The following is a 237,500-nucleotide window of genomic DNA, read 5'->3' as shown; positions in this document are numbered from 1 at the left end:
CCTTGTCACGGCTGTAAAGGCAATGGCAGTTGTTTTTTTTTTCTACCCCCTCCTAGTTTGAAAAAAATAAACTATGAAAAAAAAAAAGCGGAGTTAGAGTAAATAGATAGGCCCTGCGTTTTCTTAAGCTGGCAGCGGTTACAGTGCAAACACAACTTCGACACCTTTTCGACTTTTTCTCTTTCAAGGTACTGACGAGCACCAACGTCTACAGGATGCAGTAATGCTCTGAATCATCGGTTTCCGTCACACCAGAAGGTTTGATTACAGACTTTCAATTCAAAGCTAAAACAAGGTAAGCCTGGCGATCGCTTGTTTGTGCTAACTGTGCCGCTCTCTTTAAGTGCATGTCTGCTCCGTCCTTCTTTGATTCGCAACATATGTGTCTTGCTGTTTGTTTTTGATCAATACATTTATCGATCTTACTTGGTACTACTCCGAAAATACTTAAACCCAGAAGAAGCCTCTAATATTTCATCATTCCTACGAACCTGCTTGAAAGCCGCCTTTCGCAAGGAACAAATGTTTCCAGATGACTGCTGTTCTCTTTAGCGGGTCTAATAATGCCCTTGCAGGTACATGACGACAAACAACTCGCTCTGATCTCGAGTTCCGTGCGTCGCCAAATGTCAGAACACGCGTTTCACAATGAGTGAAATTTACCGAGCTAGGCCAGGTCATTCTAATGCCAGGTCAAATTGCACAACTTGCTACGTGCTCAACCCGAAAAGTCGGCTTCCTTTTATCCGTCTACACGACATGAGGCCATATTCCCTGTACAATCTGTATAGGCGGCAGCATCTCGCGCTACGTGCTTTATTCCCGGAACGTATCGCATTCACCTTTCGACATCATTTTACCAAATTCACTAGACTTACCGTTAAGCACAGGATATTGCTAAAGGTCGTGCGCGAGCGAACAATCTCGTTTCTAAGCGAAAGTTAATCATGTATGGCACCCCGGTGAGAACTTGAGACAATTCATTCCTGCCGGTCGGTCTCCCATTGGAATAAAACCTCTATCGGACCGAAGTCAAATGTTTCGATTTCACATCTCAGGTAACTTACGAACAACTTAATAGTTCAACACAAAACTACGGCTTTTCTTGGACTGCTTCCAAATGAGATGTAATGTGACATTATTGATGATCCTCTGCACCTCTTCAGACGTCCGTCGAGCCCGGCGCTCTGGGTATGCCTCAGCGCGGCGACAATTTCGCGCCAATCCTTCCTAAATGTAATTCGGGGGTAATTATGTACCAATTCAAGTTTCCCAGCTAAATAACGTTAACAAGCCGCGAACGACGGACGTACGCAATCTCAAGGTTCAGTGCCCGAAGAAATGTTATCACATATATAAAAACAAAAAACTCACAGCGGCTGCTTTCAATCTAGGGCAGCCACTACATATCTAAAGAGTAACCATTTACTCCTACAAACACCCTTCCGGCAATATCGAATGTTCTTACTAGTAAAGTAACCGGAGTAATAACTTTCAAAGGTTCAAATCTGAAATACCTTATTCCCTTACGCGTTGTTTATAAAAACATCCAAGAGTATGCGTAAGGCGACCAGCTAAGGCACTGGTGGCATATAAATATTGCAAGCTGAGTTAGGTGGCGTTATAGTACGTTTAAGTCGTCTAGCTGTATCCTAGCAAAGGATATTGTTATTGTTGTATGGTTGAAATCTTTCCTGAGCCACCCCGTTTTCTAAACTCGCCTCCTAAACAACTACGACTAATTGTGAATTCCGCAAGCAGATCTCGAGCGCTCCAAAAGCACTCCATTTGGAGCGCATATTCCGCTCGCAGATCTGGCTCGAGCTGTCCATCTTTCGCTCGTAGATCTTTGGCAGCGGCCACTCCACGGAGGACCCCAAACCGCGCCGAACTTGCTCTGCGAGATATCCCAGATCTTTTCAAAAGTTGACAGAGCACCCTACGTAATTTCCTTCTAAATCGGCAGTGCGCATGCATGGCGAGGTTGGCGAGGTCGGCGGGCCGGTCGGGCCACTGTCGGGTCGTCGAGTTGGGTTTGTTCGGGTGCGTCGGTTGTATACGTGTAATTGTGACGGCTCGAACGCTTCTACCTCGCGTAGATCAGGGATACAAAACCGGGACTGTGGAGCGTGGGAAATCGTAAGCGCTGACATCTGTGATCGTGAGAGGAAGAATGAGAAAAGGAACGACAGAAAAGCCGAAGGCAGACGCAAGGTTAGGCCTGTTCATTCTGCAGCCAATAATTGTTTACCCTTTTTACACCGCATTCCTCCGGCGTTCTCCCGTGCAATAAAGCAAGAAGAGACTAGGCAATGACCTTGCAAGAGATGTTTTTTTTACCTCTGTGTTTATTAAAATCGCACCAGAAATCTGAACTCCACCGCTGGCAATCGCTGTCCGTCCCCCCGGCTTCGAGGCTGCCGAAAGGTACGTGACGGTGCCGAACGCGGACGTCTTCGTTATTTGTGACATGGGCGCCGTGTACGTATAATTTCGCCCGGCCTGTGTTGCGTGTTATTTCTGCGTCGGAAAGATCAGTCGGCTGAGGCGTTGGTGGGTTTGTCAAGTTCGAGCAGCGGCCATTTTGAACGGCGGAGGGGGAAGTGGTGGAGAGGAGTGTGGGGGAGGTCGCTTCAAAAATGCGAGTTTATCTTCCCCTCGTCGATTCGGAGCTGGTCCCGCGGCGCGGAATTTTGCCTCCCTCGCGGATTTTGGAAAGCGCTTCGGATCTACGAGTGGAATTCACCACAACTCTACCGCCCTTAGAGTGGATGCAGAAGCACGACCTCATTTGTAAACCAGTGTTGCCATTTACGTGAGTTAATATGGTTTCGATATTTACCTGCCAGGGTTTCTGATCTCCCATGTAATTAAATCAAGCACGAACAATTTGCGCGTGTGCATCATTACGCATTAACAGCTTGAAACAAGTAGGTACTGTTCTAATTGAAAACGAGCATGTTGGTGAATAGATACAAATAATTTAAAGGATAAAACATCGAGGACGAGGACGGAAACGAAGGATGAAAGAACTCCTGCTTCGTCCTAGTCCTCGATGTTTTAACCTTTCAAGTATTCGAGTCAGGCACTGTTAAGCGTCAACATCTCCGGAGATTCAAATATATAAACAAATATATAATTTAAGTTGATAAGCCTATAATACTAAATTACCATGCTCAGAACAAAAATATGACTTTAACCTAGTAACTACAACTCTTAGTAAATAGTTCAAATGCCCCTGTAACACGAAGTGACGGTGGATTATCCATTTCTACTCAAATACGTAAGAATATTTCCCTTCTCCGGTAATTAGGAAGTGATACCCTGCTGCAAGTTCCTTTTTCTGAAACTCTCTGTAATGCGATGTTAGAGCGCAGCTCTTGAGGAGGAGGAAGTGGAGGCTACTGAGGGGAGGGTATGCCCCTCTTCCTCTTCCGTATCCTTTCCTTTTCTCCTCCTCCTCCATCCTCTTTTCTCCCCTCCTCCTTCAATTGAGTTTCCCAGGTAAATAGCGCGGTGAAAATAATAAGGAGTTGTAGTAGATCGTTTTTTTCCTCCGCTACGGTATCCCCGAAAAAACGCCGCAGCTGCGCATGCGCGCCGCCAGCCTCGTCTGCATAGTTCAAGGCCTTGTGGCGGATTACGGAGCACTATCTGGGTCCTTTGCGGGCTGCGGAAACGCTCTACTACAATTCCCTAGTGTCCCATGACTTGGTTTCACGTCAGCTCTGAACGAATTCAGTTTCTCCGCTAGATTTAGCGGAGAAATTTACGACACGTGAATTCGATTCCGCGCTAAATTCAGCGGGGAATTGAATTGGTGCAGAGACCACGTGACGTCACTTTTACCGCTAAATATGGCGGAGAAACTGAATTTCCCCGCTAAATCTAGAGGGGAATTGAATTAGTGTTGAGGTCACGTGACGTCAATTTTCTCGCTAAAGTTAGTGCTGTTACGCCAATGCCGACGGCGCGAAACACGGAAACGGGCGCCTAAAGAGCTTCGCTCTAAAAAGGGGCATGTCAAAAGAGGTTGGCGTGCAGTGATCGCTTGCGCCAAGTGTGCGTATACGCACGGAAGGTGACCACTTGAAGTTGCGCGATAACAAGTTTGAGTGTGTCTGTGCTGCGTTAGCCGAGTGTATACGGCATGCAAGTTTGTCTGCTCCTTTCGAACGTCGTGCGTTTATGTACCCTTCCAAATGCATCCACGTGCGTTTGTTCGCCACCCCCCCCCCCCCTTCCCCCTTGCCTCAACCAGTCACGGCGCGAGCTCCTCTGTCTCGTCATCGCGCATCTTCTACGCGTTCGCTATGCTGTCCTTTGAGTGGCGCGCCCTTTTTCTGCGTTTTGATGCGCCGAAAGACGCATTTTGTGCACTTGCTCGCCTTATCCGTTGCAATCACACTCTAAAAAAAAGTCTGTGCGTCTACTTTCAGGCACACCACTCGGAGAGCCAATCAGCGCAACTTACGGAGGCATCGCAGCGAATGACGATGCCGAAACATCTGTTTGGACCAAAAAGCGCAGACTGAGTTGTGACATTAAGCAATGCAAGCGTGACGTTTTGCATTGCTTAATGTCACAACTCAGACTGCGTTTTTTTGTCTAAACATATGTTTCGGCATCGTCATTCGCTGCGATGCCTCCGTAAGTTGCGCTGATTGGCTCTCCGAGTATTGTGCGGGAAAGCAGACTTACAGACATTTTTTAGAGTGCAATTTATAGTTGTACGCTTAACTTCATGCATCGTCGGTTCGACAAACTGCGTGGCCTCGTCATCTTCTATCTTCTTGCTTAAACTACGCATAATATTAGCATAATATGTCATTTTTCTTATCTATTTTGCTTTACGTGTACGCACCGGTTGCACCACGGACGGTATACGAAGCGTAATTATGTGATACTCGGACAAAGTATGGTGTGTCGCCTGTCGTCCCCAACGGGTCACAGCAAAAAAAAAAAAAAAAAAAAAGTCAATGAAACAAAATAATTACACATAAAGATTCGATACACTCGAAGCGCGGCGCTCCTTTGCGGCATTTATGAATATGTTGTTAGCTTCACTCTCGCATCACGGCATGAGAGAGTGAGGAAGAATAATAAGCCTAATGGAATCAACCAGACTCTGAAATATAAGGACCGAAAAATTGATGTACCTTCGTGTGAATTAACGTGATGGCACCAGGCTGAACGTACACTTAAAGGGATACCACAATGAAATTTCGGCGCTCATTTTTTGGTCTATATCTCTTCAAAGGAGCATCATCACATCGAACACACCAATATCTTGTTACAAAAGTCACGAAAAGAAATTTTAAAACGAATTAAACAATTAACAGAGAGCACCTAATGGATGTCGCTAACGCCTCGCTTGTAATGCCCGTCAAGGAACCTTGACAGCTAGTGACGGAGGTTGTCTCGCCTCCGGCCACGACGACAGAAGAGGGGCAGGAGGAACCCCCTCTTCCCGAAAATGCCTTTTGTGTGTCGCAGAACTCGCTATTGTCCCCCTACGAGATTACAGAAGATTAACCCGTCACTCAAAATTCGTACAAAAGCAGCCACTTCGGTGGCTGGAACAACTAGGCCATCCTAGGGTGCCTTCATGTGCGCTTCGCATAGGGTGATGCCAACTGCCTGTTTCCCTTTCCCACACCCTCGTCCATCGCCATTTTGTTCCTCTCATTGTTTCCCCGTGCGCCGGAAAGTGGCCTTTGTGTCCATCGGTAATCCCATCCGAGGGGGAAAATGCTCATCCTCCCTCCGTGGGTTCCACAACGCTGCTCCGAACTTCTGAGATAAGGTGCTTGTTTCCGGGAGGGTTATAAGCCCCACGGATTATCGCCGAGGAACAAAATGGCTGCTGGTCTGTCGGCGAGTGGTATTACAAAGAATGGCATCACCCTAGCAAAGCGCACATGAAGGCTCCCTAGGCCATCCTCTCGACGTCAGCCTCGCCGTAGCTTTGCTCGTCCTGAGACGACCTACGTCACGATTCCGTTGGATGGCACGTGGTGTCCGCTGGGCCTTCTCCAAGCGCTTGCCAGAGTGGGCCGTTTATAACAAAAAATACAGCCACCAGGCTCAAAATACAAACGTGCGATTGTCATTTACGGATATTGTGGATCATATTCAGCCTATTTTTGAACACGACGGGAATATTTCAAATTTCGTTGAAGTAACCCTTTAAGCGACACTTCCTTCGTTCGTGGTCACGGTAAGTGACAGTGCATTTGCAGCATAGCTGACGGTAAGTCTGGGCTCGCGTTTTAATAATTGTTATACCCCGGTTAGACAGCCTGCCATCCCATATGGTTTGCTGTGTAACGTGCTCAACAGAACTCGAATGGAGCAACACGGTTCTTCGATAAAACCAAAAAAAAAGTAAGTGTGATGTCCTGGCATTTTATTGGTAAAAAAAACTAAATAAAAAATGCATTGCCGCTGGCAAAAAGAAAAAAAAAGAAGCGGGGATAGCAATAAAGGGAACATTCATTTACATAAAAGCCGGGACAAAAATAAAAAAGAAGAGCAGCCGGGTTTGCAGATCCTAGCTGCTGTTCCTTGAGATTCTGACAGAACCAAGAATGGCAAATTAGGATGATAGTACTGTCGATAACCAAAAGCTAGAAACTGGAATGGTACGCATCAGGGTGCGTCAATGTCCTTCTGTTTAGGGTGATGCCACCCTTTGTACACCGTGGTAGCACCCGATGCCGACAGCACGCGCTCACGGGAAAAATACAAAGAAATCGACGTAAATAAAATGTTGCCATAGCGCAGTCAGCGCTTCGAACGCGCGCAGGGACACGCTCTTTGACGCACTTCTGAACAAAAAATAAAAATAAAAGTCTGGGACAAAATGGCAAGATGTCTCCACACTAAGCAAAGCGCGCATGAAGGCACCCTACTGCGCATAATGACGGTCTAAAAAAAAGTTTTATGGTTTCGTAAAAAAAAAAAACAATAAACGTTGGCGTTTTTTTTTTTTTCTTTCTTTTTTCAGGTTGTTATGGCTTTCAACATGTCGTCAAATTTAAATCTCGTTAACCTGATGTTCTCTACGTGCTTTTTAGAAAAGGAAAAAAAAAAGGACTTGAAAGTGGTCAATTAGACTTGCACGAAATATCTTACCAGGGGTGCTATTTTGTCGCAAACGTTCACTTTCGTGTTTCTCGAAAACTCCTCCCCCCTACGAACCGCGCGCTCCTATTGGCCACCGCGCGCGTAATAATTCCACGCGGTTCCCATGGGAACGTTCGCGAAACGCAAAAGCAACCGTTTGCCCTAACTCTCGCTCTTCGAGTTCGGACCGCGACGACAAACTGACGTATGACCACGAACGACGTACGTAGCGGAAGTCGCGTAACTAGATTACTCGACACACCCTACTCTCTGTTTCACTATGAGTGCGAGCTAGTGCGAGTGTAGGAGCTACAAGAACGTACTCCGTGCTTTCAACAAAAATAACTGAAAATATAAGAAATAATAAAAAAAAAAGTTTCATTAATTCGTAGATTTTTAGTTTTTTCCAAACTTACGCATGGGAAAACTCACGCAAGGAAAATGAGAAAAAAGAAAAGAATATAGAGTTGTTAGTCTGCGCCTATTCATGTACGTTGTGTTTCTCCTCATCTCAATGTAACTCATTGTTTTTCTTTTATTTTCTGGTCACGCGTTTGCTCTGTAGATCTTCGCAGCGCAGCACATTCAGCTTTAGGCAGGGTTGTAGAGCGTAGAAAACGGCGGGCGATGCTTGTTGCGCAGCGATGGCTCGACCAACGCGTACAATGACAGGTTTTCCGCGAGCAGCCGGTCGCCTTCGCGATGCACGACGACTGTTTCTGACGACAATGCCGCTTGTCGAAAAGCACCGTGCGATCGCAGCGTGACCAGCTGCGGGACGAGAGACGGCGACGATGAGAGATGATGACCGTCGAGCAGCAGCTACTGATTGAATTGCATTGAGATTTTTCTCAACGGGGAGCCACAAGAGCGCGGTTGCCTTTGATGATAACATAGCTAATGCCCAGTCAATGGTGATCATAGCCGTGACGGCCATCGCGGGGATCGCTGTCAACCGGCTGGGAAAATACGGCTGGGTCGATAAAACCCCGGACCGAGGCAGCTGAGGCATGTGAAAAAGAAGGCTTTCGTCGCAACCACGACAAGCACACCGAAGTTGTGGGGTGCGTTGGCTGAACGTACAGAATCTAACTGAACCTTCGTCACCATCATCACCTGTCTGAAGGAGACCGTCACCGTTCTGAAGGCCTCCTACACGTTGCCGCAAACACCACTTTGCTATTAACAACATGGTAGTAAGTTGACGTTGAGTTGGCCTGGCTGCAGTGGCGAAGACATGACGCCTAATCAGATCGTCCTTTTTTGCGTTCAGCTCTTGCTTCCTGACGCGCACATCGGGGATGGCCCTGCCGGATATCAACGCACCCACGGAACTACGATCCGAGGTCTGGTTCCCTTCGCTGAGTCAACCTGGGAATCGCCTTTCTCATCAGCAACCAAAGGGCAATGCGTGGACCAATGGAAGGTGCCATCAGCTGTGACGTCACCGGATCCCAGCGTTGTAAAGCGGATCTCTCCCAACCATCACTTCAGTTGGCCTGGCTGCAGCGGCGAAGGCATGACGCCTAATCAGATCGTCCTTTTTTGCGTTCAGTTTGGTGTCGCGTACTTTGATACTAAGTCCTATAGAAGCAACAACTTATGTTTGCTACTGCTGCCGGGCCAAAATTTGTTACTTTAAATGTGTTATGAGTATTGTGTAGTTCTGAAAGAGTTTCTGCTATTAAGTGGTAATGTGGAATTGAATCCCGGCCCTGATATTGAGGTACATATTGAACGGATTACTAAATATATCGCTGAAATAAAAACATCCCACCTGGAAACCCAGCAGAAGATTACGCAAATTGAGGGAAGACTAACTACAATGGTATCTAAATTGAGTAAGCTGCGGGCTCTGGAAGATAGGACCAACAACACTGAAACGCAAGTGGTGGAACTACAAAAAACCGCAGCAGAGTTAACCGTTACTATTGACAACATTGAGAACAGGAGCCGACGTAACAATCTTATTATTCATGGATTAGACGAGGCAGTATCGGAAATAAAAGATATCCTAGCTAGGCATGTTACGCAGGATATTTTCCTCAAACAAGTAGGTGTAGAAATCAAGAGCATCGAAAGGTGGCACCAGGCTTGTAAAAAAAAACTACAAGGAAAAACAAGACCCATTATGATTAAATTCATCGACTACAGAGAAAAAATCGCAATATTAAGGAACTGCTCAAAGCTAAGGGGAACGGCTTTACGAATTTCGGAGGGTCATTCCAAACTTTTCAGGACGGCACAGAAATGTCTTCAGGAAAGTTCTCGGCAGGAAAGGGATAACGGTGTTCAAGTTAAGTTGAGATTTGATAAAATGTTTGTGGGGAATGAAACTTGCGGTTGGAATCACGTTAGCGGTGAGAGATATAAATGTAATAGCCAGAATAATAAAAGACATACCCAACAAAAGACCCAAGAAAAGTTACAGACGTTGAAAGTTATAAATCTAAATGCAAGAAGTATTATAAACGAGGTATCGGAGCCGGAACACATTTTGTTGACGTACGATTCAGATATAATCGTAATAACTGAAACCTGGTTTAACGGAAATATAGCAAACAACGAAATCGGGCCTCCAGGGTATGAAATAGTTCGAAAAGATTGGCGAACTTTGGGCGCAGGTGTTGCAATGGTGTTTAAATCAGGAATTTATTTTGTCGAAATGGAAGAACAAAAACAGGCCGAAGCGCTTTGATATAAGGTAAAAATACATGACTTCTGTCCAGTATCGGGAGCGCCCTACAGGCCTCCTAACCCGCACCTCTTTCGATTTCAAAAGAGACGACGTCATATCTTTTAAGGAACTGCAGAAGTGACAGTAAAATTCTTCTAGCAGGTGACTTTAATCTGCCCTCGTTAAGTTGGGATTCCTTATCGGCCGGTTCTAAAGAAAGTGACAGCGCGGAATGCCTTTTAAATATCGCGTTCACGTTTGACCTAGTCCAGATAGTGCAATCTTATACTAGAATTCAAGAAAATTCAATGTCTGTACTTGATTATGTACTGTTTAGTAGCGAATAGAGAGAGTTTAGCGTTGAACTACGAGACGGAATCTCTGATCATAAACTGGTGCTGCTAGAGCTACCCCTACGTTTCCACAGGCCTCAAGTTATGAAGACTAAGGTGCTGGATTGCATATGACGCTATAGTATTATAGATACATTGAATTGGTCCCCTGAGAAGTTCACTGATCATTCAGAGCATTGTAGCACGAATATAGATGAGCTTTAGAACTGTTTTAAAACTATTGCGGAGGAGTGTCTAACTAATTTTGCCCCATACAAAATAAAGATTATTAAGCGCGAGCGGCCTTGGATTAATTGGGAAATAATACATCTGAAACGTTGGATTGCGCGTGCGCGTAAAAGGGCCAAGGCCACTGGATCACAGATAAGAAAACAAGCTGTAACAACTCTGTCCCGGGAACTAAAACGTATGTTATCTGAGGCAAGGTTTCGCTATCATAATACAACTCTAGAAAGATTCCTTAAATCATCTCCAACGAAGTTTTGGAAATATCTATCAGCCAAAGAAGAGGCTGGTACTGCATTTAAAATAAACGATGACATAATTGAAGAGCCCAAAATATAGCCCACCAGTTTCAATAAACATTTAAAATCTGTTTTTACTAGCGATGATGGACGGCTGCCAAATTACACTGTTGATCAGGCTCTGCCACAGTTGTATGACCTTATTTTACCTCAAGAAGGCATCCTTAATCTGCTTCTTAACGTCGATCCAAAAAGTCAATGGGGCCAGATTTAATTCCAAATGTTTTCTGGTACGTTACTCTGAGTGGATGGCTGAGTTGATAATATTCCGAAAATCATGAAAATGGAGTGCTGTTACTAAAGAATGGAAATAGCTAAAATTATACCTGTTTTTAAATCGGGAGACAAACAAAAATGTTGCAAACTATAGGCTCATTTCCATAATGAGTCAGTGTTGTAAACTGCTAAAACATATAATTGCTAGGCACATTTTCAATTACGTTGAAAAGGTAAATATCTTAGCGGCGAGTCAGCATGGATTTAGAAGAGGCCTGTCTACAGTAACCCAGTTCATAGAAATAACGCATGATCTTGGTATGGTAATGAATAGCAGAAGTCAGGCAGATGTTGTATTTCTGGATTTTAGTAAAGCCTTCGATAAAATTCCTCAGAACAAGCTTCTCTAGAACTGAATACCATACTTAACTCAAACAAATTAGTAAAATGGTTAACCTCAAACCTAGGAGGAAGAGAACGGTACGTTTGTTCTAACGGTTATGAATCTGATTCTCTTCCTGTTGGCTTCGGCGTGCCCCAAGGCTCTGTCTTGGGGCCCTTACTTTTCCTATTATATATCAACGGTATCACTAAAAACATATATGTCAACATAAGATTATTCGCGGACGATTCCGTTTTATAGAAAGAAGTTAAGTCCTATCAAGACCAAATAGTTTTAAATAATTGCTGAGAGAGGACAGCCTTGGTGTCGGGAATGGCAAATGAAGCTGAACACCTCAAAAACCGTTTCAATGTTCATTACGCGGAAAAAGTGTCCTCTGGATTTTTCCTATTGCATTGATGATCAACCTATTCAACATGTCGAAGAATATAAGTATTTAGGGTTATATTTTAGTAATAAACTATAATGGGACAAACACATTGATTACATTAAAACAAAAGCGACTTAGCGGCTTTGGACCTTCAAACGGCTCTTGAAGCACTCTTTCCCCAGCACAAAACTTACAGTCTATAAAACGATATTAAGGCCAATCTTAGAATATGCAAATGTGGTCTATGACTCGTTCACTAAAATTAATAATAATAAGCTAGAAGGTGTGACAAGGGAAAGCAATACGGTTTATTTACAACAAATATGAAACGCGAAGCTCCCCTTCAGAAATGTTGCAACAAGCTAACCTGCTAACATTAAGCGAAATAGCGCGGATAGATAGATTAAAGATGTTATTTTTAATGATTCAGGGTAAATTAAATATCGACACTTCCAAATATATTAATTTTCAGGCAGATCATCTAGTGCACGTTCAATACTGGACTATCAAATGCAATTAGACACCTTCAAATACTCCTTTTCCCCTAGGACCATTGTTGAATAGAACACGCTGCCCGCTGAGGTTACCAATTCAGACTCTGTTGGCTATTTTATCGCAAAAGGAACTGTCTTCTTTTCGAAATAGATTGAAATTAAATTTTCTCATGTTTAGAATTGTTAATAGTTATTGGTTTGTATGCTGGGTGCTATATATATTGCATAATGTTTTAGGCCTCATTTCTGTACACTGATCTGACCAAATCAGATTCTGTCTTATTAATATTTTTTTGTTTTGTATGCTGGGTGCTATTTATATTTATATTGTATAATGTTTTGGGAAACAGTATCCCTGGTGTCCAATCGTAGCCTTCTTATTATTTGTATGTTTGTGTCTTTCCTACCACAGCCCTTTGGGCCAGGTATTATTGATAAATAAATAAAATAAAAGCAAGATTTTCATATTATTGCAGAAAGTTTCACAGTGAAAATAGAAGTGACGTGATTTAGAAAAATAAAAGTTAATATTTTATTAGACCGAAATGATCACGATAACGTTATAAGGGAACTTATAATAGAAGGTAATAAGTTAAACAAGCAAATAAATTTAATGATTATTTCACAAATTTGTTCTCCCTTGCAGAGCGAACAAGCGGCTCCCCGTGCTCAAGGAATTTTACAAAACTGTCTTCTGTTTCCTACCGACGGAGCGAAGTAAGCTCGACATTACTGAACTTCAAAAACTGTAAATGTACCGATTTTATTAGAATGCAGGTGCAGCCAATAAAATACGTGTTGGACATTATCTCGCCTTGTCTTACACATATCTTTAATTTATCGCTCTCGACTGGTGTTTTTCCAAAAGGTATGCAAACAGCTAAGGTGTCTGTCTTATACAAGTCCGGAGACAAAAATAATATGTCCAACTACAGACTGATCTCAATATTGCCTGTTTTTTCCAAGGGTTTAGAGAAAGTTCTTCATGTTAGGTTTAATAATTTTTATGAAAAAATATGCTACTTACAGATTCTCAGTATAGTTTTCGGAAAGGTCGCTCTACTGAACTGGCTCTTTTACAGAAAAAAAAAATAAGCTAAACAATTTTGAAAACAAGTGTCCAACTTTAGGAATATTTATTGATTGTTCTAAAGACTTTGACCGGCTAAGTCATAAATTTCTGTTAGAGAAACTACATTCCTATGAAATTCGAGGGCATTCTCTGGCTCTTTCTTATAGAAAGCTACTTGAGTTTCCGGCGTCAAACTGGTGAAATAAGCGAATATTCCTCAATGCTGAAAGCAGTTCGGACAGGAGTTCCTCAAGGTAGTGTCTTGGGGCCATTGCTGTTTAACCTATTTATAAATGATATAGTTACTATCCAAAGAAAGGCCTCATTTGTCATTTGTGCAGATGATACCAGTATATTTTTTTTAGGAAAAGACATTGATAGTTTAATTACCGATGCAAATTTATGCCTCGAAAAACTTAGTTGGTAGACTGTCTCCAATACTCTGAAAATTAATGAAAGTAAAAATAATGTAATTATCTGCAAACCGAAAGGTACAGTGTGTAAGGCCACCACAAAATTAATGATGAATTCCTCGGAGGTTAAGTATGTAACTACTGTTAATACATTAGGCGTGATTTTTCACGAACATATGTTATGGGACTCGCATGTTCAAAATCTTACTTTCAAACTTTCAAGCATCATAGGTATTCTATATACGAATCGCTCTTTTGTAAAACATTGTAAAATTTACAATGCATTATTTAATACTCGTATATCACACTGTCATTTAGTTTGGGGAACTACGACAAGTACTAACGTGAATGAATTGTTTTTGCTGCAGAAGAAAGCAATTTGCATCGCAACTAATGAGTCTTATTTCACCCTATACTGAACTTCTTTTTTCTAAACATAAAGTAATGAAAACCAAAGAATATTTTAAATATAAGCTAGCAACTAGGTACATGGCATCACTTAAATTTTCTAATCAATCATTAGGGCAAATTTCCAAGTCGACTAGCAAAAATATTGCATACGGTATGCGCAGCGCCGGAACCATGAGAGTACCAGGTCCAAGAACTAATTACGGTCTTCAGATGATTCAGCACACACTTCCAACAGTATTGAATTTTTTTAAAGAAAAAGGTGTCTGCATTGAAAATTTAAACAAGTATAGATTGCCTGAAATATTATCCTCCTAATAACATATTTTTCGGTGTGGCGCATAAATGTACTTTTTTTTTTTTTGTTTCAAACGATGTAATTGCATCCCGCTGTCCGATCTGTCTGTAGAGGGCAGGGGCTTCGCCAAACTGCAATTCTGCAGCTTTTCCTCCTTGCTCCACCGCCCATTTTGTATTATCAGAGTAAATAAAATGAATTGAATTGAATTGAATTGAAAACTTCAGGGTTTCTACCGCTTCAAAGTTAGTGCACGCTTAGTACTACCTATGTCTACAGTTGACCATTTGTTGCAGTTTGTAGCTACTGTAAATCACGCAATAAAGTCTGGATAAGTTGCTGACGGCACTTTATTGTATCAATTAGATATTTTACCTTTTCACGCCAAGCTTCTGGAGTTGCATGTCAGTCATCGGACAGTCCTAAGAAACAATATTTTGATACCCTGCAATGAACTATGAACAGTGTGTCGTAAAATGAATCGTGTGTTGTTTAGACAGCAGGAGTTTAGTTCGCCAAAGAATGGCGACATTCTTACTTATTGTAGTCGAGAAATTTAGCCAGTGCAATCTTCTGGATGATTGTGATCTCCGTGACCAAGAAAAACAATAAAGATGCCATTTCCCTACATTCAACACGCGTATTTTTAATGTAAAGGTTATGATACCAATTAAATAGATTGTCGTTTCAAAAGTGACAGTAACTGATTAAAATTAAAAAGTAGTGTGAACTGGATTTTTGAGACTTGAGTGTAATGCAGAGCAAATACGCACTGTTGACTTATCACCATCAAGCATAACCGACAAGCGGAAGCAAAGTAGATGTGTGAAGGAAAAGCGAGCATATGTACTAAATAAAGAACTGCTACGTAACGTGAAGATTGTCAGCAACTATCTTGCAATTGTGGTACGAGCTCAGTGGCTATGCACATGCTTATGACAGCCTGTGAATGTAGGATGCTCCCGATACCTTCCCCTTCCCCGAATCCGGCGGGCCCTAGAATGTACACAAAATTTCGACACCACCCTCTCCCCCCCACACCCTAAGTCATGAATATTCCAGCCACCTCAACCCCCCCCCTCACCCCCTCAAAAGTTCCTGGCTACGTCACTACTATCAACAGCACTCAATAGATAGTCAACATTATCAGGATAAGCTAAATTTTCTTAGTTTTGTACACCATATAGGGCAGTGTTTGTCTTTTTATGCATGCAGGCAAAGTGCACATTTCAGAAAACACTTGTGTGAAGGCTGCGCTCACAATGCAGTCCCCGTCAAACTTTCAAGGTGTTAACAAATTTCATTTTCAACGAAACGCGTTAGTTTTGCGAGATGCTGGCAAACTTACAATTCGTTTTACATCATTCGCTCTTGTCGTCCTATGAATCAGCCATCAGAGCAACACAAACCTCAATGAGCTTGTCGTTTGTTTTTTTGCCGTTGGGGCGATCTCTGGCTGTCGTGGCGGCGACATAATTCATTCTCAGACCGTTGGCTGTTGCCTCCGTGCTCGTGGAAGCGTTCGTCGCTTTGTGTCAAGGTGAGGTTTTGAACCTTGACACATGGCAACGCCGAATGAAGGTCTATTATCGTCTGCATAACCTGAGCAAGGCCGCCGTTACGAGCCACAACAACACCACCACGTTCAAGCTTCTTAACACCGGCACAAATAAAAGCCAAGTCTTTCATCTCGCCAAGTGTTATATCAGATGTTGAAAGCCAGCTCATCGTGCTCTTCGACCCGGTCCTGCCGCCGAATCGGCTCATCCAACAGCACGAAAGCATTCGTGTGTGCGTTGATCAAGCCACCGATCGCATGTCAAACCCCAGCCGCGGTCGATCCGAAGAGCATCGCGGCCATGTTCTTTCGAGTTTATCTCGCAAGGGTACAGTTGTCGAGTTAAAACAATGGAAATACTCCCGTGCATTCTTGTTCTTACGTCATTTTGTCGTCACAACCTGAACTCAAAAAGCGACTGTTAGCGGCAAACAGAGGCTTTCTAGTTTCACGAACGTTCCCATTGCAAAGAGCGTTGAATCGTCACGCGCAGTGCAGCCAATGGGATAGCGAGGTACGGCTGCAACGGAAAAAGAGTAGCACAAGTGACCGATGTCCGGAGCGGCAAAATGGCGACACGCGGCGTTATTGTTCCCGAGCGCGCCGATACCAAGTTTGCCAGTCACGTTCAATGGGGAGTTTTAGTAGACCGTGTTCCCCCTCTAACCCTCCGCTACGAAGAAACCACCACTGCGCCTGCGCGCCGATGGCCTTGGCTGTAGAGTTCCGGGTAGCGGAGGGGCTTAGCGGAGGGGGAAATACGGCCTACTAAAACTCGCTAAAAGGGAATTTTCGTAGACCGCGTTTCCCCCTCCACTAAGCCCTCCGCAACGAAGAAGCCGCTACTGCGCCTGCGTGCCGATAGCCTTGACTGTAGAGTTCCGGGTATCGTAGCGGGTTGCGGAGGGCGTTGCGGGACGGCGAAAACAATCTACGAAAACCCCCTAATGTCTGAACGGGGATGACCGGCTGAATATTGAAAAATACGATAGCTTTCGAAATGTGGGGTTTAGGATGGGCTGCTTTCTGTCGGCCGCCCCCGCGCTGAGACATAAAACGTGACTGGCGCTTTCGCTGTCGGCGCTCTCGGGAACTATAGCGCCGCGTGGCGCTCCGGTCGTCGGTAACTTGTGCTACGCTTTTTCCGTTGCAGCTGTACCTATGTAGGGATGTGTAAAAGCGTAGAAGCCGGTTGTGTGTGTGTGTGTGTGTGTGTGCGTGTGCGTGTGCGTGTGCGTGTGCGTGTGCGTGTGCGTGTGCGTGTGCGTGTGCGTGTGCGTGTGCGTGTGCGTGTGCGTGTGCGTGTGCGTGTGCGTGTGCGTGTGCGTGTGCGTGTGCGTGTGCGTGTGCGTGTGCGTGTGCGTGTGCGTGTGCGTGTGCGTGTGCGTGTGCGTGTGCGTGTGCGTGTGCGTGTGCGTGTGCGTGTGCGTGTGCGTGTGCGTGTGCGTGTGCGTGTGCGTGTGCGTGTGCGTGTGCGTGTGCGTGTGCGTGTGCGTGTGCGTGTGCGTGTGCGTGTGCGTGTGCGTGTGCGTGTGCGTGTGCGTGTGCGTGTGCGTGTGCGTGTGCGTGTGCGTGTGCGTGTGCGTGTGCGTGTGCGTGTGCGTGTGCGTGTGCGTGTGCGTGTGCGTGTGCGTGTGCGTGTGCGTGTGCGTGTGCGTGTGCGTGTGCGTGTGTGTGTGTGTGTGTGTTCCACAACCTTCTATGCAAATAAAAAAGTAAAAAAGGCTGCCTAAGATTATGCGGTCGCGTCCATTTCTTCAGCGCAAAATAAAAGAGCAAGGCTTATGGAGACTAGCGTCGTAGTCACTGCAGTGACCAAAGGGAGCAAAGCATTATTAAAAGTGCCCGAAGAAAATTTCCTGCATCGTCCACAGCATGTTGACAACCGGTACACTCTGCGTCGATTTCACGACCTGTCATATATTACCACAGAGTAGTCGTCAGCGCTGTATGCATTTGGAGTATCCTTCACAGGCAAACCGGACATTTCATTTGCAGCTTATGTTCGCGGCGGCATCACAAAAGATTATCGGTATCGCAGCGTACCTTCACATATCATTTTCTTCTCGTAATGCCATCCGTATCGTGCAGAAACAGGGGAAACAACGGCGCAAATGAGGCACAAACACCACAAGGTCGTCACCACGGTTTTCACCATGTTTGTTTTGAAGGACCGTAGAAAAAGACTGAAAAACAGGTTGAGATATCTTAGTTAAATTTATTTTACGTGATAATTATTGAAATAATCTATTGCATTTTATACAAGGATAATATAATTTTCCCTCTTTCCTTTTATTTTCCGGAAGTTAGCCTTTTCTCCGTTATTCGCTCGTTGTAACTCCCGTAGGAGAGAAAGAAAATAACAAAAAGAACAGGGGGAAATCCGTGGACTTCTGCGCCCCAACTGCGTGGACGCGTCATCGCAACGTTGGGGCCTCTTCAGACTCTAGCTGACCGCGTGCGTGAACCAGAACGTTGGGGCGGAGCCTCAAACAAGAATTATTCTAGTTTGAGGCTGCGCCCCAACGTTCTCGTTACGTCACTTTCTTGTTTGCAACCAGAATGGCACCCCACTTGTCGTTCTTAATGTTGTTTTGTTGTTGATTTTCTTTGTACGTTTATGCACATTGTTTGCAGTTTTTGATAAACAACTCTCAAAAGCGTAGCGGACGGCTCTGCCGACTCCAAGATCTCAACCGAGGACGCGTTTGGGCTGCACAGTCACTTGTTTACTCCGTATTTTGTCTCGTCGAAGTGCGCCCTGAGCTACTTTGGACGCCGACAAGTCGAGTGCACAAGCGCCCTTTCGAATTCACTCCAAACAACGCCCTGTATTTGAAAATATCCGCAGAAAAAAAATTAAATACCAGTCTACGCTCCACTGCAGACTGCTCCGGTTGTCGCAGCTTATCGTGTTGCAAAGAAACATGAGTCCGCTGAAAAACAGTTCATTCACATACACATAATAAAAGGCATCCCGAAATGATTCATGAAATTTCCGATATATTTGACACTGAAAACCACCAGATATAAACTATGCTCATAAAAGCGCGTTCCGCAACGAACGCAAGGCAAATCGACAACAGGAAACTGAGTGTTCAACAACACACTCGGTGACTTTCCAGGGAATTATTTGCATTTCAATCTGTCGGTTTAAATGTGGTGGCTAAACAACCCTAGATGACCGACAGCTATGGCCGAACCACGTTTATTGCTTATATATATATTGTTTGCGCTGCACGCGCAAACAAAACAAAAGTGCTGCCAAAAAAAAAGGCATTCGGGTGGCTTCGTGGGGCAACCCGAACGCCCCACGGGTTGCCCCGTGGGGCATTGGAAAAGAACAATGTTATATCTAGAAACAAGTGGAAAGAAAACGAATATCAAAACCTGGAAATAAAAGAGAAATGTTAATGACTTATTTCCGGCCACGAACAGAGTACTACTGCAAACACATAAGGTCTGGGACCTGAAAGTGTTTTCTCTGTTCGTTGCTGCTATTCGTCAGGTAGCATTCTAATCAATGCCAGTGTACCGGGGCTTTCATTTATTCCTTGTTTACTTGCGATGAATCGGTAAATTAAATGGGATTCACGTTGTTCCCGTTCGCGATTTGATTTAAATCCACATTCTAGGAGCGTCACTGTCAATTTATCAAACGAGTGTTTTCGGAGAGCGAGATGTTTGGACAGAGGCCATTTCGGAAGAAATATGGCGTGAGATTTGTAAATATTAAAGTGCTGTCTAAATGCCGTTTTTGTCTGCAATATGATTTGCATTTTGCATACGGTACACTTGAGTAAGGATACGATATTCAACGAGGCGCATGTTAAGCGTCCTTTAATTTTGATCGAGAAATGCGACTGCGTGCTGCTGGCCGTGTTTGTGTGTTGCATCTGTCTACAGATTAGGCACTCTGTTTTCATGCAAGGCCTGCCTTCGTTAGGTGGCAGCGATGAATTTATCCGAGAGTTCACTAGCATGTCTGAGGTTCCGCGATCGTCTGTAGACTACCCCAGGGGCGGATGGAAACGCGCGTTTAACGCGCTCGCTTTGTTCGAGAATGTTATACTGTCGTATTTAGATATTATTTACATTAGAATGGATCATGCCATAAATTAGATATAAATTTGTGCGTTGCGTGTCGCTCTGCGCAGAGCGCGGGCTGATTAGATCTGTTCGGTTCAGTTTCTTGGTTTCTTTACATTGCATCGTCAATTATATGGGGTGGATATTTTTGTTTCTCTTACGCTGACTTTAAATTTTGGCTGCTCGGATCAAAAATTGTATCTTTCGAACAAATTCGTTTAAAACGATGAGCTTGACTATAGAGAATTCTGTTCTTGCAATGGTGTGTGTGGCCGCTTAGGTAGTGCAGGTATTGCTGTCGATCTGCTGGTTTACGGTACAAACTCGTGGCGAGTTTATTTACGTCTATTTTAACGGTGACGTCCAAAAAGTTTATTTTGGTTTGAAAGTACGAATGAGTAAAAAAGATCCTCGGATGAGCAGTGTTGTATTGATCTATGAAGTACACCAACTCCTCTTCGGTGTGTGACCAGACAGTAAATATGTCATCTAATTTTCCCATGAATACGTTGGTATAGTTCGGGGTCATTTTGGTGACCATCACGGTTCCGCTAAGCTGCCTAAAGAATTTATTCAATTAAAACGTGTTGAGTTCTAAGACGAGCCACGCTATAGTAGCGACGACGTGTCCATCTGGGGTGTCCGGTTGTTCGCGGAGTTGGTGCATGTTAATTAACGTACTTATTTCATTATCGTTTGAGATATTCGTACACAGCAATGACACATCGAGACTGACGAGATATGATTCTTTTGGTGCGCATAAATTTGATATTTCCCTTAAAATGTGAGTTGTGTCTTGAATGTACGAATCGAGACTCGTAGGTATATGTTTAATTGAACTGTCTACATATCCTGATATGGGTTTGGTTACTGTACTTATTCCGGACATGATTGGGCGCCCTGGGTTAGCAGGTTTGTGAATCTTAGGAAGCATCTAGAAGCGACCCGGGGAGGGTTGTATACCGGTTTCAGTACTTTGTGTTCGTTAGTGGTTATTCTGCCTTCGTCTAGGAGATTTTGAAGAACCGAGGTCAACGTCTGCGTGTGGCGCACAGTAGGGTCAGCTGCGAGAGGTTCATAAAACTTTGAGTCATTTCTCGGATGTATTCAGAGGTGCTAAGAAGCACAATTGTCCCTTCTTTATTGGCTTGTTTTATATTTATGTGTCCTATGGCTCAGACTTTTTAAATAAGCAATTTCGAATATCGTGGGGTTATCCAATTTTCCCACCTGCCTGCAAAATTCCCGCGTACTGTATTTTTGCACAGCGGCTATCTACAAGTTAAGACAATCTTTACGGTTAGCCTTCGGCGTCCAGTCGCTCGTTGGACGTTTCAGAGAGGTGTTGGAGCTACAAGTTCTGTCCAAAAAGTATACCCGAAATCTTAAATTTTGAGCAGAGCTGTTGAGGTTGAGTAGTAATTGAAATTCGTCAACAAAACCTTTGGCGGGACAGAAGTTCAATCCTCTCAAAAGGAGTTTTTCCTTGTCTGTTGATAGAGTCATTCCAGCTAGACTAACAACACATTTTTGAAAACCGGAGACGACGGACGAAGAAGGGGACAACACACAAAACGTCTCAAACGCAGCTACTAAATTTTATTTGAACAGTCGTTTATATAGCATCTCTCCCACACGTCTTCCGGAACTTCCCACGTCACAGCAACTTTTAGCCAGGGTACATCTCGTCTTGACTCTTTTTTTTTTCTCTCTCTTTTATCACCTCACTTAGTTTGTACAAACATTGCAATACCAGCCCCATCATCACACCCGCTAAAGTCGGACCCAAGGAACCACACCTTCACACACCACGTAACCTAACTGGCAAAAAAAAAATGATAACAACACAAAACTTTTTGGGTCGCTTCGTCTAGTCTGATAACAATTCAAATCTCAGAACTCCCTTCATTGTCGCAACCCCCGAAGGTCGGACCCAACGCACACACCTCCACACAAGCTGCAAGGCCTAACTCGCATTTCGTACACGCACAAGCACGCCGCATTAAAACATTAAAAAAAAATTACAACAGCAAAAATTTTTGGGTCGCTTCGTCTAATGCGATTGACGGCTGACTGATACAGTTTCCTACAGTCGTGATTCTAATTGTCTCTTTCAAAACTCTTTTTGCGCAGTCTTTTTCTTTGCTCAAAACAACAGTAGACCCCCACTCCGGCAGACAATTATTGCACTCCTGTACGTGTTTAGCAATCTCAGAGTTTGAAGACCCGATCCTAACCGCCCTCATGTGTTCAAGCAGTCTCTCATTCAAGCACCTTTTTGTCTGCCCCACGTAGGTGAAACCGCAGGTCATTGGAATATCGTACACTACACCAACCTGGCAATCAACGGCAGCTTCTCTGTGCCGCTTCTGACAACCTCGCGCCCCTCCCACGAACGGCGTACGCCTGTTCAACTTAAAGTCGGGAGTGAAGACCACCTTTATCTTGAATCTCCCAGCAACCGCCAACAAGTTGTGCGAAAACTTATGGAAAAAAGGAATGCACACTACCCTCTCTGGTTTCTCAATTTCTTTCCTCACTTCTCCTCTGAGTCTCACCACACACTTCCTTGCGACACCCTCCACAAGGCTACTCTTATACCCTGCCTCCTTAATGCGTTCTAATTGTCTTATAACAGCTTTATGTACTTTGTGCCGACAAGATTTTTTTCAAAGCGTTGTCTAGCAGAGACATGACCACCCCTCTTTTAACCAATTTTGACACTTGTGGCACTAACAAGCGCCACAAGTGCAACTAGTGCTTGGCCTATCGTCTGTTATGTTAATGGGTGATTGAGTATGTCCAATAGTTAAATGATGTCGTAAGTTGAGGTGAAATAGGGTTGGGAACCACATCAAGCTGTATAGTTTACGTAGATTCATTGTTTCAAAGTCATGGCGTTTTTTTTTTTTTTTCTTTTTATTGAATTTAGATAAGGCGCTAATTTCGAATGTTGACAAGGGGTCATTTGAACGTAAAGGTGTAGCGGTCGCGGTAGTTTATTGTTTTACTTGTTTTTCACGATGATGAATTGCTATTGGGACCAGTTTAAGGGAAGCCTCAAGGAGGATATGTTGTCGTTCTCATTGGTCATGTTGGTGGAGGTTTGTGCAGGTGGGAAAAAGGGGAAGGGGCATGCCCTACAGGGTAATGCCTGCTTTAAGGTACTCTAGCAAAGTTGATTTATAGAGTTCGTGCCTAATGTGTTTGTCTGAGAGCTTTCGTAATTTAAGAAAAGTGGTACTGTAGTATGGAGCCGAGGAACTGGAGTCAGCGAACAGTCGTCAATCTTCTTTTGGGTGCGGGGAGCTCTCCGCAGCGGGCGTTTGCAGGTTTTAATGCTGTTTTGGGTGCATCTCGGCTGGGGGTGCTGCTGCGGGCGACGCTTGAATGCCACACTCTCGGCAGGTGTCGGGTATACATCGACGTAGTTGACGCTCTCGCTGGGTGCCGGGCCTGGTGCTCCGGGACATCTCCATAGGGGCAGTTGGGCCTTCTGGACAGGTGCTCATCTCTAGACTGGCGTTGCGGGACCTGGGAATATATATATATATAACTGAAAAAAAGGAAAACCATTGGTGAAAACAGCTGCCTGCTACCGAGAAAGGCTTGTAAAGATAAAGACGTAAAAAAAAAACACCGCATTTAAAGTGTGTATATATATATATATATATTCTCACGAGGACATCACCTTCTTTCATCGTGACTGCTCAGGGCGCAGGCTGGATTCGAATACCCCGGTCGCGCCACGAGCAGCCAGCGATCAGTCCTTATGATGATGATCGTTGCTAAGATGAAGACGATGAATGCCTTTATGATGGTGTGTATCGTGACGATGAAAGAAGATGATGTCCTCGTGACAATATATATATATATATATATATATAGTAATACGGTGTTTTTTATGTCTTTATAACTTTACAAGCTTTTCCCGGTAGCAGGTCTACTTTAAAAGCGCCGCCCGTAAACATACTTAGTTAAAAAAATGCAGTGGATGACAGCTTAAGCAACGGAATGTGTGGCCTATCATGTTCATGCGCTTGGCTTTGTGATTCCTTATTCGGCGCTCTTGTCGGCAGCTGCTTCAACCCCATTGTCTGTCGAGCGATAATAAGTTGCCCGGAACACGACACGCTTTGCGTTTCATAACCTGTCAGCGGTCACAGCTAGCCCGGCTAAGTTCCACCGTTTTTTGGCTACTCGATGGCATTGTAATTCTCGTCATTTGCATTTGAGGCTCACTCTCGTAGATTCCAGTGCGCTCTGACACATGGCGTAGTATGTCCAGCTCTGAATGGGAAGCGTCGCAAAATTCTTCTACGTATGCGGGCAGCAACTGAGGGAGAGGAAGTGGCGAGAGCGCATGGGGACGTCAAAACGCGTAGTTCTGGGGCCCTAATCTGGACATTTGGCGGAAAACTCGGCGAGGAATTTGACGGCTATGACTGGCCGTTGTCAAGGTCAAGTGTGGCGTCGGCCAATCGCGGCCGCCGAATTTCTCGCCGTCGTTTTCGCCAAGCGTCTGGTTTAGGGCCCCTGGTTGGAATGATTATTAGTGGGTAGTCCTCAGCTGCCTTTGTCTACGGTACACTCGTCGAACGCGCTCGAATTCAGAACGCCGGCGTCAGGCGCTTCGCTCTCGCATCGAAACGCGTTTGACGACTGCAGTGGAGGCAAAGGCAGCTAACTTTGAGTCTACTCACTTGTCATTCCAACCAGAGCGCTGCGTTCTGAAGCCCAATACTGATCGTTTGCCTCCTCCTCTCCCTCAGTTTCTGCCTACATATACTCTATTTAGTGTCAAAGTTGTATTGAAAACTAGGAGCTCTAGACTCGTCAGACGCGAAGTTAGAGAGCCAAAAGTTCGCGAAGCGTGCCGATTAAAGAATTCCGCTACAAAAGCGCAGCGTCATCGTCGCCACAGTCCAATCGGCGTGCTTCGCAAACTTCGGCCCCAACTTTTCCCTTGGCGAGTTTAGGGTGCCTGGCTATACTTCGCTTCAGCTTCGGTCCGAGCGCGGTCGATGTTATGGGCCGAAGGGCCAATCAAACAGCGCAAAAAGCGCAGCGTCATGGCGTGTTCTCTGTGCCCGATAGGACTAGCCGGCGGAGGAGCACGCACAGAGACACGGCGAATATCGGCGGGTTCTATCAACTGCAGAGAGCACGCCACGACGTTGTGCCTGTTTCTCTGTTTGATTCGCCCTTCGGCTCATAACATCGGCCGCGCTCGGACCGAAGCTGAAACAAAGTATAAAAGCGCACCGGTTGTCGCTTTCAGAGCCGCCCACATTTCAATTTGGTTTTACATACTTTGTTCACCATTGTTAAGAAGAGCGCCGTCAAACGCTAGACAACACACAAACACAAAAAACAGACTCACTGACAGCGTCGGAAACCTAGGACGTGAGTCGCGAACATGTTGTTATCCCTGCTTAGCCAGTCAGTCAGGTCGCGGCCATCACTGATAAAAATTCTGAAGAACGAGTCATCAAACAAGAATTGAGAACACAATAAGGACTTTTAGCAAACCGTTACCGTGTTCCGCGTTAATGCACGTTCAGCGCGTCAGCTACCCCAGCCACCACCAGTCGGCGCGCGCTCCCCAGGCCGACCTTGCCGGCCTGATTTTTAGAGCGCAGCTCTTAGGGGCCCGTTCCCGGCTTGAGCGGCGTCGCCGTCGGCGTCGGCGTCGCCGTCGCCGTCGGCGTCGGCGTCGGCGTAACCGCAACCCTCGTAATACTCGTGAGGGTTACGAGGGTTACGAGGGTTAATCTCATGAGGGTTACCCTCACGAGGATCACGAGGGCCACGAGGGTTACTTACCCTCGTAACCCTCACGAGGGTTACGAGGGTTAGTTACCCTCAAAAGGGTTACCTTGACGAGGGTTACCCTCACGAGGGTTACTTACCCTTGTAACCCTCACGAGGGTTACGAGGGTTACTAACCCTCGTGAGGGTAACCCTCGTGAAGGTAACCCTTTTGAGGGTTACGAGGGTTAGTAACCCTCGTGAGGGTAACCTTCACGAGGGCTACCCTCACGAGGGTCACGAGGGTTATGAGAGTTACCCTCACGAGGGTTACTTACCCTCGTAACCCTCACGAGGGTTACGAGGGTTAGTAACCCTCGTGAGGGTAACCTTCACGAGGGTTACCCTCACGAGGGTCACGAGGGTTATGAGAGTTACCCTTACGAGGGTCACGAGAGTTACCCTCACGAGGGTCACGAGAGTTACCCTCACGAGGGTCACGAGAGTTGCCCTCACAAGGGTTACTAGGGTTACCCTCACGAGGGTCACGATGGTTACCCAGGTCAAGTGACCCCCCCTGGGGTCACGTGACCTGGGGATACCCCCGAGGTCACGTGACCCCCCGTTGACGTCATAGCCACTGATGACGTCATCAGTGACGTCACTGATGATGTCACCGGCATCCGCATCGTCATCGTCATCATCACTGATGACGTCATTAGTGACGTCACCGGCATCCGCATCGTCATCATCATCACTGATGGCGTCATCAGTGACGCTACTGATGACGTCATCGGTATCGTCACGTGGCCCCAGGTCACGTGACCCCCGCGACGTCACGTGACGCCCCAAGATCACGTGACCCCCCCTGTCCCCGAGGTCACTTGACCCACCCCCCAGTACCCTTCCCTCCTCCTCCTCAAGAGCTGCGCTCTAATTCGGCGTTACAGGGAGTTGTAAACGGCTTTCATTTTTTTTTTTTTTTTCCTCTGTGTCTGCACTTGGGTTACCTCGCTTGCAGGTGCTTTTGGGACGATGAGCGGCCGCAGTGCGACACGTAAACGGCATCTAACGGGCAAAAAGTGCTCTGTAGTGGGTTGCAAAAACTGCCATAGAGACATTGAGGTATGAAGACACGCTGGGTGCACTGAACATGCCCGGCTGAAGCACATGGACTGCTCGTGCATGGGCCGTTTTCGCTGCACCGATTCCTACCGAATAACCATCTTTAAGACGGGACTGGAAGCACGTTTTCTCGGGCCGCGCTCGCAAATCAGCGGCTACTCATTCGCGCAAGCCTTTCTACCCAGGCTGTCTGCTGTAGCTCATTCCGAGGCACCCCACACCGAAAACGGTAATTTTCTGATGAGCGACGAGGCGCAGCACCAAAGACCGCAAACGAGTGACTAACGGGCAACGAGCAAAATTTACTAGAAATCTACTACAGCCGAGCGGTGCGACGAGCAACAGCAAGTGATCCGCCCCAAAGGCGGCCCAGCCTGTCGCTGATCGACAAGCTTTTTACTGGCCAAATCGCCTAAGTGAATAAAGTGGCCAAACGCAGCAAAAAACAAGACTGTGACGAGTAAAGTACGCACATGCAGCGACGTATAAGACTGCGATAGCCTTGCTTGGTCGAGTCGACATTTGCAGAAGTCGCACTGGGTTTCAACCAGTGTTGCGGAATGGGCACACCCATTCCATTCGATCCCATCCCGGGGAATTAGAGTTTCCGACGACTCCATTCCTTTTAAATACTCGAAATGGATATACTGGGCCGACTCCGACTCCTGGGATGGCTTAACTCCACCATTCTATTCCTCTAATTTCTAAACGTGAAGAAAAATTGACAGCCACATTGTGTTACTGGAGAAAAGCAGCATAAAGCGACTGGCGTTATCAAACGGGGAAACGACTGCAAAAATATGCAAGAGCTTTCTCAAATCACTAATCTGCTAAGCCGAATGGTGGTCGCACAAAGCGCTTCGTGGAACTTGGTGTCACTGCAGACATCGATCGCGCGATCAAGCGTAAAACGCTTGCGAGTCGCAACAGACGCCAAAAATTGAAACCACCTATTTTCTTTGTAAACCGGCCGTATACCCTTCACATATACATGGTAAGTGTGTTGTTTGTTTGATAAGGCCTTAAAAATATCTAGTTTGTGCGTGGCGCAAGAAGAAGCTTTCTTTTCCTGCTTCAAATACTTGCGCAAGAACAGTAAACCGCTGACGAAATGAAGTCGGTTTAAGGCGCGAGCACAAGGGACCGTAGCACCATGTTATAGAACCTGCCTTAAAACGTAAACTTTTACGTTTATTGTACGATTATTGCCATTTTTTAACATATCCTATCTAATTTTTTTTTGTGCTTCACGCAAACACTAGAAGATCGAGTGTCCGGGTTAAAAGCAGGCAGCAGAACCGCTCATTATTCCGGTTCGGTTCGGGTTTGGGTTTTTTTACATTTTGTTCCGGTTGGAGTTCAGTGATGCTTTTGAAATAATGGTTTGGTTACTGGTTCCACCAAGCACGAACCAGTTCAAACCAGTTAAAAAAACCGGCACGGCATCATTTTCATTAAAAAGAATTAGGTCGTCAGAAGCCGTGCTGCGGAAATCAGGACATCAAAACAATGTTTAAGATCGTTTCAAGATCTTTGCATTTTTAACGCAAACACCATGTTAGGAAAATTAAGTGGTTATACAGGTGCTTGAAAACAGTACCAAAGTACAGTAATCACATATAAAGTCATCAGGCGCTTTGAAACAGTACCAAAATACAGTACTCACATGCGAAGTCAATCAGCCAGCACAATAAGAGAAACCCTAAACGTAGCACGCACCGTACTCGCAAACTGCCCACAAAAAAAAAAATTAGTCGTTAGTTGTGGAAACAGAGGGAGTTTAGTCTGCCAGAGTATCGCGACATTGATATCTCCTTTAGATGATACATTTATCCAGCGCAGTAGGACTACTAGCCTGGGGTCTTTAACGGGCGTCATGCAGTACTGATGCACGACAGCATACTGGTGCGACGCTCAACCTTATCGAAACGGCAACCTACTCACACCGCACGCCCGAACGACTTGATCGAACAAGTGACTTGAAGAGTATAAGACAGGCCGATCGAAAGACGATATAAACAAAAAAAGGACATAAAAAAGACAACGTCCGACTTACTGCTTCTAGAAAACGCACAAACAAAACTTTTTTCGCTCAATCACCGTCTAGGACTCTGGGCGACTGGCGTCCCTGCGACCCGCGCCACAGTGTCGCGCTCGTCGTGGCTTTGCCTTTTGGAGCCTCCAGATTTCGCCACTGGGAAGTAAACACGCCGACAAACGTCAACTTTTTTGTTCTCATTTTGATGCTCGCTTTCTCCTACCTTGAGGATTAGCAGCAAAGAAAAGGACACGCACACACATACACACACAGAGAATCGCTCTGTAGCCTTTAGGCATAGTCAGATATACTCCGTTTCACCTTAGGATGTACCGCAATGTACGGTATACGAGCTACACGAGCCAGTGCTAGCAGGCCTGTGTGATTGTGAGCTTGCCAAAGCTACGTTCACGCGCAAGTTGCACGTGCTTGCGCGCATGGGGCACCGGTCGGGACGTGAAATAGACTTATTGGTTTCATTATTATTTAGGGGTTTACTACGGTCGATCGAACACCATTACATCGAAACACGTTCTAGAGGACGGGCACGTTTTATCGAAAAGCGGAGCCTCAGTTTAGAGAAATGCCGTTAACCGAAAAGGGGACTCTGCTTTAAAAAATGGCTCCCCTTCTTCGCGCATGTATCACTAGGGCGCGTGTTATTCCCGCCCTCCAGTTCACGCCACTTCGCGGCGACAGTCTGATGCGGCTGTCGCGGCGACAGTCTGATGCGGCCGTTGTCGATTCCGCTAAAAGGACTCTCATCATTAATTTCTATAAACTGCGCTTCATTATTAGGTGATTCGATAAACTGGGGTCGGTGAACGACGTTCGCTAGAATGAGCTTCTCTAAACCGCATGCCTCCGATTATTGAGCTGTCTCCCTGTCGTCGCTGCCGTTTGTTTATTTAAGACTGAGCCGCGGACGCCACCATCGCGAATATTTAATTAACTTGGCGCCACCACCCGCTAGAAGGCGCAGCTCACATTTTATTACACCGAACCGTTTCCAATGAAGTTGCAACCGCCACATGAGATTACGGTTCGAGCTCGATTCGACACCCTGGTTAAAAGCTACATGCTAATCGCGGATGATTACAACAGCCACTTTGTCGCGTTTCGCGGCGCCAGGAATGGCACCTTTTCCGTCTACAAATATTTATTTTTGGTTGCTTCACCGAGGGCGCGCCATTTTCATCATCAAATGAGCACAAGACAGTGAGACAATCAAGCTATCAATCACCTCCACTGCAATTATGTTCTTTCAAAAGCCACTATACAATGCCCTAGCGAGTTACACCACCAGTACGTAGGCCCTAGATTAAAATCGACGCACTTCGCAAAATTACCGAGCCCATTCCATTCCCACTCCGTTCCGAGCATAAAGCATCTAACACCATTTCCGTTCATTCCCCCCAGCGCTGCCACCATTCTATTACCATTTAATTCCGGGGTTGAGAAAGTCCGGATTGATTCTGGAATCACATGGCTCTTGAACTCACATGGTTCTTGATGTTTAGGGCATAATCATATTCTGTCGTCGACCCATTCACAGTCCGATTCCATCATATGTAATACCCCGGCGGAGAAGCGCAGTATGCAGTGCTGTACGTAGTGCAGCAGCGAAAAAGTAGAGGCCGGCGATGGCGAGCGGATCACGTGATGCCAAGATAGCATCACGTGCCCATGCAAAGTTGCCTGAAAGTGTCTACACAGCGTGCTAGTGCCACTAAATGAGCAACGCTTCAGACTAACGACACTTAGCCATCTTCTAACTGAAACTCAATGTTGCCAGTTATCTTAGCTTTATTTAAATTCACAAGAAACGGTTTTTCCTTCCCAAATGTTTATACAGTTCGCGACAGAGCAAAGCATGAGCTTTCTAACACCGAATCTATTGTTGAGGAAGTCGCAGTTTTCAATCATGACAATTGGCAGTTGCGTCTGCTCTGCAGAAGCACCGAAATGGCGGCGCCCACAACAATACCCGGCAACAAAGTGCCGATACTCTAATACCCCATTCACAGGGCCAACATAAAGGTGCCTTTAAAATAGGCCCCTAGTGCCACTAAATAAGCTACGCTTCAGAGTAACGGCACTTGGCCATATTGTGTCTTAAAATCATGGTTGCCAGTTATCTGACGCTTTATCTGAAATCACAGGAAATGCTTGTCCGCCCTCCACAAATGTTTAAACCGTTCGCCACAGAGCAAAGCAATATTACATGACCTTCCTAACACCGAATCTAATGCTGAGGAAGTCGCACTTTTGAATCATGACGATCGGCCGTTGCGCCTGTTCTGCATACGAGCCAAAATGGCGGCGCCCACAACAATGTCGGTGAACGAAGTGCCGATACTCTAAGCGCAGCTTATTTAGTGGCTCTATAGGCCCCTTTGCAATCAGCGAATGAGCCCGCGCTCTTCGGTCACGAGCAAACGTCACGCGCGGAGGATCGTGAATTGATTCGCAGCGGAGAATAAAGGTCCCTTAGCTAATGGTACCTTTATGATTGTGTGAATGGGGTATTGGCAACGTGAGAGATCGAAAGCGTCGCGTAGGTCGGCCCACCACAATTGGTCTAATGCTGACTATGACGTCGGTAAAGGATTTCTCATCGACGGAAATAAGAGGAATGTAATTACTTCAATTTTGACGATGTTGGCAATGTGGATTTGACAGCGCTATGATTTCAGGCTTTCACCATGCTCATTACAAACACCATCGAACTTGTTGCTCACAAGGTAATTACGTCACGAAAGGTAACCAAATAAGTTCATTTAGTGGCTCTACAGCATGCTCTTGGAGCTTTTGAAGCACGCTTTTAGGCGCGCGCCTGAAGTGATACCGTGACCGCGGGGGGAGCACGCTTAAAAACATGATTCAAATGCTATTAAAACAGCGCAGAACGACGAAGACGGGATGGAAGGAACAGTCAAGACGGTACAGGCGTGACTGTCTCTTCCTTCTAGTCTTTGTCGTTCTGCGCTGTTTTACCTACAATATGTGTAGCCTACACCAAATAGCTCAGCTTTCAAATTTGGTATGATTCGAAGGCTCCAGTAGTGCGGTACGGCTTGCTAAAAGTCCCTAACTATCCACGCCATAAGTTTCTTCAACTGCGTGACCATAAGAAAGCAGGGTCAAACGATGTTATGACGAGTGCTTTATTGGTTCAGCCGGTAATAACATAGGCACGGAAAAACGACGAGCGCTGTAACCTTGCATTTTCTAGCGTGGCTTGATTGGCCTCACCGGCGTAGCTTCGGCTAGTCAGTGGCTTAATGCAAAGCAAATATAGTTTTATTTTGGTGCAGTAGTATCAATATAGGTCCCCCCCCCCCCCCTTACAAAGTACCGGGCTACACATCGAAACCTATGTGTGCATGCGTGGGACAATGAGGTACACATGTCGTCCTCTCCTTTTTGTCGCACACATGCGCGGGTTATAAGACGAGATGTTCACTGTATGCGCCCAGTCTTTGCAGTGTTTAAATACTGCAAACGACTTAATTTTTGCGGGCTCAAATTTTCGCGAATCCGGGTGGTATGCTATTTTATTTCTACCTAGGGAAAACGAATGCGCGGGACCTATATTCAGGGAATCGTGGGGGATTCGCGCAATACGCAGAAATTAGTTTCTCGAGGAAATTAAGTCTCTTTCAGTATACAAAAAAGTGAAATTTCTTGCATACAGGCTTAAACATTCTGAAGTTGGTTTGTTTTAAAATGGCATCTGAAGTTTCCGTTTGTAGATGGGCAATTTAACCAGCGCGTACGAATGCCTAGCCGGGGTCTCTCACGTGCATCGCGCAACAATAATTGTGCAACCGCGGAGCGGTCACACAAGGCTAATTTAAACGGGCAGAGGCGAAAATTAAACCGAGGATAATCACTATTGCCATAGAGTCGTGTCTGGAGTGATTTTCCTAAATAATAGCAAATCTAACAGTAAAAATTAAAAAGAATCAACACAATATTAACCGCATTCCCTGTGCTCTAGTGGGCGTGCCGGGCATAGACCGTTAGCGAAATTACACAAGCATCAAGGAGAATGCTGGGAATCATATGTACACGCTCTGCACGTCTTCGCCTTATCTGTAGAATAGATTGCAAGTAAATAGTAAAAATAAGGCGTTGATAACCGAGCGTGAAAAGTGTCATTTGTTTTGGAATTTTGCTTGAGAAGAGATAACTGTTGCGAAAGGCAGCCCGCGCTGCGCCTGTAACTGCCCTCGCGTACAATCCTCAGTGCTTGCGTAATTTAGCAAATGGTCTATTAGCGTTGTTCCTTCCCTCGCTCGCCTTCTACGATAGACCAGTGGGCTGGGCCTACCAACCGAAAATTGCAGGCGCGAAGACCTGCGAAACTATGCCAATTATCTGGGAACAGATTGGCTTAACTAATCACGCTCGGTATATGAAATAAAACGCGAAAACGAGGCCGACGCATTCATTAGAGCAGCGAACAGCGACCACCAGTGAGAGAGCACAGAAATGCTGTAAGAAGGATAAGCGAAATCGGCCCACATATTCGAAGACTAATTGCACGGCCGAGCGGCGAGGAAAAATCAATGCTGTTCTCGGAAGCATTGGGGGAAGTTTCGCGGACCACTATAGCACTTTCGCAACGCATTCCCCACATGATGACGCAAATACAGCAAATTGAGGCGCCCAGCAAACTATCACATTCGACGCGCTAAAGAACGATACAATGCTCCAGCTTAATGATTAAAATAAGACGACCAACCAATCCCTAAATCAGGGCCCCAACGTTTCGAAGCCTGTTCGGCTTCTTCTTCAAAGGCGACTATGGAGGAAAGGTCCCTTGAAGAAGAAGCCGAAGAGGCTTCGAAACGTTGGGCCTCTGATTTAGGGGTTGGTTGGTCGTCTTGTTTGAATAACTATTTTCCCCAACGAAGCAGTGTAATGTTTACACTGTCTAATGTTTACTTTCAAATGCTCCAGCTTACCTAGTCAGCTTTAGGTGTAAAGAAGAGTAAGAGCTAGAGGTTGGTCTTTGAAGTTCCCGATTTCGGGCAGAAGCTCATGAGATGTGATGCAGCTCCGAAGGTTATGCTCTGTCTTTCAACATGTTTTATACAGCGATATCAAAGACACGGGCGTGAAGGCGTAGCTCTGCGAATTCTCTGAATGCACGAGCACTCGCATATGAAAGGCACTCTCGAAACGCACAACTTGCGTCCTGAGTTTACCATCTGGTGTATCAGCATATTAAAAAGTTTTAGGGAACCGTTTTTGCACTTCCGATATGGTACAATGGGTCCTCCGGTACAAACTACGCATGTGCGTGTCTTCTGTGGTAGCCCAAGTCCAGTGCGTACCGGAGAGCCCACCGTACCGCATGGCATGTGCAAACACGGTTCCCTAAAACTCTCTATTAGATTACATAGGCTTCACTGGTAGCTTGTTGTTTAAGAAAACAAAAATACAGGAGCATGTCATAAGACTTTGAAATATTTTACGGCTTACACACTTAAAATTTTTACACCCTTATTCGTGTAAATGGCTCGTCCTCTGGCTAACGCCTTTATTCGTGTAAGGGTGTTAGCCGCCGGAGGTGGTGAAAATCGTGTTAACTGCTAACACCCTAAAAACAATATGGCGGCCAGTATGCGACAGGCGATACGAGCCTGGCGAGCCGTACGCGGCTTCTCGCCGGAGCAAGAGCATACGGCTCGCACGCTCGTTTGGTGTCATCTGTAGGCGCAAAAAACTTTCCAAACATCTCTATGTCCAAGCGCCAACACCGCAAATAATACGAGTAAGGCCGAAACCGCTGGAGAATGAACAGCCAAGACTGTCGCCGAAGTCTCGCTCGGCCTGCTCGATGCCGGTCGCATTTTCATCGCATCAGAAGCGCTTATAAAGAAGGGATAGCTTTACAAAACACTGACAGGCTGGCTTTATTGAACAAAACGCCCACTTGCCGTGGACGACAAGTTGACAACGAATCGCTCCGACACCCTCTGTCGACAGCGGCTAGGAGGTATCGCACTCGCGCTCCGTGTGGCTCTCGATTAACTATTGCCTGTGCTCACCTCTGTTACGTGCGTTATCCACTCATGAACGCTTGTGCGTGAACAGCGGCATTCAGCACCCAGAACACGCGCTGGGGAAGCCGCCTAACCTCCTTTTGTTGCAATCAGGCAGCATAACACGACGACACAGCTACCAGCGGAACCGAAAAACTCGGAGCGATCAACACGACGGATGGACTAATGGCATCCAGCCCTCTAATAGTTATAGACCACCAACCGGCACACTTTTCAAATTGGGCGGCGACAACCCCCATCTAGCGACGAAAAAAAAAAGTGATCAACATTTGAAAAAAGAAAACAGCAGATTTTTTGCTGCCCACCGCGCGGTTTCATTCACTTACGACATGGACATACACACAACACTGTACATACACAAGGGCATGCAAGCACTGATCAATTGCACAATACACAACAAATAGTACATACATCCTACTTATACAAACCAACAAGTGCCCCGAGCGGTATATATGCCCTCCTATTTCGCGCATCGGTTAGCCCGGTGACCACGCTGGTCTTAATCAAGATATGAAACGATTACGCCAATTTTATTTTTCAATAATATTTTTTCTGCATTTGTCTTAGGTAGGTACACATATCCCTTAATAACTTCTTACAGCATAATGTATTATAATGATACGCGCCTAACTTCTAGTAACTCAACGTGAGTGACGAGAAAAAAAAATCGTGTGAATTCTGTCTGGCAACCACACTCGCGGCGTGGTTGCTATGGCGACGCTGTCGGTACGCGCGCCGGCAGCCGTCCAGCTGGTTCGGCCGTTCGGCTACGGCCGAGTGCGCGAGTCCACGGTGAACGCCGCGAACGCAATCGAGAAAACAAAGCGTCGACTACTGAAGCTGTACGTAATCTAGTTTCCGCCCGTTCGCTGCCGAATTCTTCGTAGTCTTCTTCCGCCCGCTCGAAAGGGAGCAGCCTACCAGTCCGATTACCGCCGTGGCTTCAGTGGCTTCATCTTCGGAGGGAACTGTCAACTGAATTAGTTCCAAAACGCGGGTGCAACAGGCAGCGCAACGTGGCGCGGTCCACGCACAAAGTCGGTAAGTAAAAAAAACACTCAATGCCGTTCCATTCTTTTTTTTTTTTTTTTCTCTACGGGGGCGCGCGGTGTTTCTGGGTGGCTCAAGGTATGAAAAAGCAACCGGAAAAATCGGCGCCTGATCGACCATGGGGTGAAAATTTCAAGGCGTATCGTATGCAAACGACAGCGTTTGCCGGTGGAAGACTCGGTCGTCCGTGGCGAACGCATTTTTAGAATTTTTAAGGATGTTCTAGCTGCAAAAGAAAGGAGCGCCTTAAAATTTCACAAGGTAAAATACACTGCTGAGGAAACGACGCCCCTTTGCGTGCAGGCGCCGATTTTTCCGGCAGAGTTTAGCGCGCTGTGAAATGCAGTGTGCATTTAGGGAGAGTTTTGGCATAATATAATGTTGCTCTTTGGAAATAAAAAAAAAGAAGTGCTGGCATCATATGTTTACAGACTCTTAGTTATTTTTGGAATCTTAAGTACCCTTTTTGTGGCAGGTATTGGACGCCAGCACATTTTACGTAGGAACGAAGAGTGGAATCCGGCCAATTCCCTTCCACATTAACATCAAATGAGTGCTGTGAAAGCAAAGAAGAAAGTGAGGGTGAAACAGTTCCTGCAGTAGTAAGTGCCAGAAACAAGAAAAGTGCCCCGAAGTGGAAAATATACTCCCTTGAAAAGGATCCAAAAGAAATAGAAGTTATCAGGTATACCGCCGAGCGTCACAGACCTGGACACTCCATTTCAGTTTTTTAAATGCCCATGCCCTGATCAGCTGTTTACAGCAATATTTGAGGGGACCATCCTGTATTGAACTCAATGCCACCATGAACACCATTTTCGGGTTCTGGTCACACCTCCACGCAGGATGTCCTGCTTCAGATCAAGGAGGATATTTTTGACAGAATCTCCTGTACGACAATGCGGGCGGTCCTGGCCCTGGATATAAAGGGCGCCTTTGACAACGTCAGTCACACGCTGGTGTTCGAGAACTTGGCCTCAACTGGGTGCGGGCCCTGGATGTATGATTATGTGCGGGACTTCCTGAGCAACTGGATGGCCACCATCGGAATCGAGTCCATCCGCACAAGCACCATCCCGATACCGAGCAAGGGCAATCGGCAAGGCTCGGTCCTGTCACCCACCTTGTTACCTGGCGATGTGCAAGCCGCCTCCTCTACTGGAACGGATTCCCCGGATGAAGCATACACTCTATGCCACTCTATGTGGACGACCTGACGATTTGGGCTACGTCGGGATCGGACAGCGGGAGGCAAGACTTCCTCGAAGAAGTCATTGAGACGGTGCAGAACTACCTCGAGGCCGGCAACCTCCAGCGCGCCCCCGATAAGTCTCAGCTGTTGCTCCTCCGCGCGGGCAAGCCAATTCCCGAAGAAGAAGAAGGCGGACATCCGCCTCACGTTAAAGGATGGTACCCCCGTGCCGGTGGTGAAGCGGGTTCGGATCCTGGGGCCTTCACCTCCAGCGGGACGGCGGACCCAAGTACACGGTCGACCGACTCGTCATGACAACCACGCAAGTCATGCGCATGGTGAGAAGGATAACGAGTCACAGACACGGGCTCGAGGAGTCGGACCTGATCCGGCTGACCCAACCACTCGTCGTGAGCCACATCGCCTGCGCAAATCCGTATCTCAACCTGCTGTCGAGAGGTAAGGGCAAGATGGACGTGATTATTCGCAAGGGGTACTAGCTGGCACTGGGGGTGCCGCCATACGCGTCGAACGCCAAGCTCCGGCGGCTAAGTGTAAACAACACCTTCCAGGAACTCGTCAACGTGCACCTAGCCAGTCAGTGGGAGCACCTGGCCCTCACACTGAGTGGGCGGCATGCCCCGAGCTCGCTCGGCATCCCCATCCCCGCATCGCAATGCGAGGCTATCCAGCTGCTGCTGGCCCTTTGGGACAAGATCCAGGTGGCACCAATCCCGTGGAAGCTGAACCCATCTTTCCATCAAGGTCGCTGGATGGCTCCCGGTCCCTTGATTATGCTTGGTCCCGTCGTGTAGCATAGGGCCCCTGGTAGCAATTGGGCTAGCCCAGCATTTAAGCATACTCCAGCCTTTTTGTATGTAAAGCAAAACAATTACTGCAACTGAATACTTCTTACCTGACAATAATCGTAGTTTGCACTGCTCAATGCCCTTCTGTTTTATCTAAAATACCGCAACTAAATACTTCGAGTACTGGTCGGAGCACTGCGGTGCAGGTGAAGTTTCTACTTCACCTGTTGCCCTTCTGTTTTATCTAAAGTACCGCAACTAAGTACTCCGAGTACCGGTCGGAGCTCTGCGGTGCCAGGTGAAGTTTCTGCTTATAAAAAAGTGTCTGCCCAAAAGCTTGCTTCAATACCACAAGCTGCAACAGGAAGCCTGATGCAGAGGCTTTAAGAGCAAGCTCCATGCTTTGAATGTTGCTAAGCATGCGCGCTTGTGCAGTGCAACTGTCGTTCAGGACAACGTGCTCATTCTTGGCATTTCAGTTTCACTTGCACTTGAAGGGATGTTGAACCGAAATCTGGATTCCATAAAACACGGCGGCAAAAGCGTGTAACAAGATGCTACAAACACCAAAACATCACTCATACAGCGATATTTCGAATGGATGACCTTATTTTTAAAAATAGGAGGCGCATTTGACAGATTTGTTTGTCTTGTTTCTCCGAGAAGGAAAGGGAACGACCTCGCGTCTCCTCCACCTCGCCGCCTTGAAAGGGCGAAGCAGAGAGAGGAGAAAATGAGATATCTCGACGTCACGCGCCTCATCGGTCTCGTTCAATCTCAACCTCTTTCTCCAAATACGGCCGTCCATTCGAGATATCGCCTTGTGACTACGAGTAGTGTTTTAGGGATTGTAGCGTCCCGCCTACGGCTTCTGCATCGTTTTCTGAAATCCAAATTTCGGTTCAGCAGCCCTTTAAAGGGAAACAGAGTGTGGCAGCGATGGGATGATTTCTTGTGTCAGCCGGAGTTGCCTACCATTACCACTGTAGGGCAGCAAAGGCTACAGGCATGCAAGAGTGACTTTGAGAAGCGCTTTCGCAGAACAAGAGCTTGCGATAGAGCGTGTACTAGCTCGCACTTGTCGCCTTCGACCGCGCTGTCACCCTGGCAAGCCTTCGGCAACACCTTCAGAATGCCCGCATTCTTCAAGAAAGCCACAATGTTATGAATATACCACAACAATGCCTGGCTTTTATTTTTTTCTAAAAAAGAGCATTTATGAAACTTTGAAAATGCAGCAGTGCACGCTCATTACCTTCGGTACTGCTTAGTACGTGCTCACTCACGCTCACCTTATCCAGGCTGAAAAGCTTGTGCTCGGACGGGGCATATTGAACACTGGTGGTGTCTTTTGACTGAAGTAATATACAAAGTATGAACAGGAGTGATAAAGAAACACAACATTTAATGCCAGTCATCTCCACTTTTAAAAAGTATCTCAACGTGAGATTAATTTGACATTTCATAGTAAAGGTGATGAATTCCAGACAGGGTGACACAAACCGTTTTGATAAAAACGTAAAAACAAAATGTAACTACTCCATACAGGTGCCTAATACCTAGTTTGATGACTAGGAAACAACACGGAGGACTAGAGAAATGTGATGAATATAAATGAATAAAGCTGGTCATGAATTGAAGCATACTTAGGTATGTGAGCCACACAACTTGCAGCTGCCATCTCAAGAAAAACAAACAAAGCCTTTAATGATTTCGAAAATCGGAACAATCCTGGCAGGAGTTTCACAGACTTTGGCGATTGCACTATGTGATCAGCAATCAGGCTACAGGTGTTTTCTTGATTGTATTAATCACCTTGATTGCAACTGGCCGTAGCTGTGAGTAGATTAGAATAAGACAAAGCCTCTCAAGAAGGCAGCTCGTATTGTACGTCTTCTGGCCATGGGCGAAGCCGAAAAGCCAGTAGGCCGCCATGACCACAGTAAAGCCTTCAAAAAGCCAAATGGTTCCCTCCTGCATATAAAAGCAGAATTGATTCAGTCAGAGAATAATAAAGGCCGCACCGATGAGTATGATTTTAAGCATGAAATGCTTTTAGCTCCCGGCCACCAAACTGATGACATATCTTTTTTGGGAACTAATGCCAAAAATCACTTCAAAACATCCCAGGTTTCGAAGTTGACTTTTGCGTTGGTTTTCTTATTTGAAACCGGCTTTGAAACCTACTGGGTCTCGAAGTCAGTTTTGGATCAGAAAGGTGTGCACTAGCAGGGTTCAAAATTTGCTGTCAAAATTTTGCTTCCTTGAGACAAGGAAACAAAAAGGAACGTACACACCACCGTCTCAAAACCAGCACAGCATACAGCTGTCATTTATTTCCACAAGTCTTCTTCCTTGTCATCCCACACGCTACACATGCTATGGAACCTATTCTTATACACACTATGAAACCTATTAATTCCGAACTACAGCTTTAAAAAAATTATCCAACATTCAAATTACTTTTTTGTATGCCATCTCACTACCGAATTCTAAACCAAGAGCGCATCATTCGTTTAAACCGTTTGAAGCAATCGCCTGACGAGGAGCCCGTTGTCATCACGCTTTGACGGCGCACTTTAGTTCACCTTTCTGCCGCCGTCTTGGGGGGGGTCTCAGGCATCGTCCCCGCGCGAATATTACCACAACTGTTTAATTGATTGGTGCGGCACACAAACTTCTGTTCGGGCTGGAACTTGGTCAACAGTGTCTGAGATGAGCCCGACGCCCATTTCAGACGTCAAATAAACTTTCGAAATTGCTTTTATAATCTCTTTAAGAGTTTGAATGCAGGCGTCTATAATTCGCAAAATTTAGTGGCCGCGATTATGTCCTCTGTGACCGATTTGCAAAAATAAATGGCTTTACAGTAATGATTCAGATTGTGATTTATTGGGAATTAACCAGTGCTGTTAATAACATGCTCTGTATTGTCCGCTCTGCTGGTGTTTTTTCTGCCGTCATTGCATCCACGCAGCTTGAAAGTGCACTGCTTTATGCGACAGGTGGCACGCACACACCGAGGCACTCACTTCATAGCGTGGCATGTGGTGGCAGCAAAAGCCTCTGCCAAAAACATGCTAAGCACAGCATTTGTGGCGGCAGAAAAGATACAAGGCTATTATCTTGTTCCCGAGAGTATAGTATGTTGCAGGTTAAGATGGTACGGTGAGGGGAAGAAGCTCCGTCTACACTCTTTTCACTTTAGCAGAAAGGATGTTATAGAGAAAAGAAGGAAACCGCCAATCGTGGCAAGCAAACCCTTTTTGAACTGGCAGAAGTGATGGGAGGCGCCAGGCAATGTAAAAAAAGGGGAAGGGGGCGGGGGGGTGGACTGCAAACGTGTTTACCAAGAATAAAAAGGGGGAAGAGTGAAAAGAGGTATTCTTCTGTAGATTCCTTTTTCTCCCAGAGCTGTGAATGTGCCATGGCCGGGCTGGGCTCAACTCAATGTAATGAAGCAATGGTGAGGGTGCAGGCTAGCTGGTGTAAATTGAGCATAGTTGTAACCCGAGACTGGGGATACGGACAAGGGACGTTCTGTGTTTTGTGGGGGACGTTCTGTCGTTCTGTGTTTTGTCCCTTGTCCGTATCCCCAGTCTCGGGTTACAACTATGCTCAACTCAATGCCCCAAATCATATTTTAAAAAAAAATTATTGCCGGCAGAGTTTTGCGGACTCCTAAAATGCCTTTACAGAGAGGTTCCACAAACCCTCTTTCCAGAACCGTTGGCCTAAATTGCGGGCATGGGCACCTGCAGTATGTTTTGCAGGAAAAGGAGGGGGAGGGGGGCAAACCTTGTTTTCTTTTAAAGTTATAGGTTTGAAAGCTACACCCCTTCAGAATAATCCCGCCCCCCTTTTCCGCCACTTTGCTGACGCCCATGATTGTGGGCACCTCATCACTTACAAAATGTTTCCTAGGACCCATGTGTAGAAAGTTGGAGCCACCATTCAAGCCCCTGTCATGACTACAGTGCAGACATATCACAATAGCAGGGAAGAACAATAAATAATAATGGACAGTCTGACCGGAAACAATATTGGTACAGTTTCAGACTCGCTGCTCAGCTTGCCAGCTGAGCCAGGCTAGAAAAACGAAATCGGCAAAGTGAATGAGTTGAGAGTATAAAGATGCAACAACAAAACCCTACTGGCATTCATAAAAAATGCTGGGGCCTTCTTGTCAATGGAAAAGGCACTCAGTAATTAAATCCAATACTCTTTCGGATAGTGAGATTGATATAGTGGTAAGGTGGGTGCTTGTCCCAAGCTCTTGTTTTAGCACCAGTGGGTGTCAAGTTACACACAGCCAGAAAACAAATCAGCATAGCCAAACGAAGCACAGGACAATTGCATCCGTAAAATAGCCGATGTTCCATATTTCAATTAGTTTTTGATCTCACTCTGCGCAGCACACAATTTATAGCAGACGATTGTCCCTTTTTGGCTCTGTTCGCAGATGACTTGCCAGTCTGTTCGTTGTTTTGTTTCTGTCAGAGAATGATACCTACCTAGTAGCAAACAAACTCATTATTATTCCCTCATGTTAGCAGACAATGCGTCTGGTAGCGGTATTTTATAGCGAGTTTGTTTCACACGCACTGGCACCGTTCGAGTTCTCTCCCAGAATGCATCGCACTCGCAGAGTGTTGCACTGAGAACTGGACTCAAACGAATTCGCCAAATGCACCAAGTGCAGAAGACTGATGCTGCCGCCATCTATGTTGTAGAAAGAATACCGACCTCAAACCGAAACTGGCGCCTTGCTGTTCGGAGTGATGGGTGGGAATGCGAGAGTACAGTCGCTACCAACGTTTATCTACAAACGTTGGTCGCTGCAGCCTTTAGTTTATAGTTGCGATGACTTCAAGCAACACGGCTGTCATAGGGATAGTTACAGACGGCGTAAATTTCCACAACCAGCTGTCTACAAAGCAGCTGGTTGCGATCTTTCAATTCTCATAACCGTTTACACTGAAGAAAATGGATGATGCTGTCTGAGCAGAAGCTTGATCCATTTCAGCATGGCATTATGCATGGACCACTGAAAGGGTACGCCTTAAAACTAGTCTGCTGGAATACCCAGCAAAACTTTTCAATTTCGATCGTCATTACAGGTGGATCAGATATTAGCTTTGGTGAGGGCGTCGAGAACGAGAGCTTTCTCAAACAAAATATGACGGTGCAAGTTAGCTGAAGTAGGTAAATGTTCAACATGATGATGTTGCCCAAGCCTCGGGTAAAATCACTAAATTTAGCTTTCTTTGATGCTTATTGGGCAGTCAAAGTTTCTGCTGGGGCAGTTTTGTCGACAAATGTTCAATTTTTCACCCGCACACGTTGGTGATAAACATCTCGGGGGCCGCTGATGCATTTGTTCTGAGCATTTCTTTACACACTGGTATATTTCAGCGTTTTTATGACAACAGAGCGACTTAAAACCTCCAAATAAATCACAGTTTGTCAACTGCTTCCTTCATGAAATAGGATACGCTCACAGTTCAAGCTCGCGTTTGATTCCGTTGCCCACGGGACGCAATTTCTATCAGAAAATCTACTTTTTTTCCTTTCAGTTCTGCGACACATCGTAGCAGACAAACTTTCGTCATCTGCTCCAGCACCTTGCCGGCCTAGCCGGAGCGAGGCACGACGGGATTGCATTTTGGCGCAATCTCGATTTCCTCAGTGCAGCGAGTGCATGCACGCGTGGGGTGTCAGCAATGAAACGAACTCGGAGAGTGCAACCACTTGTGGAGTGCCGGCTGAAACGAACCCGCTCCACGCTGCGAGTGGACACGCGTGGGCACGAGTGCCGTGGAACGAACTCGCTAATACTTCTTCAGTGCAAGCCGGTTGAGACGTTAATGACCAAAATCGGGCTCTCGGTGAGATGGAATGGCAAACTGAGAATGATTTCATGACCAGGGGCCAAACAAATAACAGGTGCATTGTATGGTGAGAGTATTAGCACCGAGAAGTTTGGGAGGCGACCTTTTACAGCGAGCCGGGGCGACATCCTGCTGAGGACAAAATTTACCCCCTCACTCGCCCTACAAAGGCCGAGACGGCGTTAGCTGTCGGCATATTACTTTCGTTTTTTTTTGTTGTTTTTTTTTGTGCGCATTTTACATAGGAAATGTGAATTATTATATGCGGCCTTATTGAGGTATGGTCTGTAGCTGCAGGCGAAACTTCAACCAACATTCCGAGCATGGTTTCCAGGGCAGACAGTGCATGAATCACAGATGGTATATGAAAAGGAAGAAATGCCACCACACTTGCAGGAGCATTGCAATATATTTACATCCTGCACAATCAACGCTGCTGATGATTTGAATAAATTAAGAGGTTTTTTTCAACTTTGTTTCTAAACAAAAACGTCTCAGCGAAAAAGCTGCACTCTGCTCGAGCAACATGTTAAATATATTCTGCGCCATGGGGAGAAAATTACAAGTGAGACCGCCCAAAGGCCTTTGACTTAAATGCCATTTGTATGCCCGCAAAGCGGGGTCTGATGTTCTCCTAAAGCGCGAGACAAATGGACAGCAGAATCGTCCGATCCGACAGTCCGAACGCCGCTCCGAATTGAGACACACGCACACACTTCCGATCTTGCAAGCAACACAACGATCCGTTCGGCTCCGCCCAGGAGATCCAACTTCCAAGCACTCCAGCGGAGGTCCGCGTTCATAGATCTCTGGTCCCAGATTGATGGTTTAGCTCGCACGAGCGAAGCTAGGAGCTCGTTCTTGTTAGCGCGTGCATTCTTTGCCGGGGCCATCTTTCTCGAATGGATCAGTGGGATCCACGCGTCCGGCTTCCCGTCGCCCGTTTCGACAGACCAAGTATGTCATCATGACGTCCGCGCTAGCTGTGCTGTCATTGGCTGGACGCATCCGACAATCCGTCCGCCGTGCAAAACTATCTGGCGCGTTTGACGCATGTCGGATCGCCGATCTGACGCCTGAAGCGACCAAATTTTTCGGATCAGGCAGTCGTACTGTCGGATCGGACGTCGGATCGGATGGATTTTTCGCGCATGTGTCTCGTGCTTAACTCATGAATCTGCAAAGAACAGAATTTCAGTGTCTGAAACACTTACACCGCCGCTTCCACAACCCCTTGCACAACCGCCTTATATCGTATGGAGGGGGCGGGGGGGGTTCATCGACGGGAGTTGCCTCCACCGATAGCTTTCCATACTTATAAGCCAATTATAAGGGTAAACGTGACAAACACGGTTGGAAAAGCTATGAAAATTCTGTCGGCATAAGTCTCACCCAGCGCCTTTTACACTGGGTAAACGAAGCCCCGCTTCTCAACGTGCTTACAGCTCACAACGGCCGATGTTGACGGTGCCTTTCCCATCCTTAGTCTGACTGTCCATGCTCTTTTTAATCTCGAAGTTTTCGGGTGGTAGAATATGATACCAGCTTCTTTTTGGAAATTGCATTGCAGCGCTGAACAGTAGGTCAGCATGATCACAAACCTCCGATCGTGAGGAAACGGGCGCAGGGAAGCCAGCCAGATGCCAGAACGCGAAGCGGAGTCTGTCACCAGACGTCACGGTACACCTGACCCAATCAAGATGTGGCGACCGCAGCGACACTTGTGTTTGCTCTGAAGACTAATAGTACTCCGTGCAAGCAATACCATTGATCTCCACGACAATTTGCTGGATCGCGTGTCTCCGCTTGGTCGTTGCAGCTCAGGTGCGGCCACCGGATGGCCACCTTGGGACAAAGATTATCAGTCAACGTTTTGGAGCATTGCGGAGGCTGGGCGGCAGTAAGCTGAAGACATGTTTTCTGCTCGTTCGTTGTCATTTACCGAAGAAGTTTGTTAAAACCCCGAACGGTGAGAATTGCGTTTGAGAACACGTGGAAATTTTTACGAAAGCTCAGCACCGCAAGAAAAAGGGGCAACTCGTCTAACGCAAGTCTTACCGTTCTGGCGGCATGATCAAAGCTTCCTTGGCATGCCAAAGTGCTGCATCTTTGTCTTCGCACGCTTGAATACCGATCAAGAATTAACGCCGTGTGGATTTGTTTCGTGAGTGCAAAGAGCATAAAGATGCATGTGCCTCTGGAGCAGCATTTTACTTTACTCTTACGACTGTATTTGTAACTTGCGGCACTTGCAGTCCAGAAGCGGGCATGATCCAGTGGCGACAAAGGAGGGGTAGGAAGCTATGGCGACGCCGACAGATTGCACACAACCATATGGACGGGCCACGTTTGAAAAACTTCAGATATCGCCGCTTCATACTTTTGCCTTCGAAAACCTACCTTCTTCCACAGCATTGCTCTATTTGTGCTGTCATGTGATCCATTTAAATAGATTTGGAACATAGCCATGGTTAATCCATAATAGCAACCACCGATTTCGTTTCCTATTGATAGCAACTCGCTGGAACAGCTGGGTGATAGAGAAGACGCCTATGTGCGACATACCTTCAAAGCTCTGCCATGGCATCGATTTTTGATAAGTATCCAAGCGTGAAAAGGCACAGAGACGCAGCAGTTTGGCAGGCCCAGGAAGCTTTGATCACGCCGCAAGACCGGCGAGACTCGACGTTCGACAAGTTGTGCCTTTTTCTTGCGGTGCCGCGCTGTTGCAAAAAAGTTTATGCGATTTCAAAGGAAATTCTTATAGTTTACACATTGCGAGCGTTTGGCGCTCCTTTCACTAAACAGAGGGGAGCGCCGCCGGAGACTGACACTCGAGCGTGCTCTTCGTGCTCCGAGCATTTCTTGGAGCACAAGTGACTTCCTTGCGCTCCGTGATGTCACATCCACAAACAAGATGGCTGTGCCATTGTTGAGATTGTTGAAACAAAAGGCGTAGCCGGACAGCTGCTCCTTTTCAGTCATTAGTGGTTAATCCAGCAGGTAAAAACAATTTGATTTGAAAGCCAAGACAGCAATTAGCATTCCGGAAAAGGTTTGTTCATGTGCCTTGCCTGAGAACAAAGTGATCTATCGAACGAGCGTGCTGATAGCTCGGCGACAGAAAAGTTGCCGGCCGAGAAGACAGTGGGACGGCTGCCCTTTTTAAACTGCTTAGTCCAGCTGCAGCGAATAAAGATACCTAGATTGGAAAGCCGAAGCATCAGTTAGCATTGCGGGAAAGGTTTGTTCGTGCATCTCGCCTGAAAACGAATTCATCTATTGAACGGAAGGTTACCGACAGCACAGCGACAGAAAAGTTGTTGAGATGAGAAGACAGTCGGAGCGCTGCCCTTTCTAGGATGCTTTGCCCAGAGAATCAAGATACTTCGAATGGAAAGCCGAAACATCATGTTCATGTCTCGCCTGAAACGAATTGACGTGCTATCTATTGAACGACAGTGTTCCGGTATCGGCATAGCACATCAACAGCTTCCATCGCATTCCGTCTCGCTGCAATATGGAACCACGAAATATCTGGCAAGTGTGAGGGTTTCGTGCGTCGACAAACAAGTTCAAGAATGTTGTCTTTAATTCAAATATAAACAGCTTGCACGGTCAATAAATAGATCAGCCAAGGTGCCTTTCCCCGCACGTGCTCGAAGCGAGTCTCCAAACCTCTAAGAAATACTTAAACGTTCGTAGAAACTTCATAACGTCGCCGTCTCTTTTACTTTGTACCCTGCCGCTCTACACTGGCTTTAATTAATTTACCACCGAAATAATTTTGGCTTCTCCCACCCGTATCCACGGGATGCCAGGTTCGTCATAACCGTGCGGTGGGAAGGAGCTTGTGCGGCTTGTCAATAGATTCGGTGTGTCGCGCTCCTGTACGCCATGCGCCGTTTAGTTGCTGTGCCTGGAGTATGAAACTCGGAGCGTCAGAGTAGGGGTAAAGGAGTGTGGACTTAAAGGGGAGCTGCAATCATACTTAAGCGTCTACCTCTTTTGCGGTTTCCACGTCTCTTTGGGTTCGGGTAAGCCAGCGGGCACGGAGAGAATAACTAAATATCAGTGAGTCATATTTTAACCGGACGACGCGGAAACCTCCTCCACCTACGAGGGCGACCCGCGTTGCCGAAAGCGCGGAATATGTGACGTCTTTGGTCCTGGGCCTACTACTGGTCAGAGCCGCTAAAAGCTTTTTTTTTAGTCTATACAAAATATAAGTGTCGCGAACCGTTTCAATTATGTATGAAAGTAGTTTTTGTTCAGTATTTTAGATCAGAAAAGAAACAAATGCAGTTTATAAAGTACGGAAACAAGAAAAGACCCGTCGACAAACCCGCCACCAAGCGGTGAAAAAAACGGCGCATACAGTAAAACCTCGTTATAACAAAGTTGAAGGAGCGGTCGTAATTATTTCGTTATAACCATTAGTTCGTTATAGCCAATGTCCATTTCTTCCCACTATTAGCAAGCAAGGGGAATTATGATTGCTTTGTTATATCCCGTTTTGTTATAATGAGGTTTTACTGTACTAGAAAGGCGTAGTGGGATGAGGCTCCGACGAACAATGGGCTTAGAAAGGTCCCGGATGTACGCGGTGGCGCTGCGGTCGTATACTGGATCGAGGATCCGACCGGTTCCGAGCGTTCCGAAGGCTTTCGGCGCGGGCTTGGCTGGCGATTTGACCCTTTGGCGGTATGGCAGCGCGAAGTGGCTCCCATCCTGAACTGATCTTTACCCCGTGTTTACCGTCGTTTGTGGCCAATGAAGTGTTATGCCGAATTAGTCTTTAATCGCGCGGCAAATGCAATGCGAGCTGCCCTGGCCGCCCACTTCATACAGCCTGGTCAACACGTGCTTTAGTGGCACCCTCTCGAGCCGTCGACACTGAGTGCGGCAGCCGTGAGCGCTCGATGAGCTCACTACTTCACGGCCACTCAAACCAGGACCTACGACGTCATGAAGGATGTTATTTTTTGCTTGTTTTTGTAAGTCTAATTTGCCTATAACTTTTAAAATAAAGCGAAATTGGAGAAAAGTTTCTTTAAATTACTACGTTCAGTGCGCTCAGGTTCGGTCCAAATTAAAAACCAGTCCAAAAGTTATTGCAGGGCCACTTTAACGCTCCCAATGACGACAAACGAGCAAAAAACATGTCTGCAGCACGCTGCCGGCCAGCCTCTGCAACGCTCCAAAAGGTTAATTTTCCGTGTCCCAAGATGGTCGTCCGGCAGCCGCAATCACGGAGCGGGGAAGCGCAATTTAGCAATTGTTGTAGAGATCAGTAAAAAAATATGGAATGCATACCCTCCTAGCATCCATCAGGTAGGGATAAGCATTCTTTGCAGTCTATATGCCCATCAATATCAACACATGTAGCCATTTGCAGGCAGTCGCATCCTTTCGAAGATCAATCTGGCCTTCGTCAGGCACCAGCTTTCGCTCTCAGCACACAGCCACTGTTGGTGGGCTTCGAGGCTGCTCGCATCTTCACCCTCCACAGGCGGGGCAGCCCCGGTCTGTAAATGTAGAATATGAATATGGCAGGTATTATTTGATAACACTTTATGTTTTGGCCGTGTAAAGAAAATCTGCATTCCATTTTCTAACATATCTGTTATGAAATAACAAGGTCAGGTGGAACGGCTCAAGTTCGCTGACTGAAAGACAGGGCTTAGCCTGAACCAATATCCTAGCAGCCTTCGATATTGGTGTGGGGGGAGAGAAGGCTGAACCTCTAAAGATGTCTTCAAATGATTCTCTAATTGCTTAACTCCAAAGTTTCAGGCTGCTGCACTTTAACGTTCTGAACTTTTTCCAACATATATTTGCGCTGTCGCTAACCATGTTCCATTTGCCAATTTTTTACACGCCCCTTCTCCTCCAATCAGAACAGCACGGGAGTCCGCCGTGAACAGACTTGGCATCATCGTGTGTCATATATCCCCGATGATTGCCTTCCCCACTAAGATGCATTAAAGCCAAGGCTCGAGCACAAGCTCATAGCATCGCTAGATGGTCGCACTGCACGAACCCTCGTGCAGCCTGAGTATCTACTAGTACTGGTAAAAGCGAGCGAGTTGAAAATGAATACTTAAAATCGAAAGAATAAAGCGCGAGGGACAAGCCCAGGACAACCACGTAAAGCCTGGTTCAAACAGTTGCGTTTGACCGCGTTGCGGCTGCGAGAAACCAGGACATCCCTGCTGCTTATATCGCGTGCCAAGATGATTCTTTGAATTGGAATCCACGCTTCATACGAAGCACAGATGTGCCGGTGACTCGTTTTCGGTTCTAAACGCAACGCAGACAAACACACTCAAACGCAAGTGTCGGAACCGACCTTTACGGTACAGGCTCACAGTAAAGCTGTGAGCCCGAACCGTCTCGCACGTCTAGCCTTCGCTTTAGTACATCTCAGGATGAGACGGAATGTATCATAATAGAACCGATGTGGTCTCACCATTCTGAGCAGAAGTGCGTGAGTAACCGATGATATTTTCGTGGTCGCTTGCACGTAAACAACCAAGGAGCTTGTACACAACGCCGGCATTCATCTGGCTTGAAAACAACTTGAGCGTTGGCTTGGCTTGGATGTCAGCTGCCCATTGTGCTTACTTGAACTTCACGAAATCCTCTAAATTGAGCAGGCTGCTTCTTGACTTCTGCTGTCGGCGCTTATGTCTGCAATTCGGCGGTTTCCGAGTTCGACGATTCGGAAATCATGGGTGTACCACCGCAACACCCTCTTAACACGATTTCGGTAGCCGTAGGGTGTAAAAAGGATGTACGAAGGGTGTAGGCCTTTCCGTACACCCTTGAATATTCAAAAATCATGTAAAAATGGTGTAGGAAGGGTGTGAGCTCGGAAAAACACCCTTTTAACACGAACATGGGTGTTAAAATTTTTAGTGTGTACGATAGTCAGAAGAAAATACAATTTCAGACTGATGAACATATAACTATTATATTCTGGTTATACCCTTAGAGTGTATCCAGACAAACAGTGAAGGTAAATAGGCATCGTAAATATGTTCGAGTCGGCGTTTGTCTCCTATTCCCAAAACCTTTTTTTCAAATTTTCTTTCAATGTGTTTACATTTTTCGGATCTACATAATATACTAAATAAGGCAGAATTAATTATTGGGGCACCAAAAAACGCAACGAAACACGTTATGTGACTGGCAAAGTTATAAGCAGAATAGCAAATATGAATGCACTAGTCATTTCCTATAAAGCAAAACAATATACGTTTTCCAACTCCATCCATCAACATGGGCGGCTGTTTTGTATGCCCTCGTGTAGGTATGTACTCACCCACGCTGCATTTTGCTTAGTCGATCTCACAAGTGACGCTTTTATAGGACACAACAGTGTCGATTCAGTGCTGCGCTTTCCCAAACACTTCCGGCAATGAAAATAAAGATAAAAAAGATTTAGCACACCTCTGTGCGCCCCCAGTACAGCCATAGAGATAGCTCTGACGCCTCATCGGATCCTACCTTATTCTCATGTATCTTGCACTTACGTATCGTGCACCTTACGTCCAGTTCCTACTCGGCGAGTGTCACATTCTTTAATCTTATACAGAAATAAGCCCTCTAACTATCGCGGCGTGAGGCTCGCGCGGCCTGATGCGACGTCACCACAACTATGACCACCTAACGAGAGCTGCGCTAGTCGCAACACCTGCTTTTATTAGACGTCGCCTTGAAGCAGCTGGCGTGGCTCTGTGGTAGCGCCCTCGTTTCATAATCAGCGGACCCGACTTCAGATCCCGAAAAAAACACGCCAGGTTTAGTGAATTCTCTTTTCGAGCATTTCGTGATATCGACGACGTAGACGTCCTACCCTACATCACTGTTTTGAGTGTGTGTGTGGGGGGTGGGGGGCGGGGGGCGGGGGGGGGGGGGGGGGGGGGGGAGGAAGAGCCCGTAACATCTATCGAAGCAGAAAGAGCGGAGTATCGCCATACCGGAAACAACTCCCACAGTCTTTGACGATCATTTACCAGCGACAGGGATTCGAACGAAACTATCCGATCACATTCATAACTCAGACGCTTCAGTGAAATATGGCCAACTCAACGAGAAGAAACAATCAGTCGGGTGTCTGCAGTCTTGATTGCGAGCTCAAACAGATTCTACCCCATTAAACGTCGACTACAAGAAACTTCCATTTCTTAGATTCTCAGAGCAAAGAAAAATGATGCGATGCAAGAGCACGCTACACTGTAAAAAATTTACGTCAATTTGACGTGTCTTTCCCTCGTCAAAAAAGACGGGCACGCTCATCATTTCAAAATACGAGGATGCCCTCATTATTTATTTGGCGCGAGAGCCGAGCCTTCCAGAAAAGCCGAAATCCCAGGAGTGCAAGCATGCGCAGATGGCGAGGAGTTGAATGCCCCGCCGCGCAACGCGCAGCCCCGCAGCTCTTTCGCGGCCCTCCTCTCTCGCAGAATGGTGTTGCCGTTGTTGCAACACCCATCTCTGTTGTTTTGCGGTTTTGCTCCGAGTCGTGCGCCCGTGCCGCGCAGGCGCAAACAGAGGTTGCAGCAGCTATCGCCATGCTGTCGCTCTTCGGGCGTTCGTCGAACTCGCCTCGGTGGCTGTTGACATCGTGGTCAGTGTAGTGTTCTGTGATGCATCAGGGCCTCATCAGCTCATCGACGACTAAATCGCCCACTTCAAGGTATGCAATGTGACTTTATCCTTGCAATGTCTTGCTTACGTATTGTAATCGAATATTTCTCCATGTTCGCGGTTCGAGTGCTTTCGGTTGAAGACTGAAAGCGCTCGAGCGTGTTCGAAATCTGCGGTCTGAGAACACGGGCGTCCAGCGACACATCGTGCTTTTGGTGTTTCTTTTTCAGCACGTTATGTTTCCGTTATAATATGCACGTGTTTATTTATCCGTGCTGCAGCGGCGGCGCCTTTACTCAGAGCCCTGCGCCTTATCTCTTAGGAGAACTCGCGAGTACGAGCTTTTATGGAAGCTTAGTTTCTGTGTTTGTTTTTGCAACAACATTCATGCAGCCAGACAACATAAGCGAGCGGCTAACGTCTTTGTAACGACGCAATGTCATTGAACGACGTTTTAGCGGCTTCGAAAACGGAAGTTTCCAGTGCACTCGATTCACGAGCCTCTAAGACGTACACAAAATTATTGACCGCCCTCGTAATTTGACGGGAAATTTCTCAAGCAGTTTGGAGGGTTAATTGTTGTAAACATCCACTCTGCAGCTCGCTGCTGGCTCTGACTTTATATATAACAGTGTGCTTATATTTTATATCGTATTTTCCGGGCTATAGTCCGGGATGAGGACGATTCGTCACATGCGCACTCGTCACAGGACAATTGGTCACAGGACGATTCGTCACATAGGAACATTCGTCATAGGATGACTCGTCATGCGGGCAATTGGTCACATCGACCGAGTCTGCCCACATTCCCTGATGACGAGTTTCACGATTTTCTACTGTCACATAAACCAATGGTTAGAAAAACTGATCTCAAATACTCATCCGCCTTTCCTCTCATTATATTACGGGTTTCAGCAGGTTGATCTCAGTTGCTAGTTTAAACGAGCAATAATCCGACTGGCAGCCAAATCAGTAGTTTTGCCTTGCATACACCTATTTGACAAAACCAATAAGTATCGGAATTCTTTCTGCTGAATGTGTACGAGTACCCCTCGTGCAGCATCATGGCTCTACCTCCCTCTGTTGCGATCACCTCTATCCTTTTGATTGCAGTCTCAGTTTCGTTCCGGACGGACCCTGCAGCTAAAACGTCTGAGGTGACCCACTTTGTCATGCCGAACCAACATTCAATGTTCGGGACCGAACCAGAAGCTGAAACGTTTGTTACAAATTCTTCGCCTTTCAGAAGCCAAAGACATACTAAGATATGAGGTTAGCCACTTTGTCCGCCCGAACCAAACTGAACAATACACTTTTGGGGGGACGAACTGTTGTGGGACCGGTTGGCCGCGTGACGAGTCATCCTATGACGAATGTTCCTGTGTGACGAATCGTCCTGTGACCAATCGTCCTGTGACGAGTGTGCATGTGACGAATGGACCGTATCCCGCTCAGCATACCCAACGGCTGATCGGCTTCGCAGAAGTTTATATTTTATTTATTTTTCTGCGCTTTCTTGTTTTATTTCTCATTGATGAGTACTGTTCATTCATTTGCACACCTGAGTCATTAGAAAGCTGAAATGACGTCGAAAGATTCTTCTGATATATCAAATTTTTTTTTGTAATCTTTAACGGACTGTAAAGGAAAATGAAGGTGATATATATGTGGATGCCATCCTCACTGTATAATAGTAGGGCTCGGCGGACATTAGACAGGCGGATAAACGTCAAAATATGTTTACTAATTAACCGAAAATTGTAAAGTCACTGTTTAATTACATAGCTTTTTACTTTTCTTTTCTTATTTCACTGTAGATTACACTTGTGCAGCTTCAGACACCCCGGCCGTGACACTTCCCCTTTGGACTTGGTTTAATGAATTTGTGTTTAGTATAGTTGCGTTTATTATCATTAGTGCATGATTTTTTTTAACGAGGTTATAATTGCTTCCTCTTTTTTACAGTGGCTATTTTCAAACCTAACTTTGCATTTGCATATGTTGGTGTGCATGTGCATGGTGTGTGTCTGCATCTAACTGTGTCACATGGCACCTGTGACATCCTAATGACGTCTGCATATAGTTGTTTCACTTTGCACTCGGGCTCAAAGTATAGCTATGTTGGACTGTTAATTTCAGGGTGGCATATCCCACAAGCCTCATGTTGGCTGTGATGTGCCCGTCATGCTAACTGATGTGCGCTAGATACAATAAATGTATTATATTATTATTATGAATATTATTATTATTATTATTTAGCGGTGTAATGGGCCTCTTTGCAATTGCAATTTTAAAGAGAGTAATGCAACCCCAAAACTCTAACCGGCGATTTCCGAAAAACATGGATTACTCAAAACTTGCTGCTTTTTCACAAAATTGTTTCATTTAGGTTGGGCTTTAATAATGTCTCCGTTTAAAATTGCAATCGCAGCATAGCCCATTATACCAATACTTAAGAAGGTAATTAACATATTTTGGTTAGTAAACATAATTTTATGTTTATTCTCTTCTCTAACGTTTGTCATTGCTGTGGTATTGCTGGCTACTGCAGTGTGTGACCCAATTGTTATATGTTTGTTATAGGTACTTTGGCCAGATAAACCTCAAAAGAGGTACCAGGTGTGCACCATGCCATACCGCAAAGAGCGGCATTTATCCGAAAGTTCTCATGCTCATCAAGGAAGGGAAATGAACCCGTAGGTACTATCCAAAGATTGCCAGCCGCTCTCTTCAAGCCGCATGGAGAGCTCTATGAGTTCAGCAAGTGTTCCTAGTGGTCCTTGGGATATTTCATGCTGGAGGCTTATGTAGTATTGGTCTTGTCTTTGTAACTTTGTGGGTATAAGGCAAGCTGTATTCAATTTATTGCAGGTTCCAGTTGCACCAAGCAGGTGCACTCACGCTCAGGTTGCAAGCCGCTCTCTTCAAGTCGCATGGGGTGCTTTATGAGGTGAGCAAGCATTTCTAGCAATCCTTAAGACATGTCGTGCTTTAGGCTTATGTATTACTGGCCTTGTCTTTGTTACATTGTGGTATATGGCAAGCTGTACTAAATTTATTGCAGGTCCCAGCTGCACCAAACAGGTGCACGCACCATTACAGATTGCAAGCCGTTCTCTTTAAGCCACATGGAATGTTCCATGAGGTGAGCGTGCATTTGTAGTGGTCCTTGGGACATGTGCTGTAGGCTTATGTATTACTGGCTTTGTCTTTGTGGTATACGCCAGGCTGTATTAAATATATTGCAGGTCCCAGCAACAAAAATTGCAAGCCACTCTCTTCAAGCCGCGTGGAGTGTTCTATGAAGTGAGCAATCATTTCTGGCTGTCTTTGGTGCATGCCATGCTGGGGGTTTATGTAATACTACCCTTGTCTTTGTTACTTTCTGGTACATGGCAAGCTGCATTAACTTTCTCGCAGTTCCCATCTACACCAAACGGGTTGACCCACCTTCAGACCGCAAGCTGCTGTCTTCAAGCCGCACAAAGTGTTCTATGAGGTGAGCAATAATTTCTGGCTGTCTTTGGTGCATGCCATGCTGGGGGTTTATGTAATACTGACCTTGTCTTTGTTATTTTCTGGTATATGGCAAGCTGCATTAACTTTTTCGCAGTTCCCATCTACACCAAGCGGGTTGACCCACCATCAGACCGCAAGCCGCTGTCTTCAAGCCGCACAAAGTGTTCAGTGAGGTGAGCAATCATTTCTGGCGGTCTTTGGTGCATGCCTGCTGGGGGTTTATGTAATACTGGCCTTGTCTTTGTTACTTTCTGGTATATGGCAAGCTGCATTAACTTTCTTGCCGGTCCCAGCTGCACCAAGCGGGTAGACCCACCGTCAAAGACCGCAAGCCGCTTTCTTCAAGCCGCACAGAGTGTTCTGAGGTGAGCAATCATTTCTGGCGGCCCTTGGTACATACCATGCTGGGGGTTTATGTAAAACTGGCCTTCTCCAGTTTGATCCAGTTTTACCTAAGGAAAAGGTGGACCTCTATAGTGGGATGGACATGCATTCAATATTTTTATATACATGTATACAAAGCTGTCTATTTTGATTCAAACGACATTAAAAAAAAAAAAAAAAAAAACGGCACGAGTTACTTAAATGATTCCCTCACTGTGTGTTTATCGGGCTCGGAGGACATTAGATAAGGGGATAACCGTTGCAGAATGTTAATCAAAACTAATGAACAAAATTTTTTTAAATAATGTTTTTAATTAATTGTTTTATGGGATACGTTTCAATTCTAGTTTCAAAGGCAGTAAATATTAGACTAACAGAATTTCTGTATAGCAACAAGGTTCAAGATATGGAATGCTAAAAATTTGCTTTTTTTGTCACCCGATTCGAAAATTGCGTACTCGGGGAAGACCTCAGGATGTTGTGCGGACGTGGTTGCTTCGGACGCACCTTTTTTATCTTGGAAGTATGACGCGGATGCATCTACCAAGGACACACTGTCGAGATAGTGACGATGTGCCCAGTACGACTATGTCACTCTCCCACCCACCATTAACGGCACAAATTCTTGAGCTCCTGAGCGCGGTTTTTGCATCCGACATTAAAACACAAAAGTTGGACAAGGAATATGTGGAAGCCGCTTGGCATTTCGTGAATTGTTTAAGTCGGGATAGCCTTTAATATTGGCTGGCTTTTAACGCTGCTGTTGCAGCATGGCCGAGAAAGCCATTAGTTACAAAGCTAGCAAATTTTCGTCAATTAGTCAACATACTGTGACGGTTATCCCCTTTACTGATGTCCACAGAGTCCTACGAATGCGCAATGAAGAAGACATTCTGATAACTTTCGTGGCCTTTTTTGAAAATTCTGTTAGCTTTGATATAGAATGATGTGTATACATGTAAAACGACTTGTAGAATGTAATCATGCACATGATTGTGTTACAAGGCTTTGTTTTTCACCCAATTAAGTAGTGCATTTTTTATCACAACCTTCCAAAAATAAGCAAAGCATCCAGTTTGGTATTCAAATTGTATTCTATTTCGGTAATAAATCAACGGACTACTACTTGGTTCGCCTTTGGCTTCATACTGAGAATAATAGGCATGTGTGAATCATGAATTTTGGGCTTAAAGTGTATAATGACTTGAGCTTATTAACTTTTCAGTTGAATATCACAGTCTCTGCACCTCTCTCCAAGCCTGTTACTTAGTGCCGTCACGCTAGCCTCAGCCACCCTGACAGTGTTGGTATCACTTGTTTAGCTGTAGGCTGCTTTGATTACTTTAGTACATATGTTTTCAAAATGCAGTAATATGTCAGTGAAGGAGCATGATCGTGCACGAATAGTAACTTTAGGTATGGTACAAAAAAATACCTAATATCAGGGGCAGGTAGTCATCCACTGAAATAAAGTTAGAAGTGAATAATTTTGATTACCAAACTGAATGCTCTCTTAAAATTCTCAAGGATCTGCTTAAGCTGCACAGTTGTAATCGAGGCAGCAAGCAAAGCTTGTCATTTATTTATGCTTGTCAGCAGCATGCTGCATGAGCATATAGATTTATAAGCGTACATAATCAGCATGAGGGCAATACATATACTTTTTAAATGAAATTCTAATTGATCTCGTTATCATCGCCCCATTGCCAAAGCTCTGTTAGTTCTGATCCAAATTATGTTGTGGCTCTGGCTATCATCAGGTCAAGGCCCACATAGAGGTTGTGAATATAAATATACGATTTGATGGCCTTCTCGCCATGCTCATCCTTCAATTTCAAATTAGAACTGTTGCTGCAATGTCGTGACATAGCATGTTAGGACATTGCAGCCTAATACATATTCTTGATAACAGGATAGCTACAGTGTTATTTGTCTTCTAAATTTGACCTTGAGGGGAGTACCGACATCCATCAGATGCAAAAACATTCACGTAACCATTTTTAAATTTTTTTCTTAATTCCTCCTGTGTACATGTCAAAACCTCTCCGCTATAGAGGTGTGCATTTCCCACCGAAGTATGAGTCTGCACTGCGACTGCGACAAAGCGAGATTCTTGCGACCGGGGTGTTACACCACCCCCTAGATAAGCAGAAGGCCTCCGCACCGTCATCACAGCCAGATCGATTGAGGCCTGAGATTGGGCACGAGTGCTGCGTCAGTGTTCGGCCGGGGCTCGTGTTCCATCAGCGCGTCGAAGGTCGGACTCGGGCCCAGTAGCCGAGTTAGCGCCATCCGACTGTGATGACGTTTCATGAAGGGAGAGGAGGCGATGCCCAGGCTTTTATTATTCTATAGGTGTTGTTGGGTGTTAACGCGATTAATGCGATTGCGGAGTCTGCTCCATGGGTTTCGCTTCTCCGCAGCGCAGTGCACATGCGGAGAAGCGCACTGAACAAAGCCAATTCATTGCAATGGTGACTTTACGAGTGCTTTGAAATGTTCGACTGGCGTAAACGACTTTATTTTCGCGAGCTTGATATTTCATACATTTTGTAAAGTGTCAGTTTTGGAAATACTTTGTGGGAACAAAATTTCACAATGAGGAGTAATGTTCAATGTATTCGTAGCCATGGGGTTACTTATTTGCATGACCAATTTGAAGCAATTTCGATAAACTCGCAAACAGTAAGCCTTTGCAAAAATTAAGCCGTTTACAGTAGTACGATTAATGTTGAAACCAATATCAAATACCATATAATACTAAACTGCTATAAGAAAATTTTAATATTAGCACAGCCCTGAAAAATGGCCATTTGCGGATGTTTTCGCTGTGGCCTTTATCAATCCATATGGGCTTCAAGTGTAGCAGCTGCAACCTTGAATCTGGAAAAGGCTATTGTTTGTCACACATTTTCTTTATGGTGCCTAAGGTTTGATGTAATAAATGTTGTGCCCTGCAGTGAAGACTATTACCTGTAGCATAGCCCTGGGCATGCAAAGAAGGCACACCAGCAATGTCTGACATATCAGACTTTCAGAAATGCTATTGTCCAATTTTCCTCACCCTTTTGTCCGGATGAAGCTGTTACTATCTTTCTTGCTTTCCTCTCATAGTCCTTTGAGCGAGTTATGTGACGTTATATCATAGGGTGGCATAGGGTAATTTTCTCTTCTCTTTTCCCGCAGGATGTAATGGCACACCATCATCACCAAGGAGAGTGTACAGTGAGGAAGCTCGGAAACTTGAATAAAGTGATAAGTAATCTTTCAATTTTTGTTTTTATAATTACGTGAAGAACACTGAGCATAATGACTGTATGCTACACATACATACTTACAGCTGAAAAATGCAATCCACCTTTTCTTTAGGTTTTTCTCACACAGTTTCAGAACACGCTGGTACGTCATTTTCACGAGGAATGTTTGGAAATAGAGCTGCCAGAGATTTCCTCGTAATTTTAACGTACAAAGCCGCAAATAAAAATGACGACTTTCCTAGTCAATTTAGAAAAACGACAGTTCGTTATTTTCACGGGGGAAGATTTGAAAACGATTCAATCGTCATTTTCACGTCTATGCTCGTAAACTAAGAATGCGGTGCCTCGTTTTTTTGACAACTTTTCCCACATAATTTAAAAAAAATGATTGTACGTTATTTTGACGGGAAATGTTTGGAAATAGAGCTGCCAGAACTTTCCTCGTAAATTTCACGACTCATTTTTAACAGTGTAGTTTGCACGAAATTTCCCGTTTCTTTTGTCTCGGCTCTTGTTCCTTATGTTCTTGGGGGTTTAGTTACAACAGTGTGCAACTCATGCTGCGACCTGGTATAAAAACTATTTTAACACCGTAGTCATAAAAAGTAAAGTGAAATTGTTGGCGGGCAACAGAGCGTGAAAAAAATTGTTTGTTTGATTTTGTTTTGTAAAATAATGACTCTTTTCTTCTTCACGTTCGCACTCCTGGTCATTTAAGATTAACTTCGTCAAACCCCCAAAAAACTGAGGTGCGCAAAAATTTTAATTTGTTTCGCCAAGTTACAAGTGTGACTCAACCTTCAGAATGAAAATTAAATATTATATCTCAACTGGTTCCAAAGTGAAGTGACTTTAAATTTGCAAAACAAAAACATTCTAGGACTCTGATAGCTCATATGGGTGTAAATAAAATCTCTAGAATACATATTTTTTCGTGACATTTAACCGTTTTATAAATAATTCATAAAGTCCTCTAACTTGTCCACTTAATGGGGATTAAATTTTGTTTTAAACTAATAAAAGCTTAGTTCATATATAAAACTCTTGCATTGCAAACCATTCCGACGAACGTCTAAATTCTCAAGCGATTATGTCGGTTTGAGGTCGCATATACTTTGACGAATTCTTAACGAGTGTTTAGCTCTCACGTATATCTGTTTTTATACACCCTTTTTTGAAGACGATTAAAGATAGGAGAAAAATATGCCGGCGCGCAAGCACGGTATGACGATGTTGCTCAACATAGCAGATATTTATGTACACATTACTGTCAAATATTTTGACACATAACTTCAGGAGCAAAACTAAATATAGGCACGCTGCTCACAACCCTGCTAAAAACGTACCATAAAATGTGAAAACCGTAACTATGACGAACATGAGTACAATTTTTGAAGTGGGAAGTTGCAAGTTTTCGAAGAAGAAAATTGATGGTGCTATGGAGAATTTTGAAGCTTTGAAATGGCGCCGGTTGCTTCAAAGTTTTCGAAAGTTCCCGTTGATTTTTGTAAAGCTTAAAAAATAACGGCAAGTTTGGCGCAAACATTTCAATTTGTTTAGCAAAGTTACAAAACCGGTTCAACCAAAGGTCATGTCTAGAGGATCCCAATGATGTGCAATCAGAACTGTGTGTTATTATACAGGACCGTAGCGTGCATACCCATACACTGTGACCCCCCCCCCCCTCCTCCGGTTTTTGTTTCAGTCTTTTAGGGGGGGGGGGGGGCTTATAAAAAAACTGCGAATCCTAGAAAAACCTTTACGTCGATTATCCTTTTACTTTGCTTTTATAATATATTGACCTCATAATATTAAAACTATTGAAAACCGCAAATGTGTGTTCTTGATGTTGGTCAGCAAAAACCTCACCAACCTCTTCTACCATTATTTAGAATTTTCAGATTTGACCATTTTGCTCAACTGAGCCTGTTGACTACTGAATCAACAATGGTTGCAGCAGAAGTTCCACTTCCTTGTTTACATTAGTTTCAGCGCCATAACATGTTTTAGGTGCACGTGTGCGTTGTTTCTTCTATATGTATGAAGTGCCGTAAACCGACCAAAATAGCTATTTAAATAGGTATTTGTCTGAAACTGACCTACTCGTTTCACCTAAATCTGTTAACTATTATAAGAGTCATTTAAAGTTGTTTCCAGCGCTATTCAAAAACGGGCACGAGGAGGTTATTCTACGAAACGCGCGGTTTGTCAATCTCGTGTTCACGGAAGCTCGTTCGGCTAAGGGCAAATTCACAGAGCAGCGTTATGTCGCAAGTTCTGTCGCCCAAGTTATGTCGCGTCAACTCGTCATAACTTGCATATAGATTTTTCAGAAAGCTTATTCTAAATTCCCCCTAAACTATGCGATTTGTAGCTTCTTGTTTTAAGGCGAAAGTCTTATATGTTTTATTACCGGAAAAGGCGGCGTCGGCGTTGTGCCCGAAAGATGGCCATAAAAATACGTCATTAAGCATGCGCCGATCAAGGTCAAGGCGAACGCTCCTCAGAAATAAAACACGAAGAAAACCACAGCAACGCAGACGCTTCGTCCCGGAAGCCGCGAAGCCAGGGGGCGCTGAAGGTAAAAGCGGACAATAGTTCCTCGATATGCCCACTTAGAGGAGTTCCACAGATTCACAGACAGAACTGGAAAGCTGCTAGAAGATTTCTGTGAGGCCCTGGACCTAGTGTTAGTTAATGCACAAGTAAAATGCGGCGGCAAAATAACGTGGGAATGAAACAACTCACACTCAACAATAGACTACTACCTCATGTTCCACAAACTGTATGACAGGTTCGGAAGTATGGAAATAGATTAGGAAGGAACAAAAAGCTTAGGGAGTGACCACAAACGAATTAAGATTAAATTTGACCCATCCAAACCAGAACAGCAAGCCCAGGAACGAGCGGGTAAACCTACGCTAAGTGAAGCTCAACTACAGAAAGCATCGAAAAGCATGGAGAACATAGTGTCGGGACAACCAGAAGGAGAGTGGACGTATGAGGATCTAATGGGAATCTTCAAAGGAGAATTAAAGAAGCATCAAATTAATCAAAAAGGAAAGCAAAAACGAAGAAATAAACCAAAAGTCTGGTGATATAAGGAGGTCAAAGCAGCCATATTGCGGCGGCAAGATGCATCTAGGAAGCATAGGTGGGCAAAAAAAGGGCAGCCTTGCCAGCTGACGTAGCTTCAAAATGAGAGAACTTCCAAGAGCGGAAAAGGGAAGCATCAGCTATAACACAGGCCAAAATTGTAAGTGCAGGAGTGCAGTTGATGATGGAAGTAAATAAAAAAGATAGGAGTGCGGCAAAAAGGTTTGGGAGCACATTAAGCGCAGGGGAGAAAGACAGAGGGTATGCAATACTTACTAACCACGCAGGAAGGGAGAAGAGTAGAGGGGGAAGAGGCACGTGAATATATTAGGCAGACAATCAAAGAGGCTTTCTCCCAGCTTGAGCAGAGGGAGACAGTGAACAGCACGGTCAGCAGCAGTGTTGAGGAGGAACAGAATTGTGTAACGATGGAGACGACTACAAAAGAATGGGACAAGGCAAAAAGTAAGGTTCCAGCAAATACAGCGACAAGTCCAGACAACATACCCTTGGAGCTCATAAAGACACTAGGAAAAACAAGCAAATTGAAGTTACGACATGTGATTAACCAAGTAATTATAGGAGGATAAGTACCCAATGATTGGAAACTAAGTGAAATGACACTAATATACAAAGGCAAAGGAAACAAAAACATCATTCAGTCATATCGCCCGATAACGGTAACTTCAGTTCTTTACAGATTGGCTATGCAGATAGCAAAGCGTGGAATGGAGCAATGAACGAAAGATATGCAAATACTGGGCGAGCTCCAATATGGATTCCGAAGAGAGAGAAGACTGGAAGACAACTTGTTCGTCACCACTCAATGTATAGAAATAGCAATGAAGAACCAAACTTCTTTATGGTTAGCTTATTTGGACATCAAGAGAGCGTACGATAATGTGAACCAGGAAAAACTCTGGGGTCAGCTGAAGGAGTATAATTTAGATATAAATTTGGTTAGGTTTCTTCAGCAGGTGTACACAAACCATAAGGTAGTGATAACATGGGAAGCAGAAACTACACAACCCGCAGCAATAAAAAGAGGACTCAGGCAGGGCTCTTTACTGTCGCCTCTGCTCTTCGTGATATATCTCAGTAAAATAGAAAAAGAAATTAAAGCAGTGCAACTTATGGATTTATGTGAGTTATATGGAAGTAGGGACAAATGTAGTACATGTAATACCAGGACTGATGAATGCAGATGACATAGTATACTCATGGCAGATAACCGGGATACATTACAGAAACTGGCTGGAATATGTGAAGAGGTAGGGGACACCTTGGGCATGAGTTTTAGTAGTGACAAGACTGGAGTGATGGTGTTTAACGATGAAAAAAGGGAACCCCTGAGGATTCAAGACATTTTAATAGACCATGTAGGAAAATACAAATATCTGGGAGTCTGGCTCAATGAGGGAAGGAAATATCTAGAGAAACACGAGGAGAATATAATTAGAAAAGGTAAAAAAATGCATCTATTATGAAGCTCAAGGCACTATGGAACAATAACAGATACGAAGTGGTGAGGTATATGGAAAGGAGTAATGGTACAAGGACTGTCTTTTGGCAATGCAGTATTGTGCATAAATTTTGAGATTAAATCAGGATTAGAAAATCAACAAAAAAGCGTAGGCAGATTGGCGCTGGGAGCACATGGAAAAACACCAGACGAAGGAGCACAGGGGACATGGAATGGTCGTCTTTTGAGAGAAGGGAGGCAATTAGTAAGTTGAAATTTGAACAAAAGTTGACCGAAATGGATGGTACGCGGTGGGCGCGGAAGGTATTCAAGTATTTATATATTAAAAGTTTAAACACATGACGGACAAACCGAACCCGAAAGTTTACATTTAAATACCTACACACATGAACAGACTACTTCAGTGAAAAAGGGGGTGAAGGAGGCATAGAGGAAAATGTGGGAGCAGAGAATGCAGGCGAAATCAGATTTAACAGTGTACAGGTCACGAAAGCAGGACATAAGAGAGGAAAAACTGTTTGACGATTCACTGGGGAGTGCTTTGCTGTTCGAGGCAAGCACGGGAGTCTCAAGGACGAGGACGTTTAGGGCTAAATTCCAGGAGACAGACACATTATGTGCCGCCTGCCGTTATATTAGCGAGACGCTAGAGCATTTGGTTTTGAAGTGCACGGGGCTTCGCCCTGCCCTCCCTGAAGGGGTAACGGATTTGGCCGGGGCCCTGAGGTTTATTGGCGATGATGGAAGGATGGAAGAGAAAAGGATTACAGGCGACAACGAGACCATTAGAAGATTGTTGGAAATAATCTAGGTAAAATTAAAGGGACCATGAAACGATTCTGAAATCGAAGTTCATCCACCGCACGTCGTAAAATGTGTGAAAAAAAGCACAAAAACGCAAAAAAGAGAACAAAAAAAATTCTTTGCTTTAGAACTTTTAAAAAAAAATCGGACTCTTTTGCACCTCCTTTCCTACAAAAGCTCTCTGTCTTTTCACTGCGATGCATCCGCGGAACAGCAGAACGTCAGCCGAATCCACGTCGCCTATTGGGTAAGACCCTACCACACCAGCACCGCGATCATAAAGAATAAATAGCCGGCGGATGTTCCCTAAACGTTTTGTTAAATATTATTCAGATCCACATTTTGTAGCATAATTAGAGATGTGACGAAAATTGCCAAATTTGATAATGTTGAGAGCCAAGCGCCATCTATCGTGTGGTAAATGAAGCAACTACAGTAGGGCCGACAGCGTCGTTCAGTTACTTGGCCGCGACGATCAACGAACGTATATTTTCCTGCGTGTTCTTCTCGCGCGTCCCGACTTCAATCAGCAAGAAAAAAGTGCTTGAAACAGACCACGACGAACAAGAACGCTGGATCTACAGACATCCGAGAAAAGCTACAACGGCGACGAATCTACTGACGCAAACCAAGCGAGCTCGGCAGATAGGCCTAAGAGGCACTCGGACTCGGCGCACCGTTACTTCGACGGTACTTCGCTAAGACCGTATGCCCACGAGCGGCTGGTGTGCTGAGTGGAATATTCCCGCGCGACCCTTGTGGACCCTTCCCGTATTACAGTTTGATCGCTGACCTCAATTTTAGATTATCAGGTGAGGTCAATCTCTTTCCCTTGTCATCTCCTTGTTTTCCGAGGAAGTCTTGACGAACACTGTCGTCGAAGAGGGACTCTCCTCGATTCTATCTGCTTGTTTTGTGTGATATAGAGCTCGAATAAACGCCGTATGGATTACCTTCGTAACACGGTATGTACACTTTGTTATTAGTATGCCATTTTTATTCTGACACCACTCCACGTCACTGTCGAACTATAAAATTTCGTGGGAGCTTCGTGCAATGCCGGGGTAACCTTCTTTTGCCGAGTTCCACGTCAGTTTCGAGTTGCAATCGTAAAAGATCGGTCCCGGAGCGCTCACCAGCAGCGCGAATACAGCACTTCCATCAAACGCGCGCGTCCGCTCCGAGTGTGAACAGGTATTTACGTGGCTCTTGCTGACACTGTCGTAGTTCAAACGTATTCTTTTTTTTAACGTCGGCTCGCTCCTGCATCTCTGAGGCCGCGAAAAACGCCGCGGCAATTTGTTTCCATCTACGTCGCTTTGCAAACGACTGACACGGGCCGCCTTTTACCATACAGTTGGGTTGACTTCTGGAGTTTTCCCCGGAAGACTCGCCGCACTTCCCAACAGGCATCTCGGTGTATGGGACTAGTCCCATGCTATCGCTGTAGCGCAACATATCTCATTGAATTTCGCTCAGCTGCGATGTGTCCATGGCTATCGCGGCGATGAGAGGCGCCGATTCAGAAAATACGTCGGTGACATCAGCGTAGTAAAACCTACCGGCGCACCCCCAACTCGCCTCCGCTAACACTCCCATTCTCTTACTGCCGAGAGAACTTCCGACTCCTGTCCCAGCGTACGTCACGACCGTCAAAATTACGCAGCAGCTTGTTTTGCGGTCAGTTGGGGAGAAAGAAAAAGTTGACATTTCATTATTTTTTTGTGTAGAAGTTAATAAACCGAGACGAAAACGGATGCCTGTTCGGCATTCAGTGAACGTCTAAGGTTTAAAGGGACACTGACACCCCAAGGGTCGTAATCTTTTTATTATCTAAAACGATGCAAGTTATAGTCATAGACACGCAAAAAAAAAAAAAAACGCCACGCGAAAAAAAATTTTCTCCGCGCGCGCGCGCGCGCCTTCTTATTTTTGGTTTTTATATTTCCCGCGCTCACCTCTTTGCTTCTTTTAATCGGGGACGTCAAAAATCAGGAAATTTAAAAGCTTTGTAGGCGACATTTCTATAACATTTAATAACGGCAACCGTAAAACATGTTTTTTTTAACGCAATTGCGAAATACTGCTAAAGGTGTATCAAATACCCGAGCTGCCTCGCTGACGATTCGCATCGCGTGCACGTTCTTAGCTATGCATCTCCCTTTCAGCGCATAGGCTTGGTGGCAGAAAGTACTCGGTTTATCCGTACGGCAAGGATCTGACAGTATTTGATGACCAGTACAGAGTAGACTAATTGGTCTGTAGCTCTTTACAGTCACTACTTCATCGGCGGAGCCTTGCTTAGGGATTCAAACAGTCAAAGTCTGTCGCATTGAGGGCGGCACGCTACCGACTAGGCCACGCAGGCACGTTTGCACCGCTTGAAAACGAGCGGGAATTTTTATGTTTATCTATCGCGTTCTACTCTGAAAGGTAAAGCTTAAGCGTCCTCCGTCATTTTCGAGTACAATCACGCTACTACAACGCTACGGTTCGACGGAGCCAACCTTGCAGCGCCAAAAGTGCTTCGTTACGGCTCTCTTTGTCGTTGTTTAGGATCACACTGTATAACCACATCAATAACCACACTGTATAACCACATCGATAACCACACTGTATAACCACATGTAAAACCGCATGCGCCATGGCTATACCAAACAGGCACAAAACAAAAGCGAAGGATCGTGGCACATTAATAGGGCGTGATTGACTTAGATGGCGATTACAGACGCACAGAGGCAGTGAGCGCCGTGCCGACGCACTTTTGGAACAACTTCACTGGCTACATCGGATCGATGTGTCGGCCAAACGTAAAACGGAGACGTAGTATACCGCAACATTAGGTACGATCTAAGGGTTTCGCGTCTTGCCCAATGATAAACTTTGACCTCGCCAATGGTAAATATTGAGAACAATAGACAGGGAGACTCGCATTATTTTTGTAGAGCTTCTGCGTTTCCAAGAGGAGGAAGCGTACACCTTGCCAAGCAGTGAAGCATGCCAGCTCGAAACACAACGAGAGCAACGAAGTCGCAAATATTTGAACGGATACAAAAACGTTCTGTACAAAGATACTTTTTTTTTTTTTTTTGCTTACGAAGGTTTACGGGTATCTATACACACGCTGACGACAAGAGTTGTTATCTTCCGGACAAAACTTCAAACAAGCTTTCAAGCGTATACTTCCGCCCTGAGCGAATATGTTTATCCACGGAAGTCGACAGCTCAAGCCGACGTAAAGGTGCCGTTATGCTCAGCGCGTCGCTGGCGTGAGTTTGCCTCGCGCACTTCGCCTAAGTGCAATGAACTGGAAAGGTACTTCGTGAACGTCGCGTGTTTGCATTCTCGAGACACTTTCTAGAATATTCACTCAATGTTTTGTGCATCGTTACGTGGCTTGTGAGAAAAGTTCTTTGTCCGTTTTCTTGTTGTTATATAGCTTAATTCCTGGCTGCATGCTCCAGCGACTCCTACGTCACACTGGAGTGTTTCTGCTCCTGTAGCTTCCTACCTTCTCTCATCCTGCAGACTGAGGGAAAAAAATATTTTGTTTTAAATTAGTAAAGAAGTGTTTGTCATAGGATATACGATTATTCGTACATGTTACGGCGCAGATCGTTTTTGCGCGCTCTTACTCGGCCAAATAAAGTTACTGGCATGTTCATATTATTCTAGAACTGAGGAACATACACTCTAAAAAACGTCTGTGCGTCTACTTTCACGCACAACACTCGGAAAACCAATCAGCCCGACTTAGGGAGGCAGCTCAGCAAATGACGATGCCGAAACATCTGTTTAGAGCGAAAAACGCAGACTGAGTTGTAATATTAAGCAATGCAAGCGTTACGTTTTGCATTGCTTAGTGTCACAACTCAGACTGCGTTTTTTGGTCTAAACATATGTTTCGGCATCGTCATTCTCCGAGCTGTCTCCGTAAATTGCGCTGATTGGCTCGCCGAGTGTTGTACGTGAATGTAGACGAACAGACTTTTTTTAGAGTGTATAGCACTGAATAAGGCGCGTGATCAATTTGTGTCCCTTCTTTAACAGCCTGCCTCTAATTATGCGACATCTGGAGTGACATACTTATGCGTGAAACACCCTTTCATTTTAAGACCCTAACTTTTCCATATAAACATATTAAGGTAAATAATAATAATAATAATAATAGCAGTAGGAATAATAATAATAAATATAATTTATTTATTTATTGTCCATAAGGTTACATTTGTTGTAAAAGGAGAAAAAAAACTGCATGGATGCAGCTTTGTTTTCATATTCAGTTCTGCGCAGCTGATTCAACGTTTTCTTCTTTTTTTTGTGTGTGTTTTGCAAGCTTACAATATGTTTGGCAAGGTGTAATACCTATAGGCAGCTGAGCTCGCATACAAACTCATCCTAAAACTTTCGAAATTAAACTATATTTTTGTTATAAAAACATTAGCCGTAATAATTTCAAGAACAAACTAAAGTGATATTGCTAACGAACCTTTTTATTTAATGTGATTATACAGTGTGTTCCTTTTTTAAGCTAAACAATTTTTTTTAAAAAATCGAGAAAGCTACACTAATGCGGATGGTGCATGTAAGTTATACGGTAACATATGATAGGGGACTAATCGCAATGGTCGGCCAATTAACAAAAAATCAATAAGCGTTTTCATTATTGAAAGTACACTTATGGTTTTAATTTGAAACCTCCTGTTAGTCATCAAAAAACACTAAATCAGTGAATATTATAATTATATTGAGTTTTTGGGGAGCGCGCGTATTGCACTAAAGTTACCACTCGTACAACAGGAACCAGGATGGGGTTAAAAACACAGATAAGAGACGGGAAAACCGACCGGGCGCGACATGGCGCCGGCAGCCTTGCGCCTGCTGCACGAGTCGTAACTTTGGCGCTCCAACGCTCTTCCTACGTGCTCCAAGCCCTCCTAATATACTGAAGTAGGGGTTTTCGATGACAGTCAGCAAGGTTTTTATTAGAAACATATGTTTTTTTTTATAATTAAAACGGTAAATTAACATATTTTAGTTAATTAGCCGATTGATAGTTACAATTAGCCCCTATCCTCTGTCCCCCTGGCCGTATAACTCACCTACACAAACCGCATTAGTGTAGCTTTTATGGCTTCCTTTTTTAACAAATAGGTTAACCTTAAAAAGAAACACCCCGTATACGTTTATACATTTAATTATTTTAATAATTTCAATCTCAACGATAGTTTACATACTTAAACACGGTGTAGTCAGTTTCCGTTGAGTTCTCTGTCCATTCGATGAGATCCTTTATTCAAATCATCACCTAAGTTTTTATCTTGCTTCACTGAAGGTTAATAACTTGGCCTGCGGATCTCTTCAGTAGAGAGAGGGAAGGAGCAGCCGGTTATACGTAAAAAGAGGGTAGACGCATATGAATGCTGTAATCCGGGTCGACACTTGGACAAGCAAAATGAAGGAGGTTATTGCATTTGCAAAACGAGCGGAAGGGGAGAAACTTGGAGTTCGGGAATTTGTACCTTCTTCTGGAGCAGTGGGAGGCTGAGGTGCTCGGCAAACATCGTTGAGGTGAAGGGGCTTGAGACGGAGCTAAAAATAATCTAGAGTAGCGTCTTTAGTGACATCTGGTTGTAAGAATTATTTCTTCTTGTTCGTTTTGCGTTAGAAATGCCCTCGGGATCTCCGCAGAATGCGGAGTCTGGGCCATCAGCCGTGTATCCGCTAAAAAGACGACGGAGTGCCAGCCCTATGAATGCATTCCCAGTCGTGAGTCGATGGAGCTCCGTCATTAGGTAGTTGAGCAGTCAAGGCTACAACTGTTGACATACCCTAAAAAAATACACTAAAAGTATACTATCTTTTTTACATTTAATAAACACGTCTCAAAATACGTTTCATGTATTATTTTAATGGGCTAAAGTCTATTTAACATATATTTTAGTATAAGCACCTTAGTTGGCAGAGTCGAAGCATGAACCACACCGCCAAAATAGGACGTAAACTAAAACTATACTAAACCTTCACTTAACTATACCAAAGATATACTTCAAGCGTACTTCTTTTCGTAAAAGTACAAAATTAGTACACTTAATTTGTATTGCTTTTTACCAAAAGCTCTTGTACACTTTCCCTTAGAGCAATTTTCAAATGCTATCCGGAAATGCAGTCTTCTAAGAAATACTATACCGCATACACATTTAAGGGCATGCGGTCTAGTAATTAACTAAACTAAAGTTTCGCAGCATACGATATATATATATATACATAACTGGGAAGAAAAAACCTTTTCTTCCCAGTTATATACCCACGCCTTCGGCCTCCCGCCACTATGCTCGTTGTGTATATATATATATCATCCCAACGGCGTTCATATACTTGTACGGTAAGCAGAATACCATATCGAATGAACTGCTACTTCCCCAGCATCGCAGTGAGTGGCTGAGGTCCACCAGCAAACCCAAGCTTTGCGAACCACAGTCATCTACCCCACTAGAAATTGCAAGGTAATGATGAACAAACAAAACTCCCCTTTAATCCCCCAAACGCCTACTTCCTCAAAAAGAAAAAGGTGAAAAAAAAACAAGCACAAGCTATTTATACAGGAGAAGCTTCCTCACTTTCTTAAAATGTTATGTAGAACGTTCGCCAACCCGAATTTAGACCCCCCCCCCCCCCCTTTCTCCCCCTTTCCGAAAGTGTATGTATGCACTACACAGAAAAGTGATGTACTTGTTTACGAGCTGTTAGTGAATTGCTACAAATCATAAACAACGCGAGGAACTCGGTGGGAACGAGCGGTAGTCCTGACTTTTGTTAAATAAAGATAAAATTAATTGATAAACAAATAAAAACAAAACAGAGGCACTGCGTGTTGTTGTAGGACAGCTTTACACCTTCCTTTTTGCTTTCTTGTCAAAAAAATAGAGGCAATATTTTTTACCCCAAGTCGTGCATCACAAAGGCAGACTCGAAAACACTGATCGGATTTTCAAATTGAAGCACTACTATGCCTATTAAGTTTGACATGGTCATCAAATATTGCTAAAGCCAGATCTTTGCTTCAACTGTGACTGCTTACTCGCTGCCCATTTACAATAAAAAAGGTTCAGCTTTCCTAAACACGCACACATGGTTTGTCTTTCCTTTTCATTAAAGCAGTAAGCTCTCACTCTTACTTACATCTCCCGCATCAAAAAAAAAATATATAAAGACAACGCCCACATATTCTAGCCGCTATTGAACCACGCCCTTAAGCTGTCGGTCACGATATCGATTCGGTGAAACAGGCGACACCCGGAACCTCTACTCCCACGTGACTGCGCGATCCGGTCGTCCTGCTCTACAAGTTATGCTTCTCTGCTTCGCGACACAGTGAAAGCTCTTCATCTTACTCACATAAAAAGCAAAAACTTAAAAGATTCGACTCCATGAACCCAGTGTGCTGCGAATAAGCGCCACATTATGTTCGGCGGCGTTCGCTCTGCTCGGTTGGCACCAGAACAGCGACTTTAACCAATACAACCTGGAAGACAAGGCCTGCGCGTTTCCTCCTCTAAACGTTATAACTAGTAGATCCCCTGAGCACACCGTAGGTAGCCCAGATGACCACCACCGTCTTCTACATCGTCTGCGACATCGTCTACTCCATCGCCTGCTTCAGTGGCTTCTGTTGCAGATAGTTAAACAGATGCTCACGCCGAGTGTCTGTTGCTATAGCCACGGCCACTCGGTTAGGACTGGGGGGATCGAGTGGCCGTGCTATAGACGATTGCAAGCTGGGCGACTGGCCGCCGCCACGTCTCTGCTCGAGCAGGCACGCCCGTGCGACTACGAGCTTGCCAAAGCTACGTTCACCCGCGCGTTGCACGCGCTTGCACGCATGGGCCACCACTTGTGGCGCCATGCTTGCAATTGTCTATAGCATACGATGAAGTTAGACGTTAACGCGGAGCGTCAAATGCATGAGTGAAAATGCCTTACTGCTGTGCGAAGGGCTGCAAAGCGCTTCACTGAACGCTGGACGCAGGCACTGGACACCATTTTCGAGGGCGCAGTTTATACTAAGAGCCAACGACGCCACAAGCGCGAGAGCTCGAGGTCGCTGCTTTGAAGCGTTCTTCAGCAGAACGAGCGTGCGCGCTAGCAATGCCCGTCTCAAAGTCAGGAGCGCGTGCTAGCTCGCGCTCCTGGCCGAGGGAGGGTTCGAACGCCCGTTGCAAATTAACTTGAAGCTCGCTATCAGCTCACGCTTAGAAGTTGCGCACGCAGCTGTGGCAATACCACCTAGAACACAAAGCCTGCGCGTTTCCTCTTCTAAACGTCATCATTAATAGATCCCCTCAGCGCTCCCTAGGTAGCCCGGTTGGGTACTATCGACTGCTACATCATATGCGACATCGTCTGCTCCATCGCCTGTTTCAGTGGTTTGTGTAGCAGATAATGAAAGAGATGCTCACGCAGAGTGCCTGTTGCTATAGCATACGATGAAGTTCGACGTTCACGTGGAGCATGAAATGCATGAGTGAAAATGCCTTAATGAAGCGCGAAGCGCTGCAAAGCCTTTCGCTGGACGCTGGCACTGGAGGCCATTTTGGAAGGCGCTGTTTATATTCCGTTCACCACTAAGCAAAGAATGCAGCCAACGCCCCGAGCACGAGAGCTCGAGTTCCTGCTTTGAAGCGTTCTTCCGCAGAACGAGCGCACGCGCTAGCAATGCACATCTCAAAGCTAGGAGCGCGTGCTGGCTAGCGCTGCTCGCTGAGCGAGTGTTCACATGCGAGTTACAAATGAACTGGAAGCTCGCTATCAGCTCGCGCTCAGCTGTCGCGTGCAGAGCTGTGGCCACCAGTGAATGCGCCGTGGTTTTGACGGGGCCCCTACTCTCGTCCAGCTTCGGGTGTTTGCCGCTTGGGGCGGGTCGGGGATCTACTAGCGAAACGTCATTCTCAGGCCTCGTCTTCTAGCTGGTATTGCTTTAACGCGCCACCGAGAAAGTTCGTCCATAGTTTTCATGATATTCGCTCCAGGGTCAGTGCGCACGCACACTCCCGTCAAAAGGAAAATATGGCGATCAAGAAAAATGCCACGCAGCTAGACTATAAAAAAAGAGAGCAGACGCCGCGAACGCAGAAGCAACAAACGTGGAGAGCAGAAAACCTAAACGGGGAATGTCCATTACGGGCCTCTTCCCAGAACAGTTGCGCGGTGGTCGCTTTCACCCAGTAGTGAGCCTAGATTTGAGAGAGTGAGCAAATTAAACCATGGAGAGTGTGTATAATTCAATGGCGAACGCCTCCTTCGTAGACTGGTCGCAGGTGTGCATGCGTTGCGTTGTCGCGTGGCCAGGAAAAGCGGGCGTAAAAGTGGGAGACGCTCGCAGATGACCGACACTTCGGTCACCTTCTCGCAGGTCGTATTGCAAACGCTGCCATCAACCATGTGACCCCAAGCGAGCGGTTGGAAACACTCTGAACTCTAGGCACTCTAACGCCCAGCGGCATCTGGGTGCTTGCGAGGAAGCTTACCGTTGCGGATGAACACTCGCAGGGGCCTGCAAGGGTCAGTACACGCAGGCACGCAGGACATGGAAAGAATGCTTCACGCGACGCACGGCCCATTGGGCTGCGTCCAAACAGCGAGCTCAGATGGAAAGCAGATTCGATGCAGGTCCTAGCATTCTATTTCATTTTACTCTTCGTGCGGAACATATCGCCGCAATAAATTAGTGAGTAGGAAGAGGAGGTACAATCGAGAATATGAGGATTGTAGGAAAGTAGAACCCTTCGGGAGAACACTTAAAGCTGCTCGATAGAAAATCACAATGTCTGGAAGTAAGGAAAGAGAAAAGTACATTCGTTATGAAAACAAAATTGTACCACTATGATGTAACGCGTTCGTAAAAATAGGGTCTCGTCCGACTTTAAAATTTTTTATTGCTACTTCCAAAATTGTGTCCTTTTATGCGTTTGATTTTGTTTCTTACGTAAACCAAATAAAGATACATTTTAAGGTTCCGGGTTCAAAGGTATCGAGGATATTAAAACATTGGCAAAGGTACAAAGCCAGCACCTTAAAAAATACTCACGGATTCTTTTTTAAGCGGGCAAACGGTCGTGGTTTCTAGGAACTCTTCGGAGAATACATTGAAATAGACCGCAACGACTCAAAGGCATACCTCTGCAAACCTCACTCATGAGGGCCCTCAATTCACCCTCACTCACCCTCATCTTCACAGGTGAGGTGAGGGTGAGTGAGTTTCTGAACAAGGAAAATTCATGAGGGTGAGTGAGGGCCGTGAGGGCCGTGAGGGCTGTGAGGACCGTGAGTGCGTGAGGGCCGTGAGGGCGGTGAGTGCGTGGGGGGTGTGAGGACCCTGAGTGCGTGAGGGGCGTGAGGGCGGTGACTGGGCGTGAGGGCCACGCGTGCGTGAGGGGTATGAGGGCCGTCAGGGTGATGAGTGCGTTAGGGGTGTGAGGGCTATCAGTGCGTGAGAAGCGTGAGGGCGGCGAGTCTGTGAGTGGCATGAGGGCGTGAGGGGTGTGATGGCCCTGAGTGCGTGAGAAGCGTGAGGGCGGTGAGTGGGCGTGAGGGCCGCGAGTGCGTGAGCGGTATGAGGGCCGTGAGGGGTGTGAGGGCTATGAGTGCGTGAAGGGCGTGAGGGCGGCGAGCCTGTGAGTGGCAGGAGGGCGTGAGGGGTGTGAGGGCTCTGGGTGCGGGAGGGGCGTGAGGGCGGTGAGTGGGCGTGAGGGCCACGAGTGCGTGAGGGGTATAAGGGCTGTGAGGATGGTGAGTGCCTGAGGGGTGTGAGGGCTATGAGTGCGTGAGGGGCGTGAGGGCGGCGAGCCAGTGAGTGGCATGAGGGCGTGAGGGGTGTGAGGGCCCTGAATGCTTGAGGGGCGTGAGGGCGGTGAGTGGGCGTGAGGGCCACGAGTACGTGAGGGGTATAAGGGCCGTGCGGGTGGTGAGTGCGTGAGGGGTGTCAGGGGCTATGAGTGCATGAGGGGCGCGAGGGCGGCGAGCCTGTGAGGGGTGTGAGGGCCGTCAATGCGTGAGGGCGGTGAGTGCGTGAGGCCCACTTTAGGCGGAGCAGCTGTATCAGAAATGTTGGTGTTGCTGGCGGGTTGTTCCCTAGGTTTCCCTCGATGAACACGAATTTCTGAGATCGGGTCCGGCTCCAAACAAGTGAGCAACTCGGAGCAATTCGAAGACGTTTGAAGCGGTTGCATCCAATCAGGGACGCGATATTTTCACGTGATACCACGTGCCGGTGATGATAACAAAATGCTTGGTTCTGGTCTCAAATTGATCATTTTTGGAAATAAATTGTTCCAAAAAGAGCCATTAGTATTCTCAACGAGATTTAAATGCTTAAAAACACGTTTATAGCGCATAATTGTGTGTGTGTAAGAAAAATAAAATTTCATGGTGATTATGGCGAATTGCAGCAATTGGGTTGCTGCGTGTGAACGTGGGCGGCCCGTGTTGCTGGTGTTGCGACGTCAAGTTTCTGGGCCAAATTGTCCCATCTGAAGCGGGCCTGAACGGCGTGGGGGCCATGACTGCGTGAAGGGTGTGAGGGGTATGGATGCGTGAGGGCCGTGAGGGCGGCGAGTGTGTGAGGGGCATGAGGGCTATGAGTGCGTGAGGGCAGTCAGGGCCATGAGTGAGTGAGGGCGGTGAGTGGCGTGAGGGCGGTGAGTGCGTGAGGGCCATGAGTGAGTGAGGGGCGTGAGGGCGGTGAGTGGCGTGAGGGCCTTGAGTGGCGTGAGGTGTAGGATGCGTGAGGGACGTGAGGGCAGTGAGGGCCATGAGTGCGTGAGGGACGTGAGGGCAGTGAGGGACATGAGGGCCATGAGTACGTGAGGTTCAGTGAGGGTGAGTGAAGGGCTGAAGGTGAGTGTGACTTTGAGGATGAGGGTGAGTGTGGCTGTGAGGGTGAGGGTGAGTGACGGCGACCTAAAATGCCGACCTCTGCTCAAAGGTACTAGAAGTTTGACTTTTCTTTTAGATCTCCTAAACCTCCAGATCTCCCTCCCCTCGTTTCTCGTCCGTCGCCGTCTATACGTGACAAATATGAATGCAGTTGCAGAACCTCCCGAACGTGGCAACGACAGTGTAACATCTCATTATCTGCGCCACCTATTCTCCCCAACTTTCCCCGCACCCACGCGCCAAAACGCATGCATTCCTTTTCCTTTTTCTTTTTTTTTCGTTTGCACATTCAAAGCACCTTTGCGCCGTCCCGTGCCCCAGGCGCTTCGAGCCCTGCGGTCAACCGCCGCAATGCGTGCACCTAACGCTGTGTCCCCTAAATTCTCTACCAAGCGCTCGACACCTCACGAAACCCCATCTAAAAAAAAAAACAGCCGCCTGCGGTAAACAAACAGGCGCCAACTTTCCACCGCCGTTCTCACTGTTGTGACCGCAGAACAACGAGCGAATCGCGCCAACGATGGCGAAAAACCTCGTCACCATACCCCTGCAGCGCTTGCATCCGACACCGGGGGCGGGTTGGGGGGGGGGGGGGGGGGGGGGGAGGGGGGGCTGTTTGCCTCATTAAAAGTTTAGCCTTCCAGCGGGGATTTCGGGAGGTTGAAGCGTATCGTTCGAGGTCCTCCCCCCCCCCCCCCCCCCCCCCCCTCTACCCCTCCCACATCTTTCTCTCGGCTTGTCCTCCGCAGACGTATACGTAAAGCCGCGACGTAAGCACGCGCGCGGGTACGCGGCCCTTGCGAACTCGCTCCCGCGTATGCCTCTCATCTTTTCGTTGTCCTAATCTACGCGACGCTTGTTCCGACGTCGCCGCTTAATTAGTAAAAAGCATCCCCTCTTGCCTCCTGTTAAGAGGGAGACGAAAGCTGGATGGCGGACGAAAGACGCCGAAATAAAATATCTTTTAAAAATGGGAAACGAACAAAAACTAACTCTGGACACTTCAATCTGGTACGAGCGTGCTCACGTAACTTTCAATGACCGCGTTTGTTTGTTTCTTTGTTCTTTTAGAACGGCCGTAGCGGGTTCCTATTATATCCTGTGACATGTGCTCTATCCATATTTTTTTCCCTCCGATATGAAGGAAAAGAGTACATCCGAGTCGAGAGCTTCTGGAAGTATAGTCCCGGTATCGACAACTTTGCGCAGCGGACACACCTCGGAGGGCTCTCAGCATGCCGCTGTGCGTTCCACTCCAGTCATGGCTATATTAGACTGGATGAATATACATAAATTACCTAACTCCACCAAATTTCATCCACCTTCTGACATTCGTATCTTCCATTCGTTTCCTTCCTCTCATCTTAGCGGAAAAACAATCATTCTTTATCACGTGCGCTTACCTGCTTTTATTTTATGCCACGAACCTGCAGCGCTTGTCCGTAAATGTGCGCGTATGTCGTGTTTTTTTGTTTTTGTTTTTCTTAAGCACATCCGGAAACTAATTGATCATTGAGCTTCTTTCGGGAACTATTTTGTAAAAGCGATAGATCCTCGATGAACGTGCACTCTTGATTTCTAAAGTTGAGTGCTTGTCGCACTCACCTTGTATTTTATTACGTGCATCAGAGGCGTATATGCGAGAGCGTATCTCCATAACAAACACCGTCTGGCCCGACCATCCGCTCAAAAAGAGCATCCTCTAAAGCGCCGCACTCGTGCCACCAGAATTCTTGATGGAGCGCCTACAACATCTCAACTTTAAGCTAAGGTACCGATGAAAACTAATGTTATGTTTAGCACAGAATGGTGTTCATGGGCTGTATTTTATGCGAAAAGTGTCACGCTCAAGCGTGACAAAGAAGGGTTACACACAGACCAAGGCAACGGAAATCATACGCAGCCCATGCCATAGAAAGGCATAAGCATCCCAGGAGAAGGCACCTTAATCATAATAGACCGATCTCACTAAACTTTCGGCGCATGCGTGACGCCGTCATAACTTTAGTTCCTAAAGGGCAGACGGCCGCGCATGTGAGAGATGGTGTTGTCCCGTGTTCTACATGCGCACAGCTCCGGCGAGGTTGTCGCACATGCAGAAAGACTAAAGTTCCCTCGATGCATTGCGGCCGCAGTGGCGTAGGCATACAGGCTGGTGAGATCGGTCTATGAATTAAAAGTACTTATAATTAGGCGTAAGTAATGTGGGTATTGAACCCCGGACCGCACGATCCGCAGACCGACGCCTTTGCTCGAAGCCTCGAGGAGAGGTGAAAAAGAACGCAAACAGCAGTACCAACTATGACTCACGCGAGCCCGCGGGAACAGTCCACCGTGGGTGCGTGCGGCTGTCTGCCGAATGACAAAGGGTATTCGCTCACGTGATGGTCCCACAACCTCACGGGGTATATTATGACTATGACTTCGTCTTCTCGAAGTTTCTTTTTTTTTTTTATTTGGAGGGTGTATTTAAGCTTTATTTTTGTTACATTCCTGATTCTCCGAAATTCAGACTTTAACTTTACTGTTCTTATTTTTTTAATGAAAATGTTTAGACAAAAAAAGTACACTAATTTATTCGAGAAAGTCACCGGTAACTAAAGATATTTCTGCAGCTGCATTGAGCATTGGCGCCCTTGTGATGGAGTACTGACTGCCCCGCGACAATTCTTGAAAACGAGCATTAATTCAAGACATCTCGGTACTCTGGAATAGTCAAACACGCATAAAACCTTCAGATTCCCTCCCCATCCTATGAAATCTAGAGGTGTGCATATTTCACTTACAAAAAAGAACCCCTCGCCCCTCCAAAAACCAGAAATAGTACGGTCCAAACTGGAAATCGGAAAAGTGAATTTTGTCGTGGACCAGAAGTATATTGGCCCATTCTACTGAACGAACCTTGAAAAGGTAAACGGGAAACTTCCATTTGGCGATAGTTCAAGATTTAAAAAAAAAGGTGAATTGGCCTTCAGTCAGAACCATTAGCCCTGTTCTGTGACAAACTTTAACCATAAAATACCGTCCTTTTTTTTCTCTCTCCTTCTCTTTTTTTTTTTTTTTTTGGAAAGGGGGGTGGGTAAGCGGTGTTATGGTATTGTAATTTGTAAATTCGAAGTTTTTTCAAATAAAGCTGAGGTGTCGAAACGTTTGCCGGCGAGCGTTTTTTAAAGTTTATCGGATTTATCCGAGAACACGGAACCCCTAATTATAACTAGGATTCCGTGTTTTTAGTAAATACCAAAAAACCCGGAAAATCAAACCCCGAATTGGTTCTATTGAAATAGAGGAAAACCGAACGAACCCTAATTCGAGTTTTTCTTGTGAAAGAAAAATCTGAGTTTCATCGGGAAAATTTATCTACAGGGTGATTCAAGGAGACGCCAGGCTCCTTAAATCGACAGCAAAATTCGGTTTCTTAACCTATCGCGCGACGACTTTGTGCAGCGTTGCCCACAGATGGTGCATTTTTTTTTTTTTTTTTTTTTTTTTGTAAAATTTGCAAAGAGCCAACTTACTCAGGAAAAAGTAAAGAAAGAAAAAAGCTTAGCTCCTATGGAAACGCAGCGACGCCACCGGTCTTCAAACAACGCAGCGCCGTTTCGCACGGGAGACAAGAGATGGCGCAACGAACGCCTCCGACGAACGAGCATACGGCGCCGAGAGCCGGCGTTTTTAGCAGACGATCTTTTCGACTCAAACGCGGCGCGCGTTCCGCAGGCGGCGACAGTCGCAGAAACCAAAAAAGGCGCGGTAACAACAAGGAACTGCCGTTCCTCGTCTGCTGAAGACGTCGGCTCTCGGCGTCGTATGCTCGTTCGTTGGCGGCAGTTGGCGTCGCGACCACTTGCGCCATCTCTTGTCTCCCTTGCGAAACGGTGCCGTGTTGTTTGAAGACCGGTGGCTTTGCAGTGTTTCCATAGGAGCTAAGCATTTTTCTTTCTTTACTTCTTCCTCGGGTAAGTTCGCCCTTTGCAACTTTTACAAATAAAATGCACCATCTGTGAGCAGCGCTGCACAAAGTCGTAGTGCGATAGGTTAAGAAACCGAATTTTGCGGTCGGTTTAAAAAGCCTGGCGTCTTCTTGAATCACCCTGTACATATTTATTTAAGTTTATCCGGCACACAGCCCCCAACGAACTGTCCGCGAGGCTGTTCCTTTCTTCGAAACCACACATATTATTTCATTTTCCTTCATTAATGCGTTAGCATTAGTACCCCCATGTCAGAGAAAAGCTGACGGTGTCTCTCTGCGTACAAAACAGTGAAAAGTGAAGCGCGCCGCGTAGAGAGGAGGAGAGTAGTGAAGGAAAAAGGCGAGAGAAGGTGACGTCACGGGGTGGAAGCCAATGCGCCCGCGGATGCTGGAGTGAGTCAGAGCTTGCACGTATGCGCTACGCGCAGCGCGTATGCCTTGGTTTGTGCTACAAAATCAAGTGCGAACCAAGTACTAACGCTGCACCAAGTAGGCGACAAAAGAAGACGGATTGCGAGCGAAGGAGATGTGCTGCCGAAACCGGTGAACTGCGAAAGCAGCATAGGGCAGCGGATACCGCTGCTAAGCGTGCAAGGCGGACGAACGAGACAGGGGAGTGGAAGCAGCGCCTCGTTCGGCTGGCCGAAATGCGGACAGCTGAGCTAGACACTGAGCGTCTGGGAGTCCGACAGAAGACCGCGCGGTATACCGCTACCACAGCTACCTCGCAACCGACGTGATCAACTTCAAGAGAAAGCATGTACGCCTCTTCTACCCCTCCAGGCGAGAGATAGATATTCTAGACGGGAACAAACAATTAAAGGAAGATCCATCGGTCGCTCCTTTGGAAATGCGCTAGCATGACACTTGGAGAAACGCCTCACACGTCCCCGTTTGGGAAAAGCTAACGCTGACCTCGTGACCAAACCAAAAAGAGACAGCAAAAATAAAGGAAGTAAAAGAATGACAAAAGGGAAAGACAAAACATAAAGGTGAATGGGTGAGTTTGAGTATTTTCCAAAGGGGAACGTGTGCGACGCTTCCCAAGTGTCATGCTAACGCATCCCCTAAGGATCCACCAATGAATCTTCCTTTACTTCTTTTCAGTACGGGGGCGTTTTCAAAGTAGTCGTGCTTCGTGCATGGTCCCTGAAGGTTCGGGAATTCCTTATCCGTGCTCTATTTTCGCCAACAGAAGCCCCAATAAAACCCCTTTTTTGTCCGAAACTTTTATACCGAAAAACACCGAATTTGTGGAAAAAATAAACCCCCAAGATGCGCCCCCGAATTCGCTGGAAAATAAACCCCGGAAAAACGGAACCCTAAATATAACGCACCAACGAATAGCGCACCGACAGTATGACGTCACATATCTTAGCACAACAGTCGATAGATGCATAAGCGTATGCGAAAAGCCTCCTCCCTATGGCGATTATTTCAGTTACCACAATGGTCCTCGTAACCCAAGAACACTAAGGGTTCAAGGCGTTTAACCAACACCACCTAGACAGAAGGCCTCCGCATGGTTTCCTCTTCCTCTATGAAACGTCATCACAGTCGGATCGCGCTCGGTCGGCTATTGGACCCGAGTCCGACCTTCGACGCGCTGATTGGCCACGAGCCACAGCCGAACACTGACGCAGCACTCGTGCCCAATCTCTCGCCTCGATCGATCTGACTATGATGACGTGTGTGGAGGCCTTGTGTCTAGGTGGTGCTGGTTTAACGCACCTTGGAAGAAGCAGAACCCAAACTCATAGGTAGGAGCGGAAATTCGAATTCGCTCATTTTCATTCCACGGCGCGCCTTCAGTGTTAAATCCTCGTCCCCGAGTGGTTTGGAAACAAAATCGTCCGAAATGACGCGTGCGCATCGGGCTGTCGTTGCTATCTCGCTTGCGCGGTGCGCCGAAACAGCTGGGTGCCGCCGACGCACCGAGATACCGGACTCTCCAAGACAGCGAGGACGGCTCTCTCCGCTCTCTCGACCGGTTTGCATAGCAAACCCATCGAGACAGCGGTGATTAAGGGCTGGAGATTAATCGGGTTAAAATTTTTATTCGGGGCCTATGGGCACCGATTAGAAATTGTAACCCGATTAATCGCCACCCTTTAATCGAATAATGAATCGATTAATCGTTCTTGTTAGTTCCTTTGCATGAGATTTTGAAAAATAATATGTTTACTTGCCTTTGCTGATAATGTGCTAAACGACGAAATTTACAATTTTGAATATGAATCAACCTTAATGTGAAGTTTACAACAGTTCAAAGACACTCACACTCACAGATTATTACTTCAGCTGCATGAAGCAGAGGTTCGTTAACATTCTCCAGTAGAAGCAACCTCTGATTGTTCACAATAGTCTCTGCTGCCCTAAACGGAGACTCGCACGGCGTTGAGGTGGCCGGGATACTTGTAACCTTCTGCACTTGTCTGAAGTTACATATCTTGTCTTTGCAGTTTACTTCAGGTTAAAAGTTCAACTAAAGTTTTCCCTTCATTCAGGCCTTCTTGTTCAACACCCTTAGAAATAGGGTGTGTACAAGGGTACACCCCTTACCTCATATGTAACACCCCAAAACCGTAATTCGACGTTTAGTCCAGACATTGAACAGACGATACCAACTTTCACGAGCGTCTTGCTTGTCGGCCGATACAACTTATTAAAATAGCTAGTGTGCGCATTAAAGGCTACAGAAAGACAATCAAGGTTTTATTGGCCCTGCTGCAAAACTTCAGTGTTTTTTTTTTTGCTAGTCTTTGATACACACAGCTATCAGGCCGCTCGTAAAAGTTGCTATCGCCAGCTTGACGTCAGTGGACTGAACGTCCAAATGTACCGCGTGTCCCAAAGAGCGGCCAGGCTCTTTAAGTCGACCGCAAAAATCGGTTTATTAAGCTATCGCGTTTTGATTTTGTACGGCGTTGGCCACAGGTAGTGCATTTTTTTTTATAAAATTTGCAAAGGGCGAACTTACCTGAGGAAAAAGTAAAAAAAGAAAAAAAAAGGCTTAACTTTTATGGAAACGCAGCGAAGCCACCGGTCTTCAAACCATAGGGCGCCCTATGGTTTGTTGACCGGTGGCTTTGCTGCGTTTCCATAGAAGTTAAGCTTTTTTTCTTTTTCTTTTTTTTTTTACTTTTTCCTCAGATAAGTTCGCTCTTTGCAAATGTTATAGAAAAGATGCATCACCTGTGGCCAACGCTGTACAAAATCAAAACGCGATAGCTTAATAAACCGATTTTTGCGGTCGACTTAAAAAGCCTGGCCGCTCTTTGGGACACAGGGTAGTTTTAGGGTGTTACATATGGGACAAGGGGTGTACCCCTATACACCCCCATGCCTAAGAGTGAATTGTGCGTGGTGAAAGCCTTTAAGTGTTGCCTTCGTTTGGTTCATCAAACTTTTACCGATTAACCGGCTTGAAAAAAAAATAATGGCGATTAAAGTATTCATCGATTAATCGGTAGGTTAATCAACCAATTTCCCAGCCCTAGAACTTTTGGCCAATTTCGGCGCATTCGGCGCCACTTGTAAGACAAACACAAACACATCAAGGGGCTTTATGCTTATCGTGCCCGCTACGCTATCTGTCGGCTTCTGCGCTGAGTCCTGACGTCATACTCCCACTGAGCTGCTCGTTGGTGAGCTATGATCCTCTGTTGTGGCGTCGCGAGATCCCGTGGGAAGTTATGCCTCGTCATTCGGAAGTCACTTGCTCGCGCCGACGGTAACGTGCTCCATCAAGCGACCGTTAGTCATACCTGGTCATACTTAAAAAGACTTAACGCGATAGAGTTCTTTAGCTACCTCACCCGGTTTTTGCGATACGCTATGTGGCCTCGAATGCGCCGTGCGTATGAGGAGGAGCTGCGCGGCGCCGCGGCGCCTTCGCACACACAGAACGCCCGCATACGCAGGCGCTGCGCGTATGCGAATGTCGTCCTAGAGGTCGTCTGAGAGGTCGTCTTCTTAAACGTAATCTTTGACGTTGCTCTCTAGGACGTCGTCCTAGACGCCGTTTTGAAGTCGTCCTAGACGTTGTCCTTGAGATCACCCTGGAGGTCGTTTAGACGCTGTCTTTGACATCGTCCTCGACATCATCCTCGAGGTCGTCCTAGTGGTCGTCCTAGGCGTCGCCATTAACGTCGTCCTCTAGGACATCGCCCTCGACGTCGTCCTAGCAAGTAGGCAAACCCGCGCCGCGCCTACACGGAGCCGCAGTAGGCACGCATTCACATTTGTGCCCAAGCTACGAATCAATAACTCATGGCTGCCGCGCGAGCAGATAAACCCGCACCGCGCACACACGAAGCGTCAGTACGCACACGTTCACATTTGCGTCAAAGCTACGAAGCGGTTATCGGTTGCAGTTGAGCTAGCTGGTACGTGGTCATCGATGGTGGTGAAATATCTTGAACATTAAACGATAACACTTGGACGGGAGATCAAACGATCACAAAGAGACGGAGCAATCACTTAACTCTGAAGTGGCGCGCTGCGGTCGCGCTGCCGTCAATGGTTGCGTCGTAAACCATTCATAAAATAAAGTGTTTACTCAAAACGCGCGTCGTCATATTTACAGGGATTTGCGTCATGAGTATCATGACGAATTCTGCCGCATTTCATACACAACCGACATTAGTTGTTTCTGCACTCAATTTTATTCGTCCACATACCTTGACCGGAGACTCCGAAGATGGTTTTCTCCATGACAGGTTTATGCTGTTAGGATTGTTCAGCATATGGAAAACGCGGATGTCTGCCCGCCGTGCTGATATTGATGTAGCGAATGTGAATTTCCGTATAATTGTACTGTCACATATTGTGTACTAAGCCGCTGAATATGCAGCCCAATGAACGAGTATTTTTGATGCCCTCCTCCAGATGCGAAGTTTTTAATCTTTCAAGAAAAAGGCACGATGGTTCATCTCATCGTGCGTCTGAAAAGTGACTAACAGTGTTTCACTTCATTTGCAATAAAGAAAACAATTCGCAGCGACTCTTACCTCCAAAGTCCTAGAATGCATGAAATGCCTTATAGGATTTTGAATTTTCTCCTTTGCCCCTTAATTTAGCGGAGAAACTATACCGATGTATAGTTTACGTGAAGTCAGGTTACGTGACATCAATTTCCCCGCCAAACCTCGCAGTGAAACTGAATTGACATCAATGTCCCAACAAACTTTCCACACAAAACTAAATCGGTGTATAGGTCACGTGAATTTCCCCGCCAAATTTAGCGGGGAAACTAAATTGGTGTATAAAATCCCGTAACATCAATTTTCCCGCCAAATTTAGCGGGGAAGCTTAATTCATATATAGATCACGTGAATCGGTGTATAGTACATGAGACATCACTTTCCCCGCCAAATTTAGCGGGGAGACTGAATTGATTTATAGGTCATGTGACGTCAATTTTTCCGCTAAATTTAGCGGGGAAGCTGAATTGGTCTGTGGGTCCGATGACGTCACGTCAGGTGACATCAAGTTTCTCGCTAAACATAGCTGGGAATTTGAATTCGCGTGGAGGTCACGTGAAATCATTTGCCCCACTAAATTTAGCAAAAAAAAAATGCATAAACGGAAAAACTATCTTTTTTGTTGGGGGGAAGGGGGGAGGGGGGGGGGGCGTAACGTTATAAAGTTCATGCTTCAAAAAATACGTGATCCTCCTGCCTATCGATCCGTTGCCCGATGTGACCCGTAGACCGTGTGATCCGTAGCTCGATGTCTCCTCTCGGCGTAACAAGGAAGGGACGAGACGGAGCTTTTCATCCCTTCCTTGTACCGCCCAGCCGAGACATCGGGGCTACGGATCACACGGTCCGGGGCTCGGTTCACGCTGAGCGGCGTGGTAAATCTCGCTTGTTATAATTAATTGCACCGAGTTATGACTACGTATGCCAATTATAACTAAATATGCAATCTTCCTTTTCATATATATATATATATTTTTTTTTTTTTTTTTTTTTTTTTTTGCACAGGAGTTGTGATGATGTCAGAACGCCAAGCTCGCGCCGCCGCGCGGCTGGTACCGAAGGTAGGCAGTGAGAACCCCAGAGAAAACGAAACCGAAACCACGCCGCGTATGTTGGTACGCATTGAAGTCGGAGCGGTGCGGTTGCGCTGGGTTCACAGCATGAAGTGCTGCCTGTGCTGCGTCATTAAGTGCTTCAATAGTTATGCGTCGTATCTCGTGGAGACAGTTTCACAGTTTTTCACCTCGCCGATGTTTTGTGGGACAGCGACAACGATGGAGCCGTGCCGTACGACGCGAGAAATTTGGTCTCTCGATCATGTCTGCCACTGTGTCGGCACGGCTGACATATTCTACTCTGCCGCTTTGCGCTCTGCGTTTGTTTTCGTAACGGTAACGCCTACATGTGTTAGCGCCAATGGGACGAACTGAAATGCAATCCCAAAGTCGCGGGTACGCAGTGCCAATTTTGTTGGAGGAATGCCCTCCAAAGAAGTTTTATCCTCATCGTACGTGTCGATGATATTTCCGGACAAGTTTGGCACGCAATTTGTACTTCATGTAGAAAGATTCGAACGGTAAAAAGAAAGTGACAAATATGAATCTAAGGAAAACTACAATGAAACTTGGAATCACTGGAGGATCGACGTTTGAGTATGGAAGTTCATGTGGTGTGCTTTCTTTCGTGATCAGCCTTTTTTTGGATGTGGAAACGCTGAGATCCCGAGTTCTGTAGACAACAATTTTTTTTTCTCTCGGCTTTCAAGCCACCTATCGCAAGGTGGTTAAAACTGGAAGTACCATCCCACTGGTCTCTTCCTACCTGTAAAGTGTGCACCTCCCACGATGAGTGGTATTATCTTGATAGCCTTTGACGGTCAAAACCAGTTCCCATTTAGTTACGCCGCCCAAACTAAATTTCCACCTGGTTTCGCTATGCCGCCTCTTTTTGGTATAATAAGTGTTGTGTCAAGTTAAGGTCATGTCAAAGTACCTGTGCGCCGAAAATCAGCACGTTGCACAACAGGTTATTACACAACAGCTGACCGCCAAAGCCTTAGACGGCCAAACCGTGCGTTGGCCGACAACTTTGTTTTCTGGGCTTTGGAACCACCTTTCGTAAAGTTGTTTCAATTGGAAGTACAGTCCACTAGTCCCTACCTGTAAAGTATCCACCTCCCACGACGAGTGGTATTCTCTTGACAGCCCTTTCATGGTCAAAACCAGTTCCCATTGAGTTACGCTGCCCAAATCAAATTTCCACCTGGTTTCCCTATGCCTCCTGTTTTTGGTGTAGTAAGTGCTGTGTCATGTTACTGTCAAGTCCAAGCACCTGTGTGCCGAAATCTTCACTTTGCACAGCCCGCTATAACACAACATTTTGGGTCCAATATTGGATATCCCGTACAGCTTTATTTGTTTATTCGTTAGAAACATAACTTTCACACCTGCTGTCTTAATGAAACTTGGCACACTTCGTGCACAAACTTAGTGAACATCTCACTCGCTTCCAAATATCATCGTTCCAGCAGTCGTACGTTTACAGCAACGAGCGAAATAAATTTCCCACTCGGAGCAATTATGGTGGCGGCCATCTTGCCTTTTGGAAAATTAATCCAACTCCTTTTTCGGCCGCAACAAAAGAAATTACCCCTAATAACGACTCAGACTCAATATATAAGAAGTGCAGGAGAGCTAAATGTCCTTCTGCCCCAGCACTCATGCAGCGTCACCCTCAACGTATCGGCTCAAAAAGCAAAAGTGTTGTCCATGCGCGCTTCCGCCGCCACAGCTTGGCATGCGAAAAGGCGCCGCAGGCTGCTGAACGCGCCTCACTGCCGAACGCCAGCTCCTCCCGCTAGCGGCGCTACACGCGTTTTTCAAAGCGCCCCCTATAGTTCCCGCACGGAGCGTAAACGCTGATTGAAAAAAAGAGTTGTGAGTACATCTGGATGCATCTACGATTTAGGCTTGCCCACTATCCTTTCAATCAAAGCCAATCAGAGCTCGGAGTTTTTGTGATGTCACCGAAAGTTCTGCGCAAGAAGCAGAAGGCTTGCTCCGTGGCCGAGTGATCTAGCTCACACCAGCTCGGAGGAACACGTGGAGCGAAAGCTCGCCCTGCAGAACTTAGGGAACCTGGGCTCAATCCCCGCGCCTGCCCGTTTTAATCAGGATGAGCATCGTACCCGCGTGCGGTCGTGTATCGCTACTGCGTCATGTACGTTAAAGACCTCAGGCTAGCGGTTGTACTGCACTGGCTAAATTGCTCATCACAGCGAGTGACTCGTCGCAACTTTGAAAGGGCTGACCAACTACGCGCTGTATAAATATCCACACCACCCCAATTATAAGTAAAAGACTTGCTCTTTGCATTGCTTGGGCCTCCGGTGCACCACTCTTTCGTCACACTCAAACGTGATATTTTTCGCATGAAATCCAGCCTATGTGTAAAGTCTGCATTAAAAAAATGGTCTAGCTTTCAAACTATTTTATGTTTGTTCTGTACCACAGATTCCGTATACCGTAATAGTTTCATAACATTTTTTTTTCCAAATCTGCAGGGCCAGCAGTAAAAAAGACGATTCCGACATCTCCACTGCCACTAAAACATGATTCCTATTTCGCTCCTTAAAAAAAAAAAAAAAAAAAAAAAAAAAGATGTAAACAACACTGTAATGTCATCCATCCGTGGTTATAGAGAAGCTTCGCCGTCAAGAAAACGAAGACGTCGAGAGTCGTTGCCCCACCTTTAAGAAAATCTACGATCCCTTTCTCTCGTTTATTCGTGAGCAGCAGACGCTGTTTCCCAATCCCTGGAATGCAACAAGAGCGTTGCACTACACTTGGTTCCCGTAGATCTCCTCTATCGGAGGCTTCGTAATCATGTCGCTTGTTCGCGGTCGTAATGCTGGAGTGGTACGACGTACAACGTCATCCCGCGGTATTGCGTTGCCCGGAGAAGCGCTAACATCTTGTTGTTGTTGTTTTTCGAGAGACCTCGTTATTTGCAGGAACAGTAACAAGACCGCACTTGCTTTCTTTTGATCTGCCCTTACTTGGCCGGTCACCGAACGTCTGATGATCCCAATCAAGTTTCCACGAGAGCACCGCCGCCATACTTTGTTTCGTGTGGCTCGGCGTTCTTTCTAGATTCCTCGGGACGCGATGAGCTCGCGGCTTCCTATGCGTCTTCCCTCGTACACGCGAATAATTTAATTCAAAAGCTACTCCTAACCCCGGCATTGTGATACTAACTGAGGCGTTTACGAACGACGCTTTGATTGCCACGCATGAAAGCAAGTAAGATATACTCTGGTTTCCCTTTAAAAAAAAAAAAGTAATAAAAAAGCTGTTTTTTTTTTTTTTTTTTTAAATCGAGTGATAAATGAATTTTCGAGTATCTTTATCCCCTGATTCTGAGTATCACGTTCGTATTTTCTGAAGATATAACTAAATTTCAGAAAACAGAAAAAACCTGCAACCAGTCGTTACGTCATACTTGGATTTTTTCAGCCGCCAAGAGCGCGTCGCTCATGTGGGCAACGCGTGCGATTGCAAGCGTGACAAGTAGATTCCCTCGCACTGGCACCAGTAGTAACTTGGAAAACATAATAGCGCTTCACGACAGGGACGAAGAGTAGGAACGAGACAACACAATGCGCTAACTTCAACTGGTTTAATCGTCAGAAAATCAAGGGTATAAATACTCTGCATCGCGCCATTCAACCAATCCCATGCCACGCCACTGATCGCAAGAACTGTGTCTCTTTGTCGCCCAAATTGATCGACGCCACGCTGACACAGCGATCCCCGTAGTTTTTTTATCAGGTCTGCCTTTATAATTTCCCTTACCGTCTTATCTCCAAGTTTTCTAATAACAGTGCACAAATTAAATTCAGGTTTGCACCCATAGTCATAGCAGTGCATCGACAAATGACCGTCACGCTGTCCGCTCACTTTTTGGTTGTGTTCGCGCAATCTGTCATTTAGACATATTCTCGTCTGTCCCACGTACTTTTTACCGCATGTCAGCGGGATCTCATACACGACGCGACGCCTTCTGCGCATTGTACAAACGGGCTGCGATGCTTCTTCACGCAGCCAACCGGTGGTTTGCGGTAAGGGTCCGTCATTTTGCACAACTTGGCAAGTTTTTCAGGTGCAGAAAAAACCACCCGAGCATTTACGCGGTTTGCTATCTTTTTGAAATTGTGTGCGGTTTTGTGCATGTAAGGCACAACCGCCACTCTTTGTTTCTTTTGGGCCACATCCTGGTCTCGACTCACTACTACTCGTAGCTTCTTTGGAACCTTTTCTGCAACCGACACAACGCTTGGTGGCTGCCGGTTTTCCGGGGACGCTTCTGGGCCGGTTTTCTCGGAGCGATGGTAAACCCATTTTGGTAAACCACGGTGCCTAGGAAGGGAAAAGTATCTAGGTACTGTAATAAACAATTGGATATAGAACAACAATAATTATTTTTGATTGCGTAGGGTGCCTACATGTCTGTCTGTCTCAGGGTGAAGACATCCATTGTTGCCCTGAATATGCCAGCGCGTGACGCTCCCGCGCACTCGGTGCGTGACTTGGGCGGTAAAATGGCGTCTATGCATTAGCCAAAGCTACGCGCTCGAGCTGAGTGACACCGGATTGCGCGCGCTTCAAAACGCATAAAGAAACGAGTGGGCGGAAAAATGGCTGAGATGGCACCACTCAAGCAAAAGCGCGCGTGTGTATGAAGGCACTCTATGATTGCGCAGTAAGATGCGCCATCTATCGGTGAAACAAGCCAGTCATTTTGTTTATCCTCTTTTCCCGGTGTTTGTTATGGATCTAGTATGCTATTTTAAGTCAAAATATAGTAATGTTGTACTTGAAGACCAATTTATTTGCTTCAGATGGTACGAATAAATTTCAGCTACTATGCTAGAGTTTGTCGACGAATATTCGAAAATGTAAGAAACATTTTCTTCAATATGTTTCGCCATAAACAACGCATAACGTTCCCTTGTGCCTTCCAGTCTGGCAACACCGGCGCTGTAGTCTCGTTTTTGTTCCTTGTGACTACAGTGTTCTTAAAATTGGGTTGTGTGTGTGTTTATACAGCCTAGAACTTGGTCTGCCTCACAGGGGCGACGAGTCTCCCAGCTGTAGATGAGAAATTTTGCCAGTGCGGTACAGCCGCTAGCCTGGGGTCTTTAACGTGCACCACGCAGTAGTGATACACGACCGCACGCCGGTACGATGCTCATCCAGATCGAAACGGGCAGGGGTGGGGCTCGAGCCGAGGATCCTGGGTTCTGCAGCGCGAGCTTTCGCTCCACGTGCTCCGAGCTGGTGTGCGCTAGACCACTCGGCCACCGATCCCCCCCCTACTACAGTGTTCTTGGGACGCACGTTTCTGCGATTCCTGCTGATCTCAACTGTTTGCCTTCTCTTCCGTTTGCCCAACCGATCCACCGGTGACGAGAAGCTAAGCTTCTCGTCACTGTTGAATTGCTGGCCACTGGGGATATGTAGAAACCTCGATGCTTTCGGCATACTGTCGGCGCACTGCGAACAAAAAAACAGTACAATGTCCCAGCTGTTCACCCGGAACGAAGACTTTATCAAGGATAACCCCCTTTCTCCGCAAAGTAATCGCTGCTCACGAGTCGGCGTGCATAGTGTAACAAATTAAACGTGTCAGTATAAATATATACAAACACTCGTTCGCAAAACATTTTTTTACTCACCATAAAAACACTTGCAAGGCTTATGTACCGTTATATGTCTTGGATCCCGAACTGCTGAAGAGTGATGCGTTCGCGGAATGCTGCCGTCGGTTAGTTTAGTTGTTCCTCTGAACTGCCGCTTTGCTTGACGTGCTAATAGGTTGATGGTGCGTGATTAACATAACAGCCGATTTTGAAATGAGTGTTCAGCAGAACCAAGCAGAACTATTAGCCCTCATTAGGCGACGTCGCGGCCATTTTGCTTCTAGGTACTGCTCCTAACTCGGCGCCCCTGCTCTCGTAGTCACGTGACCTAGAATTCCCCCTTCTAGGGCAATAGTTAACTTTAACCCACGGTTCGCGTTCGAGAAAACGGGCCCTGGTGTCGGTTGAAGAAAAGGTTTAAAAGAAGCTACGAGTAGTAGCGAGTCCAGGCCAGGATGTGGCCCAAAAGAAACAAAGAGTGGCGGTTGTGCTTTACATGCACAAAACCGCACACAATCTCAAAAGATAGCAAACCGCGTAAATGCTCGGGAGCTTTTTCTGCACCGGAAAAACTTGCCAAGTTGTGCAAAATGACGGACCCTTACCGCAAACCACCGGTTGGCTGCGTGAAGAAGCATCGCAGCCCGTTTGTACAATGCGCAGAAGGCGTCGCGTCGTGTATGAGATCCCGCTGACATGCGGTAAAAAGTACGTGGGACAGACGAGAATATGTCTAAATGACAGATTGCGCGAACACAACCAAAAAGTGAGCGGACAGCGTGACGGTCATTTGTCGATGCACTGCCATGACTGTGGGTGCAAACCTGAATTTAATTTGTGCACTGTTATCAGAAAACATAGAGATAAGACGGTAAGAGAAATTATAGAGGCAGACCTGATAAAAAAAAACTACGGCGATCGATGTGTCAGCGTGGCGTCGACCGATTTGGGCGAAAAAAAGATACAGTTCTTGCGATCAGTGGTGTGGCATGGGATTGGTTGAATGGCGCGATGATGCAGAGTATTTATACCCTTGATTGTCTGATGATTAAACCAGTTGAAGTTAGCGTACTGTGTTGTCTCGTTCCTACTCTTCGTCCCTGTCGTGAAGCGCTATTACGTTCTCCAAGTTTCACTACCAACTCGCTTAAGCATCCGCATTACCCAGTAGCACTGTCTTTTTCTGGCTTTTCTTGTTTTTTTTTTTTTCTTGTTTTTTATTCAAAAGGATTAAGTGTTTTATGGAGCGGAGCCAGCGGCGTCTGTAACCGCTGTAACCACTGTAACCGCGAGAAACATAAAAGTAGGTCCAACAGCGACACGGCTCTCTAGCTAGCCATTAGCTAGGAGGACGTGCATAGTTCCGAGGAAAGCCACCCCGCAGAGAAGCCCTCTTGCTGGCGCTCCGGCCCGCACACCAGGAAGGAGCGCGCTCGGCCGTCGCTTTCGTGTCAGTCGTCGCCAGTGGCTGCGGTTGCTTCTGCACCTCTCGGCGCCGAGGATCATCGCGGCGCCTGAGGCATATATGTCATCCGTGGCCGCAACTTCGGCAGTGGGGAAACGTGGCCGTCCACGCCAGTTCACCGCAGACGAACTAAGGCAGCGGAAAGACGGCATTCCTGCTTTCGCATTCACCACTCATTAAAAACGCTTAAACGCCCTCTATTTTATTTTTTATTTTTTTATTTTTTTATTTCTTTTAATTGCAAGTGTGCGCGTGCTTAGCTTTGATAGGCGCTGGAGATGCGCGAAAGAAGAGGTTCCGAAAAACTCATAATATGACGTCGCGCTACGGAAGGTGGGGGTTCGGCGGTATAGTTTGAAAATTATTTTATCCAACCTCCGTGCACAAAATTGAAAAATAATCTAAATATCCGTCATCCTAAAGACGAAAATAAGACGATTTAATTTTTTTTTTTTTCTAAACTGCTATGAGGCGCTTTAGTCTCTCTCCAATGAACCTTTTCCAAATACCCACGGCACCAGGAGGTGGCTGCACGAACTAAAAATCGAGGAAGTGACCTACCTGCGCTACCAATTGATAATGGGAGCTACACTACCACTTTCTTCGCTCTCTGAGCTGCGGCGCGTGTCCAACGCGACATTAAAGAGAGGCATCCGTGGCGTCCACCCAAACGTCGTATTCTTCTTTCCGTCCATTTCCTTTTTTTGTGTCACACAATTATAAATATGCTGAAATTATGTGTTCTACACGCTGGTCCACAGCCTCCTTCCAAATTTCCAACCTCCTTCCGACCGAAAAAACACAATATATCGTCGTAGGGAACTGGCGGATCCGGGCTCAGTCAGAGACCCACAACATCCGACTGACGATGAAGGGTGAGGAAATCCAGAGGGTCAAGAACATTCGTACTCTGGGCTTGTTCATTGATGAAAACGGAAAGGCGTCGACTTGGATGAAAAGGACTGTCCAAACCTGGAAAAACACACTCCACCTCATTCGCCGGGTAGCCACCAAGAGGTGGGGAGCCACGGAGGGAGTGACGCGTGCCCTAACCCTGGCACTCCTTGCCTCAAAGGTGCTATACGCCTATAACTACAACCGACTTACGCAGACTTAAGAACTCCGGCTAGAGCGACTTAACCGAGAAGCAATGCGCGTGGTCACTGGGCTTCCGAAATTCACAAAAATTGAAGACTTACATATTCACTCCAGACTTAACACCCTTAGAGAACGATCGGAAATGCTGAAAACGGCCCAACTCGATCGTCTTAGATCCACGGAACCGGGAAGGGCTATCCTCCGCCACGTCGGCTACGACACGGACAGCCCCCCTCAGATTCCGCTTCTCAGCCTAGAAGAAACAACATGGGCAAGGATTACGAAGCGCGGCGACAACATTGGGCGAGGGAACATGAAGTCTTTGTCAAAGACTGTATAGTCGACACAACTAACTCGTTCATCTACACGGACGCAGCAATTGGCAAAGACGACCAAGCGAGCATTGGAATACAAATATTAAATACCATGACCACATCAATCCGCCGAATCAATGAAGAACGGAGTACGAAGGAAGCGGAACTACAGGCAATCCTTGAGGGTGCACGTGAGGCCGTGTGTCAACAGAATGCATACACAGATCCGTTCGATTTTATATGCGTCTTCACCGATTCCAGGGACGCCTACGCTGAGTGCCAGGACGTCAGCTCATACAACACGGCGGTCCACCAGCTGAGGACACTCGCTCAGCTCCTCGCCCTCGATGGGCGAACACTTCAGGTTGGGTGGGTGCCGGGTCATTCAGGCATCCACGGAAACGAAGAGGCCTACAACGCGGCCAAAGCAGCGCTAGAATCTGCGCCGGTGCTTCGAAATCAGGACCAACAGGGTGTCAGTCGTGAAGGAGAAAATAATGTCCTACCCTTAAACCCAGACGCATTTTTGTCCCTGAAAAAGAAGCATCGAAGGGAAACCCTCACTGCCCAAATACCACCAGACCCTCACGGAACCCTACCGACACGCTTCAGTCGGGCCGATAGGGTAATCCTGTGGCGTATTAGAACGCGCACCGCCATGACTCCGGCTTTTCGGTATAAGTTTGGCCTCACAAGACGACGAGGACACCCAGACAACCCGCCACCCGTTGTCGCAGAGGAGTGCGACCGGTGTAAGTCCGGACAGAAAGCTACGCTGGAGCACCTTGTCTGGGGATGCACAGCGACAGAGCGTATTCGCCGAAGTGTCCTCCGCGGACTACCACATCAGCTTCGTCCTACAAACTTCTAAGAATGGACGAGTCCCGAAGGCGCACAAGCAGACACAGAGGCAGTGCTTCAGTCCCTCCTGAAATTCATTCGGGAGGCAGGCATTCGCCATCTATTTTAACATATTTTCATCCCACATCATCCCCATCGCTCATCTCCTCCCACAAATGATCTGAGATCAAGGTGGTGAGGGCATCAATAAAAACAAAACGTGAACAACAATACACGCTGGTCCACAGCCTCCTTCCGAATTTCCTCGATTTTTCGTGCAGATTTCCGCCGCTTGGCATCGGGCGCTCGCGCGTGCGCAGAACGCTTCTCAGAAAAGGTCCATTCCGACGCGACGCGTGAATGACTTAGCCGAAGACAGTGAGCACCATGACGATGCGATTTCGGCGTTGCCTAACTGACGCCATCGTCGGTATGTGATTGGGTCTAAAGTGAAACGGAATGGGTAGTGATCGTAACAACGCGTTATAGTTTCTGCTTTCCATCTGGTTATTTACGCCGCATTCACTCTGGCTGTTGTAACGCGTTTGCAAACCGGTTTCCGAACGTGGTTGCTTTAAGATTCAGTACAAGTTTTGTGTGCATTTGATGGTAAAAAAAAGAGCGAATCCGCTTCGTGGTTGTGTTTTGAACGCCAGTGCGAACGCACCTTTACGCTGCGCGACATAGTACGAACAGTTGGTTGTTTCCCTTTGGCTAAGAACTCAAAGGCTGTCGTTTCGCACTACTAAAAGTGCTCATTCGGGGTATTAGCTTACGTGTTAAAATGAAGAGGTCATCAATAACCCGTTTGAGGAGGAAAATGCACCGATGTCGTGTTCGCGCTAACAATGTCAGGCAGAGCACAACCACGCGGAGGATGTGTGCTCGAAACTGAAGTTTCGAAAGATGAAAGAATGGTTTCGGAACCTTTGCTTTTTAACAGTGCGTCGTTCCAAAACTGGTGCTGTGAAGGCTTCGTGACTCAAGACGTTTTAGGTTTCCTACCCTAGACGTTTTAGTTTTAGGTTTATGTTGCATGACCGAGTCGTTTTAGGTTTCATGGCCTAGCTGGTTTACGCACTTGCGACTGCTTAATGCTGAGTGCTTTAAAACCTCTTGGGATCTCTTGCGACGACAGAACACACTGTTGACATCGAGTAGCCGTGCAACACTTTACATTTTCGTATTTTTTTGCACACCAATCCTTTAATTTTATTTTGTTTCTTTTTGCTTTAAAACTTTTTTACAGCGTTATAAACGAACATTTTCTCAAAGGTAATACGTGTATTATATTAAAACTTTGGCTCCAGTGAAATGCAGTTCCAGGGTCACCATGTAGATGTCACGTGCGTGCCAGTGTGTTCTCTCGTCGTCAGAGAACACAGGACAGGAACTTGGTCTATATAACCGATTCAAGATATTCACGAATCTAGATGGCGCCACCGCTCTGACTTGGCAAAAGACGCTTTGAAACCGGGACTCAAAGTGTAACCGTAACCGACAATCGTTAGGAACGAAATTTGTTCAGTAACCGTAACCGAAACAAAACCGTTATTTGAAATTTATGAAAACCGACGGCAACCGTAAATTATTTGCCGGGAACCAATATTAACCCATATTAACCGAAAGTTGGTTTTTCTCAAGAATGACCTCGATAAGGGACCTTGAAATGTCGTGGCCATTTCACAAAGTTACTAACAGCGAGTGGTGAATCTGGCAATAGATTTCCGTTCAATCTAACTTCAGTATCAAGAATACTTAGTTGGAATCAGTGGTCGAGCTTATAATGAAAAGTCTTTATTTCTAAATCTTCCAAACTCCTACAAGTGCTACATGTATTCCGTACGTATCTAGAGTCTAGGTACCGTTATTCCAGTCTCCAGGTGTGAACCTGCAGACTGGGCACTAGTCGACTATATGTTGCGTTATTCCGCACTCCAGGTGTGAACAGAAGGGAAAGACGCGTTGGGGCGCTTGTGGGCTTCCACCTTAGCTATCACCCGATCAGGCCCCGCCTCGACCGCCGAGAAGGAGATCACACAATGGCAAGGTGGGAAGGATCGGCTGCCTCACAGTTGGACGATCTCGATGCAGTGCCTTGTCCTTTTCCGTTCCGTCGTCAACCAACCGCGCGCTCACTGCCCGAGCTCTGTCCCGTGCCGTCCTTTTCTTCTTCTCACTTGGCCCCCGCGGGCCCATGTCCGGCCCCCTCGTGGCCACGATTCCCCCACTCCCCCCCCCCCCCCCCACCTTCAAACGCGGGACTGCGTGGGGCTTGAAGACGGAGATGGGATTCTACTGCGCCATCAAAGAGGAGGTCGCCGGGCTCAGACCTGGGCGCGTTCTTCACGGCCACTGGAGAAGCGACGGGCGTGGGGCAGGCCGCAGGCTGACGCCGACGGGAGTGAACGGTGACGGCTGCGGACCTTAGACGGCGTTGGTGGTGGCGGCGTGGCCCCCAGGAGAATGAATAAGGCCTTGGGCATGGGGGGCGAGCAGATCAAACCTGTCTCGTTGGAGAATCTGAGCTGCCATCTCTATATTGGAACGAGGAGACAGCTTCTTCAGCCGCCCCTGGTGCACGCATTCGGCCTCGTGTGCCTCCGGGTGTACGGGGGGACGAAGCACAGCCAGCCGCTGTTCTCAGACTCAGGTGGCGCATCAGAATTGGTAGCGTACGCCCTCGGAAGCGCGGCAGGATGATGTCGCCGGGTCGCCCTGCCTCTGGCCTCGGTTGCTGTTTCCGTCGTCGAGAAATCAGGTGGACTGCTCCCTGGTCCTCGGACGCCGTCCTCACCACCATCGCGAGGCAGGGGGGACTGCTCCAAGCTTGTCCCCTCGCCACGAACAGGGTTGACGAGTTCCGCAAAAGGTTCGCAACGGCTGGGGTAGTTGGACCAGCTCCCGCCGGGCTTGGTAGTGGGCTCTGTCGATACCGACCGGCTCCACTACTGTGCCTCCTTTGGGGTTGCCGCCTCCAGGGTTGGATGCCCTGCTCGTCGGACCACCGGAATCCAGGATGGGCGCCTTGGCTGACTGGGGAGGCCGTGGCATCCACGCTCTGCCCAGGTGGGCTCCCCCTGTGGGGTCGCCCATGAGCGGCGCCACGTCGAGCTCCTCCCCAGCGGTCGTTCCAGGCGGGCATTCTCTGTTATATAACACTGCTAAAGACGTGCAGAATCACTGCACTCTGTGCCGTTCTTTCTTGCGAAGGCCCGAGCTGTTGTCAACATCCTCACCAACCGGCTGACCACCGTGTCTGTAGTCCGCGCTTGGGGTCGCGTGCAAGAGGTCGCTGGAGCGGAACGCCCCCTTCTACTGGTCGTGAAGGAAATAGCCCTTCCAATCGGCTACGTAAACGCGTTCAGACTGCTCGTTTATACTTAGCCGAGTGAGTTCGTAGCTAAGAAGCGACACTTGCGTCGTTACGTTGCAGGGCACACCCCCTTTTCGGAGCCAGTGAGGCAGCCAACCCGCAAGCCGCGCTGCTCAGTGGGCGGTCTCTCCGTAAGACCCCGTACCCGAAATTAAATGCCAGGCGACGATGACTGATACCGCCACGTGCCGCCTGTTTGATCCTTGCGGAATCGACTTCTTGAGGCGGTGCCAATGATGTTGCGGGCGACCACGTCCCGCGGGTATTGACTCACCAACAGCTGCACTAAATCCGGAGTCTTTACAGCTCTGGCATTGCTTTCTTGAAAGCGGGGCATCTACGAGAGTACCGGAATACTCAGTACCGGAACACGTTCCCCCTCATCTCCGGGCCGGTCGCGGCGCGAGATAACTTATACAAAGTCTTGCTGTCACTTCTATGTCCAGTTGGAGCGGAGTCGTGAAAGCATCCGATAGGCCTCTTCCGTAGCCTCCTGGGAATCACAACCTTGAAAACATGGTTGTCTTTCTGCCCTTCGTCGATCGTTCGGATGACGAGAAGCAACAAACCGCCCTTGCCCCGCAGATACGAATCCCAGTGTCCATTAACTCGCCCGCCAGCGCTCCCGGTTCAATCTGAAAACTCACAACCTTTTTTACATCCGCTGGCAAACGCGGCGAGGCGGGGAGGTCCCCTCTTCCCGGTGTCCCTCATCGAAAAACTGTCCGCCAGCGGTACCGGCATCAACTGCTATTCCCGCAATTCCTCCAACACCCGTTGGCAAACCCGTCCGCCAGCTCTCCCTGTGTCAACTTCCATTCCGGTAATCTTTCCGACACCCGCTGGCGAAAACCCATGTGCTCCCCGGGGCTCAACAAGCTCTTCTTCGCTCACCACTTCATCCCAAGTCGCGATACCCTGATCTCTCGCGCAGCGTCCTAAAACTGATACGATACCCAACGTTGGAGGCTACGATCTGTCCTGTCCACGCGCAGCCGGGCTCCAACGTGTCCTCAGCTGGTCCTGGTCCTGCAGAAAATCGCGGACCGATTTTCCATCGGTGTCTCCAGATAATGTTGATTTCTGTACATTCAACCGCAATCGGAGCACAAACGTAGACCCAGCATTACCAACACTCGCGAAAGTCTCTCGAACTTAATCGTCATGGCGCGCATGAGCTCACCAACGTGTCTCAAGTCCTCCACCGGAGCTGGAGTCCCAATCTTCAACATCATGCGGGAGCCTATTATTGAGCTCACTAGAACACGTCTCGCGGCATCTAACCCTCGCTGAACCTCGCTCTTGGATGAAGCGTCTCTATTCGCGGCCACGCTTGACATAGGACCAACGGGCAAAGTTGACTCTCACGATAACGAGTGTTCAGCGAAGAAGGCGTGCCATTCCCCCTAAATGGTCGAGGAACGCGTCGAGTGTGACCTCCTAGAAAAGACCGAAAGCGAGGACCAGCTAATCGGGCCCCACCCCCCCACCCAAGTGCCAGATAATATAGGTGTACACTTCAGCCACCCCCGATAGGGCCCCGCCTGAACCGCCCCGAAGGAGATCACACAACGCAAGGTACGAAGAATCTACTGTCTCAGAGTTGAACGATCTTGCAGCAGCGCCTTGTCCTTTTCCGTTCCGTCGACGACGACCGTCTGCGAGCTCGCTGCCCGAGCTCTGCCCCGTGCCGTCCTCTTCTTCTACTCACTTGGCCCCCGCGGGCACCTGTCCGGCCCCCTTGTTGCCACGATCCCCACGCACTATGTTGCGCGGTGTGCGTCCTCAGTCATAGTGCTAAAATAAAGGCTTCACGAATGGCTTGCATCCCCTTTTTGTAGAGCAAATCTTTTGCAATATGAATGTCGTTAATCCTTTTAGTAATTGTCGGCTTGTGGCTCTAAACACCACCACCAACCTATGACCTCGTTTTTCTATAGAAAAAAGAATAAACGAACAACAAAGATTTCTTAGTTGTTCGTTCCTTTACATAGTCCTCCTTGTTTTTCGCTGTTGCATTTACATTGTGTTTTACATTCAACAACTAGCCCAGCTCTCAAATTGATCATTTTACTCTACTTAGCAGTATTTTACTAGAGGAGAGCTATAGTTCTGCTCCTTTCTTTAGATTGGGCGAAGCCTCTTCTGCATATTTGAGGTTACAACAAACTATAGCGAGGAAAAAATGCGAATGGTTCTTCCAGCACCCAGTGGTAAATTTCTGAGGGTTTACAAACGTTGCCGAACAACAAAGTAGCGATGTTTATTTGAATTTGTCTTATATAGGGTGCGATGATCCCCGAGTAGAGAGGGTAACATGTATGCTTAGATATCAAACTCTATAATGTAAATAGATGTAGTGAACAAGTGTTAGAGCTAGAAACGTGTGCAACGTTTGACCAGTTTGAAGTACTAAGACATCTTTTGAATTCATTTTATTGTGAATGTCCCGTTATTAAACATGTGGGACTATTTTAAACCGTTTAGTATAAAACGGCTGTCTAGCATTTCAATAAAACAAATTATTGGAGCAGCCGGAACAAAAAAAAACAGTTTTTAGGAACATGTGACTGGTAACCGAAATAGTGAAAATTAAAACTGTAAAAACACGAAACGAAACCGATATTAATAGGAAACGGTAACCGTAAATGTAACCGAAACGTTATATGTTTCGGTTTGAGTCCCTGATTTGAAAGCCAAGCCCATCTGACATGCCTGTTGGCGCTTTCGCCGACACCTAACATGAAATAACCACCATTCAACTTCAGCTCAATTTTTTTTAAGAAGTGAAGTCCGTGTGCGCATGACCTTGATCGGAGCTCAAGAGGAACGTGCGCTCGGCGCCAATGGAGGCCAAGTTCGTATGCTTCTTGCACGGGGGTTGCGATGATGTCAGAACGCCGAGCTCTGATTGGCCGATTGAAAGAAAAAAATAGTGGGTAGGCCTCGAGGCATCTAGCATTGAGGTCTACCCACTATATTTTCAATCGAAGCCAATCAGAACTCGGCATCGTTCTGACGTCACCTCAACTCCTCCACAACTAGCAGACAACTTGCTCTCCGCATAGACTGCTTCACTGCCCCACAAGGAAAAAAGTTCTCTCCAACCTGATTCCCGTTCAGTAAACAGCCTCTGTTCAGTGCCTTTTCAAAACGATGAACACGAGCGTTCTGGGCTATGAGGATTACACGCCGGGGTACGCATTTTTAAGCATGCATTGTAACAACGTTAGATCGTGTCACTAGGGCTAACAGTTACACTGCACTGATTAAATTTCTAACTTACAACGCGAACTTCCCAGCTAAATCTTAATGTCAGGCCGAAGTCACAAGACAGAAATTGATATCACGTTTAAAAAAACAATTCCTATAAACATTTTTTTTTTTCAGCTTAAATTGTTCATGTGGTTGAACCGACATTTTTGGTTTATGTCGAGAGTAGCTAAATTTGCAGGGTAAAAGATATGAAAATTTTCCAAAACTGAGAAGCTATTGTAAAGCAGCTACGCACCGTCGTTTGGAACTTAATCAAAATTCGAATAACGGTTCGCATTGACTTAGTCACATCCGCTTGGTGGTCACCGTCGAGTTTACATTCAAAGAAAATAATGACCAGCCTACGGCAAAACGATGGTAAAGTTTTGTATTCAAGTTCAAGCGAATTTAGTGCACAAGCTACTTGTGAATCGTGACCAACGCCCCCGGGGCCGTTGACGCCGTCACAAGCCACCACCCCGCCCCCCCCCCCCCCCCCCTTGCCCTTCCAAAAAAATAAATATTAAAAAACTTTTTTATCTTAACATTTCGTCTGTGTTGAAGGCGTTGCGACCAGTCACTATCAGCCCGCAGTGCCTCTGTTCTACAGAATCCGTATAATTGAAACACAACTAGAAAACAGTTTTTTTTTTTGTTGTTGTTTCTTTTTTTTTTTTTTGCCGTTAGTGAATGTATTCATGATTATATTTGTTGTGTCGAGGGTTCTCGGCAGCGCGAAAGCAAAACACGACCCGTATACACTTTGGTAAGAAATGTCGACAAAGGCATAAAATAAAGTATTCACTGAAATTTAAAAAAAAGAAATGTTCTAAGATCATAGATGCCTCTCTAGGCCCCACTTACCAGATCAGTGTCCCCACCCATTACCACTGGATTGGCTTGGTCGCTCGGCTGAACCTGCAAACAACTCTAGGCTGTGTTCCAAATCTTACCCAAACGAATCCAAGTCACTCCGGTGGGTCGTGTCACGTCACAACACAGATTGAAAAACGCTGGACGCAGCTGGGTTGTGGAACGCCTAAGTACAAAACCCTTACTCTAGAATAAGATCGAGTAAATTGTGGAACACGGCCCAAGGGGGCTTCCTTTCGCGAGATCTGGTACATCTAAGCCGGCGTTTGACACCGCCTGCTAAACGTGCGAGCAGACCTGCGGTAGCCTCCGGCATCGTCTGCTAATACACCATCGTCTATCGTCGTCTACATGGCCAGTAAGACATTGACATGGAAGCTGCGCGTCGAAGTTCGTTTTCGCTTTTGTTCATCTGCAATTCCGCGCCCGTCTAAAAACCCCTGCAACGAAAGCGTCGTTCCAGCGTTTCATCGACCGAGAGACACTGTTCAAAGCAAGCGTCTGTCTGCGTCTGTCGATGTGCGGTAAAAGCGCCCGTGGGGACTAAAAAATCATCAAAATAAATATAGAGTTATTTCAAATTTTTTTGTCTTATTTTTTTGCCTGACATCCGCGAAAAAAGTGGATGAGCGTCATGACGCACAATAAAAACGCGACCTAAAAATATTCGCTTTGGCAGGACAGATGCGCTGCAAAACTTGAGACCTACTTTACTTCCGAAGCGAAAGGACGGGAACAAACCTGAACAAACTTGATGCGAGCCGAACGCCCTATTGCCTCCAGCCAAATGGCTCAACAATTCTTACCTCTGTAGGTATATTCTCGGTATTCAAACCATGGTTGCATTCACGACGGTTGCACAATTTACAGAGCAGCGGGGCCGCTTTTACAAGAACTAACATCTGTATTCAGCCTAAACACAGGGAAACCAACAGATCAAGCAAGATCGAGCAACATAGTTGACGTGGGACTTCATACACTCTTAATCTGGGGCCGTCAAACGTCACGGCCATAGCCGTGACGTTCAAAGTTTTCGGGACTTAGCCGCGAACTGATCCGGCCCCGTCATAATAGCCGTGTACAACGTCACGGCTGCAGTTGGCCCTTCCCCTCTTTGATGGTGCGAATGGCTATATAGGTGGCTCCGTAGGCGGCCATCTAATTTTTGGCGGCCCGTTTGTGCAGGGCCGGCAAAAACGGGCCGGCTATGAATAGCGGGAAAAAACACTCTGCTCTCCGCTAGATGGCGGCAGTAGAGGCCGCCCAGCGTTCTCCGCGGGCGCAGCCAGCGTGCAAGGACGATGAATTTCGAACATACGAAGTACGAATCTAATCGGAAGCATCTGCGGGTGACATTTGTTTTCTTATCATGGTGATGTAAGCCTATGTTAGAGAATGCGCTGAAGCCGCGGACAGTGAGTTAGTTCTTCAGGATGCTCACGTCGAAAGATACCAAAGGAATTTGACGCGGGCGGTGTAACCATGAGGAAACATGTGAATGGATGGGTTCGCACGGCCCGCTGATCTGGCGGCACGACAAGCACGACCACCCCTACTGAGCTAACTTGGCTGGTGCCGTTACTTCGGGCACAGTCCTCTTCAGCATAACCGACTGGGTAATTATGTAGCTCACTGGCTAATAACGAATTAGAGTCCATTGCTGAAAGAGTTCCTAACTAGTAACTTGTGTTCTCGCCAACAGAGGACAAGTGGGACCCTGTCCTGGACGATACAGGTATTTATACACAATATTTTTGTATTCTAAAAAGCACGTTTAATATCGCCTCTTTTCATATTATTCAGATACCGGCTGGCGTAGCCGGTGGAAAGCGGAAAACAGGTTTACTTCGTTTCACTTTAGCATGGACGGCTACAAGCGCGGACTCTTCGCGTTTGACGCCGGCTCGGCTATGCACAAGCACTCGTGGTGGGTGACAATTTTGAAAGTTATCGGGTCACAGTCGCAGCCCTTACGGTTTTCCTATGGTAAGGTGAGGCAAAGAAAGCTAGCCGGCTTTGCCTCGACGGTGGCCACCAGCATTTTACAGCGACAAGGTGTAAATAGTTTATAGGGGCGTACTTTTCTCTTGCTGAAGTGTCCGCCGATATAGCACGGCGTATAGACCGTTCCATTAGGGTCATAGCAGAGAGGGTAAAAAGAGAAAAAAATGCCCTCCCCTTCTCGCCCTAATGTCGTCTGCTCCGCCGAGTGGGCAGTACCTAGCATCCGGCTGGCGTACAAACTCTGTTTAAAATCACGTCATTTTGGGAATTTCAAGCGCAGATGTGCAGATTTTGGTATGCCAGTTATCGTGTATTACTAAGCTAGATAAAAAAGACTAACAGAGCCCAATTGCGCTGTTATCTGCGTGCAGATAAAGAAAAGAAATAGGGAAAACTGTGTCAGACTGGCCGGTCTCTCCGGCGAAAAGTGAATCCGGTGGTTGTACCTTTCTTACTATACAAAGTTCGTATTGGTGTAGGCCTTTAGCGACCATGAGTGGATGTCTGAAATAATAAATAAAAACGTGATCTCCTGCCGCAATACACGCAGTAGTGTAGGGTAGTACTGCCGGCTGACTCAACTGCTATTTAAGTAACGGAAAAGAGATAAGTCAGTTGATCATTTACCGAAGTAGAACAACAGAGAGCTCCAGGCTGATTTCGGAGTAGCCATAACTATTCTAAGAACGCGAACCACTTCACAACGGCAGCCACGAGCGAGAGTTCGATGTTCCGTACAACCCGCCGATACAGCCCAAAGATGGAGAATGGCAACCTCCCGTTTTGTCGTCTGCTAGAGGGGTCGGGCGCGTGCCCTCTTTCGTTTTACCCCACCGAGCCCGCTGAATTTTCCGGATGTATGGAGAGGGCGCTGCTGTCGAACAAAATGGTGCCGCCCACAAAGCGCTAAATGGAATGGTCTGTACGGTGCACCCATAGAGTAATATACACAAGGTAAAGAGCGGACACTGCCATAGGCCCCAGCGGCCCAGATAGACCAGTGACAGCTCGCGCTCCTAGCAGGCGGTATGAAGTATAATCTGATTCCGTTTCCGGTCAAGTTAGTTTCGGTTTCGGTTTGGGCGTTTCTGCTCTGGTTTTCCGGTACCCTTCTCTCTCTCTCTTTCCTCCCCGCTTCGCTCCGCTCTCGGGAGCTCCTTGACTTTCGAAGCCGCTGTTTTTCTTTTTTTTTTTAATACTGACGCACTTTTGCTTTATTTTTTACGATAGAGTCCGTGCAAAATGTGTCATACAATATTTCAAATTACTTCACAAAGCAGAAGTATATATATTTCTTGTTCTTTTTCTATTGTAAAGCATTGAGGTTACACAATCGCCGCATTGACTCCTGGCTAGTGGAGCATTTTGGGGTCAACAACAGTAAGTGGTTCGAACACATTTTATTGGACCATATTCATGTATACATTATTTACTTCAGAAGCTCTGTATGTTTTATACGAAAGAGATCGATACTCACAAAAATAAATGAATATGAAGGACTTCGGCATGTCGTAAACTTCGTAACAGATTCTTAGCGGAACCAAGTTAACAAAACCTTTCCACGGACAACATGCTGTATGATACATTCACTTTCACGCCGACTCGGGTACGGGAAGTAAGTGCAAAAATAAATAAGACATCGCTATCATTACCAGTCATAAGAGTATAATAACAGTGCGAAGCACAGACCGGATAGTACAAATTCGCGATTTCCGGCACATATAAAAAAACACCAATTTGCATAGCCTCAAACTCACTGCGGGCGAGCCATTCCCAAACAATGAAAACTCTATTCAAAATCTGACAAGATTCAACGTTCTAAACATTCCCCGAAATTGTTCAGAAAAGAAATATGGCTTCAAAAAAAAAGTGGCTGAAGAACTATGGATAGTGGATACAAAAGTGGATACATTTTCTTTCAAATATTTTTAGCCTCTATACACTAGTTTCAATAGAAATTTTGTAGAAAGTGGAGAAATATTTTTGTTAGGGAGCCGTGATACACATTCGCCGGAAAAAGGGGAAACAAATATTTGGAGAGCAACTGCACTGCCCACTTAATAAGCACTTTTTGTGTTTGGTTTGGCAACCGCCTCTGTTAATACACTATTAACAGTTAAACCTGTCTCGTTCTCACTAGCAACTGAAGAGTGCAACCGAACTTCGTCCAAATTCCAGTTAAGCAATCAAATATGTCAACACAAGCGTATTCTGCAAAACAATTTTAAAAACCCTTTGTGGTACTCTTCTGGGCAAAGGCTAAAACCACCCAGACCTCAAAGTGTGCTATACAAGGCGGCACACACTCCTCGAATATGTGTCACACTCTCTATTATGGGAAGAAAGTGATTTTCTAGTTGCTGAATGAAATGAAAGGCAGCTTGTGACGGTACTACTAAGTTCCCGAAGAATTTTCCAGGCGCGTGGTATGCTTTAGGAACAAGACAGTACTGGTGAAGCCTGGTCAAGTTATTGGACTCATCCTAGCAGCTGTGAACAGCCACAGCTGTAAGTTGTCTGTTCAATCAAAAGCTTGATCAAATAGCCCCAAACGTAATTAAAAAGTGGACGAGTCATCAATTATGTTAGACCTGATGTCTGATGCCAGCTCAGAAGTATCCTCTAGTGGCGGGAAGTTATCAATTGGAAGAGATTCCACAATGTCTGAAATTAAACTTTTATGGTGCGAAGCTATTTGCAACTCCTTTAGGAGGTCAGCCTTGTCATCCTCTACGTTTTCATTGTCCGACAGTTTGAACAGTTTCTTTATCCGGAGGTGTTTTAGTCCTGAGGTGAACTGATGCACATTTGGGTTTCTGTAGCAGCCCAGCATTTGTCGTATATAGCTCCAAAAACGTTCTCAAGTGTGTCTTGCTGCAGGCGTCGTGCAAGTAAGAACTTAAAGTCATGACTGCTTGAAAGCTCATCCCAGAGCATGAGGACACTTTTTATAGCAACTTGCCACCCAAAGATGGCTTATGGCTGCCTCCTACTTTGGAACTGCCATGCTGAAATCCATCCGAGTTACTAGTGGAGAAAATCAAGTATTTTCAGATTCTTCCTTCAAAATGGCATGACGCAACTTCTGCCCTGTCGTCTTGAATTTTTTAGCTATTTAGACAACCAAAAAGTATGCACATCCTATCACAGAAATAGGCTGTAGCCATGACTGTTTCAGGAAGATCCTTGGCATAAACAACGGATATGATTACAAGAAAGAGTGAGGCACTCAGTACCTGTGGGGCACAATTTTTTTCCATGTTACAAAAAGGTTCTTGAAAAAATGTGTCTCTCAGTAAGTTTTGGAGCCAATTGCAAGCTCATCTCATGGATAGAACAATAAAGTTCACAATAGAAGACCACTCAATGACCTCATTTCCAATGCAAAGTTTGTTGGCTTGGAGATTGCTCTTGGGTGTCTTGGGAAGGCGCGGAACATCAAAGACAAAGTAAACGTGTTCGTTGTCAATTTAAAAAAAAAATGGCTTATCATCACACACACCAAGCTTACGTTTGAAGCTCCCTAACCACAGGCCACAGCCTTTACTGTGAAGCCAACAGTCTTTAAGGGGCGATACACTGATATTTGTATTTTACTCGAATACCGCCTAGGACGAATCCCTGACGTTAATGATCTGTGAAATACCCGTTCGTTTTCACCACACGCAATCGAAGTCGCAGAAAAAAGATAAAGAAAAACGAGCAGAGTTCACCCCCTCAACTCGCAGCCAGAACAAGTGGCCCCGTGATCTGGAGCCGATTATATGCCGCCAATGTTGATCATAGCCATGCGTTGGAGTTGGCATGACACAGGACACGCGCTGAGTTCCAGACAATGTTATGGTTCGGCTGTTGTCGTCATTGCAGCGATTGGACACAGGACACTCCCCGAATGTTTCTCGAGCTGTTGATTATCACGAGCCCAAATCGAGTGTCCACGCCATGCTCGGGTCCAATCTATGAACCGTATACAAATATCGTCACAGGGCGGTACTGCTACCGCCCAGCTACGTCATCAGGTTTTTCGAAGGAGAGATTGAATGAAAACACTCGGTTTTGTCCTCGAAATTACAGCGCAACAAAGGAGTTTCTTGGTCAGTGGCGTTACGTGCGAGTATCCTTGAGTTTCACTAGTGCCAGTAAGCTCGTGTAAAGTGAAAAACATTCCAATTGAATATCGTTGCACCGCCCCTTTAAGCTCCCGAATGAGAGAAATGAGGAGACTGCGTTAAACAGAAGACGTTGTTGAAGTACGCGCAACAGTGTATGCAAGGGGCTAAACGCACCTCCTGGAAATTTCAGACAGCACAACGACCAAGGCTCTTTCTGCAATGTTAGGGGGTCGTTCAACACCGTCATCTGTGAGCCCATGGACAATGTCGTGTGCAGGGTCGTAAGTTATATTCTTTTTTTAAAACAATCTTATCGAAAATCAACATGCACACACGTTCAAGTGCAGCCAGACAGCCCGGCAGAAACAACAGCGCGAGAAGCTCGAACCGATCGGCTCCACGAATTCACGCCGAGCATGCGAGCACGCGGGCGGTCATGCGTCACCTTGATTGATGCAAAGTCGACCGAACATGATGCAGCAGAAAGCACAGATGGACGGCACGCAAGGCACAGACGAACGACGCAGGGACGAGCAGAGGCGACGGCGTGCAGGCAGGCGAGGCAGGCAGGCAGGCCATGGCAGGCGCCATTCATCACGTGGTTTTTGTGACGTATTTGATTAACACTATTTAGTCATTTTAAGTACTTTAAATAACTGTAAAGCATAACAATTTAAAAAATAAATACTTTTCGGAGACAGAGCTCTAATTAATATTAACCAAATTACAGAAAAGCGCCACGTAGCGGAGGGTATGAAACGCACTATCTGGGCCGCGAATCGGCTTCAGTGTCCTCTCTTTACGTTTACTATATTACTCTATGGTGCACCCATCAGCTTGCCATCCGAGGTATATAGTCGCGCGTCTCGGCCGGGCGTCGACAATCGCGTTGAGCAAACGAGGGCGGCCACACAAGGAACATTTATACTAAAATTGATGATGAATGAAATATCTAGAATACACTAAGTTTGCCCTTGTGCGCCCACCCTCCTTTGCTCACGCGGCCGTCGACGTCGGCCGAAACGTTCTTTTTGTGTGAATGAGTTTATAAGCTTTCATTAGGGTAACTGAATTTAAGAAACGCATTGTATTAAACAATATTTTTGAAAATAAAATGTCAAACTATTTGTTTTACAATATTTGACGCAGTTTAGCAAGGTCTTTACCCTGAAATTACCATACTTTCAAATTTAGTAATTACAGAAAGTTAATTGTTCAAAATTTTTGACACTATAATTATTTGAATATCAAACTTTATAAATTTTTATATTAAACTAAATTAGCTTTTTATGTGCAACGTTTAGTTTTTTTAGCAGCGATTTAACCAGCGTTTCATGACGCAGCCTGTATGATTCAGCCATGGACCTGTAGATCCTGGCAAGTGGAAAACCTCAGCTCCCCTGCCTGCCGGTGGCGTCAAAATTTACTGTTTTGTTCCCACTCTTCAAACTGCCATCAAAGCTATAGGGTCTATCCATATGACGTCAGACTGCTTTTTAATGTCGAGTAACTACAAACAAGCATGGCCGGCGAAAGCAAAGCGGTTATCTTATTGGCAAATTTCTTTTGCTTTTTTTTTAGTGTTTCTCTTGTTTGAGCCGTTTATTTTTTTTATAACACTTCCGTTGATAGTCAGCGCTGGTCCTGTGTTCTACTCTCGTTCTTCTTGCCTTTTTGCGCGCTGTTCCTAATTTCTCAAGCACCTATGATCAAATAGGATAAAATAATATCATATAAGAACATATAAGAACCGTATAAGTAGGTATAAGAACACTATACTATTATATAAGAAGTATTAACAACTTCTTGTATGCTTTATAAGGTTCTTATATGTTATCATACGCTTCTTATATTTTTATAAGGCTCTTATATGTTCTTATATGATCTGATTTGATCATATCCGCTTATTGGGCCATGAAATTTATTACGAAGATAAGATTTTTCTCTAGGGCCTGGCTCTATAATTTCAAAGGCCAACCCCAAAAATGTATGGGAGAAAGTTAGGAAAGTTAAAGGCCAGTTTCCAATTAATGCCATCAGGATTATCATAGTCAGTGGCAGATACATTGCTGACGTCGAAACCAAGCTGACGCTCTTGCTCTGCACTTTGCTCTCTGCTTTAGCCAGCAGTTCTAAAGCACCCTCTCTTAAGGCCCATCTAGAAAAGTTAGGAAAAGAACTATCTAAAAAGACGGAAAGATGGTGAGCACTATAAAGAAATACCTTCACTCTATGAGCCTCAATGTGCAGTGAACAAAGTGAAAAACACGGCACCACGACCTGACAAGATACACCATGAGAAGGTTTGCCATCTCTCAGAAGGACATCTTACTGCTTCGGTTTTTCTTAACAATTGGATTTGAACTGAGAAGTTCTCCCGAGCTGCTGGCATGTAGCTCTTCTCATTGCAGTCCCAAAACCAGAGACGGACGATAGAGTCTTGTCCATCTATTGTCCAAAAGCTCTGAACAGCAGCTTGTGCAAACTTTTTGAAATAATAATTGAGCGACTAGTGTGAGTTCTTGAGTCACGACATTTGATGGATGACAGCCAAAGTGCTTTGCGGCGCTTCAGCTTTACGCACAATCATCTGGTTGGACTGCAGAGGGAAATAAGATTAGCTTTTTCTCGATGCCAACATTCCATCTCAGTATTCTTTTATGTGGAAAGAAAATATGACACAACCTTGAGACATGTCATTTCAAGAGATATTGTAGAGCTTGAAATAAACGGTAGGATGTTCTTTTTTGTTTAGATTTTGAAAAAAAGAGTTTTTCGTATGAACATTCGGAATACTCTCCCAAGTATATCCCAAGGAAATCGGGGTGCTAAAAGGAAGTGTCCTTAGTGCATTTCAATACTGCATAAGAATTATTTCTATCTCCAAGTTCCTTCCCGCAGTCATTTCTCGATGTCTTTATGTTGACTACTTCCAAATATGATTTAGGTCGTAACGCTTACCGACAGGAATCAGAAAGATCCAACTTACCTTGAATAGGCTTACTTAGTGGACACTAAAAGATGTTTTCAAGATTTCTGGAAAAAAGACTGTCGTTGCTCCTTTTACTAGAAAGGGAGGGGTGCCCCCAGACCCAGAGGTCTACCCCAAAAGTACAAAGCTTCAACAAAACCAGAACTGAAATTCCTAGGAGTCGTTTTGGATCATAAGGCTACCTTCTCACTACATCTTCGGGAGCTTAGAGGGAACTGTATTCGGCGGTATAACATCCTTTAAACGCTGTCAAAGATATCATGGGGCGCAAAACGTGAACCACTTCTAAGGATATACCCAGCACTAATCCGCTCGAAATTCGATTATGGGTCAATAGTGTATGTCTCTTAGCGTCGTCAACACTTCGACTGCTGGACTGTGTTTATCATGACGCCTTGTGAGTATGCACTGGTGCATTTGAAGCCCTTCCAGCACATAGCCTGTCGGTGGATGGCCACGAACTTCCTCTCGTGCTGCGATGTCAATATCTGTCTCTAAGCTATAATGCTTACCAGGCCACGTGGCTTACCAAGCTGTTTTTGACCCAGCAGATGAGAGGGTATTTAATACTCGGAAATCTTTCAAGTCATCGTTTGGATTGCGAATTCGGTTCTTTCTGCCATATAATGTCCAATTCGTTTAGCAAAACATCTCCTATATCGGCAAACAAGATCCCTCCATGCAAATGAAGGCCTGTTGCCTGCAATTTTGCGATGCCGAAATATCCAGAAAGATATACGATGCCTTCTGTGTAGGCATGTCCGATCACTTCCAGTGAAAATAAGCAGAATATTAGCTAGCATATACTAATGGATCAAAGTATGACACAAATATGGCTACCGCATTCTTCTGCTCTTCTACTATATGCAGAGTACAACTTCCGAATACACTTTCTCTTCTTAGTGCTGAACGTTATGCCCTTTTAATGTGCTTACACCACTTGGAAAAAACTACACGCCTGCCCACGGTCATTTATACGAACTCTCACAGTGATTTAAAAGCACTTGCAACAAACAAGCCCCAAAATATCCCTATAGTTGTGGATATTATGGTACTTCTTTATACGTATAATGCCACACTGAAGTTCTGCTGGGTACCTGGTCACTCCGGTATTCATGGTAATGATCTGGTTTATCATGCAGCACGAATTGCGTCAATAATAGCACCAGATGTATTGATCCGTCACACAGAACTCAAGTCGGCATTAAAAACTGCAATGAAAAATGTTGCAATATCCATTATACACCTTCATTGAGAACAAGCTACACCTAATGTGTCCCATTATGAAAAAACTAACACCTCCAGACCTACCCAGGTACAAAGATGTTGCCATCTGCCAAACTAGGATTGGCCATACACGCTTAACTCACAGCCATCTTCTTAACAAAACAGATGCTTCTCTCTGTTCTAAGGGTGGTGAACCGATGATAATTTTACATGTTTTAATTTCATTCTTATTATATGAAGAACATCGGAACGAGCACTTTTACAAATTTTATGAACAACAGATCCCTTATCATTGTTTTCTTCTCTTCAGGTCATGAGTTCGTCGTACCTCTTGAAAACTTAGTTTCTTAAAATATATTTATATTCTCAAGTACCTTTAAGCTGCAGAGCTGTAACGATCTCCTTTTTAAAACTAATCTTTAAGTAGAGATATACTTAGTTATATACCTTAATTATTTTTTTCGCGCTTTTTTTCAAGGTGAGGAATAAAATTCAAGATCTCATAAATCATAATTTAAAACGTGATTTAGATTACACCAGTTTAACTGTAATAATAAAAATCAATCCTTTACAAAAACAAAAATCTTGAATCTTGAATTGTTTACCGTTTGCCTAGCATTTGAGTCTTTCTAAATGCACATGACTTTGTAATAAAACCAAACAATCATTGTGAAAAAAAGATTTGAGTCGAACTTCTGAGCTCAATCTGATAGTTCAGCTGTCTTTCTACTTTCCGCTTTGTTCCTCCGTCACTTGTGTATCATTGCAAGCAATACAGAACACGAAAGAAAGGGAAACATATGAGTTCATGTACATACACACCAATCTAAAACACCAGGAATAGAAACATAAACGTTGACAAAGACAGACCGAGTCCTATACGCCAGCTTGGTCTTACTTCAGCTAGTAGCGCCGTTTTGCCGTACATCTCCGTAAAAGTATCTCTAAACAAATACCACTACCATCATCGTCATCAACCTTGTACGCGTCCGTCACCGCACTACCAACTGCTGCATCAACGTCCGTGTTTACTTCTCGACCGACTTCTACGCTTCTCTACGCAGTTTCACGAGTGAATCAGGGTTTCCCGAGTGTAAAATCAAGTTCTTCAAATGGAGCGGAAGCTGCAGGAGGGAACACCCTATACGATGGTTTCACCATTATGAAGCCCCGACGACGAACCAAGCCGTTAACAGGAACTGCTGAACCAAGTAAGGTAACCGCTATCTTTCGGGTGAATCGCCGTTTGGCACTCTTTGTAATGAAGCTTGATCAGGATACGAGTGTTGATGATGTTCAGGCGCTAATTGAACATAGCTTAGAGGGAAAGCAGGGTGTCGTTTCGAAATTGTTAACAAGATTTGACACGTACTCCTCGTTCCACCTCTCAGGTGACGAGGTGGTATTTAAGGCAATCAACAACTGTGGAGTGTAGCCGGCAGGTATCTTATTTCATCAGCGCTTCGGACCACTCCACAGCTCTTAATTTTATACTATTAACGCGGCATAAACCGACAATGGCGACACAGTTAGCGTTATTTACAAAAATGTCAGAGACCTGTGATCTAAGGCCACTGCGTTTACGTGCAATTCACCAAATTTAAATCAACATTTAATATGTATCTCCGAAACCTGGCCCAGTGATGGTATTCGAGTCACAAATTACTTCAACCCCAGTTACGTGCAATATCAGGAGTGGCCAGGCTGACCCGGCCTAAGAGCCGCAGACAAAACCACGGAACTTCCAAGAGCCGCATGGAAGAGGGAAGGCAGAAAAGTGGAAGGGGGGGGGGACTTTTGTCCAAAGTAATAAACGAAACTCGAACTACTTTCAATTTATCCGAGTCAAAAGCAGTCGAACAGTATGTAAGGTAGCAGTAGCACAAAACTATCAAACCGCTACCTGTTTCGATTTAAAACGCGTTCCATTTCTCTTCTTGGGGAAGTGCTCGTGTGTCCTGGAGGGAGGCGGATGTGTGTGTGTGTGTGTGGGGGGGGGGGGGGGGGGGGCTGGCTTGCGAGCCGCAGCTTGGCCACCCGTGTGCTATATGGACGAGATACAGATATACTGTTGTACTGGGCAAAAGCTGAAAGGTGGTGCCCTGAAACGTTTACCTTGCTTCGCATTGACGGTTTGATCTTGAATATTGCTCGGAATGTGTATGGGTAGAAATTGAGGCTAGTGATAGCTTTAACTAACTAATAACAACGAACTATTTTCCGCCTCTATTTTATGAAAGCATATTTGTTTAGTATTCTAAATCCTTAAAACTAGCAGTTCAATTCTGACAGGTTTTCGTGTTCAGGTATACGGTTATTTTAATCTTCCGGGTGTAAAGTGGTCACTACAAACTTTAAGCAATGAAAACACAACATCCTCCAGAAAAAATCGCTTCCTTGCTGTGCTTTATTAATTTCAGTTGTCTTGAACAATTCAACAGAATAACAAATATTGCACAAAAAAAAAAACATTTTATATTTCTTTCAAATTGGCCAATTTTAACTTAAGTCTTGGCTTCCAATCCTTTGGTACAAGTCGATGTGTACCATCCATTTTTAATCGTCCAGTTTTATGGTCCCTTGAAATCTCGGGTATCGTCGAGGCCATACGCTTACAGTCTTTCGAACGGAAACTACCCGAGTTTGTATAAAACAATGAAAACGTTCGGTTAATTAAATGTTCTCGCTATGTCTGATGTAGATCGTGCAACCGAGACCCTAACGACAATGGTAAAAGATGCCATCTGCACTCTTGTGCCGAAACGTAGAACTACGCCATCCAAACATCCTTAAATGTTTTCAAGGGATTGAACACAATATTTATCCAATAAAGAACATTTTCACCGCCTTCGTAAGAAATGTAGTTCTTCTCTAATGAATACCAAATTTCGTATATAGCGTGCATCAGAGAAAAACTGTTAAAGCGCGATAAACGCTTATCTACTGAGAGCGTAAAATAGCTTGTTTGCCGTCCGAAGACTTTCTGGAAGTACACAAAGCAATACACATGTGACGCTAGCCGTTTGCGTGACTTTTCAGATAACGCTTAGGGTTATATTTTGACACCTCATGAAGTTCCAGATATTTCGGGGTATTGATATTGCAAAGGCGATAAGAAAGTTAAACCATAAGTTTTTATCTCGCGTCGATGGTGTACCAAGCTTTGTTATCAAAGCTTGCACTGAGCTGTACATTCCAATTTTGAAGAACATTTTCAACCTGTCACTCATATAGGATACTTTCCCGTCACACTGGAAGAAGTACGTTATTGTTGTAATTTTAAAAAAGTGGTAACCCTCCTTGCTGTGTTTGGAGATCTATATTGTTTGTCCTTTGTCCCCCTTGTCTTTCTCCGGGCATTATTATCGTCATTCTTGTCCAGCTCTCTTGCACCTTTGCATTAATTGTATTATCATAAGAACTACCGTCCCGTTTCCCTGCTATGTGGTTTTTCTATGGTTTTCGAGATTGTTGTGCTTAGCAGGATGCTTTTTTTTTCTCTAAAAAATTATCCTCCTCGCAACATGGTTTTTCAAATGACTGGTATGTAGACACCAATTTGTGCACTTAGATTATTGTGTGGCTTTTGCTCTAACTAAAAAGCAAGTATTTAGCAAATACTTGCTTAGTAAAGTAGTAGCAAATAGCAAGCAAGTATACGAAGCCATTTATTTTGATATGTTCAAAGCCTCTGAAAAAGCGAGTAACGTCTTTCTCTTGCGCAAATTATCTATTTACCTTTTTGTTCAAAACTTTGTAATTGGGTTAAGAGTTATCTGTCGTTTCGGTCAAATAGTGTTCGGGTCGCTAACAGCTATTCTCAAGTGTTTATTTCAACATAGGGCGTACCCCGGAGATTCATCATGGGTCCTTTCCGGTTTTTGATTTTCATAAACGATATAGCGCTTTGTGTAAAAAATGTGGAGCTGCTTTTATTTTTCGATGACATAAAGTTGTTCAGAAGTGTGCATTGGCCTTTAGATTGCGATATTATACATGAGGTGTCTAATATTTCACAATGGCGTAAACAAAATCCGTTATTTCTCAATCCTTTAAAAGCAAAAGTGATTTTTTGTGTCGACGTCGTGCGATCATTAATCATACTTATATATTGAAGGGAAACAATGGAGCGAGTACCACTTGTAAAGGACTCTGTTGTGTACATTGACTGCGGCTCAACTTGCAAAAAGCGTGTATATTTTGTAGTCGATTCTGCGACGAACGTTCTAGGAATTATATCGCAATTCACTAATTACTTTACAATGCCCTTTGTTTGATACCTATTTTTAATTATTTAGTTGTTCTAAAGCTTGAATTTGCCTCTGTGACTTAGAACCCTGCATCTGTAAATCGGGTCTTGAACATTGAACACGTGCAAAAAAGACTCATTAGAATTGTTTACGATAGATGGATTGGACTACGTGCATATTATGAGCACGAATACTTATATTAACTAAATTTTTGTTGAGAATTTTATCTCGCAAGACTGTTCGTGATTTTGTATTTTTTTCACAAGATTATAAATTCTGCCATTGATTCTTTATGGCAAGTTAGTAAATTCACCTTTCATGTTTCTAGCCGCGATACATAACAGTTTACCTGCTTTCATATTCGTTCACCACGCAGTACTTAACCACTTCATCGATTACGGACATCATACAACCATATTGTACTACCCTACGTTGACACCAATAAACCCATTTTCACATACTGCTGCCCCATTGTACGAAGTTTTGGTTACCTCATAGCCTGTCGAAATATTTGTCTATACCAGATATATATATATACCGGGTGTTTCTGCGAAGACTTTCAAAAATCCTAAAAATTAAAGCGTCAAAAAAAGAAAAAACTGTCTTCGGGAACAAACTACCAGCCACGGCGGACGTCAGGAATTGCCAAAAACATAGTAATTAGCCAACTAATTAATTAGAATTTGTTAATTAACTTTTTAATTAGTGGAAATAGACATATGGTTCTAATTAGAAAGTTGCTGAGCGTTATCGAAAATCACTAAATCAGTCATTTTCAGAAAGACTCTGAGCGCGTGAGAAGCGTAGTAGTGCACTAAAGTTACCGCTCTTTGAGCAGGTACAAACCTAGCGGTTGCGATAAGGCGCCCGCGCGATTTTTCCGTCTCTTATCTCGCCCCAGCCTTGTACAGTCCTAATCACACTTGTCTATAATGCGCGAGCGAGAGACTTTCTCTGGGGAGCGCATGACTGGTGGCATTCGCGGAAACTAAGCGAGTCACGTGGCGCAACATAGAACGGCCCGCTCGAGGGGTGTCCTGCCCACTCTATCAGCTTGATAAGCGATAAAAATAAAGTGCTTTATGATATTTTTTTTGTTTTTTTGATGACGACATCGTTGATACGCCTTCATGCTTTACTCTGTTTATTGTTCGAGCAATGATGTTTGTAAAAAGCGTGCGAGCAGCCTTCTGCGTTCGCCGCCAGCTGATAGAGTGGGCAGGACACCCCTCGAGCGGGCCGTTCCATGTTGCGCCACGTGACTAGCTTAGTTACCGCAAATGGCACCAGTCTGGCGCTCCCCGGAGAAAGCCGCACGCTCGCGCGTTATAGACAAGTGTGATTAGCACTGTACCTGCTCCACGAGTGGTAACTTTAGTACAATACTACGCTTCTCACGCGCTTAAAGTCTTTCTGAAAATGACTGATTTAGTGGTTTTCGATAGCGCTCAGCAACTTTCTAATTAGAACCATATGACTATTTCCACTAATTAAAAAGTTAATTAACAAATTCTAATTAATTAGTTGGCTAATTACTATGTTTTTGGCAATTCCTGACGTCCGCCGTGGCTGGTAGTTTGTTCCCAAAGAAAGTTTTTTCTTTTTTTTTACGCTTTAAGTTTTAGGATTTTTGAGTCTTCGCAGAAACACCCGGTATATATATATATATATATATATATATATATTGTCACGAATGGTGAGTCGTGACCAATAAACAAGAAATAAACAGAAATAAATAAACGTTTAATGTGGCGAACTTGTGCCAAAAATAAAGAAGGAAACAGAAGAAAGCAGAGCGTCGCGGGCGTCGAAGTCGGCGTGTCAGCACAATCGAGCGCTAGGGCGAGACTGACTCGACAAGGTCGCGGGCGGCCTCTTATCTAGAGTGCGCCGCTATCTCGAAGATTCGGCGAAAGCGGTTCGAGCGTCGCGTGATCGGGGCGAGAATGAACACGCACTTTCTAGAAAACAAAAGCAGGGATAAATGATAGAAGTTACGTGCGGTACATGAATAAACGGGAACTTTCTGGAGGACCGTGACCGAGCGTTGCTTTCTCAGCCTTGCGCGCGGCAATATATATATACATATATATATATATATGTGTGTGTGTGTGTATGTATGTGTGTGCGTGATGTGTGTGTGTTTCCTTTCTTTAGTATAATTATTGTGTTAGTAGTTTTACGTTTCTGATAACTTCTACTTGGACTGTTTTTACTCTGACTAATTTTACTGAATGTCGTTACTGTTATGTCTCTTTGTTTTGCTTTTTTCGCATTTTTTACGAGTTGATGCACTTAACACACGCAACTATAGCCGTTTTAGGGCATCTGAAGCTGAATAATAATGTATTCAATTATTATAATTGTCCCACCTGCTCCATGACACTATACACCAACTCATGTTTACAAACAAACCGGAGTGCCCGGAGCGCCCCTATCGGACGCCACCGGCACCGCGCATGCGCGATGGGGGTGTGGGCAAGAAGCTCGCCGTCGCCCATAAACAAACCATTGAAATGTGATGTTGTCGGCGTCGGTGTAAGTCCCCGCGCTCTTTTCCGCGTTGGAATTATTGATTCTACGTCCTCCTAACGATGTCTGACTACGTGAGCGGCGTCAGCGAAATTAACGAGGCTCGTTACACCGCAAAACTTCGCGTGAGCAATATGACATGCGGCGATTCATTCCGCGTGGACGCCGCAGAATGTAAGCTCAAACCTGATTTACATGATGAGATTTCGCTCGCAATTTTCAGTAGCGACGTCGCTCGGACTGCAAAAGTGTGAACCGTAGCTGAGAAGGTCGACGTCCATACTGAAAATCGCAAGCAGAATCCAACCAAGTGAATTAGGCATAACAAGTCGGTGATGGCCACTGGTAAGAATGATCAACATCTCCTTGTATCTACTGTTTACGTCGAGCCTGCTTACCAACCTTCAAACTTAAGTCTTTTGAGGCCTGCACTTACTTCTTATCGCAAGTATACCGGGCCCACGTTTGGCCTACGGGCCGGTGTCCTCTAAAAGAGCAGACGACAAGCAGAAACGTTTGAAAGAGCAGACGACAGTTCGAACGATAAGGCGACCGTTTGAACTTGAAGACGCACTGAACGTAGTCCGCAGGTGGTACGTACAACTTTACGGTTTTCCGGCGTTCATTTTAGAACAAAACAAATAAATCTGATGGCCAGAAGTATCCGTGAATTCAACCCAAAATGGTTCCCGCCCAAGCAATCGTGGTCCGACGGCGTCTGGTTTTCCCTTTTCACGGCACATATCCACGTTCTCGGACGAACCGAGCGCATGAAAACTGGCCTTCAAACCTTTCTCGACCCTTTTGGTACAGCCCCAGTCACAGCATTTTGACAAGAAGGCAGGTTTTTGTCTGGTTCCTTTCAAAACAACGCAGGAATACACGTCTCACATGGGCATTTCCGCCCACAGCCCCGGACCGGAAGTGCGTCCGACGCGCCACCACCGCGCCGTGACGTAACAGAGATGAGTTCGTGTATAGTAATGCCTTGCGAACTTTAAAACAAAAAGAACAAACCATTGCCGACAGGCGGCTCGCAGACTGTGTCCGAGTTCAAAGGTCATAATTCTAAATTGTTGGGAAACAAGCGCCAAAAGAACAGGGACAAAGAGTAGAATATCAACGACACAGCCCTCTGTGTCATTGTTATTCTACTCTTTGTTCCTCTTCTTTTGGCGCTTATATCTCATGATGTACCAACTGGCCCACCTAAGCATTTTATTGCAGTTCATTTCTAAATTGTTGAAGACTTTCTCTGCTTCGCAGTTCTGTTGTGGCCAGGAGTCTGCTCGCATTTCGTCTGAGCAGACAGTTGGGCATTCTGCCGAAAAACGACATAAAATATTTCGGTTCGAAGCTTTCACGAGAACATAGGCAAAAAGGGTTGAATCTGTTTGGCTAATGTTTAGATTTGTTCATTAATTACGGCAAATTAAGTGTTTTTACTAAGTAACACAATCAAGCTGTTTCTGTTTCAAGAATTCGTATGGCGTCATTTCAATGAAAAATATACATTTTCTAATTTAATTCTACTTTACGGCATGTTAACATTTACACTGAATGTTTTAACACTGTTTCTAATGATTTGGAGCATTAAGAAATCAATCTCCCATGTTTAAAAATAACATCAATGAGGTACAATATCTAGTAGATAAAGAAAATTAAATTATGTAAATCTGATCAAAAATAAATTTGTGTTATATCAAATAAATCTTGCTTATTAAATACAATATGATTGTGTAAACGTGTTTTCTACCATGCTCCCGCTTACATCTGACCTCAGCGGATGCTACAAGTAATTCTAGCGAACACAAGGCTGCGTGAGCATAAGATGACCTGACACAGGTGCACAGTGACATGCGGAGAGCGCATCACGTGCTACGTTCACAGAACTCAATTTGCTGGGTTGAAGCAATGCCGCAGCGGAAGAGCGGAAGCTCTTCCGCTGCGGCATTGCTTCAAGTAAAATGGAGTATAGTTAACAAGAGAAAATATTTGCCATGTTGGAACTTAACCCCAGTCTCGGGTTAAGTTCCAACATGGTAAATATCCACCAGCTCGCCTGTACTTTAACCGCTTTTTCATTAAGATGTTTGATTCCATATATCGTATGACTTCCACTAGTTACTGCACCACTCGGTAATTGAAATACATCATGGTTTTCAATTTTCTTAATTACCACAGACTAAAAATTCTTATTTCTGGACAAATCTTGTAGCGTGAAATCTTCTCGCGATTTGATTAAACTTACACGCCATTAACTCTGTTTAGTCGCATTCTCACCGCTATGTTTGTGTGAATTTTTTTGTTAGGTGAGTAAAACTATAAAAAAGAAGCAGACTGTGACGGATCGGCCTACGCATTCACATATGAGTGAATAAAGATGTTACAATATGAATGGGTTTTTAATTTAAACTTGTGTTTTGCCTACGGGATACGGACACAATGGTCACGGACAAAATGGTTCCGGACAAAAAGGCCCTGGACAAAGTCGTCGTCTCAAGCGCAAACCCGGCCAAGATGGACCCAGGCAAATTTTGCGGCGCAGCTTGATTGCTCTCCGGAGGTTAGTCGATCGTTTGTACCTGACTTAAAGTGAACATAGAGAAAAAAATATGTACTCTTGAATACTTTTTTTTTTTGGGTGTATGCTGTTGCAGACGGTTCACCAGACCTGTATCACGCAGACGTTTCGGGGTGGCTTGGGCTATACTTTCCGCAGTTATCCATATCAGTAGAAAAATGACGTAAATCCCAGGTATATTTTGCGGCACAGTTTGTTCGCTCTTCGGACTTGATGCAAAAGAAAATGTACTACTGAATACTTCAGTTGTGAAAGGTTAACCATTTTAAAGTGTATATTTTTAATTTAAAACGCACTTGTAGCCGGTAGCTCAGCCAAGTTGAAGAGAAAAGAACATCATACACCAATGCGTGGCTCTCACGTCACAAACCTGCGGTGGCGCTGCTGTCGACGCTGTGCATACGCAGGCGTATCACTTGACGCGGATATGGTTCTTGCGCACGCTCAGTGCCCACGCGTTGTAGGAGCACATAACAGCGTGTATAGGTTCATATAAAGAATGTAAAACTTGTAAGCAGCGTATAGGTTGATAGGATAACATGTAGTGTGTCAGTGTGTCCCAGAAGGAATGCTGCGCTGGTCCAAACCAGATGCCACTATTTTAAAATAAACTGTTTGTTTTTTTTTGTTTTTTTTGTAAAGTTATAAGTGATTTTCTGAGAATATCGATGTGAAAATTGGGCCCATTCTTGGTAACTGTCGCCATTGATCTTCTTGTATTCCAGGGCTCCGTCGGCTGTCATTTTTTTATTGAATTTTTTAGAGGGTCACATAACTTTTCTATAAGATAATGCTTAGTTCTAAAACTTTGGCATTTAATTCGGACCGCTACCGCTACACTTGGCCGGAGAGCGTTTAGCGATGCGAAGTTATTTTTGCGGTAAAACAAAACCCGGTAAGTCTTTCTTTTAGTGGCACCCAATTCGTATATTAGGCTATTAGCTATATTACCCATAATATTTCACATATTCAGTACCAAAAAATATATAATTTTTTCGTAATGCGCCATGACAAATATAACGTCTGTTATATCGTTTACATACATTTTTTTTTTTTTTTGAAACTTCAATGCGCTAATTTGAAATTTAAGAAAATACTTTCGCAAGATGTGACAATTTTCCTCCTACGCCTATATTACCCCTCACAAAAGCTTGAGCGCAGCCGACACTACGACCTGATAGGACTAATCAAACAGTGCTAAACGCAAAACATAATGACGTTCGTCAGCTTTTTTTTTTTTTTATGTATGTTATCACCGGCTAGTCCAATCAAGCCCAGAGAGGGCGCGCGACCTTGCGCCTTTAATTTGCGCATATGTATTTGTGCGCCAACAAAACTGAAGCCTGGAAGCATCCAGGCTCCCGCTTTCTACGGTTCACTGATTGCGAGTTCAAGGCATAGAGCCAAGGGAGCGATAATAAAAATGTAATGAACTTTTGGGCTGCTTTAGTAGTTTTCTAAAATTCTAAAATATACCACGAAAAGCTAGAATGCGCTAAAATATAAATTACACGTTCAGAGTCGTTGCAGTTCACTAAAACTATTGGTGAGGGGGGGGGGGGGGGGGGGCGCTCTACTATGGTGCGGATGCATACTTTCCAGAGTTGTATATTGCCAAGCGTTCAGATGTGCCTCCATGTCCCTGTTCTCGTAAAAATTTCAGCTGACAAGACTGTACTTTGTTTAATATAGGCTTATTAATATTTTCTGTTTGCATTTGTGTCTGTTTTTTTAATCGCCAAGCTTATTCGTTCATCACCTAGGAACCGCGCAAGATGACGCACTTGTCGAAACGTTTTTCTAGTAACAAAAAAAAAATTATTTTTTTTCTTGTTTTTTTAGGGGGGGGGGGGGGGGGGTTGTGCTTCAGCCCGTCGGGCAAAAAATGATGAAGCAATGTTCTCCTCTCTAGGAGATAAAGTATCCGCCATCTACATAAGATAAATGAGAATTTCGTAATTTTTCGGAGGGGCTACTATTTTCTCTCTACAGTAAGTGCAAACATGCCTCCTTAGAAGGTAGACATTTCCGCTCGTCCTTTTAGGGTGTCAAACCACAATTTTTGTTCTCTTTTTTTTTTTTTCAGAGTGCTTTTGATTTGAATTTTTCAGCGAATGTGGTTTTCTTTTGTGGTGTCAAGCGCCGTTTAAATAATGTGGGCTATGGCCTAGTTCGCTTTTTTATCGTTTTATTGTACTCAAATTTATGTTAAAGACGCTTTTTTTTTCCTTTTCCTTCAGAAAGTGTACGACGTACGCGACGTCTACGCTAACAGTCCAATATCATACCTTGGTCAATTCCAGCAATGTCTGTTTTTTTAAAAGCTGCCAGTCAATCACACTATCTTCACGAAGCGGCGATTCTGTGACATCCGGACAACCGCCTTCTCGAAACCCGTCTGAAATTTAAATTCCCGCCTACGCGGCGCATTTTCCTGACGTCTCAATTTTCGCGCCAATTCGTCTAGTCGTGGAAGAAGCGGAGGTCAAACAACGAAAACGAGAGAACCCAGCTCTTCCGCGAAACAGCTGATATAGAGCTCGGCTGTCTCGGCTCTGAAAAACAGCAATCATTCAGAGCGCGGTCAATACAAAACGGGTCGCACTTTCGGCCAGTCGGTTTCCCTTTGTCCGCCTCGGGAAGCATGAATGAGATTGCACGCGTCTCTTTCCCTTTGTGCAAAGGAGCCGAGAAATATAACGGAGGTAAGAATTCCCGATAGGCAGCCGCACTCGAGAGAGCAGAAATATGGGGTATCCATCACGACTATCGGGCGTGACACACTTTGCTGACAGGCCCACGCCACTCGTCACTCAATCTATTTCTCGACGCATACACTAAACAGAATTGGAAGTCACCGCGGCGATATATTTCTTTTTCGCAGGCCATGAGCGTGAACTTTATTTCCTTGTTCGCGTTTCTCTCTTTGTGTCCTCAATGCCAATTTTAACGCAGTCTAAAAGAGTAAAATTTGATATCCTTGAACCCGACAGCGCCTGGGGTGCTGTCCGAAAGTGGGAATTATACGGCGAGACGTTGGTTGATACTTTGGGCAGCCTTGTGGGTCACAGACTCCATTACCCTTATAGCTCCGTCCTGTGAAGCGCACCTTTGGCCTATTGTCCACCAGCTTATAGAAATGAGATACAATTCTGCGCGTGCGGATTTTTATAATATTGCGATCTCAAGTTTCGTAGAACAATATATCTCCGTAAAGTAATCATATCTGAGATATGCCTCGTCTCGCCGATTCTAAGAACGGCAAATTTAGGCACATACGCCTACGTCACCTTTCTTGGGTGGATTTCGTGAAGTTAATACTGCAACTGAAAACCGCACAGTTTCAACAGACTCCATTTGGTGTCCGTAACAGCGTAACACGCCGACTATAGTCTTATTCCAAAAGACCCGCGGGAACGATTCATGTTTCAAGCGAACGCTGCAATTGTTGAGCACCGTTCAATATTACGGTATTGCCCATCCACTGCGACAACCGAAGCATAAATTCATACTCAACACTATTCGTTTCTTTTTCTCTGACAATAAAATAAAAACACATTTGAGAGTTCTATTCGATCACTCTCCCTGAGGACAACCTAGAAAAGTACGAAATCTTATGCAACCAATTTTTTCCAACCATCCAGAAGTAAAGGCAACAAAAAAAAAAAAAAGGTATAGCTTTGCTTTGAAGTAAGGAGTTCGTCAGAACCCTTCATTCGGCCCGTCCGTGGCTTGTGAAACAACACACAGACCTGAGGGCTTATACGAAACTTTTTTTCCCTGCCCATGGAGGTCCCCCGGGGCGTACGTCCACGCGAGCCTGCAGCAGTGGTGACCCCGCGTGACATATCTGCTCTCTTGTCTTGCGAGGTGCCCGTGCCTCTGTAACTGACAGGCTGAGAAATTGCGAAATGCGAAACGGGAGGGACGACACGCACAAAATAAATACACAGTTGCACCGCAACACTTTTTTTCTTCTTCTTTTTTTTTTTTTTTTTTTTTTTTTTTTTTTTTTTAAACAGCATGCTTCACGCTAGCTGTCATGCAAAGTTGAGCGAAATTCGCCGCGCGTCTCTGCCGGTTCTTTGAATTTCCCCAAAGGGCGTCCGGTGCACTTTCTCTCTCTCTCTCCCACCCTCTCCCCTCTCTCTCTCTCTTTTGTGTTTCTTTTTTTCTTTCTTTCTCTAGTTCTCTTTCCTCCTGGTATTTTGTTTCGCCGTCGAAATCGTCATGCATTTTTGCGCGCGCAACTGGCTGCGCGAACCTCGAGCTTAGATTGTCAAGGTTATCCATCATCATTGTTTCGTGCATCTGAAAGTTCGGAGTTGTGAAAGAGACGCCCGCGGGTACGCGTGCAGCATACGGCATGTCGGAGAATCCCCCCATTTATTTAATTTTTTTTCCGCGCTCTTGGAAGCTGCTGCGCGCTGCATTCAAGCAGATTGATGAACGAAAGTTTAAACGCTCACTTTCACGCCTGGTATACGAATTCGACTCAGAGAGATACTGTCACCTCGCCTTGCTCGCAAATTAGTCAACTGGTCACCGTCCCCCCGCTTGTTTTCAAAAAGTAATTGCCGACAGAAACGATACTAGTACGGTGCCTAAAGTGCGTCTTCGACGGATGTGTCTAGCGTCGTATTCACCCCCCCCCCCCCTTCCCCCATACATCAAAAGTGGACCCGCAGTGGCAACAATTGACGTCATAAGTAACGCAGTGCCATGCTGTCGGACGTCGCAGTCCTGGCCGTTGGTGGTGCTAGAGGTTCCGGCAAAAAGTGCGAGAAAGGACGAGTGTCGTTGTGGTCGAAAAGTCCCAACTCCTGGCAGTTGAAGCACCCATGTAGACTGTCAAGTTGAAAATTGGACCTGCAGCGGAACAGGCGCCTGCAAGGATCGCGGCCGGCCAGAGTGTGAACACTTCTGCGACGTAATAAGAAGGAAATCTAGGAACAACTTTTGAGGACGCGGTAAACACACAAAAAGGAGGCGAGTTACACGCACCACACAGACACCATGGAGTAATTATAATGCAAGTAAATGCAAAGGTGTAAGCGAGCTGGACAAGAATGACGAAAATAATCCCTGGAGAAGGGGAACAAGAGGGACAAAGGACAAACACAAATCTCCAAGCACAAGACCCGTTTGCTCTACTGACGTCTAACCCCTAGTTAGCTCAGTTGGTAGAGCGCTCCACCTGTAATGGAGAGGTCCCGGGTTCGGTACTCGGACCAGGCGGATTTTTTCGGACGCTCACCAGTCACCTAGCTGTGTTTGGAGATTTGTGTTTGTCCTTTGTCCCTCTTGTTCCCCTTGTCCAGGGTCGGTTTTCTCGAAGCGATGGTAAACCCATTTTGGTAAACCACGGTGCCTAGGAAGGGAAAAGTACCTAGGTACTGTAATAAACGGCTGGATATAGAACAACAATAAGTATTTTTGATTGGGCAATAAGATGCTCCATCTATCGGTGAAACAAGCCAGTCATTTTGTTTATCCCCTTTTTCCGCTGGTTGTCATCGATCTATAGTCGGATGCAACCTGAGAACAATCTTTTAGCTCCACCCACAAGCGCATTGCGCCCATCTGAAGTGCCTCCGCCGTCGAGAAAGTAGTTCGCTAGCAACGTTGCTTTTACTTCCTCCAGGAAACGTGTCTTAAACTACTACAATATTTATTTAATTCATTCAGGACATTTAAATAAGTTAGAATACGTTTTTGTCAACGAAATAGCTGTTTAGTAAAGAAAGAAAGTAATGTCCAATGTACCGTTTTCCCAATTCATTTTCTGTCCAAGATACTAGACAGTTTTAGTGGATCGTACGCTAAAGCCTTGCGTACGCAATAAAATTGCGGGTCGGGAGTGCGCGTGCGCAGAACGCAATAGAAGAGCTAGCGTATTGCGTACGCACGCAACGCTGGGGATTTTGCGTGGCGGGCTAGCGGGCCCTGCGGGACGTTCTCGAGAGATCTCGGACCCAACGAGAGCGCCAGTTTCAAGATGGCGGTTACCTCGACTGGCGCAGCAAAGGCGACGTGGTGTTTTCGAAGTTCTGTGTTACGTGAAATTGCGTGGTGTTCAGCTCTACAATTCTTTCCGGGACCTACGGCGGTCGAATCAGATCGCCGTGCAGCTGAAGGAGTGCACAGTGAAAATGTTCGCCGCTTGGAATGCGCGTCAACGCTGCGATCTGCTCAACGCTAAGCCTATTCGCACAGTTCGTCGCCGACGGACGAGCGACTCTGAAAGAAATCGCCGAAGTTCTCGCTATGTACTAGACATAAGTAGGTCATGAATTTCATTCCGCGATACCATTGATAAAAGGTGCCGTTTCAAAGGGAAGATTGACGGAGGCTCCGTGATCGAATTTGGCTAAGCACTCTTAAGACAGTTGCGTTTGACTGCGTTTGACTGCATTTCAGCAGCGAGAAACCAGGACATCTCTGCTACTTATATTGCGTGCTAAGATGATTCTTTGAATTGTATAGCACGCTTCATACGAAGCACAGATGTGCCGGTGACTCGCTTTCGGTTCTCGACGCAACGCAGTCAAACGCACTCAAACGCAAGTGTCCGAACCGGCCTTTACTCGTAGCCTCTGTACCCCGCAGAACAGCGCGCTTGACGAGGCAGATGCGGCTTGGTTTAATTTGAAATAAAATGATTGGACACGTTTTCATTTTCTATATTTCTTTCAAGGAGCATGGTTGCGCTATAAGCATGCAGAATTCTGCAGATCTAGCAAATCTAACCAAGAACATGCGCGGTGTTCACTCGCAAACATAACGCACAACTAAATTCGGTCCGAGCAGGTCATTTTTAGCGTACGCTATACTATTGCGTATTGCGTACGTAAGATCCAGCAACGCTATACTAAAACTGTCTACTGTCTAACATACCGTCTTCTCACCTCTCAGCAGTGCTAAGCCTCGCGCCCGCTTCGAAATTTTCGTTGGCGATAGCGTCGCTGGATTCTCACTTTGTCGCGCAAAAACTGCTGCAAACGCAAGCCGATACCATTAAGAATTCGTGGCGTAACCTTGGGCACGTAAAACACGGTGCAAAAAAAGCAGAATAATTGTCACGAGAAACTAGCGTCGCGTTGCTAAGGCCAGCAGCCATGTTGAGCTTTTTTTTTTTTTTTTTTTTCAAAAGGATCGCGATTGGTGCACGGAATCGTGACGTCATGAAAACGATTGGCTGGCGTTTCTCGGCGTAGGATTACATTTTCCTCTGAGAGGCATTTCCGGTTCTTTCTTAGCTTGCAACCGACTATAGTATCGTATTTTAAGTCAAAATATAGTAACGTTGTACATGAAGACCAATTTATTTGCTTCTGATGGCACGAAGAAAGTTTACCTACTATGCTAGAGTTTGTCGACGAATATTCGAAAGTGTAAGAAACTTTTCCTTCAATATGTTTCGCCATAAACAACGTATAACTTTCCCGTGTTTCTTCCAGTCTGGCAACGCCGGTGCTGGTTTTCGTTCCTTGCGACGCACAATTCTGCGATTCCTGATGATCTCAACTGTTTGCCCTTTCTTCCGTTTGCCCAACCGATTCACCGGTGACGAGAAGCTAAGCTTCTCGTCACCGTTGAATTGCTGGCCACCGGGGATATGTAGAAACCTCAATGCTGTCGGCATACTGTCGGCCAACGTTACTAAAACACTCAGTTGGGAAACTCGCCGTCGAAACCTGGGCCGCTGGCGTCCACCGAGACCGAGCTAAATGCGACAACAGCGCCACTCTTTATCGTTTGTCTGTACTGTGGTCCCCTTGAGCTTTTTGAAAGCCTGTTTTTGCGTAAAAACAAACGGAAAAGACTCTTTTTGTATGAAATTTATTGGAGTTTAGTACCAAATGATGGGCGCGTGATGTTTTTATCATCTTTAGTTCGCAAGGTTTTGCGGAACAATTATTATTGTTTTCATACAACCATGCCTCAGCGGGCCTTTCAGGTAGCACGTCCTGACCTAGGTGCATTTTAACGTCAGTAGTTGAACGCGCCGCGTCCGCCGGGGCGACAGGAGTGGCACCCCTGTAACCTTTACCGCTGTATCTGTTCTGAAGCCAAAATACGAGTCACGTGCAGTTCTTCGAGAGGCCGCTGCGGGAGAAATGGTGTCGTTGTGTTCGTCACTAGCTCGGTGCTCGGAGAAAGATTGGGGCCACTTTTTCAAAGCTGTCTCTACGGGAGTTTCCCAACTGAGTGTTTTAGTAACGTTGCTGTCGACGCACTGTGAACAAAAAAACAGTACAATGTCTCAGCTGTTCACCCGGAACGAAGACTTTATTGAGGATAACCCGCTTTCTTCGCAAAGTAATCGCTGCTCACGAGTTGGCGTGCATAGTGTAACAAATTAAACGTCTTAGTATAATTATGTACCAACTCTCGTTCGCAAAACATTTTTTTTACTCACCATAAAAACACTTGCAAGGCTTATGCACCGTCATGTCTTGGATCCCGGACTGCTGAAGAGTGATGCGTTCGCGGAATGCTGCCGTCGGTTAGTTTAGTAGTCCCTCTGAACTATCGCTTTGCTTGACGTGCTAATAGATAACAGCCAGATCGAAATAAATGTTCAGCAGAACCAAGCAGAACTATTAGCCCTCATTAAGCGACGCCGCGGCCATTTTGCTTCTAGGTACTGGTCCTCCCTCGGCGCCCCTGCTCTCCCAGTCACGTGACCTGGAATTCCCCCTTCTAGGGACAATAGTTAACTTTAAACCACGGTTCGCGTTCGAGAAAACGGGCCCAGGGAATATTTTCGTCACCATGGAGAACCCGTATACGAAGTGCGAGACATATGCAGGACGAAATGTCCGTCGCGCCATGCGGCGAAATTCTATCGGATTTGACTATTTTTCCGACGTGTCGTACGACGCGAGAGATGAAGCAAATACGACATCATCGTCGAGAATATAACCACGGTGGGGAGCATAGTTATTAATACGCTAAAGTGTCGTGCCTTTCTGGAAAAATAAATATGTCGCAGGATGACGACCGCTGGCAAGCGCTCCATCTTCCCGCTGGGGGAAGCTGAACTAACCGTCATTTTATTATGCCACGTTACCATGCTGCTATACTCAACAGTCCCCGCCAATTTTGAATACTTATTCACGTTTTGGGAAATGGCCTACAGCAGGAGTATCATATAACTACGGCTCGCAGGCCCGGCACTTGGCTTGTCAACGTGCTGCAACTCTCATGTTCTTGAGTCTCACCTATAAAAATATAGTTCAGATAAACCAGGAACAGACCTATATGCACTCTTAAAAACGTTTCAATAACTGGCAGCTATGTTAACAACTTGAGTCATGACTCAGAGATGAATTAAGTAACAAATATCAGTTGAGCAGTTTCAGAGCAATTCGTTGTTTAGTTACTGCTTTCTTAACATCGTGCGATTCCCTTAATTATTTACGTAAAATGTAGCGGTTGAATCACAGTGAGCTTACTAACAAAACATACTTGTGCGATTTTTTTTTTTTTTTTAAGTGCGAGTAGCAAGAAACAAAGAGCTCCGAGCTTACTTCACTAATTGTCCTCGTACTTTCTATGTAGCTTATCCAAATGCTGCACTAATGTCTGCACTTAACCCGATAAAAAGCGTTTAAGGGAGACGCTTAGACTTAAAGTAGGCTTACCATTTTTTTTGTTTACTGGTTTAATAGTTGGTTGTGAAGGGTTTCGAAGAGGGCGAATGGAGGGATTTTCTCATTATTCAAGTATTATACAGGGTACTTACCTGACATGGTAAGTACCCTGTCCATTTTCAGGTACTTACCTTACCTGAAAATGCCTGACAGCCGGGGTGCGATGTATACCCTGAAATAGGAAACACCCAATCTGACTTAAATTTTCGCAACAAATTATAAGCCTGTCGAATGAACGTGCGTTAGAAGATAAGCTGCCTAAAAAACATTTAACTTTATTGGTCGGAAAAAAAACATTATTTTGTGGTTGTCGTGAAGACGAAGGCAGAAATTCAAGACAACTATACGCGGCGAGCTGAAGAAATCAAGTTAGTTCAATGGGGTTTCAAACCCGCTTAGTGTGCTGGAGCTCGTTTATTAACGATGAGTTCAATAAACTCAAGAGGGATTATAATAATTTCAGCATTTATCTCCGAAAACAATCTTCCACTTTTAGCTATGGTGCATCGAACAGAAAAGGAACACACTAAAAGGCGAGCACGTGTCTATAAAACCTTAAATCCAGGACGAGGTTTAAAAACGCGACTCCCGATTATAACAGAAGTCAGTGTATCCACCGTTCCACAGAGCGCTTGGAACCTGAAAGGCCAGTCACTGCGTTTCACGGTGAAAACTCGGCGAACGACGGAAAGAGACAGGCGTTTTAGACTATAAAGTCCGCGATCTGGCATTCGGCATGATTCTTGACATGTCCGCGTAATGCTAAGTGTCAAGTCGCAGACTTTATTCCTGGTTTAAAACGTTTTTTGGTATTATTATTGGCCAATTTTCTTTGCCTTCCGATGAGGTTATTGGGAAAGCAAATACACAGGAATATCCTGGAAGGATCTCTGAAAAAATGATATTCTTGTTTGCAGTTTTTAAATATTGTTCGTCTGGTCCGCTGCTCCTTCTTGTCTATAACGCAGTGGAAAAAGAGAGGGGTGGCGGAACGAGGTCCGAAGGGGGACCGAAATTGCACTCGAGCTTCGCGCATCTCCCGGCAGGGACACTGTCGGCTAGGAGCTCCGCTAGAGTTCTTATACGGTAAGAGATGGTGCAGCTGAAAACATGGAACCGGTTGGACACAAGCCTATGGCTGGCTGGTTGACTATTAGGCTGGATCGATCCGCCTAAAGAGGCTATGGCTGTCTGGTTGGCTGGCGGGCTGGATCGAGCTGTCTAGAGCCGTCCGAGCGTCGCGGCCAGCCCGGCCAGCGCGGTCTGCGCCGTTCTGCCGACTCTACCTCTGCGGCTGCTGCGGGCCCCGCGGGCGGCCCCGCTCGAAGAGATGGTTGTGGCTCGTTTCTTTTGGTTGTGGCTCGGTTCGGAGTACGGAACGAGTGCGTGGGTTGCTAGCCGTATCTCGGTGGTCGCACGGTCCTTACGGAAGAAATAATGGTCGAATCAGTCGCATTGTAATTTTCGTAATGCGAGGTTTCATCGCGCTCCAGTTCGTATGTTAAATACCCTTCTTGTGTTAGATGCAATGCTTGCGATGTTTGGTATCTTTAGGCCAGGCGATGGCGGAATAGCAGTGTTGGATTTCATGGGGTGTTTATAATAAAATGAGTGAAAGGCAAGTGCTCTACGGTTACGTATCGCAGCGGACAAGAGCGTGCGCGGCTGTCTGTAAATGAGACACAATACAAGCGAGATTACGGCCTATTTATTCCTTTGTTTGAATTCATACGCTGAGAAAGACAACAGAACGAGCGCGTTGCTGATAAATTGACGCCTCCATGTTCCTCTGCGTAGTGCGATGTGCCGCTCTTCGTAGCATTCCATGCTGCTCGTAAGCCCAGGCGCCACAGAAAGGCATGCCGTATAAGCCGTAACTGCTTCCAAAGAACGGAATATAAAAAGTTAAACATCATCAGCTCTCTCGGTAGATACACGTCGATAGCCCCGGCGAGCAGCGAGCAGAGTAGCCGTAAGCGGCGAGCACTTTGGCAGAAACACGGTGCTAACAACTGTAGCAACCTTAACCCGATTCTCACAGAAACATACGGGTCAACAGCATAGCTCGCTAGCTCGCCGCCTGTGACCCTGGCAGGTGCGACCACTATGACTGCGACCTACGGGTTCGCGCGTCTGATTTGGCCTCAAGCACCGTGGCCACTGCTTGAAGCCAACCTGGAGCAGCAACCATTGTTGCCAGATACGCGGTGAATTGCAAGATGGCGATTTTAACAGATATTCGTGTTCAATAATCACTTAGTGTAACAAAATAAAGTTGATGGTAAATGAAAGGTACTTCTTTGTGCGTTTTATAAAATATTTAATCGTTTCCAAGCCTATTCAGTCAAAGTAAGGCAAACAAAAAAGTAAAAGCCGTTTACAACTCCCTGTAACGCCGAATCAGAGCGCAGCTTTTGAGGAGGAGGAGGGAAGGGTACTGGGGGGGGGGGGGGGGGTCAACTGACCAGAGGGGGGGTCACGTGACCTTGGGGGGTCACGTCACGATGACAAAGCCGATGATGTCATCAGTGATGATGACGATGACGATGCGGATGTCGGTGACGTCATCAGTGATGATGACGATGCGGATGCCGGTGACGTCATCAGTGACGTCACTGATGACGTTATCAGTGATGATGACGATGACAATGCGGATGCCGGTGACGTCACCCCTTGGGAGGGGTCACGTGACCTTGGGGGGTCACATGACCTGGGGTCACGTGACCTTGGGGTAACCTTGCGGGTCACGTAACCTTGGGGTGACCATGGTTACGCCGACGGCGACACCGCTTAAGCCGGAAACAGGCGCCTAAGAGCTGCACTCTAAAATAAAACAACTACGTAGCTCCGCGGACCACCAGCTAAAATTGGACTCAACATGGCGCCCATAAACCACGCGATAATGATTGACCTATGACGACTGGTCGCGCAGTTTAACACTCTTGGTTAAAGGCGGCTCCGCGCGCAATCGCAGTCGGGCGCTTTGTGGTCTTGAACACATGTGCGCTTATACGGACGGTTTCTCGTGCTCCTGACTTACTGCTCCATCTCACGGCGTTTGCTAGGAATGGTAGCAAATCTTCGACACACTCGCTCCATGGCGAGGAGGCGCCGTTCAGACACCTCACTATTCTTTCAGCACAATCAGTAATAATTGGCTCTGCCGAAGAAAAAGCGAACAAGGACTGTTTGAACTCTTTAGCTGTTCTCTATCTTATGTTGTCTCCTTCTTTCCCTTTGGTTGCTGTAGGAAATAACGCCCCACATTTATTTTTTGTCATACTAAATGAAGAACAGTATTATAAAAATTTACAGGGTCACAAGATTCGTGTTCCTTGCGTATATCCGTGCAATTTCACGGTCGACGTACAGAGACTGCTACTGCAGTAGTTTATACAAATTGCACGTGCTGCTGAAATGGTCTGACACGTGTTACAAAGAACTAACTGTAATTCAACTCTAAGGGCTCGATCACGAGTCCACGACACTTGCGTTCGGTTGCATCCGAGTGAGGTGCGGAAACTTGCGATCGGCTACGATGAGACACGCTGGCGCCGTCTATGAAGCAGTCTTGAAACTGTGTTTAACTAGAGTGAAGGTTTTGCAGTATTTACGAGGTCAAATTTGCGTACCATTTATCAGAAATGATCGTTTATAACACTGTGAAGCGTTTATCGGTTTCATGGTGAAAGAATGAAGCGCCAAAATAAACGCAAATTGCCAGTGTTCAAGGGCTGGCGAATCCATGGTTCCAGTGTAATATCTCGTCGTAAGCGATCTGAAAGGAACAGAGGGCTACCGGTTGCAGCTAAACGCAAGTGTGGGAAGCAGCCTTTAATGGCAAAGAGAGGAACTGTGAAGAAAACAATCGCAACTTTAGTATGCTATGTATGAAAGTTTATCAAATAAATGGAAGCACATCAGAAGCCCTAACCTGGACACCTGGCGAAAAAGTAGGCGAGAAATTTGGCGGCTCCGATTGGCCGGCGCCAAGGTCAAGCACCGTGAAACTGAATAAATATTTTAACTGCGTTTGAGACGTTCACTTCTTCCCTGTTTTCTGTCCCTTCTACGTTTAAGTTTATTTTTCATACTCCGGTCTCGGCTTAAGTTGCAACATAATAAGTGATGTAAGACAGAAATAGTGAGTAGTACATTTGTAATTAAACATTACCTGGGAAAATATCGCGGCAGTGGGACTTGACTTCAACCACCCTTGACAGCTTCTTTACAAGTTAATCAACATGATCACTCCCCAAAAAATGTTCAGAAAATTTGAAACGTGGGAACCGCTGAAAGGTTAATTTTATTTACAACATTTACGAATATAAAAGACGCCACTTAGCGGGACAGCTGGTCTAGGAACGCGGGGAAGCTCTTTGTTGCCTTATTATAGTCCTTCTTTTGGGGCAGACGCTAACGCTCGAACATCCTGAAGTTTGAGTGTCCTCACCTGAGCTTCCATCACTATCACCACCGTTTCAAAAGCGTCAGGTCGCTGCAGTTTGTCGACAAGGGCTGTTGAAGCGTAAAAACATTCAGTGCGCTGTTGTAGCAGGTCCTCGGTTGGTGAGCACCCGTAGTAGCAGGTCCTATCTGTTCTAGTAGCTCTTAGAGAGATGCGCGGGCTGCAGCTATAGAAGTAGAACACGAGGAATAAAAGAGGAGACTGGCTCGTGTCCTCAACCTGGCTGGTCCTGTTTCCTCGTCGCTCGCCGTATTCCTAAACACCCAATACAACATGGTGGCAGCCTAACTGGATCTTTCCCACCCCACCACAAGTCTTCCAAGCTTCCTAAAAGGTGACGAAGCAGTAGAGCCAGGGACCACCGACGATTTCTACACGCTGAGCCATCGGAACATCCCGCTTATTCGAAACAGGATGGCGACTCCATTGCTCACTTGCCAGCCACCGGAAGAGTTTGACTTCTCAAAGTCAGAAGACTGGCCCCGGTGGATCCGGCGGTTCGAGAGATTTCGGGTGGTTAGCGGGCTCAAAAGAAAAACCAGCGTCGAACAGGTGGACGCTCTCATTTATTGTATGGGAGACAAAGCTGAAGATATCCTGCTTTCGTTCAGCTTAACCGCCGACCAAATGACTCACTACGAAGTTGTACACAAGGCGTTCGACGATCACTTCATTGGTCGAAGAAACTTGATCTATGACAGATCAAAATTTCACACAAGGATTCAGGAAGACGGGGAGCCCGTTGAACACTTCGTGACCGACCTTCATGCTTTGGCTCAGTACTGCAAGTTCGGGACTCTCCACGACGAGATGATCAGAGACCGTATTGTTGTGGGTGTCAGAGACCGCGGACTGTCTGAAAAAATGCAGTTAGACGCTAACTTAACCCTGGAAACAGCGACCACTATGGCTCGCCAGTCAGAAACTGTCAAAAGACAACAAACTGACCTTCGACCGGAATCCGACAGCGTTAGTCGAGTCAAGGCATCGTATTCATCAGAAGCCCGTCCTTCGCAAAGGCGACTACCTACTCAGACCACCAAAAGTGTCGACGACAGGCTCCACTGCCTTGGATGTGGGTATAATCGACACGCGCGCAGTGAATGTCCTGCCAAGGCTGCGATATGCCACAGATGTGGAAAAAGAGGACACTTCGCCAAAGTTTGTTTGGGCGCTAAAGCTTTTCAAGAGCTAATCGCCGAAGAGGAACACCCCTCTTTTTTAGGCACTGTAGATGCCAAAGACACTGACCCCTGGACTGTTACCGTGGAGCTCCAACGAGTCCCTTTGTCCTTTAAGGTCGACACAGGAGCCGACGTCACGGTGATCCCTGAAACCGTGTACCTACAGCACTTTGAACAAGTGTCTTTGACAGAACCGACAAAACTTCTAAGGGGACCTGGTCAAGACAGATTACGCGTCGCCGGAGTTCTACGCGGCGATATTACGTACAAGACCAACAAAGTTGCGACAGATGTCTATGTGCTGAAAAACCTTGAATCTCCGCTCCTGTCAAGACGAGACAGCGAGAAGTTAGGTGTCGTCAAGAGACTTAATGAAGTGTCTACTTCAAACTCCGATAGAGTGAACGCTAAAGCTGAGTTCCCTTCGCTCTTTACAGGTCTTGGTTGCGTGAACATGCCATACACCATAAGATTGAACCAAGAGGCTGTCCCCTTTTCTTTAGCCTCCCCGAGGAGGATCCCAGTACCTCTCATGCAAGAGGTAAAGAAAGAGCTTAAAAACATGGTTCTGCTTGACGTTATAGAACCGGTGGACGAACCTACGGACTGGTGTTCTGCTATGGTAGTGGTGCGGAAACCAAATGGAAGCTATCGAATCTGCGTGGATTTCACATCATTGAACAAGTACGTTGAGAGAGAACTTCATCCTCTCCCTACCACGGATCACGTTCTCGCACAGCTGGGGAATGCAAGATTCTTCTCCAAGCTCGACGCCAATTCCGGCTTCTGGCAGTTTCAACTAGCACCAGAGTCGCAGATTCTGACAACTTTCATCACTCCTTTCGGGAGGTACAAGTTCAAAAGGCTTCCATTTGGTATCACGTCCGCACCAGAGTTTTATCAGAAGAAGATGAGTCAGCTATTGAGCGACATTGAGGGCCACGTATGCAACATGGACGACATCCTCGTCTACGGCTCTTCTAAACAAGAACACAACAAAAGACTGAGAGAAGTCCTTGCAAGGCTGCAACAAGCAGGAATCACGCTGAATGACTCTAAAGGCTCTGTTATACTCCGACGTAACGCGCGCGCAAGCGAACGCTGGCCGAAGTCGGCTACGTCACGTCGGTCACGCCGCGCGCGTCAAAAATTCGACCTCTCTATACTCCGGCGGCCCTGGCGACTCCCGCGGCGCGCGTCGGTGGGTCGCCAGCGCGGCGCATGCGCAGAATCTGGCTACGAGGGCGCGCTTCCTGCGAGAGTGCGCCATTTCCGGTTCCTTTTCATTTCGAATAGCAGACGAAAATTCTCGCGCTTCTTGAGCGCCAAGTTTGAGCGATGGCGTGGACGTACCTTGCCCGACGAAAACTCGCGCTTGCACTGTTGGTGCACCGCCTGCGCCGCAAGCGTAGGTGGTAAATATTTATACCCTACATCTTTGACAAGCGCACGGTCTCGTGTCGTGTTGTGTCGCACGGTCTCGTGTCGTCCTCACCTGTGTTCCTCGTGTCGTAGAAACACAGGTGAGGACGAATTCCCTCGATCAGCTTCTCGACCCCCGACCGAGTTCGATTCTTCGAACATGGCGCCACACGAAGTGCTCCCGTCGTCTGCTATTGCTCGTATTCGCCGCGCTTCCCGTCCGAGGGCTGCCGGGAGCCAGCGCGTGATGCATCCTGGTCCGGCGTCGCCGGCGCGGCCGGCGCGGAATACGGCATGCTCCATTTTGGCGTCGAGGTAGTCAGGCTGCGTCGAACGCCGCCGGTCGCGTCGGTTACGCCACGACGCCGGAGTATAGAGCGTCGGGTTTTCGCCGACGTGACGTCGCTGTGACGCGCTCGCGCGCGCGCACGCGTTACGTCGGAGTATAACAGAGCCTTAAGTGCGTTTTTGAGCCAACCCGAGTAAAGTTCCTAGGCCACATCATAGACCAAACTGGGGTTCACCCTGATGACGACAAGCTCGCGGCAATCAGGGCAATGAAAACACCAGCCAATGTAAGTGAGCTGAAGAGTTTTCTAGGAATGATAAACTATCTCGGAAAATTCATTCCGCATTTAGCCCAAAAAGCACATCCTCTGACGGCGCTTTTGAGTTCGAAGAACGCTTGCGTCTGGGATTGTGAGCAACAGATGGCTTTTGACGCCTTGAAAGTAACACTCACTTCAACCCCAATACTCGCTTTGTTTGATCCCAAGAAAATAACAGTGATCTCGGCAGACGCCTCATCATATGGCATTGGCGCAGTTCTGCGACAAAAACAGAGTGACGACACGTATCGTCCAGTCGCGTATGCGTCAAGAACACTCAGCAACACAGAGAGGCGCTATGCTCAAATTGAAAAGGAAGGGTTGGCCGTGGTCTGGAGCTGTGAAAAGTTTCGTGACCTCATCACAGGATTGGAAGTCCTCATCGAAACTGACCACAAGCCTCTGGTCCCAATATTTTCCACAAAAAGTTTAGAAGACATCCCGCTGAGACTACAACGCATGAAGCTACGCATGATGAGGTACTCATATGACATCAGACATGTTCCAGGTAAAGACCTCATCGCCGCTGACGTCTTGTCCAGACATCCTCTGGCTGAAGTCCCAAGCCGTGAATTGGAAGAAGAGATCGACGCTTACGTTCACGGCATCAAATCCAGTCTCCCCGCTACTGATAAACGACTTCAGCAAATCCAGGAGGAACAAGAAAAAGATGTCACCTGTCAGCTCTTGACCAGATACTGTGCTGATGGGTGGCCTACCAAGAACAATGCAGATCAGACGTGTAAGGACTTTTGGCAATACCGAACCGATATTTCTATGAATGAGGGGCTCAAGAATTCTTGTGCCCCAATCCATGAGAGAAGACATCTTGAGTAAAATACACCACGGACATCAAGGCATCACTAAATGCCGGGCACGCGCACGCGAGTCTGTCTGGTGGCCTGGCATATCGACTCAAATAGAAAACTTTGTCCGAGGGTGTCACCAGTGCATCCAAGAAACGAGCAACAGACGAGAGCCGTTGATGCCAACGCCTTTCCCTGAAAGACCGTGGCAACAAGTAGGCATGGACCTGTTTTACCTCGCAGGAAAATGGTATTTGCTTGTCACCGATTATTATTCTAGATTCCCAGAAGTTGCGCCGCTCACGAGTCTGTCAACAACATCCGTAATCGACCACCTCAAATCTATCTTCGCCAGGCATGGCACACCAGAAACTGTGTTCAGTGACAATGGCCCACAGTTTCAAAAGATCGACTCGTCAGAATTTTTTAAGTTTTCACAAGACTGGGGCTTCCACCACAAAACTTCCAGCTCGAAGTTTCCGCAAAGTAACGGCTTTGTAGAGTCTGCTGTCAAAATAATCAAGCGCAGTATGAAGAAGACCGATGACGCCTATCGCGCACTTCAGTCGTACCGAGCCACACCTCTCGAGAACGGCTACAGCCCCGCAGAGCTCCTGATGGGAAGGCGCATAAGGACCTCACTCCCTACAGTCGGATCTCGCCTAAATCCAAAGACTCCGGATCCCGATCTCCTCAAGAATTGGGAGCAACAAAGCAGGGACAAAGAGAAAATGAACTTCGACAGAAGGCATGGAGTACACCCACTTAAGCCACTGCATATTGGACAACGCGTGTGGGTCTCAGACCAAAGACAAACTGGTCACGTCACGTCGCCTTCGGAAGCGCCTCGTTCATACATGGTTGAGACCGACCGGGGAGTTGTGAGGAGAAATCGAGGACACTTGATTCCAATTCCCATTCCCACGACACATGCACAATCCGCACGTGAAGGATCATCCCTCGCTACCAATAACATGGCTTCCTTGCCTACAACATCTACAGGCCTTCCAACCACGCGGAGTGGGCGTACTGTGAAACCTGTCGACCGGCTAGGTTCCTAGATATTAAAAGGGGAAGATGTTCTAGTAGCTCTTAGAGAGATGCGCGGGCTGCAGCTATAGAAGTAGAAGACGAGGAATAAAAGAGGAGACTGGCTCGTGTCCTCAACCTGGCTGGTCCTGTTTCCTCGTCGCTCGCCGTACCCCTAAACACCCAACACAACGCTATCTACCAGAAGTTTAAAAAATAGTGTAATGTGGTACACACTAATCCTGAACCTGTCATCATCGCTCCGTTGTGTTTTATTCCCCATGTTAACGTAGAATACCGACTAAAATTTGCCACCTCCATTTCACAAGTTGTGTACACAGCCCTATTGAAATCTCTAACGCGGGATCCTATACACTCCGCAAAATGCTTTCCCTGCCCCAAGCGGGCACGCGCGTTGCAAAGCCACGTGCTCGGCCCCGCGGCACCCCAAAGCTTCGCAGAATAAACTATGTAAATAGTGCATGTTTTTATGTCGCACGCACAGTTTCGCCGGCAGCTACATAGCGAAGATTGGAGAAATAGAAAGCCGCGATGGCGCGTTTGGGCCTGCGTCGCTCACTAACTTCCTAAATTTCGCTTCATTTTTTTTTCTTTTTTTACGAATGCGAGAGACAATGTTTTATTTGCAGTTTGCGCATTCAAAACATTGACCGTTTATACACGGGAGAGCTTTGCGGATACAAGGGAGAGGGTAACTTTCCACGCTTTGCGGCTCCCCGTAATGTTCAGTCGCGCGGGAAAAACGTGCTGCAACACCCCGGATACAAGTCTAAGCCAAAGGAGCGAAGGGCACACACACACGGTGCAAAGGCACTTGGGCTAACGCTGACAAATAGCATCTATCCATCGGGACCATTTGTTTGCACTCGGGGGCTGCTGCAGACGTGCCTTCCCCCCCCCCCCCCACCTACTTCTCCCCATTTATTCTTTCCGCTTCCATCATGCTCTCTGCTGCCCGGGAAAACAGAACTGGATTCGGTGGCACGCGCGCTGCGGGCTTTAAACTTCGAAAGAATCCGCGAGTGGCGTTGTTTTCGCTCCTCAAAATCAGCAAACTTGCCCAGGGGTTATTATTGTTGTCTTTGTCGTTGATGTTGTTTTGTTTATTCCAATCTGAACGTTATGATGTCGCCGTTCTCATTTCTAAGAGAAACCAATGACGTAGTAGCAGGAAGGCAATATTCTGTTTATTACTGGCTTCTAGAGACTATCGGCAGCCGAAGGGTAACCAAGATTTTGAGAAAATGACGTTGAAAACGTATTGCAAGAAGAAATATGAGATTCATAGGTGTGGTAACACTGCACTCACAATTGGTGTACAGCGCAACACTCCTCTCTTAAGCATGAATAGGAGATGGTTCATTCGTAAGAGTACGTTCGCTTAGTTCGGAGTGACTGACATTGTCTGCGCCAGTAATTGTCGGCCTAGCGCCACATGATCAGGCTCCCTGCCTATACGAACGCATAGAGTCAAGCAGTAAGACACTGGGAAGGAATTTATCCGCCAAGTATGTAGCCCCGTCAGCTTAGGTGTGAACCGAGTATAAATATATTTCTTTTCAAATTATGCTCATTTTTTAAGAAGAAAAAAGCACGTTATTATCACGGTAAGTTGAGTCACTGCCTGGTCACTGCCTCCGTTTGCCCTTAAGTCTTTTCCTCCCTCAGTGTTCCGCCTCTTGTTCACCAACCCCCTTTTTACCTCTCCTATATTATACAACGTTCCTTTCTCGCCGAGTGAAATCGCTACGGTGAAACTTTTTTCACCAAGTCTGGCCCATAACATTTATAGTTTTAAGACAGTTTGCAAGATATTTCCTCTTGAAATAGTATGATGCATTACATATCTGTGCACTACACTCGCTGGTTTGAACCTTGACCTAATATTCAGTTTGGTACGTATTTAATAGCAAATGCTGTCCTACCAATAGGGTGGTTTTATACGACATACTTCTGATTCAAAATCTCGCCGGAAGGGCGCACAATCGGGGACGTATTTTTTTTTTTTTCCGTAACACATCGCTTACTCTGCTTTTGCTCCCTTTGAAGTTACTCTCGACATGCCTCCCAGGAACATTTAGGTCCTCGACATCCGTATTCTAACACGTCGGCACGACCCGTACGTTTGAAAATCGGGTACCAGCTGATACTCTTTATTGTTGCCGGCTACAGTAGAATGCGGACAATCAAAACACCAAACATCTCGAGCGAGAACTGAAATCGACCTCACGACATCCTTTCATTAGAAGGCGTAGGGACAAAATTTACAAGATCCTTCGTCGACGGAATTACTCGCTGTGCTTCTGAGACTCATCATAACAACAAACGATGTCACTAAGCGATCAGACGTCAGAAGTTAAAGGTATACAGTGGCGCCTACGCCGGGGAAAGCAACACGGCGGCAGACTGCAACATCAACATATTCGATCATTACACACCGGAAGTAAAATAAAACTGTGTTTCATGAAACCGCACTATAAGGTGATTCCTGTGGCTCGTAGAACCTCGGCACTGCACTAAAAACCATTCAAGCTTTACTCTAGCACATACCTTTCTTTGCATTTAACTTTAGAAGGGGCTTTACTGTCCTGTAAAATTCCTGAGTCTCATGATGGTATATTCGGTTGGTCGCTTTCCAGCGCTCCAGCCATCTACATCGGATCTATGAGACACCGGAGCGCATCTGAGTCTGAACGAGACAAACGGTGCGCCAGCCGAACGTTCGGGAAAGTTTCCGAGTGGCGAAAAGCAAGCCGTGCCGAACGGAAGTTCCTGCGAAACTATCAAACAAAGCAGGGTTACAGCTTGAAAATTTTCTCGTACTTGTGTTCTTACCTCTTTGTCAGAGTAGATCCTCATTACTGTGAAAACATAAGCTTTATTTTGGGCACTGTGCACGGCGCATCGAACAATTGTGCGCACTGTTTCCCCATTGGCTTCGTAAACACGACCGTCGTCGTTGTCGTCCGAGCTTCTGCTATCGTTGCTCTCTGCTAGGTGCGACAGCAGCAATGACGCACTGCTGTGTCCCACCAGCATTAAGCGCCATATGACTATAGCACAACAACATAACGCTGGGATCGGTGCGGCCTCTAGACGCGACAAGTCTAGCTGCCGGTCGTTCTCTTTCGACCGAACAGTGGCATGGCGGAATGACTGGAGTGGAGTGACCGGTTGGCAGCAAATGTCCTGCACGCTTCCACTTCATAGCCAGACCGCCTCAAATCGCTACAGGTTGGAGGAATACGAGAGTCAGAGCTTCGATAGCGCTCTAAAAGAACCAGCTAAACGTATAGTTGGAGCGCCCAGCATCGACCTGCCAAATGCACAGCGGCTTTTCAGAGCGCTCTAAAACACTGGAAAGCGTCCAGCCAGATATACCATGAGAGTATTCCGCCTGGACACAAATTGATGAAGTAATGAGACAGGTGTGCCTTAGCAAACATAGAAGCACCTTAACATATGTGGGACTTTTGATATGTCTTTTAGGGCCACGATGGCATCCAGACCCTTCCAGACACCGCCCTTTGGAAGGCTGTGCCGAAGTGGGAGGCCGTCAACCGCAGCTTGCGCTCTTTGCACAACGTGGGACTCCGCGATTGCTGCCTCGTATTCCGCTCGAGGTCTCTTGCCTGTTGTGGTGTTAGCTGCAGGCTCTAGGATATACAAATAAAAAGCAATGCTGAAATAATGGACCAGAGCATTTTGTAGTTGAAACTGTTTAGAACCAGACAAATTTATCACTGGTTATAAATAGATCCAAAAATCCCAAAAGGCCGCTCGGTTAGTTACGTTGCCTCCCGTCAACCACTGTCGGCTGCTTTAAACTGTTCGTGACAGTGACTCCCCTCGGTGCCGGTGGAAAGCACTGCACCTTTTGCAACAATTTACATGCATCTTTGCATACGGGACCAAAGTTATTCATTGCATAAAGATGCTTTTTGATCCTAGTCTGCTCAATTGTGTACTTCTCGACAACTGTGTAGTCAACGTGATTAAAGTCAGTTTTTAATTTCAATTCGCATCAACTTTGGCATGCCACCGAGCTTCAAGCTCAGTTTGTTGACATTGTGTGCGAGCACATCCAGTCCATTCCGAACATAAGGTTCTCTCAATAAAGTGTTTTCAAGAACTATTCGCGTGCATAGTGAAGTGCAACAACAGTAAAACAAACACATAGCCCCCCCCCCCCCTTCCCCCCAAAACTGTAACATAAAAACAATATTGCTAGTGAGAATACCCTGCGACAAGCAGAAACACACCTCCATAGCTTTCCGTGCACACAGAGCAGTGGCAGTCATTACAACCGCACTTTAATGTGACGACATATAATTATTCGCTGTATAGTGCCCCCCCCCCCCCCCTTTACAACAACAATCTGTATCATTACTTTCAAAATCTCGTTTCCCGAGAATGGAATGGGGATCTTCCACGGGTCACTTCCCCGGAAGAACTGACATTCTTGTGGGGCTGGGTAGGGCTGGCTTCCTCGCTAGGGGATATTTGTGATGACCGAGAGGCCATGGAGGAAGACAGACTGCTAGTACGCAAGCGGTGCCAGAGCCAGCGCAGGGCCGAACTTTGTGTCCTTCGTCGCCTTGTCTGTCAATTGCAGCAAAGCTGCTTCAACACTTGCACAGCGGCGGTGGCAATAAAGACACCGGCAGGGCGCTAACAACTGCTTTTAAAAACTGCAGACTCTGGCCAACACGAATTGCTTACTTTGATGCCAGGAGGTCATCGTCATCTTCCAGCCCTCACTACCGCCAGCAAACAACCCAGAAGTCGGGACACGTCACCACAAGCCTTCAACGCCTGGCGGACATCGTCATCTTCCCGCCCGAGCTGCCACCAGTCCACAACCCTGGGCTGGTGGCAGCACGGGGTTGTGGGAAATAATCTTGTCATCTAGAGAATAGAGGAGGCCACGCACGAGACAGATAAGTTATTGACATATGAGGTTGTTGATGGAATGTTTATTTAAAGCGAAGCTAAATATAGATGTCGGAAGTGTTGAGCGCGTTCACAGGATAGGAAGGATGTTTCCTGATAAGCCACGACTAATCAATCTGCGACTTGGGAATTTCAATGAAAAGAGAGACATCATCCGAAATGCGAAACGCTTAGAAAGGAACAAAAGTTTTTATCAACGAAGATTACTCTAAACAGGTAAGAACTATTCTGAAAATTCTTTGGTAAGGTTCACGAGAAAACAGAGGGAAAGCCGATAATGTATTTCTGGTGTTCGACAAACTAAAAATAAACGGAAGTGCTTACATTTGGGATGAACAAAAACGGCAAACAATGATTCTCAGAGAACATGTACAAAGAAGCATTCAGCCCCGAGAGGAATGACGACGAAGGGTTGAGAATGGAAAGGCCTTCTCGATAATCAATTTAAATGCGAAGAGTACTGTGAATAAAACTGTTGATTTGGAAAACATCCTTGTCGAGCATGACCTTTTTGTTGCAATAATCATTGAGAAATGGTTGATTCCTTCCATTTTTGGTTGTGAAAACGTTTCCCCTGGGTATGATATCATTTGGAAAGATATTTTGGGCAGAGGGGGGGGAGTAGCCATTATAATAAACAACTGTATCGATTATGTTGAAATAGAAGACACCCCTGACATTGAAAGCGTACGGTGCAGACTCAAATTATCAAAATCGGAGCATATAATAGGCGCGGTTTACCGTCCTCCGGGAACGAGCCTTGAATTTTCTCAGGGTGTAAATAATTTCCTTATTAAATTACAAGTTGACTAAAAAAAAGGTAATAATTGCAGGTGACTTCATTGTTGGGGAGGTCGACTGGAATGCATCACTACCAGGAACTCGCGATGTTTTACTCTCTTCTGCATTGACAGACATGTATTTTTCACATGGTCGGACAGAAGTCGTTTAAGAGTTCACCAGAATCCAAGGAAATAGCAGATCTGTATTGGACCTGTTTTTCTTAGGTGATAGTATCAGGCTGTATCCTTACGAATGTAGAGTCTTGCCAGGAGTATCTGATCATCTCATGTTGATTGTATCACTCTATTTAAATGATAATCCTTCAGCGCACTACGAAGCTACTACCTATAAAGATTTCAGTCGTGCAGATGACGTAGCTTTTTTAGAGATGTTAGGTACTTCATATGATGCATTTCGCCAGTCCAGTCTTGATCGTAAACTAAACGTCAATCAACTCTGGCAAAAGTTTAAAGACCTAGCTACGCATAGCATTACTCAACATGTCCCGGAAACGGTGAAAAAGGAACTGCACTAATAACCCGTGGATTACTAGAGACGTGAAACATAAAAAAAGTAAAGTTTCAAGGTGTCGGTTGCAAGTGCGCAGGTCGCACGCAGATGTAGTGCGTGACAAGCTACGGTGCCTAATCGAAGATCTTAAATCAATGATAAAAAAACCAAGCACTATTATGTTAACGCACAGGCTTTTTTCAGCCAGCACTCACCTAAAAAGTTTTGGAAGCATCTTTCACCTCGAAAACCTGGCGTGACTAAACTTGTAACAGATGATCGGGTTGTTTTAGAAAAGAGAGACATAGCGAATATTTTGGAAGCTTTTTTTCTACAGTTTTTTCTTGTGGTGATGGCACACTACCCGAGTGCGATAAATTCGTCAGTATACCGGCAATTCCTGATGTATTGTTATCTCAGGAGGGAATGTTTTCATTGCTTCTCGATATAGACCCTTTGAAGGCAGGAGGACCGGACCAAATTCCAAATGCTTTTTTAAAAAGAAATGCCGAACAGTCGTCCAAATATTTATGGCTTATCTTACAGAAATTGCTTGATAGTTCTTCGGTCCCAAACGACTGGAAATTGGGTAAAGTAATTCCAATATTTTAGGGGGGTAATTCATGCTCCCCGGCAAATTATCGCCCCATTTTCTCAACATCAACGTGCTGAAAAAAAAATAATTGAGCACACCATCTCCAAGCATATTCATACATTCTTAGCTGAGCACGGCTTTCTCGACAGGTGCCAACATGGATTCCGAAAGGGGCTTTCTACTGTTACGCAACTGGCGGAAATTATGCATTTGTTTTCGAAAAATTTAGACAGTAGAAGCCAGATCGATGCTTTTTTTCTTGAATTAAAAAAAAAAAAAATTTTATAAGGAACCACAAAAAGTTAATGAGCAAGATAATATTTATAATAATAATAATTATTATTATGCTTTATTTTCCAGTGCCCACAAACAACCTAGCGGTCTACAGTCTGGTGCACAGACATGGGTGAAGTATTATACATATACGACAAACACACAAATTACAAAAGCAAAAAAGCAAAAAAAACTATGCTAAAGAACGAAACTCTGTCAGGGTAGGTAGGGTCCTTTCTTTCCGATCGAAAGCAGTTTGATAGCATTGAAGATGACTACTCGGATCTTTGTGCCACAAGGCTCAGTTCTGAGGCCGTTACTTTTTCTTATGTTTATAGTCGATTTGGTTAAAGACATGTCGGAGCACGCGAGACTTTTTGCAGCCGGCTGTATTTTGTACACTAAGGTAACAACTATGTCTGGCCAATGTAATTTAACCGCGAACCTGCATAGGGTTAAGGAATGGTGCACGAAGGGGCAAATGTCTCTGAATACAGGAAAAATCATTTGTATGTTCATGACACATAAATTAAATCCCCTAGTTTATCCGTACAACCTTGATGGTGTCCTCTTAAGAAAACTAGACAATTATAAGTGCCTCGGTGATACTATATCGAGCGATCTTCGATGAAACATGCATGTGACTAACATTGTTAAAAAAGCTAATACACGACTAGCATTTCTACGACGGTCCTTGAAGCTAGCATCTACAGAGACTAGACTGCTCGCTTACAAAACGCTAGTTCGTCTCCTGCTTGAATACGCATTGGAAGTGTGGAACCCGCACATGAAGTCCTAATTCTTGACCTAGAAAGTGTACAGCCACTGGCCCTGCGTTTCATTGATTCCTGGTATCACAGATTAGATTCGCCGACAGAGCTGTATGCGCTGTGTAATCTCCCGTTGCTTCAGGCTAGACGGGAAAATAAACGCCTCAAGCTGTTTTCATGATACATACTGGTTCATTGCTCATTGACCAATTACGTTACCTAACCTTTCATCAATACTGTATCACTCGTAAAAAACATTTGCGTCACTTACAAGAGTTTTCGTTCAATAAAGATTGTTTTAAGTATTCCTTTTTTTCTTCATACGGTGCGGGACTGGAATCCGTTGCCAGAACATGTTATTTCTTCCAGCGATGTTGAATTATTCCTTTTCCAGGCTGAACTCAACCTAACTATTGTGTATTCATGATTTCCATTCTTTTTTGGTGTGCCTTGCCTTGTGCTTCATTGCCGTGTTGCTTTACATGTCGGTTTTACAGGTGTAACTCGTTGCCACTCCTGTCAAAGTCCTAATCAGGATTGACAGTATGTCAAATAAAAAATAAAAGTTGCCCTATTTTTTTTTCTTATTTTTAGGAAAACTACAAAGGTACCGCGTACGAAATTAAAACATAATTGCGATAGAGCAACAACCGTTTCTGTAGGGCAGCCATAGCCTAGCTCCACTCGGTTATGCAGAAGGCAAGCAGTCTTCCTCAAAAGTTCACAAAGCTTGTTAGAGATTTTGGTGTGTTCGCGCTTTACGTGATTTTCCGAACATTCGAAGGGCGAGGCACCTTTTAGAACTTCGGTTAAAACATCATTTGTGCCTCCGAGGCTAACTTCTCTACGGGAAGCTTAGAGTGACTGGCGTTAGTAGCGTCCAAGAGTGATGGCGTCATCACCAAATGATTGTCGTCAACAGTGACATAAACGCAGTTTTTAGACACACAATATGCAATTCACGACGTGAAAAAATGAATTACTTGCCTTTTGTCGCGAGTAGTTCGCCTTTATTGACACGGGCACCACATACGCCTCGACGATGAAGGTGCTTCGCTCCATGGAGCGGTCCGTCGCCGACCGGCTTCTATAGAACTTTTCCACTTCCCTGTCGCTGATTGGTGGTTTAGAAAGATCGTTTACCTAGCCGGTGATGTGGAAGACGCCCGCACAAGCTATGGTTCGAAGCAACAGAGATCGGCAGACACGCTATCGCTGTGCCGCTAGCCAGCTAAAATAGCCAAACACTCCACAATGGCGGTGGTCACCCAGTGTTGCTTATTGTTTCTGTTTTGCCGCTAAAAGATTTTCAGGGTTGCCGAACTTTTGGAAGGGGTCTAGTGAATGAGTTCCAAGCCATGCCGGGGTTCCCGGAAGCGAAGCAGCTCACAATCCTGCCCTTGCGTCTCTTCTAGCCCTTCTCGGGCGACGAGACGATGAGCCGCCTCATTCACACGTCGATCACCTGTACGGCCGGACAACTCGCTCTGAGGAGCGGGCTCTGTCACCGGTCGACTGGGAACATAAGGAGTGTGAGCCGGCTGAGTAGAGGGAAAGGATGAAAGAAGACATATAAGCGAGATTAGGCGATTTGCCTACCCGAACCGGATCTTCCCGGACTCCTTTCCAAGGGGTTCAGTTGCAGAGGGCAAGTGCTGATCACACGAGTAACAGGCGCCACCCTATCCCCGGCACGCCTCTCTACCCTGTGCAGCAAGGGTAAATGATCAGGTCTATGCTCCCGCTGCGACATGCGTGTCAAGGCGGAAACCCTACACTTGATCTGGGAATGTCCAAAATATCAAGACATCAGAGTGCAATATAGACCCCAAGACGTTGCCTCATTTGAAGGCTGGACTCACCCTCCTGGGAATGAAGACAAACAACGAAAGACTCAACGTAGCCTGCTAGACTTTATTCATGAGGCCAAGTAGACTTTTTCACCCAATGTGATTTTCTATTAATATGCCAGCACCCGGCCATCGAATTCAGTCACCGGTGCCCTCTCCAATCCCACTCCCCCCCCCCCCCCCCCTCTTTTTTTTTTTTTTTTTGCTCATAAATTGCGTTTTAATTTAACCGAGTCAGTGGTTGCCACTTTGGCACTCAAAAGTGAGCAGCAGCACACGTTTGTTTTTCTCGATTCTTGCACCAAGACGGTTTGGCCAACGGCTGTAGTAAAGTAACCTCGGGAGGATGTTAATAGGCTGCTTTTAACCACCGCTATTTCAAGCTTAACATCTCACCTGTTGCAACAATTGACAACTTACCGTGCGCAGGGCTGTTTGAGGGGAATGTGACAGCGAGATAGTGGGAAGAATGGGACAGGGTCTCAGTTCTCTCAGGTCTTCCTGTATAAAGATTTGTGTTCTGACTGGTAAATCAGAATTAATATTAACTTATAATAAAAGTAAATAATATAATGTTTGTTAATATTGCATTTAGGTCACCAATGAATTGTTTTGTGTAAAATTTATTTATTCAATACTGCAACCTCATTGAGGTTTTAGCAGGGTGAACACTGTGGTACAGCAAAGTACGCCAATCTTCACGAAAAAGTACGTGACAATACGAAAACACACTGCTAACTATGTCCAAAACGCCAAACCGGTTCGCACTAGTGGTTGTGATACCCTTATAGAAAACATTTCAAGACGCCGTTTAGTGATTCAAAGACATACACTTTCATCAAACTAACAAAAAAGGGAAAATAAATAGGTACAAAAGCACTATTCATCAGTGCCCTTGGTGACGTGATCGCCGATCAATGGCCAAAAAGAGGAAAAAACTAAAGTAAGAGTTCGATTGTCCTCAACACACAATCAATCAATCAATCATTTTATTTTTCTTTCACCAGGAAAGATGGTAGCTGAGGCAAAGAGCTGCAACACGTGCAGCTTTTTTCAAAGCTGCACTTCAAAAAACCTTATTTGCTTTATTGACAGCTCGAGGAGATAAATGTGATACTTATCTTTTATCCTTTTTGTATATTTATTTATTTATTTTTATTTTCAGTGACCCACCAACAGCTTAACGGCTCCTTAGTGGTGCACTTATCAATGAGTCAATGAGTAGTAAAATGTTAAACAGGATAAAAGCGAAACCTTAGGAAAAAACAATAGCCTCAACACACTTTCGAAATTTACGCTTTTTATCAATACTATCAAGGCAAGCATTCGCACAAATCTATTCTAAATGGTTATAAGTCAGTTGTGGGCGTGTCATTGGTACAGCATGGTAAAAGTCGGTAGGGTAAAACAGAATATAAAGTCTACAAGACTGACGAGGAACGTGCAAGTAGATGTGACTGAGTAGCTTTGGGGAATCAATTATACCATTTACAATCTTATACAAATATGTCAGTTCACGAATTGTTCTCCTGGTTCGTCTGCTTTATCAAGATGCGATAGGAAGGTCGCCAGAGAGTCAGTGCCTACAACTTCTGGGCCGAGGCAGTTCCATTCACGAAGTTTCGTTGGAAAGCATGATCGCGCGAAGACGTCGTTATGGCTAGAATATTCTTTCAATGAAAGCGAGTGAGAACGTCTTGTAACACGCGGTTTGAAAAATTAAATGTAGTCACTTTTATTTATTATTAGCTGGTTATTTACTAGTAGGAGAAAAATTTAAGTCACTCCCGTTGACGTCTCAAACTGATGTTCTTAAAGGAGCTGTGCAACGATATTCAGTTGGAATGTTTTTCACGATACACGAGCTTACTGGCACTAGTGGGAGTCAAGGATACTCGCACGCAACTCCGCTGGCCAAGAAACTCCTTTGTTGCGGTGTAATTTCAAGGACAAAAGCGATCATTTTCATTCAATCTCTCCTTTGAAAAATTTGATGACGTAACGTGGGCATCGCAGTACACCCAAGTGACGATATTTGAATGTGGTTCATAGATTGGACCCGAGCATTGCGTGGGCACTCGATTTGGGCTCGTGATAATTACTAGCTCGAGGAGCATTCGGGTAGTGGCCCGTGTCTAATCGCTGCAACGACGACAATAGCCGAGCCATAACAATATCTGCAACTCAGCGCGTGCCCTGTGCTTTGCCAACCCCAGCGCGTGGCTATGATCTACATTGGCGGCATATAGTCGGCTCCAGATCACGTGGCCGCTTGTTCTGGCTGCGAGTTGAGAGGATGAACGCTGCTCGTTTTTCTTTAATTTTTTTCTGGGACTACTATTGCGTGGGGTGAAAAACGAACGCGTGTTTCATAGGTAATTAACGTTAGGGATCCGTTCTAAGCGGTATTTGCGCAAAGCACAAAAATTGTTGCATAGCTCCTTTAAGATTGGCAGCTGTCATTAGGGCGGTTGGTGATACCGACCAGCTATACGAACTGTACACAAATCGTGCGGCCTTTCGCCGAATACCCTCCAGTTTATCTTTCGCTGCTGCAGTGTAAGGGTCCCAGACTATTGCCGCGTACTCAAGGATAGGCCGCACGTACGTTTCAAACGTGAGAAGTCCTATTTTTGACGATAGACAGTCTCTAAGAAATCGCCTTAAGTATCCCAGTTTCTTTAACGCTTTCTTTGTAATATAGTCTATGTGCTGGTTCCACCTCATGTCGCGTGTAAACATAACTCCTAAGTATTTAAATGAATATACCTTATTTAGTTGTGTGTCCCTGTAAAACGTATAAATCATCTAGGTTTTTTTCTTTTTTTGCTTCTTTTTAGTGAACGTAATAGTTACCCGGTTTCCAAGGTTCAGTGCATTTGCCAATTCTCACACCATTTAGCAATTCTCGCCAGGGCTGTGGTTAATAGTGCTTGATCTTTGGCGCTACGTATTTTGTGGAAGAGTACGCAGTCGTTTGCCAATAACTTAATGTGTACCAGAATATTTAGAGAACTATCGTTAATAAAAATTAAAAGAAAGAAAATGTGACCGAACTTCTACTCCCTGGACCGAAACTACAGACAATCGGGAAAAAAATTGACGAGTGCAGTCGGTCGTCATGTCTGATGAAGACCCGTTTGCCTATAATATTCACTAGTAGAAGCTTTAGCGCAATTTTGCATGTGTCCCATTCCACCCCGAGGGGCGGGGGGAATATGAGACATTTGTGTTCGTGCATTTTTTGTTTAACATTTCTAGAAGAGTTAGGACGGAGCTCTGCTGAGCTGATGCGAAGAATGTTTCCCCCTACATTTAGGACCATTAAACTTCTTTTTTATGTGCTCATTAAATAACACACAAAATTATAGTGTGAAAACTTTTCTTTCTTCCCCACTCTTCCTTAGGTAAAAATGTACAAGAAGTAACCGCTAGAAGGAAAACAGTTAGCTCGTGCACAGAACTGGACCAGGAGAAAGTGTTATATTGTATGCCGTACAAAACCGCTTTCAATATATTTTCACTTTATTTTATTTATCGCCCTATTATATGTTGAAAGAAAAAACAGAACGGTTTAAAATATACTATCATGAGTACTACTCTAATGCACATGAATGCACGCCTTGCTCGACGCATGGATGAATGGCCACTTAATGTTTCCGGGGTGCTTGCGCTTACAATACGATTAACCAATCTGCCAATGCATCCCCTGCTATGATACTCTGTCTTACTCTAGTCCCTGACAGGGTGAGAACCGCGGAGCGTGTCGTTGCAACGCCAAGCCTCCAGCACGTGCTCCACGCTTTCCGTCGCGCTTTGGGCGCGCAGGCTCGAGGCGCACGTGACGCTGAAACGTTGTCGAGGTGGAGCTCGCGCTGGAGGCAGGAAAACTGAAGCCCCTCCCTGCCATTCTCACCTTCACAGGACGGAAATGTCCTCACGTTTTTTAAGTGTAAGTGAATTGTATTATCATTCCTATCATCTTCTTGGTCATCATCACAAATCAGCTCATCGCGCTCTTTCATCACTGTATCTTTTCTTCCTTTCTTGAACTCTAGTAGAGTGCAGCCAGCTCGGACAAACTACCTGGCACTGCATTCAGTATACGGTCAATCATTCCCAAGGCCTCTGGACATCGCTCGTAAGAGTCTAAATGGCCAATGTCGCCTGCGTCCAAGTGCCTCATTATTGTCCTCGAACGCCAGGAGAAGGAGGAGAATCAACCTCGGTTCAATTGCTCGGTTGGCTTCAGACGCCCCCATTTCAAGCTTAACAACCACTCTAAATGAAAAAAAAAGGATTCCTGCTATGACGTAAAGCCGGAAATAGCTCTGCTTTAAAAAAGAAAAGGACGCACAGATCAGGGGCAGCGTCTGAACGAATGACAGGATGTGACGGTTCGACATCTGCAGCGCCGTCGGAAGTGTTCGCGAGAAGGAAGAGGGGGGGGGGGGGGGGGAGCAATAATATTTAAAACATACTGCAACATTTATTTCGAGCCAATGTATACACAGAAGGATACTTGCATATCACTTACTTAATAAGGCAAGTAAAAATGTATGCAGACTAGGACGTTTACGTTTCAGTACAAGCAAGACCAGCCGGCACCGCCTAGTTCGTGTCGGCATCGCCGCTGGCGCAGTCTTGCAAAGTCTCGCAACGAGCGCGACGTTACTAGGCAGCGGTGCCACACACGCGTCTGCTGCTTTCGGGTATTTTCGTTCTTGTTCGTGTCTTTATTTTGCGACGAGGAGGCTGGAAAACAAATGCTGCTAGTCAGCAACTTCAGGTTCTTCCCCCCTGAAACTTAGGGCGGGCAGTACGGCAATACCATAATATATATACACATATTATACACACGAACAAATACACATACATAGATATAGATCTTCAGATTTACGAGTAAACTCAAGAATGTGGGAAAATATCTGGCATGGCATGGATTAAAAATTGTCAAAAGAACAATGTAAAAATAAAAATAAAATACATAAAAACCAAATCTGCAAACAATTTACTTAAAATCCACAATAAAAAGATACTATAAATGTGATAATGTCAACAATGAGCAAAATAAGTCGCTATAAAATACTTGCTGGTGTAATATACGCAGAAGAAATCACGGTTACAAAAGTGACTGTCATTGACAATGAAAACGAGAAAACAATTTAGTGATATAAGCATGAAAACCATGGGTAACTTTTGAGCCCAAAAATCGTAGTGATTTTAGTGAAACTAACAATAAGTACCAGTTAGTTTATTGGAATGTGATGCCATGTCCTAAAAGCTAGCCTCGAAGAAGATGGGAACAGATCGTTTTTACCCACAGTCGTTGCATGGGAAACAGCCCATACGTTTGTTCGACTTTGTGTCCAGAAAGCTCTCGGCATTACAAAGAAATTAGTATACCCGCCCACACTATTCTGTTACGTCGCCACTAGATATCTGCACACCGGCCATCCACTCATCCCTTGTTCTATTGCAATGCATTTCCTGCCGCCTGGCTGTCCACCATCTATAACGTTAATAACAGACGATAGGGATATAAAGAGAGAGGGCGTCTTGGGATTAAATTCAACCAGCGCAGCATTACTTTAACGAAGTATGCAGTTCCAATATCCGGTGAAAGTCAATGACACCTGAACGTATTAAGAATATTAATATTCAAGGAAGTATGTCAAGCTGAAAACTTGCATATTTGAATACGCTCGCGTCACATTCCTCATATACAGTGACTAGAAACTGCACCTGTCAATATTATATATATATATATTCTTTCTTTTTTATTTAAGTTGCGCTAGTAGCATGTGCTGCAATCTCAAAACTTTAGGCTATACACTTGCGTAGGCGGACAGCCTATATGGTCGCAGTCCTTTCATTTCGTGGTATGTATACACCTAACGAACGTCAGACTGGACTCTTATGGCGTACCGGGCATTAGGCACCAATCGTGTCGGATGACCATCGCTGTTACCTTCATTGCATTATATATATATATATATATGTGTTCATCCTAAACTCAATTTGGGTCTTCGGTCAACAGCATAGATCTACATTCAATAATGAGAAGCTTAGACCACCCTGTATCGAGCATACGCCTCGAGGGTTTAAACCTCCACGTTGCCAATGGCAACCGGTTTTATATGTATATATATATATATATATATATATATAGAAAGAGAGAGAGAAAGAGAGAGAAAAAATAATGCAGCGAAAAACGTGCCGTGTGCTTGGGGAGAACAAACTTTAAGCAGATTAGGGCTGAAACAATCGTAGTAGCCATCTCAGTCTCTGGCTTCATTATCCTAAATTATACGTGTACGTGTTCTCTTTTGCTTCAAAGCTTTTCGAAGTGACTTGCCGTGGCTTATTTAATTTGCATACAAATCAGATTCATTTGAATATTCCCTAATAGCCGTTTTGTGAGGGAAAACATAGACGGGACACATGGATAATTATTTCGAGAAATATACACTTTTCTGAGTATAGTAAACAACAAAATCTATCTATGCATACTGAGGCTTTTGGAGAAATTTTTGCTTTTCTATGTACCCTCCTGCAGCATTCTTTTTTTCCCCCTTATTTTAGGGTGTAGTTTTGGCAAATGACAAATCAAAAGACATTGGAAAAAACTCAACTTTTATGAACAATTGTAAAGAACAAGATAATTGCATAAATAACAAATAAGGTTGTTTTCTTTTTATATTCTCAAAAATGCGCGTAAAAACGCATATATTTTTACGTCTGACAGCACCTATCAAGAAGTATTTATGGCTAACAGTCGATGAAGCAAGTGCTTATTTCAAATTAATTTATTTTCCCATTATATCATTCTTATGCATTAATTTCATAATTGCCTCGTTTTGTGGACAATTAGTTAAAAAGACTGCCCTTTTGCTCTCCAGCGCTTTGGAGATCATTAAATTGTCCTTTCATCGAGCTTTATCATATGACCACAAAAAAAAAATAAGTCTGTAGGGCATTTTTGTAGTTCAAATAAAATAATGACAAAATGCTACCATCGGATTTATTAAAGAAGGCTACATTACAATCTTACCTACATTAAGATAAATGAATTACTTTAAATAAATCGCAAGAATCCGTTTTCTTTTTGTTTTGTTTTTTTCTCGTTTGTACATTTAGAGACTATATGCGAAATGCACAGCGCCATCTAGCAGTGCACCAGGAACTACGTCCGCCATGTTGGTAGCGGCGAGAAAACGAAACCAGCTGCCGGAATTGCGTAGAACACATGTAAACAAGCGGCCACGCCTCGTTCACAGGTGCGATGCCAACGCATTGCTGCGCTCCGCTGTGTGAGCGTTGAGTCACCATAGATTCCTGCGGAAACAAGGTGCATAAGTTGTTGTTGTTGTTTTTATTTTCTTGTTAATTTACACAGCTTTCGACAATAAAAAGCGTAGACAGCACGAAGAAACGTGGAGACGTTCTCGCACGGCGCGATCCCACTTACAACTGTTCAACTGAGTCCTAATTATTTCATGAAGCTTACCAAATTAATTTCTGAACTTTCTTTTTTTTTTCGGTGGACGTTGTAGAGTTGGTTCGCTTTCTTCGATATGAGAAAGCAGCTCAGTGTATAGGATGTCCCAAGTCGCCAGGCTCGATCTAAAATACGAGTAGACCGTAAAAATCGACGCCTGCACGTAGCAATCGAAACTTTTCGTCAAAGGTGCATTTCACAGGTCAGATTTTTTTTTTTTTTTCTTTTTCTTGTAAAACTGGAAAGCGTAGCTTCCTTTCTGTAAAAAAATAGGCCCAAGAAACTTGCCAGGATCGACGGCGGGCTGCGACGCAGACGACGATGTCGATTGGCGGGGCGCGTTTGGCGCTCGTGTTGATAGATGACGCTATACCTCCTTATCAAGACTGCTCGCAACCGCCGTTGCTTATTAAAATCAACATAATCGTTTTCTTTCTTTTTTTTTTGGGGGGGGGGGGGGTGGGAGGGGGGTGATTTTTGTTTAAATTTTAATGTGGACAATAAAAGCCGAACTTGAAGTTAAAGAAAAACGCGTTTGCATAACGACGGTGCTTTTGCTGCCGACGGATTTCGTCTGCGTATCGTCTGCTCTTTTAGCTGGGCGGTTACACTATGGTGCCTGGAACGCGTCTCCGACTGGTGTGTTTACCGGGTTCAAAAAAGTGGTCCCTCGATTTCCGCCTGATGACGTCATAGAAATGTCATGTTGTCGCCTGGTGCGACCCTGGCGGCGCCCCAACAGTTGTGTTTTAAGTGGCAGACGCCTGTTCTGCTGCAGGTCGCTTTCCACTGTGACAGTTCACGGAAGCTGGAGCAGCCGGAAGTTGGGACGCCTAAAGGGACGCCGTGACGAAAGCGACACTCGCGTTCGCTCGTGCTTTTCGCCAGCATTTCTACGGCCAACCGCCAGGATCGCGACAGGCAACAGCATGACACTCGCGTCATTTGTTGCCACATTGGGACCACTTTTGATGTATGGGCGGGATAGGACGCTAAACACACCAGTCGAAGACGCGATCCAGGCACCATAGTTACACCTTCGGACGCTGCTTCCGACGCCATCTATCAATACGCGCGCCAAACGCGCCCTGGAACTCGACTCGGTCGTCTGCGTCACCGTCCTTTGTTGACCAGGGAAAATTTCTTAGCCCTATTTTTTTTACAGAAAGGGAGCTACGGTTTGTAATTTAACTATAGAAGAAAAAACCGACCTGTGAAATACATGGTGGACGAAAAGTTTAGATTGCTTCGTGCAGGAGCCGATTTTTACGGTCCATTTTAGATTGAGCCTGATGACTTGGGACACTCTATATATGAACCACACTAAGGCAATTAATGCGAAGCGAGAAATCATTTATTAGAAAAAGAAATGAATTACTAGCAGCCAGAAGATAATATCCTTGGTCAGTAGCGATTCCTATACACTTGACCTGGCATCTATAAACAAGGTTTGTAAACCGCAGTACCTCTGAAACTAAGCAGGGGGAGGGTTGGTCAAATAATCTTTAGAACGCGGGGATGCGGATCAGGAAACACAACGGACACGGATAGCGTGTCTGTTTGCTCTCAACTATTTCACAGAGGCGGGATTTTGTTGTCAGTTTTATCAAGCGCCACGTCAGATTACATCACTTGCTTGGGTTTTACCGCAATAGCTTATACGTTGACCTCAGCTGCGGCAAAAAAGCGACACGACACGGCGGACACCGAAGAGAAAATGGGAGAAGCACCGGCGACGTTTCGGGGCCTATAATTTGTTTTTTGCAATAGTCGAGATCAAAGTCTCGTTTATTGCAGAGGAACTCGACAAATACTTTTGCGAACGTCGTGTTTTCTTTTTGAAACGAATACCGAAATGCAGTATTTCTGCGTGGGTTGGACAATGCCACATTTACCAGGCGACATTCGTCTGGAATATGGGCGAGTGTCGCCCGGTAAATGGGCCTACTGAGGTCGGAGCTATCTCAAACTCATAGGAGCTCTTTACAATGCCTGCAAAATAATACCGGAGGACACAGGATTCTTCGCAGGAACTTGTAGTTTTTAATCAATTGAAGCTTCCGCCAGTAACAACTTGACGATAGCAAGTAATTTTGAGTCGCATGTATTGGGAAGTTATGATGGTCGTCGATATGCTTCGATCGCTGAAGAGCACGACTTCTTGCACCTCTGCGCCAAGAAAATAATTGGGAAACTTCTCGGAAATGAAAGGCACGACTGCCGAGTCCTTTGTCTTATGATGTGTGATCAGAAGTGCTGTTACATCTCAACCACTGACAGAGTACCGCTGCCCTCGAAATGCCGAGAAACCGAAACACAAGAAACTTGACGCTACCAAGACGGCCGCACGTACGGTGTTAGGAGAGCTCTAAGCAGTTTCGCATATCGTATCGTCTATTGGCCACGAAGCAGTGCTGGATTGTTTGCTCCTTTTGTGATAGTATGGGACAAACACTTCCAACAAGAAAAATTCGAGGTAAACAAAAATTGTGTTCATGGAAGAATATAGCCGGACCCTTTTTTGTGGGTTCAAATAAAAACATTATTTTAGTGGTCCTTTGAGTGAAATACTCGATTTAACGAGAAAAGAAACAATTATTCACTTAATTACCTAAAAAAAACCACCAAAGTTCAGTTTTTGGTTTTATTTTTTTTTTTACTTTGTAATAACATTTATAAAATTATCAAAAAGAAATTAAAACTCTTTCCCGTTAATGCCAGTAAGTACCAAACACGAGTGTTTAATGACGTTACGAAAAAGGTGTTGTCCAGTAACGTGGGATAATGAGGACATCGATATCTAAAGAAAGAATTGACTGAAAAATGCACAACACTATTTTAAAACTTGCGGAGAACTTAAAATGATCGGGAGTACAGAAATGCGCTCTGGGGTGCACAAATCCGAGCTTATCGAGTCACCGCGAGTCACCACTCGCGGTGACTGCGCGTTCACGGCGTTATGATTTCCTAATAGTCCCTTTTTAAAAGCCCATCAAGCAACATTGGCGGTTGCCATTGCTGCGATTGGATCCGAGCGCTCGCCGAACTCTGGCGCAGCTCTCGTGTTCAACCCACGCTCAGAGTACGTGGTCAAGCAAGGATGGACAGGCGTTGGTGCGGATTTTTAAAAAGGGTCTATTAGTCCGTTCTCACTACGTCACCTGCAAATAAAACAAAAATGTATCAAATATATATATATTTTTTTTTTTTGGGGGGGGGGGGACGTTTTTCCGTTATAAGTTCCTATGTAAGAAAGGAACTCGTTCCCGTTATATAGGGTGGTTCAAGTCACCAGGCTCAATCTAAAATGGACCGTAAAAATCGACGCCTGCAAGTAGCAATCTAAACTTTTCGTCAAAGGTGTATTTCGCCATGTCGGTTTTTTCTAGTAAAATTACAAAGCGTAGTTATCTTTCTGTAAAAAATAAGGCCAAGAAACTTGCCAAGGTCTACGGCGGGCAGCGACGCAGACGACAGGGGTTCAGTAGCGGGGTGTGTTTGGCGTTCGTCTTGATAGATGGCGCTACCCTAGTAAAAAAATTCATTTGTATGAGAAATATCTTGTGTCCAATAAACACATATGAATCATACAAGATATATAAGAACATATAAGAACCATATGAGAGTTATATGAGAACTATATAAGAATTATATAAGATATATAAGAACCCCATAAGAAACTTATAAGGAACGTTCCACTACTTTCTTATATGGTGCTTGTATGTTCTCATATATCTTATATAGTTCTTATATTCGCGACTCCAGCAAAACGGACGCCACCAAGCGGGAAAACCGGGAACCAGCCGGTCCAGGTCGCTCCGCGCCCCTCCGCGTCTCTGGTGGCTTTCGCGGGCACGTGCTGTCGGCGCGGTGGCGAACAATGTAATTTGACGAGGGTCCGAAAGTTTGCATGAGGGTTCATTAGTGTGGTGAAGCCTCAGTAGATTGTTTCCTTCCATCGCGTGTTTGAAAGCCCGTTTACTCCGCAACAGACGGTCGCGTGCTTTCGATTTCCTGGATGGGGAGGATTCACGGAAAACCGTTTAGATTTCCTGTCTGTCTCGAATCACATTCAAAGTAACGACTACTTGGTGACTGATAAGTGGTTTCTTTATAAGGATGTAGAACAGTGGACTGAGGACGACAGACGAGGTGTTTCACTGGAGGGAACACCAACGTTGCAGTCAAGTGAATGGGAAGGTTCGACAGCTGCTTTTCTTGAGTTTGGTTGTGTTTGATTAGCCTCAAGTTTGTGCCACCCACGCCGGTCGGTGCGTTGGCTATTCATCTTGGCTGCTTTTCGCCGAAAAAGCCTCTGAACCACACGGAAGGAGTTGGGCTGATTTCGCAATTACTTGATTCAGGAAAACCTGCTCGCTGCATATGATTAATGAGGGAAATTGTCTGCTTTCAAAAGGTGGAGGACGCGTCTCGCAAAGTTAGAAGCAGTCACGGCATTATGATCTATCGCGCCTCCAATATTTATATTATACCCCCGTCGAAGCCATCAGCAATATGTCTACATTGCTCAGGTTTACCGGCCACAGAAAATGCTCATTTTCTCCGTTCAGGATTCGAGGTCAAGTTCAATGCAGAGAGGTTCTGCGTGAATCTGCGATGAAGACTCTCTTCAGTTCGTCCGCATTCGTCTCCGTGCTACCGGCTAGAACCATTTGGCTGAGCTTAAGTAGTATCTCTCTGTCTGACAAATATTATTTAGCAGTTCATCTAATAGCTAGTCAACTAAACTCATATTTCAACCCGAAGAATATACTAATATCGCTTTAGTGGGACACAGTTCGTAATATAATACATAACCCGCTCGTCAAAATGAATTCTCGATTGCTACTAAAACCAGAATTGAAATAAGAGTATCAGCTGCGTTGTGGGGCGCCAGCGGGTTAAAGTGCTCCTTGGCTCAAGAAGCGCTCACTCAATTTTCGTAATTTTCCTGCAGCCTGTGTTGTTGACCGCACAAAAGCTCGATTTCGTGGACAGATAAGTCGCATGGTCGAGGCATGCGAGTTTGCTGAAAATTGCTCTCGGTAGAACAATTCTGTGGTCATCGCCGCTTTCCTTATATGATCAAAACTGATTAAAGTCTATTACCGTCTCTCCGGAGCCCATAGTTTCGGTTTCGAACGAAATCTCCAAAACGAAAGTTTGACATGAAAAGAGCAAAAAAACAACGGGAAACAGAACTATGCTTTGCAAGCTTATGTGCACCGGCTACACGTAACCATCTCAGTTCAGATACCTATAAAATTTGGCATTAAACAAAAGAACATCTGTTAAATTGAATGCGCCACTTGTTCAGGCAGCCCGGCCGAGCCGACGCGACCTGGACTCAGCCGCCATGTTTGTTTGGTGGTGGCGCCCCCTATAGGTCGCTGGAGTCGCGAATAGCTCTTATATGGTTCTTATACGGTTCTTATATCTTCTTATATATCTTGTATGATTCATATGTGTTTATTGGACACAGAAATTTCTCATAAAAATGAGAATTTTCAATAGGGTACCTCCATATCACGACGGCTCGAGACCACCGTGGTTTATTAAAATGACCATAACCTTTTCTAAATGCATCTTCGGTTAAAAAACTAAATGCGGACAATAAAAGCAATACTTAAAGTAGTCTGCATAACGGCAGCGCTTTTGCTGCCAACGGATTTTGTCTGCGTGTCGTCTGCTTTCTTTCGCTGGTCGGCTGCACCTTCGGACGCTGCTTCCAACGCCATCTATCAATACGAACACCAAACACACCCCGCTACTGAACCCCTGTCGTCTGCGTCGCTGCCCGCCGTAGGCCCTGGCAAGTTTCTTGGCCTTATTTTTTACAGGAAGAGAACTACGCTTTGTAATTTTACAAGAAAAAAAACCGACGTGCAAAATACACCTTTGGCGAAAAGTTTAGATTACTACGTGCAGGCGTCGATTTTTACGGTCCATTTTAGATCGAGCCTGGCGACTTGAACCACCCTATAGTTTTAAAAAAATGGAACGTATCGTTACCTATAGACCGACAAGCTGTTAACAAACAAGCCCGCGTTGCCCACACCAGGCGTGGGCACTGCGCGTGCGCAGAAACCAAATTCGCGTGAAGCGCCTGCGCATGCGCAGTGCCGTCGGCAGCGCCACCGCAGCTGCGTGACGTCAGGGCCGTGTGTTTGTCTATACGTTATATTTGTATTTTGCCAATTACGATATTTAGTTTATTCAAATAAGGTTTTTTTATCTATCACATCAAATGTCAACATAGGAATTTAAATACCCTGATGAAAGGAAACCAGGAGAAGAAAACAAACGGATGTAAGGTTTTGTTTCTTCGTATATTCACTTTTAGAAATATCAGCGTTTTTCCATATTCGTGTTTGCGGTGGGCGATGCAGAAGAGTCAAATGTACTGTTACCACCCATTGTACGATCCTTTTACAACATCTCACGTTTCAATCCAACAAAGTCACTCGTTGCTTGTTAGTTGCTTGCACAATTGCTTGCACAGTTGCTTGTCGATATTGCTATCTGCAAGACGAGCAAGTGGAGGAGAGGGTGGGGCTTTTGTAAGGTCAGTCTTGAAAACTACCAGCTCTTTTTTGTGAAGGTTAGATTCTTTGTTCAGTTTGAAGGTGGGAGAAGAGCAGAGGGGATGAAAGTTAATTTTTGCGCATTTGGCCAATGTTCGGGACACAAGGGAGCGTTCGATGTCTGGTAACCTGTTCTTTTGGTGTAGTTGTAGGTCTCCGTAGAAGTTAAGTGATGGCTGTAGTCGGCCTTAGATTTCTGGTTGTTTGAGGATTCGTGGAAGCAAAGAAAGTAGCTGAGTTCGAGACGTCCCTTTCTGTCTTTTTCTTCGACTAAATGTTTTGATTTTTGTACCACAGTTTCGGGCACTGAAAAGAGAATTAATGCACTAGCTCTCTTGCCCCCGACTGTTACCAAACGAGGACCTCACCAAATGAAGTTTAAGTAACAAAAAACTTTACGACATCCGGCTCTTCGTAAATATATTGTTTTTATGCTTTTCTTGGAATTCCCCCCTTAGAAATAAAATAAAAACTACCCCCACTGGACGAAGAAAAAGGAACGCCGTTCCTTCCTCCTTTCCCGTAAAAATGTAACGACTTCCCGTTCCTGTTTCACCGATGCGGAATGGAACGGCGGCGTTCCTTCGTTTTTCCTAAGAGGAACGCGTTCAAGGAACGCCGTTTCTTGGAACGCTGTTTCTTAAAACGCCGTTCCGTACAACACTGGCCCCTTCCCATGGCTCGAGCGCGATATGCGCCGTAATTTATACTTCTATATGGTCGACTCTTGCCGCTCGACAAGTTCTACTCATATAACCTGTTCACAGATTTTTCACTATTCCTTTGTGTTTTTCATTTAAGTATTGCTGCGTCCACATATTTTTTCCTCTGCCCTTTCTTACGTAAACAAACCGGAACGACAATATCACTACTAGGCTACAAGTGCGACTTCTTTCCTCAAAGAGCCACATCGGCTGTACAAAATCTCGCTCAGCAGGAGTGACTGCCAAAGATAAGGCTATGGGCTTGGGCACCTAGCCCTTTAGTATACCTTTAGAATACGAGTATGTTATAATATTCCGGCTATAAAAAATGAAAGACGTACAATTCTCGGTAATGCTGAATTGGAGCGCAGATTTTTAGGAGGAGGAGGGGAGGGTATGCCCCTCCTCCTCCTCCGTACCCTCCTCTCCTTCTGTCCTCCTCCCCTCCCATTTACCGGGAAATTTTCGCTAATTTCCCGCTAAATTTAGAGGAAAAATAGCGGGGAAATTTACCCATAACGCAACGCGCGGTTACGCCGACGACGGCGACGCCGACGCCGCTCAAGCCGGAAACAGGCGCCTAGGAACTGCGCTCTAAAACGGACAGGAAAGCAAAATCTGCCATATGAAGAGATATTTTTTTCCATGCCTGTTCAGACAAGAAAATTCTGAGACCCGGCAATGAGAGAGTGCTTGCTCTGGTTCTATAAAAACTACCGGAACGTTAGCGTTTTAAAATTTTGTTAATGTACATCATGTGTGGGCCTAAAGAGTTATATACGCCAATCAAAACTTAAGATGTTACTCGCAAAACGATGAGCATACAAAAAGCAGAGATCACGAGGACCCTTCTCTAGAAAATGTCATCTCGCTGGGAGAGTCGGCTGTTTAGCAACGTGGAATATAACATTCCTTTTTCACTTTGTCCCAAGCAGACTTGTACGTAATCCGTTACAAGTGACAAAATTACTTGTAATCCCTTACATTTATCAGTAATTTAGTAACGGAATAATTAGATATTTCCTAGAGTAATTTTAGAGTAATTCCCTTACACTTTTTACGAAACGGATTCCTTGTAATCCGTTACATTTTTTTCTAGACCACCCCCCCCCCCCCCCTCCCATCGAACGAAAAAATCGTTTTTATTTTGTTAACGTTGAGCGCAGTGACACTGTCACGCGTACTGACCGGCGCAAAGGGAGGCTTGGCACTTTTCAATTCCGCAAAGCCTTTTTTTGCAACACCAAGCCCCTGAATCTTTTTTTTTTTTTTTTTGAGACCCTAACAACAATGTTAAAAGATCCAAATAAACATTTCTGCAAAAAAAAAAGGGGGGGGGGGGCGAGGAAGCTACAACGGCTTTTTTTAGACCCTTTGCTTTTCTTTGCGGTCGAAGACGGGGAGCGGACACCAAGTGATTGTGTAAGAGATGTGGTAATATGTGTCGGTGTTATTGCCACAAGCATCCTCGTTGGTCGATGCACACTTATCATCTTCTCTTATAAAACAGGATGTATTTTTTCCCGCTTCTTTCACCTTATTTGACCCTGTTTTAAAAGCTGCTTACTTTTTTGTAGCCCAACTTCTAGGATTGGCCCACTTTCTTTGTGAATTCTAGCCAGGTTTTCAGCATCTCAGTTAGCCTTTTTGTGAGTCAGTTTTTTGCGAGCACTCGGAAAATGGTAATATGTAATCTTCCTTTTTTCTTCTTCCTGTTTTTACCGCAGCAGGACGCATCTTATCTCAGGCAGATATTTTTACAAATAAAACATAATGGTGGCTGACGTAGACTTAAAGGGGAGGGGGGGGGGGGGGGGGGGTGCAACGATTTCCCGACTTCGGTCGAAAATTTGTAGAAGTTGCCCTCCGACACTTCTGAAGTAAAGAACAGAAAACCGATTTCGCCAGCGTGTCCTAGCTGTTGCGTAAAAAGAAAACAAGTTTAATGTTAGCATTTTGGGCTCCCCTCAACTCACTCCCAGTCTTCAGCGTCACAGCTGGTCGCACTCCTAGTGACGTCATTGTGTGTAGATTCCCGTGTGCTACCTCGGAGGACGCTTCCATCTCCCTCTCTCTGCTCACATTAGCGGGCGTTATGCTGCAGCTTAGAGCCGAGCGAGGTCAAGTAATCTTTTCGCCGTAGTTCCTTCGGCAACCTCTTGCGGCTGCAGGCGGGGGAAAAAGCTCGACTTTTGCTTTGCGATTATGCAGCGGAATCACGACATTTTCAATGAAGGAGGTGTTTTCTCTATCCTCCGGGACACGGTAAACAACGTACAAATGACGAGATGCAAATTCTTTTAATCATAAAATCGTTGTCCCCCCCCCCCCCCCCCCCCCCCCCACCCTTCTTTTTAAGATTCTGGGCTTGAGGAAAGACTGAAACTCATGAGTAGGGCCGTACCGTCGCTTAGTTCTCTGCCCTTCGCTGCCCATGGCATCAGCGGTCGTCTATCTGGAGAACACCGTGCTCCGTGCGTTTTTGAACGGCACCAAAAAAGGTACAGATGGCAAACGTGCGTTTACATTTCCTTGTTTTAAACAACGTCCAATTAAGTATTGTCTTGAGTGTCCTGTCTTTTTTGTTGTTTTTTTCTTGGTACTTATATTTAAATATTGGAAACGTTTTCTTATTCACCAACGTCTCACCCGAGAATCGACCTTTTCAGAACCAAAGGAAGAAGAATATCGAGACATACCTTATATATTATTTAATTATCACTTCACTGTTATTAACTCTACTAAAACTCTCGAATATCGGGCAACGGTTGCAGCGATGAAGCTTTGCTCCATTTTCGAGCTAAATAGTACTTCCATTGCTTCGCTGGAAAAGCTCAATGCAGAGCATGAAGCATTTTTGAGGCGCAATATGGCACTCTTATCCAGTGCCTTAGTTCAAAGGGCGTTCAGCGTAGCAGTGAACATACTGAGTAAGAAATAACGCAAAATGTTTGACGAGAATTTCGAGAATCATCTGTTGCTTAAAATATTAATGGTCAATAAATGGAGCAGGTGGCAGCAACAAGAACTTAAATTACCATCTTCCCTTTGTTTCGTAATTGAGGAAAATATTGTTGAAAGTCACGCCACGAAAGTAACAGATTGCTTTGGGGGTAACGGTCACTTACCTTCATGGAAGGGTAATTGTAAGTGTAATAAATTACAATTTAGCCTCGAGTAATTATAAATGTAATTCCTTACTTCTTTTTCATTAACCTGTACAAATCTGGTCCCAAGTTACAAAATGTTAGCAGCACCCCCCCCCCCCCCCCCCCCCCCCCCCCCCGTTGGCCCTCGACCTATCGGGAGCATCCTGTCTGGCCCCCACACTCAAATGAGTTCGAGACCCCTGCAATAAACGATCAAGTTTTTAAGTTCAGATTAAACTCGTTTTCAGCAAAATGCAGACTATTTTTTTTTTTTTTTCGAAGATGCAGTGTATTCTAGGACAGACAACTGGTAGTCAAACGTACTGTTCCGGAATGACAGCCAGTGTCCTAAGTTTGTCCCCGCGTGCAAATACAATCCAAAGTGGCGATACAGTTCTTGGGCCCAATAAAGCAAAGGCTCCAAAATAACTCAACTGCAAAAAAAAAAATTTTTACCTTTTACACTTGTGCCGATTGATCCGAAGAGACCAACGCATCTCAAGACAATACCCTACTAGAAGCAAAAACCACTTCGTGATAGTGAGATTGCGTGACTGCCGTGGAAACAGCAGCGAGAACACGCCTCGCAGTCCTGATACGGCCGTGCCGTACACCAAGAGGAGGCAATCTCCGTTCGATCGCTTCATATATAAGGTAAGTAATGAGTTTCGACATCTGGTTTGGAGCTCACGAAATAGCGTACGGGCTGCAACACAAAAACCGCGAAGCAATATCGTCATGGCCACAACATAGCCGAACGCGTCGAAGGGTTCGTCGGTCAGCACTACCCTCACAGCAGCTTATATTGCTTTCTGTCTGCACCCTTTATACCCACTTCATCAATCTTGAGCCCGTGTTCGGATTGCACAAATCTCTATACCAATACCCCGAGACAAGGGTTTTGGAACGTATCACTCGCTAGCTATGGTGGACTAGAAGAGAGAGGTGTGACGACCTACTTCAGCACATTTGAAGCGATTAACTAGGCTTACTTTTACGTTGATTAAACGGTGATGTATCTGGTACGTCCGTCTTGTTGTTGTTGTTGTTTTTTCTTTTGTGGTGTTATCGGGCTATTCTATACAATTTCAACTAAAGTTTGAGTGTGCGATTTCGTCGTAATTTAAAATGAAGTTGCCATTTCGGTTTACAGAAAATTCATTTTAACGCTTGAGTTTGTTTCTTATGCCGGTATATGCTAAAGTTTTATTTTGTTTAAAACTTGTTGATGGTAATCCGCAGTAAACTTGACCCAAATAATGGTTTAAGAGCAGCAACCCAAAATGCGTTCTGCCGGTGTTCACTTTTTTTTTTACGAGCAAGTGACACTAAAGTAGTGTTACCCAAATGTCGTTCTGTCTTAGTAGTTATGAATAGGGAATTTCTTGCAGCAGGTTCTTCGAATAAATAAACGTCCCAAAATTGGTCATGCCGTTTCTTTCAAATTGTCTTCAAAATATTGCACGTATCTTGTATGAGCACGGAGTTATTACAGCTGCGAATGTGGGGTCAATCGGAGCCCTTTTAAAGGGCCCATTCGAAAGAAAATGTCGATCGCACTTCTTTGGCTATATAAAGCCTTAATAAAAAAAAAAAAGTTTCGACCCAAAGAAGTTTTGTAAACTGCGCAATATTTATTCTTGGAATAAATGTAGTTCTGACTACTCTTGTTTTTTTATATATCATTTCATCCCAAGTTGGAGCTTAGTTGAAGGCTTGAATACATCTACAACCACGGACGTACATACTAAAAGCGAGAGCCATGGAGCATTCACTGCATTTTATTGCTTTACTCGATGATTGAACACGTATAGAATGGTGACGAACGCCATGACGTTGCGCTTTTGTCGCTGTTAAATTGGTCCCATCGGCTCGTCATCTGCGCAGTCTATTAAGTTAAAGGGGCGATGCAACGATTTTTGTACTTAGCGCAAATACCGCTTAGAACGGATCCCTGACGTTAATGATCTGTGAAATACCCGTTCGTTTTTCACCACACGCAATTGAAGTCGCAGAAAAAATTAAAGAAAAACGAGCACCGTTCACCCCCTCAACTCGCAGCCAGAACAAGCGGCCACGTGATCTGGAGCCGATTATATGCCGCCAATGTTGATCACAGTTACGCACTGGGGTTGGCAAGTCGCAGGACACGCGCTGAGTTCCAGACATTGTTAGGGTTCGGCTGTTGTCATCCTTGCAGCGATTGGACACAGGACACTACCCGAATGCTCCTCGAGCTATAGATTATCACGAGCCCAAATCGAGTGCCCACGCAATGCTCGGGTCCAATCTATGAGTCACATTCAAAAATCGTCACTGGGCGGTACTGCTACCGCCCAGCTACGTCATCAGGTTTTGCGAAGGAGAGATTGAATGAAAATGATCGCTTTTGTCCTTGAAATTACAGCGCAACAAAAGAGTTTCTTGGTCAGTGGCGTTTCGAGCGAGTATCATTGAGTCCTTCTAGTGCCAGTAAGCTTGTGTAAAGTGAAAAACATTCCAATTGAATATCGTTGCACCGCCCCTTTAAGGTAAAACGAAGCATAATGGACACTGACTGGTACCTCAATGTCTACCTGTCTGTCTCACGTTGATCGCTTTTGAGGTAAAGTCAACAAACTGTTGTTGTCGAGAACGGCGATTCTTTTATCAAAACGAGTGTTTGAAGCTCAAGGTTTAAGTGACTCATCGGCATACATAATGTAGCACTTTGCAAACATTTTTAAATCAAATCTTTGTTTTTTTTTTTGTTTTTTTTTTTTAACGGCCGATATAAAATTATTTTTTGCTCTCATTGCCCCTTCACAATGTGCAAAAACAGCCAGCTCGTCCGATATCTACTCGTACATTTCAAATATTTTATTTATGATTCAGATATTATAGAACACATTTGTTCGTGGTACATTTAAGATCAACCGGAAGTTATAAGAGGCACGCCAAAACCAGAAACCTACGCTATTTTAGGACAAGGATGGTGTACACGATCGAAATATGCATCCTCCTACCATAGTAATTAAAATCCGCGACGCCAGCCCTATTTGCCATATGACCGGTCCAAACTTTTGATGCAAGATGATGATTTTGCATCTCCCCTCCTTTCTTTCCAGACTCTTTCACACACAAACGCAGATCACCGCCTCCTGAATAAGAAAGCCTAAATGCTGAATTTTCCTGGGTCACTAAAAGAGGCGTCCGTATACGGCGCAGATCGGACACAAGTGCGGCGTCAGCGTTCGGCCAGGAGTCGGGTTCTCACTGCTTGAACGCGAGATCCGGCCGAACGCACAGGCACCACTCGTGTCCCATCTCTGCTCTGCGCGGTGGCCTCTTTTAGTGGAGAAGGAGCATTCAGCACACAGGCTTTCTTTTCTCTGAGGTGTTGCGTAGATGCGCACTATTTCTCCAGAGAGCCTCGCAAGAGCTCATCGTTTTTTACATTGCCTTTACACTAATACTAATCCGACGTCGAAGCCGAAGGTGTACAGGGTCGTGGCCAGCGCTTCCCCAGACCGTCCGCTGCTGCTCGGATGGCAAGCGTGAGTGCGGTGTTATAAAAGTGCGCAGCTATAAAAGCGCGCCACTGTACTTACGTTATAGAGCCCTAAAGTTGCGGTGCCGTAAAATGTAGCCCGGGGATAATCGTAGTGCCGCTCTCCAACAAAGCCCGTTCTTAAACAGGCTTCGAAGCCGGTGACCCATGCCCGGCAGTAACGTGATCGATGACGCCGAGAACCACGCTTGGACGACCGCGGGCTATCGCCGGGTGTCGGCCCGTGCTCTCTTCGCAGCAGCGTCTGCCCGAGCAGGCGAACATATCTGCTCCGCCGTTTTCGAACCCCACGCGCTCGCTGGCGGCTGCCGAACACTGCCAGAGCGCAACCACGAGGGCCGTCGGAGAAAGTGCAGTTCTGTTCCTTCGCCCCCCGTCTAAGTTCAATCTTCAACTTTCGGAGCTATTAATGAAGTTTATCGACGTCATTCTTTGCTGTAGTTGTTTCTCTATTGTTTCTACGCTTGCGTGGCAGTAACGTTGTATCACCAATGCGTGCGCGACTGAGCCACTGTGTAAAACGTGTTTTTTCTTTCCCCGATTGGGGGGTACGGGTAGACCTTGTCTTGGTTCTGGTGTTTATGAATATCATCATCATCTTCTTCCCATTTATCATCATTATCACATACTTATTTTATGTGCTCAAAAACAGCTAAATTGTCTTTTGTAATGATGCAGAGAAAACAGATGTCGAGACGTCAATACTCGCTCAGTGCTGTCGTTATGCAACCTTTAATATGATTTTCAATGTTTTTTTTGTTTTGTTTTTTTGTTTTCTTATGCTATAGAAACCTAACGGCCAAGAACGCATTTTTTTTTTATTATAAAATATTTGTTTCACGTCATCTCGGGGATATGCGTGACACTTTTGGCTTCAACTTTTAATAATGTAGAAACAGGCTACTGGGATTGACGTAACAGTGCCTTCAACAATAAACAGAATTTAGCGCCGAAGTGCCCTATAGTTTAAGTGTCCTCTTTGCGCCACTAAGTGGTCGAAATGAACAATCGCTTTATCATTGAAAGCGCTATTATATGTTGCTCGTTTGCTCTAAAGATTAATCCTTCGTGGGGCCTTGGGTTAGTCAGTCAGAAAGTTATTTGAATGCGAATTCACGCATCGCGGCGTCATTTTCCCACTACACTTGCGGAGCGGTAGTTCGTCTGCTTCGCGCACAGGGGTTGCGATGATGTCAGAACGCCGAGCTTTTATTGGCTGAGAGAGATAAAAATAGTGGGTAGACCTCAAGAAATCTAGCATTGAGGTCTACCCACTATCCTTTCAATCAAAACCGATCAGAGCTTGGCTTCGTTCTGACGTCACCGCAACTCCTGCTCAAAAAGCAGACGACAAGCTCTCCTCATAGCGTAAGTCAAAGGGATCGTTGGTCCTTCGAGGGGACCGCATAAATCGGTTTCTTAACGTATCGAGCTAAGATTTTATACAAAATCTTAATTCTGTGTACCAAGATTTCAAAAAATAGGCTTATCCCGGTAAAAAGTAAAATCTCAAGAGTGTGGATTCGTTACCTACGACCGCCGTCTGCTAACAAAAGGCGTCTGATTTGCGCAACAGTCTACAGATAGATGCAGACAAGAGTGAGGGCTCAGACACCGATCTCCGATAGCAGACGATGTTTTTGAGTCACATGCGGCTCAGGATGTTTCATATAGAGCATGGGTGTCTTGTTTTTACTAAAAAAACACACTAAATTAACACAAAAATAACAAAAAAAATATTTGATGGGGTTATCGGTTATGTCAGCAGCGTCTGCCGTCTCTCGTCTGTTCCATCACGCAGACGTCTTTCATATGCCGATGGCCGCATGGGTAGCAAGCTCACGCTCTTACTTTTTTACTCTTTAGTCGGGTTAGTTCACTCCCAAAGGGATCATGAAACGATATCGGTGTGGTATGTTCATGACGCACTGGTCCTAGTCTGACCCAAGTATACACGCACGGAGCGCCACTTATTCAGAAGCTTCTTGGTCGCGGTGAAATTGCAAAGATAAAAAGGGTCTGTTTCTTTTAGTCTTGCCTTCACAAAGCTTGATGACGTAATTGTGTGATCGAAACCACCCGCCTGACGACAGTCGAGCGCGGATCATGGATTGGACACGAGGACTGCGTGGGCCCTCGACTTCGGCTCGTAACAATCAATGCCTCAGCCGACCCTCGGGCAGTGGCTCGTGTCCAACCACAGCGGTGATAAGAATTGCCGATCTCTAACAATGCCTGGAGGTCAGCACGCGTTTCTTACTTTGCCAACCACAACGCGTGGCCGTGATTAACGTTGGCGGCATAGGATAGGCATCAGCCCACGTGGCCGCTTGTTCTGGCTTTGAGATGAAGGAATGAACGATGCCCATATTTCTATAAATTTTTTGCCGACTGCCATTGCTTAGAAAAAAATGTCAAGGAGAGTTTATTCAGGTATTAACGTTAGCGAGTGATTCTGAGTAGTAGTTGGCGAAAGTAGAAAATTCGTTTCATGGCACCTCTAAAGGGACATTGACAGGGTATTTATGCTCGCCAAGGTTTTTATTTGTGCAGTATATACTAGAGCCCAACTATACACAAAACACAACTTGCGGCTCAATTTTTCTTTTTTTTTTTTGCTCTAAAATCGTTCATTGAGAACTGGCCAGTTTGAGTCGCGCCCCCTCTCTTCTTTGTGGTCATTTGCCGTTTTCTTTGGTTTATACACACACACATCAAATATAATCAAAGTTGTGGGTCATCGAAGGCACACACTCAGTATTAAAAACAGAAAAGAAAATATGGTATTCATTTTTTTATGCTTTCAAAAAGTTGCAATTCGTTGATTAAAAAAAGTTGCACAGAGAACCGGAAGCACTCGGTGCATCTTCTGCGTAATTCTCAACATGGCGTCGGATCGCGGGAGTCGAGGGCTGAACGGCTGAACGAAGCGGACAAAGTGATGGCGGCAGACGACAGGCGTGGGACCTCTACTTCCGAACTGTTGTTCGAGGTACCGGCGAATCTGCCCAGCTTCGAAAGAGAAATCGTTTACCGATCAGAACAGTTAGGATTCATTCTGTATGACACGCCCGACCACCAAGCTGATTCACACAAAGATGTCGCCGAGTCGTCGCCCTTTCTCCTGGCTGAATACATCGCTCAACTTCCTAACACAAATTGGGAGCTTAAAAAACGCGCAAACGTCAAGCAGAAAGTGCTTGACTTTTGCGTTCTTCGTTAGACGTGCGCGTTTTTCGTCTGCTTCGCACGGTCATGAAAACAAAGAAAGAAAAAAAAAAGAACTGCAGTTGGGTGTAGCCACGTGACTTCAGGTAACTCTCCTCTATATTTCCTCTTCCTCCCCCCTCCAATTTAGGTTTCGGTTTTAAGCAGTTGCGTTTTTTGTTTTCTTGTTTTACTCCAAAAAAAATGTAAATGACTTTTTAGCGAACTATTGATAGGGTGGTCTTCGAAGAACCATAAAAAATCGCCTAGAAAAATTTTTTTTTATATTTTGGGATGTTTTAGTGTTTCTTTAAAATGCTTATATTCACAATGCACCATCTTTGGTCACCTCTGTACAAACTCTTAGTTGAATACGTTAAGAAATCGATTTTCGCGGTTCCTAAGAAAGGCTAATGATCCTTTTCACTCGCGTGGTAGACATATTAGATCAAGCACGGGTTTTCTTTTATGAATTAAGGTTCACCCTTAGTCAATATAGAGCCAAAGACATTTTCTTGTCTCGCAGACGCCTTCTTTGAGCCAGAGAACTTATCAAAAGAGACATCCAAATGTCGGAGCAATATTAAGGAACTATAGTTATCCTACCTTTAGAGTTATACTCCCGCGTCCATCACCAGGTAGCGATCAGTACTACGGTGTGAAAGAGTGACATCTGATCGCCTTTATATTCCCTACGCGTCTGTGGAGGACACAAAAAGACGACCGACCATCATTCGTGGTGGCGTGAGCCGGGTTGCCGTTTCACGGAGGTGAGTGAAGCGAGCTTATTTAATGGGGAAAATAATATGTATTTCATGTATCCTCACAAGGCGACACAGACGAATGGATATTATATACCTTTTCTCCTGGAATATATCGCCCCTCTCCCAGACTCCGTGAAGGTCGCTCACTCCTTCATTTTGATGCTGACGAGACATTGGCGAGGCAGAACTGCAATAAAGGGTCAGTATCCGAAGTACTCAGAGAGAAATGGAGTCTCTACGCTACTGACTATACGAACACACCATTTGCTTCACGTCTTGAAAAGGAAAGAGCATCGGTTAGCGGCTTTTTTTAAAATTTATATTGGTGCGCATATAAAAGAAAGCTTCAGCACCTAATGCTCGATGTATCTCAGCCTCGGCGTACTGGGTGTTAAACGAAAATGATTTTTTTTTTTTTTATGGGCATAGTTCTTTTTGCGTATCTACGTTGCAACAGACCCTAGACGAGGAAGGCCGAGGCGCTCCTTCCATGACGTCAAGGCGAGCGGAGGCCAGCGCTCGCCGCTTTGAAAAACTTGATTATGAATATACTATGCACACTGGTCCTCAAACGTAACGCCGGCACTCGGTTTCTCAAATATAGATCTGTTTGGGGCTACTCCAAAGCTGGGAGCTTAATTTATTCATATGTGTGTTCTAAGTTAGTTCTCGATTAAACCAAACTCCCAAAACTTTCTGTTCGCGGACTTGTACTATAATTTCATCTTTGAAATGTATACCTATATTTGCACTATCACGTTTGTTTTAGGTGCAAATAGTATATACTTTTTGTTGTTTTTTTTTTTTTTATTTAATTTTAGCTGGTTTGCTTGAAGCTATGTAGCTAGGTCGGCAAGAGAGCTCTTTGTCATGAGTTCTAACGGCGCTTTAGATGAGGCGGCGAAGAACACGCCGGTGTCATCCGCACACATAATAAGCTCGGGATATCCCGGGATTACTGTAATATCATTTATATAGAAAAGAAGCAGAAGGGGACTTAAGATTGAACCTTATGGGACATTGTATTTTATTTCCGATGTATTTGAAACAATGTTATCCATTTTAACAAATTTAAATCGATTTTGAAGATATTTTTTTATGAAAGCCAACGTTATTCCACATTTTCCATAGGTAAGTAGTTGTGTGAACAGTATGTTGTGTTGTACAGTGTCAAACGCTTTACTTAGGTTTTAAAAAAATCCTAGTGTATTTGTTTATACTTAATATTGTATGTTATCTTGTCTTTTGCCTCCACGAATGCATGCTCCGTGGATTTACCTTTCTGAAATCCACATATTGATTTATTAATCACGTGATACTTGGATATAAATTGCTCAATTCTGCTTTGTATACACCCTTCAAATAATTTATTGAATATTGAAGGAATGGCACATTCATACGCCACTCCTTCAATTCGGTTATCACGCAGTGACCTCCACCCGAGTCGACATGGGAGGAGAGGAGTTTAAAACAAACAATAAGCTGCCATAAAATAAGTACTTCCTTCTACGAAGGTACTATCAAGTACGAATGAAATTCGATACATGCTGCGTGGAAAGAGGGTTACGAGGGTGCGCACTCGCTCCGTTGTGAAGATGTACACTCGTATGCCTCTCCACGCTCCGAAGCTTTATCAGTTTCTAGTTGCCTCTAGGTTGCGCAGCAGGTATCGAAGGCCACGCGCTCCGCTGTTCTCATTTCATTCATACCCGAGAGCGCATAATACCTTCGTAAAAGCAAGTGTTCATTATCAATGTGATCGCATTTTTTTTTAATCACCGCTAAACCACCGGGTATGAGAGAAGGCCGCTCGGCCGTTTTAGGTCACCCGAAAAATAAAGATTATTATTCTTATAAGACAACTGCAACACTTACAAAGGCCGAACCCTAGGTCCCCCCTCCAGATTTGTGTAAGGTGGTGGGGCAATCCCAGAGCTTTGAGAAAGATTTTTCTTCGCAATTACCGGCGCGCGTAGAGGATTTGCCGAGGTACGCTCTCATAATTGTGCCTTTGAAAGAGCTGCGTTCAACCAAGTCACAATACGACTTGCATGAGGGGCTCTAATACCTTGTCCTCGACATTTTGCAATTCGCTGAAATGGGGAAGTGTAATTTTTAACATCCAAATTAAACCTCGTACTGATCTATTTTCTAATTAGAAAGTCGCAATACTTGCTAGACAAAATTGGGCAGTGATGCACAGGAAATTATGCTTCCGCGCAACACGAAGAGCATGAAATTAATTTTATTACCAAGGACTACCCATTTTATTTTAAAAAACCAATCACAACCCATAATACGTAATTGTTCATCGCCCCAAACGACTGGACATTTTCCCCAGACACCACTCTCAAAACTTAATGGATTAAATACTGCGTAACAGCGAAGAAAACAATAACTTTAGAAACCCGTAATTAAAATTCCCACGCGAGTCTTTTTTTCTTTTTGCAAAAGATTTTAGTAGTAGATTGGTATATCGTTTCCATAACTCCGATAACGATATCCAATACTCAACTGATGGCTTTGCGCACGCATCGTAGCGTTATTGGGTATCGTCATCGGAGTATTTCGAACGATCAACCGGCGCCTCCTTGTATTGCTATACCAATACAAACGAGTTGTGCTACGATAACGCGCTGGCTTCCTCTCGTTCACGTACAGTCTCCATCTTCTTCGACATCGCAACTGACGATTCGGAATTCCATCGAACGTAATCGTCAAAACCCACTTTGGGCAAGTTCTCGATACTTCCAAGTGCGTAGAACACCCGGCGTAGAAAGCGTCTGATGTATAGAGTCACTGCCGATTCCCCGGGTTATTCACGGGTTATTCACAATACAGGATTCAGCCATCCGAAGTCACCATACAGAAAAGAATCAGAACGCCAAGAAGGATCTGTGTCGCCTCCCTAATTCTCTTCTTCTTCTTCTTCTTTTTTTTTTTTTTTGTACTTTGAAAAAGCGGCGCATTGCAATCGCAAGATTTGGAAGAAATGTGCCCCTTGTTTTGTTAATACTGACACCTATCTGGTTCCTTCAAAAACCGAATTCATATGTGAATTCCCCCTAATAACGAGATGAAAATACACGTAAGTATCCAAAGCGGCCTCGAGAAAAACAATTTTGTAAATTGTGAGATTGATATTACTGAGGCCCATATTAACGGAACATGACTGTAAATGCTACAAAAATGAACCTCGCGAATCTTCTCCCTTTCTTCGCCATATACGTCATGGTTCAGCCGCAGTACCACTGCTCGCACATTGTACAAAAGACGCGCTGTTCGCTGCTGACACGAGGACACGAGTATCCGTGGGCACGCATGTTCGAAGCAGGTCGGCTTCGTACGTGCTTCGTACATCTCTACGGGCACTTTTGATACAATCAATGTGACCCGTCATATGTACAAAAAGGAAACACACCTCAATGTCTGCACACTGTCCTCGGTACGATGTGCTAGCAATATGACAGCGGGGAAGGAACGAAGGGCCCGTGGAAGGGTATTCTGAAAGGCCTATTGGCCTTTCAGAATACCCTATATATATATATATATATATATATATATATATATATATATATATATATATATATATATGCGCTTCGTGACATTTACACATAAGTTATATTAAACCCCCTTTCCCCCCAAAGAACAAATATATATATATATATATATATATATATATTTGTGTAAATGTCACGAAGCGCATCGGGTGGTGACAAAAAATAAATAATTTTGGGGTTGTGAGTTTTTTTAAGGTGGAATCGGTTTAATAAATTGAAACGCGATTGCGTCGATGAAAACTACTTTGTTAATTTTTTATTGCCACGTGTGCTTTCTATATATATAATTCTGCAAAGTCTCATTTTGTTGTTTTCCCATGGGAAAAGAAAATAAAGCTAATGGTTATTGATCTAAGCATTTCCATGGGGCAGGCAGATGAAGTTTCTGCCCACGTGTTCGAAATATGAGAGGCTAATAAAGGGCCTCTCAGCAATCACATTCCCTCTCCTAGCTCCAATAAATTTTCTTAATCACAAATCGTAGTACAGGGCGAAAACCGCGGCCGTCCGTGACATCTAGATTATAGACAAGACCAGGGCATTTTATTTAGTGGGTGTCAGCCATTTGAAGAAAAACATCTGTTACTGCCAGGCGTCGAGAGCCTCGCAGGCTGCTTGATGTTTCTACAATTCAAGCAAAATATGTGTTTGTTTGTTTGGTTTTTGTGTTTGTTTCTTTCTTTTTTTCTTTTTTCTTTTTTTTTTTGTTTTTGTACAGCGAGTTTACAGGTCCAACTATATGTGGTAAAAAATAAAAACGAAAAAAGGCTCCTCAACTTAACATTTAACATTCTCTTTCCGACCTTTTCTTTACCGAATGCGGCCGCCGCGAAATACATTATAGGTATATTTACGGCGCTGCCAATATCCTTGTTGAGAGCTCGCTAAGTTGTGCATATGCGCAGCGGCGGCAAGGTGGCCGTTCAACTGCAGGCAGCGAGACACCCAACCACTCCCGCGGCACCCAATAAATTCGCGCCCTATCACTTTCGTGTTTTTCTTTTTGTTTGTTTTTTTGCGCGCACAGTTCTGCACTTTGCTTAGACCCGTGCAATGTCCGGGTACGCAGGCGTTCGCCGGCGTCTCAAAGAACGACAAGCAACGCTACTTTCCCCCTCCGGCTCTGTAAGACGAAACAAAACAACAAAAAAAAGTCGACTCGAGCCGATGCGTCAAGGTGGTGGTATAGGTTTTCGCTCGCCGGAAGCACTCGGGAGAGATTCAGGGACGGCGCCCAAAAGGCAGGAAAAGGCGAAGGGAGCGTCCACGGTGCCTCCTGTGGGTCTTCTCGACGCATCCGACGGGATTCCACGGTTCGATGGACGACTTGCTGCTTGCCATCACCGACTGCGAAAGAAACGACCCGAGATCCCGCGCTCACATTCGTCGTGTAGGGAAGTATTGGCATTCGGAGAAGAGCCGCAGGGACCACAGCGTGAGTCCGCGGGTTGCCTGTAGCAACAGATCACCGGCAGTATTCGTGCCAAGGAGAGTGAAACCGCGTACGGAAGAAAAACGAATCGCGCTTGGAGTAAGATTTTCCGCCAAATGGTACGATGGTACTTTATGGGGTTTATAACGAGCAGCACTCGCTATCGGAACAATGTGCGATGTGACACGTGTTGAAGAAATAGCGAATATATAAAGGACGACTCCAACCTTCCACCTCTTCTTTGGGGACATTGCATAATCTTGTGTGAATACTGCCGCACATATAATCTCACCGTGAAATGTATCCGCGCATACTAGCTTATTCTACTAATACGCAGTTCCTACTCTACTCCGCAGCCCCCGTTTCTATCGCAGAGGAGAGGGGAGAAACAGAAATGGGGCGTGTAAGTGCACCGCTTGCTCGCCCTCTCCTCCCCCCCCCCCCCCCCCCCTGCCTAGCGTTAGCCCATTGGTCGCCTACTATGACGTCAAGTCAACAGCTGCGCTCTGTTGCTTACTCTCTCTTCCATGGCCTTGCTATATGGTGTGACCAGCACCAACACGATCAAGCAACGTCCACGTAGGGCTCCCCATATCAAGCTATCGCTTCGGAAATGTAATCTCTAAAAATTATCCGGCGTCTACTTCTTCACGCAGCACATACAGGGGAAATCACTATGACGTACTGAAAGGGTCTAATGGGAACACGCGCGATGTGCTCAGGAACTCGAGCATGCCGTTTTTCATGCTCGATGTTGCTGCGGAGATCGTTTTGTACTATTATTATTATTTTACTAAGACTATTATTTCTATTTATTTTTTTTATTTTGAATTCGCTTGAGGTGACGCGTCTACGCATGTGCAGTGCCGACAGCCACGCTACCGCAGCGACGTGAGGTTAAAACCGCGCCTTGGTGCATATAGTCAATACGGTCAAGGAAAAAAACAAAAAAAAAACTCTGTTCTACGCCCCGCGAAAACAAACTACATATCGCCTAAAGCTTCGACGCCGTTCGAATTTAGGGAAATATCGGGAAATACAAAACACCTAGGTTTTATAACTCGAGGTTATCTAATTAAACGGTTAGAATGAATTTCCAGAGAATTTCAACCAGAATGTTGCCACTACGAATACAAGGCAGACGCCATTTACTGGAGAAAACTTTCCAACAATCGCTTTAACATCTTTAATCAAATCAGGCTACGTTTAGCAACTTTGGAATCTTATTCTCGGCAAGTTAAATTATTAACTAAATTACTGAATTTTTTTTTTATTTTTTTTTTTTTTTTTTTTACATTTTATATAATTTGTTAAAATAAAAAACAAACTGCAACCGCTTGTACTTCGTCCTTTTAGATACGATAATTGTCTGAGGAAACAAAAGTTGCTAAAGTGTAATATTTTACTTGTACGGCTTTTATTTCAGCCCCAATCTTTGTTAGTAGAGTTGAAATATAAGTACGAGGGGTGATCAATGCGGAGTGCAAGTTTGTCTGCTTTTTTTACGGGGGTTGTGGTGACGGTCAGAACGCCGAGCTCTGATTGGCTCTGATTGAGGGGCTGTGGGTAAACCTCAAAACAGATTGCCTTGAGTTCTACCCACTATCCTTCAGCCAGAGCCAATCAGAGCTCTGCGTTCTGACGTCACCACAACCCCTGCAAAAGAAGCAGACGAACTTGCGCTCCGTACAAGTTTTGCCTCCTAGGCTTTATCTTTTTTATTCGGGGATGGAATTGAAATATGTTACATTCAAATGAAAGCTTTGAATCTCCTCTTTCCCAGGGGCCCATAACGTTTCAAGATAGTTCCCGCTGGCGACGATGCACTTCCCCTAATGGTGCACTACTCTCCGCATGTCATCGTAGATGATTGAGAGCGGCTATTGACGAGACGAACGCCGCTCTGGAGGAGCTGCAGTTCCAAGGTATTTTGCCTGGTTCACCTTACAGCCTCGACCTCGTGACATCAGTCTTTCGGCTGTTTTCTAAGATAAAGGAGCATCTGAAAGGTACACGGTTTGTGTCCGAAGACGGGGTTACCGATGCAGTGCGCCGTTGGTGTCGTCAAGAGCCTCCCTCGATCATCTACGACAGCATACGGAGAGTAGTGCAACTGGAGCGGAAGTGCATCCCCGCCGGTGGGGACAACTTGAAAAGTGATGTCCTGTGAAGAAGGAGATTCCAATCTTTCATTTGAACGCAACATCTTTCAATCCCAGCACTAAATAAAAAAGGTACAGGCAAAGAGGCAAAACTTTTTTATACGCTTACCTAGACCGCCTTCTGATGTTCAATATTAACTTAAAGTTTAGTATGAACGATAAATCGCATAAGCACAGTGCAAAATAAAATTCAACGAGTCATTTGAGAAATCAGCAGGCTTCGCAAACTTACAAAATGTAAAAAATGAGACATATTTTATTTTTAAACCTATAACTATCAAATTAAACAAACACGGCTTCTGATTATCGAGCACATTACAAAGTAATACAAATTCTCATAATTCAAAACAGGTTTATAAATACCCCAACAAATACGCGGTGGAAATTTGAGAGCCACACATCGCGAAGATCACCGACCACTTGCCCACAGTTCTAGCCCGTCAATATAACACAAAAATTCGTCTCAGAAACCGTTCTTTCGCATCCAAAAATCAATATAACATTTTCCGGAGGCAGCACATTATTTTACAAGCTCCATTTAACTGCGAGTGAGTTCTCGCACCATCTAGAAACTGACGGCGCGCACTCGCAAACTATAAGCCTCCTAAGACATTAGGGAGTTTTAGTAGACCGTATTTCCCCCTCCGGTAGCCCTCCGCTACGAAGAAACCGCCACTGCGCCTGCGCGCCGATGGCCTTGGCTGTAGAGTTCCGGGTAGTGGGGGGGCTTAGCGGAGCGGGAAACACGGTCTACTAAAACTCGCTATTAGAGAGTTTTAGTAGACCGTTTTCGGTTTCCCGCTCCGCTCTATGGAAAGCGGAGTCGCCATCGCGCATGCGCGACCCGCTCTGGGATTTGAGCGTGGAGCGTTAGCTCCGCTATCGTCGCCATTTTGAGAAGTACGTTCCACTCTCAGTGAAGGTTCACTAGATGGTGCTTTTCTGGAAAGGTGGGTGCTCGCTATTTGAAATCATGCTTGGGAGCGCGCTTGACCCTTATGAACCTCGCTGCACTAAGAAGCTGCGCAGACTTTGTTTGAAAAGGCGTCCCCCTGAAAACGTTTCACGGTAGTCAAGAACCTCTGGCTGCTTCGAGAAATCGCTGGCCGCAATCCTTTTACGGCCCCTGAACGGTGGGAACAGGTGCTGCCTTGTCTAAGCCAGCGGGCTCGATTTTTCTATGCGAGATGACGACGACGACGTTGAGAGGATGACACACCGGGCGACGGCGGTGTCTCAATCTGAGCCCTGGGCCTCGGTTCCTCGGAGGCGGCAGCTTCTACTTCGGCTGGACTACCTCCTTGGAGCATGATTCTTTAACCCCAGTGGACCCCAGTGAGCAATAGCGCCATTATGTTCCTGGTGCTCCTTCATGCACTGATCGAACGGCGTGCAAGATCTTCATAGCTCGCTGCTCACCCGCCCAACCCGCCTCCACGAAGTCTGGACTTCTGCGAATCGGACTGCCACCCTCCCCAATACCAACAACCCATGTCGTCGTCATCTTGCACGTATATACTCATCACAATACCATGTTCCCTAGACGCGGCACCGCGGGCCTCGGTGGTACTGGCTGCTGCTTTCCGCGGTGCCGCAGCTCTCCAGAGCCAAAAATTAAAGGTTAAAGACCAAAGACTAAAGCAGTCGGCAAACGGACAGATATTTTGTTTTGGTTACTTCAGGCATTAAGACAGTGAAAATTAGCGAAAGCGAGTGCTCCATTTATATCTCTACTTTTTTTTCCCCAATGAAATTAGTCTTTTCTTCTTCGTATGCTTCGGTTTGTGATATGGTGCCTTGGTGTTTATGTACACTGCGCGACACTGTTAGCGGGAGCATTCAATATCCTGTTTTCATTTTTCACCTTAAATTCGAGGGGCTGACATTTGCCTATTGGTGTGGAATAAAGCGCTCGTTTGGGGCACCAATCTGAGCGACAAATTTTCAGCTTTTTCAATAGCTGTCAAAGAAATAAACTGCAAATAAAAGCGATTTTTTTCGTGTTCGTATTAACAGTGGAGCGCAGTGTATGTATCTGCCTTGGGGGGTGACATGAAACCATTTTGCTTCACTATACACTTCTTTTTATTTCTTTTGTGTGTTTATGAAAGTGCGTTTTTCAGCTTAAGCTCCTGCCCAGTTTCTGCCTCACTTGTGCTACGGTCTTTTCTTGCAGTAGAAGGCCACGCAACATAGTCTACTCTTACAATGCTGAATTCAACAGTAACACTGTAAATTGGTTAGATGCAATATTCACACGCACATCTGAGAAGTAAAATGGGAGTCGTTAGTAAACGTTTTTTATTAAAATATTTCTAGATGCCTTTCAGCCCAGTTGGACAGGTATTTCGCTCAGTTCAAAAGCTTGAACATAATTTACTGTGATAATTTTATGCATTCTAATATTAAACAAACAAAGAAAATGCCCATGGTCTTTGTAGGTTTCGTCCAGCCGTCAAATTATGCCGTCTGCGCACATCACTGCCTGGTGCTTCACGACGAGCACCCTCTTGTGGTCTTCTTCTAATTTTTTTGATGGACGGCATATGGGCATGCTGTGCGGTCAACAAAACCCTTGTCCTTGACGGCCTAATAAAAAAGACAAAGAAAAACACTCTTACAACACGGCAGTATTTAAACACTACCAAAACATGTGATATGGGACTTGCTACTCCTCTAAGATAAAGCGTATTTCCATTGTAGGGTTGGAAAAAACTGGGTATCGTAAATTAATATATATATATATATATATATATATATATATATATATATATATATATATATATATATATATATATATATATATATATATAGTTGTTTCTTAATTCTGCTAAGGTTTGAGGCCGTCAAACTGTGCATGCGAGGCCCGCTACGCCGGAATTCAAAACGAAACTTCTGAAAACTGTTCTAATCCACCACTATTGCTTAGAAGTCCAGGGTTGTGTTTGCTCAATTTTGCATTGATTATGCCTGTCTGGTTTTCACCAGACAAAAAATTGACGTGGAATATTCTTTCGACCGTTATTGGTAACTCTTTTCAAAACACCACCGGGTAACATATTCGGCCGCCATATTTTGGGCATCGCTTTTAGTGCGAGACTTGTGACTAGAACCCATTTCATATTCAGTATTGACGCAGGATTCGTGTCTAATACATTTAGACTCGCATCCGCGACAAACAATGACGTAGCTCTCTTGCCCCCTAGACACTTGGCCAAAATAAGGCGGCCTCGAAGACTAGCGGCACCATGGGTTGCACTTTTAAAAAGGCTGCATCCAAGTTTCTATTATTTTCTAAATCTACCAAGGAAATCCAACGCAAACATTTCTTGAGGAAAGCTAAACAATTCAAAAGTTGCGAGCGAGTGTGAATAAATAAAGCTGAGAGGAATGGTTTCTTTCGTGCAGCTTGCGAGTGCTATGCTCGTGGTCAGCTTTCAGTGGCATTTTCGACAGGAGGGCGCATGCACAGATATAATCGTCGTTCAAGCACGCGCACCCGTACATCTGACTGCATAGCCATAGGCCGTCCACAAAACGCGACGACTTTACCGACGCCGTGCTGGTTGCAAAGTGATACTCGTTCACTTCGTTTGATTATGCTGTTTTGTGTTACATAGAACTCAAATCGAATGGTTTACTTTTTACGCGTGGGGCGTACGCTTTACTTCTTGATTCGACCTCTTTCAAGCTGAGGTCACGGTCAAAAACATCGACGCGTATTGAGTAAGTGCAGCCATCTTGAGATCTAAGCGATCACGCTAAGGACGCTGAGGGCAGTCCGCTCTACAACTTGTGAAGCGGAGCGCACGCTCACTCCGCTAACTTTACGCTCCAACTCAGAGCGGGCCACGCATGCGCGGTGGGGACGATGCTTCTTGCAGAGCGTAAAGTAGAGCAAAGAGGGCTCATAAAAGTGGCCTACTAATACTCATAGATTACGAACGCGCTCGTCGTGACTTCTCCTGACACTGCCCATGTACACCTTTGGCGTATAGAAAAAATTAACTTTTCACCAGACAGAGCAGCTGTGCTAGAAACAATGGAAACGCGAAATTTACACAAACCATGCAGGGTTTCACCTGTGAGCACAGCTCTAGTTTCGCCAGGGTCAACCACCTATGTTTCTTCATGTCAGCGAGCAGGTGGCCGAACCTCTCGTTGATGTGACCCACGATGAGGTTCACAGAACTGAAGAACACCGACAAGTTCCGTCCAAACGATCATCCAAGTACGAACAGACGGTTGGGATAGGCCAGTCGAGGAAGAACCATGCAAAGCGTCTCGCCAGATTGGCAACACCCTGCGCCGATCTGTCGGGTGCTGGTATTTGGAGGCCCGCACGCAGAACAGCCAGGTCCTTCTTTAAGCAGGATAGCTTCCTAAAGGGTTTCTTTTCTACGTTGGAAATATCCAGCAAACCGCGTTCGGAAAGGAAGCTTCGGCGCTTGATGGCACGAGGGATACAAATCATAGATTCGATGTCTCGCCATCTTAATCTCGTTAGTAGAAGTCTCCTTCCTTGAGAACAGCGGGGATTCATCGTGCAGTTGCCTTGCTAGCCTTGAGCAACACTGTACTCGTACTACGCAAAAGGATGTACTCCCAATGCGCAAACTTCGTCAATTTCTCTTATTTTTCTACTTCGAATAAGTAAATATGTTTCAGTTTTAATTCGAGTGGAGCAGAAGCTACAAGAGCGAGTGCCGGCCTTTCAGCGTCCTTGATAAGCACGCGCGCTCGTGCAGTCCAAGCACTGTTTAGAGCAACATGATCATGCTTATACCTTCGGCTTCACTCGCACACAAGGTGGAACGATTATATTTATATTTTATAGCTTAATATTTCTTCAGGTGTGTGCCTACTCTTTTGTGCTCAATATTGTCGCCTTCGTTTTTACTACCTCTACAATCACGCTCCCTTTTACTCTTTTGGTGTTAACGCTTAGGTTTTTTTGTCTTACTAGTACTATAAACGTCTACTTGTGGGGCTACGCAAGCAAATTTTTCGAACCCGCTCAAAACGCTCTAGAAAAACGCTCTACTAAAACGAGTTTTTGGACCTCCGCTTTCCATTCCGGCGAAGCGGGCCGCGCATGCGCAGTTTGGCACCCTCAGAGCGGAGCGGAAGATGAAAACGGTATACTAAAACTCTCTAATAAAAGCGCCTAAAGACGGAACCAGAAAGGCGAGACAAACACCGCGCTGGAGCGCTTTGTTTGTCTCGTCTTGTCGCCTTTTCCTGGCTTTTTTTTAATTTTCGCAGAATTCACCAACTACCCCACCTTTCTATTTTATTATCGTCCTTCCCTGACATGAACCAGTGTGCGCTAATCTGCCCATGAATGGGTCTGTGCCCATTCATAGGCTACTCTGGGCTTTTGCACACCCTTTCGAAGACGACGCTAAGACCGCCTTTTTCATATGTCTTCCTCAGCGGCGTGTGAGAATGTCTTGCATTTCTCTCCCCCCCCCCGCCCCCCCCCCCTTTTTTTTTTTTTTTTTTTTTTTTTTTTTTTTACTTTTGAATACCGTTGTTTTTTGTTGTTGTTGTTTGGGGGGGAGGTAATCGATAGTCGAAATATTCCTTTGATTTTCAGGCTGAGTGCCTCGAAGAATGTTTGTGTGTTTCAATGCCGAGTGCTTGAGCACGCCCCCCACTCTACAGCATGCGGACGTGCCTCTGATGCTGATTTTACCGTGCCTCTGATGTTGAGTATATCCACTCAAAGGTTTTTTTTTTTTTTTTTTTTTTTTTTTTTACGTTGTACGTTGTGTGCCTGCTTTTCGAGTGACTCTGTGCAACGTTCGAAACATAATTGAGATTACGAAAATAGGCAAGAGTTCCTTTATCCACTCTTAGACTACGTTGAGGGTAAAGAGCGCATGTGCCGTGTCATGGCAAACGTCGTCGCTCACGAGTCACAACGCTGAAGCTTAGAGTTTTGTGTTGGCTTGTATATATATATAGCTTTTGATATTTTTTTCAATTATATTTTTACACGACGCGTTAGATCAGAACACTTCAGTTTTGTGTGTGTGTGTGTGTGTTTTTTTTGTAAAACTTAAAGTTGAAATGACGGAAAATGTCTTTACATACGCGTTTTCAATTATATGGTTTCTTGTTGAGCGCGTCTAATGTAATAGGGTGGAGCGTGTTTTTCCTCAACTTCGTAACTCGACAAAAAATGTCATACCATCCTATTGTTTGTTCGTTCATTTCTTTAAGCCTTCAGAAGGTTTTTACAAGTCTAAATACAGTTCGTCTTTGAGTTCTATGCCTATAGAGTGTTTTCACATGACGATAATCGGCCAACTTGTTGTTAGATTTTTTTTTAATTTACTAGTTTGAAGGATTACATCACAACGAGTTGTAGATATGTCAGCGTGGTAAGACATACGCTTCTGTGCACGCTCTACGCATTTGGTGGGTCATGTAAATTCTTGGAGAGCTCGACTTCGACACACGCCAGACAGCTCACAACAACAAAATAATGGGCAGAATTAAATCAGTGAAAACACCCTATAGCTTATCTAGAGATCCATCATTTCCCTGCAACCAGACTTTATAAGTCAGGAAAAAAAAAAGTCTTATGAAAAGTTCTCATGGGGGAATAATTTCTGAACGACTTTGAAATACATAGTCCGCCCAGTTGCATTCCCTAGAAAAATAGGAAAAGCATAGACATTTATAACAGTAAACGGATACGCATAGCATACTCTCCATTAACTGGGCCTTTTTAACCCACTTAGGTCATAGAGAACTAAACGTTGTTAGGCCCAATTCTGATTCCGTACGAGTCATTTTTAATTTTTTGTGTAGATTTCCTAATGCACTGTTTCACTAACCACTTCATGTCAAGACCTTCTTGACAATCAGTGACAATCCGCGTGACGTTCATTTTGCTGAGGTTCTGCCTCGTGTTGTCAGAGATATCAGGCTGTAATAAAGAAGCGACAGCGCGACATGATTTCCATCCACAAGGTGTCTTTCACACCTTTCGCCAAGGCTCCCATCCAACTCTGGATCATCCTCGACTTGACCAAAACGTGCTTGGTGGCTTTGAAGATTATTTTCAAGACAGCTTTCCTCAAAATATGAGATGGCAAGAGCGATAAGGTGTATACAGTTTTCTCGATGTGACATACAGGAAACAAATTGGGATGTGGGTATGTCTATACAGCCTGAACATAGTCTGCGTCAACGGGCAACTTTGTCTCTCAGCTGTAGCAGAGAAATATAGCCAGTACACTACAAGCGGTAGCCTGGGGTCTTTAACGTGCACCACGAAGTGGTGATACACGATATACGAAAACAAAACAGCGCGAGAAATACACGAGGCATTCCGCATAAGAGAGCAAGGGGTGAGTCTGTGTATTAGTGCGCCGTCACTGCACTTAACTGATAAAGAGTTTTTCTTTTTGAGCCAACACCCTGATAGACGGTATTAATAGTCAATGTTCTTTTCAATAAACCTTCAGTTGTGAGTGCGCTTCGTCTCTGTCCCCTTCTTCGTCCTTGTTCATTCGGCGCTTTCCATTCAATGGTGATACACGACAGCATGCCGGTACAATGCTCATCCAGATGAAAACGGGCAGGGATGGGGATTGAACCCAGGGTTCCTGGGCTCAGCAGCGCCAGCTTTCCCTCCATGTGCTCCGAGCTGGGACCCAAATCTGGAAACTTGGTGAGAAAGTCGGTGAGAAGTCAAACGGCTATGATTGGCCGACGCCAAGGTCCAGTGCGGCATTGACCAAACATGGCAGCAAGAATTTCCGCCGACTTTCTTGGCAAGAGCCTAGATTAGGGCCCCTGCTATGCGCTAGCCCACTCGGCCACCGATCCCCCGAACGGAGAAGAAATTTGCCTGTGAACTGCATCTATGGGGGCCAGGAACGTAGCCAGGATTTTGTTTCGCGGGGGGCCCGCCCATGACAAAATGCTGTACGAAGGGGGGGGGGGGGGGGGGGGGGGGGGGGTAGAGGAGATTCCAGCAAAATGTAAAATTTCGGGGGGGGGGGGGGGGGGAAGGAGGGGCCTCATGCCCCCCCCCCCCCCCTGGCTACGTGCCTGATGGGCGCTTCGTAGACGTCGCTCAGCTTTCGAACAATTTTCTTTCTGAAGTCATTGTCTGTCTCAGATTGTTTTCGCTGTAATGTATACACCATTCTAATATTTAGAATTCCTTAACCCAACGTGCGGTTTCCTCATGCCAGCACGCGCATGTTCGTCACTTCGGAAAGTGAGCAAATCGCGCGCCATACGCACGAACACTGAAAATGGAACCTGCCAGAAGCCGTTCTTTGTAAAGGTTTCTATTGTGGCGACGAAGTGGCGCGAGCAAGGCAGCGCGTGTTTAACCGAGACAGAGCTCGTGTTTTAGGATCGACCTTCGGTCATCTCGAAAGTTATTAGCCCCGTGAGCGACCGAAAGTGTCACTGTGGTCGGCCTTCCACGATTGGCCGAACGTTGACTATGACGTCGGAAAGGGAATTTATCATCGACGGAAATAAGAGGAATGAAAGAACTTTAATTTTGACGGTGTTGGCAGTGTTCCTTTGAGAGCGCAATGATTTCAAGCTTGCACCATGGTAATAAAAAAACACCATCCAACTTGTTGTTTGCAAGGTAATGACGTCACAAGGGGGAACCGTAGGAGGGCGCCACCAAAACATCTCGCCGCTAATTGACTCTGCTTATTTTTTAGCTGAAACACCCCTGACTGAAATAACTAGGCTCGACCTAAATTGACCTTAAAAATCGGCGCCTGCACATAACGATCTAAATTTTTCGTCAAAGGTGTATTTCACAAGTGGGTTTTTTTCTCGTAAGATTACAGAGCGTAGCTCCCTTTTTGTAAAAAATATGGCCAAAAATTTTCCAGGGTCAACGACGGACGGCGACGCAGACGACTAAGCCGAATGGCAGGGCGCGTTTGGCGCAGGAATTGATTGTTGGTGCTACCTCGTTATCGAGAATGCTCGCGACGACCGTGATCTACTAAAATTAACATAACCTTTTTGTAGTGCACCTTTGGCTCAAAAATAAATACGGAAAAAAAAAACACAACTTTAAGTTTAAAAAAAAACGCGAATGCATAACAATTACGCGTTTTTGCTGCCGACGGATTTCGTCTGCGTGTCGACTGCGTTCTGTCGCTGGTCGGCTGCACCTTCCGAAGCTGCTCCCGACGCCATCTATTAATACCTGCGCCAAAAGCGCCCCGCCACTCTACTAGGTCGTCGACATCGACGTTAGCCGTTGACCCAGGCAAGTTTTCTAGCCCTATTTCTTACAGAAAAGAAGCTACGCTTTGTAGTTTTACGAGAAAAAAAAAACCGATCTGTGCAGTACACGTTTGACGAAAAGTTTAGACTGCTACGTGCAGGCGCCAATTTTTACGGCCCATTTTAGATCGAGCCGGGTTATTTCACTCACCTTATATGCTGTGCAAATTTAGGATTTATTATTAAAAAAAGTGTCAGGGGTGAGACGCTTACATGAGCTTCAATGATCGTTTCATTTACTGCCTGGATGAGGGGTTTCTTCGCATTGAATGAGATGTCCGCTGGTGAAAGGAATGGGGACGATGAGGTTCAATCAGGGTGCTCTCTGTCTTCGCCTAAGTTCTTCAATATTGCTGCGGGACATTTTAGAAGCAGCTGTTGCAGGGGGCGTCTTCAGAATTCACGCGCTCGGCGCCCTCGTTCGTTGGCACCCGTTGAAGCAAATGGAGGCTCAGCTGCGAAACTTTACGAATATGGCGCCCGCAATATATGTTGTGGCATGCATCTGAAAATAATCGGTGGTAAACCATTCGGCCTGTGCTGCATTCGCCAGAACACGCGTGCTCCCGATACTTCCAACGCAACTTCATGTGCAAGAAGAAGACCCCAAACAGACAACGCTCCAAGAAATGTGCTTACGTCATGCTCAGTGTCAAAGCGCAGATTAATTTTTTTTTAACATATTTTCAGTTTCGAAATTTCCCGAGCTCCCTCCGTAGGTTGCAGCGATTGGCTCTCCCAAATGCGTTGTAAAAAATTAAACGCAGTGACATTTTTTTCTGTGTGTGTTTTGTGAAGTCACATGGGCAAAGTAGTTCTGGAGGTTGTTTCTTGAACTGTTCTCCCCTTTCCCCAGGAGCACGTTAGTCATCGCTAACCCTTCACTCAACAACAGGAACACCAGGATTGACCTCGAAGCAACTGGTCTCCTGACTCCCGGTTGTTTCCAAAACAAATAAAACTTGCAAATCTCCGCTGTTGCCCCAAACCAGGGATGGGAAAAATACATGCAAATATGTATCGAAATACAAATACAAAATACTTCGTCAAAAAATGTATTTAATTACAAATCTAATTACATTTACAAAAAAACATTTAAGTACAAGATCCAAATACAACCAAATATATTTGGTCTCCTCCAAATACATTCCTCAAAATTTGCGTGAGCGACTTCAGGGCACCTGCAACGGGTTTCTGGGTATCTCATTTTAATTTTGCATCGCACACTCGGGAGTTAGTGGGCGAGGCTCTAGTAACGTAATAGAAATATAATCACAAAAAAAATGTAATCAGCTTGGACATATAGGTGAAAAAAGTGCAGAGCTTCAGGCAGGTTTTTTTGTTTTCGATTACATTTTGGTATAGACCAACAAAAAACTGAGACGACCAAGACGCGCAGCACTAGCTAGAAAATTTTTTTATTGTTGCAACTCGCACCAGTTACGAAAATCTGACGACCCGCGAATTTAGAATGTTCCAAACAAAAATATGGATGGAAATCAGGCTGGAAAGCATCACAAGTTGTCACAGGCCCTTATTTAGCCAGTCTGCCTGTGAACGTCGATTTCGTCACTACTCTTGCCCTGGACTAGCACCGTAATCACAATGTCACTAAACGCTTGTGCTTGATTGAGAGACACTGCATTCGTTGCAGAACGTAGTTTTCTTCCTGCTCTGGACAGTGCCTTTAATTTAAAACCGGAGGAGAAAAAGAAAAAAAGCCCCATGGCCGAATAAAGGATGAAGACTATATCTTACAACCACATGCATAAAAACAAGAATTGTAACTTTGGCGATAACATTGATTTAACGTAATAGAGGCAAGTGCCGCGGGCGCCCGGCGTGCCCGGGCGCAGGACGGGTGTAAGAAGAGATGAAGAGTTTCTTGGTTTGTTGTTGCCGCTGGCGTTGAGATGAAGAAAGAGCAGCTTTGGACATGTCTTAGGATGAGCAAAATGAGTCGTGACAATAAATTTGAGGGATGTATTTTCGCCCACAAAATTGTGTTTAATTACAATTGTATTTGAAATACCCACATTTTAGTATTTAAATGCACACGTCAAAAACATTATCCAATTTGTAATTAAATACAAATGCAAAATACACAAAGTATTTGAAATACGTATTTCAAATACTTGTATTTGAAATACTGTTCATCCGTGCCCCAAACAACACATTTGACAGATACGCACTGCAGAACCCAGAGATCCCGAGTTCAATCCCCACCCCTGCCCATTTCCATGTGAATGTGCATCGTACACCGGCGTGCGGCAGTGCGTGAGGCGCGTCAAAGACCCCGGGCCTTCACGGTGGTACTGCGAACTGTCTAAACAAACGCGCGATACAATTTACAAATACGCACTGATGGCAGAAACGCGACATGTCGCGGGCAAAAGATGGGCTTGTCCGCCGCGCAAAAATCCCAAGACAAATATGCGAGTAAACTATTTTGACCAAGAGTGCGTTTTGGAAGGCATATTTCACTGCAAAACCTCGTAAATCGAAACGCCATCAAAATTAACCCTTGTAATCGACCGTCTATCTCTCCTTTATTTCTTTCTTGAGCAAGTGTCTCGTCCGTTCCAACAGGTTGATTACTTTGTGAGAAAGCACTGAAGTGGGACATGTGCCCATATCTAGCGTGATAAGCGAAGAACATGTGGGTGGCCAGAGTTCTCCGCCGGCCGCCTTACCGCGTTCTCCCGAGATAGAAAGCGTCGCTGAGAGCTTGGGAAACGCAAAGCGCGACTTATTATGTTCACGTTTCTTGCTGCGTGATTGGGCCTTGGACGTTCTTATATACTGATGCCGCAACCTTGTTGGCCGCGGAGCGGTAATGAGATGCTCAGGACTTGCCACGCCCTGCCTTTCTCAAGTTGTCGGTGACTATGGGGAGCGCAAGTTCGTCTGCTTTTTGAGCAGGGATTAAGGTGGCGTCAGAACGCCGAGCCCTGATTGGTTTTGATTGGAGGGATAGTGGGTAGACCGAAAGTCAGCTATCATTGAGCTGTACCCACTATCCCTCCATCAGAGTCAACTATAGTGCTCGGCCTTCTGACACGCTTGCGAATACATGCGCGCAGATGTCAGCATTTCATCGATGCACAGGAATGAATACTTATTATCGCTTTAGTTGCAGCAAATTAAATGCCCAATCCAGAACTGATTCCGGTGAAAATCCTCGGCCCTGCGATTCCCACACTTCTCATCACTGTATGGTGTTATGAAAAATGATAACGCAAGCATGCGAATTTAGTGCGTGTTTCTGTAAGCGAGCGTCGATGAAAAAAAAAATTGCAGACCTGCGATTGGCTTCTGTGCGATGGTTCCGATACCGTTGTAAGATGTAGATGGCGACTACATAACTAGTCATCACGACTACGGTTCGTGGCATTCACACTTTGAATAACTATCTAAATATTTTAAACCCAAAGCAGAGGTTTTTCTAGCGATTTTTTTCCCATGTTTCCAGAAATAATATCCATAACGTTTCTTACTGCTCAGACATTGCTTTTTTTATGACTGACATATTTCTGTTTACATATCCTTGCAACGCCAAAACCAATTAACGTGTTTACATGATTATTCGAAGGGAAAAAAAACGTGAGGTTAGTTAGCTTTCTTGTAAACTATAAATGAAATCAAACAAAAAATGACACACCAAAGCATAGCCGTATTAAGGAATGGTTCGGGTGGCACCTTGCACGAAGTGGCACAATTGGCGCCATCTCTCGCACTCTGCACAAACCTGATTCGCGGGCATTTCGAACGCGGGATGAAACAGAAGCGCTGTGGATTTCACTCGCGACTCTGAGGTACTAATTGTCTTATCTATGGCGCTTTCTTTTTTTTTTCTCTCTCTCTCTTTTTTTTAACTGGTAGCGTAGAGTTTAGTACACAACGCGTCTTTTAGCGCCAACGTGTTCGCGAAATGAAACCTTCCTCCAGTATCATGAAGCCCTAATACGAACTAGAGAACGGTGTAAAGTCACATGACACCCTGACGCCGTGTGACGTCAGGGTCATGTGACTTCATGACGTCACGTGCCGTCACGCACACACCTACCGTGTGCTCAGGTTATCCACAACACATTAGGTGGTCTCCGGTCCTTGTCGACATAACCAAACTAATGTTATTGTGTTTTTTTTTTTTTTTTTTTAAATAATTGCAAATTCTTTGTTTGGAGCAATTTTGCCTCGCATTCAGGTTGGTTGTTATAGAAAATGAACTGTTAAGAACTAGTACATGAAACAGCGATTATTGTGTGGCTCTGTAGCTGTTAAAATAAGCTATATGATTATGTATTGATCGAATTCATAAGGTTTCCGAAAAACAAAAATTTTACCAGGTGTGAAATTTAAAAGAAGTTTAAACATTGAGACCTCTGAGGTCGATCTTTTTTGTCTTATTTTTAGAAGGCCTCGTTTTGTTTTTGTTTGTTTTTCGTTATGGCTTTTTTTAATCCATAGTTTAAGCACCGTTGAATATAAATATTGATCAATTCGATACCTCTTTTATTATATTTCCGGGCTTTTTTTACGCAACAAACGTGTTAAAAACCTAATGCTGTGAGATATGCCAGGCCGATTTTCTTTATACTGCTACGGGACTGTAATAGACTGGAGACTGCGGTAGTATTAATGACAACTTCCTTTGATAATAAAGACGAAATTATTCGAGCCCGTGCGCTAGGCATACCTTGAGTGCCTATCAACACTATGCACGCGCACCCTTCAATTATTCCTAAAAGACACGGGAAGAGTTCGACATCTTTTGCAACGTCGCATAGAAACGTTGACGGCTGGCATGGGTATATTTTTTATAAAAAGCTCTTCATGGGTTTTACTTCTTTGTTGTATAATAAAGACAAAAAGAAATTAAAAGAGCTAAAAATCAATGTTTAATGCTGATAGAAAATTGGCTGGGTGAACTTCTTCATTCGTTCGCTGTTTGTTGTTGTTTTCTATTCTTGTTGCGGGAATGATCGTTGTTGGCAAATACAAATCGCGAAAAAGAAAGAATATTTAAAGAAAAGGTTCCCAAAATATTATAATAACCAGTTACGTATAGCGCTGTCTAGATCTTTGGTAAGCTTTGAACAGGGGAGCTAGCAGCTAAGTTACCATGGAGAACGAGCACTCACTTTAGTCAAATCTAACCACTAACCAATTTTGTAAAGGCCTTATAAACCTGTTGCTAATAACACGCTCGCCAAAACTTCAATGCAGCTGCATCTATAATAATCATCATGCAGTTTGTTTGTGATATATTCTGTGTATACACCAACTCAACTCTCCTACGTCACGCCGCGGTGGTGGCGCGCCGGACGCACTTCCGGTCTGGGGCGGTGGGCAGAAGTCGCCGTGCCAGACATGCATTCCTGTGTTCCTTTGGAAGAAATGAGACGAAAAACCTGCCTTCTCGTCAAAATGCTGCGATGGGGGCTTTACCAAGAGAGTCTGGAAAGGTTTGAAGATCAGTTTTCATGTGTTTTTGAACCCTCCGTTCGTCCAAGAACGTGGATAGCAGCCGTGAAAAGGGCAAACCAGACGCTATCGAACTACGATTGCGTGTGCGGGCCACAATTTGTGGTCGCCAGATGTATTTGCTTTGTTCCAACATGAACGAGAGAAAACCCCCAAGTTGTCCGGACCACCCACGGATTCAGTGCGTCTTCAAATTCACATGGCCGCCTGATCGTTCGAACTTTCGTCTGCTCTTTCAAACTTGTCTGCTTTTTGTCGTCTGCTCGTTCAAACAAAAGCGGCCCGTAGACCAAACTTTGACCCGGTCATTGCAATAAGAGCTAATTGCAGGCCTGAAAAGACTTAAGTAGGCTCGGTGTAAACAGTAGATACAAGATGTTAATTATTGGTACCGGTGGCCATCACCTACTTGTTACGCTTAGTCTGTTCCCGCTTTCGATTTTCAGTATCGACGTCGATCATCGCCGCTATCTTTTACACTTTTGCAGCACGAGCGACGTCGCGACCGACAATAGCTACAAGGATCTTATCATGGTTTTGGCGTCCATTCTGCAGCGTTCATGCGAATGAATTGCCGCACGTCAAATTATTTACGGAAAGATTAGCGGCGTAACGAGCCTTGATAATTTCGCTCAGGCGATTGAAGTGGTAAGACATTGCGATGAGGACGTAGAATCGACAACTCTAACGCGAAAAAGAGTATGCAAACTCACACAGACGCCGACAACGTGACATTCGAATGGTTTGTTGACGCGGGACGCGGTGCTTCTTGCCCGTACTCCATTGCGCGTGCGTTCGAACTGTCGTCTGCTCTTTCAAACTTGGCTGCTTTTTGTCGTCAGTTCGTTCAAACGACAGCGGCCCGTAAACCAAACGTTGACCCGGCAATTGCGATAAGAACTAAGTGCAGGCCTCAAAACACTTTCGAAGGTTGGCTGGGGTAAGTCGTCTAAGTGTAAACAAATACAAGAAGTTGTTGATCATTGTTACCAGTGGCCATCACCGACTTGTAATGCCCATTTCTACTTGCGGTTTTCAGTATCGATGTCCACTATCTCAGCTACGGTCCACGCTTTTGCAGTCCGAGCGACGTCGCGACTGAAAATAGCGAGCGGAATCTCATCGTGGGAGTCAGGCTTTAGCGCCCATTCTGCGGCGTCCACGTGAAATGAATCGCCGCACGTCACATTATTCACGCAAAGTTTTGCCTCGGTAGTTTTGCTGAAGCCGCTCAAGTAGTCAGACATTGTTAGGAGGACGTAGAATCAACAATTCCAACGCGAAAAAGAGCATGGGGACTCCCACCGACGCCAACAACAACGCAATTCAATGGTTTGTTTATGGGCGACGGCGGGCTTCTTGCCCACCATCCACCGCGCATGCGCGGCGCCGGTGGCGTCCGCTAGGGGCGCTCCCGTTTGTTTGTAAACATGAGTTGGTGTATACTTTTAGTCAGTATATAAAGTGCAAGAAATAAAATGTTTATAAGCTTTATGTCATTTCTTTTGGAGCTATGAACAAACCTAGCTTCAAACACACGATAACACTAACGTTTTTATGTAGCTCTCGAGAATGTATGCCAGCTCACCACCGTTTGATTTGCATCGAAGTGGGATGTGTACAAAAATGCGTGTTCTCACATTCTCTACGAGTAGCCGAATATGTTCCCGCCGGCCACCAGAATTATCTCAACATTTTAAGCCAGTTTTCCTATCTACCATAAAATAATGTCGGAATGCTGTTCAGTAACGGCCCAACTTACGGCTCATGATATCCCCAAATCCTTTTGTTGTGTTTTTTTTTTTTCTTTTTTCTTTTTAGTTTATTGGCTTTAGATGCCGAGAGATTGACCACCACTTTCGAAGTGGGAGCCTTTATTGCCGGTCCCCCCTCGGATCGCTGCGATTCCGTCCGGTCGACGATAAGTCGCGACTCGTGAGTACACCCTGGCTCAAAGAGGGTTCCTGTGTCTACGGCCCATTGAGCGCACGCGTCATTTCCTCCGTTATAGTTAACCAACTCTATAGACGTTCGATGCTTCTCTTCTTGAAACCATCGTAACTTACCGGAATAGGTCTTTAAGTTGTTACGGTTGTTTTTTATTGGGTTTGTTTACCGCGGTGAAGAGGGACGGGGTAACCGATGGAGTCAGCTTTGGCAGGGGCTCGGTACCGCAGCTCTCTGTGGACTACTGGATATGCGGATAACGAAAAAGACCGGTACGTTGAAACACGAAAAGCAGTTAAACTGACCTTGTAGTCACTCCTGAAAAGCGCGCGCCGTCTAGTACCTGATTTGCCGCTTACCATCCTAGCCCTCCATTGTTTGATCGCATACTATGATCGTGTATCGAACACTTACGAGGACCGCGTCAGCGTTTGGCAAGCACTCGAATCCAATCACACGTTTTGTGGCCAAGAAAGAAATGGCGCCTGCCCATGTTGTTTGATGATCATATTGAAAGGGGTATGTATTTACCCTCAACAATCTGGAGCATCGCTCCTTAGACCCAACTCGCACGCCTGAAGTCACACCAAAGCGCTGGCACTGGCTGCGGAACGGAGCACTCGTAGATGTTTCGCTCTCCGAATAACGAGCCTCTACGCATGCGCCGTGCCCACAGATACTGTGGGCAAGCGCACTTTGTTTACCAAAAATGGATTGGTGTATAGCCGCCGACAGAGTGAGAACGGCAGGGCGTGTCTTTCGAACGAACTCGCTCCGCGTGCCTTCTGATGTGCATTGGCCGTGCGCTTGCACTCTCGAGGTGAACGAGACACCGAAGCGTTGACGAATGTGGGAAGTTCGCGCTGGGGGCGGGGCAGCTGTAGCTCCTCTTTGCCGTTCGCACCTTGACAGAGACTATTCGACACCTAGCGGAAAAACACGGAACCCGGGGACTGCGCCGACGGGCGCTTGAGGAGGAAGCCCCGCGTTAGGATCGGACAAACGGCACCGCGGGCCGAAAGCTCTCTCTGCCCAAGTGGCTGGCTCCGGAGTGTGAAATCCACAAAATTCACATTGAAACATCCTTTGCCAGTTGTGGTAGACCGCCTCTATCCCGGTCTAGGAGCACTTCCCCCCGAAAAAGAAATGGAACGCGTCTTAAAAATTGAAAGACAGGTTGCGATTTGGTAATCTCGTGCTACTGCTACCTTACGTACCAAATCAAAATTAATTGTTGAGCTAGTTGGCTCTACATTGTTAAAAATCAAAAGCGCAAACACCAAGAAATAAAGAGGAAAATGCATTAAACACTCAGTTGGAGTAAGCGCTCTGTCCTGTTCCATCCTCTTCTCTTGGATAAAAACAAATACCTCCGACTTGCATAACAATAGCAAGAACTTATAAGACATTTCGTCTCCTATGGATTGGTGCAGCCTAGGAACACCCGCATAGGAGACAAAACGTCTTATAAATTGTTGGTATTGTTATGCAAGTTGGATATATTTGTTTTTAATCATGAATCCCGGCTTTTGGAACATGTTTGCATCTCATCTTGGTGTTTGCGCTTTTTATTCTTTTTACAATGTACCTTCCGTACAGTTGGACTGCTTTTGACTCGGATAGATTGAAAGTAGTTCGAGTTTCGTTTATTGCTCGGGAGAAAAGTTCACCTCCCTCCCTCCCCCCCCCCCCCCCCCCCCCCCCCCCCCACTTCCCCCGCAGTTCTTGGAAGTTTCGAGTTTTTGTTTGTGGCTCTTAGGCTGGGTCGGCCTGGCAACCCATTCCACTAGGAAGAGTGGAGAGAGAAAAAATGCCCTGCCCTTCTCATCCCGCGCTTCGTCTGCTCCGCCGAGTGGGCTGTACCCAGAGTTGGGCAGAAATACTCAAAAATGTATTTGGAAATAAAATACTGCGATACAGTAACATAGCAGTTAAATACTGATAATGAAATATATCTGTAAAAGTGTATCGCGATACGTATCGAAAATACATTCTAAAAAGAGACAAAAAGTCTTTGGAAATACAAATACAGGAATACATTTTAGGGAGGCCAGGAATACAAATACAGAAATACTAATACTGCAATACATTTTTTTTTTAATTTGTTTGAGGCGCCAAATGAGATGAAGCTTGAAGTTGGAAATGTAAGTTTTTGATCCCGAAATTTCTGTCCCGTAGGTAGTTTGGCACTTTGTCTTGAAGTTAGTGGTTTCGGGCGATGAGGACTCTTCAGTGGGCTTAAAGAAACGTTCCACCAAGGACTGACCGCGGTCCCTTCCCTGACATCCTGTCTGTCTGACGAGGGGTGCGAAAATGAAATTATAGAGGAGGTTACAGAACAAAAATTTCTTGGTGTGTGGTTCAATCGGGAGTTAAGTTGGAACACGCACGTAAATGAACTGAGCTCTGAGCTATCCCGAGCCATCGGATGTATTTATAAAATAAGAAATCTCATACCTTTGTGGCTAAAAAAATATATATATACTACGCTTTATTTTACTCCAAACTGTGTTATTGCATTTTAGTCTGAAGCACGACATTGGCAACCAATTATAATAGGTTGATCATCTTACAAAACAAAATTCTACGACTATTTGAAAATTATGAAGGTAAGCCTCGAGATCTCCCAACTGAACCGCTGTTCAACAAATATGGCCTACTTAAAGTGAATCAAATTTATTATTTTAAATTGTTACAGATAATACACACCAAACAAATCTTCGCGATTCCGCCAGAATACGCAACGTATCACACACTTAGACATAGAATCAGATGACCTCCAAAAATACGTACAAATTATGGAAAACAAACGACATGCTTCCAAGTCGCCAAAATCTTGAATAATACGGAAGGTCTAATAGATTTTAACTGCAATATACTCCAATTCAAAAAAAAGACTAAAGACACTTCTGGTGGGCAGTGACATTGTGTTCTGATATGTGTGTACTGTGTACTTATTAAATCATGTCTATAATTCACATTTGAATAGCTAAAACATGTTTCTGACCAATTTGTTTTTCCCCTTCTTTGCTGAAAAAAATTATCGTGGGATAATTGATCTATCCTGGTTTTCATTGTTTCTGAGTTGTATAGAATTTTGTAGGTTCTTTTCTCTAATTTTCGTGTTCAAAAATCTATGTACCCCGCACTGCTGTGTTAGAACTGTAAAGGGGACAGAGACCTCGTCAGGCATCACGCCTTTAGTCTCTGCCCACCTCCCGGTCAATCCGGAAAGAAAGAAAAATAAAGAAAAGAAAAAAAAAGACTTCGACTTCTAAATAAATTCTATGTCATCCTAAATCCCATCAAAACTTTACCACACCCCTGTCAACGCTGATCACATGACGTCACGGTGGAATGAACTGGTATTCTTGATCTGTAGGTATTGCCTTGAGCATGAAACTGTACCACGCTGTTGTATGAAAGGACAATAAATACTTTTGTTGTGGGTTACCTCGTTGAAGATCGTGCAGGCAGTGTCATTTGGAATTTTCGAGAATAGTGGACAACCTGAAGAATCCTGGAACACATGTCTTATCTTCTGTAACGGTTAAAAAAACGATGCGATGGCATCCCTGTTGTGAAGGTCCTTCCTGTCGACCCTCCGCTACGGACGCATGGATTGCAGTCCTCAAGTTTCGCCTAGCTTCATCCAAACAGAGACCTTCGTGGATTGCGACCTGATATTGCCGGCACAGGCGCGAGCTCTCCGAGAAACAGCGCGCTCGAGACGAGTCGAAAGCTTGCGCAGTCTGGGTCGGCACAGCGAGGCCCATTTGCCTCCTTCCTGTGTTTCGAATCACCAGAGCAGCGGGACAGGTTCACGTCGGCTGATGACGTGCCCCTGAGCCGTGCAATATCATAAGCGCGGCCGCAGACGCATTCGAATATTTGTTGAACTTCGCTGCGTGAGTCATCCTACTATTTCAAGTCAACCACCGCCAGGCTCGTGCTGCAACGGACTGTGAATCAGCTTTGCCGGCTGGGTGTACTGTGTACGCTAACGCAAGAGGGACGGTTAGTAGCGGGCATTGGATGCACCTGCGGCAGAAGGTGCTCTGACTCCACTCCTGGCACGCCACCTGGTTCGAGTCCCCGACTACGCAACACTTCTCAGAAGAGAAAAGAGGACGCATAGAAAAATAGTTTAGAGAATCGGAAGGAACCTTGGCCAGCATGGTAACAATGCCCCAGCATCTCGCTAACCCTGGTGCCCTTAGAAGTAAAAAAAAGAAATGCGTTCGGATTTGTATTTTTTTCGGCGGGGGGGGGGGGGGGGGGGGGGGGAGAGTATTTCTAAAGAAATGTAACAAACTACAATTCAGCCTGATTGTATCGCGATACAAAGAAAGATTCCAAATGTATTTCGATCAGTGTTGGACAAAATACTCGAAAGTTAAGTTAATAAATACCTGCTTTATTAAGTATTTAAAATACTACTCAAGTTACTTTCACTGTAAAGTATCTTGAGTAGAGTACAAATACTTAGAAATGTGATTCGATTACTTTTGAAGATACTTCCGCATTGCGTAATTAGTGTCGACGTCAGTGACAACGACAATTATACAGCTCCGAAAATCTGGGTTACCGGAAGGGTTTATTAAGACGCAACAACACAAAACGGAAAAAAAAAAAAGTATCGTGGGGCTGTTTCATGCTATACAACTATAAGGAGCAGGATATTGTCAGGAATGACAAATGATGAGGCGGCGAATAACCGGAGAAGCTAAAAGTTTAATTGGGAGAACTTGTGCCCAAAAGAAAATAGAAAAGGGCTAGCGTCGCAGACGTCGATGTCGGCGAAACAGCAGGATCGAGCGCAGGTGCGAGACTGACTCCGGACCGCCACTCGGAGCACCTTTTGCACCCACGTGGGTTTCTGGAACATTCAGCGTAGAAATTTCGGTGTGTAGGACATGTGTAACTCGATCAGATGACAAGGTTCTCAAACTTACGAGAATGTCAAGTTGAAAGAATAAACGAAGAAGGAGTCCGCTCCCTGGTATCGAACCCGGAGCCTCCGCGCGAGATCCTCCGCGCGAGAACCAAACGCGGTAACCATTCGGACACGCGCTCGCTCGGCAGCACACATGGCACTTTCAGTGATAGCTGTTACAAAACATTTCTGGGACACCAAAAAAGACGTTGCTTTAGCTATTGGGGAGGAGATCAGACCGCGGCGCCTCAAGCCGTTAACGTTAGAACTACATGGATGGGGACAACAAATACAATAGAGAGTTTTAGTAGATCGTTCCCATGACTCCGATAACGATACCCGATACTCCGCCACCGCCCCCCTTGCGCATGCATAGTATCGTTGTCGGGGCTATCGGAGGTATCGGAACCATCTACTAAAACTCTCTATTGACTCAGCGCTTGGCTGACCTAACCGAACGCGGCGTCAGCTCAGCGTTCGGGTGGAGTTCGTGTTCTCAGATGAGGGGCAGGAGGGGCTATTTTGTTACCACTCTGGCCTGCATAAACAATGCAGCATGCATAGTGCCCAGCTCAGCACAAAAGTCCAAGTGGGTCAAGCTCGCATCCTCTGACGACTGCTTTAGGGAGAGATCCGGCACTTCACGTCGCTTTACTAATTGTTGGTATTTTTACATAACACTGCGCCCGAGCTCTATTAAAATAAGTGACATGAACATGCCCACAAGGCCTGTGGGCATGTGCACAGGCCTTGTGTTGGGTAGCCACCGAGGTATGAGGTGACAAACGGGTCAGAGCGCCGCGCCAATAGTGACATCGCTGAATATCACGTCCTGCGGCGCACCTTAAACGCATCGTTTAACTCCAATCCATATTTCCTATATGGGGGTTCACTATAAACGAACTTGGGATACGGATATGAGTGAATGGATAACAAAGAGAACCCATATAATAGCCATGGTAGTGGTCGCACCTTCTTCAAGTAGGCTGCCTTCAGAAAGGCACTCAACGTTGGGGGACGATTCGTTGGCATTTTGAGAGGTCATCCAGTTCGTAGTTCGTTTCCTGTACTGTTCTCTTCTTGTCAATGTTCGCTTACAGAGAGTGTTCGCGAGAGCAATAGGTGATGGACAGACGACAAAAAAAAGAAACAAAAGAAAACCTCGGCGTATTGTCCTAGAGGGGTCAGATATACAAAAAGCAAAACAAAAATGACTTTTTTGTGTGTGTCCACTTTTTATTTTCTTCTATTAGTTATTTTCTTCATCCTCAAGTCTGCATTTTTGTCGTAGGTCGTTTCCCGGTCTGCGTCGCGCTCAGGTGGCATCTTTACTTCCGAAAAATCACACCTTTTGTTTTTAGGATTTTTCGGGGGGGAATCCCTATGAAAACAAAAGGCGTCCTTGGGAAGGCAAGGGGGAAACCTATATTGTACAAACTTTGGGCTGAAATATGAGTCACAATCGACAAAAAAGCGATGTTTTCACGAGCTCAGTCAAAGTCACCGTAGCTAATGTTCACGTTTGCTCGTGCCACGCCCACGCCACTTCCTACCGAAGAACTCAGAAAATTACGGAATGTCAAAAATGTATTTAAGATAATGAGTACAAGATACTCGGAATTGTAATTAAAATAAAGTATGAAAAGCTCTCGATCAAAGGCATTTGCAAGATATTAAGATACTTCAAAAAGTATTTAAGATACAGTATCTTCAGTAGAGTATTTGAGATAGGGACAAGTCTGATTTCGATACAGGAATATAGACACTGATGAAAAAAATGTATCGAGATACAGAAATACAGACACGAAATGTACTCTTAAAATACTATCGCGATACATTTGTATCGCGATACTGCCCAACCTTGGCTGTACCTAACATCCGGCTCGCGTTCAAATTCGGTTTATTATCGCGTCATTTTGGAAATTTCAAGCGAAGATGCATGGATTTTGATATGGAAGTTATCCTGTAATGCTAGGCTCGATAAAAAAGACTGACCGGGTCCAATCGCGCTTTTACCTGTGTGCAAATAAAACACAAAACAAAACGAGAAAACTTTGTCAGAGTGGCCGGTCTCTCCAGCGAAACGTAAATCCGGTTGCTGTAGCCTTTTTACTATACAAGGTTTGTACTGGTGTAGACCTTTAGCAATAGTGAATGGACACCTGGAATAATAAATAAAAACGTGCTCTCCTGACGCAATAAACACAACGGTTGAGGGTAGTGCTGCCGGCTGACTCCACTGCTATTGAAGTCACGGAACAAAGATTCGGTAGTTGATCATTTACTGAAATAAGACAACGGAGCGCTATAGGCTGATTTTGGAGTAGCCATAAATATTCTAAGAATGCGAACCGCTTCACAACGGCAGCCAAGAGCAGACGACAAACCTCCCGGTTTGTCGTCTGCTAGCGGAATCGGGCGCGTGCCCCCTCTCTCGTTTTACCCCGCCGAACCTGCAGAGCTTCCCGGATGTGTGAAGAGAGCGCTGCGGCCGAACAAAATGGCGCCGCCCTGGGAGCGCTAAATGGAATGGTCTATAGCCAGAATGAATCAACTGTGCAAGTAGGCACCGCTAAATAGTAACAAACAAAAGCGAATGCCAACAAGGAAGGCTTTACAATGTATAAAGACGGCTCGTTTGTTAGAGCACAGGTTCCCAAAACGAGGTCGGAATCCAAACACTGCGACTCAGTTCCGGCTCCATGTTGAGCTGTGACGCCTTCTTTGTTTTACCAACGTTACAGCGGATAAGACTAGTTTAAATTTGTTCAAGTCCCCGGACCGCTTCGCGACTCCCCTTATAGCCGATTCACACGACGGACTGATCCGCGGACGGATTGATCACGTGACGACATATCCGCAGTTCGTCCGTCTCCCAAGCGCATCCACACGAGGGAGACGACGAGCAGACGCCAGTGAGGACGGACCGAAACTGTTCGCACCCCACAGTGCCGCGAAACTCCAACATCGCACAGATAGCACCGTTGTCCAAGAGAGAAATCGACGGTTGCTACCGCGATAAAGAATCGTACGCCGCTGCTACGTACAGATCGAGAACAAAACACCGGGACAGGCTTCGCGCGAAGCGCCAATAACTTTACTAACCCAAAGCATGACAGTGACACAGGCATGATCCTGCCCGAGAAAGCTTCGGCGTAGACGCGACGAACTTCTGGGCTCGCGGAGGGGCGTTTGGAGATGCCTTCACACACTCCGCGCTCGTGCACAACACTCAAGCACACCACATCCACAAGAGAGGGCTTGCTCGGTGAAATCCTGATTGGACGTGCAAGAATTATCGCGGCGTGCTAGACTAGTTTTGACGGGAGCTTCTTGACACGGACCCGGAGGAGCACCGGAACCTGCGTCGCGTCAGCCGGACAAAGTTTCTGGAGTTTCTCTCACGCGTGGAACCAAGAATCGTACGACAAAATGAACCAGCAAACGCACAAAACGCAACGACGCGCCTTTTTTGTTTTGAACGCACAGAAGCAAAATACCAAGAAAACCATGTACCGTTGCCAGACTAAATGCTTTCCAAGTCAGTCTGCCGCCAAACGTGCGCGAGTGAAAAAGGCGCTCGACTTTATCAGTCCGCGCCTCCGCGGAGGAGGCGCGGATCGCAGGAATCGGTGACGTGCCGGTCACGTGGTACACGGTCCGCGGACGAAAATCGCGATTTGGTCCGTCGTGTGAATCGGCTATTAGGGCCGCGACCCACTGTTTCGGAAACACTGCTCTACTTGGTTCGACGTGAGCGCGTTGGTGAAGTTAAATAAAACAAATAATAAACATAGGGACGGACAGAACAGCATATCTTTCGACTTTCAACACAAATAGCTTTATTAGGCGCCGGCACCCGTCCCAAGAAACCTAGAGAAGGAAATGAGGAGGGCGAAAAGCGGGAACAAGGAGAGGTGAGGGGTGGTAGGGGGAGGATAAAGGTGACACAGACAGGAAAATTACTGGCGGGGAAGACGAAAGGCCGGAAGGAAAGCCGGAAAGAAGCGCAGCCGCCTGGAACGATATCACAAGACGACCTAGGCTCCCTGGGTTCTTGTCAACGCCAGCAACTGCTGGCGAAGGTAGGCTGCCTCCTTCGAGGAAAAAGAAAGCGAAGGCGCCGAGACATCTCGGGATGCGTGCATTATCGCGTAGGCCTCAATTATCTCACGGCCGTAGCGACCTCGGTTCGAGCCTAAGATTTTTGTCGAAGAGAACCCAGGGCGACATGAGGAGCAGGCCCTACTGTAGACGGCAATCAGGTGTTGTGACTGTCTGTCCCAACCATCGACCTCTCTCTCGTGTTCGCGTAACCTGTCGTTAACGCAGCGCCCAGTCTGGCCAATATACTCCGCGCCACCAGACAGACGTATAGTGTAAACGCGCCCCGACGCAGAGGGAACGAAGCTAGTCCCCTTCTTTTTTGGAACATCCTGACTGGGATGTTCCAACCTCCTATCACCCCTCACCTTTCCCTGTTCCCGCTCTTCGCCCTCCTCCTTTTCCGCTCTGGGTCTCTGGGGCCGAGTGCCGGCGCCTAATAAAGCAATCTGTGTTGAAAGTCGAAAGATGTGCCGTTCTGTCCGTCCCCATGTTTATTCTTTCAGTTTTATTTAGCTACTCTGCTGTTTTCTGGTTTTTGCTTTCGTATATAGAGTCATAGACCATAAATTTCTCTATACCCTAAGCGCCGCCATGTTTGTGTATGCTGGTGCCACCACGCAGAACTGCAGTGTCTGCGCTACTGCGTTGTTATTAGGAGTTTTGTACAAAAAGTAGTGCAAAAGCGGCAAAAATACATAGTCATGGCAGGCCAAGAAAAACACCATTGCTGCCGGTGCTGCAGAAAGCAAGAGCCAATCGCAACCGCAGTCCCCCCTTCCCCACCACGGTTTCTTTTTGTCCCTCTGAGAAGGTACTTCAAGTTCAACAGGAAATGATAAATAATGACAATGAATCCAGCGAGACAAGCGGTGACGCAAAACTGTTGTGCAGTTGGATGCTGAGCTGCGCGTTTCTGATTTTGTTCGGCTTTTGGAACGAGGTACTCATTCGCATACATCGCATTCAAAAAAGGCTGCAAACGTCCAAATTTAAATTTCACAATGCTGCCTTAGTCATGAAATTGCCCCGACATTATTTTTGCTAATAAAAAATAAACGCCGGTAAGCGATCGAATCACTTGATGATGGGCTTTGTCTCTGCGAAAAGTGAGGCATCAAAGTTGAAAGTCGTCCCAGACGAAAGAAACAAAAATGCCTAGCAAAAAATCGAGAGATGTACGCGAGCTTGACGAGAGGTTCACTCGCTTACCCGATACCAATGCCAAGTTTCCATCACTGGTTGTCAGTGGTTATTCAATAGGTTGAAATTTCTTTTGTATTTGTGAGCTCCCCTTGGTTAGGACAGACTTTGTGGTCGCGCCATGTTGAGTGAAAGAGAAGAAACTGAGCAAATTGATTTTGATGACGTTGTAGATCAATTTGCTTCTGCGTAAGCAAGGAAAGTCCTGTCGTAGATTTTATGCAATGTCATTGTTAATTAATTTCTGTTTCATACTTGCTCTGTGAATTACCAAGGGTGACAATTAAAATGTAAGAATCATAAACACCTATTTTCTGCTTATCGCTTTATCTAACCGTAACAAATCGGAGAGCTAGGCTCGTTGGGGGAAGTTGAACATGGTGTAGGTGCGAGTCAGCGTTCGTCCTGTGTTGTGTGTTCCTTTCTCAGTCCTCGTTGTTACGCGCTGTAACACCTACACCATGTTTATCTGACCGCCTTCGTGATTTATCAAACTGTTAACATTGCCACTTTGTTTTCCTTCTGCGTGGTTCAAAGTTATTTAGAACCAATACATTTCTTAAATGTCAACACTTTTTCTTTTGCAAGAAAATATGGGAGCCATGAGACGATTATGCTCCGTTTCACCTTATTTTGTACCGCAGAGAAGGCTAGAAGCGCCAGCTCATAGCGTTAGGAGCTGCTTTTAACGCACGAGAGCTTGTGCCGCCGACATGTGCCCTAGAGCAAGGAGCTCGCGCTTGTAGCCTTTCCTGCGGTACAACATAAGGTGAAATAGAGTATAGGAGGTGGGTGGATTGAGAGGAACTTAACTTGTTTGGGGTCTTCCTTCCGTGTTTGTTCAGTACAATGCAATAAAATGGATGTCCTAAGACACAGCCAGTCAGCTTTCGGAGACATGCGAGATTTCGCACAAATGCATCATGATCATCAGGGCGCGAAGAATTACTTGACGATATCTGCTCGTCTCCTGTGGCTTCTGTGATTGCATTTTGCCGGCGGCTGGCGCGATAATCACATAATTAAATTGATGGAAGTTTCGTTGGTTGTGTGCAAATCAAAAAGTCAGCTGCAGGCAAAGCGATTGCTCATAATGGCCTAAGGAATTGGCGCCTCGCATTGCTTCTCACGTTGTGGAGGGCGAACAGTTGTCCTGGTGGCTCTGTCGATACTGTCGTATCGGCGTGTCGCCTAGGTCGCTCGGAACGCAACCTATACCAAAAATAGACCCAATTCTCGTAATATATATATTAAGATTAGTTATAGCTTTTAAATTAGATAAGTTAATTCTGAAACGTTGGCATCTGTTTTCGGACCGTACTTGTACTGTCCGCTGTACTTAAACTACAGCGTCCTTTAAGTACGCTGTACTTAAAGAGGCCCCGTAACGATATTATGCAGAATATTTCTCACTCTACACAAGCTTACTGGACCACCAGTGGGACAAGAAATACTCGCACGCAATGCCACTGACCAAGAAGTTTTTTTTTTTCGACGCATAATTTTGAAAATAAAAGCGAATACCTCTTTTCATTCTCTCCTTTGCAAAACTTGATGACAGAGTATTGGTTCTAGTGTTGTCGTCATTGTCAAATATATCAATCCTCAGAATTTTGTCAAGAAGCTTTTGTGATACCCACGGTGACAATATTTAAGTGTGGCTCATACACTGGACATGAGCACATCGTGAGCATTCTATTTGAGCTCAAGACAATACTTCGACATGTAATCAAGTAGTGGCTCGTGCTCCGTTTCTGCGACGACAGGAGTAGCCGAACCTTAGCAATGTTTAAAATTCATTGTGTGCCCTGTGCTTTGCCAACCACAGCTCGTGGATGTGATAAACATTTGTGGCATGTAATCAGTTTCAGATCACATGGTCTCTGTCTGCAAGTTCAAGAAATAAACGCTGTTAGTTTTTTTGTTTTTTTTTTTGCGACTGTCATGCGTGGATAGAAAATCTAATGTTTGTTTATAGGTTGTGAATGTCCATTAATAATCCTAAGCGGTATTTACTGAAAACACAAGGCTTGTTTTACTGCCCCCTTTAATGACGCGTCGAGCATCATACAGCTTTGACTTAATGTCAGCCAAGCGTTTACCCTTGTGTTGTAGATCTAGGCATTGCTCCATCTATGCACAATGCTTCTTACATATGCAACTTAACTGGTACACATGTTCGACATGCAGGAGGCAACTACATCCAAGTTCCGGAAAACATTGGTCTCAACGTTCAATCCGTAATATTTAGGTATCCTGCTAGTCAAAATAAAGCTTTCATTTGACATATACTCTGCAGTTTCGCGGGTATTACTGCGTGAGCAGGAAGACGGCGATACGCGAGCCTGCCGCGCGGACCAGAGAGCAGCACGAGCAGGGACCCTGGAGCATGCTGTGGTTCGACTCTATCCTATCTTTTCTGCCTTAAAAAACACGTGCGTTTGCTGTGATGTCGCGTTGCCCTCCATACATAACATTTGGCGACGAGGCTAAACAACGGCAAGGAGCATGGCAACGAAGGAGAACGGACCAGGACCGGCACTCGAACGTCTGGAGGAGTTTGACACATCGAAACCGGAGTCTTGGCCGCAGTACGTTGAGCGACTCGGGTTCTTCCTTTTGGCGAACGGGATCGTGAACAACTTAGTGAAGCAGGCTGTCTTCTGCAGCGTGTATGGGCCTTCTACATACGACTTTCTTCGATCACTCTGCTCTCCGAAGACACCAGGTGACGTACCTTTTGAAGAGCTGTTACCCATTCTAACGAAGCACTTCGCATCGAAAACATCGGTAATTGCTCACCGATTTACATTCAACAAGCGTTGCCAACGTCAAGGTTGGTCCGTGGCGAACTACATCGCGGAGTTGCGTCGCCTCGCGGAACACTGCGAGTATTCATCGTTTTTGGATGAGATGCTCCGAGATCGTTTGGTATGCGGGATCGGCGAAGAAGTTGTTATAGGGCCGTCTTCTCGCCGAACCAGACCTCACCTTCGCAAAGGCTCAGGACTTTGCGATCGCGGCAGAGTGTGCCAAGAAGCGTGCGGAAGAGATGCGTGATGGGTTGCTCACACTCAAAGTGGGTCGAGGTACGTTTAGTGAAAACAACTTCAGCCGCGGGTGCATGCTGCTTTAAGAGAACTGTTTGCGACACATGGAGTGCCGAATGTGCTGGTTTTCGACAACGGAGCTGCCTTCACTTCGGCAGAGTTTCGAGAATTCGCAGACAGCAACGTCATTTGACTTTCATGTTTTTTCGCCGTATCATTCAGCTTCCAATGGCCAAGCTGAAAAGATGGTTCAGGAAACCAAGAAGTCGCTGTCCGGCTTGAAAGAATTAAGGAGACTGGTCCACAATGATATCAAGATTTCTGATAACTTAACATGTTCTACCTTCCACTGCTACTGGGAAAAGCCCAGCCGAGTTGATGGGACGTAAGCTGCGAACAGCTTTAGACCTGCTTCATCCGTTGTCGGCAAACCGCACGATTGAAAGACAAGAGGAGGTGTTCATGGAGCAGAGGAAGGAAACGGTCACTTTTCAAAAAGATGCGATCGTCTGGGTAAGGAATCTACTGTCTCCCCATCCTAAGTGGTTGGCAGGAAAAGTGATGAAAAGTTGTGGACCTCTGTCCTACGAAGTTCTATTGGAAGATGGTCGCAGATTCCGACGACATGTCGATCGCCTGCGTCCACGTTGGAAGGACACAACATTGTCCTCGTCGTACGAATGCGATGCAAGTCTCCGGGAGGAAAGGGGAAGAGACCCTGAAGACGTCTTGGAGACAACCACGCATGCGAAGTTCGGAACAACAGTGCCCCATACGAGTGAGTCTCCGGAGGAGCTATTCGATGCCGAGTCCTCCGAAACACCGATATGTGAACCGGAAACGCTCCCAGTCCAACAGCTGACGCTGAAGTGCCAACAGGTCGTCTAACGAGAGTACGTCGAGCACCGCGGTAGCTTCAAGACCACCAGGGCCCGTTTGCTCGAAGCGCTAACCGCGGCTAAAGTTAGCCGCACTACCTAGGAGATGGATTTTAAAATCACGTGACTGGCTCGGTAGGGATGCGGGGAAATATGGCGGTGCCCTGATGAGTGAGCGCCGTCCGCTTTAAAACTAATATGTCGTAGCTGCAATATCGGGCGCGTTAGTCAGCAACGAATGGTGCAGGAGGCTTTCGCTTTGCCTTACCATACTTAAATCGCAAAGCATTAGATAGTCTTTCTATTCTGGCCATTCCTAAGCCTAAATGAACGCGATAACTGTCGGCATGACGACGTTTTTGGAAAGTGGATTGCCTGGACTCAATCGGCCGGGTATTGATAGCACACAATAGCAGACAGCGTCCCAATAGACATTTTCTAAATTACCAAAGCATCGAAGAGAACGCTGGAAGTGTAATTCTACGGTCCGCGCGAGCTGGCCTTCCTCTTATGAAAGATTCGAATTAAATAATCATAACAAGGCTTTGACGAACGCGCGTGCAAGGCAAAACTTGTTTTAGACTTTGTACTTTAGAACAATTACTACTGCAGACGCCAGCACGTGCAACGCGTGTAACTACACTCGTAGCTATACACTCGTGGTAGAAAAAGGTCTATTGGGACGCTGTCTGCTTCTAAGTAAATGAATTAATTGCCCCTCCCCTCCTCCTTTCGCCCTTTCCCCCTCGCCGTTGCACTGGTGATTTACATGACACGAGCGAGTCATTTCCATGTTATAGAATTTTACATTGACAAAGGACACTCTATTACCCAAATTACCTATGTGGTGAAAAGTGCTCATCTAATGCACCAACCTAGGTGTCACAACCTTGCGTCCCTCGATACACTGTCCGAGAAAAATGCAAAAACCGGCTATGATCGTATTCACGTTCACAGTGTCGCGGTGTGTACAGTTTCCCACAGTGGCGCACCCAGGGGGGGGGGGGGGGGGGGGGGGGAGTTGAGTGTCCAAACCCCCCCACCCCGCCCCCGTTGCATTGACGATGATGTACATGGCGTGACAGAGTTAGTACGAAGGAGTCCGTTCCGGATTTTCTTATTGTACATCGACAAATTACATTATTTTCGCAATTACTTATGTGGTAAAACGGGCTCAACTCAGGTCCCAACCTATAGTGTTAAAATTTCCGTCCCTCGATACGCCGTTTGAGTAAAATGCAAAAACCGCCGGTGTCACCACGGTGTGTACATTCGTATATTGTATTTTCCTAGAATTTCTCTATCTACTGTAGGAGATATAAAATCATGATTAATTCTATGTTCGGACATGTTTCGTATTTGGAGAAATAAACACCCCCAAAAGACGAAGCGGTTCCAATAGTTAACCGTTGCGTCGTTTCTGAATCGCGTTCTGTCCCCAACTGTTAGAGAAAAAGCCTCGACACTTTAGGTTATTTCAACGCTTTCTCATTTTTATGTAGCGCGGGTATGCTGGAATGTTGTATAATAGAAGCTGAGATATGCGTTACACGCGAATTTTCAAATTTGTTTCCAAGAAGGTTTTCAGAAGAATTCCGTATGAATTGATTGCATGAACTGCATGCGTCTTCGCATTTAGAACCATCTAGAATCGAGTTTAGTTCAACACGCTGATCGAAGCGTTTTTTTTTTTTTGTTCTTTTTTCTTAGATTTTGAGACCGAATAAAAATAAAACAACGGGCATTATGACACAACCTTGGTTCATGCATCGTGCTGTGCGATATTTCATTTCTTATTTTGTCTAAGAAATTCAGACGATGCCGCCTCGAATAATGGCCTTGTCACGGTCGGCTCCACGGAAAGGCGAGGCGGCAAGAAACATTCAGTTTCTGCAGCGACTCACGCAAATGACTTGGGGATCTACGTTAGAAAGTCAATGTGACCAGATTTTTTTTTTAGAGCGCAGCTCTTAGGCACCTGTTTCCGGCTTGAGCGGCGTCGGCGTCGGCGTCGCCGTCGGCGTAACCCTGAGGTCACGCAACACCCATGGGTCACGTGACCCGGGGGTGTTGCGTGAGCCCCGGACCCCCCAGGTCCGCGGCTCACGTGACCCCCTCCCCCTCCCCCCCAAGATCACGTGACCCCTTGAGGGGAGGAGGAGAAAGGAGGGGAGCAAGGAGGATGAGCAGGGAGGACGAATCCGAACTTTATTACTCCGAAAAATGATTTTAAAAGACTTTTATCTCTTGTCCCTCGGCCGGCTTCGAATCGGAGCTCTTTCGTTCAGGAGTAGCAGACAGGATCACGAGGGAGGAGGAGGGAGAGGAATATACCCTCCCCTCAGTACCCTTCCCTCCTCCTCCTCAAGAGCTGCGCTCGAATTAGGCGTTCCAGGGAGTTGTAAACGGCTTTCATTTTGTCGACTCCTTATTATTCTGTTTTTTACATACATAACATCCAAAATTGTATGCTGCCTCTAACTAATCAAATGACTTGAAAGTTGAAATCAACAATGTTAAGTTCGAGATTGGTATATCCTAACTTTTAACGAAGTTTAGAAATTACCTCGCTTTTTGGATGTCTTTCTTGCTTAGTTTTTCTTCTTTTCTTGATAAATGTTTGGCACGGACCGGACTGTCCGCAAAGTCGGTTTGTTGTGTTCGTTTTGGAGAGAGGGCGCGTGGTGGCCTTCGCCGACTTACGCGCGTCTCGTGGGGGTCATGTCTATTGTACGGCGGGCCTGCTTTGTGAGGGGTTTGAAGGATTTGGATTTCGGAGATAGCTGGTCCCCGGCTCCTCCTCTTCCAACCTAGGTATTGTGACTTTGCCGAGGACCTCAGCTGGGCGCCGTCGAAACGGCGGACAGGAGCACTAGCGAAACTACGAAGGTGCGAAGGGCGTTATCATGAACGGACTTGGCGTGGCGCCGAGTAGGATCCGGCCGGTTGTACTACCGAAGATACGGGAGTGTTACACTTAGGAAGGTCGTTGATGTAGGCGGTGTTCGGCCAATTGGAACAAGGGGCCTGATTACGAACACGTTGCGAAGTGAAGTGAAGTCGGGTGGTATTAAAATGTAACTTTTAACATAGTACATTGACAGTGTTGGGGGCGGCCAAACGTCGCCGTCCGGTACTTTCCGTCCTCTAAAACCAAAAAGGATCTCAGATTCCCACGCTATTTTCTTTCTGGTAGACGGTCGATCATAAAAGCATACGAGCAGAAGAACAACACGCTCTCTCAAACGGGCAATCAAATTAAAACACAAATTACCCCCCGCTCTCCTCGACAGACATCGCAAGAAAGCACCGTGAAGATGCATGGCGCTCCCACGAACCCGGCCCGCTCACACAATGAACGCAGAGCCGATACGTTGTGCACGGTTTACGACTCAGGACCACATCCGGCAGCCTCCCATGAGAACAAGTGCGTCCCGTGCTCCCCAATAAAACTCGACGCGCCCCGGAGGGCGACATTTTGTTGACACTTCTCGCCTGGGCCGATTCTTCCGACGATACAGCTGCGCTTCGACACAAACCGACCAAAAAAAAATAATATTATGCTTTTAACTGTCGCTTTGCCCCTAATTGCAGGTATATATGGTTGTGCTACTCGAAAAAAAAAACATGGCGGACGCCCTTCTTCCGTGCAATTTTAATCCGTTCTGATAAGCTTGCTGACCGACCCGCAGTCGACCATTGAACAGGGGTCACCCTGGATGTGACTCTGTTGGCTGTTTTAAAATGATTGGTTGGCCGCCCCAGAGAGGGAGGAGGCGTGAAGTTATTCTTCCGTGTTCTCTTTACATTTCTCTCCCTTTCTCTCTCTCTCTCTCTCTCTCTCTCTTGTTGTACATTTTCCTCCTCTTTCTCTCTTCTGTCTCGTCCTTCTTCTTTCTATTTATTTCCTCCTTTCCGCCAGGCCGTCTTTCCGTAACAGAGGTGTCATTCCATGTCAAACATCCCAGACGTTGCGCCCGACCACCTTCGATTTCTAAAAAAAAAAATATTCATGGCCTTTTGCCGCCATGTCCGTAGCCATGCCTTAAGACATTTTTGGCGAAAAAAAAATTTCATGGCGTGAGCGCGGTTTTAGCTCTTAAAAATTGCGTGAAACTAGGTATCACTCCATGATTGATGAAAAATCAGCTTTTTATGAAACACCCAATAATACTTTTTTCTTAAATCTGCACGGCTTTCGACTTGCAATGCGGTTGGGCTTGTGCAGCTTTGATTAATTTAAATATATTTTAAAAACCCAATTTTTTTTTATTTTACTTTCTTTGTTATTTCATTGAAAAATATCTAATTGCTCCAGGAACTTAATAGAACTTTTTACCGGCTGCCCTGCAGGTATATAATCTATAAAACAGTGTTTAAATCACTCAATTAAATATCTCGCAGTAAAAAGAACCTGACTTTGCAAAAAAGTGTGTTTTGACGCGTAAACAGCCGTTTATTTTACCCTGGGGTGGTCCAAGTAAATATAGAATATATGGTGGGTTTGGAAGAACAATGAATTGTTTTTTTGATTCTGAAAGTTTAATCAAAGTAATTTCTGTTTAAAGCGAGAAAACAATTTTCGAGGTCGAACTCTCGCAGCACAACCCGGCGTCGCATCTTAACGTCTCTTCGCCGCACAGCACGCCACCGGCGACGATAGCTGACACGATTAGGTCCAAAGAAAGAACGGAGTTTACTGCCGCTTCCCCTTGTCCGTCTTTTTGACTGCAAGGGAAGAAACGGCAGGCATCGTGTTGATAATCGGAGGTGCCACCAGTGCGTAGCCATAGAAGGCCCGTTGTGCCCTTTGTATCCGAGGGCGGCTCCTCAAACTCTGAAACGCGATGCCTAATCGACGGGCGCGGCATCAGCTGACGTAGACTTCTCGTAAAAAGGAAACGCGAGAATATCGCCGCGAAATCTAGCCGTCACGAATACTGCGGTTAAAAGCGGAACTACGAAGAGACGCAAGAAGTTGCCGTTTCAAAGCCGGTTTAAACACAAATGAGGGGTGAGCCTCCAACGGCGCGCATTCGTTAACACCACATCGCCTCGTCGTTTGAGTTTGCCCTTTCAAGGGGCTTTTATGTTGCTACTTAAATAGTGTCCTGACGTTGACAATAGAGAGTGATTGCGATGTGAACGTAAGAAACAGCAAGCTTACTAGTGGATGTTCTGACCCGACAGCGCTAAGCATCTGCTGATGTAAAAACAATGGAAGACCACAGGAGGACCCCGCCGCGCAAAACAGTCGAAATAGGAAAATCCATAAAGCAACAAGATTGGAAAAAAGCTTCTTTCCACCAAGATGTACCCGACAACTCGAGGTCTACCTGCGTGCGCACATCGTGACACCGTCGCACGTTTTGCAAGGCTCGACGGTGGCGTGCTGTGAAGAGAAGAGGCGCAAGGAACGGCGTCAGGTTGCGGCGCGAAAACTCAACTTCGAAAAGTTTTTTTTTTTTCTCTTTAGAACAAAATTGTTTTATATAATCTTTCAAGAACAAAATGCAATAAACTTTTCTGTAAAAGTCGCCGTTTCGCATTTTTCTTTGGGCTACCTCAAGGCAGAATTGACGGCTCTTGAAACGGCAAAACAAAATTTTGCACAAATTTAGTTGTTTTTCTACATAATATTTAATTGTACGGCCTGAAACCTTTTTTTGCAGCATACCTAAAGGGCTGTCAATAAAAAATTTTACAGTCCCCTGCAGCAACGAGATAGTTTGTAACAAAACTATCAAAAATGCTAACATGCTCATATATTCCTTATTTTTTTTAAACTTCAAGCCAATATTCATGATGCTCATTACAATGCAATCGAAATACCGTGTACTTTTTAGGGAAAAATATTCCACTGTTTTTGTAAATACATCTTACTTCTCATGGATAAGTAAGATATATTTATGGAGAAGTCCACGTCACCTTACGCATGGAGAAGTCCCCGTCACCTGATGCCGCCCGTCGTTATTGGCGTCACGTTTCGGAGTTTGAGGGGCCGCCCTCGGGTACAAAGGGTACAACGGGCCTGCTGTGGCTACGCACTGGCGGCACCTACGATTATTACAAGATAGGATACCCGCCGTTTCTTCCTTTTCAGCCGAAAAGACGGACAAGGGGAAACGGCAGCAAGCTCCGTTCGTTCTTTGGACCTAATCGTGTCAACTATCGTCGTAGGTGGCGTGCTGTGGCGACGCCGGGTTGTGGTGCGAGAGTTAACTTCAAAAATCGTTTTCTCGCTTCAAACAAAAATTACATTATTTGAACTTTGAGAATCAAAAGACAATCGATTGTTCTTCGAAACCCACCATATTTTGTATTTTTACTTGGACCACCTCAGGGTGAAATAAATGGCTGTTTATGCGTCAAAACTAGCTTTTTTGCAACTTCGGAATTTTTTTTTTTACTTTGATATATTTAATTGAGAAGCTTAAGCATTTTGTTATAGATTATAAACCTGCAGTGCAGCCGGTAAAAGGTTCTATTAAGTCCCCGGAGTAATTATATTTTTTAACAAAATAACAAAAATTATCAAATTTTCAAGAAAAAATTGTTTTTAAACGTATTTTAATTAAACACAACTGCACAAGCCCAACCACATTGCAAGTCCAAAGCCATGCAGGTTTAAGAAAAAAAATATATTGTTGGGTTGCGAGAGAGGATTGCCTGCGGGCAGACTTGTGCTGTCGAAATTCGACAAATGGAAGAATGCAGTTGAGGATTTTAAGGACCATGAAACAAGAACATTCCATAAGAACAGCGTCCTTGATGCTGGCCAGTTTCTGGAGATATCAGAGGGGACAAAGAATCCCATTGACCATGACTCCCCGTTAAAGGAGCAAATAGCTAAAAACAGGAAATGCCTGACTCCTGTCATCACAACGGTAGTCTGGTCCGGAAGACAAGGAGTTGCTCTACGTGACCGTAGAGAAGCCGAGAAAATGAATCTATCCAATGAGCCGGGAGAAAATGAAGGGAATTTCAAGGCGCTTCTATGGTTGCGAGCGTCTAACGGTGCTGAGCCTCTCAAAAAAGCATTTAGAGGGATGCGCGCTAATGCGACCTACACCAGCTGAAGGACCAAAAATGAGATTATATCGGCATGCAATAGCATTGTTTTGCAAAAGCTTGTCTCAAAGGTGAGTGCTGCAAAGTGCTTTGCAGTCATGGCTGATGAGAAAACGGACATCGCGGATGTAGAACAGCTCTCGCCGTGTGCTAGCTATGTGGACATGGAGCGGACCGTTATAAAAGAAGAGTTCCTGCAGTTCCTGTGACTGGCATGACAAAAAGGACTGGCCAGCACGATAGTGAAAAGTTTGAACGGCATTAGTGCTGCAACGGAGTACTTGAGAGCTCAAGGGTATGTCGGTGCGGCCTCAATGAGTGGGGCTTACAATGGCGTTCAGGCACTCATCCGACAACAGTTTCCTAATGCTAGATGTGTTCACTGTGGACACGGTGGGAGAAATACATTTAGGTGATGACTCTCTGTCTCGTGCGGCGAAAACACTATGTTCGGCGCACGGAACGCGCTTCAGTCGCACGGTGATAGACGGCGCCCACGTATGGAGGGGCTTGTGAAGGCTTGTATAGAGGGCTTGTGAAGGAAATTATGCATTCTTTACTCGGTCCCTGTGTATTCTGTGGTGAAATGCTAGATTTATGTTGGCGCATGGGCACTGATTGCCTTTTCCCCCGTGCGGTTAATGTTTTTTTTTTTTTTTTTTTTTTTTTTTTTTTAACGAGAACATTTTGATGATGACTCAACGTGACATACTCGTATAAATATAAAACTTCCCGGCATAATCTACTGGGCCTTCAATAATTTAGAGTAATTTAGAGTAAACACCTGGGTCCTACTCGCATGTTTTGTCAAACAAAATCTTTGGTAACAGTTCCTGAACTTGTTTTCACACATTGCGTGGCTTTATATGAGGTCGGGTGATTTTTCCCCCCTGCTCCTGCTTTATTGAAAAAAATAAATTCTAATAATGTTACATAGGGGGGCCTAAGAAACTATTTACATGCGCATAAAGGCTTTAGCGTTACAAATGGTTTATACATAAAATAAACATGGAACATACAAACCTTGTGGGCAGAAAAAAATCCTATTTATGATGACATAGTGACTGAAACGATGACACAATATGATGACATACTGATTGACATGATGACACAGTGACTGAAAGTCAAACAATATTAGCGGTTATACATAAATCACCTTTCATCTATACTCTCACAATATGATGGCACCCCGTCTTACAGGTAAAAAAATACCTGACAAGTATTTTTGCTTTAAAATGTACATAAAAGCTTAATTCACTGCATACTACCAAAGAACGCCACCTCCTACATTCCGTGTTTCTCGCCCATGTCCTTAAACTAAGAAGAGCGCTGCTTTCCTGATTTCTTTATTTCTTAAGTTTGTTTGTTGATACTCATCGTAATATGCTTACAGTGTTGTCGCATTCGCATGCTGAAGTAGTAGTGGAGCAGCTGGGCAGTTGTTTCTTTCTTGTGTTCAGCGCATGGAAACGTTACTGTGCATGTGTCAAGAACACTGTCAATTGCGTCCCAGCAGACAGTCTGGTGGCTTTTATTTTCCACGAAGAACTGTTCCGCTTTCTTCAGTAGCTGGAAAAGGTTCTTGTTGGGGTGTATAAGGCTTCCTCTGTTCTTCACGTTTGTCAGGGTTGCTTCAGTGGAAGTGTTCTTGTTGATGCTGAAAGCTGATCGGCATGCAGGGCAGCGTGTAGCTTTTTTTTATTTTCACACTCAAAACCCCAGTTACATAAGATATATCATGCAGTCCACAGCCTTGGTTTCTTGAGCCTTTTTTGTCCAGACATCTTCGCATTCCCAGTCTTCGACAGAAATTAGACTGTCAAGCTTGGCCTTCACTTGGTCAACGAGATGAGGAGACTAGGTAGTAACTTGCGATCGGCCCTCGGGATTGCACGATGCCATTGCTCTAGGCGAGCGCCATTCGATGGAGCTTTAAAGAAGGACACTTGCTCTGCGCAGTTCCGGTACCCCGAATTGCAGTTGGAAACGAAGCACGTCTTTCCCATCTTAGTAGCATAACTCCTTCTTCGGGTTAAGGCTCATCTTCGTGCACGATGGTGGCACCGGTGATTGACACAGCACCAAAGCAAAACATGAGGCCAGCCTCTGACCGCACACCACCACCACACCGTGAAAAAGACGAGCCAGCTACGCCCCCGACACAGTGGCCGCCGATGAGACACCTTATACCTATGGTGCTCACACCTCAGCGCCCTCCGCGGCGGCGCGGAACAACTACACCTAGTTTCACCTTATGTTGTACCGCAGCGAAGGCTAGAAGCGCGAGCTCATAGCGTTGGCAGCTGCTCTTAAATCACGAAAGCTTGTGCCGCCGGGATGTGCCCCAGAGCAAGGAGCTCGCGCTTGTAGCCTTTCCTGCGGTACATCATAAAATGAAACAGAGTATACTCCTTGTTCGAGGCTAGCTCCGAACACGATCTGGCCGCTCGGTCCCCGCGTGAAGAGCGGCCAGAGTCACCACCTAAATGTATTTCTTCCACCGTGACTGTGGATTACACAGCATTAACTTGAGCCTGTCGAGTGCATGTTCTGTACCTCAGATTAGAAACTGCTTGGGAACAATAGCTAGGGTCTGCACGTTCTTTAACACTCCGAAACGCCAAGCTGCTCTCTGCGACCAGATTGAGAAGCTGGTGCTCAAGCCTCGCGTAACGCGCTTAAAGTCGCTTTGTCCAACCCGATGGGTTCAGAAACATGACGCTCTCAACGTTTTTGTAGAACTCCTAGAACCTGTTTTGGTAACTCTTCAGGATATCGCCACTAACTGGAACGACAGGGAATCATCGCCAAATGCTCAACCACTCCAGAGGAGCGAATTTCGGGCCTCTCTTTTTGTGGTAGAGAAGGTTTTTAGTTTCAGCGTATACGTCTGAGCAAGTACTTGCAAACGGTAAACCTTGATCTTTCATCCGCTGTTGAGTTGACTGAGGATGTTTTGAGAAATATGCGAAGCATACGGTGCAGGACTCACGAAGAATTTCAATAGCTCTTTGAACTCATTTCCTCAAACTGTGCAAATATTGGCTTAGGCAGAGAAATGCCGAGGGTCGTTCGTCGACAAACGACGCGCTCGAATGTGGAGTCTGCGAATCCAATAGAGTACTTCCGTCGTTGCATATCTATTCCATTCCTGGAAGCTTTCGCAGAGCAAATGGACGAACGATTTGTGAAGCACAAGAGCATTCTTGCTCAATTTCAAGTGTTTCTTCCTTCGTCGTCAAGCCCACTACCGAATTCTAATGACGAGGGCGCGGTACGCCTTTTGTGTGAGTGCTACCATACCGATGTTGCGGATGGAATCGTCTCGGTTGTCGGAGAGTTACACCTCTGGTATAAGAGGCTCCAAAAATCTAGGCATATATCCCACGGGTCTACTAGAGGCACTTGAAACACGCCCGTCTCTCAAGTTTCCCGTAATCCAAAAGCTGCTTCAAATTATGGCTACTCTTCCAGTAACGACATCGACAAGTGAGAGGTCTTTTTCAACCCTGAGACGCTTGAAAACCTACCTCCGCAATACGACATGGGGCGCTAAGATTAAACGGACTAGCATTAGTAAATGTTCACCGCGAAGATTCCGTATCTGCAAATGAGGTTTTTGACGAACTGGGGACAAAACCACGGCGGTTGGGCTTCAAGCTGTAGTATATGTCTAAAGTCCAACGGCTTCTTCTCAAAACGTAATTTTGTTCTTTTTTCGAAAACAATGCACTGTCTTTGATTACTTTATGGAGTCACGGTGATAGTTTCAGGGTTCTAGAGGAAAAGGAATCGAGGTAGCAAGGGATATGTGGCGCAAGCTAATGCCCGTAAGAAACGTCACACCCACAATCTTTGTCTCTCGAATGGCAGGGAGTGCCCGTGCTAAAGGCAAGAGGGTCTTCCCTTGTCATTCTCCAGAGTGTGTTTTAGCTGTTCGAATTCAAAGCATCTGCTAGCCCAAGTTACCGCTCGATTGATATTGTTCAACGTATTCGTACATCGACACGACCAGAGTAGGAGTGTGTAAGACAAAAAATTTTATATGCCGGAAATTTGCAGATTTTATTAAAATAGCTGAGAGGGACACAAGACGAAGAAAACGCATAACAAGTGCTAACTTGTAACTAAGTATTTTATTTAAATTACAGCAATGCTCTCGGGTCTCCACGACACAAGCACATATCTTATCATGAAAAGTGTCACAATGTCAAAACGCAAAGGCATAGCAGCAGAGACGTTGTCTCCATAGATAAACACTGTATCATGCAGAAATCAAACTGCGTACATTTTCGAAGCGGTAATCTCTGCGAATTTCTAGAAACATTTAGATTCATGTTGGCGTCTGTCCTGCGCCTTTCTTCGTCTTGTGTCTCGTCGTTGTGCACTTTTATAATACCATGTTCAAAAAGCAACCAGCTCAGCAATCCACTCTTTCACGAAAATGCGTAAGGTGCATGGGGTATGCAGAAATGGATGGACGGCTGAGCACTTTGATACTTTATTGTAAATGGTCTCACCTTGCAGTTTTCATTGACGTGACTGATTTAGCGAACGCGCTAGGTTGGAAAGACAGCAAAGAAAAATAAAAACACGAGGCTCGAACAAACTTACTTTGATAAGCCCAAATGAAAACCATGTCGAAGTTGTTTACCTGGAGACATAACTCAAAATATGATAATTACTTTTTTTTTTTTTTTTTGTACCGGGGCGATTTGTAGAGGAAAATGCGCGTACTCCGGTGCGGAGTTACTTCCGTCACACGGATTTCAATGTTAGGCCGAAGTAATGTCAAAACGTCTAACGCTCATTTGTTGAGAAAAAGAGAGAGAAAGAAAGAAAGAAAGGGGAACGAAAGATACGTATCAGTTATATAAAAGAGGAAAAAAAAACTAGCGAAGGACGCGAGCCGTCACTCGATTTAAAGTGTTCAGATGGATACTAATCCACATCTATCCACCCAAAGGACACCACTACTGGCAATTAGAGCAATCTTTTCTGGGTTGGTTTTGCCCAAAACAAAATCAGTCGGTTGTATGCAGGACAGGTTTAAAAAAAGCATGGCAAGGCCCTAGGGCGGGGTGCTCCCTCGCACCAGCTGTCAGTATTGGTTTATACAATATTAACACAAACGGCATAAAGCAACTCGGGAAAGGGGGGGGGGGGGGGGGGGGGTACTGAAAATAAAATAAATAACACGAATAATACCGTTTTACATAAAGCTGCCTGATTTTGTTTCGAGCAAACTGGTTCTGGAATTACTGGGATATATCTTCGGTTATGGGGTGTATTCACTGGCGGCCATATATCTGTGTGCGCGATTGCTGAGCGCGTGCTGATGGCGAACTTCCACAGTTATTTTGGGACGTGCACTCCACACCGTCAAGGTTGCCGGTCTTAGCAGCCTATTAATGTGAGCTCATTTTGAGCATGCGCTCTAAACAACAGCCACAAGTATGGCGTCCAGTGAATAGACCTAAAGCCCCTCGATGTGTTTACGTGTCTTGCAAGTAGCGTCAAATGCGCGAGCGCACGAGGCCCATGTCTCGAGCGGCCCTTGGAAGCAAATGGCGGTGCAGCACTGAAATGAGCGGCCCTTGGAAGCGAATGGCGGCGGAGCACGCGCTCGCGGCACGTGTCTCGCGCGTTTCCACAACAATGGTTGGCGGTACTTGTAAAAAAGGCCTTTATCAAGGGGCTTTAAATAGACCCTATACTCAGTGGCGTCACGATGGTCAGCGGCACACGGGGCGGTAGCCCGCCGCGACACCCCTCCCCCCGCTCTCGCGTGACCCGCCGCGACTCCCCCCGCCCTCCCCCCCCTTTCCCCCCCGCTCTCGTGGCCCACCGCGACACCCCCCTGAGCGCTGCACCCGGGGCGGTCCGCCCCCCCCCCCTCCCCACCCCCCCCCCCCTTGTGACGCCACTGGTTATACTTAGTATGATTTTACTAGTTTTATGTGGATTTGTCAGTTAATGTTATACTAAATGTAATTTCTCGTTCGTTGAGACGTCAACTTCACATTCAAAAGCATATTACCAGAATTGCGCCCAACGCGGTTTTTCCGCCCTTTTGCTGGCACTTGATTGGGCTTCCTTCACTGATAAATCTTGTCAGTTTCCCTTCGTTTCGGCTTACTTCGTGCTGCGTCCATGACGTTCTTTCTATGAGTTATCGTTCTTTTTTTCTTTTTTTTCTGGGGGGGGGGGGGGGGGGGTCTTGGTTTTTCGTTGCTTTGTTGCGTGTTCGGCGCGGTGTTTTTTGTTTATGCTTGCAGACATGGAGCCCGCGACATGGTTGGAAACCGCAGCGGAAACATCAACGGTCGTTGAGGACGTTGTAGCCACGCTGCTGAACCTGGTGCGCATGGTCATCGCCAGAGTCTCGATGGCAGCAGCCCGATATTCGGTCACTCATGATCGTTCCAGCATCCACCGGCTGACGTCAATCGTCTGGCTGACTTCCTGGGTGCAGATCCGCTAGTCAAGATACTATGTGTATCAACCACATCTATGAGACTCCATAAAAGCCAGCCCGCACGGTGCCAGCGTTTTCCGAGCAAAAATACAAAACGTCTGCCACAACAAGCTACGGGAAAAAGGACGGCGATCGCACCCACACTCTTAGAAAAAAGGGTTTGGATAGTCCTCCCTTAGGGGAGGAACGGACTTGTGACCTATGTTCCTTTAGAAAGGGAGAAACGTTCGTCCCTGAAGCAGGGGAGCAACGTTCCTCTGTCGCTTGCATCTCAATATGGCGGCCCCGAATCGAGCAAACCGAGCCCAATAAGGCTTAACCAGGACGCTACGTCTCTTGTACGGGACGAGAGCAGCAGCAAATAAAAGCGTCACACGAGCTTTCCGCAAACTGTGTTTATTTCCGAAGCCAGATTCCCCCCCCCCCCCCCCCCCCCACAGGTACAGAAACTGGCGTTTCGAAAGCAGTTACTCAGTCTTCTCATCGACAGCACTGCGATGTTAAACGGAGACAACCGATACCCAGTTACTTCGCGCACTTTGAGTCTTACCTTTGGTGTTCTTCGAGTCACAATTCCTTCGTCAACCGCACATCACAGAGAAGGGCAAACTCAATCCGCGAAACCAAAAGCCGCTCTCGAAAGAACAAACTCGAAGCCGCTGTTTATCGCGTAGCGTGAAAGGTTGAATCGCTAGCCACCAGATGGCGGGGTCAAGCAGAGTAATTGCAAGCAGCTAGGCTAGGTGGCGCTTGGTACCGCCCAATTCATGTTCTACAAGAAATAATTAATTTTTTTCATGCCACTACTGCGCTTCAGAGCCGCCCTCCTGCGCTTGGGGATCCTCTACTATACACACACTACACTTATTACAAACATTAGGTGAACATACATTGAGTACATACGCGGCACACACACAAATATCAATACAACGGAACACCACACTAACCCGAACACTACACCCGTGCTCTGAGTTTCCGTCTTTTATACTGGTCGTTTTGAACGTACGGAACTTTTCGGTGACCCCCTAAGCAATAAAAAATATTCCCAGCATGTTGATTTTTTCCCAGCAATGTCATACCTCTGAAAGTATTTTAAATGGCTCAAGGGATGAATCTCTTATTAAAAGTAAACGCTCGATCAAGCCGTAATTATTTGAAAGCCTATAAATCGAGCCGCCCTAATGCGGTTCGAAACCATGCGTTTGTTTCCCCACACGGCACGTCGTAGCCTGTATTTCTATTGGTTTTTCTATTTGTGCTGTTCGCGCAAAGCTGCAATTGCCGTCTTGAATTAATCTCTGTAGAGCGGATATTCACTCAGCTGGAAGTGATGCTTCACATGCTGAGAAATCGCTTTTCGATCAACTTGAATGCAGTCAAAGCCGCGACTTGCGGCAGGTGTTCAGTGTACGTAGCTACGCCGTGGCGAGCCCAAAAACGTCTAGCGCTCATCCCAGCGCGCCACTTGGAAGGCAGTTTCTCCAGGAACCGTAGTATATTTAAACAGCAAAATAAAGGGCAGCTTTTTTTTCTCGATTTTACCTTCTATTGTTTTTTAATGCCGAAATTCCATACTGTAAATATACGTACTTTCCGTCACGATTTCGTACTGTTCAGTCCTTGCCCCAGAGCGCAATCGCTCTCGGGGACGAGACAATTCCGACAGTCATATTGGCCATTGTACGACAGCGATAGGAGCTTTTACTGTTCAGACCAGCGTTCCAACATGACTATCCGCACGTTGATCGATTGCACGTAATCCCTCAAGTGGTATTAAACTTTTTATTGTAAAGCGGAATGTCAACCTGCGACACCCCGCCCCCTCATCACGGCCCGACCAGCGGCATCAATGCCCGACAGTTTACGATCTCATCTTGTTGTTACACCACTGATACGCGAACACACGGTCACATCGGCGATAATTCCAGTCCAGTGTTGCCAGATGGAGAAAAAAAAAGTCAGCAGATTGATCCCCAAAAAGTCAGTAGATTTGCACAAAAATCAGTAGATTCCACGAAATATGTGTTTTGCCATGTTTTGCTATCTCCATTAATACACACTTCAAAGAAATAGTATAGAGTAACAAATAACATGGTAATAAACACAAATAAAAATGAAAGAAAAAAACAAGACCAGTTCTCAAGTAACTTTATATGAAGGACAAATTAAAATGACACCATAAATGTTTTTGTTTTAGTCATTATTGACTGTTTCGAGGATTATTCTTTAGAATCGAGACTGAGGCACTTTTGGGATCACAGATGAAGGCGACAGTGCGACGTTCACCTGTCGCTATTATTGAAACAAAACCGAAACAAGACGCTCCGGCAAGTGCGCGCGAACATGTCCAATGGAAGTCCTCTGCATGCTGCCATCTTTCCTCACTGGGCTGTGGAAGGTTTTTGAAGCAACGCTGTTGGTCCGGAGCACTGTTGAGGCTACGCGTTGCATGGAGAATAGAAGGGTAGGAGAGGGCATGACGTCGGCCGCGTAGCCTCCACAAGCCATGCTCGCTTGACGCCTGGCCTCTTTCTCATTTCCCTCCTTACTCTCCTCACTCACCATGCCAACGTGACCACATCACGTGACCATAGCTAGCCTTCGTCTTACTATGGGCCACTAGAATACACCACAGTCTAGCCTTCGATCTGATAAAACCTACCGGACGGAGCGCGCGCAAGCCTGCAAGGAGTCCTTCTACAATGAACCATCCATCTCACACGTGACATGTCACGCGCACCAATCGCCAGAGAGATCTGCGGTCACGCTGGGCACAGAATCGTTTAAACTTTTTATGACTAGGCTTCACCAATATTGCAACGTGCCCCCTCCTAGTACTTGTAACCTCCTTGACGCGTTGTCTGCTACGGGCTTATTTCTTTTTCGCCTGACCCAAAGTTTGCGTTCAAACGTGGCGAAACTTCATTCGTTAGCTTTTTAAGCCACCGAGGAATAGGATTATATCATTTTCTTGCCACAGCCTGCCAAATAAAAAAAAATAACTGAAATTTGGATGTCGATCCCATGCATTCCGCCGAACGAATGAATGAAAATTGCGGCTCTCTCCGCTCAACTTGAAGCTATTCTAGTAGATTGTATAGGAGCAGCCGAGAGTTCAGGCGCATGCGCAAACACCTCTCGCTCTGCGCCGCGGGCTGATCGGCTCACTCGGGAGAGGGACGTTACGGCGAGATCATAGACTAGCCAAACTCTCTCCATATATGGCTCTGGCCCGGATGTCACCATCGAACCTGCCGAACCTGCTCTGGGTGAATAGATAGATGAATATACGACTACGTCACTCGAATAGGACGGGCTTCTGGGCCATCTTGCCAGTGCTTCGTTCTTAATTCTGGGACATTATGAGTTTCCTTTGATGGGCTGCACTGGGAACTGAAGGGGCCATATAATAAATTAAATTTTTAATATGTTTACTAAAAAAAAAGTCAGTACATTTTCTTGTTTTTCAGTGAATCAGTAGACCCGGAACGAAATCAGTAGATCTACTGATAAATCAGTAGACCTGGCAACACTGTTCCAGTCTTCTGTTCACAACTCACAACACTGCCATCACGATGTTGCAGCTATGTTGCTCACACGCACAAATACAGAACCACGTTGAACGCCGGTTGCACTCGGCATCGGAAAACAGAACCGAACTCAGCGCGAAGGCACCCAGGCAGCCGGCAGCAAAACCTGCCTGTCTTGGACGCAGTTCCTGCGGTTTCCATCACGTCGAAAACGGCGACACAGTTCCGCGTGGTTTCGCTACTGTAGCGACTGTAGTTCCGTCGGTTCGCCGCGCGCACGAGTCCCGCAATCCGGAGACTGCCATCCCCCAGTGTACGTGGCACTGCTGGAACTGCTCCGCAACTTCGCTGTTTCTAGCGGCTTCGTTTGCTCGTTTGATAAAATTAGTGATAAAAGCGTCAATGCAACCGAAATGTTCTGCACGTTTAGACTAGAAAACGGAATTACAGGCGGCCTTTACTGCCGCTGAAGCTCAATGAACTCAACAGCTATTTATTAAACAACGTGCGCGACCTGCTCGAAAAACGAAACCGAAAGAAGATGAGTAGGGAGGGCGAAAGCTTTCTCCCGTCTGCCTGGAGAAGGAGAAAAACGTTTCGTTCCTCCCCATTTCTCGTGTCCGGTTGGGGGCGCGTCAGTAGAAGGGAGGAAGACGCGCCGTTGCTACTTTTTTCCTCCATTTTTCTTAGAGTGCAGTAACCTCGTACCTTCATACCAGCATCTTGAAACAATCCACATATCCACTACTGAGCCGCGGAGCGCCCGGCGGCGCCACGTCTGTGCCAGCCGCCAGGGGTGCTATTCTGGTCACAGACGGTCACGTTCGTGTTTCTCGAAAACTCCTCCCCCCTACGAACCGCGCGCTCCTATTGGCCACAGCCCGCGTGATAATTCCACGCGGTTCCCATGGGAATGTTCGCGAAACACGAAAGCAACCGTTTGCCGTAACTGTCGCTCTTCGAGTTCGGACCCAGAGCCGTTTATACTGAGAGAGTTTGGCCTTCTTAAGGAGATTTTGGCAGTCTGACAACCACAGCAGCGTAGTCTGACAACCGGGGGATGACTACTTCCGTCCGCCATATTGTGGATCTGACTCATAGGAACTCTACGCGATTTCACAGGAATGAACAAGACAAAGAAGTAACGCCATATTGTGTTATCGCGAAATCCGCTGGTTCTAGCGGCCAACAAGCTCCGCCCATCGGCCAAACTCTCTCAGTATAAACGGCTCTGTTCGGACCGTGACGACAAAGTGACGTATGACCACGTCCGACCTACGTAGCACATGGCGGAAGTCGCGTCACTAGATTAACTGCGGTACACACCCTACTCTCTGTTTCACTATGAGTGCGAGCTAGTGCGGGTGTAGGAGCTACAAGAACGTGCTCCAGGCTTTCAACGTCCCTGTCGAGCAGGCGCGCTTGCGCAGTGCAAGCCAACGTTCGTGCAAGATCGTTCGGGATGATGCGCTCGTGCTTTTAATTTCTCTTTCTATTGCACGAAAGGGAACAAGCTTTGGGCAGGATTCTAGAGCGTAGAAAATGGCGGCGATGCTTGTTGCTCAACGATGGCTCGACCAACGCGTACAATGACGGGTTTTCCGCGAGCACCCGGTTGCCTTCGCGATGCACGACGACTGTTTCTGACGACAATACCGCTTGTCGAAAAGAGCCGTGTGATCGCAGTGTGACAACGAGAGACGGCGACGATGAGAGATGATGACCGTCGAGCAGCAGCTACTAATTGAATCGCACTGAGATTTTTCGCAACGGGGAACTACAAGGGCGCGGTTGCCCCCGATGATCACATAGCTAATGCCCAGTGGATGGTGATCAGAGCCGTGACGGCCGTCGTGAGTATCGCTGTCAACCGGCTGGGAAGAGACGGTTGGGTCGATAAAACCCCGGACCGAGGCAGCTGAGGCATGTGCGAAAGAAGGCTTTCGTCGCCACCATGACTAGCACACCGACGTCGTCGGGTCCGTTGACTAAACTTAGACTCTAACTAAACCTTCGTCACCGTCATCATCGGTCTGAAGAAGACCGTCACCATTCTGAAGGACACCAACACTTTGCCGCACACACCATTTTGCCATTAACAACATGGTGGTAAGTTGACGTTTAAACTTCAGGTTTTCTACCGCTTCGAAGTTAGTGCATGCTTAGTACCTATGTCTTCAGTTGACAATTTGTTGCGGTCTGTAGCTACTGTCAATCACGCAATAAAATCTGGATGGGTTGCTGATGGCATTTTGTTGTATCAATTAGATATTTCACCTTTTCACGCCAAGCTGCTGGAATTGCAAGTCAGTCATCGGAAAGTCATAAGAACACTTTTTGATGCCCTGCAATAAACTACGAACAGGTCTGTCCTAAAATAAATCGTTACTTGTCTAGACAGCAGCAGTTTAGTCTGACAGAGTATGGTAACATTGTTACCCACTGTAGACGAGAAATTTAGCCAGTGTCTTGTGGATGGTTGTCATCTTCGTGACCAAGAAAAACAATAAAAATAGAATTGTCCTACATTCAACACACGTGTGTAAAATATAAAGATTATTATAGCAATTAAATAGATTGTCGTTTCAAAAGTGACAGTAACTCATTGAAATTAAAGAGTAGTGTGAGCTGGATTTTTTAAATTTGCCTGTGATGCAGAGCAAATACGCGCTGTTGGCTTATCACCATCAACCATAAACGACAAGCGGAGGCTGAGTAGATGTGTGAAGGAAAAGCGAGCATATGTAAGAAAGAACTGCTACGTAACGTGAAGAATGTCAGCAACTATCTTGCCATTGTGGTACGAGCTCAGTGGCTATGCACATGCTTATAGCAGCCTGTGAATGTAGGATGCTCCCCTTATGTGGCAAAGCCAGAGGGGGGGGGGGGGGGGCGGGGCAAGGGGGGTGGGGGGGAGGTTTATGGGGCTTCGCTCCTTCCCTCCCCAAATCCGGCGGGCCCTAGAATATACACACAAATTCCGACACCATCCCCCCCGCACCCCAAGTCATGAACATCCCAGCCACCTCAACCCCCCTCCATCCTCACCCCCTTAGAAGTTCCTGGCTACGCCACTACTATCAACAGCACTCAATAGATAGTCAACATTATCAAGATAAACGAAATTTATTTTATTTTATGCACCATATAGGAAGTGTTTTTGTCTTTATATGCATGCAGCCAAAGCACACACTGTAGAAAACACTTGTGTGAAGCCTGCGTTCACAATGCAGTCCCCGTCAAACTTTCAAGGCGTTAACGAATTCCACAAATTAAATTTTCAACGAAACGAATTCGTTTTGCAAAACGGTGGCAAACTTACGTTGCGTTTTACATCATTCACCTTTGTCGTCCGATGAATCAGTAGTCAGCACTACACAAACCTCAATGAGCTTGTCGTTTGTTTTCTTGCCGTTGGGGCGATCGCTGGCGGTCGTGGCGGCGGCAAAATTCTTTCTCAGACCGTTGGCTGCTGCCTCCGTACTCGCGGAAACGTGGTTCCCTTTGTGTCAAGGTGAGGTTTTGAATCATAATGCACGGCAACGCTGAATAAAGGTCTATTACCGTCTTCATAATCTCAACAACGCTACCGTACGAGCCACAACACCACCACTTTCAAGGTTCATAACACCGGCACAAATAGAAGCCAAGTCTTGCATCTCGCCAAGCGTTACATCGGAGACGTTAAACGCCAGCTCACTGTGCTCTTCGACCCGGTCCTGCCGCCGAATGGGCTCATCCAACAGCACGAAATTATTCGTGTGCGCGTTGATCAAGTGACCGATCGCATGTCAAACCCCAGCCGCGGTCGATCCGACGAGCATCGCGGCCATGTTCTTTCGAGTTTAACTCGCCAAGGGTACGGTTGTCGAGTTGAAACAATGCAAATAGTCCCGTGCATTCTTGTTCTTACGTCATTTTGTCGTCACAACCCGAACTCGAAAAATGACTGTTAGCGGCAAACAGAGGCTTTCTAGTTTCACGAACGTTTCCATGGCAAATGGCGTTGAATCGTCACGTGCAATGAAGCCAATGGGAAAGCGAGGTACCTATGTAAACGTGTAAAAGGACGTGTAAAAACGTAGAAGCCGTTTTTTTTTTTTTTTTTTTTTTTTTTTTTTTTTGCAGGAGCTATTCTGCAAATAAAAATAAGTAAAAAAGACTGCCCGAGATTATGCCGTCGCGTGCATTTCTTCAGCGCCGAAAGAGAAGAGCATGGCTTATGGAGACTATACCGGCATAATCACTGCAGTGAGCAAAGGAGCAAAGCATTATTAAAACTGCCCGAAGAAACTTTCCTGCATCATCCACACAATGCTCACAACCGTTGCAC

The 237,500-nt window shown here is 45.6% G+C and overlaps 2 pseudogenes; both read left to right on the top strand.

Annotated features, from left to right (window-relative positions):
• The first annotated feature begins 95,434 nt into the window (after positions 1 to 95,434).
• On the top strand, positions 95,435 to 96,092 carry LOC120849150 (annotated as a pseudogene).
• Positions 96,093 to 96,264: 172 nt separating this feature from the next.
• Positions 96,265 to 223,526, top strand: LOC120849149 (annotated as a pseudogene).
• Positions 223,527 to 237,500: the final 13,974 nt, after the last annotated feature.

The sequence above is a fragment of the Ixodes scapularis genome, unplaced genomic scaffold, assembly GCF_016920785.2.
Source record: "Ixodes scapularis isolate PalLabHiFi unplaced genomic scaffold, ASM1692078v2 PGA_scaffold0__279_contigs__length_252992795, whole genome shotgun sequence".
Lineage (NCBI taxonomy): Eukaryota > Metazoa > Arthropoda > Arachnida > Ixodida > Ixodidae > Ixodes > Ixodes scapularis.
The sequence above is the reverse complement of the archived record's forward strand: the minus strand, read 5'-3'. Positions and strand labels throughout refer to the sequence as shown.